The following is a 288358-nucleotide window of genomic DNA, read 5'->3' as shown; positions in this document are numbered from 1 at the left end:
ATTCTGAGTGGGCGGGCGGCTATGATAATGAGGCTCTGTGCTGATTGGCTGCCTGAATGACGCGTAGCAGGGGAGGGCACAAAGTATCGCTTGTGTTGGTTTTTACAACCAACAACAGAGCAATTCACATGTCTAGCTCGAACAGACGCCATCACGATACACTGCTATGAAAAAATGGCGGAAGCTCCGGCCGGCGGAGTTAGTTGTGGGCGTGGTTTCACACGTCGCTCCAGTCGTTACGTAACGACGGGAGCAGAATCTGAACGGCTCGTAGATCCACATCACACTGGACGGCTCATCCGGGCGGCTGTACAGACACTGCAGAATTTGGTTACTTTCCTCCTTCTCCGAGTTGGCAGGCTGAGGGGAGACCACTTTATATATGTTAAAGCAGGAAAAAACGTGTTTTTCATAATAGGTCGCCTTTAAGCTTATTTTTTGGCAGTCTGTAAAACGATAACTTCGATTTCTTGCTAAATCTAGAGTACAGTCGATCGCACAACAGCTCTTTCCCATTTTAGATGTTTTCCAGTTGCTCAAACTGAGAGTTTACGCTGCCACTCAGTCTTTCTGACACTCAGTGGGTGAAACCCGGTGTGAAGTCGGATCTGTGATGTCATGCGCATTCCCTGTATACCCAAAGGAAGACATTGCAAAAAAACATGTAAACATTAACTAGAAAATTCAACTAAGATAGAAAACTTACAACAAGAAATCTCTCACTTGGAGGAAACCGACAAGAACTGTGGCAATGACTGTGATGACGGCTGGGGTGGACGCACATGAACCAAGACAAACACACTGGCACAAGACCAGGGGAGACGCAGACTATTTGAACACATGAAGGTAATGAGGAGCAGGTGAACACAATCGGGAATCAGGGAAGACAATCAGACCGGTGACAGAACCAGAGGGCAAGTGACCTGAAACGAGAGGAGAGTTACTTCTTTCAAAATAAAACAGAAAATGACAAGACAAAAAAAGACCCAAGACAAGACAACCCCACCACGGTGTGACAGTTTCTTCAGTTTTTCAAGTCTCACCATGGCAACCCAAAGCAGTTCTTGAAGCAATATGATCAGATGTTAGCAGGTGGACAAAAGCACTTGCTATCAGTTGGGGAAAGGCTGCTTTTCCCAGTAAGCATCACAATTTACCACCTTAGATCTACACAAAAATCACTCTGTTTTTTCTGACTGTGACATTTGACGATGCACCCTCCCTCTGAAGCCAATTAAAAGGCTCGATTTATCTGATCGACTCACCCAGGATTCAAAGTGAAATGTGTGAAAATTGAACTAAAAAGAGTATAATAATTCATCACCTCAGGCTTTCTTTACAGAAACCCATCATTTAAACACTTAAGATTCAACATATCAAGGATTTGTGACAAATGGCATCAGTTCCAGCTGCTTTTTTTTTTCGTTTTTACGGAAAAAAACGAGAAGGTGGAAGACAAAGCTTGGAGCAGGTAAAGATAAGTGCGTTAGCAGATCATTATGAATGCCTTGTCGAGGGTTTGAAAGAATATAAACGATCTGTGCTGCTCAGCTGAAAGGAGATTGGAGATGGAAGGGTGCAGCACGAAAGCTGCGTCCATTCACTTCCCACTCCGCGGCTGACATCCATTGCTGAGCTCCAGCGTGGACGACGGCTGTGACAAATAACATAGGAGCTAATGGCACTCGGAAAACAGAACAAGCAACGGGAGCTCACAAGTCTAAAAAACACATTCTTGGCTGAAATTACGGCTGAGTTCCCAGCAGTGGGGTTGTGCTGGAGTCTTGTGACTGCTGCGGAGGAGGCAGACGTAGAGCCTGGAGCAACAGAAGTGCTGTCATTCCTTCTCAACAACCAGTGATTACATCCACAACTCATGTGGGACTATCATCTAAGGGGCTAGAGCTTGTTGTCTCAGGTTGAACAATGTCTTCCATCTTATTTAGACCTCTTTTGACATTAAAAGGAAAAAAAGTTAGCAGCCACATCCAGAGAACCAAATGTCAGAAGTGCATCAGACAAGAGAGGAGAAGGTTCCATCACAGGTCTGCATGAGATAAGCTAAGCTACAGTAGCTGGTGGTACCTGAGGTAAGGTGGGGGTGTCTGTGTATGAGATGAGCCTTTAATGCAGAATCATCAGGGTTTTTTTCTCCTTTAAGCACAATAAATTTAAGAATTACACTTTAGTACTTTTGCATGACCAACTTGTGAGCTAAGAGCATCTATTAAATAAAACGCAACACGCTGAGCTGGATAGTAAACCATTGAAACTAAAAGGAGACTATTGTTTTCATGTATTATTCCAAGGTTATGGTGAATGTCTGTGATGTGGTCCAAATCAGTGATGTGCGGATCAATACTGAAATATCGATACTTCCGATACCAGATCTGTATGCTCAAAAATCGATTTTCATTAACAAGAATACGGTGGAAAGTAGGGCTGTTCGATTTTGCCCAAAAATAAAATCTCGATTTTTTTCTCTCAAAATCCGATTTTCGATTACGATTACGATTATTTTTTGAATTGACAAAAGGCAAAGAAATTATTTCAAATATGCTGTTTTTTTATTGAACATTTGCCCCATGGGGCTTTAAGTGCAAACTTTGCTCTTATTAAACCAAAAATGAATGAATAAAGTGCAAAACTCTGTAAAATAAGTTGAAAAAAAGTTTTAAAAAATATAATAAAATATAAAGTTTTATCTCTGAAAAAAAAAAATCAGCAAATCAGCACTTGCAAACATACAGTAAGTTATATTTCCAATTTAATAAAACAAGACATTTTCGAATTAAACTAAACTGGGTCTTTGCATGCTAAATAATAATGCAATAATGCAAAAAAAAAAAAAAAGTGAAAAATCGATTTTACGATTTTCACGTTTTAACATCGTTCTAATTACATAATCGCGAATACGATTTAAATCGATTAATCGAACAGCCCTAGTGGAAAGTAACTAAACTATTCAGATTTTGTTTAAATGACACACTGCTGGTAGGAACTACTTTTTTCATTTTCATTTTTATAGTAGTTAGTAGTAGTTTCTCTTAGTTATTTTTTTGATGGTTTTATTATTTTACTTAGTCATGGAAACACCTTTTTCAAACACTCTTTTCCTGTTGTTGTAACAGCTCGGCTATATGGTGAATGAGGCCGCTACCTCAGCATACTTCTGACTTCAAAATAAATAGATAAATAAGTGGCCCTAATTTTTTTAGATTTACTGGGCACATTAGGTGTATTTGCAAAAATGTATCGGTATCGAATCGGTATCACCGATACCAGCCTGAATTTTACTCCATATCGGATTGTAATGGAGATCGGTGGTATTAAACATCACTAGTCCGAATAGCAGCTTTTTTTTCAGCCATATTTGTATAGCAGCCAATCTTAGGGGGTGGAGTCAACCATTTGAACTCCTCCTCCTCTTTTGTGAGGTGTTCTCTATTTGAAATCAGCTCTACAGCTTTGACCTGTCCAGTGGTGTAAAGTAACGAAGTACAAGTACTTCGTTACTGTACTTAAGTAAGATTTTTGATAATTTGTACTTTTATTGATACTTTCATTTTTCTGTACTTTTTTCTTTTTTCGTTACTTTTACTTAGTTACATTTTCAAGGAAAAAATCGTACTTTTAATCCGCTATATTTAAAATTGGACACGTCGTTACTCACTACAAATTAAAGTCTTACATTAAATGAAAATGTAGGCTATTGCTGTGAGAACAGCACAGCGGGGACTGATTTATGGTTCCACGTTACACCGGCGCAGAGCTACGGCGTAGGGTACGCGGCGACGCACACCCTACGCCGTAGCCTGCGGCGTAGGGTGTGCGTCGATTTAACGCATAAGGCGGACGGGAAGGAAGGGGGGCGAGTGAATTGCCTGTGATTGCCAGGCGGCGGCTCCGTGACGAGACACCTGGGACGGACGGGGAGACTCGGCACCGTACGGTGCGTGTCGCCGCGTACCCTACGCCGTAGGCTCTGCGTTGGTGTAACGCGGAACCATAAATCAGCCTTGAGCGGCAGCCGACGCTCAAGCCGACAAAATTAAAATGAGGTAATGGAAACAAACGCTAAAGGGGTCAGAATAATATCACCATTATTTAGAGTTGTAAGCAAATTCTTGGATTCTTCATTTCTTTGCAATCCTTTTGAAAATAATTTTGTACTTTGAATTTTGTACTTTGTACTTTGTACTTTTTACTTTTTGCTTTTGTACTTGGTACTTGGTACTTTATTATATTTAATTTGAGGTACTTTTATACTTTTACTTAAGTAATTTTCTTAATGGGTACTTTTTACTTTTACTTAAGTAATTTTCAAGCAGAAAATTTGTACTTTTACTTAAGTACAATATTTTTGTACTCTTTCCACCTCTGGACCTGTCTACGCCTGAGGTGCAGCGAATGCAACACGATGTGAAGCTGGATGGAGATAAAGATGAGGAGCTCGGATGATTTAACTCTGATCATAGTCGGAAATCTTTTTTAACTTGGAGTGACTCTAGACACCCAAACGTATGCACGAGCATTGATAAGGGGAAGGTTTTATGCCCCTTTGACCGCTGCTTTGAGTTGGGCTTTAATTCTGCTCTAATTCGTTTAAAGATTTACAGAAAAGCTTGGACTAATTTAGCCAATGCTGCTTGTAGTTTCCCTTTTTCTAATCTAAAATCGACATATATAATAGAACACTACCTCGAAAAAGCAACCATAAGTTCAGACACAGCAACTCCAGCCAATCAATCCTCCAGTAATGATGCATTATTAAGGAAAGACCAGCGGGGACCCTCAAGCCTTCAACAGATATCCATTACGCCACAGCTAGCTTTAATATTCAGAAAACACAGCACATTTTGCTGTGCACTCGAACTGTGTAAATATTTAATTATTTCCCGCACTGCCCGAGGAAAAACCGATGTGCCTCTGCTATACTCGGCTCGGATCCGCCTCTCCGAAGGGTGAAACAAAAGAATGTATTTAATCTCAATGTCCTCTGCTCCGAAACAGCAGATTAAAGTTGTGGTTGGGGATGTTGCTATAGCGATGACTCCTGAGTGTTCAGCCTCTTCCTCATTCCTGTCAGTGAAATGTTTGCGGGAACTTCCCGAGGGTGTCTCACCTCCTGTGGTGCTTGATTCATATCAAAGTGTATTCGCCGGGAAGGCAGTCTGTTCTTTTGTTTCTGTTCTATTATTTCTCAACCGTTTTGTTTGGTGTTTGAAGAGCTCAGTACTTATTTATGTTCCAGGCAGAAGCATTTCAAACCCCAAAGCAGAACGTTCAAAAGCATTTATGTCCTGGATAAGCCAGAAAACACCATATTAGCGTGATTGGGATTGTTGATGGTAGTCGTGAGCTTCCTGTACGTGAGTCAGTCAAAGAGAAGCAGGTTCCTCCACAACTTCAGTGAAGACATTTCTTCTTCCTTCTTCCTCGAGGTGAAAAGCAGAAGGAAACAAGTTTTGCAATTCTAGATCATTCTGCGAGGACAACAAAATGACGCATCCAACATCCGATTTCTCTCACTTGCAGCCTCCAGGAAGTCATTATGAATAATTGAGAAACAACTTCTACTTTACTTATGGCTGATTTCCTGTTGGCGAGGAGCCGTGCAACTTTCTCCGAACAAAACTGTTTCAACAAAGAAGGAGCAGGAAGTCCCTCAATAAAAGCAACACATGAAAAGCATTGATATTTAAGCTTAAATTTGGGCAAAATCATAACGGAGAGCTTGAAGAGCAAATAACCCAGAGCTGCTTACCTCTTTTTGCTCGTGGGATGTTTCTTTGGACGTAAGGACAAAGATGTAATATTGATGCAACATCTTTTTGACTTTATTTTTCACTGTTTGTGCTGAGAGATGATTAAAATTTGCCTCACGCATTGTGAGCTAAAAGGAAGCTCTTGTTTTTACTGCTTGTGAGCTGCCCAAAGCTCTGAGTGGGGTTTTTATTGAGGTAGGAACTGAGAGCATTCTGGTCTTAGTTTGGAAACGCTCATTCAGAAGACAAGGTCAGAAATTGATTTTTCTCTCTTTGTGGTGTGCTTTTACCTTTTTATTTCATCTCTTTTTTCCCTTTTGTTTAACCTGTGATCGTCAGTGTTTTCATAGCCTAATGGGCAGAGTCTTGCAGTTATGGGAGTGTGAAAAAACTCTGGGAAGTACTCTCTTTCTTTCTAGTATAAATACATGAATACATGCCTCAGTCAAGAGGTCAGCTTCCACCTGAAACCCTGATGGTTGATCCCCAGCCCTAACAATGTGGCTACAACACTGAATCAAACATGTTTACTGCCTGGTACGAAGAAAGGTTTCACGCTCAGCATTTTCAGTGGATTTCTTCATCTGAGCTGTGAATTAAGAGCTGAAAGATCACAATCGCTCTTAATTCAAAGATCACATGGCTTTTTAGGCTGTTAATAGTACAAACGGACCCGATCCGTGTTTTCAAAACTGCTGTGACATCACTGAGGTTTTGTGATGTTTCCCACACACATTCACTGGTGAACAACTGCTCAAAAGTCCATCCATCCATCCATTTACAGGAAAAAGCCTGCTCTCATGATACTTCTCTTTATAGCTCCGAGGTAACTACCTTTGGATGTATCATGGTTCCAAAGCTATTACAGATAAACCTTAGATTAAAATAACAATGGCCACGGTTACATGATGTTTTTTAATTCTGAATTAATTATTCAGAATTAAATAATTCAGAATTCAACTATTTTCCTTCGAGTTTACATGGAAATAGTAATTCCGAAATTGAGGTTTACATGTGTGAGAAAGTGAGCAACCCCTCCCCTTCTCACCGGACTTTTTTTTAATGTGTGTGGCAGAGTGGAGGATTGGGCGTGGTCTGCGGGGGAGCAGCACACAGGTGTGCCTGGTTCTGTTGATTGTGGCACACCTGTGTCCAATCAACCTCTCCATCCTGCCTGGGGTTATAAACAGCGGCTGGATACCAGAAAGGGGTCGGCTGATTTGAGATAGCTTGCAGAGAGGCTATGCCCCATTGTGCCATTTTTAAGACTACTGTTTTTGCCTTCACCTGTATGTCTTTGTGCTTTTTTACACAAAACAAAAAGCCTTATTTTTTTGGCATTCTACGCTCTCCGAGGTTTTTTTTTACACCTCATCACCCAGGTCCAGTTTTTGCCTTGTCCCCTTGTACGTGGGGAGGCCGCTCTGGTTCCTCACAACATGGAAAACACGTTTGATCGACTTTGTCCAATTCCGCTTAAGGTCTGGGGGTTGGGAAGGTTCTGATTGGATAGGGGGTTGACCTCTTTACGTCTACTGGAAGAAAACAAACTTACTCGACTTTGAAAAGCTCACAATTGTTATGTTTCCTGCCATCTGTTCTTTTAATTATTTCCAGGTCCTCCAAGCTATTTATTAAATAAATCATCTCTGCTCTTGACCACCGTTTACTGCGTGCTGCCATCTTGAAACTTTGTTTTCGAAAACAAGCCCAGCGTGGAATATAAGCGTCATGGAGACAGACGGGTGAGGGAACGAGCAGCGCAGAAAGACCGGAATTAATTTAAAGCGGAATGAGTGTATACATGATCGTGGAATTATTCTATTCGGATTTAAAATCAGAATAAACCAGCCACTTACTTTGGAATTAACTTTAATTCGGAATTGCCATTTTCATTCAAAATTAGGTGTTTACATGGTAATTTTTACTCATTTTAAATCGGATTTAATTTTAATTCTGAATTAAAGAGGAATTAAACTTCCCATGTAAATGCACTGATTGATTGGAAATCACCATCTGCTTTTTATGTTAAGCTGTAAGCCCCTGCATATAGAAGCAATGGCAACTCTAAAGTTAAAGGTTTATGATCTTCACATACATACGGCATCGTCAGCGTAAATACCTGCATAGTTCATTAGTTACAGGTCTAAACCCTGATTTCAATCAAGACCAAGACAAATACTTTATTAGAAAGTCAAGAATCCAAAAGCAGACAGAGGTTTGGGAGTCACTTCTTATTTAGGGCCTTAATTACAAACGTGCACATTTCTTCATGATGTCAAAGCCAGATTTGCCAGATATGTGTCTTTCACTTGTGTGCCTGCTGGTTAAATTAAGTGCTTGTGTAAATCTTAGCTGTCGCCCACATGCCATTGTCATTCATGTATTCATACACCTCTGCAGCGAAAAGGATAAAAGCTGGGGGTGGAGGTGGTGGGATGGTGGGCTAAAGGGACAAAGAGCGCAACAGGACGATGTGGAGTGGACCAAAACTGTTAACACGCCACATGTCAGCGGTGTTGAATATTCACTGCAACAATTTCATCCTCACATGTTGGCACAAATGACACTTAATGAATGAAACGAGGAGTAATTTCCACGGAAATCTGATTCGTTAAAGAACGAATGTGACATGTCAACATGGATCTCTGCCTTCAGTTCACGGAGGACAGAGATGTGTGTGCTTTTAATTCTTCAGTGAGATCAGTTGCTTTCATCTATGTAGCTGATGACTGATCAGACATTTTCAGATCTTCGAAGAATTGAATTTTGGGAAATCTGGTCAGAAATTGCTTCAGTTGGTCCATTCATTAAGTTTAATTCAGCCCCAGGTTTTTTGAAACTGCATACTTCCCGAGTGTTGCATACTGTCTCTGTCAGTATGAAAGCCGGCTGAAAGCGCTGTAGGAAACAGTCATGGATGAGGAATGGCTGATCCAGTTAGTTGAAATGAGAAGTTATCTCTATGATACCTCCTCATTTCACTACAAAAACCTCAATAAAGTGGCAGCTGGCTGGAGGGAAATGGACAGAGAGCGTCCGATGTCACGCAGTGCGACGCGATAGTTGGACGCTCGCATGCAGTTACACAGTGTTTAGTTGTGGGCGTGGTTTGCATTTTGGTTAGGTAACGAAAATGCGCCGAATCTGAACGGCTCGTAGAAGCCACATGACACTGGACGGCTCATCCGGGCAGAATTTGGTTGCTTTCCTCCTCTGAGTTGGCAGGCTGAGGGGAGACCACTTTATATATGTTAAAGCAAGAAAAAAACTGTTTTTCATAATAGGTCCCCTTTAACAAAAACTGTTGTCAGAGCAAGATAATCATTAAAAGAAAACTTGCATGGAGAGATAAGGTAAGCAACGCAGGAAAACAGCAGCGTAGCATGACAAGCTAGGGGAGGAAGGCATTCTGGGTAATGCCCATGCATGCTGTGGAGAGTACAGAGAATACTGCATCATATGGCGCTTTTCCACTAGAACCTACGCAGCCCGGCTCAACTCGCCTCCACTCGGTTTGGTTCTTTTCCACTAGGGGTCTAAACGTGCCGAGTAGATACTTTTCTGTTTCTACTCTGCCGAGGTTCTAAGTGGCTGAGTCGGCTGTATCTGACGTCATCACACTACAGGCCACCGATTGGTCGGGGGGTTGGAGTCAGACGTCTGAGTCAGGATGTGAAATGGATGTGGAATCATTTCAAAAGCGATTTGCGGCTTCTTCTTCATTTTTTTGAAGAACAATGGCAGCACAGAAATCTGTTCCGTGGTCAAATTCCGAGTTGGAGACCTTCTTAAACGTGGTGGCTGAGAAAAATATCCAGAGAGAGCTAGATGGGGCCTCGAGGAATGAAAACATATACCAGGAGCTTTCTCAGTCTGTCTGCTCAAGGCTACAAACGTCACAGCAGCTTCACTCCAACCCGCCTACTTCTGATCTGGGTATTGAAAAGAAACGAGGGCATGGTGTGGTGAGTCGAGTCGGGCTGAGTAGGTACTAGTGTAAAAGCGCCAATAGTCAAGCGGTTGTTGTAGAAGTGACTCAGCAGAAGCTGATCTCTTGGCTCTGCTGACAAGCAACAGCTTTAGTGGTCCACCACATCTAGAACCTCACATGTGAAGTAGACCACTTACTCTACACCCCTGGAAATGTTCCCAGAGAAGCTTTGCTTCCGCACAACTACTGCAGATTGAGCAGTTTCTGGCATTCTGCATACTGACAGAGACAGTATGCAACACTCGGGAAGTATGCAGTTTCAAAAAACCTGGGGCTGAATTAAACTTAATGAATGGACCAACTGAAGCAATTTCTGACCAGATTTCCCAAAATTCAATTCTTCGAAGATCTGAAAATGTCTGATCAGTCATCAGCTACATAGATGAAAGCAACTGATCTCACTGAAGAATTAAAAGCACACACATCTCTGTCCTCCGTGAACTGAAGGCAGAGATCCATGTTGACATGTCACATTCGTTCTTTAACGAATCAGATTTCCGTGGAAATTACTCCTCGTTTCATTCATTAAGTGTCATTTGTGCCAACATGTGAGGATGAAATTGTTGCAGTGAATATTCAACACCGCTGACATGTGGCGTGTTAACAGTTTTGGTCCACTCCACATCGTCCTGTTGCGCTCTTTGTCCCTTTAGCCCACCATCCCACCACCTCCACCCCCAGCTTTTATCCTTTTCGCTGCAGAGGTGTATGAATACATGAATGACAATGGCATGTGGGCGACAGCTAAGATTTACACAAGCACTTAATTTAACCAGCAGGCAGACAAGTGAAAGACGTCAGATACAGCCGACTCAGCCACTTAGAACCTCGGCAGAGTAGAAACAGAAAAGTATCTACTCGGCACGTTTAGACCCCTAGTGGAAAAGAACCAAACCGAGTGGAGGCGAGTTGAGCCGGGCTGCGTAGGTTCTAGTGGAAAAGCGCCATATGATGCAGTATTCTCTGTACTCTCCACAGCATGCATGGGCATTACCCAGAATGCCTTCCTCCCCTAGCTTGTCATGCTACGCTGCTGTTTTCCTGCGTTGCTTACCTTATCTCTCCATGCAAGTTTTCTTTTAATGATTATCTTGCTCTGACAACAGTTTTTGTTAAAGGGGACCTATTATGAAAAACAGTTTTTTTCTTGCTTTAACATATATAAAGTGGTCTCCCCTCAGCCTGCCAACTCAGAGGAGGAAAGCAACCAAATTCTGCCCGGATGAGCCGTCCAGTGTCATGTGGCTTCTACGAGCCGTTCAGATTCGGCGCATTTTCGTTACCTAACCAAAATGCAAACCACGCCCACAACTAAACACTGTGTAACTGCATGCGAGCGTCCAACTATCGCGTCGCACTGCGTGACATCGGACGCTCTCTGTCCATTTCCCTCCAGCCAGCTGCCACTTTATTGAGGTTTTTGTAGTGAAATGAGGAGGTATCATAGAGATAACTTCTCATTTCAACTAACTGGATCAGCCATTCCTCATCCATGACTGTTTCCTACAGCGCTTTCAGCCGGCTTTCAACGCGAGCGACAGGAAGAAAATAGAAGCAGGTCGTCCGACAAATGTTCAGCTCAAAGCGCTGCGTCGTGTTGCGCAGCGCAGCGCTGCGGACAGTTAGGACAGTCCAATAGAAAATAAAGCAATGGAATTGATTTTGTCGCTGAGGCTCGCTCGCATCGCATGCATGACACGGTGTAATGGCTGAATTATGGTTCCGCGTTACACCAACGCAGACCCTACGCTGTAGACTACGGCGTACCCTACGGCGTAGGGTCTGCGTCGATTTAACGCAGAACCATAATTCAGGCTTAACTCCGCCGGGCGGAGCTTCCTCCATTTTTTCATAGCGGTGTATCGCGTCATTCAGGCAGCCAATCAGCACAGTGCCTCATTATCTATAAGATAAAGACATGGCCCAGAGGCTGAATTTCTAATTTATATAGAAAAAACAATCAAAAGCTTATTTTTAAGACATTCAAGGCTTGTTTAAAATAGACATTAAATGCCATAATAGGTCCCCTTTAAATGAAGGACTCCTGTCTGCATTTTGGATCCTTCTTATATCAAACTTGACATGTTAGGAAAGGCAAGTCAAGGCAAGTTTATTTGTATAGCACAATTCAACACAAGGTAATTCAAAGTGCTTTACCTCAACATTAAAAGCGGCAAGACACAATTAAACAGTAAATAACAAATAAAATGAAATAAAATGATAAGAAAATAATAAAAAGCACAAGTTGTTAAAAAGTAAGGGCAGTAGAGTACAGCAGGTACATCTCATTCTTACAATGGCAAGAATTACGTTTCTATACGGTCAAAACGTACAAAGACCGGGTCAAATACAGTATAACAGAGGTAAACTGTAACAATTCGTACGGTGAATTAAACCAATTTGACAATTCTATGCCACAATGCCTTTTTACAGGTCTTATTTCACATGTTACAACTTTAACGTTCACTCAGGAGAAATCCGGGATGAAGTTTGAAATTCTTGGTTTTACATGCAGAGCTCTTAAGGGCCTAGCTCTTACCATAAAGTGTTTCCAGGAGTAGACGGGAGGCCGAGTGTCCAGTTGTCGGGCTCCTCTCTTGTGGAACCAGTTCCCAGTTTATGTTTAGGACACGGGTACCTTTATAAAATTAAGCGTAAAGCTTGACTTTTTGATCAAACTTATAATTGGTGCCTTAAACCATGCCTGTGGGCTGTGGGCTGACTTCCTTTATTTGTTATTGTTGCATTAAATAAATCTGTGATGCGGAGTTTGGTGCGCAGGATCGCTTGTAAAATTTTAAGATTAAATTTGAGCAAGAAAAATAAAGAACCAGACAAATTGCCTTCAGGGTAAAAGCTTCTCATTTAGAGACGTAACAAACAAAAACAGTTAAACAGTGAGATGCATCGTTTTACAGATTATGAATCAGCACCAACACTGGGATGTCCTGTACTTTGCACATGTATGTAATGATTTATTCATGGTTTGACGACGGTTGTAAAAGCTGGAAGTTATACCTCCTATCCACCACCACCAAACTGTTTTACATTTCTGCTGGTCCCCATTCATTTTTAATTTTTCACTGCCAAAAATAAAGACGATGTTTAGAGCTATGTCTGCATGGAACCCACTTCCCAAACACTTTAAGCAAACTATTAATGTGAAAGAATTCAAATTGTTAGTAAAGAAACATCTCTTGAATAGATACGTATAAAACATATTTAATTATTATTAAATAAATAATGTAGATAGTATATGGGTATGTGTGTATATATACTGTATATGTATGTATATGTATATATATATAGATATATAATATAAATAAATTAATATTTATTAAAAATGGTTATTGGTGCAAACTATGATAAATACATTGTTTGAATTTGTTGATGTTATAAAATGTATGAATATGTATTGTTTTTTTTTACTTTTTATTTTTTCTTGTCTGTTTTTCCTTTCTTTTTTTATATGCTACCTCTTTAGGTTTGCTTTTAATGTTTTGTTGTAATGTACTGTGTATTATGTGTCGGACGCCAGGAAGAATAGCTGCAGTTTTGCTGTAGCTAATGGGGATCCAAATAAAACTATAAACTATTCATTGTTTTACTCTACAGCTATTACCACCGTGCTCCGCTCAGTCTTTGTTCGACGGCTCCTGGAAATGAATTTCATTCTTTCTAAGGACTCACAAGCGCCGTGTTACGGGAGCCCATTTGTTGTCAGTTTCACAAAGTCAAAGGCCCGAGATAAGCGCTGTGGCGAGGCGTCCCGGAGAAACACCTCGTTAGTCTAAGCCTGGAAATGGGAACTCCGAGCTTAGGTAAAGCCGAGCGTAATTGGCAGCACTGCAGCGGAAGGAGGCGAGTTTATGAAAGACACCGCAGAGATAACTGAGCTGAAAAGGTGAATTTGACTGCAGCATTTTCCTCAGCCGCTCTGAAGAAGAAAGACAACGGCAACGTTCACGGACGGACTATCTGCACGTCTTTTCCTTAATCGAATCCTGGAATTGATGTCAGCATCAGTATTCAGGGGTTTCATCACAAATCAAATCTTGTTACCGTGTTGACATGTACTTATCTATTTAATACTGTATGTACAATGAAGCTGTTGCAGCCTTTTTGTTAAATTTTGACTTGATTTTTCTTGTTTTCTTTTAGTTTTTTTTACCCAATTCAAACCCATTTTGACTAAAATTTTTTTTTTTTTTAAGTAAAAACCAAAAAAATAAATGCATTATGTGTTTTTGACACATTGAACAAATACTATCTAAAGGTTTTTCTCTCTGGCATCAACAATATATATTTATATAAAACCATATGATTTAGGTGCCAAATAGCTACTGTAGAAAACACTGCAGTCTTATTAAATATCTTTGTATTAGTGAACCCTTCATAAGTTGTGTTCAAATTTAATGGTTTGTTTTCTCCCAAAAGGAGCGGAGTCATAGCAAAAAGGCACCCAGTGAATGTGTGTTGATTTTTAAGTGTTTTTGAAGGAAAGAAAGGAAAGCAGGGTTGTTAAAGATGAAAGGACTGTGATTTTGTCTTCTTTAAAGTTTTATTAACTCGTTCACATTTGGACAAAAACAGCTTGAGCACATGAAACACGACATTAAACAAGCAAGAGAAGTATCGACAAATACACATCGTATTGAATATCTTCAGAAATACTTTCCCTGTTGTGCATCACATTTGATGTAAACTATCCATGGTGTCTTCTTTAGTTAAACATGACAACACGGTCGTTATGTGGCTGTCCTGCTAACTAATAGCTGTGCCTTTCATAAACAGCCGTCTGAGCTGTATTTCCTGCTGGGAGAGACGTACTATTTACTGGTGTGGCAGAAGAAACTTGGTATTTGGAGTATAACTGGGGAGATTCTGAATCACAGATCTCGAGTTGCATCTTGGACGCTACACCTGACATATAAAACTGGAAAATCAAACCTCAATAGGTGTCCGCTTTCCCTCCTTCGTGGCTGGACCTCGATGGCTGTGAGGATGTTCACATCTTAAAGGAGCATGAGGCTCCTTTTAAGAAATGAGACTCTCTAGCGCCACCCTTCACCACGACGGCCGTCGGGGGTACTGCAGCCAACAGTGAAGCCGGCACGGGAGAACGGGGAGAACGCACATGCAGCGTCATGTGACGTCACATCCGCAGGACAGCGCGGGAAATTCGGACTCCGAATTGCAGCACATTTTGCACCACACAGCCTGTTCAAGGCAAAGGAGAGATACACCAGAGGGCTCATTCATTTTTCTTTGGAACGCTTCATCTGACATTATTACTAGAAAACATTTACGAATTTTTAACGTTTACGAATTTTTTTCATAAATCCTGCCTCAAGCTCCTTTAAAGTATTCTTCGGTCAGGAAGATTGAGAGTCAAATCTGTAAAAAAAAAAGAAGTTGCGTCAAGTTTGAGCTTCCTGGAATTGATCAGAAAGTCAAACAAGTATCTGCACACCTCGCTCACACGGAAGCATTGCAGCTTGTTGGTGAGTGTTTCTGATTAGTCGTCTTAATACCCGTAAATAACTCATCAAAAGTTTCCCTGGTCAGCCTCCCCCCATGTATGATCATATCCACCTCAAGCTGAGTCTGGCTGTCTTAAACGTGGGCATGTACCCACCAGAAATGGCCCAGTTCCCCATTTTCTCTGGACCTTTGGTCCACGCCTGGCCCTCGCAGCATTTGCAGCGTGTCAAAACAGGTTTGTGTACTTTGGGACGCTTACTAAAACCCGAGCTTGGCCCAGGTCACTAATGGCGCTTTTCCACTAGCACCTACTCAGCTCTACTCATCTCAACTCGGTCAAGTTTCTTTTCCATAACAATTCAGCACCTGGAGCAGAAGTAGGAGGTTGGAGCGAAGCTGCTGTGACGTATTTGATTGTGTGATCTAAATGAAGAAGACAACAACACTAAAGATGTAGAACCTGGAGGAGATGATAGATGTGCTGCTGGGTCTGTGGCTTGTGTTCGACATCAAGTTAAAAAATGAGAGTGAGAGAAGCTTCAAGCAGCGAGGCTTTTTAATTTTTCTCTGCGCTGCTGAAAAGTCAGCTGGAGCCGTGAGCAGCTATGAAGTGACAGAGCTCCTGGTAGATCTGATCGTTATCTTATCGCCCGTCTAGGTCCCTTTTTAATTCTCTCCTCAGACACCAGGTTTATGAACATCTGCACCTCAGAGTTGGATCATTAAACAGACTTTTGCGCTGCCGCGAGTCGCTCTTTCGCTGATTTCTGACTCAGACGTCTGACTCCAACCCCCCGACCAATCGGTGGCCTGTAGTGTGATGATGTCAGATACAGTCCGACTCAGCCGCTTAGAACCTCGGCAGAATAGTTACAGGAAAGTATCTACTCGGCACGTCAGACCCATAGTGGAAAAGCGCAAAACCGAGTCGAGTCGAGCTGAGTAGGTACTAGTGGAAAAGCGCCATAACTTCGGACCACGTGTGGCCCGCATGGCACTCGCCAGTCCAGCAACTGACCCATAAGTGCAGAAACAAGTCTATATTAGGCCTAAATGTGTCTTCTATCCGGGACTGTATTAAGTAGTGTGGCGTGGTACACAGCAGACGGCTGTTTGTTACAATCTGGGAACTTATAACACTCTCATCGTCTGCCATCCCATCAGAAACATTTCATCAATCTTCATTTGTGCAGAACTGAGGCTCTCGAGGATGGTTGGACATGTTTTCAGTTCTAGTATCTCACTGACTACACTATCAATCAAACCAAACAAGTCAATAAATATTTTGTAGATGAAAACATTAATCACAAGAGTCATGGTAAGAGCTGACAAACAGATGAATGAAAAGGAGCTAAATTAAAAGGACTAAGTTGCAACGTAATGAGTCCTCTTGTTCTGCAGGATGTCTGTGAGAAGGATTTAATCAGCACATCTACAACATAAAGACAGTATTTATGCACACCAACTTTGTATTTCCAGATGATTTTTTTCTTCACAATCCCGGTACATGAACAGTAATCATGACGAACAAAGCTGCACAAAGATCACAGGCACTTGATGTTCTCTCCAGGATGCAACAAAGCGCTCGCTGCCAGTAAAAATTGATGTAAAAGAAACTCCGATAGCAATTTCTCCTCCGCTCTTCTGCAATCATGCACGCAAAATTTGAACAAGACCTTTCGAAGGGGCCTCTAAATGAGGACATGGATATTACTCAGCGCATGACTCACAACATATTAGGATGAAGAGGGACGGATACAAGATTGAAAAAACAGATGGTGCACGCGGTGAAGGCTGGGGACAGAGAGCACCTGACGCTCCGGCGGGCTCAGCAGGTACCGGCGGAGCTGACGGTGGTGTAGCTGAACTTGGACATGGACGTCACCATGGACGTGGCCATGGAGGTGGCGTTGAGGCCGTCTTCCCCCTCCCTCCTCCGGAACCACCAGCAGCGGCGGCAGAGGCGGTTGCGGCAGCAGCAGGCGAACGTGGACAGCAGGGCTTTGCGGAAACGCGTGTTCATGAAGCAGTAAATGATGGGGTTGACGCAAGCCGAGGTGTAGGACAGCAGGTGGATGAAAGAGATGGGGACCCCGGAGAGGGCTTTGGAGGCCGACTTGGGATCAAAGGCCTTCCAGGTGTTGACTGAGTAAATGGGCATCCAGCAGATGAAGAAGAGCGCTACGATCACCATCAGCATGCGGATGACCCGCCTCTTGGCCTCCAGCTTAGCTTCGGAGGTGTTGCTACGGGCGCGCTCAGGTTTGGCCTGGAGGGCACTCGTCGAGGAAGAGATGGTGGGAAGCTCCACAGCAAAGGAGGTCTTTTTGGACACCTGGATGTAGCAACCATCGTCCTCATCGTTTGACCCTGCAGCCCTGCCCACTCCGTTCTTCAGACCTGCGGAGGACAGACGGGAAACTGTCACCCTGAAATATGATCATACAGACTTCACACATCATGACAAGAAGTTTGACTTGACTATTAGTGTGATAATAAAGGCAAGTTTTACTTTAATCGAGGACATAAATTGGAGAAGAGCTTGGCTTTTACCCCATTTATATTGCATATCTAATAATCAGAATCAGAATCAGCTTTATTGGCCAGGTTCGAACATTGTCCAACAAGGAATTTGACTCCGGTAATTTTGCTCTTTGGTAGTAAAAATAAACAATAAACAAATAAACAATAAACAAATGTGGTATTTCTATGTACAGAATAAACATTTTAAAGGTGCAGCAGTTTGAGGTAGTGAAAAGGACAGAATAAAAATAAGAATAACCTATTTACCTATTTTACAAGACAGATTATACAAAAAATACAAAAAATTATACAAAAGAAATACAAAAGTGAGAGGTGCAGCAGAGTGAGGCAGATATGATTATTAAAGAAGGTGCTAGATGATTTTTATTGCACGTGTTTGGTTACTCTGAGACTGTTAGTTGTGAGAGTTCATCAGAGCAACCGCTTGTGGGAAGAAACTGTCCCTGTGTCTGGAGGTATAAGGCTAAGCATTTTAAAATACTGCATAATATATACCCAGTTAGTAGTATTATTTCTAAATTTACTGATGTTGATGATTCCTGTACTTTTTGTAATAATACTGAAACAATTTCACATCTGTTTTTTTATTGTGATATCTCTAAAAAGTTTTGGAATGATGTTGAATCTTATTTTTTGATGTTGCTAAATCTACATACTCTCTTAGCTTTAAAGATGTTATTTGCTATTATGTTAAATCAGATTATGCTCTTGAATACCTGATAAACTTTATCCTATATGCAAAATTTTTTATTCACAAACAAAAATTTGCAAAATCCCTACTTAAGATTGCTCCTTTTCTCCTTGAACTTAACTCTTGGCTTAAATCTCTGATTTCATTAAATAACAAAAAAAAAGTAATACCTTATTGAGCCATTATGAAAAGTTTTTTTCTGAAACCCCTGTTTGATTTATTTATTTATACATTATATTATACATTATTTTACTCTCGATTTATGTATTATTTAGTTATTTATTTTTTCTTAAACCATCTCTTGTAATGACTTACTTTTATTTCATATATATAACTACCCCTGATGTAATTGATATACTTTTATTTACTGTCAGCAATGTGCTGTTTGTTACTGTATACCTGTTGATTTGTATATTTCAATAATACATGAAAAAATAAATACAATAAAATAAATTAGTGTGATTATAATAAAAGACTGTTTACTTATAATGTAATATGTATAATGTATAATGTTTAAGCGTCTTTGAGTGCCCTGAAAAGCGCTATATAAATAAAATGTATTATTATTATTATTATTAACCAGGTGTGAAAAGCAGAGGTCCCATAATTGAGCCTTGTGGAACACCCACAAAAAAGAAAATCTTAGTTTCAGTCGGCTCTGAGGGTACAATATCCAGTTTTCTTAAGAAACCACTATTCTAGATCAAACAAGCAGAGGCAAAGCTAAAAATAAAACCTAAGATGAAAATGAAAAAAAGATGAGGATGAAGCCTGTTAAACAGCTGGACATTTGTGAATAAAGCTCCCAAACACAGACAACATGTTATCCCTCCATTTGTGAGTCTTCTGTGTTATTGTGGGTAGTTGATCATTGGGACTTTTCAGAATGATGTTCAGCCAAATGTTAATTTATACTACATTTCCCAGCAAGCTTTTGGTTGATATATGTGCAATATGTGTTCTACAGCTTTGGTATTTGGAATTACATCTTTAAGATGCTCCTTACTAAAAAAGACTTTGTCTGGACATTCCAGCTATGTTGAGATAAAACCTACAAGTGAATGATGTCACAAGTACGGAAGAGTATTAGGGCCAGGCAGGAGAAAAAATATTTGAGAGGGGAAGATTTTTTTTTTTATTGTGCACTTCGAGAAAAAAGTCGAAATGTCGAGATGAATGTTGAAATACAATTTCGAGAAAAAAGTCGAAATGTTGAGGAGAAAAAAGTCGAAAAGATGAGAAAAAAGTCGAAATGTCGAGATTAATGTTGAAATACAATTTCGAGAAAAAAGTCGCAATGTTGAGGAGAAAAAAGTCCAAATGTCAAGAATAATGTTGAAGTACAATTTCGCGAAAAAAGTCGAAATGTTGAGAAAAAAGTCAAAATTTCGTGAATAAAGTTGAAATGTTGAGAAAAAAGGCGAAATTTTGACTTTATTCTTGAAATTGTATTTCAACATTAATCTCGACATTTCGACTTTTTTTCTCGACATTTCGACTTTTTTCTCGACATTTCGACTTTTTTCTCGAAGTGCACAATAAAAAAAAAATCTTGCCCTCTCAAATATTTTTTCTCCTGCCTGGCCCTAATACTCTTCCGTACACAAGAGATCTTCTTACGTCTCAACATCATCTTAGTGGTATCCTGACATTTGTCCAGAAGGAAATCGGCAAACAACAAACTGAGATCCAGTCAGTGCCAAAGAAGGCTTGAAAGTGTGTATTTGGTCAAAAAAAAAACACTTTCTGGTGAGTTTTCTTTTTTTGTTGTTCATCAAATTGCCTTGACAACGATCCCAGCGAGTTTTGGTGTTGACTTGTCCTTCTGCTTGAACTGAAGTATGTTCAACTGTCTATTTATAGTTGACCTTTGGTGGGACGTGCTAAACGTCTGCAGGAATGAGCAGAGATGTGACATGAAGGTTGCAGACTAAAAAAACATATCAGAAGCGAGTGAGCCAAGCTCCCAGCCCTTCCAGGCATCGTGTCCTCATACAGGTGTGTTCGCATTAGATTATAAGATGCAGCGCTGCGAGACCAGCATGCAACAGGTCAGGTTGGTGCTGGAGCACCTGTTGGAGTGGCGAGTGTTCAGCCCGCAGCCTTCAACAGTATAAAATAAGTAAAATGAGATACAGTTGCACATTTTTTTATATTTGACTTCTTATTGCAACTAAATGCTGTTTGCATTCAAAGCTCCGGAGCAGCAAAACAAGCAGAAGAACAGAAGGAAAACATCATCTGTGTTTATCGTCTTCCCTCATTCTCTTTTCCTCTCTCTTAGTTAATCAGTGTCATCGTCTGCCTCAGCTTCAGGGTCTTGGTGCTCTCTCCTCTGTGTGTGTGTGTGTGTGTGTGTGTGTGTGTGTGTGTGTGTGTGTGTGTGTGTGTGTGTGTGTGTGTGTGTGTGTGTGTGTGTGTGTGTGCCATCCCATCCCGAGGCCCATCTTGTCTTTTGTTAGACACTGTGACTTATCAACTGCAATGAAATGTAGTTGTTTACGAAAATGTGTTTTCTGGTCGTATTCTTATCTCCAAACACACAAGAAACGACTTTGAAAAACAATTTGAACACAACAGCAGTCCTCCTCTATGAAAAAATACACCGTTAGCAGTGATTTAGTATCTGTATCTTGTCACATTTCCTCCTTCTCAGTACTTGGCCGACCTGATTTGTAACATTTCAGGCAGGAAGAATGTTATTTTTACAGCATCACAAAGAGATAAGACAGCAAAGTCAAAGGAGAGATGTTTAAGAAACTACAAATCTTGAAAACTTTTGTCTTGTCTCAAGTTTTGCCTTGACTGGGATGAAGACATGCCCCTTTTGCCGTTTGGTGAAGCGAGGCAGGAGTCTCAAGAGTCCAGGTGGTTGAGCCTCCGCTTGCTTGATGATGTAACAGGACACGGAAAACTCTCCAACTAAGAGGAAGCAATAGTTTCAGCAACACAAAAGTGCAATCTCCAGTTTTCAGCGTGGAGAGTCAGCTCTGGCGTTTCTGCCAATGCCAGGATCTCCACGCCGAGTTTTCTGGCTCCTATGTGATTAAGAACCATCGAGGGACGCAGGCCATGCGATGTGTGCTCCCGACTGGAAACACCTGCGTGTCAACATGTCGTGGTCGTGCACAGCCAGGTCCAGACTGAGTGGCAGTGTAAACTTTCAGTTTGTGCAGCTCGAAAACATTAAAATGGGAAAGAGCTGTTGTGCGATCGACTGTACTCATAGATTTAGCAAGAAATCAGAGTTATCGTTTTACGGACTGACGAATAATAAGCTTAAGGGAGACAAATAGATCTCTGCAATTCGCAGAAACAACTGGATTCCAGGCACCGAAACGTGGATTTGTGGTTCCCATTTTGTATCGGGTAATGTTGGATTTTTGGGTAGCTAACGTTAAACGGTCAAATCATAAAGTTTGGTGTCCTCATCACTTTAATTTTGCCAACAAATCCTGCCTTGAAGTAGAACCAAGCGTCAAGACTTTTGTATGCCTTCAAGCTTTGCTTCGTGTATTTCCCTGGCGTAGAAATTAAGTACATAGAAATATCAGGAATCTCGATTGGTGGCCAAATATTAATGTCCATGGACCACTGGTTCTTCAGGTAACTGTGCGGGTCACTGTCAAGTCCAACTGCCTTTAATTTAAGCCGATAATCGGCTGTTATCCCATCTTTTCCACAGTTTCCTCTACTAGTTGCAGCCATTTTTGCTGATGTTTTGCCACTCAGTGGGAGTAAGGGGACTGGTCCACTAGGGAAGTGACGTCAATGCATACCCTCTATTGCAGAAGAACGTGGATATCTGCTAAATAACGTTATTAAAATGTCCAGGGCTAGCCTGTGACCTTCTGAGAGCTGATCTAGAGCCTTACATTAAGAAACCTGACTCTGTTCCTCTTTCTGGTGTTGAGGATGGCATTCACAGCAAGGGTAGTGGCAGGTTGGAGCAGCCCCCCCCTACCCTACAACTAGCGTTAGCTTGGCTTAATTCTGGCTGAATCTGTCCATTCATCCTCATCTCTGATAATGAACATGAACAGTCTTCTAAGCCAGAGCTGCAGGAGCTGGAACAAGGCCTGCCAGAGCTCCAGCCGACGTCTACCAGGACCCCAAGGTAGCTGATCCTGGTGGCGGTAGCTGCATCAAAGCAAAGGGTTCCACAGAGATGGACACACCTCTGTGGTCATTCACATTCTGCTCATTCAATGGACTGCCAAACGTCCCTGCTCCTACACCGGTGGCAGCTTCAACGTCCAGATGTGGCCTCTTGCTCAGCCCCCAGTCAGAGTATGTGGTTTATGTAATGAGGGAAGTGTTGTCTGGCAGGACTGACTGTGGAGCTTACTTGTTGTGTAACCGAAGGAACAAATCGTAGGAAACCCCGCTGGATGTTGTTCACACGGGTCTCAGCGACCGTAGACCTCAGCAGGTATGACTCTGCAAAGGCGAGAACCACATCTTGGCAAGGAGGTGTTGCATATCCTGGCAAAGCTGTAGATCAGGGACGGATTTGTCACTATTGCCAAGAAAACCTTGACGCCTGGCGAAGAGTCCTTGGCGTGCTCTGCTTATAAGCCTCAGCTGCCCCAGATGTCAGATGCAGCAGGAACTCTGTGGATCAGCAGGAAGCTGTTCCAAGCCCTTCCAAGGAACTGGTGATGTGGGGACGCGAGACGTGAGCTAGCTCTCAGAGGTACGAAGGCTGCGTTAAGCTCGCCAGTATGGAGCTAGAACAGTCTCATAATTCGCAAATGCACACACCGTTTCACAAATGCAAAAAAAGTTGCTGTTTATTTATCTTTACTCCACCAACTCAAAATAGTAATCACTTTTCTAAGCGAACGCCGCTAACGCAGCTCAAACAGCAGGTGTATCCGCCCCTTTAATCTGATTGGTTTACGAGTAAATCGTGTTTTATCCACTGCTCTGCGTCCCCCACGTGGGGTGCGCTCTTATGATTGGCTGAAACAAAGGGAGACATCGGATTGGTTGCAGATCCTTCTGTGTTAAAAAAAAAACCTATTTGTGGATCGAGTCACGTCAGGGGAATCTCAAAAGTCACACGCAAATCCAGCGCAGCTCACAGACAAAAAAACGTTTGTAAATCAGGTTATATTTGTGTGTGCATCAAAAATACATTTGTATATCTTGTCCTACGCACGTGTAAATTGTTCTGTGCATTTGTGAAACTTGTCCTGTGCATTTGTGAAACGGTGTGTGCATTTGTGAAACGGTGTGTGCATTTGTGAAACTTGTCCTGTGCATTTGTGAAACGGTGTGTGCATTTGCGAATTATGAGACTGTTCTAGCTCCATACGCCAGTGACTCCAGGTTGATGCTAATGGTACTGAGACTGAAGCTGATCCAAGAAGACGCTCCAGACACCGACGACCCCTGACCCTAACCCTCTTCTCGTTACCGTGGGAACACTGCATTTGTCTCAGTGAACGAGGGAATTACTGTTTCTTGTTTGCTGGAAATTAAGTAACAATAGAACATTTGATAAATTCTATCGACTGCAATCTGCTGCAGCTTCATGAAGCCTTAAAGAACATGACAAGTGTGTTTGCATCTCCACTAGAGTTCAGTAAATGTGAACTACAAGCTTTAGGCGGTTTGGATTGGAGTTAAGAGGGATCTCACCAGTGGTCTCTTTGTTCTGGCTCAGCTCAAACTGAATGCCTCGGTAAAGCTCTCTGGAGATCAGACCGTACGCTATAATCATCACCACTCCCGGGACGAAGAACAGGGTGAACAGCAGCAGCACGTACCTGACAGGGAGACAAAGCAGAAACAGTGAACGTTGGCACCTCGCGGAGAGCACAGAGTCATTTCTGAGCCTAACCTGGATCAACCCTCAAAGCTGAAAAGGTGATTGAACTTTTTTATTTTCATCCTGGTTTTTCCCGTACACCTTCATATGCATGCTGGAGGCCACAAAGATGCCCGGCCGCGCTTAACATCCCTCTTTACCCCCCCACACTATTTGACGAAAGGTAGCATGGGCCTTTTTCAGGTCCTCCAGCATCCTGCAGCACTCCTCTCTTTTTAAAATGCTTATTTACCGCTCAGGCTGTTCTTGCTGATGCAACGTTTCTATGCCAACATATTTCATCCTGCAGCCTTGGTGACAGACATTTACGAAGCATAACGCTGTTACATGGATGTGTCCTCGTTAGTTGAGGCCAGGCTGCTCTTTCTTAAAGCACACAGTGACGAGGACGACATTTACTCTGTTTCTGAAATGAGACACAGGGGAGTAAGTAGCCTGAGATTGCTGGACCTAGTGCTGAAATCACCCTACATGCCCAGGCTCTTACAAGCTGATATACCACATATATATACCTTATATCCAGGGTGCGATTTGCCAGTGGGGATGGTGGGGATTTCCCCCCCCCTCTGGTTTACACGTCCTACCCTCTGCTGAATTATTTTTATCCTCAGGGGACAAAATGTACCCCCCCCACCCATTTTTTTTTTACCATTACATCGTAATTATTAACAAGTAATAACAACCAAAATACACAGAGTCCGTGTTCATTCTGCTTGTGCTGTGATTTTGATACCGGGAGCGAGTCGCGCCCACAGAAAGCAGTTTTATTTTGAAAACCAACCGGATTTTCTTGTATTCCAAAAGTCCGACTTCCAGTCCGCCAAAATAAAAGATACAGTCAGTCAAATAAATGAAAAAATGAAAAGAATCCAGAGCAGCATATCCTGATATTTTACAGGATCACAACCAAAAATTCCAAGAAAAAATGCAACAGAAGATGAAACAAGATCTGACATTGCTGATTGCAGCTCCCATGTTTTCTGTTAAACTGATAGCGAGAAAGAATTAAAAAAATATTAATTTTGTTTATTTATTTTTATTTGGCACATTTAAAAACAATATTAGGAGAAAACATTTCTGCAAATGCAGTGGTTCAGTTCATGTTCAAAATAGGCCTACCGCCTACGTTATGTAGCTTAAGTGTAAGGTTTACACAAGAAACAGTTTTCATATAGCCTATACTGTTGGACCGCTGTTGTGTGGTTATTTTTCTGAATAAAAATATTTCTCAAATTATCCCCCCCTCTGGTTCTTTCACAAATCGCACCCTGCTTATATCGAAGATTGCATGTGTATGTATGTGAGTATGTAAGGTAATCATAGTGTTATTTCTGCCCTAAGAGGTATTTTTCATTTCCAACTATTGATTTAATTCTTTTAGTCCTGTCGTTTGTGTTCAGAGTTTAGAACTAATACTTAAAGGCTTTCTGCTCAGCTGCCCCTCATCTGTGGAATGCCCCCCTGCCCACCTGAGAGCACCACAGTCACTTGATGCCTTCAAAAGGGGATTCACCAAGGCATTTGCCTTATCTCAGTAGGAACTATGTATTTTTATTCTTTTAGCTGTGCCTAGGTGAACATGTTCTGACTTTCTGATTATGGTTTACAGTTTAGGATTAAGATTCCCAGAATATTCTAATTTTTTGAGATAGGATATTTGAGTTTTCTTAAGCTGTAATCCATGATCAGCCATATTAAAATAAAAAAAGGCTTGCAATATTTCAGTTGATTTGTAATGAATCCAGAATGTATGACATTTTTGCATTACAGAAAATAAAGGACTTTATCACAATATTCAAATTTTCTGAGACAGTCCTGTAAACTGCGTTGTAAATAAAATGTGTTATAAATAAAATGTATTATTATTATTATTATTATTATTATTATTATTTTTATTATTAATAAACCACAAACAGCCAGTTGGCCCACCCAGGTCATCTGATGAGGTGCATAATAATAATACATTTTATTTAAAGGCACCTTTCTTGGCACTCAAGGTCGCCGTACACAACACATTAAAAAATAAACCCAGCAGAACACATTTAAAAACATCAGAAAACATTTAAAAACAGCAGCAGTAAAAATAACGAAAAAGAAACAACAGAAAGAGGCAGAGAAATGAGCATTAAGTGAGATAGGCAGTTTTGAACAGATGCATTTTGAGTTTTGATTTGAAATGAGTGAACGAGTCAATGTTTCTGAGTTGGGGTGGTAATGAATTCCAGAGACAAGGAGCATAAAAAGTTACCTCCTGTACAGATCTCGTTTTTTATTAGTTTTTGATACAATCTGCTGGTTTCCTAAGTGAAGCAATGATTAGTATTGCCATTTTATTGGCTTTGTATTAATTGGACTAATTTAAACTGCATTGTTGAAGTGCTTTGAGATGACTTTTGTCGTGATTTGGCGCTATATGAATAAAGCTGAACCGCATAGTTTCAGAGATCAAACCCACTGTGCAGGTACTGTATGTGCTTTTGGGGCCAGCACCTAGTGGTCATTTGAGGAACTACACATGTTGCACTTCATTTGCAGTTTGGTGCGTTGGATGGATCCCCTCGGAGGTAATGTGAGCTTTTGTCTGACAGTTTAAAGATTAATTGAGGAGTTATTTTATTTAGCCACAATCTGTTGTTAATACTTCTGATTGGCTGATTACTTTATCAAACCCCACCTCAGAGCACTAGAAGTCATTCACGAAACAACTGAGAAGACACAATGGGGTCATGCAGAATCTCTAGATTTGTAAAAGAACATTTTGAAAGTGGAGGAAAGATAAGCAGTAATCTATATGCAAACTCACATATACAGCACTCATTCGAGCAAGACTGATCAAGATTATAGCTTTTTTTTCTTATATCACCGTCGAGTAATATAAGAAGGCACATCCTGTATTCTCTTTACTGGTGAAGCAGCATGCAGCCTTTGCTCGGCATCAGTCATCATGAGTGCACTCTCAAAGGAGCTGAAGCCTGGAGGAAGTGCAGTGGAGACGGGAAAATAAGACATCATGACTAAACACAGATGAAGCTGTCAGTTTTGCAGTGATTTCTGTAAAAGTATTGTCATTTTCTCAGATTTTACTATATATATATATTTTTTTTTTGTTTTTTAAATTTTATTTTTGTATTTTAGTTTTTACAGTAACACAAATATAACACAGATATTGCTGATGAACATATGAACAGACAGGATACCAGGGTCAATACAGTTTGTCTTTTCTGTATTCATTTCTTGTTTTCTGGGTTACTTTTCCCACATTTCCAGCGAGAGTAAAGGTGACAGGAGGCTTTATTAGGGTCCCGATTGGGATTTGAATTCAGTCCATATCCTCCGTCCTTAGTCCATATTACTCTTGATGAGCACATAGAGAATTGACCTTGATATCTGACAAATAGGTGACAAAGAAATAATAATAATGAGGTGCATGTTGTAGTAATTGTTAAAGGAAAGAAAGAAAATGTTCATAGTATGTTAACATCAAAGGTCTTCTTTTACAACATTCATGTGCATCACCCATTTGTGCCAATACTTGTCAGCCTTTCCATGACAAACATCTCCTTTACAATTGTTTGGTGGCTCTTTGTTTAGCCATTTCGTCGTTATTGTTTTTTTGGAAGCTTCTAGTAATATTTTAAGGAGGTATTTGTCCGAGGTATTTAGTTTAGTTGGTATATTTCCCTATATTGTACAGAAATAATGTTCAATCTTAGAGCCAATTATGGAATTTATTTCTGATGTTATTTCTCGCCAATAAGATTGGATTGCCGGGCAATTCCAAAATATGTGAAAATGGTCAGCCATAGAGTTTTTGCATAGTCTCCAACATTGCCCTGATTCTGGTCTGCCATTTTGTAAACATTTTATACTTAGGGTGATGAAGAACCTGATCATACTCTTCCATGCAAATTCTCTCCATTGGCTGGAACTGGAGCTGGTGGATTGTATCTTACATATATTCAGCCACTCTTCCTCTGTTATTATGATGTTTGTTTCCTTTTCCCATTTAGCTTTTATGTATAATGTGGAGTGATTCCTGTGAGATTGTATACAGGCATATATTTTTGACAGAGGTGGGTAGTAACGAGTTACATTTACTCCATTACATTTAGTTGAGTACGTTTTGGGAAATGTTGTACTTTTAGGAGTAGTTTTGAATCACTATACTTTTTACTTTTACTTGAGTAGATTTGTGAAGAAGAAACGGTTACTCTTACTCCGTTACATTAGGCTACGTTGAGCTGTTACTTTTCTTTTATCCGCGTACGCGTCAATCTCATGACATTACTGAGTGATTCTTTGGGAAAAAATTTTGTTTTTGCATGTTTTGTCACATTTACACAGACTCAAACACACACAGAGTTTCTATGAGTTCATGTTTGTTCTAGTTAAAAAAGAAAAGTACAAAGGCTTGACATTTTTGTGCTACTTGTGCTTAATTTCTTAAGTTATTATTTTATTATTTATTAAAGTATTTGAATTTACTTTAAGATTATTTTAATTTATGCTATTTTTTATTTTGTAATAATTTAAATTTATTTTATTATTTTATTGATTTAATTTGCCTGAAGATGATTATTTTGTACTTTTGTCTGTTTGAATGGTTGTGTTAAAAAAATAAATCAGACGTAACTCAACAGTTACTCAGTACTTGAGTAGTTTTTTCACCAAGTACTTTTTTACTTTTACTCAAGTAATTATTTGGATGACTACTTTTTACTTCTACTTGAGTCATATTATTCTGAAGTAACAGTACTTTTACTTGAGTACAATCTTTGGCTACTCTACCCAGCTCTGATTTTTGATATCACTTTGTAAGGCTTCCACCCTTATATGCATCAATGAATATATATATGTATATATATATATATATATATAGATATATATATATATATATATATATATATATTTTTTTTATGTTTCCATCCATTATTGTGTTTGTGTCTTGGAGCAGCAGCCTATGCAGACCTCCCTCTCCCTGACCAGCCCCTCAGCTTTCCTGGGAAGGTCATTGGATCAACGTTTTAGTTCACCTCTCTTAATTTTTCTCCCACTGATGAAAAAATACTTGATGCATGAACTCGCTCCAAACCCCAAGAGAGTGTTTCACCCTTTTCCGCCTGAAAACCACGGCCTCTGATGACTGAAGATGATCTTAATGCTCAAGAATGGGCACGGGACTGGAAAAGTGCATTTAAGGCTGAAGAAAGTGGGTTAGCGCTGCACAAACACGATGACGAAACTACTCAGACGTCACTTTGATCATTATAAATCGCATCTGCAGCTAGATCTCCTCTTTCATTAGCCGTGATAAGAGAATGTTCTTCTCCACGAAGGGCGGCGGCGGTACACTTCAGTCAGGACATAAAAGCAGCGACGGGGAGGAAGAGGCCACGTTTCATTCACTCTGATATTCTAATGTCTTCCTGGACAACTGTCTGAACTAAGCACCTCTCCTTGTTTGAAGACGCGACTTCAAAGTCTCTGATCAGTGGCTGTTTGATGGTGGCGGCAAATCTTTTAGAGAAAGGCTTTGTGGAACAAAAGAGTGCACAAGCAACATTAATACAGATCTTTAGCGGCTCGCTGGGCCGCTTTTGTCTTGAAACGAAAATCTGGACGATTGCATCTGAAGCAGACGAACACATTAAAACTATGAAATAAATTAAACTGTCAAACGATGCGGTGCATTCTGTTTTTTTTTTTTGTCATAATATTAATGAAAAAGATACGTACTAGCTGCACATCCACTTGTTGAACTTTTCATTTTACACACCTGTGGACACAGCTGAGCAAAGATTTGAACCTTTCTAAACTATTCTCAGAATGACTTGATGGTTTTTGATGGTTTTATTAGTGCAACCTGTGCAGCTTCGTCAGCACAAGAGTTACGAGTGGGATTATCTAAGCAGCTTCAACCATTCTTTGTGCTAAAACTGAATCACACAGTGATGTCAGAAAATATTGTCCAAACCTTCCTGCTCTTCGTTGGCTGATAAAGTAAAACTTTGGTTTTCACAAATACCTTAATATTATGTGTTGATTTGCCCTGATGAATAGTGTTATTCCTTCCATCAGCCCAGAGAGAATGTGTTGAACGGTTTTATGTAAACTTTATTGCCATTTGAACAGTTTGGGCTGAAACAAAGAAAAATGCAGAAAAATTTCAATTTATTGTTATTTCTAAACTATAGTTGTCATGGTTTTGAGTTCTACTTGTTTGTCTTGGATTTCCTCATTTTGTATTCTAGTTTCTGTTTCATTTTGAAAGTCGTTTTCTTGTTTCTGGTTTGACTTCCCTTGTTCCTGATTGTTTGCACCGGTGTCCCCCACCTGTGTCTTTATATTTGCCGTTTCTGAATATGTGTTCTTATGAAAGGACAACATTTGCAGCCAAAGTACTGGTTCAATTGCAAGAATGCATCTGAATCTGAAAGTAATACAAGAGGATAAATACAAAGTCATAACTTATTCTAACTTTATATTATGTGTCAGTGGTTGACATTTCCCCCAGTTTGTGTTTCTGTTTTGCCCCGCCTGTCTTCCATCTGCCCTGATTGTTCACACCTGTGTCTCGTTACCCCCTTGTGTATATCTGGTCTCGTCTTTCCCTTGCTCTTTGTGGTTCCGTCCTGTTTCCTGCCAAGTTTTTGCTCAAGTTTTTTACCTGTTTTGTGTTACTTTTGATCCTGCCAAGCAGCGCTTTTGGTTTTTGGTTTTTGTAAAATAAACCCTTTTTACTGAACTCCTGCCTCTTGCTCTCCTGCATCTGGGTCCTCATCCAACCACCCCGTGACATTATGATGATTATGTATGGAGCCAAATCAAGGCCAAAAGTTTTGCTAATTTGAAAATAAAATTTGAACCTGAAAATTCAAGTTTTGATCATGAACTTATTTTTTTACAGTTTAAATTTTTTTTTTCAGTATCAGATCTTTTTTTCAGTTTCAGATCTTTTTATTTCAGTTTCAGATCTTTTTTTCAGGTTCAGATCTTTTTTTTCAGTTTCACATCTTTTTTTTCAGTTTCAGATTTTTTTTTTCAGTTTCAGACTTTTGGCCCCGACCTGGCGTGGGGGGCGTGGCATCAACTGAGAGGGGCGTGGCATCATGAGTGACAGCAGAACAGAGAAGGCGGGGGATGTTCCTCAGTCATGTTGCCTTCAGGAAACGTAGGGTGCAGAAGTTATCAGTAGAAGTTTGATTCAACACTGTATATACACCATATTTATGATTACATAATTGTCGTTTGACATAATTGATGATGACATAATTATGAAGATAGTTTTGGGACTTTTTTTCTTTTCACCTCCACCTAGCGTTATAACACGGCTGGCATACAAAAGCGTAAAATCCATTATTAACACATCGTATAAAGTAATGGTTAGAAAAACATCCTCAGCTGTTTTAGTGTTTAGGATGTTTGTTTTATAACCAATTAAACTGTAGGCGTTATGTGCACAGTGCTATACAACTTAGCCTGTTAGCTCAGATAGACTGCCGGTCCAGTTGCAGAGAAAGAGATGGGTCTTCCAAAGTACGATCTCCCTACTCCCCAAGCACGGACTTCTCAAAAACACGGGTCCGGACTTGTGTTCTCAGGAACTGAGAAACGACCATTATCTCGGCTCCTCCATGCTAGTTCAGTGGTGAAATCAGAAATGACTGGTGCCTTTACCTGATACTGGGTCAAGATACTGACTGCAAAGCTTCGTAGCAAAGGTTGGGTTGGGGGATGAAAAATCTAAGTATTAGGGCCATGAAGGAGAAAAAACTTGTTTGAAGACGTGACTTCAAAGTCTCTGATCAGCTGCTGTTTGATGGCGGCGGCAAATCTTTTAGAGAAAGGCTTTGTGGAACAAAAGAGTGCAAAAAACATTTGAGAGGGGAAGATTTAGACTTTTTTCTGGAAGTGCATGATGAAAAAAAAAATCTTCCTCCTCTAAAATATTATTTTTATTTTTCTCCTGCCTGGCCCTATTACTCTTCCGTAGAGGCCTAAGGGTTAAAGTTTGGGTAGAATTTTTAGTTCTGAACATTTGTTGAGAAGGAAACAATGAAAATTTTCCTCCCCGAGCTCCTTTCCTCGTGGCCCAGCAGCACATCCTCTACCAAAATAAAGTAATTTCCTGCACTGACAATGTTATACTGACTTCAAAACTCTATACAGTTTCTAATTTTCGTTAAACTGTGCCTCTGATGTGCTTTGAAGGAAATGTTCATGATGTACAGAGACTTCATATCTGGAAGATACTCGTTGGCGAAGCGGGAACTCTTGACACATCAACTACAGCTTTCTTCCTTCCCCCCTTAACTTCCTCCTCACCACTTCCTAGCAGACTAATTAAGTCTGCTGCTGCCTCATCTTCTGTGGGGAAGCTCAGGAGTTTGACAGACAGCCAGAAAAAGAGTGTGTTCGAACACAAAAGGCTGTCAAAGAGAGAGCCGTTCGGGATTTCGCTATTTTCAGCTTCATTTTTCATCTGCGTGTGCCACAGTTACTTGTGGCTTCTGTGAAGCTTCTCCGGGGAGTATATCTGCCCCAGGAGGCTCTAACAATGTCCTGCTCTCTCTGCACATGTGCAGGTATAGATGGACAGTTTCCTCACAAAGAGCAACACAGATCATTATCATAATCATTTCTCTCCTGATCTTTTGAAAAAGCTTTGCTCTTTTCATTTCAGCAAAAAGTCAAGCGTGGAGAAAAAACTGGAAGTCAAACAGACTTATTATTCAGCATCTCCTTGATGATTTAATCTATTCTCTCATTTCCAGCCTCACTGTCTTCTGATGTGGTGCTGTGATCTGAAAACGTATCACTTTTCTCCAATTAATCCGCAATAGTAAAAGCCCACCTGCCCCCATTTTTCAATTCAAAACTGTCACGCATGACTAATTTTGTCCAGGCGCCACCACTGGAATGACCTTTGCACCTTCTGCCCAAACATTTGAGGATAAACTGACAGAAATTCAGGAGTAGTCTCTCCGTTATTGTACTTATCATCCCTCTCCTGCTCCGGGCCTCGAGAGTAAGCAAGATTCGGTACCACAACGGGGCAGGTTTGGACCTCTGACCTATTTTGAATAATTTTTGGTTCTTGTGGTTAATGTTTACCTTGTTTGCTTGACATTTGTATTTCTTTGGTCTTATTTTGAAATTGTTATTTCTTGTTTGTTCATTTTTGTTTTACTTCGTTTTGCCCTGATTGTCAACACCTGTGTCTTGTTAGCCTTTTTAGTCTGTCATGTATCCCTTACTACGGTGGCCGAGACCCGCCATTGCTGAAAATAAAAGTAACGCTGCAAACAGAAACAAACGCCGCTGCAAATAAAAGAAACGCTGCAAATAATATAAAAAATTGACGGAAATAAAAAAAGCCACAACGGAAGGGAATTACCGGGGACTATTTTTGCCGATGCACCGGTGTTGCAAAAATTACACGTAGCGACGTTGAACACCAACCTTTTCACTTATTTTCTTGTTCGTTGTTCGTCTTATTCCTCGCTCTTCTTATTTCTTCCTTTTCACTTACATCCTCTTCGTCTTCTTCTTCTCCTCTCACGTAAAAAACACCGGTGCATCAGCAAAAATAGTCCCCGGTAATTCACTTCCGTTGTGGCTTTTTTATTTGCGTAGTTTTTCTTTATATTTGCAGCGTTTCTTTTATTTGCAGCAGCGTTTTTTTTTTTTCAGCGTTTATTTTATTTGCAAAGCGTTTATTTTATTTGCAGCAGCATTTATTTTTATTTGCAGCGTTTCTTTAATTTTCCGCAATGGCGGGTCTCGGCCACCGTATCTTACAGTATCAGTGTCAGTGTAGTTTTCAAAACCACTGACTGTGTACAACACATACTCATCATGCCTGTCAAGTTTTGGATTTAAAAATACAGGAAATTTTCCGCGGCTGTCCCACCAGCCCAACCGAGGTCCAGTATCTTACATTTTAAGAAAGATTTACGAGAAATCTAAAATAACTACCTGTCAACCACTTACAGACTACAATTATGGCCGACCTTTGTTGACACTGAAATGCTGTGGACATTCCTATGTCTGTAATTCCTATAATAGAGCCTCAATGAAAACACAAAGGGGAATTAAAGCACACTTATTTATTTTAAATATTTTCAGTTTATATACACATTGTCTTCAAGTGAAACATTTACATTTTCTTTTAATTTGTCATTTTCATTCATGTGGCTCTTTGGCGCTGCGCTGGTGCTGCTGACGGACAGTTAAACATCTTTTAGAACTCGTAACTGTTCCCCATCCTGCTCCTCTTTAGGAATGTAAATCCGGTTTCCCATTTTTAGAGATATTTACACGAAGTCTTCGCTTTTCTGGCAGAAATGTCTTCTCTCTGGTTACATCCATCCATCTCTGATTTGTTGTTCCGAGTTTGCTCCCGTTGTCGCCACTAACCTCGTGAGAACTGCCACCCAGGCTACAGCAGACGGCAGTTTTCGCAAGCCCATTTGGTTTGCAGTTTAAAAATTATATATTATAAAACGGGAAATTTACGGGAAAATACTAATACGGGAGGACGGCGGGAAAGAGGGGTAAAATACGGTAGTTTCCCGGCCAAAAAGACTTGAGAGGTATGAAATACTATTATTATTATTTCAAATTTTCCCTGAAAGTAACAAAGCATCCGGGGACCGGGGATTGTGTAATTTTCAGTATACTGAAGACTATATATTATATTTTGTCAAACTTACTATGCACTAGAAGTAGAGTATGCAGTTAAAACACCCTTTGTCTATATTTTCTGAGACCCAGCAACAAAAAAAAAAGTTTGACAATAAATGTAGGTAATGTTGCCAGAGATAATTCCTTTGCTTCTCCTTGTTTTACTGTCTTGTTACCTGCCAACCCCCCCTGCCTCTGTATTTTTGGGTTTCGGGGTCTCTGTATTCGGTATGTGGCCATGGCAGTCCTTTATGTCATATAAGAGGACTTTGTTTAATCTTCCTGCTCTCCTGGGTCCAACCTCCCCTCAAACCTGACATCTTGTTAGACAACATCCATTTGGCCGGTGGCTTATGCAGCCAGGTTGCTCAAATGAATGTCACACCACATAGAAGGTCTGAAATTGCCTCCTCACAATTACATTATATTTGTCTTTCCAAATATTATGCTTCAAATTTAAACTGTATATTTCTGTTTTGGTATAAAACATTTAGAAAACCTTTTTTTCCCAAAAGCCTGACTTGAGTTTTAAAGGGGAAACTGTCATTACCACTTTGTTGTAGCAGAACTATCTTTATGAGCATCTCAAACAAATAACTCTGACTTTTGTAATTACTAATGAGAAAAATACCCTCATCACCTGAGAGCCATAGGGGCTCCTTCTAATAACATATTCATTCATTTTTGTTCAGTACTGTTCCTCTATTTTGTAATAAATCTACAGAAAGAAGCACATTGTAAGTGAACCCCATCCTTGGGACACTGAATCCCACGTTAGTCCCAGTCACCCATAGTGAGGTCCCAGGTGTAATAAACGTGAGCATGAATCACAGGTTCTAAGTGAATTATTTCTTAAATGGCAGCTAAATTTCAAGTTGAGTCATGAGCTCCATTACAGATGTCACAACACTTTGATTTAAGGCTCAGGTTTGTTTTGTCTATTATGTAATAAGACTTCAGGGATGAAGAGAGAGCGGTCCTCTTGTCTCAAAGTGTAAAAAACATCATAATTCATTCATCATTCCTGGACTATTTGAGTATTTCCTCACCTGAATAAAGTGTCACGGTTTGTTACTTCCTGTTTTATTTTGAAGCCCATGTCTTTGTGTTTGAGTTCTTGTTTGACTTTCCTGTTTCCCAGTGGCCCTGATCGTCTGCACCTGTGTCTCGTTAACCCTTGTGTATATCTGGTCTTGGTTTTCCTTGCTCCCTGCTGGTCTGTACTGTTTCCTCCCTCCGTGTTTTCCACGTCAGGTTTTTTCATAGTTTTTGATTCACATTCTGGTTTTTGGTATCCTGCTCAGCAGCGTTTTGGTTTTGTTTAGACTAATAAATCACTACTTTTTGGAAACACTACTTCTGGGGGGTATTCCAAGAAGGAGGTTTAGTGACTTATAGTTTGGGAGAAATACACTCACAATTTTCAATATTCCTCAACTCATAGTCTGTGAGAAATACACTCAAAATTCATTCTAAAATCAAATACTGATGCCAGCCCACTACACATATAATCAGCTAATAATGTTAGAAAAAATGAAAGCGACACCATGTTACAATTCAACCATTTTTAATGTTTAAACGCGCTTCAACGTGGCTCACAGCAGAACCCGGGTCAAAATGATAGTCACAGAGTGCGTGATCAAATCTGTCTCAATCATTTCAATTAAAAAAATACACTTGACAGAGTTTTCACTTTTTTTTTTGTTTTATTTTTTCAATTCGTTTTAGTTGTTTCCCTGCATCAACACACCTGATTCTAATTAACGGTCGTCACCACCAGTGGATAGTTATGTTGATGACCAAGCTCCTTGTATCACGGTTTGATAAAATAAGGGACACATCTAAAACAGACCGACTTTGGACACCCCTAATATAAAATTTGCATAATGGCCTAAACTTACGCATTGGCGTGATCATTAATTCTCTGCCAAGCCATATCACGTGCTTTGGCAGATGTATTAGTGTTACTTTTTTTGTAATCACTGCCCTCTCCTCTTCGTATGCCTCCAGGAGGACTTGCTGCTCCATTTTTCAACCCTCGATAGATGATGTCTTTATAGATTCACCGGGAATGCGCACAACTCTGGGTTACCCAACTCTGGGTTACTTGAGTTGATTCATAACCGGTGTGTTGGAACCAACTGAGCGGGTTTAGTCGTCATGGGTTCAAGTAACCTCAAGATGAGACTTTAACTCAGTGTTTGTTAAACCTCCTACTTGGAATACCCCCCTGGTCTCCTGCATCTGGGTCCTACTCCAACCGCACCCTGACATAAAGTTGCCTGCCCCACACCTCCAACCTTCTTGAATATCACTCCAAATGGTACACTGTTTCCGTGCCAGTTGTGATGCAGTGGCATACCATACCAAGAACTACACAGAGGGAAGAAGAAACTGCATTAAAATGAGAAAACTGAGAGATATTGTGACTGACAAGCACCAGCTACAATGGTTTGTCGGTTGTCCCTCCCAGTCAATCCTGCGTCACCCTGCCTCGAGCATCACCTATTTCCCAAAGATAAGGGGATGTAATTCACTTTGACACTTTCCGGTGTGACTCTTCTTTTACTGATTCATACTCTTAATGCTTATGACAAGGGGTTCAAGAGCAATTCGCTGGAGTTGAACAACTACAGTCTTGACAAAGCCAGGATTACCCCTTCATTCACTCAACATCCCTCCCTCTCCAGGAGATCCAATTTAAGCCTTCGATGGTGAGATAAACATGTGTATCTCTTTGGCTTCAGAGAATGATTTGCTTTCGTGCAACGTTTCCATTTTGTCCCAGGTTTTGACGCACTGCTTCCCTGTTATATCCATCGCGCAACGAGGATGTGTTAAAAAGGTAAAAAAGGAAGGGAGTAGAGAGTAAAGAAAAAAGCTATACAGGTGCAGGCAGAGAACATTGGGAGTAGAGGACGCCGAAGGAAATAGAGGAGAGAAAGAAGTGCAAGTGAGTGCTTGTTAGATCTGATGGTCGAAGAGATGGGTTTCCAAAAGGTTCTTGAAAAAAGAGAAGGACCCAGCTATTACTTTCTTCACTGCGATTTAGATGCCATGCAGGCAGCGATGAAAGTGAAAATCCCCTTAAGGCTGATGGAAAACCAGATGCGTGCCACATTCTGAATGATCTGGAGCTGGGATGTCTGTTAGACGGCCATCACAGGAGTCGATGCAGGAGGTAATAAGGGCCTGCACCAAAAGCTGGATACCCTGGTGAGTGAAGTACAGTCCGACTTTTCTTTTACTGAATAATGTGAAGAAGTATGACTGAAGGTTCCGAGGACATCTCGTCATTTACCATGACCTCTTAACTTCCTAGTTGTCTTAGTTGGGGGAAGAGCCAATGATGATATGGAAATGCACAGGTTGTTTGGCTATGAGTATAAGCAGTTTGGCTTTAGAGAGGTTTAGTTGGAGGTGCTAGTCAGAGATGAGTCAAGATACACCCTAACACGGTGGAGGGGGGGGCATCAATAATAGGTAGAGCTGGGTGTCAGGTTTATAACCGTGACAGGAAAAACCATGTGAGCTGAATCAGGCCAAGCGAGATGGGGTACATGTGATCATTGTTCTGTGGTACTGGACTGACGGGGGCTAACTGAGAGGTGTTTCCCCCCCGTGCTACAGTAGGTCAGGTGGTTGTGATTTAGAGGGAGGGATGTTCTCACTCAACTCACTTGTTTTATAAATCTCAGGTCCTGCTGTCGGCAGCCTGAACGGCACTTTAGTGTTTCGTCCAAGTATGATGATTTAGAGTGCGAGCTCACTACAAATAGTCGGCCTTGTAATCTGATCGCACTGGGAAAAGACTGCCCAGATAGCAAAATATGAGTGAATCAACGTTGAAATATGGTTAGGCAGAAACAATGAACCAATTGAAGCCTGGTCAGCAACAAACACAATACGTTGATTCAACATTGATTAGATGTTGGCATTAGAATTGGATGATTGTTTGGTTGATCCACCATCAATCGTCGAGCTTAACCAAAAATCTATGGAGCTAGAGCAGTCTCATAATTCGCAAATGCACACACCGTTTCACAAATGCACAGGACAAAATTCACAAATGCACACACCGATTCGCAAATGCACAGACCGTTCTGAGCTGAATCTGAGTGTGCATCAAAAATACATTTGTGTATCTTGTCCTATGCACGTGTGAATTGTTCTGTGCATTTGTGAAACTTGTCCTGTGCATTTGTGAATCGGTGTGTGCATTTGCGAATTATGAGATTGTTCTAGCTCCATAAAAATCAACCTTGTTGATCATAATTCAACATTGAATTTACATCTTTTGCTATTTGGGTGGTGACCCAAAAATTTATTTAGTCTTTTGTTGTGGACATGTGACAACGGCCTACGGCTGCTTTCTTTGTGTCCTCTTCATTGTAAACTACTTCTCTCCTCGTGTCATCTGTCTCACACCGTGGACACCTACTGTATGAGTCTGGCAATTGAAGATTAATGTTTTGTTTGTTGTATTTATGCACTTTGTTTTTGTGTTGCGTGGACCTTGGACCACTTTACCGCCAATCATTTTGTTGTGTTTGTATGTGTGATTGCAGTTCTAGGAGCTCTTCCCCTCTGACCTAATTAATGTGCACTTGTGTTGACTTTGATCATCAAAAGCATCTTATTGATTTATTTCAAACAGCATAAAACACCAAAGGGACCCCAGCACCGAGCTCTGTGGTACCCCACTAGTGAGACAATACAGTGGTTTATATTGAACACATTCTTTTCTTTCTGCCTGTTGTTACGTTCTGCATTCTTCCAATTTAAAAGCTTAATTCTGAAAGTTTTGTTCCAGGGACCATGACCCCAGACACTTTCAGATTATTTAGGTTTAAAATGAATTGCTTCTTACGCCGCAGCCAGATGCAGCTGATCAGAACACATTAACTTCTTCCTCCAGGTCCATACGATGTAAAACTAGTTAACGGGAAGGCACTGAAGGCGTCTAGAGAAAATTTGAGCTCCTTTACTAAAATGAATTAATCAGCGCGTCTTCTGCAAGTATGTGCCATCAGTACAAAGCTGTGTGATTGCACCATTCAAAAAAAATGAAGTGACTCGACGCATACTTCAACAGTTAGGCTGAATCACTCATTTTCTTCACACATTTAGATGAAAAGCAAACTGTCTTCTATTTTGAGTTTTTTTAAGACCCTTCTATCATTTTTTTTGTTTGTAATCACATGAAATCCAGATTTTTGTTTTTGAGAGAAGCTTGTGCATTAAATTGCAAATGTAACGTAGATAGCAGGCCACCTCTCCTAACAAGTAAGTCAGAGAAGAGAATTATCATATGAATGCCTGAGAATTTACTTTTTTTTTAGTTTTATGTGTTGTATTTAGTAACTTAGTTAGTTAGCATTGCCACGCAAACACTTTTGACTGAGAAAAGTAATGCCCATCGACACACGATGGAGATGCATCTAACGATGTATGCCATGCATGGGTGCACATTGCGGTTCGGGCTGCATTACCGGATGAAAAAAGCGTGCGGAATAAGAAGAAGAAGAAAAGGGAAACCTTTTCTGTATACTCATATATCGCCTTCATTTTTCAGGTTTTCTTGGGCGTGTTTTATTTTTGGGGATTTTTTACTTCCATATCAGAGCGGGGTCATGCTGTACACCCGCTGCTGTGCAAGGGGATTTCTGCGACTTTAGCTTATTAGCAAAATTGCTAGCAACATTGCCCTTTGGGCCATTTTGGACAATTGTAATATGGGCATGCCACTACTTGGCATGCCCATAATTACTTTGCCTTCTCTCCACCTACCAGGCCTGCTCGGCTTGCTGACTGGGCCAATCCAGGCGACACATGTGTCCCTTGGTACCGTCGTTCTTTGGGAAAGACTTGAGTGCACTGAAGACTGGATAGGGCACCATGATCAGCAGCGACACAACCCAGGTGGCAGCGATGACGCGGTAGGCGTGGGAACGGGTTTGCCATGCACGGGACTTCAGCGGGTTACAGATGGCACTGTACCTCTCGATGGCAATGGCCACCAGGCTGAAGGTGGAGATGCTGACGGAGACCCCTGCAGGACAGAAAAGAGTCATTGAAACCAGCTTCAGTACTGATGGTTATAATGATATTCAAACCTTTTCTATTATTTTTATAGACTTGGGATGGGGGAAAAAATCTGCAGAAGGTTATGACAATGATGATAAATGTGAATTATTAAAGTACAAATGTGTAGAATATATATCAAAGTAGATGCAAATAATAAAGTTTTAACATTTTCAAAAAATTAGGTCCCCATGACCGCAGTTAACGAAATAGTGAGGCGTCAGTCCTGGAACTCCCAATCAGACCTGAATGAGCTATGTTGGTGTTTATAAATTTGGTGTTTATAAGTTTAGAAATCATTATATGAGAGTATTTTCAGAAGTAATATTTTATGTGGGTCTTTCAGCAGAAATAGTCTGCAATATTGATAAGAGTTTCAGTATCGTGTCTTCCTTCCTCTGTATAATAAGGTGATTATATCTGCAGACAGAGAGCAGTCTGCGGTGTGGAAGCTGAGGGGGAATCATTTAGTTGCAATCTATAACTTCACCACTAGATGTCACTAAATGCTACACATTGCTAATTGAAACTAAACTTCGCTGTTTCATATAATTGCATATATAGCACATATGTTAGAGGTCAAAAAGTTTTAGCCCACAATAAGTTTGTGCCATTTGGAGGAAATATCAGCTGTAAAAACGGTATCCTCCAGAGCTCAGAAAATCAGGTTTCAAAACCACTCTTCAGGAACCACAGAAAGATCAGATGAAAGAAGTTAATTTCTCTTTCTACAGTATACAGGGCCAAGATCACAGCACAGATATACTGTAGCACGTAGACAGTATTTTACACATTCAGTAGACGATGCACTAAAGAGCCTGGAAGCAGAAACCAAAGTCTAATATTTACCTTTTTGTGATTTTTTTACTAATCCCTGAGGGAAAACAACTGAATCTTCACTGCTGAACAGTCTGCAGAGCTCACTAAGCAGCATGGAGTCTGGTCAATTAGATCATTTTTCTTTTTCCTGAAACCAGCAGTGAAAACTAGGCTGATCTGTGAGAGCAGCTGCAATGAACCAAATCAGGAAGAGACAACGGGCAAGAAAAGCGCCACTGCTATGCAAAAATATGGCCTCCAGCTCATCAAACTGCTTTATGTCACAGTAGTTAAAGTTATTTACAAAGAGAAGCTGCAATGTCCACCTGGTGACACAATTTTGTGAGTGTCACAAGCTGCTGTTAAGCCTCCCACTTCTAGCCGTCACATTGATCCTCTGTTGCCATGAGATGCTATATGACCCCAGTGTAGTTGTTCTGTCATATTAATCAGTATTCAATGTTGCTTCACAACTGAAGAGCACATTTAGTGTAAACTGTATCTTTACATTTATACGCTGGAGGGAATCATTATTGTATATGGAAGTGATACATTAGCAAGCTAAAATAGTGACAGCTAAGAGAGCAACAGCTAAAATAGTGACAGCTAAGTTAGCAACAGCTAAGATAGTGACAGCTAAGTTAGCAACAGCTAAGATAGTGACAGCTAAGTTAGCAACAGCTAAGATAGTGACAGCTAAGTTAGCAACAGCTACGGTAAGATAGTGACAGCTAAGATAGTGAAAGCTAAGTTAGCAACAGCTAAGATAGTGACAGCTAAGATAGCAACAGCTAAAATAGTGACAGCCAAGTTAGCAACAGCTAAGATAGTGACAGCTAAGATAGCAACAGCTAAGATAGTGACAGCTAAGTTAGCAACAGCTAAGATAGTGACAGCTAAGTTAGCAACAGCTAAAATAGTGACAGCTAAGATAGCAACAGCTAAAATAGTGACAGCCAAGTTAGCAACAGGTAAGATAGTGACAGCTAAGTTAGCAACAGGTAAGATAGTGACGGATAAGTTAGCAACAGCTACTGTAAGATAGTGACAGCTAAGATAGTGAAAGCTAAGTTAGCAACAGCTAAGATAGTGACAGCTAAGTTAGCAACAGCTAAGATAGTGACAGCTAAGATAGCAACAGTTAAGTGACAGCTACAATAGTTAAAGCTAAGCTAGCTGGTCACGGATAAACTCATGACAGCTAAGCTAGCACCAGCCAAGGTAGTAGCAGTAAGTTAGTGATAACTAACCAAGCTAGTGACAGCATAACAGTGACATCTAAGTTATGAAAGCTACAATAGTGAAAGCTAAGCTACCAAAAGCTAGGCTACCTGTAGTAACAACTGAGCTAGTGGCAGCTAATCTAGCTACAGGTACGTTGGTGACAGTCGAGCTAGAGGTAGTGTAACTGGCTCCAGAGATGTAGTGAATTTTCAGAAACAACAACAAATCCACTAATTCAAGAGAACAGAAAATTTAGTGAAGCATTTCACAGAAACAGAAGTAGGCAAAACAAAAGAAGTGACTTGTGGGGGTGTTCAAACAAAGAGAGAGCATCCACATCTCAAAGATGTCAACATGCCTTTTCTGTTCATCCAGCAGTTGTAGACTGCACTGCATTATTTAAATCATTTCAGCTCTTTGCTAGAAGGGGGTCATATATTCTTTTGATTTGCTGCTGCAGCAATATGAAGCGTGACAGAGTGCTACATCAACCTGAAACCACCAGGCCACTGTCACGCCGAGACGGAGAGGGACACTTACTTGCAGTACTGCAGCTTGTGTTGGATGTTTATCACTAAATAAGTAATTACATAAGTAAAATAAAGTTATATTGCATCTTAAAGAACCTGTTTTGAGCTGCTCAATAACAAAGATGAAAACCTCTAAAGCTGAAAAATCTGCCCAGCTGGCCTCCGGCAGGAGGGTCCCCATATGGAAAAGATACATAAAAAACTTATAAGAAGATTACATCACCTACAGTAGTAAATCTTTAGGCTTTACATGTATTGTGTGTCTTATAAGACTTATAAGTCCCATACTATGATAAACTCTTGAAAGTGGCCTCTTTTGCATTCTTTTCATACAAGATAATAAAAAGAATTAAGTATGAATCAAGTAAAAAATAATGTATGTGGTCTATAAGGAAATTGAACAGCAAATTATGTTTTCCATACATGTTTCATATAATCTTTGTAGTTTTTAATTATATGTCAGTTTTCAAGACATATGCTTTTCATATATGGAAACACCCCTCCCTTATGATCCAGGTCCTGGTCCAGGTTTCTTCCTCCTAAAGGGGAGTTTTTCTTGTCACTGTTTGGCTTAAGGTTTTTCTCCCATTAGGGGAGTTTTTACCTGCCATTGTTCATGTTATGTTTATGTAATAATTGCTCGGGGGTCATGTTCAGGTCTCTGGAAAGCGCCTAGAGACAACTTGTTATAAAACACGCTAGGGATGGGTGGTATGGACTAAAAAATGTATCACGATAATTTCTGGCATTTATCCCGATAACGATAAAAAAAATACCAATTCAACTCCATCTCTTTAACTATAAATCTATCTTCGCCATGTTTGTTACCTTTCTTTCTTTCTTTCTTTCTTTCTTTCTTTCTTTCTTTCTTTCTTTCTTTCTTTCTTTCTTTCTTTCTTTCTTTCTTTCTTTCTTTCTTTCTTTCTTTCTTTCTTTCTTTCTTTCAGGCTCATTTCCTTCCTTCCTTTCTTCCTTTGTTCCTTCTTTTTTCCCTTCCTTCCTTCCTTCCTTCCTTCCTTCCTTCCTTCCTTCCTTCCTCCTGCTCTCTCCTTCCTTCTTCCCTTCCTCTTTTCTCCCTTCCTTCCTCCTTTCCTTCCTTCCTTCCTTCCTTCCTTCCTTCCTTCCTTCCTTCCTTCCTTCACGTACGTTGTGCATGGATTTAACGCAGAACCATAAATCAGCTTTACACAAAAATGTCATCAACGGGAATTTATCGTTTTTACCGCGAGATGACAAATTCTTATCGTGAGGAATGTTTTTGACGGTATATCATGAACGGTAAAATATCGCCCATTCCTAATAGACGCTCTATAAATAAAATGTAATTGAATTGAATTGAATTGACACAAGTAGCTATATTTGATAATCAGGAACTATCAGTTGACTTGATGTGACATGAAATAACTCTGCTAGGCTTTAAGGTACTTTAAGGTACTATAAGATACTAAGCCAATTATGGGGGAAAAAAGTAAGGACTATGTGGCCCTTTCTTTTTAAAGTGGTGATTCAGCTCAGGTACATTTAATGGATGTCTGGTGTAAAAGGGTCTCTTGAGGTCACTCTGCAGCATCTATATGAAGTTAAGCTCTGAGCTCTGACTCACTCCAAAAGGTGGATTTTCTTTTCTGAAGTCAGTTTGTGGGGGATTTACTTTGATTAAGCTAATCTCGCAAGGCAAATGTACCTTCGGGTACAATAAAGTTGAACTGAACTGAACTCCTGATGCATCGTCCAATCTGTGACAAATCAATGCACCAAACCAGTAAATTCTACATGGGAACAAGTTGCTCCTTAAATAGACAAATGAGTAGAAGGTGTAAACGGTATGAACCATGTAGAGGGGTGTTAATGTGGATGTGAACGACCAAATGTGACCTCTCATCTCCCTTAACTCGCTCAGGGAGTGCTTCGTTTTGTTTTTTTGTTAACAAACTTCACAGTCTATATGGGTTCTGGGTAAAAACACGGTGCAGGTTATGCTTTTACTGTACCCTCGTGTCCGACTGGTAACGACTGCCAACAACTGCTCCACTTGCATGAGCGGGTCCAGCTCTGTCTCAGCAGAAGGATGTGGGAGGCAGAGCCAACACATGCAGATCTTAACAGTGCAGGAAAAAAAGAGACAGTCTCCTAGAACCAGTCTCACACCCACACGTCTCTTTCAAGTGTTAAGTGCAGACAGAAAGAGAGACACAATCCCACACGGGGGGGTTTCATCTGTTTATGCACGGGCTCAAAACCACTCTGGAAGCTTTAAAATATCTTTTCAAGTTGAGCAAAGTGGGAAATAAGAATAATAAAAAAGGATGCAAAGAAAAATACATTTTGTATATGAGGCACTTTTCAAAGTGCTTTACAGAGCTAACAAAATGCAAATATAAGTTGGTTCATGAACATTAGTTTGAATATTTAAATAAACATTTAACACAAACTAAAAATGCCTCTCAGAGTTCCTACAAACTTACTTTCTTGTCACCGAAAAAGGGGGATAAATGCAATCATTTAAAGATCAAATTTGATTTAAAAACTGAAAGACAACCAGCATGTGAACTGCCTGGTGGTTGGACTACTAATGGCGCTTTTATACTAGTACCTACTCAGCGCGACTCGACTCGCCTCCACTCGTCTCGTCCTCGTTTGTTTTTAGACACCCAGATGAGAAGTGGGCGGGTTGGAGCTGCTGTGACGTATTTGATTGTGTGATCTAAACGAAGAAGACAACAACACTAAAGATGTAGAACCTGGAGGAGATGATAGATGTGCTGCTGGGTCTGTGGCTTGTGTTCAATATCAGGTTAAAAAATGAGAGTGAGAGAAGCTTCAAGCGGCAAGGTTTTTTTTTTTTGTTTGTTTGTGTCTGCGCTGCTGAGAAATCAGCTGGAGCCGCGAGCGGCTGAGAAAAAACCGAGTGCCTGGTAGATCTAGTCGTTCCTTATCTCTTGCAAATAGAGATTTTTATATCATACACACAAGCCCAAGACTAGTTATCGTTTTTCTATCCTTTTATTCCACATACTGTTTTTATGTTTTTATGTAGATTATTCATGCACTATGCACTTTGTTTTTATGTCTATCTTTTAACTGCAAATGATGAGCCTGCACAAACAAGTTTTTTTACCCAAGTTACTCAGTAATATGATGTGACAATAAAGATAGATTGATTGATTGATTGATTGATTGATTGATTGATTGATTGATTGATTGATTGATTGATTGATTGATTGATTGATTGATTGATTGATTGATTGATTGATTGATCGCCTCTAGATCCCTTTTTTAATTCTCTCCTCATCCACCAGGTTTATGAACATCTGCACCTCAGAGTTGGATCATGAAACAGACTTTTTGCAGCAATTGCCTGTCGGATAAAATGAGGAAGCCGCGGGCCACTCGGTGGCGCAGTGGGTTGAGCAGCGGGCCATATACTGAGGCTACAGTCCTCCTCCTGCAGCGGTCGCGGGTTCGAATCCAGCCCGCGCACCTTTGCTGCGTGTCTTCCCCGTTCTCTCTCTCTACCCCTTTCCAGTCTGCATCTCAATAAAGGGCCACTAGAGCCCAAAAAAACCTTTTTAAAAAAAAAAAATGAGGAAGCCGCGAGCCGCGAGTTGCTCTTGCGCTGATTCCCGCTTCCTGATTCAAACGTCTGACGGCCCCCCGACCAATCAGTGGTCTGTAGTGTGATGACGTCAAATGCAGCCTGACTGAGCCACTTAGAACCTCGGCAGAATAGATACAGAAAAAAGTATCAACTCGGCACGCCTCCATCCGCCTCGACCCGTAGTGGAGAAGTGCAAAACCGGGGCGTGGCGAGTCGAGTCCCTCTGAGTAGGTACTAGTGTAAAACTTATAAACCCAACTTATGGGTTATATAAGTTGGTTCATTTTCTTTGGAAACTAAAGAGAGCCAGAAGATTCTGCAGTGACTTCAATATCTTACAGAACCACAGGACCATCTGTTTTATCGACCCACAAACAAACAACACTGATCTGAGATCAGCACCACAGATGGACTGATTTATTCGGCCTCTAAAGAAGAGCTGTGAAACAAACTACAACTAGTAATAGAGGAAACACATATATAACTGTATTTATACATTATATTTCCTGTACACTACTGTATGTACAGTAGTTAGTCGTAAATAGGGTTTTGTTATGTGATGGAACTCTAAAATCTGACTGACTGTAAATGAAGCTTAAAGACCGCTCAGTCACTCGAGGTCCAACAGCACTATCTCTGGCCTTTAGGTATTTTTCTTTAGCACATTTTCTGTTTCCTTCTAATTATTTCATTTATTTTTAAATTTGAAATGAAGAGAAATATACTTCTGAAACATAGTAAATTGAAAAAAATCCAACTGTTTAGAAGATGTGGAAAAAACTAATGCTAATTCAGACATGCTAATGTTGCTATCCTCTATCTTTTCAACTTCAACAGCCAACCCTTGTAGCCTAAACAAATTGACAACATAGTTAAACTGCTGAAGGAAGTGCTCAGTCTGCCAGTTATCCAAGCTTTACTAGCACTGCTAGCACAGCTTATTCAGACTCTGCGAAATCCAGGTTTACAAACTGAAATGTTTCATGCAAGGCGAATAACCCTCCAAAAACCATTGCACGGAGATTATGGAGAGTCCATTTAACAATGAAGACTAAAGCCTAATTTATGCTTCTCTGTCGACACAAATCCTCTCGCCAAACGTGCACCCAGGCGCCGACGAGCATCTGATCTTCAGATTGAGGCTCAAGCGGAACTAAGATCTGCTGCAGTTCCTCGACTGACCGCAGGCTGGCTCCAAAAGCGAGTCCATCTCCATCAGTGTTGGGACTAACGCGTTATTTAGTAACGCGTTACAGTAACGCCGTTAGTTTTGCAGTAACTAATACTCTAACGCATTACTTTTTTAATTCAGTAACGCAGTTACCATTACCAAGGGTGCGTTACTCCGTTATTTCTGGCTACAGTGAAGCTTTTTTTCCCCGCACGCGGAGACTAGAGGAAACGTAGTGTGGATGTGTGTGTGCTTTCAAAAACATGACGGTCATGGCGAGACCGCTGGGAAGTTAGTTTTACGTTGGATATTCGACAGAAATGCCCCCAGAGCGAACGTCTGTCGAATATCCAACATAAAACTAACTTCACCGCGGTCATGGAGAGCCGAGAGGCGGCGAGTTTCGCAACGTGGAGATATTGTCATTACAGTAATCCCTCGTTTTTCGCAGCGGTTACGTTCCAAAAAGAACCTGTAGTAAGTGAAATTCTTTTTACAATTAAAAAGGCTTCAAATTGCGGAGATCAGCACCGCCTTGCACGTATTCCACTGCTCTTCTGACTGCACCGCTCCTGACTCAGTAGCGTCTTTTTCTCCTAAAGCCATCGGTACAGCTGTGTTTTTTCGAGAGAAGAAAATAGTTATAGGTCGTTTTGTCGCTGTTTTTCTTCTGGGCAAAAAGATTCTTATAAACCGACATGCCACCATTGGTTATATTTGAGACTGTAATGACTGATTCATCAAAGAGTCCCGTTCTTCAGCTGCTGCTGAAGCTCATTGGCCGTTCTCAGCTTGTTGCTAAGCAACCAACATTATTGACACAGGAAGTGAAGAAGCGGGGAGACTGTTTAGCCAATCAGAATGCAGAACACAAGGCACAATGCAAATCCATACAGTACCTGCTGAAATGAAGGCTAGAGGGGCATTAATGGGAGCATTTAAAATAATGTTTTTATTTAAAGTAACTCAATAGTTACTTTTCATAGTAACGCATTACTTTTTGGTCTAAGTAACTGAGTTACTAACTGAGTTACTTTTTTAATGAAGTAACTAGTAATGGTAACTAGTTACTATTTTTCAGTAACTAGCACAACACTGATCTCCATGGACTCCCATGTTGAACCTTGCAAGAGAGCGGAGGCCCTCAGCTCATTAGAGGGCCCACCTCACTCTTAAAATGTCCAACTTCAGAGCAGAAACAGTCATGTTTACAGTCTGGTTCAAAAAAACATTTTGGCCTCTGTCGTTTGATTTCACACCCATGACAACTGACGGGGATGAAAGCAATAAATATATATTCCTAATCTGAATGACAGACAGCTAGTTTATCACTTTTTCAGCCATAATCGCCATGGTACCACGGCAGCAATCTTTTTCTTCTTTTTTTTAAAACTTTTTTGTGAGTTTGGGTATTCATTTTTTACCTGACGTACAGCAAATGATCCCTCGGGAGGGTAAAACTAGCCCAAACCATGATGCGACCTCTGCTATACCTCACCGTTAGGACAAACTGATTATTTAATGCCCATGCCATAGTATCCCATTGTCGTCTATGAAAAGCTTTACAGTCTTAGCACTTCTGAATTGCTTTGCAGCCCTGTCTAGCAAACTGCTGTGGACCTTACATCCTCAGAGATCTCCATACTTTTTCTGTCACCTCAAATCATTGGTGATGTGAATAATGATGCATGCAATGATTAAAAAAGCGTATGTGCCAGGGCTGAGCCCCAGAGAGCCCTGTCCCAGTTTAATTACTGTATTAACTATAGCAACTAAGAAGCATCATAACTATAGAAAGACATAAATGTCACTTTTTAATTCTTATCAATATCGCCTGAAGGGGTCTGCTGCTGATATTGCTACGTTTTGCATTCGCATATTACACTGTGGGAACAAGTTTCCATTATATCCTTGTCTCATGCGTTGTAGTTATTGCCTCTTTAAAGCCTCTCTGGCTGAGTTCTCAGACAGCAGCGCTGATCAAAGACTCTGTGATACTTGGGAAGTTAATGTTGAGGAGAGGAGATGCTGTAACTCAGCAAATCTCCACCTGGCAGAGCAGATTTAAGTTCTGGCAACGCACTCATACATAATACTCTGAATAAGCCCAAAGGCAGGAAAACGGGAATCACTAGAGGCATCAACACCTTTATGGCCTTTCCTGTAAAACCACCTAGAAGTCACAATAAAACCAAATTCTCATGTATTCTGCAAACTGCACCCCCGAGCAGGCTGAAAGACCAATCTGCTAAGTTGCTCGGTAATTGCATCATACAACCAGTGACAAAAACACAAACATGGATACATAAAAGTGATTGAAGAGCGTGCACATGGAGGGATGCAAACACGGAATATTACAACATCGATCTAATTACTGCCACCGAAACGGTACCGGGGCAATGATTCAAGTGATTATCGAGCCGTGGCAGATGAATGGATGCCTGAACGAACGGCGGCTGGAAGGAAGGACGGTGTATTATATGTCTAATGTGTGCGCTAACAGATAGCTTTGCAAAGGGTTGATGAACTCATTGATCAGATTTGACAGAGTATTGACCGGTATCGGATATAAAGATGCTAAATTTGCTCCACGATAGTGTTTACTGTCAGGCAGCACCAAACAAACCCTTCATTCATAAAACCCTTCTTTGAAGCGACGATGGCAAGAGACGACCCACGGGCCGTTAAAATAACGGAGGCTCTAACCTGTTATCTAGCGCTGGATGAGCAGCCACTGTCAGTTGGAGAAGACGAAGGATTTCTCTTCTCAATGCACTCGAGCCGCGATGTGATGTTTCATTGATATGTTATATGTTTGATATTTTCTTAAATGTGAAGACAGTGCCAGTGTGGAGACTTTTTATTTACACAGAAAGATAATTTTTTGTTTGAAATAGTTCTACTCATTCTACTCATTTTATTTATTTTTATTGAATTAATCTTTTGCAAATAAAACCTGTCTTCCAATTCATTGCATTTTTCATTGCATTTTTAGCCTACCGTATTTTCCGCACTATAAGGCGCACCGCATTATAAGGTGCACCTTCAATAAATGACGTATTTTAAAACTTTTTTCCATATATAAGGCGCACCGCATTATAAGGCGCGCTAAATATATGGTAAAATACCGTACTATAGTGCCTGGGGTTGAGTTACGTATCTACCTGATGGAGCTGCGCTACAGGAAATGTTACAAAATCCTACAGCAAATGCAAAAAAAAAACAAGAAGAAAAGTGCCGTACTGCATGTCAAACTTTATTAACAAAATAAAAACCAGCTTTGCTCTGTCTCGTCAAAGTCGCCATTATGCGAGTCAGCGTCGCTGCTGTTGTCTTGAACGTCTGTGACGATTCCTGAAGTTTTTAGCGCCATTACTTCGGCGACACCAACTACATTACCCACAATCCCCCTGACTACAGTAACAGAAATTACCGTAATGATCATATATAAGGCGCACTGCATTATAAGGCGCACTGCCGGTTTTTGAGAAAATTAAAGGCTTTTAGATGCACCTTATAGTGCGGAAAATATGGTAGTTATTTTTGTGATGGAAGTATCGTATCGGAACTCGGTATCGGCAAGCAAACCAATTTAAATACTCATACTCGTACTCGTGTGAAAAAAATGATATTGGGGTCTCCCTAATCATTTCAAATATTTATAGTCTTTTGCAAAGAGTATGAACTGTCATAATTATTTTTGGGGACCTGCAGTCGAGTAGGGACATTTAACCGAGAGTTGAAGACGTCCTGGTGATAATTTACAGCTTAATTACATTTTAGTGCAGCTGGTTCAGTCATTCATAATATCCATTCTCCAACAAGTACCCTGCAGTCCTTACTGAAACAACAAGAATAAAAAAATAATACAAAGGTATAAAAATATTGTTAGTGTCTGAAGCCCCTGGCAGCCCCGATGGCCCTTCATCTCATCACAGATCAGAGAGCCCTGTAATTGAAAAGGAGATGTGGCGAGCCTGTCCTCTCCGTCGGATCATTGCATCTCTGAGACAATAATAGGATTGTGAACCTCAGCGCTCAATACCTCCCCTGAACCATTCAGAGCTCAGGCTGAAGAGAAGAAACTAAGTTTTAGAGCGGATCTTGGGTCTGACTCAGGCCCCGCGTGGCACCTTGACTCTGAAGAGAGTCAGCTCACCGCTAAGTCTGCTCCTGTAGATGTGTTCAAGCCCTTTCTGAGCGATGCTCACCCTCTGACGGGAAAACTAGGCCCAGAGCAACCGTCTCTGCAAAAATGGCCTTTGTTAGATGCAGAGCAACGTGTGAAATTAACTGCCAGCGTGACAAAAGGACAGATTTCTGTGTCAAGTTAATCTAACACTTATTACCCCGCTTACCAAATGCAGATTTTGCCTCGTATTTGTCAGTTGTGTTCAGCATGACTACACTTCATTGTGTACAGTATAATTATAGAAATAATTGGCTCAGTCTATGCCATGGAAATCAGTTATTCTGAACTTTGAGCTTTTTGTTCCAGTAGCATTTTAGAAAACTGCAAATTTCTTCAGAAATTAGGTTTAAAACAAGCCAAGTCTGCTATGTTCTGATTAGTCCCCATTCGGGCATTTGCTCTTCCCCTCAGGTCCGAAGGTAAGAAGAAACAGGGCTTGATGTCTGGCCTCAAAGAATTTAAAAGATCACTACTTCATGGCAACTGAATTTTCTTGACCAATTAATTTGTTTAATGATTAAGATAAAGATTAAAACTGCAGGGATCCACAGCACATTCACAAGAGAGACCATGTCCTTAGTTCGTTGTTTCACCCAGACATGTTATGTGAGACACAACAGGTTAGCGCCATACTTAACACCATAATAACTCCCGAGGGCTGTTTCACAAAGCCAGGATAGTGGAATGAGGCGGGATTTTCTGGATATTCTGGCTGAATTAAGCCTGGATTCGGTTTCACAAAAGCAGTAGCACCTAGGTTACCATGGTGATTTATCCTATGGAGCTAGCCTGCTCCAGACCAGGCTAACAACCAGGCTGAGTTAAGCCTTGTTATCTGTTCTGTCCTGATTCTGTTCTCTTATCTGTCTTCATCTGTCTTTAAAAAAAAAATCAGATGCAATAATAAACCACTGATTCATCTTAACGTTCAGTCAAGAACTATTATTATTTTAATAAATAATATAATATTTAATATTTTAAGAAAACTGTGTTTCCGTGAAAGGTGTCAAATTGTGGAATTGCTGTGATAAGGATTTAAGAATGTGTACCTCAATTTATGATTTCAAAAAAATGTTTAAATATAAAACGATAAACAGTTATAAAGAAATCTGTTAATTATGTTTGTATAGCCTATTATAGATTAACATGAAAATAGCACCACTATATACCCATTTTTGCATTATTGGTATTACTATTTTTATATAATATAATGCAATGACAGTTTCTCTTTGTTTTCTTTTTATATATATATATTATATATTTCTTTTCTTATTTGTGTATTATTATCCACCGGATGCCATATTGTGTGAATGATATACACTGCACAGGATAGGCTATAATAAGCCCTTGGCTTCAGCCTACTCCTTTTTCGGACATTTCAATTTACCTTTTATTTTTATTTGTGAAATGAACATGTAAATGTTTTCAATGTATTCTGTCCGGAATAAACCATTCATTCATTCATTCATTCATTCATTCATTCATTCATTCATTCATTCATTCATTCATTCATTCATTCATTCAATATTAGGATGGTTATCCCCCATTTCATAATGATCCATGCGGGCATTGCTACTGTTCGATCATGTTGTCAGAAAGGTCTTTAACTCTATCGGATGTGTTGAGGGGATCAGAGAAACGACTGATAAAGAAGAAAAAGTGGTGTCATCAAGTCAAGTCATGTAAGTAGCTCCAAACACGTGTCGTCCTTCACAAGGGGCCATTTTTGAATGCTTTTGTCGATGATGAAGCATGTTGAAGCAGAGTGTTTCATGACAGGTCTGACAGGTCTTCTCCCGACAATTAACTTCATGAGCGTTAGCACTTTTCTGGGGATGCCGGATGCTACCTGTGCAGATTACTGGGTCCCCAACATCAGCACCGCACCGAGCGGAGCCACGCCCACACACAGGTGATCTGTGTAGGGTTCAGACATTTCCCAAGTGGTGTGTTTTTTGTACATGCAGTCGAGGAGCCGATAGTCTTACCAAAGCCACTCTTTGCAGCACCATCAGAATAGTGTATTTGACATTAAAAGAATATATGCATATATTCCTTTAACTTTCCCCAAACACATTTAATTCTTTTGAATTGATTAATTTATTTCAGTCATTCCATCATGAACCAAACTCATATTAACCTGGTGTGGACAGGTGCCAATATTCTTTGAATAATACTCACTGGATTAATGTTAGTCAGTCAGTCCAGTCCTACAAAAATGTGATAATGTTACATATTCAGTGGTGGAATGATGTACGAAAGGGGGGGTGGGACACAGTCAGTGGCTCCCCCCCCCCCCCCCCCGGATCCCCTCTAAAACAGGCCTCCCTTCATTTATATCAAGAACTATGGAGCCAAATCAAGGCCAAAAGTTTTGCTAATTTGAAAATAAAATATCAACCTGAAAATTCAAGTTTTGATCATGAACTTATTTTTTTACAGTTTCAATTTTTTTTTTCAGTATCAGATCTTTTTTTTGATCTGAAACTGAAATAAAAAGATCTGAAACTGAAAAAAAGATCTGATACTGAAAAAAAAAATTAAAACTGTAAAAAAATAAGTTCATGATCAAAACTTGAATTTTCAGGTTCAAATTTTATTTTCAAATTAGCAAAACTTTTGGCCTTGATTTGGCTCCATAAAGAATGAGCTCTTCTGCTGCTGGATTCTGGAGATGGTGGCAGTGTTTACTTTCTTTAGTATGATGTACTTATTGTCTTCATGAGCCTCCATCAAAAGATGTTGCTCCTTGGTGAGAAGTAGGACACACTGCGATTTATCTGTTGTAGAATCAGTGAATCTGGTCGATATCATGGTCTTTTGAAGAAATCTCTGGTCACGCATTTACCTGGATTACTTACACCTGGCTGGACAAAGCCACGCCTAGCCTGGTTTGGCCTTGGTGAAATGCTAGGATGAACTGATGGCGCTACTGTATGTCAGCCTGGATTTATCCAGGATTTCTGAATCCTACTTTTGTAAAACAGCCCCGTTTTGTGTCCTCATCCCTAATTGTTCACACTTGACCATCAATCTGTGTGTCTGTGTAAAGTCCCGCCTTTTCTCACTTCCCTGATCGCTTGAAGCAGTCGATATCTAAGTTGTTAGGCACACCAAAGTCTGCTCCTTTGATCTGCACCGGAGTTCGATTGCCGGACAAACCGGACTTTCCGAGCAAAGGAACTATCCCTTTAAAGCCGACCAAGCAGGGTTGGTGTGAATGCACCGTTTGGTGTTTGAAACGGCAAATTTAGGCATTAATTAATTGGCATTAATTTATTATTTTAACTGAACAAACAAATGGATTAATTAGGACGGTCAGTTTAGCGCGTTAATTAGATTAATTAATTACACTGCTAATAAACCCGAAAATTAATGCAATTAATTATGAGTGTCAAAATGCGTCCCAAAATTTGTCCCATTGAGGGACCTGTAGGCCACTTGGCAGTGGCAGGTCACGTCTCTCCTACTGCTAGTCAAACTAACAAAGCAGGTGACAGACCTGGATGCGACTCAGGGGAGCGAGGCGAGCAAATCTTTGCTAGAGCCTTTGAACGGCAAGTTTATGTATAAAAAGAAAGAAGACGGGACTATCAACAAGAACGCAGTGATTTGTACATTTTATAAAAAAGAATGTTCCTATGACCGGAGCTGCTCCAGCCTGAATTATCATTTAAACACTAAACACGTCCGGACAAGTTCCACTGTAAACGTTACAGGTACTAGTGCTAGCGTGAGCTCACTTCGCCAACCCACGTTTGCAGAATCTGGGAAACGAATGAGCAAAGCCACGACAGAAAAACTGACAAACTCAATCGCAAAGTGGGTTGCTGCTGATTGCAGGCCGATTCCAATCGTGGAAGACGATCAAGGAGGAATGGTGTCATAACCAAACCGCATTAAAACCACTCCCCCAGGCCAACGTGCACAGATGCACAACCATCTGAACAGGAAGATATTTTTTCTTTTGAATTTCATTTATGAAACACACTTCACCAATAAAAATGTGGATTTCAAATCTTCTCTTCTTAGTGTATTCAATTGATTAGTCGTGCACTGCAATTTTGTAATGTCCTAGAATTCGAATTCTTTATTTGGGGACCTTTAGCAGATATGAGATTAAAATGCGATTAATTAGATGAAGTAATCATAAATCCTGTAATTAACTAGATACATTTTTTTAATCGCCTGACAGCACTAGTATTAATGTTTTTAAATGTTGTATATGTGGCTTAAAGATACAACAGATGATATTCAACAGATATAGTTCCACTGAAGGTCCCCGTCACAGTCTCAAGCGGTACCACCCTGGGCTCATAATGGGTGTCATTTAGGCTCACCCATTAAGTAGGTGACGATTTTGCACATGGTGGCTCCGAAGATGAAGTCCTTCAGGATGTTGGGGATGAGATTGAAGGGCATGCAGAAGACGGCCATCATCAGGTCGCTGACGGCCAGCGACAGCAGGAAGGAGTTGGTGACGGTCCTCATGCGCTTGTTCAGCATCAGGACCACGATGATCAGCAGGTTGCCGAAGGCGCTGAGCAGGAAGATGAGCGAGTAGAGCAGGATACGAAAGGACTCCATCTCTGATGAGAGAAAAACAGACAGCGGGCGTTATCAGCCGTACGAGGGGGGGGTGTACACATTTTCCTGAAGTCATGAGACAGGAAAAATGAAAGAAGTGGTAGAAACGAATTAAATGGAGATAACATGAAGATTAAATCTAAGCAACAACTTTTAACAACTTGTGCTTTTTATTATTTTACCTCTTTTCTTATCATTTTATATCATTTTATTTGTTATTTAAGTGTACTCTTAAATTAAATACTTATGATTTTTTTTTTTTTATTAATCTTTTTAGAAAAAACAACATATAATGATAACATGGATACATGCAATCAAAGATACGCATTATACATTATACATTGTCCCCTTTTTTTTAACACACAAAACCTAACTAAGGAACAGAGTCTCTGTAGCGTTAAATAATAAATAAACAGATGAGCAAGAAATGATCAATGGAGGAAAGTAATGGATGAGCAAAAGTGCATACAAAAAACAAATGCAGTGGTAGATGCAAATGCCCATCACTGATATCCCATTAAATGGAAATAAATAAAACATAAAATGCAACATAAATAACAATAATAAAAACAAATAAAAGAAATGAAAAGAAAATTAAGGGAGGGGGAGTCAGTCGGTGGGTAGAGTCTTCAATGAGTTAAAATGATCTATGAAGGATTGCCATTTATGAACAAATTTAGCTGATTTGCCTTTTACTGAGTATCTCACCTGCTGTACTCTACTGCCCTTATTTTTTAAAAACTTGTGCTTTTTATTATTTTACCTCTTTTCTTATCATTTTATTTCATTTTACTTGTTATTTACTGTTTAATTGTGTCTTGCCGCTTTTAATGTTGATGTAAAGCACTTTGAATTACCTTGTGTTGAATTGTGCTATACAAATAAACTTGCCTAAGCCGGAAGAATTTCTTTTACCTTTTTACAACTTTAACTACAACATGTTAGGATCATTCAAACCACAGAACACACAAGATAATAATTGGATAGAAGCAGACATAAGATTAAACGCAAATTAAATAACATAAACATGCTAAGACTAAATTGGGTCGTTCACCTGGGAAATAAGACCTGATTTGCATAAACACTTAAGTACCGCAGCGTAATAACTCTGTATTATCAACGGTTCAGATTGCTCTGAGGTGAATATCCCCCTGCTCTCGTCTGAGGACGACATCATCAGTGCTGAGCAGGGTATATTATGTCTTTCACTCGGGTCAAACAAGATAAAAATATTAGGATAATCTACATTTATCATAAAAAACAGGGGCAGTGCCCAAAGCAGAGCCCAGAGGTATCCCAGGGATGCTTAAATAATACAACATTTCACAGATATGCAGTCTATCAGTTTACTAAGACATGTGAGACATAACACCAGTTCATAAACACACATCTTTGTTCGATATATGAGGCGTACGTAACGAAAAAACTCCACATCTTGGCCTTTAAAACTATAGAAAACTAAAAACATGGATGGCTTGTGGCTACGGATAGCGATTCAGTGCTCACTTCTTAAAGACTTTAAAAAAGACCTGTTTGAAAAACTCAAACAAATCATTACAACTTGTTCTTTTTGTCTCCCATCGATTGATCCGAACCTGGCTGGCCATTGCTTCCCTCTTCAGCACAAAGAAATAGTCTGATTTTTATTTTCAGAGGGTCGTATCAGCTAAAACAGGAGAAACTGTCCCTGGACTCGTGCTTCCACGCTAAATTAACAGTATATCCAAGACGTGCTGTGAATTAATGGACGACCCAGAGTCAAAATCAATCTGTGAACAGCTTGGCAACGGGGTTGGAAGAGGAAGTTAGTGTTTTCTTTTCTCGCCGGCACCACCAGAGATGGTCAGTCTTTTATTCTGTCATTCGGTTGCTGCAGGAAATTTACGACGAGAACACGACGTGTTGGGCCTTTTTCAACACACGTTCACTTATGCATTGGAAACGGAAACAACGCCATCTCGTTTAAGGAAGAAGCATTACTCGCGACAGTTTTATTTTTCTAAACTAATAACAAAGCTAATAGGAGGTTTGATGAGTTCATGTAAAAGTGTCTTAGATGAGACAAAAATAATTGAAAATGGTCACTGCAGCTGCCATGATTTAGTTACTTGGCTGTTATTATGTAAAATACGGTATATGACATATGAAATAATATATACAGTTTAATTTGACAGTTTACGGAAGAATATTAGGGGCCATGCAGGAGAAAAAATATTTGAGGGGAGAAGATTTATTTTTATTGTGCACTTCGAGAAAAAAAAGAAATGTCGAGATTAATGTTGAAATACAATTTTGAGAAAAAAGTCGAAAATGTCGAGAATATTGTTGAAATACAATTTCGAGAATAAAGTCGAAATTTTGTGAATAAAGTCAAAATTTCGAGAATAAAGTTGTAATACAATTTCGAGAAAAAAGTCGAAAATGTCAAGAATATTGTTGAAATACAATTTCGAGAAAAAACTCGAAATTTTGTGAATAAAGTCAAAATTTCGAGAATAAAGTTGAAATACAATTTCGAGAAAAAAGTCGAAATTTTGTGAATAAAGTCAAAATTTCGAGAATAAAGTTGTAATACAATTTCGAGAAAAAAGTCAAAAATTCGAGAATAAAGTTGAAATACAATTTCGTGAATAAAGCAAAATGTCTCCTCTGGTCCATCAAATCCAGTTAGGAGAGCGACTGACAGCTCTGCAGCAACTAACTAACTAACTAACTAACTAACTAACTAACTAACTAACTAACATCCTTGGAGTGGAACGTTAAGGGTAGTTTCTGAAGTTATGCAACTGCATAAATGTGATATGTGTTTCAAATCACATTTCAACATTATTCTCAACATTTCGACTTTTTTCTCGAAATTGTACTTCAACATTAATCTCGACATTTTGACTTTTTTCCGACATTTCGACTTTTTTCTCGAAATTGTACTTCAACATTATTCTCGACATTTCGACTTCGACTTTTTTCTCAACATTTCAACTTTTTTCTCGAAATTTTACTTCAACATTATTCTCGACATTTTGACTTTTTTCCGACATTTCGACTTTTTTCTCGAAATTTTACTTCAACATTATTCTCGATATTTTGACTTTTTTCCAACATTTTGACTTTTTTCTCGAAGTGCATAATGAAAAAAGAATCTTCCTCCTATAAAATATTATTTTTATTTTTCTCCTGCCTGGCCCTAATACTCTTCCGTAGATTCTGGTCATCCTCAGTGTTTTGCATAATTCTTCGTCAACATTGCTGAGCTTGGATGAGAGCAGGCCGGTCAGCCCGCAGGTTCTCTGGGATGCTCCCTTCACTCACACCGGCCTGTGACGGCGAGCACATCTGGCAGGGCGAGGTCTGGGCCAGCCATGAGACACGTCTCAGGTCTGCAGCAGGTCCTGCAGACAGACTGCTGCACATGAGCTCCAAAGGGAGCCGCTGCTCGCCGACGAGACACAGGAGGAAATAAGGAGGTGTGGGATTTAATGCCTCTCTGCAACACTGTGAACAGTAAACTACATAAATAGCTTTGGAATGACGCACCGTGAGACTGTTGTGTTTTCATCTTTTTACCTCCCACACAGATGCGTTATTTGAATTCAAAATGAGATAAGAAGTAAAGAAACCTAGTGTGATTCACCAGCTGGCTTTAAGCTCTGCATCACCTTACTAAAGGCTGAACTTTATAAAGGTGTATTGTCTTTTTCTCATAAATGAGTTGATTAAATAGATGTTCTTAAATCAAATCATTGTTTTCGTGTAGATAGTCTTTGTGGTTTTGTTGTTGTCAGTCACCATGACCTTCAGTTAGGTATTTATCCATAATTAGTATTTTATTAGGAAAAGTGAGGACATCATCTCGCTAAATCTAGAAAATGGAGCGTTCTTTCAGGGGATCCAGTCGATGGCGCTTTTACACTAGTACCTACTCAGCCCGACTCAACTCGTCACGCCTTGCCCTCGTTTCTTTTCAATACCCAGATCAAAAGTAGGAGGTTGGAGTGAAGCTGCTGTGACGTATTTGATTGTGTGATCTAAACGAAGAAGACAACAACACTAAAGATGTAGAACCTGGAGGAGATGATAGATGTGCATCTGGGTCTGTGGCTTGTGTTCGGTAATGGCCCTATCGGTTTTGATCGGAGATCAGAAAATAATAGTTCAGAGCAGCCGATCTGATGACGTTTACAACAACACACCCCGCCCGCGCCTGCATTCCCGCATCTCATACCGAGCTGTCCTACGTGGGCGTCGGCCTCGTCGGTGTGGGAGTTTTACAATGTCTGAAAAGGACAACAAATTTGCAGTTTGCAAAGTGTGTCCAAAGGAGATACCACGAGGAGGAATGTTGCAAAAGAATTTCAACACAACGAAGCTTATTAGACATTTGAAAGTTCTTCACACGGAGTACACAGGGAGTTTTCAAAGTTGGCTGCTGCTAAGGCAGAGAAAAAAAAGGAGCGCGCAGCAACGGCACTAACTCAGCTGAAACACCTGTAACAGACACTTATAAACGACAGGAAGAAAAATAAAGAACTACATCGTAAGGTAATGAATTCCTATGCTTGGCTCATCAGCCGCTTTCAGTTGTAGAAGACATCGGGTTTAAACACGTTAGCAGCTTGGATCTGCGGTGCACGCTGCCGCGTCGTAATTATTTCACTGATGAAATCCTGTCAGAGTTTTACTAGACTATTTACAGTCCAAACCCTCATGCAGGATGACAGTCGTGTCAGTCACTTCACGAGTGACATGTGGAGCTCTAGTGTGAAGAGTTTTGCTTCACTACAAGAGTTTCCTCACACGCGGCTGATGCTACCGCTAAAGCTTTCACAAAGCTTAATAATTCATAATCAATTTTTATTTTAAGATTTAATTCCTCTTTCCACAGGAAAACTAAGGTAGTTTACAACTTGTATCAACTTTGAGAGAGTGACATGTCTGCTGTTGTCTGTGTTGCTGCACATGTACATAATTATTACCACAGGAAAGCTGAAGCCACTAAACTACACTTACTCTTTGTAAGCCGAGTTTACACATAATCTCCTAATTTTTATACCTAATAATACAATGTCAGTGTCGTGTACATGAGACAACAATATTGACAGATTTATGGATTTCACGGTGTGATCGGTGATCGGCAAAATCGGGATCGGTCGATACTGGTGATCGGCCCTCAAAATCCTGATCGGTGCATCTCTAGTATTGAACCTCTGGCAGAAACCATAAGGCAGAATCCAAAAGTACAGGGCTTATTAGATGAAAGAGGGAACGAATACAAAATAAAATTGTTTGCAGATGACATTTTGTTACTCTTGCAAGATTCCTTGTCAGTAGTCTCAACATTTTATAAACATCCAGTATCTCCACTTTTTTGGAGGAATGGTTGATTGGTGATCATTCACGTCTTCTGGGACTGTCCAGTACTGGAAAGGTTTTGGTGAGATGTAAAGGAGGAGATTGAAAAGATATTGAAGACTGTAATCCCTATGGATCCTATTGTTTATTATTTATTGTTTTTTTTTTTTTTTTACCTTGTCTGCACACATATTAATGATTGATACCATGAAGGTAGAAACCAAAGGTATATATATGTGCATTATTACTATATTTCATATATATACATATATATACACATACATATGCATATACATACATAAATTATTTAAGTTTATTATTTATTGTTTATTATTTATTGGATCCCCATTAGTCCTCATAAATATGAAGACTATTCTTCCTGGGGTCCACATTAAATCAAACAATTAATCAACAATACAGCATTTATACAAAGAATTACATGGATCAATTAACCTGAAAATATTAACATGAATTTCTCAGTGCATATGAACATTAAATAATACTACTAATAATAATATAAACATTGAATAATACAATGCAAATTAATGTAAATTACAGAGTAGAATGTAATGTACCGAGTACAATGTAAATTAATAAGTAACCTGATTGATAGAAATATTAACATAAATGGATTCCCTTAACGTAGTTTTCTAATAGACTAATGTAACATAATATTATGTTGAAACACAGCTTCTCTCAGTTTAATTTTGAAACTAGCCACTCCTGTGGTTGAAATCAAGTGTGGGGGGAGACTGTTCCAGTGAGCTACAGCCCTATACATAACAGACCTTTTGAGTGCTATGCTATTTGTAATGGGAGTATTCCCTGACAATGTAACAAGCAGGGACAAGAGATATATGCTACGTATACTTTGATGATTGCAAGAAAGACTGTAACTATAAATTGGAAGAAGACACTCTCACCAACAAGAACTCAACAACAAAAAATCTATGTGATGGAGCACATGACATCTAAGCTGCAGATGAGAATGAACTTGAGAAGGGATTATATTTCTATTTATCTTGGGGAATGTTCTGCTACAACAGATGCTAAAAAAAAAAAAAAAAAAAAAAATGTATGTGGAACAAAACCTGCAGCTAAGTTTAGTACATGACCAAAGAAAAAAAAAAGTATTTGATCAGTGCTCAAGGTGCAGGAGGTAAAACTGATATGAAAATTACAATAAAGTCTTGGCATCTTGTCCGTTTTCCCTAAAATAAGCCAGTCTGTAAGACATTTGGTCTCTTAAAACAATAAAACACCCTTTTCTGTCTGGTGAAACAAATAAAAATATCTTAAATTAAGTGTATATGTTAATTTATTAATTCATCATTTCGTAAAAACAATTTTATTTCCAAATAAATATAAAATGTTAAAATCTATTTCATATTATATACATTGATATTTGTGCATGTGCATTTTAAATATATTCTAAATTCTAAATATAGAAACCTTCACTTTTGATCAAACATTTACGAAACTATAAAGTAAAAAAGTTAATATCTCAAAGTTAAAATAAACAGAAGGGCTGTGTTCTTCCTCTCAAAAAAAAAAAAAAAAAAAAAAAAAGAGAATGGACTTGTTCCTGCAAAGTCCAAGCAGACCCTAAAAAAAGTGTGTGACTGGTGACACTGAGCCAATATGGGGATGAAGTTTTGCTTTGTTATCTCAAACTCCAGAGGAACTTAACCAGACGGTTTTGGATTCACAGTAATAACCCGGTCACCTGGGAGACCCGGTTCCTCTCCGCCGCACACGCATTATTCTTCTGATGAGGAAGTGCTCTGATGGGGTTTTGAAAGCAGTTTCCTCAGATGGAGACTGACATCACCATCAGGGTAATGTGAGCATCCACTTCATTTCAGTCAGAGAGTGATGAAGCTGCAGCACATTTAACACGTTTAACAGGAGTTTGATTTATGCAACATAACGTATGAATATTCAACGGCGCTGTGGAGGGACTTCCTGCAGGGCGCTCCCACAAATACGCCTGTTGGATCTGTTTATTTAACCACCGCTCTATTTGCACTGGACATTTTGTTGGCTGCTGCGACGCAAGACACAATTATGTTTCCCCACTGGGTTCATTAAAGTTTAATTACAGCGCCTCACATTGTTTTATCTCTGGGAGGGGATTAGCCAGACTTCACTGGCACATCCAGCCGTTTCACAGCTCTGTCAGTTGTTGCGGGGCCTCGGGAAGCTGGCTGTTAAAACTCCTCTGGTGGGGCTGGATGCCGGAGAGATTCGTGAATCCGTCGTCTGCTGGATCATGAATAATCAGAGGTTCACCCCCCCCCACCACACAAAAGAAAAAGGAGCGGCAGCTCTGAAGTTTCCTTTTCATCACCATTTTGCCAGGAGGCTGTTTTTCTTATAGAAAGCTCCTGTGAGATGATGAAATGTTGTTAGAGATGACCGTCAGCACGGTCCAAATCTGATGTTCCCTCTAATTACAGGTTACCCTGGGAGGCGGTGGGCACCAAGTCCCCAGCTAATTATGATTAAGAAGAAGCTGTTGACATGCACGGTGGTACCCTAAAGTTTGGGCACCCCTGATACACATGAGAAAGTATAATAGGAGTAATATCCTCAGTTCAGGAAGAAGAAACAGCCATTTCAATCAGCTAAAATCAGCTGTTAATTTCCGGCCAAGGACATTAACGGTTTGCATTGAATATTCACTTGGATTTAGTCCCTCTGTCTGACAAATGCACCGCTCTGCCATCAGCCAAAACCAAAATCCCTGTAACGGCTTTATCTTGCAGCAACTCCATGAGGCAAGACCGAACCGTTGCTAAAGATGCATGTTTCCAAAGGGCCTGGTTCTGGTTCAGGGTCTGGTTGACCCACTCACAACTGGGCAAAACCTGCCATAAGACTGTCCCCAATGACCAGCCGGGACCAGATCCTCCCTCCATGCCGCCCACGCAGCAAAGCCAATCCATAATCAAACACACTGAGTGCGTTTACATAGGAAGTTTAATTCCTATTTAATTCAGAATTAAAATGAAATCCAATTTAAAATGAGTAAAAATTACCATGTAAACACCTAATGCCGAATGAAAATGGCCATTCCGAATTAAACTTAATTCCGAAGTAAGTGACTGGTTTATTCTGATTTTAAATCCGAATAGAATAATTCCGTGATCATGTAAACACTCATTCCGCTTTAAATTAATTCCAGTCTTTCTGCGCTGCTCGCTCCCTCGCCCGTCTGTCTCCATGACACCTATATTCCACGCTGGGCTTGTTTTAAAAACAAAGTTTCAAGATGGCAGCACGCAGTAAACGGTGGTCAAGAGCAGAGACCATTTATTTAATAAATAGCTTGGAGGACCTGGAAATAATTAAAAGAACAGATGGAAACAGGAAACAAAAAAATTGTGAGCATTTTCAAAGTTGTAGCGGCTAAGTTTGTTTTTCTTCCGGTAGTTTAACTTCCGGTCCGCCCCCCTATCCAATCAGAACCTTCCCAACCCCCAGACCTTAAGAGGAATTGGAGAAAGCCGATCAAACGTGTTTTCCATGTAAACCTCAATTAGGAATTACTATTTCCATGTAAACTCGAAGGAAAATTGTTTAATTCTGAATTATTTAATTCGGAATAATTAATTCTGAATTAAAAAAACATCATGTAACCGTGGCCACTGGCTACAAAACCATGCACTTTAAAAGGTTTAGGTTTTTCTTCCTGGTGCAAATAACTTACGATGGCCTCAGCTTCAGGGTCCGGCACAGATCTTTAGTGCTTCACCACGTGGAGGAGTGGGAGGAGGAGACATCTCTCCAGTGGGGGTCACAGCACATTTGCAGCGTCACTGCTTCAAATAATTAGATTTAGTCCGGACAACCTCTGACTGGGGTCTGAGTGACTGCATTTCAGTGCATCATTAATGCACCCTTAAGTTTAGGATCGGATCACTCAGGGCCGGATTCAACCTGCAGCCAAGGAGCAGCCCTGGTGACACGGGACGATGACACAGCCATTATTCAAACGACACACACACAACACACTACACAAACGGGGGAAAGCTCCGCTTTCAAATCTTGAGGGCCATTTCAGCTAGCAGCTAAGTGAGTGAAAACTCCTTCTGCTAACGGCTGAACAGGAAAACAACTTCACTTCCTACAGTCCAGCTCCGTACCGAGTCTCACCGTTCATGCTTTGCCGGTGGAAAACATCACTAGATCCCTGTAGTCCCGAGCCTCTCATTGTTTCTGTTAGCGGCAGTAGCGTACGAAGGACGGACTACGGAGCGCAATCATAACACAATTTCATAGAGGTGTCAATCAACTAAAGCAGGGGTGTCAAACAAATTTTGCTTGGCGGGCCGGATTTGACCAATTTTTTTCTCGCGGGCCGCACGCTCAAAATAACAAAAACGGTGCGAAACTTTTTTTTCGAATTCTTTTTTATTATCTAATCCAATATCAGTTTACTTAATTTTAAAGGAAATATGCACTTTGTTTACACTCTAATTATGTAATTTCTTCAGGATCTTTTCTTGAAATTTCTCGTTTCTTTTCCAATTATGTAAGATACTTTTAATATCATTTTACAAAGATAAACAGAAACATGTTTTTTTTATATTTCACTTTTTTATAGGAAATTTAATTAAAAGCAAAATCTTTCTTATTACATCCGAGAGTGTTTCTTTGTGATTTAGAGATTTTTCCAGTACAATTAAGTGTATTTATTTTTAAGAATTGGCGCGGATATTTACACCAGTGTGCCGAAAAAGTCAGCACTTCTTTTTGAACTGTTTTACTTTGTCACTATCCTCGTATTCAAAACTGAAATTCTCTGAATAAATATCTTCTATCATCTTTTTTAGCGTTGATATTTTTCCTGCGAAAATATATAATAGTAGTCAGTTAATAAAAATAAAGGACTATCTAAAAAGAAATAAAATCGGCAAATGCATTCTAGAAAACTAAAAAAATGTCGAAAACTGCTCTATTTGTGGAATAATGATGGATTTGTAGAAGAAATACATTATAGGATATGCTGCGATTCATGGCAATTATTTATGCCTTCCTTTTTGTAAATTAACATTTCGTTTTTTTGCATTGGAAACGGGCCGCATGCGCACGCGCACATTTGACACCCCTGAACTAAAGGCTTCATGCCGTTCCTGAGATATGGCCTTGCACAAACACCCAGCAAGAGATTTATCGAGGTATTGATGGACCCTTCGATAAATCTGCGATGGATGGATGGATGGATGGATGGATGGATGGATGGATGGAAAATTAAAGTGTTTATGGTTTGGTATCACAGATATGTCTAATTGTGACAAAACGAAAGTCGCTCCTCTTTAAAAAAAAAAATATATAGGCTATACATATATATATATACAGTATATATATATATATATATATATATATATATATATATATATATATATATATATATATATATATATATATATATACTTAACTTTGCACTTAGCTGGTTATCTCATTTGTGTTACTTTAATCTGATCCCAGATTTATTCATGTACATTTTATTTAACTGTCACCTATTATGATGGGTTTTAATCCCAGATGTGAAGAGTATTATCCTGAGAGTCCTCTGTAAACATTTTTTTTTAAAATCTTGGCAAGATAGGAAATGTAAAATCCCTCCCTGCAACTTTACCTCAGATTAATGACTTTGTTTGTGTCTCTGCTGTAATTCACCATGTTTGGTTTTAATCCATGGAAGTAAAAGCAAAACAACAACCTTCTGACATTGATTTACTTAATTCCCAGGAGGATTTCCAGGCTTTTCCGCCGGCACGTCAAAACCGTTCTTCTTTTACCCATTAATGGCTCAGATTTACAGGGTAAGAGCTCCAACTTCTGAGTAAATCACTAAACATTTTCCCCAGAGTGAAAAAGTTGCTTCCGAAACCTCTTCATTCATTCAAGCTCGCAATAAATTCCTTATCTCAAGTCACAGAGCCCTCCCTGTCAATCACCCCCACCCGTTAAAGGGTCAACGCAGCTAATAAGACGCTACATCATTTTAAATTGCAGCGGTGGACTCAGAGCTCTTAAACATGTATCGTGTCCCGACAGATTCAATCAAGGGATTGAATCTGGACAGAGTCCACTTTTTTCTTTTAACCTCCTTGTCTTTGGTTTAATACTCAGAGATGGGTTCAGTTTTGCTGCATAATATCTGTACAGGTTCAGGTGTAACCTCTGTGCGTGCTACACGACGATGCCGCATTACCGGATATTGAGAAAGTTACAGCGAGTTAATCCTTTGACAGTAATTGCAGAAGTCTGTGTTTTATCACTGCGGCGAGACAGATTCCCTTTATGAAACAGTCAGCACAATTAAACTGACGAAGTCTTCTCACTTCGCGACCCCATGAGAAATGAATATTGATTTGACATCACTTTGAAATCTTCCAGTAGAAAAAAAGCTTATTTGTAGCGACCGAACAAGCTCAGCACATATTTAATTACCCATGAGGCCCTGAAGCATACATTAACTTTCAGTGCCATTAGTTCCTCCGTCCTATTCTGCATGCTAAACTGAACGTTTTGATATGGAATCATGTAAACAAATGAACCGAAACCAGAAATATTAATCAGGATGAACCTATCTGGCCCGTGTGATGGGAGCTTGAGCCCGTTTGGGTTTGAAGCATGAGTGTTTAACGAAGGCAGCGTAACTGCTAAGCAGCCTCTCCCGAGGGCAACAGACTCAGTAAATCACTTCCATTCTGTTGTGTTTGCAAAAACTGACACCAGGGGCGGGAGTGGGGCTTACTCCACCCGTGTTTCCCGCGTTCGGCCTGGGGCAGGGGCTCGCCGTGTTGCCTGGAGGGGGGTTGCCCGGGAAGAGGGAGATGGGAGTGGTGAGAGAATGATTGTCCATGTGTTTGTCAGTGAGTGTATGTGTGTAAGGATCCTGCGATGGATAAGGAGGAAACGGATACAGAAAATGGATGGATGGATGGATGGATGGATGGATGGATGGATGGATGGATGGTTGTCCGTTGTCCGTTGTCTAAGCCTGGGTCTGGGGCCCTCTTCTGCCGGGCCCGCCTGGGTGGCTTCTTGTCGGGGGTTTCCCTCTCCAGGCCCGTCTCCGCCCCCCCCCCCCCACTGCCCTTGCAGTTGGGCGCGCCTTTGGCTCTGGGGTCCTTGCTTTCGTGGGGGCGGGTGCACCTGCCTGCGTTGGCAGTCGGGGTGGCCCCGTCTATCCGGGCAGGCTGGCCTCTCGCCGGGTGGGGGTCGTTGGCCTGGGGGATGTGGGCCTCCTGGCCGCATGATCGGGCCATGCCGGGTGGTCGGTGCTCGGCTGGGTCCCGGTCCATCATCGTGGGTTCCCTGGCTGCCTCCTCCCATGGTCGTGGGGCGGCGCTGTCAGACGTTTGAATCAGGAAGCGGGGAGTCAGCGCGAGAGCGACTCGCGGCGATTTTATTATACAGCGCAAACGTCTGTTTGGTGATCCAACTCTGAGGTGAATATGTTCATAAACCTGGTGGCTGACGAGAGAATTAAAAAAGAGATCTAGACGGGCGATAAGGAACGATCAGATCCACCATGAGCTCTGTTTTACTCTCAGCCGCTCGCGGCTCCAGCTGATTTCTGATCAGCGCCGACACGAACAAAGGGGTTGCGCAATCGAGTACGTCACAGCAGCTTCACCCCAACCTGACCACTTCTCACCTGGGTGTGGAAAAACAAACGGGGACAAAACGGGTAGAGGCGTGACGAGGCGTGACGAGCCGTCCCGAGCCGGGGCGCGCTGAGTAGGTACTAGTGGAAAAGCGCCATTAGAGAGTTGTTGCTTCCCATCAGTGTGGGTTGAAATAAACAAAGCAACCTTCAGTAAAGGCCTTAGCATAACTGGACTATATACATGTGAGCAGCAATAACTGACATGTCCCAGGGTCACCCTCCTAATGCCAGCTCTCACGCCTCCCCACCAACACAACAACCTCCACTGACTTAACCTTCAACAGACTCAGGCAGCGTTCATGGGAGCTCCAGGTAGGAATAGTGCTGATACCACCTTCCCAACACCTAGCAGAAGCACTCAAACTTACCAGCATGGTCCCAGACAAAGGAATTCAAATAGGCCACTCCCACTTTGTTAAATAAACTTCCTCTTCCTCGATTTCCTCCTCAAAAGCTTGATTGACCTCATCTGAACCCCCCCCCCCCCCGCCTTCACTCTCTAATCTTCATAACCAAAGAAGACAAATGACCAACTCCTATCTTTATTTTGGCCCCCAGCAGACGTTGTTTTCCTAATCCAGCTCCACTGATGACATCCAGCTGCTTCGTCTGACATTTCTTTCACTGTCTTCTTCAAACCCAGTAATGTGACCACTAATCTCGCTATGAAACCCCCACATCCCAGTTCTACTGAACGAACCCTAACGCTCCACCCTTAATCTGCCTAGCTAAGATTTTTCCTCTCGTATGCCTCCACTTAAACCTCCCAGGGAACTGTTAGCTCAATAAAGTAAACTATTCGCTGACTAACTAACCATAAGACTATATCAGGTCTTAGACTAGTACAAACTATTTCCTGAGAAACAACCAGCTTCCCACCGAAGTCTACCTGCATTTCCGATCATTAGCAGCTTCTGAACAACCAAACTTTCCTGACCTGTCACCTCGGTATTTCTCCTCCTTAAACACAAACGGTTGTTCTCCATCTCTTAACACCTCCTGGATCTTGTTTTCAACACCTGCAGCTAAGCTTTGTGTACCTGCCTTGTGACAAGCTAATCTTACAGCCTAACAAGATATGTTTCAATTTTCCGGTAACTGAACACAACAAGTATGATGCTTTTACCCAGAGTTGTAGGCTCTGGGGGGTTGCTAGCACATCATATGTAGCCCCTAACAGGAATCTAATATCACCCTGCTCCATGCTCCACAGGTCCCTCCAACCAAGCTTCTTCTTCTTTACATCTCCCCAGTTTAACCAGTGTCCCTGAGCCACTGCCTTTGCACCCCTTACTATTGCCTCCTGATTACGTACCTACTCCACAACCAGCTTTCCTTTTTCTTTGCCTGAGCCAAGCCCCAAAACTCCCAGGGCAACCCGAAACTTACCTACAATCTCTGACCGCTTAAAATCTGCTTCTCCCGCCTAAACTGCCTCTCTGGGGCTCTGTTTCCTCCCCTTGATTGGATTTGGACCCACCTCCCTAACTATGGCACCTTCACTCCCAGCTAACAACAGGTCTGTCCTAACCTGGGAACACTTAACTCCTCTGTTAAACCAGATACTGGTAGCTGCAATATTCCTTACCCGGACAATCTTACACTACCTAGACACCCCTACACTTCCTTGTAGCAGCTAACAACCATTCCCATTCTCTCCACTGTGGATATTGGAGTTTGGTACTTTGAAAATGGCCACATCAGCCAAGGGAATAACCCAAACTGCAAACACATACTGTAACTTTCCTGGGAGACCTCACTCTTTATCACCCAGGTCCACCCTGTACCACCGACCTAAACGCTTCACTGACTGTTCCCTAACTGTTGGGATTTCCTCATTTTCCAATGAAAAACTTCCTAGTATGAGGGGGGGGGTCCTACTTTAGTTGTGGTCCTGGAGGTTCTTTGTTCTGCTTCTAATCTAGTGGGCACCAGATATCTACCACATTTCCCCAGGTTTGATCATGTTATGACCACAAAGTCTGGCCATACAAGATGGGCCAGTCGGACACAGTAATATTCAGCTCCTTTTCCCCACTATTGGTCCACCCCCAGGTACAATTGCATTTGCTGTGTCGTAGCCACACTTTGATTAAGTGACATTAAGTGACAACAAATCTTAGACTTTTCTGGACTTTAGACACCAGCCACGCTTCCAAAGCAACACGACATACCCACAAATCAGTTTGGTGACACTTAAAGGTATTGTGATATAATTTTGAACATGCTTTTAACACTATTAAAAGTCTTGGCCGATATCCCTCAAATGTGTCTAAAAAGGTGTAACAAGAAAAACTTCACTCCAGTACTCCATGCTTGGCTTTTTTATCACGGTGTTTTTTGCGCAGTGAAAAACGCGTCCTTTTCCCCCCAAACTCCCCGCACACAGCAGACAGTGGATCAATGGTATGTGATTTTGTCTTGCACACCGTCCACGGGCTGAGCCTCGATCAGAAGGACTCAGGCACCCGACCGACACCGGGCAAGCGGTCTTCCGTACGCCTCATTTCCCACGCCCGCCGCTCGGATGGAGATTCGGCGCTGAGCTCTTCCCTCTTCGCTCGCCGCTACTGAGGGAATCCTTGTTAGTTTCTTTTCCTCCGCTTAGTAATATGCTTAAATTCAGCGGGTTGTCTCGTCTGATCTGAGGTCGTAGGCGAAAAAAAAAGGAGAGTGCGGGTGGAGAGGAGAGACTTAGACGTCTCTCTCCCTCCAGCCCGCGGCTCAGTGCTCGGGTGATTTGTCTTGTGGGCGGTGAGAGGATAGGTGATGGGCAGGGAGCTGGGTGGAGGGGGCGGTGATTTAGCGGACCTATACGTGTAGGTCCGCCACACAACCAGATGCGCCGTTTTTGCATAATTATGCGGAAACTCCCAGAAAGCACACAATACACTGAACGTTAAAAGTTCGGGTTTTTTGGGTGTAATTGATGTCAAGACACCCAACAAAACACAAAAAATCAAGAAAAATTTGTTTTTCATGTCACAATCCCTTTAACATCACCTCACCCAAAGTCAATGGACAACAACACCACTGAGGCTTGCAGCATATTCGCGTGAGGGGCTACATCTTGAGGATGTGCTTTAGGGAGACGAGAGCAAAGAATGTGGCTATAATGTGCAGCACCGCATCTGTCGAACACCAAATACAGCTTTCAGCTCTCTAACACAGTGGTGACTATTGAGGTTTGACAGTCCAACCCAGTTCCTGGGTATCAGAATGGTGCATAAAGTGTGTTAGTCATGCAACTGCTCGAACTGGGACCACCAACGTAAATCAGAACTAAAAATCACCATCATGAAGAGGGTGTGGCTACCGCATGAGCAATGTTAGCTATACGCTTGCTACCGGTGCCGCCGGAGTGGGGAGTTATCCCAGATAAAATGGGATTTAGTCATGAATGGCTTAAAATATGCTGAGTCATTCACAGCAGCATACCCTAATTTTCTTGAGTAACATAATCAGAGAAGCAACTACACTACTCCAACTCTGTGTTCCTGTTAAAGAAACCTTAAAAACTATAAATAAATCTACCTCAAACTTCTAGAAGACGTCTCCTTGGCTTCCTCATTCATCACTTCATACTATAATTGGATCCAGCATCCTGCCTTTACAAGAGTTCCCTCTTCTGGGATGTTTTTTATTAAAAAAAGCACATACAGCCTTTAGGTGTTTGCTTTTTGATCAAATAACTTACTATGGAAACCGGGCCAGCAGAGGAAACACGGTCCAATTACTTCCTGCAAGTTTCTTAAAATTCACACATCACAGTTCATATAGTTCGAAATCTTTACACACCTTTCATTGTGTACTTAAGTTGCGGAGACGTCAAGGGCTGATTTTTGTCTCCATCATTAAAAGATCTTTGGGATCCAAAGAAATCTCAAATATTAAAACAAAAATCAAAACTTCAGCAGCACTGAATAAAACAGTTCTCCAGGGGTTTGGACTCAGAACCACCTCTGCAAAGCCTCTTCGGTAACAAGGTTCAGCAACACTAAACATTTCCTCATTCAATTTTGTGTGCCTTCGCCATGGCAACATTTCAGATTCCGAACCAGTGTCATTAAATTTTCACCAAGCTCTCGCACTGACTGATGTTCAGAAGGCTGCGTCAGGTCTCCTCATCTCAGACGCTCGGTGGGGTTAGGTAGCCAGTTTAGGGGTGAAAATGATGTCTGATAGTGTAATAATGAAAATACATCCCCCCCTAGCCCCATATCATGATACTACCCCCTCAGTCTTGCACGTTAAACACAGGCGTGAATGGAGCATCACTTCATCCACCTCTCATCCCTCCCTGAGGAGATAAATCTGGACTTATCAGTCCAGATCAGAGGTGAATCTTGAGGTTTCAGACTAATTCTTAGTATCAGAGAGGTAAATAGTCAGTGCATCAGTCAGGGTTAAACCACATGTTCATCACAGAGAAACATTACCACTGTTGTAAGCCACGCCCATTTTTGCGCTGTTAAATTCAGGATCCTTTTTTGTTTCTTCTTCCCTGCAGGTCACCTTTTTCTAGTAATTGGTTTTCATATTAAAGGTTCCTGGGGCGCCCGGCCGCCATTGCCGCGCATGCAGCTGCTCTGCTGTTCACTTCCAAGTGTCCTTTCAAAAACAACAAGCTCATTTGGTGCTTATGAAATACCCTTCAAGGTAGCTTATCTCACATGCACTCAAAGGAGACCAACTGAGCTCAGCAAAGTGCCACTTTGAATCAGCGGGGAGGCGCTGAGTCCCAGCAGAGTCGAGGTCCGGACACAGGCGTTGCTGCGCGGGCAGGATCCTGTCTGAGACCAGCAGCTCTCCCGGATCAATACCGAGGTGCCGTACATGTCGGGATGAACATTTTACAGCTGCTCCTCTAAACACTGAAACAAAGCCTTTAAAACGAAGGTAGAAATACAGCTTCTTCTGCATCATAACATACTGCCCACAGAATGGATGAATTCATTAAATGATTGGGGGGGGGGTCAAAGCCAAACGCTCTTCCCTTCAGATTGAAGCCAATTTGTATTCATTCTGGAAAACTGCAGAGCAGAGCGCGTGGTCCTGCGATCAGCTGTTGGCGTGTTGAAGCGTGGCGGCGGATGTGCAGACGGCTGTAATTGGATCGTCTTGATGCCAAGAAAGAAAAAAAAACTGATTCTGCCCGCTCTTTGTGTGTTTTCTAAGTGGATTTGCAGATGCTCATATATAAGGAGGGCGTTTCCACGCAGACTTTGAACCCGTATCTTTGGTTCCCTGTAACAAGGTGTCCTGAAGTGGCTCTGGACCGACTCCATCTGATCCAGGATGCTGCAGCATTTGATGAGGATGAGCCGGAGAGATCATGTTTCTCCAATCTCGGCTTCTCTTCATTGACTCGCTTTTAAATCCTGGATAGAATTCAAAAGTCCTCCTCTTATCTGGGTGGCTTAGCTCCGCCTCACCTTAAGATTACTATTGATTACTTTTGTAAAAATGTATTTGACCCGGTCTTTGTACCTTTTGACCGTATAGAAACGTAATTCTTGCCATTGTAAGAATGAGATGTACCTGCTGTACTACTTTTTAACAACTTGTGCTTTTTATTATTTTACCTCTTTTCTTATCATTTTATTTCATTGTATTTGTTATTTACTGTTTAATTGTGTCTTGCCGCTTTTAATGTTGATTTAAAGCACTTTGAATTACCTTGTATTGAATTGTGCTATACAAATAAACTTGCCTTGCCTTAAAGACCTCCACTGTCCCAGTTTGGTTATTCAGTTCCTGTTTTATTTTGAAGCCCGTGTCTTTGTGTTTCAGTTCTGGTTTGACCTTCCTGTTTCCCATCTGCCCTGATTGTCTGCACCTGTGTCTCGTTAACCCTCCTGTATATCTGGTCTTGTCTCTTCTTTGCTCCCTGCTGGTCCGTACTGTTTGAACCCTGCTTTGCAGCGCTTTTTGATTTTATTTGTTTTATTAAAGGGATTGTGACATGAAAAACAAATTTTTCTTGATTTTTTTGTGTTTTGTTGGGTGTCTTGACATCAATTACACCCAAAAAACAACGAACTTTTAACATTCAGTGTATTGTGTGCTTTCTGGGATTTTCCGCATAACTGTGCAAAAACGGCGCATGTGGTTTGGTGGCGGGCCGTTACGTAACGGCCCGCTAAATCACCGCCCCCTCCACCCAGCTCCCTGCCTCCGCTCCTCTCCAGCGCACCATAAAGGCTGATTTATGGTTCCGCGTTACACCGACGCAGAGCCTACGGCGTAGGGTTACGCTGCGACGCGCACCATACGCTGAACCCTACGGCGTAGGCTCTGCGTCGATTTAACGCGGAACCATAAATGAGGCTTAACACGGAGCTGTTTAGAGCGTCTTTTGTTCTAATCACCGGAGGAAAACTGCTAAGAAGACCCGCGGCCACTGACTGGACTTAAGATAAGGGGACAGTGCTGCTTGCATGCCTTTATTTTTATGATTGTTTGCTGTCCTTCTCCCTGCTGCTCTTCCGTGCATGCTTCGCCTGTCGCTCCGACGCCGCTGTGAGCGTATGGTTGGGCTGGAGGAGGTTTGGAGGAGGAGCGGAGCAATGATTGACAGGAAAGGGGGGAAAGGAAGCATTTTTCACGGCGCAAAAAAACACTGTAATAAAAAGCCAGGAAAAGAGTACTAAGAGTGAAGTTTTTCTTGTTACACTCTTTTAGACACATTTGAGGGATGTTGGCCAAGACTTTTAATAGTGTTAAAAGCATGTTAAAAATGATGTCACAATACCTTTAAACACCATTCTTGGAACTCCTGCCTCCCGGCTCTCCTGCATTTGGGTCCTATCTACACGGGAGCGTTATATCCACATTACCTGAGGCTTTCCACCAGTGGACTGGAGACTGGCCTTTCAGTTATCAGGCTCCCGGTTACTGCCCTTTTTAACCAAACACTTCTCTTTTAATGTCCCAGTTCCCACCCTCCTCCGTGGTCCAGACTGTCGACCCGTGCAGAGCCGCTGAATATCTCTTGTAATCACTGCATTCATTAGAATAATTTATGAATAAACTGCTATTTAATTAATGGTGCTGGGCCAAAGATCTCCAGTGAGACCGGTGCCAGTGATCAGCTCACCTGCCACACCAACTGTTACAGTAAAACTTACTGATAGACAATAAATAAACGGATGATGTTGTTAGGATTTTATGAAATTGTTTAAAGGTTTGAAGGGTTTTTCTATAAGATTCTGCACTGGTGGTTTTTCTCTATTTGCAGGGTCAACTCCTGTTTTATGACTATAGGCTGTTAAATAGTCTTTCTTTAGGTGAAGACAATGAAGAGAAACATATGTTTTACACTGATGGGTCTCATCCGATATCTGGGTTAACATCTCAAGTAGGGCTGTGCGATTTTGGACAAAAATAAAATCCCGATTTTTTTTCTCTGAAAACCCGATTTTTCTATTTTCTATTTTTTTGGTAAAACTACAAAAGACAATGGAATAAATTGTTTCAAATATTTTATCTTTATTTTTAAAGAAAAATAGCAAACAAATTTCCCTATTGGGAATGAAGTGCAATTGAAAGATACTGTAAATCCTCCTTGAGTTTAGTAAAGTGACAACATTTACAGGTTTCTTGACCAAACAAAGATGACTAGACGAGCTCTGTCTGTAATGCAGCCAGCTGCAAAAAAGGAAAATCGATTTTCCGATTTTCCTTTTTTTAACATCGTCTGGATTAATAAATCTGATTTAGATTTAAAATCGATTAATCGCACAGCCCTAATCTCAAGTAGAAAGCAATAAACAGGGACATACGGCTGAAGGTCTGATATGTTTGGCAGATGGGGTTCACGTACAAAGAACACCTCCCTTTTTAGTATAAATACGTGCATTTCTCTCCTACCTTTGTGGTTTGAAAAAAGTGCACCTCCCACCGGAAAACATTGTGCATGATATAATAAAGTTTGTAATAACTTTGATTCTGTTCACTGGTTTTCTTATGGCGCACCAGACAAACGAACACGCAGGATCTTTCAATGTAATTAAGTAAAATACAATTTAAATATCCATTTCTATTCAAAGCGCCTTCAGATGAGTTCAGCTAAACTCTAAAAGTGGTCCTATTAACTAGGTTTTGTTTGAAATCAACTATCACCACCAATAATTTCATTTCAGCAATAATTTCATTTCAGCTGCTACATTATTACCACAGAGCCACATCTGTACTGTAATAAATCTGAGTGCGGTGCCTCCATAGCTGGTGTGGGTGGGACTTTAATTTCCTGTCGCGGCTCTTGACCCCTGAGAACAACAGAAACACCTCATCAAACTCCATCACTCCCTCCTGACCTGGAGACGGCACAGGCCGCATGACGGTAACGGGTGGAGGGAAATAGATGCATCATCTCGCACTCACAGAGAAGAAGAGAGACGGAGGCGCTAGGGATGGGCGGTATGGACTAAAAATGTATCACGATAATTTCTGGCATTTATCCCGATAACGATAAAAATGACGATAAAAAAATACCATTTCAACTCCACCTTTGTAACTATAAATCTATCACCACATCAAGTCTTTGGAGCCCCCAAAACACTGCTCTAAAAGAATACTAAATGCTACTAAACTACACCAATTAAATTGAATTAATAAAAGATCCCTGTTCCGCCATGTTTGTTACACAAAAACGTATCAAGGGGAATTTATCCGTCTTTCTTTCTTTCTTTCTTTCTTTCTTTCTTTCTTTCTTTCTTTCTTTCTTTCTTTCTTTCTTTCTTTCTTTCTTTCTTTCTTTTTTGGCTCATTTCTATTTCTTTCTTTCTGGCTCATTTCTTTCTTTCTTTTTTTCTTTCTTTCTGGCTCATTTCTTTCTTTTTTCTTTCTTTCTTTCTTTCTTTCTTTCTTTCTTTCTTTCTTTCTTTCAGGCTCATTTCTTTCTTTCTTTCTGGCTCATTTCTTTCTTTCTTTCAGGCTCATTTCTTTCTTTCTTTCTTTCTTTCTTTCTTTCTTTCTTTCTTTCAGGCTCATTTCTTTCTTTCTTTCTGGCTCATTTCTTTTTTTCTTTCTTTCTTTCTTTCTTTCTTTCTTTCTTTCTTTCTTTCTTTCTTTCAGGCTCATTTCTTTCTTTCAGGCTCATTTCTTTCTTTCTTTCTTTCTTTCTTTCTTTCTTTCTTTCTGGCTCATTTCTTTCTTTCTTTCTTTCTATCTTTCTTTCTTTCCTTCTTTCTTTCTGGCTCATTTCTTTCTTTCTTTCTTCCTTTCTTTCTATATTTCTTTCTTTCTTTCTTTCTTTCTTTCTTTCTTTCTTTCTTTCTTTCTTTCTTTCTTTCTTTCTTTCTTTCATTCTGGCTCATTTCCTCCTTCCTTCCGTCATCAACGTGAATTTATCGTTTTTACCTCGAGATGACAGATTCTTACCGTGGAGTATTTTTTTGACGGTATATCGTGAACGGTAAAATATTACCCATTACCTAGGAGGCGCGTCAGTGTTTCTGTCCCCCCAACAGTAAATCCACCCTGGTAGGGCCGGCTCCTCTCCGGGCGGCGGAGCTCCGGCGGATGCCGAGGTTCGTGCCCTGTTCCAGTAAAAGGTCGGAAAAAGTACTCCAGCACCAGGGGGAGGAGCGGCTGAATTATTTATCGGGAAACTATGTGCAATATTGTTTTGTTACAAAACAGCCGAAGCAGACACGAGGGGGGTACATCATAAAAATAACTGCTGTTCAGACCTCATTACCAAGTCCTTTATGTTCAACTGGTGTCCTCGTAGACGACTCTGGGCTTTATCTCCTCTGGCACGGGGTTTAATCTCCTCAAGCGCTTCAGAATTAGAGTAAAACATTCAGAGTTAAGACTGCCTGTCAAGCTGCATGCCGGCGGAGCCGCTCGCCTGAACGGGGGGGTATTGATGCGGGGGCAGCAGTGGAGTGGGCTGCTCGCTGACTGATTGTCTTCAGTGGGGCTGGGGAAGTTGATTTACACAAAACCCCCCATTGCAACGTAATTTTCTGGTAAAAGGGATCAGACAAGGTCGATAAAAATCACTTCAAAGTGATTAATTTGTACGTTTTATATCATCCAATCAAGTGTTTGTTCAATATATGTTTATGAGCCCACCAATAATAGCTGGACGCTTTTATAATTTTTATAATTAATAGTAATAGATACATACATACAATACAATAGATATATTTTTTAAGATAAGAAATAAAGATGGATGGAAATATCTCTCTCACACACACACGTTGATGTGTGTGTGAGATATATATATATATATATATATATATATATATATATATATATATATATATATATCTCACACACATTCCCATTTATATATATATAAATACATACATATACATATATACATATATATATATATATATATATATATATATATATATATATATATATATATATATACATATACACACACACATATATGTATATATGCACACACACACACACACACACACACACACATATATATATATATATATATATATATATATATATATATACACCCCTCTCTATCTCTCTCTCTCCTTATATATATATATATATATATATATATATATATATATATATATATATATAAATATATAAAATTAAGATTCCCAGAATATTCTAATTTTTTGAGATAGGATAATTGAGTTTTCTTAAGCTGTAAGCCATGATCAGCAATATTAAAATAATAAAAGGCTTGCAATATTTCAGTTGATTTTTAATGAATCCAGAATGTATGACATTTTCTATTTTGTAATTGCATTACAGAAAATCACCATAATCTCATTTTCTGAGACAGTCCTGTATGTTCTTTCCAGATGTTGATGCAGGAGGAGGGAATGGGGGAATGGGGGGGTTTTTACCTCGGGTGTTGGGTCAATGAGGGAATGAGGGGGGTCTTACCTCGGGTCCTGGCCGCCGGTCTGGGGAGGACGGAGCTGTTGGTGCAGCTGCTCATGTTGTAGTCGGTAACTTCCCCGCTGAGGTTGCCCTGCTCCCCGCAGCCCAGGGACAGCCGCTCCGCGCTGCCGTTCCCCGGCACAGCCATCCTCTGCTCCAGCCTTTATTATAGGGATTATTCTAACACCTGCGCGCACTGGCTGGCTTCACACCTGCAGCGCCGCTGGGAGCAAGTTGGGATCAGGTCCCATGTTTTTTTCCCTCCTTCTCCAGAACAGCCGGTGGGAAACTTGGAGAGAGAATGAAGTTGAGTTGCAGCGCAACACTTGGCAGATGAGGAGTGGCGACGCGCTCGCAGCGGCGGCTGTGGAGGAATGAGGCTGCGCTGCTACGCAACGGAGCAATCCTCTCTCTCTCTCTCTCTCACACACAGACACACACACACACACACACACACACACACACACACACACACACACACACACACACACACACACACACACACACACACACACACACACCGCCCTCCCTCTTTTCATTCAACTCACGGCCCTCACTTTACACTTAGAGCATAACAAGACGCTGCATGGGGCATGTCTGCCAGGAGGGGGGGTTGTGATCAGGGCTGAGCAACACCATGAAAATACCAATCGTAATTTAATTTGTGTGCCCCAGTCATAGACTGTAGCCTATAGGAAGAACTGGAAAACCCTGCGTGACTGGGTTTTCTGAAGAGCAGGTAAGCAGGGAGCCATGGAGCACCAGCTCTGCTGGAGTATTAGGGCCAGGCAGGAGAAAAATATAACTCATATTTTAGAGGAGGAAGATTTTTTTTTCATTATGCACTTAGAGAAAAAAGTCGAAATGTCGAGAAAAAAGTCGAAATGTCGAGATTAATGTTGAAATACAATTTCGAGAATAATGTCAAAATACAAAAATTGGCTTTACGATATTGATTTGAAACACATATCGCACATATGCAGTTGCATAACTTCAGAAACGTACCCTTAACGTTCCACTCCAAGGATGTAAGTTAGTTAGTTAGTTACGGCTGCTGCTGCATAGCTGTCAGTCGCTCTCCTAACTGGATTGGATGGGCCAGAGGAGACATTTCCACTTTATTCACGAAATTGTATTTCAACTTTATTCTGGAAATTTCGACTTTTTTCTTGAAATAGGGCTTGGTCGTCTTGACGTCATCACCTGGCAGAGCCACCCTGTTGGATGCTACATTAGCTGCTCTTCGGACCACTGCGCACTGTACAGACGTGCTACCTCTTCGATGTGTCTTACTTGTAATCGTTACTTTCCGTTATTCTGTAAACCATGGTAACCCATTGCTGTGTTATAGCTGCAGCAGCTCCACATAACAGACGTGGGGAAATGATCCCTAATGGTTTAACTTTTCACCGCTTTCCTACTCGGAGGCAGAACCACGGAGGCCGAGTATCTGAGATTAATAAAAGAGTCGTCGGCTCGCTTGGATCGCGGCTGTAAGACGACCAAACATAACCTTCCACAGTAAACCACAAACAAACACCAAAACAAACCGGGGTCGGATCAAAACACGGGTTTTATTCCCCACTTCTCCAGCTAAACGCAGTTGTTGGCCAGCTCTCTGCGGTGCGATTAACCCCAATCTTCAGATAAAACTAGTTTGTTGAGGAAAAAAAATGTACTCTATTTGTAGCTGCAGAGGAAAAAAATAATCCCACGAGGAAAACAAAAATATTGCTCACGCCTCCGAGCCTCTTCAGCATAATATAGCTGTCAAAAAAAGAAAAGAAAAACTAAGAGTAATTCAAAACATGCACTGTATGTTGTACTATTATAGGCTACTAATTTATTGAAACACATGGCGAGTCAAACATTTACCAAAGCAGCTGCCAAACACTCCTAAACAAGGTAGCTGAAGACGCGGGTTGTGCAGAACTGCAGCAGTAAATCCTTACTAGTAGGGATTTCATATGGATCCAAACCGTTAATAATCATTATTTTCTCCATAAACCGGTCCCTGGCTTCCTTGTTTAAGGTATCCCGGTAAATTCCAGTTCCTTTCCAGCAGTTTAACATCTTTTTTTTGCGTTCCGTCTGTTCACTTGGTGAACTGCTACACTGCTGTTTGTTTACACTCACGAGGCATCCAACACGGCCGCCGCGTCCCAGAATGCACCTTGGTGACCAAGCCCTATTGTATTTCAACATTAATCTCGACATATCGACTTTTTTCTCGAAGTGCACAATAAAAGAAAATCTTCCGCTCAAATATTTTTCTCCTGCATGGCCCTAATACTCTTCGTATCAGCTAAGCAGAAGAAGCTGTGGCTCAACTGTTTCCCTCAGCTCTGAGTCACTTTGGATGAAAGCCTCTGATAAATGTAATATATCCAACATGAACCTTTAAGATGTTTTTATAATGCATCCTCTTTGAAGGTTTGATGCATTATGGGAATAAAAAGGAGTCATCTTTTATTTACAAGGTTGTAAAATGAGGCAAACACAACCTCCGATGACCAAGACATGACATATTAGACCGTTCGGTATTCACTGAACATTCAGATTGTTGCGTAAATAACGTCACCCTGGGGCTCTACATGGGAACATGGTCACGAGGAAAATAAACTGAGCGAACAGACTTCAACCTTCTGAGTAGTAGCTCTCAAGCTGTGTGTCAGGGCTGCGTTTGATTTATTTCTTCATTGTGGAATATTGTTTACCGTCGTTCCCCCCCCGACGACATGAAACAACCTCCGAGCGAAGATCATCAGCGGGACGATGAGCCACATGTCTGGGAGGTTTAGAGATGAGTAACAGCCACGCTTCTCCAAACTGTCTGCTGCACGGTGGTGCCATGGTTACGAGGCAATAAATATATCCTGTGTTGTTTCATATTTGGTATAAATGCGTTATCTGTGCACACTCTGACCATTTCAGATGATCCATGTGTTTCCCGTAAAAGCCTCCCATGAAGCATGAAGTCTGTCTGCGGTTATCAGACATGGGAGAGCTTTGTTAAGGGCCAACGTGACGTTTATGGGGTACACTAGAGGCTGCCTCGGGGTCCAACGCACCTCATGAGTGAATGGCCTTACTGATCGAAGTTTCTTTGTAAATATGGATACATGTTCCTCAGGAATCTATAAGATAAAGTGTGGGGTTCCCCAAGGGTCAATTTTAGGTCCAACTCTTTTTAATCTGTACATGCTGTCTGTAAAAGACTCCAGTTCATAATAGTTTACAGTTAAAAATGTATGTTTCTACTATTATGATGCTTTTATTTTGTTATATTCTTTCAACACGGAAGTGCTTTTATTTTGAAGAGAGAAAACTAAACCAATGAAAAAGGAATGTAAACAGTAACGGGTTAATAACGGTTCACGGTAAAACGGTAAAACAGATAAGAATACAAAGACAATAAACGGAAAAGGAAGGACAAAAGGGGAGAGTTAGCTCCAGTCGAGAGGGCAACAAGGTAGTTTATTGTATTTATTTGTCTGTCAGTTTGAGTTTGTGAAAGTTTTGGTACTAGGGGTGTAACAATATATCGTGCCACAAAATTTCGTGATACAAAAAGAGAGAAACTATTCAGTTTGTGGCAAAATATTTGTACTTGTATGAAACTGAAGATGCATAATGCAAACCTGACCTTTACTTTTAGTTCAGTTTGTGGAAAATGGTTGGCCTGGCTTTCTCTTTAAAACTTAAACAGTTATAAAGCATTACAAACTGTACCAATAGGGCAAATGCACAGCATTGTTTTGTATTTTGTGTCTTTCAAATAAAAGACAATTTTTTCCAGTCATATGTTCCTCATGCAAGGTTGTTAAAAAAAATACTGCTATAATATCGTATCGTTATCGTGACCTCAATATCGTGTATCGTACCGTATCGTGAGATTAGTGTATCGTTACACCCCTTTTGGTACAAACGTAGTTTAAGTTAACTGTTAATGTATTGTTGTCTTTATTTTATGCAACTATTACGTTGGTCTTACGGTGGTTTATGGATCACAGAAACGCATAATAAACTACATGATGAGACCATCAGTCCAGACTTGCTTTGATTTCGACTGGGATGCTACACTGCCCCTTGGGGACGTCATCAGGAGACACGGCATCAGCTTCCATAGTTACGCTGATGATACGCAACTGTACATCGCCGTGTCTCCTGATGACACTGGGCCAATTGATGCCCTTTTTAACTTTATTTTAGATATCAAGTCATGGATGGCAGCAAACTTCCTACAGCTCAACCAGGGCAAAACAGAGGTCTTAGTCATTGGTCCTGAAGGCCAGAGAGAGAAACTTTTACCAAAGTTACAGGATTTTAAACCCTCAAAATCAGTTAAAAATCTGGGAGTGATTTTTGACTCTGAGCTCACTTTTATTCCACATATTAAAAACATAACAAAGATAGGTTTTTACCATCTTAAGAACATAGCCAGAGTCCGCCCGTTTCTCTCTCAGGCTAGTACGGAGGTGCTAATGCATGCTTTTATCTCCTGTTGTTTAGATTATTGTAACGCCCTGCTCTCTGGTCTTCCCAAAAAGAACATGTATAACCTACAATTATTACACCTGTTTTAAAATCGCTGCATTGGCTCCCCACGCACTTCAGGATGGGCAGGGCATTAATAAGTTTTATGTTTGTGTATTGTTTTTATGTAAAGCACTTTGTGCTGCATTTCTTATGCATGAAAAGTGCTATATAAATAAAGTTTGATTTGATTTGTCATCTGTACACAATCTGGCTGACGGTGCAGTCCAAACTCTGCAGACAGACTGGTTAAAAAACAAAAAAACAATCAAACATTTTCAGCCTGAAAAACAGCGATCACACCTCAACACAAAATGTCTTTTTTTCCATGTTATTCTTCCAGTGTTGTAGATCGGGCTGTGATTGGGATGTGAGGAGACACCTACAGCTCCTTCTTATCTACAGTCATGTGCAAAAATCACTACTCCCTCTTTTAGTCTTCTTTTGTTCAGTAAAACATAGTAAATATTATAATATCTTACGAGGTGTTAGTATTAGGGTTAGCCCAAAAAGAAAATACCTGACTGTGTCCGAAGTATTTAAGACGGTAGGCTGTTGCTTGACGGCCCTTGATGAACTGATCATCATCAGGTGTGAAGACGCTAAAAAAACAGAGGCTGTATCTGAAATCGCATACTAACGTACTACATGCTACATACTGCAAAGTACGTACTGTATACTGCCTACTAAACGAACGATTCAGTACGCCGCTCCAGCAGACCGTTCACACAGCAGTAGCAGCCAAGTATCCCAGAATGCATTTCACACCAAAACGACAGCGGAAGCCGAGAGCTAAAAGCTGTTTTAATTTCCGCTGTAGCGCTGTTAATATGCCACTTTATTAAGTTTTAATATTTTTTCAGGCGTAAAAGTAACCGTTAAGATCCCCAACCTGGGCTCAGTTTATCCAAATAATGCCTGTTTGCTGGGATGTTTTCGGGGATGAGAAGAGAAGAAAAAAGTCGAAATGTCGAGATTAATGTTGAAGTACAATTTCGAGAAAGAAGTCGAAATGTCGAGCAAAAAGTCGAAATGTCGAGATTAATGCTGAAGTACAATTTTGAGAAAAAAGTTGAAATGTTGAGAAAAAAGTCAAAATTTTTCAACTTTATTCTTGAAATTGTACTTCAACATTAATCTCGACATTTCGACTTTTTTCTTGAAGTGCATAATGAAAAAAAATATCTTCCTCCACTGAAATATTATTTTTATTTTTCTCCTGCATGGCCCTAATACTCTTCCGCAATTTTCAGATTGATATCCAGCAACATTTTTGTCTTTAAGAACATTGGTTATGTCTTTCCCTCTTCCTGTTGTTATTATATTCCTGAATGTTCACAAAGTGTCTGTTTCGACTTTTTTCTCGAAGTGCACAATAAAAAAAATCTTCCCCTCTCAAATATTTTTTCTCCTGCATGGCCCTAATATTCTTCCGTACCGCCCAACCTGCTAAAGGCAGAGTAGGTGACCCTTTAAGGTGCACTTTTTGAAGAAAATAGTAATAACGACATTTCCAAACAATTTGTAGAGCAGAGAAATATTTTTCTTAAAGTATTTCACCTCTTAAAGTGTTCCTTTCTTCACCTCAAGCGTCTTGAGGCAGCCGGCCGGTTCTGCTTCTGTGGGGGGGGCTGCAGGGTTTGTGTTTGTCAGGAAGTTGCTGTCAGTCCTTGTGATGGTTTTTCCTCTCTTTGGCCTCGTGTGTAGGAGGTGCATGTGCTGCTCCAGTCTGCAAACATCTGCTGGTGTTTTCTCTTCTCTTCCCACATTTGTGAGATAACAGCTTATTAAAGTGATGCCAGAGGTTTTGTTTCCTCCCTCCACCGCCATAGGAAGGTCTTCCCACGGGTCGCCATCGCTATCTTCTGATGTGGAGAACTCGTCCTTCAACGGTTTGCCGTCTCCGAACATTCGGCCCCATTTTGTCGAGAATTTACTTTTGCAGAAGTTAAATTCTTCCTCTTATAACGGCGGCTCGGGGAAAGCAGCGGAGCGATTGATGGGCTAGAGGGGTTTCCCCGCGTGGCCAATTTCAGACAGCTCCGTCAATACTGATTAACATAAACCAACCAATTCTAAAGCTAAGACTTAATGACGTGACCTTTCTGAGATCCTTTTAAGGCCCATTTAGTCTTCTTTACCTAGGAAAACGGTTCTTATGGCCATAAGAACTGCTACTCATCGACCGCTGATCGAGAGACAAGTGAATCAGTCTGAGTTGTACTTTTGGACCTTTCAATACGTCATTCGCAACACGTCTGAGTTATCTCAGATAGAACGACAACATGGTAACGGGTTTTCCGTGTCCTTGGCACGAGTGCAGGCAGGAAACCCAGTAACAGATGCTGTGAAGTGTCTCATCATCCATCTGCCTCCCAAGAGGATGCAGCAGGAGAAACGTCTCTCCTCCCAGGAGAGTGGGTTTCAAAGTGCCAACAGCTCCCTGCTCATTCAACATAATTCCTGCACAAAGCTCCAGTCGGATCGTTATCTCTTCAGCTCAAACCTGTGAGAGGTAGAAGACACGTCCTAGTTCGCTGGAACAGGTACTCAGGTACACAGGTACATGGCCTTAAGTGGGAGCTGAGAGGTTACGAGGGTCGGGGCCAATCTGTGGTGGACAGAGACATTCTCTTAAAAGCAGCATTTCATTTCATGTGTTTTTTGAGCTCTAATTGTTGTCAGAGTAAGAAAAACAGCATGAAAACGTTGTGTACGTGTGCAAAGCCCCGCTGCTTTAGACCCGCCGGCTCTTGGGTGGATCCACGTCGCCGTTACCAACTGTTCGGCATGGAGGTGTAGGAGGACCTGGATTGAAGGAGACTACAAGTCAAGAGGAGTGAATAAATCCCTTTTATTAGCAAAGCAGTGCTGCACACAGTAGGATATCCAAGGAATCCAAAATACAGAGCAAGGAGAGAAGCCGAGCCAAGACAACGGTTGTGTTTGAAACCTCGTGTTAAACCCATCTGGTGAAATGTAGTATGCAATAAGGGAGTAAGTACTAAGCGCTCTGCCTTGCATACTGTATCCCATAATGCAGTGTGGCACTACAGGAAAAGCAGGTCAGATCAGCCAAGAGTCAACCAAGCTGTCAGGGCAGAAGTAGGGGAAACCGCAGTTCACTCAACGACCACTAGGGACCGCCTTCTGCATTGACTCCCATGTTAAATTGTCCAAGTTTACAGCAGAAATAACCACATTTGCAGCCTCGTACAGTAGGCAGATGAGTGCCGTACACTGAAGGCTGATTTATGGTTCTGCGTTACACCAACGCAGAGCCTACAGCGTAGGTGCGACGTACCCTACGCCGTAGGCACTGCGTCGATTTAACGCAGAACCATAAATCAGCCTTAACACGCGCGCACTTGTCAGTTTTTTTTTCCGTCTTTTCAACTGAGCATGCAAACACATAAACTGAGGGTGGAATGCATGCTTATGCACCCTCGTAGAACCGTGCCTGCTTCTCTTTAAGCAGCTTTCTACTCGAGTTTTAGTTAGCAAGTTCACGCAGTTTAATGTTATGCTAACTCAACATAAGTCCGTGCAGGTCGGACTTTCAGTGGCAAAATGAGTGGCGTGTTCCTTTTCCCCACCTCCACAACACTGCACTGACGTCTTTTTACATTACTTACAGTGGCTGCTGCTGCAGCTGGCTGACAAAAACTCCTAATATCCCTTCTATTTGAAGGGGGCGGCATGATTTCTGTCGGGGCTGTGCGAGAGTGCGGGAGTGTGTGTGTGTGTGTGTGTGGGGGGGGGGGGGCATCAGCCAATCAAACGTGCGTTTGAGGGAAAAAAAATGTACCGGCACATTCAGCAAGTGAAAAGGGGTAAATGTAAGTCTGAACATAATGAAAATAATTCACTTAATAATGGTAGGGTCAATTCTATCCTTACAACATTTGGGAAGACAATCTAAATTACCTATATATCTGAAGTCATTATATAATGCAAATAAGGTTGCTTAAAAGTTGGTGGGGACAATTTGAGGCCCCTGAAAAGTTGTTAGTGTTATGTCCCTGCCGTCCCTATGCAAACCTACGCCCTTGACTCAGGGGGCCTTGAATCTCTGAAGTTTTAAGACAGGATCTATGAATGATGGGAGAACTGCAGGTTGGAGAAGTCCACCTTTTAACCAGAGGCGGTACAGTCGTTTCACAGGAAGAGAGGACCAAAATACCTCCTGATGGACGACGTCACCAGCTGGCCAAAACTGCTGCTATAAAATTTATGCTACAAATTGCTGAACTATGATCTTTTTTTTATGTCACTTTTATCTGTTGTGTAAAATATTCACTTGAGTCAATAAAGGATTTGTGTTAAACATAATTGATGATGGAAGTATCTTTCTAAAAGGGTTTAAAGGTTTTTTTCCTGCTTCTGTGTTAAAATCCTGATTTTAATGGATCAATATAATAGTGGGAGCGGCCTTCACATTCAATTCTTATATAGTTTGGTTTTTATCTTAATATAAGAAGTGTCCACAGCAGGTGCTCCACTCTGTCTTTCTTTTCTCTTGCTCAGTGAAAGGTAAACATAGCCTGGCTGTCGTTTGTCTTGTTCACTGTTCTCGTGAAGGAAACCATCACCTCCCCTGACAGCAACATGACTTTTCAGAGCGAGTCCAAGAAAATTGAGTTCAGCACCAGACATGTCCCCGCAGCTCTACGGGACCTGACTTCCTAAACAGCCCGTAAAAGAGATGTGAACCAAAGAGTCCAGGTCCAATAAACTCCCCGGATTCAGAAAACATCAGTGATTCAAACCTTCCTCAACGGTTTCCCAAAATACCATTAAGTATTTAAAAACCAAACTTAATGATGGCACCGTCTCAGCAGGGGAGTTGCATTAGCGTTGAGACGCTGATGTTAAGGTATTCTTGTAGGTGTCAGAAGGCCATCCCACCTGCTAAAGGCAGAGTAGGTGATCTTTTTAAGATGCACTTTTTGTTTGTTTCATTGGTTAAACTCACTTTTAGATTCCAGCAGTGTTGTGCAAGTTCCTACTTCTCATGAACTAGTTCAAAGTTCAGTTCACATAGTTTAAAAATGAATAATTCACGTTCATAGTTTTCACTTTGAACTAGTTCAAATTCAGTTCATTTGAAGTGCGATTGAAACGCCCCCCTATCCGGGATCATCATGTGACGGCTCGCTGACGCTGCGTCTGCAACGTCTCTCTCTTCACTGGTCATGTAAAAATGCACCAGGCTCGGACCACCGTTGCCATGGAGCTGGAGCCCGTTGTTATGCTAGTGTGTGCGCTGCATTGTGGGTAATGTAGTGTGAAGTCGTCGTCTCGTAGAGTATTTTAAATGTGCGCCGCCCGCTGGTGAAATGAGAAGGAGGATTATTCCGTAATAATTGGACCTAAACAGTGAAGCTGAAACTCACATAATCTGAACAGTTCAAATTCCAATTCGTGATCTGCAGATCTGAACAAGTTCACGTTCAAGTTCTCTATTTGCAAATATGTAACGTTCAGTTCAACGTTCTCACAGAAATGAACGTGTTCAATGAACGTGTTCATGCACAAAACTGGATTCCAGTAATGAATAATTAGGGGTGTAACGTTTATAGACAGAGTCCAGCTATTTCTGAGCTAGCTATCGAGCATTAGCATGATGATGGTAATATTGTCTACGTAGCTGAACATCTGGAGCAGCTGTGCTTCGTTTACGTGAAACTGTCTGTAGAAGCTTCCAGCTGAGCTTCAATGTTTGTGCTGTATGTTGATATCGTGTCATGTTTCGTGTGATTGAACATGGTCTGAATGATCACTGGGGGGGGCTCAGGTCCAACGATGTCAACGCTACAACCGTCGTAATAATAGGCACTTTTACTTCTCGACATGTACGCCTGTTCATGTGTTCTGGAAGACAAAGTATTTTAAACCAGGCTGTAAATGTGTTTAAGTTGGGATCAACAGAGAGATCACCGTTTTGAGTCTAGTTCCTGTTTTATTTTGAAACTCTAAGGGCCTGATTTACTAAGATCCTAAATAAAGAGTACTAAATTGCGTGTGCACTGAAAAAGTTTGTACGTGCTGTTGTTGTGTGTTTTGCGGGTGATCAACTAAGATTGCTTGCGCAATTGATAACAGGTGCAAACTGCAGTATTTAAATGAGGTGTTGCGTGTCTTAAGGTTTGCGCCATGGAGAGTCTGGATGGAAAGCAGGATACCGGTAGTCGCAAGCGCAAAATGAAATTTGACGAGTTGGAGTTAGAGATATTAGTGGAAGAGGCAAATAAACACATTCATGAACTACAGCAAAGACATTTAAACATTACCAAAAGAAACGCAATATAGGAGAAAATCTGCGATAGAATAAATGCAGTTGGTAACACAAAAAGAACGGCAGATGAGGTTAAAAGAAGGTGGCAAGATATAAGGCGAAGAACTAAAGAAAAAGTGGCCTTTAATAAAACTTGTGCAACCATTTTTGCACATAGCATGCAGCAGAATAAAGACTCTCTCTCTGCGTATTCTTTGATTTTGGATGTCGCCTCCTTGCCACAATAACAGCAGCCATTGGTGCGTAATGCTGGGCGGATTAGCACCTTCCTTTCGAACGTATTAAATACAGACGCAATCACAATCCCCGCAATAACTTTCAGGCTTGGTAAATCTCATTGCGCGTGGTAAATGAACCTATTTGCATTTTCCCCTCCCAGTATTTAGCGATTTCTGGCGGTTACGCCCCATATTGATTATTCATCAGGGCAAAAGTACTAAATGAACAGCGTGTGCTATTTTGCTCATTTGAGAGACGCAGTCCTCTTTGCACGCTGTTAGTAGATCAGCTGGCACTTTGGTTTGCGGGTGATGTCAAGTTTGCACACGTTTTTACGCACGCAAACCTTTAGTAAATCAGGCCCTAAGTCTTTAGTCTGCCTCCTGTCGTACTTCCTTTACCCAGCGTTGTCTGATCATTTGCACCTGTGAGTTTCCTCCACCTCCATCCTGCCCACTCGTCTGCTTTACACCGTCATGTGTTGTATTTCCTTGGTTTTCTGTTTGAGTCGTTTCATTTATGGAAATTCCTGACTGTGCTTTTTGTTGAAATAAAATACTTTTACTACTGAACCTTGAACAGGAAGAGGAGGGTTTAGATGATGGATGGATGGATGGATGGATGATGGATGGATGGACAGACGGAGGGATGCATGGACGGATGGACGGATGCATGGATGCATGGATGGATGGATGGATGGATGGATGGATGGATGGATGGATGGAGGGATCACGGGCAGACGTGCACAAGTACAAGCTGATGGGCTTTTAATTGTCGTATGCACCCGGTTTTATTCCTCATTAAGACTCTGGATGTCAGACTTACAGGATGAAAGGAAGCAGCAGCTCACCAAACAATGGCAAAGAGCACGTTCGCCCAACAGAGCGAGCGAGGGAAAATAAAAACATATTCCAAACCGAGTCACCAATGTTCTCTGTGAGATGCAAAATTACAGCTATTTGTATTCCAAAATAAACCAAAACCAGGACATAAAAGAGCACACGGAGCACGTTTCATTAGGGCACTCTTATTAAACTTTATTTCAGGTAGGATGATGAAATTATTTCCAGAAAACTCAGCGTGAGTCTATAATGTCAGTCAATCCGCGAGAGCTTGGCCGGTGCTCAGCAGCGTTGATCCAGACATGAATAAAATGTTGTTTATGCCTTCGCTGGATTAAAGACGCTCAATTCAAAGGCCTTTTAAATGCCAGAGTAGGTACGGTTGTGTCACAGATGCAGAAACGGTGCGGCGTGGGAGTGGAATTCAGGTCGTACGAAGCGGGAAGATTACTACCTGCTGCTCATTTCAGAATCCATGAATACGTAATGATGGCCGCTGATGGACCCGTGCGTGCTGCACCCGCCTGTCAGCCGCTGACAACTCCAGCAAATGTTCCTCCACCTCCTGAGACCAGTGGAATAGAGTGATAAATGAGGAGTTAAACTGCTTTATTCTCGTAATTACACTCCCATAAACCTCCCACTGGATCAGCTCCGGCCTCCCAGTGCAGAGCCGGCCCAAGGCATAAGCGAACTAAGCGGCTGCTTAGGGCCCCGTGACCACTAGGGGGCCCCCAAGAGTAATAAAAAAAAAAATGTATGTGTGAGTGATGATTAATACATTATCAAAGGTATGTTATTGTACAAAAACACAATAATTAATATTATTACGTAAACAATATTATGTTAACAGACTAGAGTAGATACTGCTGGCATATTGACTGCTTATTCTATTTAATAATGTCTGTTTTTGTGCATTTGAATTTATTCTTATATGGAAAACATATTAATGAGGTACTGTTTATCTAAGTTGAATGATTTTAATTATAGTTCTAGTTTTTGTAGCACTTTGTTGTTGCACTTAATTGTTGTTGTTCCACTTCAAATTGTAGTTGCACATTGCTGTTCCAGTTTATTTAAAACCAAAAATAAAGTAGATAACGTGTTTACAGTAAATGGTTTATAAATGATATATTTGATTATTTTGTTTCTTTTAGTAGGCCTACACTGTAGATGACACTCAGTATCACACTTAGTACTATATCACTTTAAATATTAAGTGTAAATCAACCCCAGGCCGCTCTTGTAGCTCCATATCTGACCTACTGTGTTGAAGTTTGGGGAAATGCCTGTAAAACATATATTCAATCAATTTTCATTCTGCAAAAAAGAGCCATAAGGATAATTAGTAGAAAACGATATAGAGATCCAACAAATCCATTATTCCTTCAGTTAAAATTGTTGAAATTTCATGAACTAGTAGACCATAGTATTCTGCAAATTATGTATAAAGCTCATAAAAAAACTTTACCAATCAACATTCAGAAAAGATTTGAAAAAAGAGAAAGCAAGTATAACTTAAAAGGAACAGAGATTTTTATAAAACCAAGATGCAGGACAAAATTGATGGAACGTTGTGTTTCTGTGAAAGGAATCAATTTATGGAACAATCTGAACAAAGAAAACAAAGAATCCAAATCTAACATTACATTCAAAAGAACAATTAAAACCTGTATGTTAAGGTAATATAACGAAAAATGTTGAGTTTGATTGACATACCCGTAGGCGGTGGTAATTTTATTTAATGTTATTTTAATTTTATTTTAGTTGTTTTTATTCACTTAGTTTTTTTGTTTTTTTTTAATTATTATTAATTTATGTTATTTGTGAAAGGGGCAGATCAGATAAGATTCTTCTTCTTTCTGCTCCCTTTTCATTCATAAGTTAGGAACATTTGTATTTGTGTTTGTATTAAATTGTTTTGTTTTTTGAATGAAATAAAGAATAAAATGAAAAATGAAAAATGTAGCTGAATTTTCTCCCATTTCAGATTAAAAACCATAGATGGGTAAAAACATGCCAGGCTGAATATAGGATGATGGAAACAACTCTGCTGCAACTGTGCAGCTCTTTGACCTTTTATCTGTTGCTGACTTTGCAAAATATGAATTGAAAGATTTTTCTGCAAGTTTGTTAATCTGTTGTTCTGCTTCCATGGTCTTAATCACTGTGGATTACAATCTAACTACAACAAAAAGTTCTTACATCTAGTTTTACAAGTGTATTTGTAATGACAGGGAAGAACATGAAATAAGTTTATAGTGGGTGTGTGAATGATCAATAATCAGTATTATTGGCAGTAACAGAGGGCCCCAAAATTTAATTCTGCTTAGGGCCCCATGGAGGCTTGTGCCGGCCCTGTCCCAGTGGATTGTGATGTCTTGTCCTGAGGTTTATTTCTGATTTACGGTGTCTACTCACCTTTTCAGTCCTGTGTAAACAACCAGTCGATATTGCCAGCGATGAAGCTGCGCGCTGCTATTTACACCTTCTACCAAATAAAAATAGAACCAGAAATTATTTCTAAAATTACATCCGAGCTTCAAAGCACAAGCTGCACCTGCACTGCATCTATTCAACAAAAACTTGGCAAAAAAATGAAGATATCTGTGGAGCATTCAGGTGTGTGATATCACAGTGCCAAGGGGAAGGGCTCTTGGAAAAGCAACTGCTGCTGCACAACAATCTGGAGTCCAATGTTCTACGGTGAGAAAGATTATTCACAAATTTAAGGCGGTTGCAAAAATACCAGTTGAAATTTAAAAAAAAAAACCTTTGTTAAAAAAAAATCAAGATGAAAATACACAATTTGACGCTGCAAATGTATTTCTAACTGCTGAAGCTGGAGGGATGTACAAGCTGTTGACTCATGGGGGTCGTTAGTATCAATTATTTATTTTATTTATATAGCGTCTATTACATATGGAAGAGTATTAGGGCCATGTAGGAGAAAACATATTTGAGAGGGCAAGATTTTTTTTTATTGTGCAGAAAAGTCGAAATGTCGAGAAAAACTTTGGAATGTCGAGATTAATGTTGAAATACAATTTAGAAAATAGAGTTGAAATTTTGTGAATAAAGTCGAAATTCCGCCTTTATTCTCAACATTTCAACTTTATTCACAAAATTTTGACTTTTTTCTCAACATTTCAACTTTATTCACAAAATTTTGAGTTTTTTCTCAACATTTTGACTTTTTTCTCAACATTCGACTTTTTTCTCGAAGTGCATAATGAAAAAAAAATCTTCCTACTCTAAAATATTATTTTTATTGGCCCTAATTCTTTTCTGCAATTACAACAGAAGTTGGCTTTAGAATCTTTCCAGAGACCCAGAACATGACCCCCGAGCAATTATTACATAAACATAACATAAACAAAGGCAGGTAAAAACTCCCCTAGTGGGAGAAAAACTTCAAGCCAAACAGTGGCAAAAAAACCCTCCCCTTTAGGAGGAAAGAAACCTGGACCATAAGGGGGGACCCTCCTGCTGGAGTAATGCCCACATATTTGTTTTTATGTGTGACTGTTCGGCTGATGTTTTGCATCCCACCTCTGCAACCAAATTATTTTTTTAATTTGTTTATACAAAATTACTTGAAATCCACACAGAAAAAGGTGGTTTTAAGTTTCCATGATAATAAGTTTTGACAAAATTTCAAAAAGTCCCCATGCCGATTCGGGCCCTAAAGAGAAAACTTTCTGTTAGTACAAAGACCACTAGGAGTTTACAAACCAATAAAGACATTCTATGAGCAGACAGGTAGCCAAACAGCCGTATCTAATCTAATCTCCCTATTCAAATAGGTTTAAAATAAAACATGGTTATCTGGAAGCCCAACCTTTACTTCTTCACAAAGGTACATCGAACACATGAGAGAGAGTGAAGGGGATGGGTGATGACTCTTGAGGCGTGGTGCTATCAAGGCTATCAACAGGCCAAACATTAACCAGCAGAGTTAACGTCATGCCGTGAGCCAAAGGTGCATCTTTATCAAGGCGTTTAAGGCGTTTTAGGCTCTCAGTACCAGCTGAGGAGGTCATTTGTTTGCTTTCACCGAGTTACGATGCTGATCTCCGGGGGACTGGGCTTTGTGCTGCTGCTGGCAGCAGCGGCGACCTCCGAGCGGTGAGTTTCCTTCACATAAACGCCCGCTTACAGGGGCTTTCTGATTTCTTTGCATATAAATTACAGTTGAGCAGATGTTGTAGACCAAAATACGGCAATAATAGAAGATATTCACTTCTAAAGTATCAGAAACTGAATATAGGTACAAAGTCAAGCACCTCTGAGGTTAATTAAAGCAGAGGAGAATCATTGCTGTTCATTTTCACATGTCATGTGTCTGTTTATGACACACTGGTTAAAACATCATGTGACTGAACTACTGCAGATACAAGGAACTAGTCTTGTTTTTCTGCATCCAACTCAAAGCAGAACCAGTGAATGTCTCTTGGTTCTTGATTGTTTGGATGGTGGCTCGTATGAATCCTTGTGTGTAGGCCATCAGCGGCCCGTTGTGGTCGGTACATGGTGGACCGGTGGACATGGTGCTACCAGGAGGGGTACCGGACAAATTTCTCAAGAGAGACTTTTGGCCAAGTGAATGGCCGTGATTGTGTAGAAAAAAGTCGAAACGTGGAGGAAAAAAATCGAAATGTCAAGATTAATGTTGAAGTACAATTTCGAGAAAAAATTCAAAATGTTGAGAAAAAAGTCGAAATGTCGAGAAAAAAGACAAAATTTCGTGAATAAAGTTGAAATATTGAGAAAAAAGGCAAAATTTCGACTTTATTCACGAAATTTCGACATTATTCTTGAAATTGTATTTCAACATTAATCTCGATATTTCTACTTTTTTTCTACACAATCACGGCCGTTCACTTGGCCAAAAGTCTCTCTTGAGAAATTTGTCCGGTACCAATCCCCTTCACTCTCTCTCATGTGCTTGAATTAACAGCTGGCTAAGCTGATTTTAACATTCGATGTACCTTTGTGAAGAAGTAAAGGTTGGGCTTCCAGATAACCGTGTTTTATTTTGAACCTATTTGAATAGGGAGAAGATTAGATACGGCTGTTTGGCTACCTGTCTGCTCATAGAATGTCTTTATTGGTTTGTAAACTCCTAGTGGTCTTTGTACAAGCAGAAAGTTTTCTTTTTAAAGGTGACCTATTATGAAAAACACGTTTTTTCTTGTTTTAACATATATAAAGTGGTCTCCCCTCACCCTGCCAGCACAGGGAAGATAAAATACCATGAATTTCTGCAAGGTCTCTGACCCCCGCCGGACAGAGTCCCCCAGTGTCACGTGGTTTTTTTTTAGCCGTTTAGAATCTGCTCCCGTCGTGACGTCACGACGGGAGCAGATTTCCAGAGGTTCGGCCTCCGCTGCTGAAACCACGCCCACAACCAGCTCTCTCCGCTGCTGGAGCGGTCCATCCTTCAGCCAGTCTGACGCGGCGCCGCGGATCCAGGTTAAATCATCCAGGTTCCCGGGTGGTTTGGGAGCTGGGTCCTTGGGGGTCTGTCCCAGGCAGGACCAGCTTCACCCTACGAGATTTTCAGCGAAATCTGTCGGTTTGATCCCCGATAACGGGCGATGCGTCCCGGAGCCACGCCGGGCGCCCAGCATGGCTCCGCGGCGCTCCGCGGAGCCATGCTGGGCGCCCGGCGTGGCTCCGGGGCCAGCGTTCAGCATCCGCCGGGCAGATCCGGCTAAAACAGTGCATAAATGTTATTTATATACAACTCATATTTTATTTTTTTAACAATAAAGTTTCCATTTGTGAAAATTCAGTGTTGTGATAATTTACAGGCTCGGGCTGCTCTGGCGGAGCGAGGTTTATGCTCCTCCCCTGCTACACGTCATTCAGGGAGCCAATCAGCACAGAGCCTCATTATCATAACCTTGCCTAAAAATGAGGCGCAGAAAAAGAGGTTAGAAGCGGTAAAACTAGTGACAGGGCCCACAGGCTGGATTTATGATTTATGTAGAAAAAACAAGCTTTAGATTGTTTTTAAGACATTCAAGGCCTGTTTAAAATATACATTAAATGCCATAATAGGTCACCTTTAAGGCCCGAATCGGCATGGGGACTTTTTGAAATTTTGTCAAAACTTATTATCATGGAGACTTAAAACCACCTTTTTCTGTGTGGATTTCAAGTAATTTTGTATAAACAAATTTAAAAAATAATTTGGTTGCAGAGGTGGGATGCAAAACATCAGCCGAACAGTCACACATAAAAACAAATATGTGGGCATTACTCCAGCAGGAGGGCCCCCCCTTATGATCCAGGTCCTGGTCCAGGTTTCTTTCCTCCTAAAGGGGAGGGTTTTTTTGCCACTGTTTGGCTTAAGGTTTTTCTCCCACTAGGGGAGTTTTTACCTGCTTTTGTTTATGTTATGTTTATGTAATAATTGCTCGGGGGTCATGTTCTGGGTCTCTGGAAAGATTCTAGAGGCAACTTCTGTTGTAATCACGGAAGAGTATTAGGGCCAATAAAAATAATATTTTAGAGGAGGAAGATTTTTTTTTCATTATGCACTTCGTGAAAAAAGTTGAATGTTGAGAAAAAAGTCAAAATTTTGTGAATAAAGTTGAAATGTTGAGAAAAAAGGCGAAATTTCGACTTTATTCACGAAATTTCGACTTTACTCACGAAATTGTATTTCAACATTAATCTCGACATTCCAACGTTTTTCTCGACATTTCGACTTTTGTGCACAATAAAAAAAAATCTTCCCCTCTCAAATATTTTTTCTCCTGCATGGCCCCTAATACTCTTCCGTATGATTGGGCCCGCTACTGCAACAGCTCTTCCTCACAGCTCTGTGTACGGCAGCCACTTTTATCAGGCGCAGCGAGCCCCTCCCTTCACCTCCACCTATCTACTCCCCATGTATTTGTATGTGGATGTTTATGTTTACGTGAGAGCTGCATTGCAGTTTATGGTTTCAAAGAGCCGGGTGTCGTCGCTCAAACTGCTTTTGGTGAACTTGAATTCTGATATGTGAATAAAAATGGAGCTTGATGGTTGTTATTTGGACGGCAGGAGGGTTTGCTGGGCTGTTAGTTGCACAAACACACCACGGTGGCTTGTTCTGAGAGGGCCCAGAAGGGTCTGGGCGGCGAGGCTTAGTTAATCTGCTCCGTGTAGGCTTAGCCGGGTTATGCCCAGGTGCCAACCATCTAACGCTAATCGTTTTTGTACGATGCAAGGAGAATTTATATCAATCATTACATTTGTTTCTAAAATGTCTTCAGGCGGCACAAAGTGACAGGGTTATTTATCTATGTTATGATAGATCTCATATCAGGCAGCTTCTATGAAAAGCTCTATGCCAGAGTCCTCATGTGTATTGTACTGTGTGTGCAACAGATTGGACTACTACTACAAATACCATCCCATGGAGGAGGTGAGAGGCCGATCACGTCTGAAACACAAGCACAACACCCAACTATGCTAACTATGCTAACATCCATCACAACGATGCTTCTCACAGATCAGCCGCTGGATGAGCCAGATGCAAACGGATCACCCCGACGTCGTCACCTTAGTGGACTATGGACAGACCTACGAGAAGAGGACTATTAGCTTAATGAAGGTGATCCACCTTTCTTTGAGGTAATACCTGGATACACACCTGAAGATCAGTGATATTGAAGTCTGCTCTCTGTCGTCCAGATTGGGCTGAAAACCGACGCAAAAAAGAAAGCTGTGTGGATGGACTGCGGCATACACGCCAGGGAATGGATCGCTCCGGCCTTCTGCCAGTACTTCGTCAAGGAGGTGAGAAACCTTTAAACGCACACTACGATAATGTCGTTAGGACAAGTTTTTATCAGTTACGCCTCCTAGCCAAATTGAAATCTTTTTTAAATCGTTGCGACCTGGAGAAAGCAGTTCACGCTCTGATCAGCTGGAGATTAGACTATTGTAATGCACTATATGTTGGCGTCTCCAAGTCTTCTATTGGCCGCTTCAACTAGTGCAGAATGCAGCTGCCCGTCTTTTAACTAACACTAAAAGACGTGAGCACATCACTCCGGTCCTCCATTGCTCCACCCTATTTATCTGAGCTTTTAACGGTGTGTGAGCATGGCAGGGCGCTGAGATCCTCAAACCAACTGTTGTTGGAAGTGCCCAGGTCAAAGTTCAAGCGCTGGGGTGACCGAGCCTTTTCAATTCCCCCCCGGGCTCTGGAACAAGCTCCCCTGCAACTTCCACACCATCTCTGACCTGGGCCTGTTTAAATCAAGGCCCAAAACCTATTTATTTAGAATGGCTTTTAATACCCAGTAGTGTGGTGACACTTTTTACTCTTTTTCTTTTATTCCATTTACCGTATTGTCCCGAATATAAGACGACCCCCTCTTTTTCAAGACTCAAGTTTGAAGAAAGACTTTTTGAACACATTAAATTTTTATACAGAAAATAATTACAGTACATCTGAAACAAATGATTATAACAATATATTCGAGAGAAAAAGCATGTTATTTTGACTATTTGAAATCATTATCTTGAAGTTTGCATCATAACTTCTCCTCAGCTGCCGGTTCACCTGCCGAACTTCCACCCTCTTTTCTCCAGATTGTCGCTACTTTTCTCCACTTTCTGTTATCTCTTCTCTTATTTTATTCTCTTTTCTTTCTTATACTATTTTTTATTTTTTCTTCTTCGTGACAGGGGTTGACTTGGGCCTGGGGAGTTAAATTCAGCATTGGCTTTAAAGATATCTGGCGCCATCTAGCGGTGTAAATGGGTATAACGTCGAATGTAAGACGACCCCACACTTTTTCAGTCTTATTTCAATGCAAAAAACCTCGTCTTATATTCAGGCCAATACGTTATTTCTGTATGTTTTAGTCTGTAAATCAATTTGGCTCACCTAGAGTTGGCTGTAAAGGGCTATATAAATAAAGTACATTTACATTTTCACTATGTAAGCACACCACTCCTGACCAAATATGGAAATGTTGCTAGCTCTGCATCATACTTCATTCCTTTATGTGCATCATGTGTATCAGTTATTCTTTTCAACTCTGGAACCGTCTTCCTTTATTTTTTTGTTTTTTAAAAGCAGCAGGTGCTGGTGATGGTGAGAGTCCATTTGCCCTGAGGTTTAGCTGTATAAACTGTTGCTTGTCTATCTTGTAATCTGAGTTTCGGCGTTGGCTGGTTCCAGGGACGTTCAGACTACACAACTCGTCTTGTAGTCGGGAGTCTTGGAGTCATAAAGTTGCACTTTAAGACTGATTGGCAAAGTTCAACTTCCTTCAAACTGCCAGGAGATCACCTGTATACAGCTGTTTTTAGTCTCTTCGTAGGTTTTTGGTGTATTGAGGTCCGGGCTTTTGTCTCGTTGGACTTTGATGCGTGTTTTGGGTCTTTGTTGCATTAGAATGTGAAATTCTAACCCATTTATTTTTCAGCATTTTGACAAAAGACAGAAGGTTTCGCATGACAATATTTTGTTAGAGGTACCGTATTGGCCTGAATATAAGACAGTGTTTTTTGCATTGAAATAATACTGAAAAAGTGGGGGTCGTCTTACATTCGGGGTCTAGACGTTATACCCATTCACAACGCTAGATGGCGCCAGATATCTTTAAAGCGAATGCTGAACTTAACTCCCCAGGCCAAAGCCAACCCCTGTCACGAAGAAGAAAAATAAAAAATAGTATAAGAAAGAAAAGAAAAGAAAATAAGAGAAGAGATAACAGAAAGTGGAGAAACGTAGCAACAACCTGGAGAAAAGTGGGTGGAAGTTCGGCAGGTGAACCGGCAGCTGAGGAGAAGTTATGATAAGCTTCAAGATAATGATTTCAAATAGTCAAAATAACATGCTTTTTCTCTCGAATATATTGTTATAATCATTTGTTTCAGATGTACTGTAATTATTTTCTGTATAAAATTTGAATTTGGTGTTCAAAAAGTCTTTCTTCAAAAAGAGGGGGTCGTCTTATAATTGGGGTCGTCTTATATTCGGGAAAATACGGTATTCATTTTCCTATGTATCCTCACATTGCTACTCTCTGAAGAGAAGCAGCCCCCAAGCATAATACTACTCCCGCCATGCTTCAGTGTGGTGTTCCTGGGTCGGAGCTCTGTATCAGCTGTTATTAAACATTTCTTTTGGAACAAATGCTAGAAAGTTCAACCTTTGTCTCTTCAGACTATACGAGGAGGTTTCCCACACTGTTTGGGGCGACTGAATAAATCTTTCTTAAGAGTACCGTAAATCCTACATATAGTGGCTTTAACCAGAATTCTTCTCTTATCGGAAAACCATCATATCTGAGGTGGAACTACTGTATGACTAAATATCTTCCGATAAAACTCTGATCTTGGTGATTTTGTTGGCTCTCACAAACCAGATTCTTCAAACATACAAAACAGACCCGAAGATGGAACTGATGATGAAGAACATGGACTTCTACGTCACGCCGGTGCTCAACATAGACGGCTACATCTACTCCTGGAAGGACGCCACAGTCAGTGCTTTTATTGGATTGATATTTCCCAGATGACTGCCTGAGGGTCCGCGTTTAAGCGCTGGGGCCACAGATGGAGAGGATGAGAGAGGATTATTGCTCAGTCAGGGAACGGCACTCATGTTCAAATGAGCTGGAGTTCAATCATCAGGGAAAATGATTTCCGATGCTCCGAAGGCCCAAACTATAAATCATCTAATCTGTGAGATGAATGTGGTAATAGTACACACTAGGGCTGGGGATCGATTCAAATGTCAAGAATCGATTCAGTTCAGATTCTTAAGATTCAGAATTGATTATCAAGATTTGATTTGATCCGATTCGATTCCGATATGGATTTGGGTTAGTGTTATTAAAACTGTTTTTTCAGCTGTTGCATAAATTATATGACTGTGTAGTTATGCAACATATTAATACTAGTATTATATTGTCTATATTTCTTTGCTTTATATACTGTCTTGGGGTTGCATTTGCAAAAACAAGCTTTTTTTGCAAATGTAACCCCAAAACAGTATATAAAGCAAAGAAATATAGACAATTTATGCAATTATAACTGAAAACTTTAATGTTTTCATACCTTTAAACATATTTAAAGACAAAAACATGGCACTAGTTATGCTTTTGTCCAACAAAACATTCCTTTTTTGGGCATAAACACAAAAATACCAAAAGTTGATCTTTAGACATACGAATCGATTTTTAGGAATTCATATGAAAATCGATTTAGAATCAGAGAATCGATTTTTTCATCACAGGCCTAGTACACAGCACCAGAATGAGGAAGCCTATATTATGAACTGAAATGTCTGCCATTTAATGCATCAGGGAGTTTAGTTAGGCCTGACTGAACCCTCTGACCCGTTCAGACCCGGCTGTGGAGGAAAAACAGGTCTCCAGGCCCGTCGGCAGGCTGCTACGGTGTCGATCTCAACCGCAACTTTGACGCCAACTGGGCCAGTGAGTTTTATCTCCTCAAAACAGCCCACTTCCAAAATATGAGCAGGGTTTCTCATTGAAATGCTTTTTTAATCTGTATTTCCAGCCGTCGGAGTGTCATCAAACTGCAGCAGCGAAATATACTGCGGGACCCGGCCCATATCTGAGCCCGAGGCCCAAGCTGTCACCTACTTCTTGGGAAGTCGGGCGGAAGACTTCCTGTGTTTCCTCACCATCCACTCCTACGGCCAGCTGCTCCTGGTTCCCTACGGAAACCCCAACTTCACCGCCCCCAACTACGACGAGCTGGTATTCACACAGAGCCACGCATCAAATCCACGTACAGCTCCCTGTCATCACGGAGCAGTTTGTTAGGCTGCAGTAGAAGAGTCTGATGCGGGAGGAGTTTAGACGATACACACCTACGGAACATATTCCTCCCCCTATGAAGCCAAATCAAGGCCAAAAGTTTTGCTAATTTGAAAACAAAATTTGAACCTGAAATCTTTTTTTAACAGTTTCAATTTTATTTTTTTTCAGTATCAGATCTTTTTTTCAGTTTCAGAACTTTTTATTTCAGTTTCAAATCTTTTTTTCAGTTTCAAATCTTTTTTTTTTCAGTTTCAATTTTTTTTTTCAAATTAGAAAAACTTTTGGCCTTGATTTGGCTCCATATCCCCTGTGATGTCAGATACTTACGGAAGAGTATTAGGGCCATGCAGGAGAAAAAATATTTGAGAGGGGAAGATTTTTTTTTCATTGTGCACTTCGAGAAAAAAGTTGAATTATTGAGAAAAAAGTCAAAATGTCGAGATTAATGTTGAAGTACAATTTCAAGAATAAAGTCAAAATTTTGTGAATAAAGTCGAATTTTCTCAACATTTCAACTTTATTCATGAAATTTTGACTTTTTTCTCAACATTTCGACTTTTTTCTCGAAATTGTACTTCAACATTAATCTCGACATTTCGACTTTTTTCTCGACATTTCGACTTTTTTCTCGAAGTGCATAATGAAAAAAAATCTTCCTCCTCTAAAATATTATTTTTATTTTTCTCCTGCGAGGCCCTAAAACTCTTCCGTACAATCACGGCCATTTCACTTGGCCAAAAGTCTCTCTTTTGTGAATAAAGTCGAATTTTCTCAACATTTCAACTTTATTCATGAAATTTTGACTTTTTTTCTCGACATTTCGACTTTTTTCTCAACATTTCGACTTCTTTCTCGAAGTGCATAATGAAAAAAAAATCTTCCTCCGTACAAAAAAAAACAAAAGTTGTAATGTAATTATGAAAAAAATTGATCTTTAGACATACAAATCGATTTTTAGGAATTAATATGAGAATCGATTCAGAATCGGAAAATTGATTTTTTCAACACAGGCCTATTGATGAAGCCGTTATCTAGGACTTCCTGTGGCGGTGCAGTGATGTAACTGCTCTGGTTTCAGATGGAGGTCGGGCGGGGAGCCGCCGCAGCCATCTTGAAGGTCCATGGCAGGAACTACACGGTCGGAACCTCCCCCGATGTCTTATGTATGTAAACATGCACACTCCTGCTGACAAGGGTTGCCAACTCCCTGAAAAATAAATAAGGGCCACCTCATCAGCAGGGCCGGCCAACCCTTCCTGGCGTGGTGAATTTTTTTAGCCCCTTTTTATGTGAGAAAAACGATTTTTTAACTATTTGACTCGAACCTGAATTGAATTAGATGCATATTTTTGAATGCCATGAACACATGGAAAACACATTATTATCCAGCAATTCACTTTAATACAAAATAACAAAATGAACTGAATAAAATAAAATAAGTATCTTTCTTAAAGAGAAACCTGTCCTGCTTAACTTAAAATTTTATAAATTAATATAAAACAATAGAAAGAAAAAAGAACATCCATCCTGTAATAGTGCACATTTTTAGTGCAATAACCAAAGTGCAAACAGAAAGTCTGTAGAAAACTTGTAAACATATTTGTGCCTCAAAGGCCATGACTGTAGCTACAGTTGTAGTAAAACAGGAAAAAAATAACTTATGAACTCAACAGCTCAATGCCATTTTCCATTGGCATTTTATGACTATTTATGACTATTTATGACTATTTTTATGACTATTTTTTGACTCTCACAGTAATACGGGACAAAGTGCGTCCCTTTTCAGCTCAATACGGGACGCCAACTTTAGTTTATAAATACAGGACGATTCCGTTTTTCAAGGGAGGGTTGGCAACCCTAGTGCTGACTCTAGACTCTGTTTATCTTCACCGTATCAAACCTGCAACCCTCTCCTCAGACGCCAACTCCGGCTCGTCCAGGGACTGGGCGCGCCAGCAGGGCATCCCCCTGACCTACACCTTCGAGCTGAGGGACAACGGCACGTTCGGCTTCAAGCTTCCCGAGGACCAGATCCAGCCGACCTGCGAGGAGGCGTACAGCGGAGCTCTGCACATCATCAGCTACGCCCACGACAAGGCCTTCAACGGCGCCGCCGCCGCCACGGCAACCGTCTGGAGCGTGCTGCTGGCGCTGGGCACCGCCAAGGCCACCCTCCTGTGATCTCATCTGCTCCACCTGGCACTGATATCTAACTCCTACACTTTAAGCTGAAGGCAGACAGTTTTAAGATTAGGTATTTAATAAAAGATAGAATGCAATTTTTTTGTTCACTGAAGAAATGTTTGATTCACAACTATAACAGCTAAAAAAGCTTTGAAAGCAAGACAGTAGTACTGTTCTTGTGTGCGGTGGCCTGTGTTAAAAAAAAAAACGATTTTCCGATTCTAAATCGATTCTTGTATCAATTCCTAAAAATCGATTCGTATGTCTAAAGATCGATTTTTTTTTTTTTTTCATCATTACAACTTTTGGTATTTTTTTGTTTATGCCCAAAAAAGGAATGTTTTGTTGGACAAAAGCATAACTAGTGACATGTTTTTTTATGTTATAATTGCATAAATTGTCTATATTTCATTACTTTATATACTGTCTTGGGGTTATATTTGCAAAAAATGCTAAAAACCAAATTCTCAAAAATGGGAAAAAATAAAAACGATCACCCCCAGCATCCAACACACCAGCATCCAACACACCAGCATCCAACACACCAGCATCCAACACACCAGCATCCAACACACCAGCATCCAACACACCAGCATCCAACACACCAGCATCCTTTCTTGATCATTTTGCACCGACTCAACATGTGATGAAGAAAACACACAACTAAGGACATTGTCTTGACTCAATAATGTCCAAAGGTCTGAACATCTGTGAGGTGACGGTGACAGATGTTGATGCTCCCACAATGCACTACAACCTTCATTTCTTGCATCTCATTTGTATAATTCTTTTTAACTTATGTCTGTCTTTGATTCTGCTTTTAAACTCTTTTACTTTTTAATGTATTTTAAATGTTTTACGTAAAGCACTTTGAATGGTCTTGTACATGAAATGTGCCAAATAAATAAACCTGCCTTGATAATAATCCTCGGATACAATATTTATTGAACGTCAGCGAAGAGAATGTCGACTTCATCAAAACTAAATTTAACCGTTGAATTGAAATTAACATCTAAAACCTGGAAAGCCTGGACTTCCTGAAGATAACACATCTACTGTATTTTTAATACTGGTTAATGAAAGTTAAAGTAAACCATGTTATGTTCTAGTACAGGGGTCGGCAACCCAAAATGTTGAAAGAGCCATATTGGACCAAAAACACAAAAAACAAATATGTCTGGAGTGCAAAAAATGAAAAGTCTTGTATAAGCCTTAGAATGAAGGCAACACATGCTGCATGTTTCTATATTAGTTATAACTGGGGGAAGATTTTTTTTTTATTTATGCACTTCGAGAAAAAAGTTGAAATGTTGAGAAAAAAGTCAAAATGTCAAGAAAAAAGTCAAATGTTGAGAAAAAAGTCAAACGTTGAGAAAAAAGTCAAAATGTCGAGAAAAAAGTCAAAATTTCGAGAAAAAAGTCGAAATGTCGAGAAAAAAGTCAAAATTTTGAGAAAAAAGTAGAAATGTTGAGGAAAAAAGTCGAAATGTCGAGGAAATAGTCAAAAATTCGTGAAAATAGTCAAAAATTCGTGAAAATAGTCAAAATGTTGAGAAAAAAGTCAAAATGTCAAGAAAAAAGTCAAAATGTCGAGAAAAAAGTCAAATGTTGAGAAAAAAGTCAAATGTTGAGAAAAAAGTCAAAATGTCGAGGAAAAAAGTCGAAATGTCGAGGAAATAGTCAAAAATTCGTGAAAATAGTCAAAATGTTGAGAAAAAAGTCGAAATGTCGAGAAAAAAGTCAAAATGTCGAGTAAAAAGTCGAAATGTTGAGAAAAAAGTCAAAATTTCAAGAAAAAAGTCGAAATGTTGAGAAAAGGAAAAAAAGAAGAAAGAAGAAAAAGGAAAAAAAAAAGGTCAAACATTTTTGAAAAAGCTCCAGGAGCCACTACGGCGGTGCTAAAGAGCCGCATGCGGCTCTGGAGCCGCGGGTTGCCGACCCCTGATCTAGTAAATGAAAGAGGGATGTCTGAGTTAAAAGCAGACTCAGGTTTCTTCCTTCCTGAACGGATGGAAACCTTGTTGTCTCAGACCGGCGAGCGGCATGAAGAGCTTCTCCTCCGGAGGGAACTGTTCCCAGCGTGTCCACGTCCAGCCTGGGGAAGAGGAGGACCAAGGTCAGCATCCGCTCAGCTGGACGGATCAACAGCTTCTCCAGCTCACTGACCTTCGTTCTTCTCTGGCTCCAGGTTCTCCGGCTCCCCCGACTGGCTCCGGTCCAGCTCTCCCTGCATGATTATGGTGACATAGTGGTACTGTTCTTCCCGTCTGATGGAGTTCAGGACTGAAGCGAAGCGGATGTTCGCCAAGTGGACTCCGGCTTCCTCCAACACTTCTCTGTGAGCACATTCCTCCCACGTTTCTCTGTCAGGGACATAAAAGCAAGGTCATATTCATTAGTGCATGCAACACCAAGCACGATACGTGAACTTCCCACTCTGACCTCTTTCACCAAACATTTTAAATCACGGCTATGGGAGGAACAACAAGGTTATCACAACCAGGCTTAAACTTGTGTAGTTTGTCTTAATGTTAATTATCTGTTTTAATTTGTACGTACTAGGGCAATGTGCAATGCAACACCCACTTTGTATGTCACACAACTTGGATAGTCTCAGCACCATAATATTACCATCGCTGGTATTTCATTATTGTAATATGCATTTTTTGCTCAAGTCACTTTAAACTCAAGTCACTTTAGATACAATCCATACTGCTTTTAAATGCTGCTAAATCTATTTTGATACTATGTATGTTTTATGTTTGTTCCTGATTGTATTGTTTGACTGAATTGTTTTGATGTTTTCTGTGGGGACCACATTTCTGCTCAAACCCGGTGTATTTACACTGCTTAAAATGTAGTGTTCATTAATATGCATTGTCCCGTCTAAATAAACTTTGATTTGATTTGATTTGATTTGATTAGTATTCAAATCTCTCTTCCCCTTACATGTCAAGTCAAGTTATCTTTTGATCTGTACGCTGACATATCATATATTACACTGAAAGGTTTACTATAGTACTGCCAACCAAACTCTGTTGAAAAAAACTGAGAATTAGTATTTTAGCATGTTTAGTAACTAGCCAGATTGCGTATTCAGTACATGTCTTAACGCTGATGACTTCGGCAGATGTTCGGCGTCAGTAAAAACATCGATGAGTGAACGGGACACAGTTTATTGATGAGTTAAACCTGAATTATGGTCGCGCGTAAAAATCGACGCAGAGCCTACGGCGTAGTGTACGCGGTACGCGCACCGTACGTGCGTCCCCTACGCCGTAGGCTACGCGGAACCATAAATCAGGCTTTAGATGTGTGAATGAAGTGCTGCTACCCGAACTCCAGGTGACCGCCGGGCAGCTGATAAGTCCCTCTCCCCACCGCGCTCCTCCGTTTCCCCAGGAGAACACAGCCTGGATGGGACGAGTCCGTCACCAGCACCCCAACACCCACCCCTGGACGTTTAATGGGTTTATCTGACATTTCAAAATTGCTTTAAAAATAACTCTAGGTTAGCTTTGTTACGCGCATGTGTTGAGGTTTAGTTCTAGCAGAACAAGATGATTCCCCTCTGCGTACTTCCGGGTTCGCTTCAAGTCGTTTGAGAAACGGCGTGCTTTTCTTTTGGCTTTACTTTAAGAGCTTTTTCTTAAAAACTGCAAATAGTGTAACATTTTAAGTAAGTAAATGCAATTTAGCTTTAAAAAAAAGTTAAATGTGAGGCGTTTGTGATACAGCGCTTTGAACATTTCATGCAGTTTATGCGGTTTGATTTGATTGAATGAAGGGTCGCGTCTTTAGACACCAAAAACTCAGAAAACTGGGTAAATATGTTGATATATTGTTTTTATTTTAATAGAATAAAATATAATAACTTTAATCCGTAATATAACTCTGAAAAAGTGCAGAAGTTGCTATCTACTGGTCAGTACGGGTTTTTAAAAGGACTTCATTGTCTTTCTAGGTTTTTATTTCCTAGTCCTTTCATTAAAAAAAAAGTTTTTTACTGTAACAGTTTTTATTTATAACATTTTATTGTTAATATTTCAGGTTTTCAAGCTTGTATCAATATCAAATTCCTTTTGGGAGCATTGCAGGCAACTATATGCCCTTTAAATCAGCACAATGAAGAGATCCTGCTGTTGATTTGTTGTAAAAAGTCCTTTGTTATGTGTGTCTCAAATAACCTTATTTGACTAGAAGTCACAGAAAGGTCATTTGTGAGATTTTAGAAGAGAAAACCCCGGATATTTTGTATAATTTGTATTTATTTGTTTTATTTTCATGTTGGTAAGCAGTTGGCGGTAAGCTTTCAGTGTTGTGATTTTCATGTTTTTTTTGCCTTCTAAAGATGTCAAAATGTAAAAAATCTGCTATACTTTATTTTCCGTGTTGGTGATCTTCTGTATCTGTATTAACTATCTTTAACTTGACTATCCGGCAAGCCACGACAGACCTGTAAAGTGTAATGACGACACATTGAGGACATTTTCCTGAACAGACTTCTGTACTTTGATTTAAGCGTCATTAAAATGCATTGTTTTTCTGGTTTGTCTACTTCACTACAAGCTTCCTGTTGATGGATGATAAGCGGACTGGTCCACTCACACCTTCGCTGTCCCGGCATTCAGCAGTTTTCCACCAGCACCTGTTCTCCCTGCTGGACCTGCCGGGCGGCTGTGGCCCCACCCACCTCCTCTCTGCCTTCTCTCACCTGAGACGCAGCGTTTTCCTCCCGCGAGGATCCAGGCTGCACACTACCTCCCTCCGGCTCTGCCAGGACTCTTTTCTGTGATCCTTCTTCACCGCCGGCGGAGGTCATGAGTGCCAAGCTGTGGACGGAGGAGCAGTTCAACTGCCCCGTGTGCCTGGACCTCCCCAACGACCCGGTCACCATCCCCTGCGGCCACAGCTACTGCATGGGCTGCATCAAGGACTACTGGAGCAAGGACGACCCTAACGGGGTCTTCAGCTGCCCCCAGTGCCGCCAGACCTTCTGCCCCAAGCCGTCTCTGTCCAGGAACACCATGCTGGCCGAAGCCGTGGAGCAGCTCCGCCGAGGGGCCCGGGAGACCGACGTCAGGGCCTCCATGCGGAGCCGGGGCGGCTCCTCCTCGGCCTCGGCCACGTCCACGGCCAGGTTGCCCTCCTCGGCCGTGCCGTGCGACCTGTGCAAAGGGGAGCGGCGTGCGGCCGTGAGGAGCTGCCTGGCCTGCATGAGCTCCTACTGCGAGGCCCACCTGAAGCCCCACCGCACCAAGAAGTCCCTGAAGCAGCACGAGCTCATCCCGCCCACCGGGGACCTGGCGGAGAAGATCTGCACGCAGCACAAGTACCTGCAGGAGTTCTTCTGCCGCCAGTGCCGGATGTTCGTGTGCTGGCTGTGCACCAGCAACTACCACAAGGAGCACGAGTGCGTGTCCACCAAGGCCGAGCGGCTGGAGAGACAGGTGAGACCACCGGGGACCATGCAACCTGGGGAAATGTAATGTCTGCTTGAGTGTTCAAAGTTCAGTTTGGGTGATGTGTAGAAGTAGAATAAAACCCCATGTCCTTTGGCGGGGCCGAAGACATTCCTGACAACATTCCTGTCCGTTCATGAAGCTCCTCCCCGTCACGCCACCATCAGCAGCACGTACTGTAACCACCTGTCTGGTTACAGTAGCTATAGTTAGTGTTTAGTAAACCTCCAGCTGGTGTTGGTAAATCTCTAGGTAGTGTAAACTCTAGTGTGTTAGAGTCGTTCCTGTAGTTTCTTGTGCTGGCCCCCCGTTCTCTTCTCTTTTTTCTCTTTTGTTCATGGTGCAGCATCCTCTGCCGGTGGTGAAGAGCATCTCTGAATGCAAAACACCGGATCCTGCAGCGTGGGAGTGAGAGAGGCAGGGTAACGGCCTGGTCAGGCGGGGGAGAGATTTGTCCGTCAAGACTCCTCTCCCTGGCCCTGCCCCTTCTCAACCTTTCCCCGACCCTGAACCTAACCTGGGACTTGATGATTGGGCCGGAGCTTCAGGAACTGCGTGCTGGCCTGCGGTCTCCACCCCTGGTCATCCCGCTGCTGCTTCCACCTGCCTGCTGTGATGTTGCCGTGCTGACCCCCAGTCTGGCCCTCGGCAGGAGGGTCCCCCCTTATGATCCTGGTCCTGCTCAAGGTTTCTTCCCTCCTAAAGGGGAGTTTTTCTTGCCACTGTTTGGCTTAAGGTGTTTCTCCCACTATGGGAGTTTTTACCTGCCATTGTTTATGTAATAATTGCTCGGGGTTTATGTTCATGTTCTGGGTCTCTGGAAAGCGTCTAGAGACAACTTTTGTTGTATTAGACGCTATATAAATAAAATTGAAATTGAAATTGAAACCTGTCTCCTGTCCTCCTGCAGAAGCTGCTGTCAGACGTCCAGGCGGACAACCAGCAGCGGCTGAAGGACAGAGAGCAGGAGCTGAAGGACGTGAGGAAGGTCATGGAGGGGATGAAGGTTGGTCCTCAGCTCTCCACTTCCAGTTTTTATTTATTAGAAGTATCTCATAGCCATCATTTTTGTCCATTGCACTTGTAGTTTGTTGTGCTGGTCTCCACTGCTGCTTCCCCCTGTCTGTGTAGATGTCTGCTATATGCTTGCTGACATCCTGACCTGCCTTTCTTTCTTTCTTTCTTTTAGGCTCATTTCTTTCTTTCTTTCTTTCTTTCTTTCTTTCTTTCTTTCTTTCTTTCTTTCTTTCTTTCTTTCTTTCTTTCTTTCTTTCTTTCTTTCTTTCTTTCTTTCTTTCTTTCTTTCTTTCTTTCTTTCTTTCTTTCTTTCTTTCTTTCTTTCTTTCTTTCTTTCTTTCTTTCTTTCTTTCTTTCTTTCTTTCTTTCTTTCAGGCTCATTTCTTTCTTTCTTTCTTTCTTTCTTTCTTTCTTTCTGGTTCATTTATTTCTTTCTTTCTTTCTTTCTTTCTTTCTGGCTCATTTCTTTCTTTCTTTCTTTCTTTCTTTCTTTCTTTCTTTCTTTCTTTCTGGCTCATTTCTTTCTTTCTTCAGCTTTACACAAAAACATCATCAACGGGAATTTATCATTTTTACCGTGAGATGACAAATTCTTACCGTGGGGAATTTTTTTGACGGTTTATCGTGAACGGTAAAAATATCGCCCATCCTTACTGTACTGCACCAGTTAGCCATTGTGTCTGTGTCTCTCCTTTATCTGTCTTCTCTTTCTTTTCACATGTTTTCATCTGGTTTCACCGGTTTTCACCGGTTTTCAAATGGTTATGGCCTGGTTATCGGCTTTCTCTGTTCTTCATTCTCTCTGTCTGTTCTCTCTTTTCCTGCTCTGCCCAGCTGGTCTTCAGCAGGAGGGTCCCCCCTTATGATCCAGGTCCTGGTCCAGGTTTCTTCCTCCTAAAGGGGAGTTTTCCTTGCCACTGTTTGGCTTAAGGTTTTTCTCCCACTAGGGGAGTTTTTACCTGCCATTGTTTATGTTATGTTTATCTAATAATTGCTCGGGGGTTTATGTTCTGGTCTCTGGAAAGATCCTGGAGACAACTTCTGTTGGAATAGACGCTATATAAATAAAATTGAATTGAGTTGAATGTAATGATGTGGTATGGGCTGGTGTGAACGGGGAGCACCAACGCTGCCTCTCTCCCTGCAGCGTTCCTCCCATAAGGTGCAGCAGGACGTGGGCCAGGCGCTGACGGAGCTGCAGCGCTCGGTGGAGCGGCTGCAGGAGCTGCTGGAGGAGACGCTGGACCAGGCCAGCCTGGAGAAGACGGGCCAGGCCCAGGAGCTGGCCGCCAGCCTGGAGGCCGAGGTCCAGGAGCGCCGCAGGAGGGACACGGAGATGAGGGACCTGGTCAGCTGTGAGGACCACATCCACTACCTGCAGGTGAGGCCTCGTCACGCCGTGGGGCAGGGGGGGGCATGCCCGACACTCGCTCACCCACATCCCCCCCAGACCTGCGACTCCATGCGCTGGAGTCCAGAGACCTCCTGGCCGTTTCACCTGGTTATCACCTGATTATCACCTGGTTTTCACCTGTTTTTACCTGGTTTCACCTGTATTTCACCTGTTTGCACCTGTTTATCACCTGTTTTCACTTTTTTTTTACGTGGTTTTCACCCGTTTTCATCTTTTTATCCCCTGGTATCACACATTTTCACCTGTATTTCACCTGTTTTCACTCGTTTTCACCTGGTTTCACCTGTTTTCATCTTTTTATCACTTGTTTATCACCTGTTTTCACCTGGTTATCACCTGGTTTCACCTGTTTTCATCTTTTTATCACTTGTTTTAACTTTTTTTTACGTGGTTTTCACCCGTTTTCATCTGTTTTCATCTTTTTATCCCATGGTATCCCGCATTTTCACCTATATTTCACCTGTTTTCACTCGTTTTCACCTGGTTTCACCTGTTTTCATCTTTTTATCATCTGTTTTCACCTGTTTTTACCTGATTATCACCTGTTTTTACCTGGTTTCACCTGTTTTCATCTTTTTATCACTTGTTTATCACCTGTTTTCACCTGGTTATCACCTGGTTTCACCTGTTTTCACCTGTTTTCACCCGTTTTCATCTGTTTTCATCTTTTTATCCCCTGGTATCACCCATTTTCACCTGTATTTCACCTGTTTGCACCTGTTTTCACCTGGTTTCACCTGGTTATCACCCATTTTCACCTAATTATCACCTGGTTTCACCTGTTTATCACTGGTTTTTACCTGGTTATCGCCTATTTCCACCTGTTTTTACCTGGTTATCACCTGGTTATCGCCTGTTATCACCTGGTTATCACCTGGTTCTCATCACACCGGGGGGGGGGGCACACCCTCTCACCCTCTCACCCTCTCAACCGCGTCCCCCCCAGACCTGTGACTCCATGTGCAGCCCGCTGGAGTCCGGCGACCTCCCGGCGGTTCACGTCAACCCCGACGCCTCCCTGGATCCCGTTGGAGACGTGGTCCTGGCTCTCAGGGAGCGAGTGGAGGATCTGTGCAACCAGGAGCTCGGCAAGATCACCAAGCAAGGTCCGTTACCATGGTTACGTGTAGCTTTTGGCGCTTTTCCACTAGTACCTACTCAGCTCGGCTCTCCTCCACTCAGTTTGGTTCTTTCCCACTAGGGGTCTAACGTCCCGAGTAGATACTTTGGAAAAGAAACCAGACTGAGTTGAGATGAGTAGAGCTGAGTAGGTACTGGTGGAAAAGTGCCATTTGTCCCCAGCCTTGTCATTTTCATCACATGTCTCGTTCTCTTGCAGTCAACGACACCACCCTCTTCACTCTGGGAGAAGGTGAGCTTGACAAGAATTCTTGCAGATGCTTCAAGTCTTTTTTTTTTTTAACTTAAAATAACTTGTGATGTCGTCTAGGCAACCGGAGCAGAGCACAAAAGGGGCTTCTGAAGCGTGAGTTTCCTCCTGACTTCTATGAACGTGTTGATGATGCTCTGACTGGTCCTGACAGGTGTGTTTCTCTTTCTCTCCAGTGTTTTCTGGTCTGGGAACCCGCAATAGCAGCAGTAGCAGTAGCAGCAGCAGCCGCAACCGCTCCCCAGGTCTCACCGCAGCTCCCTGCATCTTTTTCACCTGTTTGCATCTGTTTCACCTGGTTTCACCGAGTTATCACCTGTTTTCACCAGTTTTTCACCTGATTTTCAACTGGTCTCACCTGTTTTCACCTGGTTTAATCTTTTTATCACCTGGTTTCACCTGGTTTTCACCAGTTTGTCACCTGATTTTCACCTGATTTTCAACTGGTCTCACCTGTTTTCACCTGGTTTCACCTGGTTTCATCTTTTTATCACCTGGTTTTCACCTGGTTTTCACCAGTTTTTCACCTGATTTTCAACTGTTTTCACCTGGTTTCATCTTTTTATCTCCTGTTTTCACCTGTTGTCACCCGTTTTCGCCGGTTTTTACCTGGTTTCACCTGTTTTCACCCGTTTTCATCTGTTTTCATCTTTTTTTCACCTGGTTATCACCTGGTTTCACTTGGTTTCACCTGGTTATCACCTGGTTCAACCTGCTCTCACCTGTTTTCACCTGTTTTCATCTTTTTATCACCTGTTTTCACCTGGTATCACCTGTTTTCATCTTTTTATCACTTGTTTATCACCTGTTTTCACCTGTTTTCACCCGTTTTCATCTTTTTATCACCTGGTATCACCCATTTTCACCTGGTTTCACCTGGTTATCACCTGGTTTCACTTGTTTTCATCTGGTTGCCACCTGGTTTCACCTGGTATCACCTGTTTTCATCTTTTTATCACCTGTTTTCACCTGGTTTCACCTGGTTTTCACGCGCATGCTTTTGTTTCCCTCCAGCTCCGACACCCAGCATCTCAGTTGGAGCCCGAAGCGCAGACAGACGAGGTACCCCGTCCCCGCTCTGACTTCTGAGCAGCTTTCTCTTCTTTTTCTAAAGTAATTTAGTCACACGTGAGGTTTCCTTGTTCAGGTGTCGGAGCTCAGGACGTCAGGAGCAGAGATTCACCACGAGGTGAGACTTTATCCTGGAGTCAGAAGGAAACGGAGCTGTCAGCTCGGATGAGCTCGTGTTTTAATCTTGTGTCTCTTCCCGCGTCGCAGACGGAGGGAACACGAGCTCCCCCAGACCGGGAAACAGACGGCGGAGAGAGGAGAGGGAGACGGGTGAGTACAGGCTCTTCCCGGTTATAGTCTAGCTCAGGGGTGTCAAATGTTTGGCCCGCGGGTCGCATTTCTTCTACAAATCCATCGTTATTCCACAAATAGAGCAGTTTTCGACATTTTTTTAGTTTTCTAGAATGCATTTGCCGATTTTATTTCTTTGTAGACGGTCGTTTATTTTTATTAACCGACTACTATTATATATTTTCGCAGGAAAAATATCACTGCTAAAAAGATGATAGAAGATATTTATTCGGAGAATTTCAGTTTTGAATACGAGGATAGTGACAAAGTAAAACAGTTAAAAAAGAAGTGCTGACTTTTTTGGCACTCTGGCGTAAATATCCGCGCCAATTTTTAAAAATAAATACACTTAATTGTACTGGAAAAATCTCTAAATCACAAATAAACAGTCTCGGATGTAATAAGAAAGATTTTGCTTTTAATTAAATTTCCTATAAAAAAGTAAAATATAAAAAAAAACATACTTGTTTCTGTTTATCTTTGTAAAATGATATTAAAAGTATCTTACATAATTTGAAAAAAAAACGAGAAATTTCAAGAAAAGATCCTGAAGAAATATATTTTACATAATTAGAGTGTAAACAAAGTGCATATTTCCTTTAAAATTAACTAAACTGATATTGGATTAGATAACAATAGTAAAAAAAAAAAGAATTAGAGAAAACATTTTCCGCACCGTTTTTGTTATTTTGAGCGTGCGGCCCGCGAGAAAAAAAGTTTGACACCCCTGGTGTAGCTGCTACTTCCTGCAGCAACCTGCGGGTTTTTCTCGTCATCCATCATCAAACTTGAGCCTCTAGAGGTCAGTCAAGGAACTGCATGTTGTTCAATCATTAGTACTACGGATGTTGCCCCTTTTTCTGACGAGCTCCAGGTGTTTGGGTCTGCTGCTAGCCGTCGTAGCACTGTAATTGGTCTTCGGTACTCACCAAATACACATTCGGTAGGGAAACAAATAACTTAGGCCTAATGTACGGTAAACAGAATAATTATTTTTCTAATATTCATATTATTAATATATTATTATTTGACGTATTTAACTGTCGTGGTGATGCGAGCAGCAGTCATGTTAGACTCTGAAGTCAGGTTAGAAGTCTCCAAGATTTTCCCAGTTGGAAACGTCACCGTTCCAGTTAAAACCTCCAAGTTGGACCCAGTTCTGAATACAGTACTACGGAAGAGTATTAGGGCCATGCAGGGGAAAAAATATTTGAGAGGGGAAGATTTTTTTTTATTGTGCACTTCGGAAAAAAAGTCGAAATGTCGAGATTAATGTTGAAATACAATTTCAAGAATAATATCGAAATGTTGTGAATAAAGTCAAAATTTTGCCTTTTTTCTCAACATTTTGACTTTTTTCTCAAAGTGCATAATGAAAAAAAAAATCTTCCTCCTCTAAAATATTATTTTTATTTTTCTCCTGCCTGGCCCTGATACTCTTCCGTACAGTACAGCTGGGCGGTATCTGTATTGGTTGTGTTCATATTAATGGGTCTTTAGTTTTTCTCATAATTCCAACAAGCTTACAGATGCAGAATTAAAATAATAACAATTACAGTTCCCTCTAAAGAGGACATACTGAACAAATGTGTTTCACATCCTGCGTTTGCTGCACTGAGGGGTCACACAGATGTGGAGTCAGCAGCAGCAGCAGTTTAAGGGACTATTACTTCCTTGTTATGTAAACCGATGGACACGTTGACCTCGTCTCACTAATCCTTAAACAGTGAGGGAGGCGAACCCCAACCCCAGCCCTGCTCCCAGCCGCAGGGAGTCTCCGTCTCTCTGGAGCAGGTCCAGCCAGGGCCCGGCGGCCCTCGCTGCATCCCCGGCCCCGGCCCCGGCCCCGGCCCTGACCCCAGCCCCAGCGAGCCCAGATCCCGCTTCTGCACCCACCGGAGGTACAGTACGGTCACAGTCCTGCAGCGTGGCGCCCCCCAGTGGCAGAACCTGCACGGTGCGTTTATCAGTGATGTGTTTTGTGTTCAGCCTTCAGTCGGATGGCGTCCATCAGCAGCCTGTTCCGCTCCAACCGCCGTGGCGCCAGCCAGGCCGTCCCCGCCGCTCCGAGTGCTGCCCCGGCTGCAGCAGGAAACCCATGTAAGCCCGGCTGCTAATCTGACCGTCGTGTTTGAATGATCTAGTTGAGCTGGGACGTGCAGACCTTTGGAGGGGCAGGTGCTGAAATGTAAAAAGGGACACATGGAACACGACTTTAACACTTTCCGACAGTAACTTTGTTACATTTTTACTTTGTTACATTATAATACAAAAAACCGAGCCTTCTGGCTCAAGCAAACACTTTTTACAAGCAAGCTATTTTGTATTTTGGGATTTCTAATATGATTAAAAATATGACAATTAAAAGGATAAAGCATTATTTTATTAACATAAAAATATAAATACAAATATAAAAAGTTTAAACTTAATTTTACCAAAAATAAAAAGTTTTAAAAAAAAACTGCCAATGGAACAAGTGAAATTTTTCACTGAAATGAGTGAAAATGGTGTAGAATAAGTTACTTTTTAGGTGACTTGTCTTATTTTAAATGTAATGATTTTTTTTGGACTAGAAATAAAACATTTTGACTGGATATAAGACAAGTAGTATTGGTAAGATTTTGAGTTTTTGTAGGGTTTCAAACATTTACTGACAAATCTCGCAACCAGACAGAGAAAATTTCAGCCTCCTATTTTTCCATCTGTAGAACCTCATGCTCCTTGCAGTCCAAGACCTCCTGGTCTGGTCCATCCATGGCCTCCTTACAACAGACATTTTGTAACTTTTTAAACCGTACCCACGACAAATACCCCATATTATAATAACAAACTAAAACTAATACTGAAACTAATGGAAAAATACAAAACTATAATAAGTCTGGATACCCACTAATCAAAACTAAAGTAATGACGGAAAAACATTACAGATCTGAATCATAACATAAATCATACATGCAACATAAATAACTGGTACATGTGGGAGGTGGATGTTCATCATATCTTATTTAGCTGAATTGTTATTAATTGTTAGATGATATTGGTGAAGGAATGGCACGATAGTTCCACAATCTTTTTTTTAAAGGCCTTAAAAAAAAAAAAAAAAGGTCTTTGAGAGAAAGCCCCCCCCCCCCCACCTGTGCACGTGCATGTAGTTGAGTCTAAGTTTGTCTGTGCTTCTAACAGGGGGGGTGGCGGCTCTGACTGAAGCACCAGCAGAAGGTAAGAACACTGTCGTTGTCCCCGTCATGTTACCAGAGGTGAGGTGTCTAACGGTGACCTCTCATTGGTCAGTGAACCCGGGCCTCTTCCTGGACTCCCCCTCCCCCGACGCCGTCGGTCACCCTGCTTTCCCAGCACGTGAGTCAACATCGCCTCGTCAATAAACGCCTGTGGAACTGAAGAGATGCGAGCCCTGACCTCATGTCTGCTTCTCTAGTGAGAGAGATCAACCTGGACAGCCTGCAGGCGCCGGAGCCGAGGACCAGGGACGAGTTCCTGCAGTGTGAGTCCCAGAGCCAGGAACCAGATAAACTCAGGTTTCATGGAGGATCACGTGTAACTGGTGTACTTTCCCCCCTCAGATTGTGTGACGCTGGTCCTGGACCCGAACACGGCCCACCGCCGCCTGGCTCTGTCTGAGGGCGACACCAAGGCCACCCTGCAGGGGGCGGCGGCGCCGCAGCCCGACGCCCCCCAGCGCTTCGACGGCTGGACCCAGGTGCTGAGCCGCAGCCCGCTGCAGGCCCAGCGCTGCTACTGGGAGGTGGAGTGGAGGGGCCGCGGCTCCTCCATGGGCGTGGCCTACGGCTCCCTGAGCAGGAAGGGCTCGGACGCCCGGGCGGGGCTGGGCTACAACGCCCAGTCCTGGACGCTGGAGCTGTCGGACACCTGCTGCGCCGCCATGCACGACAACCAGAAGAGGGACATCCCGGTGGGGTACTCCCCCCGCCTGGGCGTGTACCTGGACCTGGCCGCCGGGGCGCTGCACTTCTACAGCGTGGCCGGCAGCATGACGCACCTCCACACCTTCAGGGCCAACTTCACCCAGCCCCTGTACGCCGCCTTCGGGGTGGGCAGCGGGGTCGGGGTGGGGCTGGACTTCGCCCTGGGCCAGTTCACGGCCAGCTCCGACAGCATCAAGATCTGCCCCTTGTGAGGGGAGCCCGGTGACCCTGAACACCTGGACGTACCTGAGAGGTGGCACCTGGACAACTGGAGGCTCCTGCACCGCTGGACTTGAAGACTTTATACAGTATTGTAGTTTTTTTTCTTTCTTGCCTTTGTCTTTTCTATTTTTTGGGTATGTAATTTTTTCTTTTCTTTGTGTGAGCGTGCTGTGCGCGGGAGTACGACGGAGTATTAGGGCCAAACAAAGACAAAAAAATTTGAAATTACGAGAATAAAGTCATAATAACATGAGAATAAAGTCGTAAAATTACGAGAATAAAGTCATAATATTAAATTAATATAAATATATAAATAAAACTTCACAAGATGCTCAATATTCCTCATTTTAACACAGGGAGAAGACTGCTCTTCCTGTTAGTTCTCATAAATGACCACTTTATTCTCGTAATGTTACGACTTTATTCTCGTAATGTTACGACTTTATTCTCGTAATGTTACGACTTTATTCTCATAATATTACGACTTTATTCTATTACGACTTTATTCTCGCAACATTATGACTTTATTCTCGTAATTTCCTTTTTTTTTGTCTTAGTTTGGCCCTAATACTCCGTCGTACGGGAGTGTATGTATTGCAAGCAGTTTTTACATTGACCATGGTTACGTGATGAAATTAATTATTCAGAATTAAACTATTTTATGGAAATAGTAATTCCGAATTGAGGTTTACATGGAAAACACGTTTGATCGGCTTTATCAAATTCTGCTTAAGGTCTGGGGGTTGGGAAGGTTCTGATTGGATAAGGGGGCGGACCGGAAGTTACGTCTACCGGAGGAAAAACAAACTTAGCCGCTCAACTTTGAAAAGCTCATCATTTTTATGTTTCCTGCCATCTGTTCTTTTAATTATTTCCAGGTCCTCCAAGCTATTTATTAAATAAATGGTCTCTGCTCTTGACCACCATTTACTGCGTGCTGCCATCTTGAAACTTTGTTTCCAAAACAAGCCCAGCGCGAAATATAAGCGTCACGGCGACAGACGGACGAGGGAAAGAGCAGCGCAGAAAGACCGGAATTAATTTAAAGTGGAATGAGTGTTTACATGATCGCAGAATTATTCTATTCGGATTTAAAATCGGAATAAACCAGCCACTTACTTCGGAATTAAGTTTAATTTGGAATGGCCATTTTCATTCGGAATTAGGTGTTTACATGGTCATTTTTACTCATTTTAATTCTGAATTAAACTTCCCATGTAAACGCAGCCATTTAATGGCTAAGTTTGACTATCCGGAATTAACATTGCAGATATCTACAACTGCATTTTGACTTGTCGTAATTATATTGTGACTAGTCAGAATTGTCATTCAAGATATCTACAGTATAACGTCATTTTGACTAGTCAAAACCCTAATTCAAGATATCTGTAATTACATTTTGACTAGGCAGAATGGAAGTTAAAGATATCTCCAATTTGAAATATTTCTAATTAAAATTAATTTCAAGATATCTATAACTTTTATAGATATCTACATTAAATTATGACTATCCGTAATTCCAGTTTGAGAGATCTACAACGTAATTTTGAATAGTCAAAATTCCAGTTCAAGATATCTACAACTTTGTTCTGACTAGTCAAAACCTAATTTAACATATCTAAAAAGGACGATGTAGATATCTTGAATTGAAGGGAATTAAAGATATCTTGAACTGGAATTATGACTAGTCAGAATTAAATTGTAGATATCTGTAATTAGATACCCCACACATGAATGGCAGAATGACGTTGTAGATATCTGAAATGACAATTGTGGATAGGAAGAATGTAATTGTAAATATCTGAAATGCTCTTTTTGACTAGGGAGAATTGAATTGCGGATATCTGCAACACATATCCAGTCTAGCTGTTAAATATTTAAACGGATTGCCATTGTTTGTGTGTGTGTGTGTGTGCGTATGATATGCATATATGTCCATGATAATGTTCATTTTTATGCTCATTTAAGGAAGTCCTCTTGTCAAGCCTCTAAGGGTTTTTCGGACCTTGCATATATGCTGTCTATTGTTTTTTTTTTGTTAAATTGTATGACTGACCGTCTCTAACCGTCTTTAGAGAAACCGTCTCTAAAATCCCTCCTGCAATATCTGGTCCCAGACTTTCTGCACAACTTCCTACAGAATAAAACAGTGACACCTCAGTTTAATGTCTATATCTTTATTTAAATAATAATAAAAAAAGCTGAATAAGAGCAACAAGAGGGTCCTGATCATAAAGGGGAGACAAGACAAAGTCGCTGTACATTTTAGATTTAAGCCACAAAGAGACACAGGCTGAAACTTTGGACTTGGACAGAAAAGACAGATTTAAAAGTAGAAGAACACCAAATGCAGCTTTTTCCCTCTTTAATTCTACAAAACAAGGAAAACTGAACCGCGTCCTCCTCTGTAAAATGCTTCTGCGTCACTTAAACGTGTGCAGGTTTCGTCTTAATTCGATATAAATTCCCTTTCCCGGAAAGCAAAGAAGCAAAACGTGTATTAAAACCTCATGACAAAACGGCAGCGGACATCACAACAGGCACACGTCATGGAAACATATTCATGTTAGATCAACGGATGTCAGTAAAATATAGGTTAAATGATGAAGTCAGAGTGCAGTCACGGAGCAGGGGGTCCGGGTTGTGGATGTGAGGAGCAGAAGCCCAACAGGTTCACTTTAAATAAAAGATAAAAGGTTGATTCTCGTTTTTAAAGAAGCACCAGCAGGATGCAGATGTTAAACGTCACCCCCACCTGCTGGACGATGTGTGAACTGCACGGCTCCGGTACAGAAGCCTCACCAACACGTTATGCAGAAAAGCCAATCCTCACCACAAATGTTAATGATATTTACAGTTAAAATAATGGTTTGGTGTTATTTTCCCCTTTTAACAGACTGAACTTGAACACCTCACAGGCCTGAGACAAGCGTGACGGCTGGAAACTCTCTCCAAATGGGTTTCCAGCCAAGCAATAATCCCTAAAATACGGAAGAGTATCAGAGCCAGGCAAGAGAAAAATAAAAATTATATTTTAGGAGGAGGAGGAGATTTTTTTTTTTTCATTATGCACTTCGAGAAAAAAGTCGAAATGTTTGGATTAATGTTGAAATACAATTTCGAGAAGAAAGTCGAAATGTTGAGAAAAGTCAAAATTTCGTGAATAAAATTTAAATGTTTCGACTTTATTCTTGAAAATGTATTTCAACATTATTCTCGACATTGACTTTTTTTCTCAAAGTGCACAATAAAAAAAGATTTATTTTTTTTATTGTGCACTTCGAGAAAAAAGTCGAAATGTCGAGAAAAAGTCGAAATGTCAAGATTAATGTTGAAGTACAATTTCGAGAAAAAAGTTGAAATGTTGAGAAAAAAGTCAAAATGTCGAGAATAATGTTGAAGTAGCAGAGAAGAGAAAAAAGTCGAAATGTATTTCAACTTTATTCTCGAAATTTCAACTTTATTCACAAATCTTCGACTTTATTCTTGAAATTGTATTTCAACATTATTCTCGACATTGACTTTTTTTCTCAAAGTGCACAATAAAAAAAAATCTTCCCCTCCTCAAATATTTTTTCTCCTGCATGGCCCTAATAATCTTCCGTACTAAAATCACTCAGAGTGCAATAAAAGCGAACAAAAATGGCTTCAACAGGAACTCAAATCAGAACAGTGCTTGGCTCTGCTTAAGGCCTCGTCCCGTTACAAAAGCTGCTCAGAAAACACAAGGACCTGGAAGGAAAAAACACGGACTCTTCTCTCTTTTTGGTGTACGATTTGGTTCGGCCCTCCCCCACTGGTCTGCCGACAGATGCATGCTGGGACCTGCAGCTCAGGTTTCATGCAGATGCATCTGGCACATGGACGGCTACCACACACCCGTGCAACACGGGACAACTATAAAGTTATTAAATATTCCTATTAGCGTTAATACTGGCATGTTGGGAGGCGTGGTCTGCTGGACAAGCCTGGCAGTGCGCTGCTGCTCCTCCACGGATAACGGAAACCGAAGGCTTGTGATCGCAGAGGCAGACACCCAGGAACCGGTTCCCGGGTCAGGAACCGGTGCTGATCTACTGCAGACTAGCACTCCACACAACTAGCCCTTGAAACTTGAAACCCTGGACTCTCAGTCTCCCTCCTGTGGAAGAGTATTCCTCCTCTAAAATAATATTTTAGAGGGGGAAGATTTTTTTTTATTGTGCACTTCGAGAAAAAAGTTGAAATGTTGAGAATAAAGTCAAAATTTTGCCTTTTTTCTCAACATTTTGACTTTTTTCTCTACATTTTGACTTTTTTCTTGAAGTGAAAAAAGTTGAAATGTTGAGAATAATGTTGAAGTACAATTTCGAGAAAAAAGTTGAAATTTTGTGAATAAAGTCAAAATTTTGCCTTTTTTCTCAACATTTTGACTTTTTTCTCGACATTTCGACTTTTTTCTTGAAGTGAAAAAAGTTGATATGTCGAGAATAATGTTGAAGTAGAAGAGAAAAAAGTCAAAATGTATTTCAACTTTATTCTCGAAATTTCGACTTTATTCACAAAATTGTATTTCAACATTATTCTTGACATTTCGACTTTTTTCTCAAAGTGCACAATAAAAAAAAATCTTCCCCTCTCAAATATTTTTTCTCCTGCATGGCCCTAATACTCTTCCGTACCCTCCATCCTTCACCTTTGCAGAAACTGTACTTTCCCTTCCTTTCACACCTTCTCCTCACTCTTTCATCTACTTCCTCAAACCATCATTCACTTATGTTTTTCCTTTCTTCTTCTCTGGTTATTCCTGAAAGTCCAGGGCTCCACTGCTGCAGAATAACCCCCCTGGTGGAGCTAAGGCCAAGCATCTGTGTGCACACCGCAACACCGCAGTAGTAAAAACAGTCACTTAAGTCCCATTGTGCTTTTAGATGAAGAAGTCATGAAGGAGGGATTGTTCCCTGACTTTTCTCCCCGTAGCAGAGTGGAGGAGAGGTGAGGTCCATGGCTCAGTGGTTGGTTGAGCCTCTCCGGGAGCTGGAGGATGCGGGGTGTTCTTCCTCCAGGTTCCCCCAGTGGGGGCGGGGGAGGGCCAGGGAGGTGGGGTGCAGAGGGGGGGTTGGTCTGGGGGCCGGCCTGCCGCCCGCCCGGGCCCCGATCATAGCGGGGAGGCTCTGGTTGCGTCTCAGGCCGTCCAGCAGGCTCCCCCCGCCCGCCGACACGAAGGTGGCCGAGTCCTGGCGCGGCGCCGAGGCCGAGGCCTCCGACTCCGAGCCCCGCAGCACCTTAGCGAAGCCCAGCTGCCGCAGCCGCTCCACCAGCCCCACGCTGGCCGGGCTGGGCCTGGGGCGGCCCGGCCGGGGGGCCGGGGCGGGGGCCGAGGCCAGGGCCAGGGCCGCGCCGTCCTGGGAGGGGCTGGGGAGGTCGGGGTGCGGCGAACGGCCCAGGTTCAACCCGTAAACGTCCTGGAGGAAGAGCTCGGCGGGCCGCGAGGCCAGGAAGGTGTCGAGCGGGTGAGGGGGGGGCTCCATCGGCACCGGGGAGTTGGGCGGCGTGGTCGGCGGGGGCCGCAGGACGGGCTGCCGCGGCGCGGGCCTCGGCGAGGAGGGGGGGGGTGTCGGTGGAGACCTGAGCAGAGATGCCTCTCTCCAGGATGAGCTTGGCCAGACCTCCGGGGGGGGCGGCCGCCCGCCGGGGGGGGAAGGAGTCGCCCAGACTCAGCCGGCAGGGGGTGACGGGGGTGCTGGGGCCCGTCCTCAGGGAGCTGGGGGTGTTGGCCGGGAGGGAAGACTGGGAGCTGCAAGACAGGAAGACAAACTATTTGCTAGGAGACACAACACAGAGAGAGTTAAGTTAGAGATAGAGAGAGAGAAATGCTATATGTAGGTTTGTATAGAGATATATTATACTATTATTATTATTATTATTATTTATGTTTATTTGATATGGACATAGCAATTACATTGGACAAACCAGATGCATTGTTTAAGTGTTTTAGCACAAGTGCTAATTCGCAACACTTGTCCATAGGCAGCTTTTTAAAATAGAGAGCAATAAAATATTAAGATAACAAGAATGGGGGGGAAAATAAAAATAATAATAATAAAATAAATAAATGAAAAAAAAAACAAACAAAACAATTGGAAAGGAAATCAAAGAAATACAAGCAATTTTAAATTAGAAACATAGAAAGACAACAAAGCAAGCAGTCAACAAGTTAAGAACTATTCATGTGTAAACTGCTGATTAGATTTTAAACACTGTTAATAGGTACAGTATTTATATATCTATATCTCTATTAATATATATTGATTTATAGTTGGATGTAGATATGTCAATATATAGATTTATAGTAGTATATATAACATATCTACTCTTATATAGTTAATTAAGTATATTGTTATATAATTTCTGTCTTTTGTTCTCCATTATATTGTAGTATTATAATAAAGTAATGATAATGTAATACTATGCATTTTAATTACTTCTATTATTACATACATACATAGATAGTAGCACAACTAAATGCTGGGCGTTTCTTTTGTTTGCTTTGATTGGTTTTGTTTTTGACTATATTTATATATACAGTACACATATATACCAAGGATTTATAAAGGAAAATCTTGAAAATGATCAGGGGTGCCCAAACTTTTTCATACAACTGTATGTATGCATATATTATATATATATATTTATTTGTATTTTATTTATTAACTTTTTTGTATTCTTTTTTAACATGAATGTTCGAAATAAAAATCTTCAGGAACAAACAACAGAAATCTAAATCAAACCAGAGTTAAGAGCTCTCCCTTTGACCCAGACTAGCAGCTCTGACTCAACCCCCCCCCCCCCCCCCCCCCCCCCCCCCCCCCCCCCCCCCAAAGGACCGGGCTGGCTCACCTGGGGGTCACCTGCGTGACGTCACTGGGGTGCAGGATGCGGCAGGTGGTGAAGGTGTAGGTGGAGGAGGTGGAGCTCTGACACTTTCCGGGGTTTTGGACTGAATACGAGACAAATCACGTCATGAGAAACTCTGGAAACAATCAGTCTCAACTAAAGTTGCTGTTGAAAATTATGACTAAATATCGTCGTCAACAAACCTTTATCACCTGAGGAAAACGAGACGCAACGAAAATGCTGGTCATGTGACGATAACGATGATTAAATATATAATGCAATATCGTAGAGGAATAAAAACGAGACTAAAATGTAGATTACAAAATAAAAACTCTGCTTAAATGTGTCTTCATCTTTATTGACCAAAACGAGACGAAATGTTCTAACAAAGATCCTTAATATGCATTGTTTAAGTTGTTTCCTCTGGTTTAGTCTTTAGATACACTTCCTACATAGACGTGGAAAAGAAAACCGAATGTGTCATGGAAAAAGAAAAAGATGGGGAGAAATATGGAAAAATAAATATGATGTAAACTCAAATGAGAGTCTTCTGTATCTGGAATGAATGTATTCTTGAGTCTATAAGGTAACAATAATATAATAATAAGATAACCTTGTTTGAATTGTAACATGGGTTTGGCTAAATACAATCTTTGACTGAAACGAGACTAAAATGGACAATTCTGACTCAAATAATACTAAAATGCCTAAAATGACTTTTAGTCGACTGAAACTTGAGTGAACGTGACTAAAACTAATAAAAATTAAAATAATAGCTGGACCCAAAGACTAAAATAAAACTAAAATTGAAACAGGCTGACAGAAACAACACTAGTGTCAACATGCACATCCTGACTGTTAAAGAAAGAGACGGTACCCAGAGAAGATGCTGCTGACGCCGAGGCCGAGCTGAGACTTTGTGTCTGAGCCGATGATGCAGCAGCTGCTGCAGCAGGTGGAGGCGGGAGGCCGGATGCTCCTGCAGGTGGAGGCGGGAGGCCGGATGCTCCTGCAGGTGGAGGCGGGAGGCCGGATGCTCCTGCAGGTGGAGGCGGGAGGCCGGGGGTACCAGACGGGGCCCCAGCCGGCTTGGCTGGCGCCGGGGAGAGAGGTGGAGTGGGCAGAAGCGCCGCAGGGGGCTTCCTGTCCCTCCTCTCCTCTGGCGTGGAGGAGCAGTGCACGTTGAAGGTGATCCCACCCTCCTCTTCCTCCTCGTCCTCTCCTCTCTGCTCCGCCGCTCCCTTCTCCAGGACGGCAGCCCCCCCCTGGTCCCGGCTCTCGTCGTCCTCCTCCATGTCTGAGAGGCGGTACAGGGCGTCCTGGTACAGGGCGTCCTGGGCCAGGGGCCGGAAACCCTTGGTCACCACCCCGGGGTGGGGGTCCAGGATGGTGCCCAGGTGAGGCTGGGCCAGCTGCTGCCAGTGGTGGAGCGTCAGCGAGCCTGAAAACCGAGAAAAGAGAGAGAAGCAGAGTGTACATCCCTGAACTTAAACAGTTAAACAATTCAATTCACTTTTATTTCTATAGCTTCTATTACAGGGGTGGCCAACTGGTCAGAGGCTAAGAGCCACAATTGTTAACTGTGTTACTGCAAAGAGCCACATCGTACACATGCACACATCAACTGCCCCATCCCTCACTCCCTGCTCTCTCTGAGACATAAAAATACCATTATAAAACGGAAAGGTGAAATCCTGCAATATGATTGGTTGTTAACCTGTGGTATAATGAGCATAATATTTTTCATTCCAATGTATACAGTATACTGTTTACAGGACTGTCTCAGAAAATTAGAATATTGTGATTTTCTGTAATGCAATTACAAAAATCAACTGAAATATTGCAAGCCTTTTATTATTTTAATATTGCTGATCATGGCTTACAGCTTAAGAAAACTCAAATGTCCTATCTCAAAAAATTAGAATATTCTGGGAATCTTAATCTTAAACTGTAAACCATAATCAGCAATATTAAAATAATAAAAGGCTTGCAATATTTCAGTTGATTTGTAATGAATCCAGAATGTATGACATTTTTTTTTTTTTTTTTTTTTTTAAATTGCATAACAGAAAATAAAGGACTTTATCACAATATTCTAATTTTCTGAGACAGTCCTGTATATTTCGTAATTATATATTTTTTTACTTTTTTACCCCTCCCCTGCATGTGTGTGTTGAGTGTACTGCTGCTGCGCAAAGTGAATTCCCCCATTGAGGGAGAAATAAAGGACAATCTTATCTTATCTTATCTACCACGGCTTCTATTCTAGGGAAGCAACAATGTATCCATGACAACAACCAACTGTTACATATTTTTTGACGGTTACAGCAGGTAGCAAAAAGTAGCTGGCGTTAAAGTTTATCTTTAATTTTCGTTAACAATTAATTTGGCATGTTCACGTTAAACTTTGATCTCCGCTGAGGGCTAACAATGGATGAATGGATTGAGGAGTTCATGTCTCTGAAAAAAAAGACGAGCAAAAAAACGACATGCGGAGCTGAAATCTGGAGAGATGGGACTATTTTTTTCCACAGTGGGGCTATTTTTACTGAATATGAATTTCTGATTAATTAAAAACTACATAAAACATATTGTGTATTCCTCTTTCATATTTACATTATTGGTAACCGTTTTATAAAAGTAATACATCACTTCCCACCGGGCCGGAGAACGCCCCTCAGCTGTGTGATCATATAACACAGCCTGTCGTGGTTTATTGCTTAAATATTAATATTTAATTTATATTATATATATTAAACTCTCCCCCTCTGTTAAAAACGTCGTGTTTATCTTCATATTTTCTGGCAGTCTGGCCTCCTGCCGGAGGCCAGACTGGGCAGAGCAATTCCGTATAAAGAAGACTGAATCCCACCAGCTGAACGAGTGACGGGTTTTTACCTTCCATGGGTTTGACGATCTGGAGCTTCTCGGGCAGGAAGGTCTTGAACACGCTGGAGCCGAAGGACAGCTCTGACAGGCTGGAGTAGGAGGAGAGGGTGCTGCCCAGGGGCGAGGGGCAGCCGCTGCCGTCGGCGCCGGCCAGGGCCTGCAGCTTCCTCTCACGCTCCGTCTGGAAGAAGTGGCGCTCGGACAGCAGGTTCTGTCGCCGCAGCGACAGGCGGTGCAGCGCTTTGTGGAGGTCGTTCCCCCCCGGGGAGCCCGGCTGGCCCATCCGCACCTCCTCCCTGCAAACACACGGGTGACAACCTGAACTCCCCACTTCAGAGGGAGGAGACACGCGAGGATGTTTGTCACCCACCCCTGCGTGGACGGGAAGGGCTGCGCCGTCATCACCAGAGAGCTCTCCCCAGAGCCGGGGATGGGGGGCGTGGCCAGGCCGGGGGCCAGGGCGCTGCGCGACGCGTTGATGCTGCGGACGGTCTGGAAGACCTTCCTCTGGGAACTTCTGCAGGGAGTTGAAGGTTAAAAGTTAAAGAAGAGCATGGATCAGGGGGACATTGAGAGTCTGGTCAACAGTGAGAAAGAAACTTAAACTGTCACATTCTATAGAGGGAATGTATGACGTCACAGATGCGACTTCACAGCGGGTTACGCCCACTGAGTGGCAGAAAGACTGAGTGGCAGAAAGACTGAGTGGCAGAAAGACTGAGTGTCAGAAAGACTGAGTGGCAGCGTAAACTTTCAGTTTGAGCAACTGGAAAACATCTAAAATGGGAAAGAGCTGTTGTGGGATCCACTGTACTCATAGATTTAGCAAGAAATCAGAGTTATCGTTTTACAGACTGCCGAAAAATAAGCTTAAGAGAGAAAAATGGGTCGCTGCAATTCGCAGAAACAACTGGATTCCAGGCACCGAAACGTGGATTTGCGGTTCCCATTTTGTATCAGGTAATGTTGGATTTTTGGGTAGCTAACGTTAAACGCTCAAATCATAAAGTTCGGTGTCCTCATCACTTTAATTTCTACAACAAATCCTGCCTTGAAGTAGGACCAAGCGTCAAGACTTTTTTAAGCCTTCAAGCTTTGCTTCATGTATTTCCCCGGCGTAGAAATTAAGTACGGTAAATATAAATATCAGGAAACTGGATTTGTGGCCAAATATTAATGTCCATGGACCACTGGTTCTTGGGGTAACTGTACGGGTCACTGTCAAGTCCAACTGATGCTAATTTAAGCCGATAATCAACTGTTATCCCGTCTTCTCCACTAGTTGCAGCTGTTTTTGCCACTCAGTGTGAGTAAGGGGGCTGGTCCAGTGGGGAAGTGACGTCAATGCAGACCCTCTATTGTAGGCGGCGGGCCAACGGGAGTTTTCGTGTATTTAGACGATCCCCATCGAGGGAGGACGTAATTTTTTGTCAACGTCTACAGTTTTCAACAAATGAAATAAAAATTGTTGCCACTCGTACTTCTTGCACATTTTTGTATATCAGTGACTTTGCCCAAGTTAGTTTTTCCGGCAAAGATAGCGGGCGGCTATGCTTGGGGTCCGACATGCATGACGTGTTTGTCATTATCATCCAAAAGCGTGCTTGGAAAACTGCCGGTTCCGGTACCAGATCCCGCCCAATGACGCTACACAATTAGTACAAACTGCTAACACACGTATTTTTAAATCGTCTTAAAGACGGGCCTTCTCAAGTAATAAATGATTTTAAAAACAGTCGTACTACTTCGTCATTCAGCTTGATAAAACACAAACATATCAGTATTTTAGAAGTAGTCCTGACTGTTATCCTTACTTTTCTGTGAAAACTTACTAACGTCCTCAAATGTTTTTGTGAGCTTTACACATAATAAATATATCTGATGTCACAATTTGAAGTCTATTGTATAGCTTGGGAACTTCACCTGTCAATCGTTTGTCAAAATGATGAGCAAACGTCATAAAAACGAGCCACCCACTAGACTACTTGTATATGCATCCATGTTTATTTGTTTAATTGGTAGGGCCACTAAGATTGCTATAACCCAGACTTTTTACCTTCTAGTATGGACTCAGGGTATAACAAATGGGCCAGTAAGGGACTGATATATATTGGACAAATGTTTAAAGGTCAAACCATGAAGTCATTTGAGCAACTAACCCAGGAGTTTGATCTTCCAACTCAGGACTTTTACAAGTTCTTGCAGGTGAGGCACTATCTTCAGAAACATGAGGAATGGACGATTATTAGGGGAGATTTATCTAAACTAGAGGAGCTATTGATATCCTTTACAAAGGAAGAGACTAAACAAGGATTGTATCAAGGATTTATAAAGCCCCTACAACAGGAATAGGATAGTGATAATATGGGGGTCAAAGAAAAATGGGAGTTGGAAGCGAACATGATAATAACCGATGTCATCACATCAAAATACAGCAATATGTCTGAGCTGTGTTGGAGAGGCTGTGGTCTGATTGGGGACTTTACACGTTAATTTCTCCTCAAAACAATGAAATAAACTTTTCCTTTTCAAAGTGTAAGAAAACTTTTTAATGATGACCGGATAAATTCTCTCTAAAATTGAGATTCAAAAATTAAGACCCTTGGATTGAGATTTAAGACAAATTAAAACATTTAAGAGGCCTTATTCTAGGAAAATGGGATTTAAGACTTTTTAAGGACTTGCGGCCGCCCTGGCAACTAGAGGTTTTCAAAAACCTTGACATCCTTGAACGTGATGACAACCTGCTCAGGGACAAAAGTACAACTACCCGCTACTCCAACAAGAAAAGGACAACGGACAGAACCGTCCAGAACCGTCACAGGGGCTTTTAAACGTCTGACCTTTGGTCCTGAAAGGCCGTCTCCTCGTCCACGCTCAACTCTCTCCTCATGGTTCCCTCAATCTCTGCTGCCAGGGAGTCCTGCGCAAACAAACATTTAGGGCTGCAAACTGCAAACAAATACTATTTATATTAAAGTACTGGTCTGTAATGGCGCTTTTCCACTAGTACCTACTCAGCCCGACTCCACTCATCTCGGTTTGGTTCTTTTCCACTAGGGGTCTAACGTGCAGAGTAGATACTTTTCTGTAACTATTCTGAGGTTCTAAGCGGCTGAGTCGGCTGTATCTGACATCATCACACTACAGGCCACCGATTGGTCGGGGGGTTGGAGTCAGACGTCTGAGTCAGGATGTGACATCAGCGAAAGAACGACTCTGATGGCGGCTTCTTGTTCATTTTATTCTACTAACAATTGCAGCAAAAGTCTGTTTCATGATCCAACTCTGAGGTGCAGATGTTCATAAACCTGGTGCTGAGGAGAGAATTAAAAAGGGATGTCAACGATAAGGAACGACCAGATCTACCAGGAGCTCTGTCACTTCATAGCTGCTCGCGGCTCGAGGGCAAGGCGAGTTGAGTCGATTCGGGCTGAGTAGGTATTAGTGTAAAAGCGCCATAAGTGTCCCTGAGTTTGGTGTCCTTCTCTTAACAGGACAGCAGTAAGAGAAGCCTCACCATGGGATAGAGGCCGTAGGACAAGTGCCGCCGCATCCCGGCAGGAGGAGTACTCCTGTTCCGAAGTTCTCTGATCTCGTCCTGCGACTCGTGCAGCATTTCCACACACTCTGCATTTGTCTCCGTCAGCTCGTTGAGCTGCAACCAACACAAACATGCTGCTTTCAATATCATTCTCATAACGAGCTTCTCATGCTGAATCCACGTGAAGCACCTCTGCTGTGAGCTGCCTCTGAGCATCTTTGGAGGCCTGCAGATGGATCCTCAGCTCCTCCTTCTCCAGGGCCAGCTGCACACAATCGACAGCACAATGTGAGGTTGTGAACAAAGACGTGCTTGTTGCTTGAAAACCGCGCTGTGACGGCGGTGGCGGCGGGCCTGCGCACCTCCTTCACTCGGTGTTGCAGCTCCACGATCTGGGAGAGCAGCTGAGCGATCTCCTCCTGATGTCGGAGCAGCTCCTCGTTCTTATGGGACAGTTCGTCGGCCAGAGAAACCATCTGGCTGTTGGACTCCCCTGAGACCACAGGTCACATTAACACACCCAGGTTAGACATTAGGTAGGACAATCCTACTCTCTCACCCACCTACCTTAAATGCAAGATAGAAATTGGTACCCTAACTCATTGTTTTTGGTCATGTTGTAAACTGCAAATGTATTGGTCTAATGTGCTATCTGAAATAGAAAAGATATTGGATTTAAAACTGGAGATGGACCCCGTATCTCTCATATTGGGCCTCCTAACACTTATCAAAACATAATTGGAGCCTGTATTGTATTCTTTACAGAAGAGTATTAGGGCCAGGCAGGAGAAAAATAAAAAAATATTTTTTTTTCCATTATGCACTTCGAGAAAAAGGTCGAAATGTCGAGAAAAAAGTTGAAATGTCGAGATTAATGTTGAAGTACAATCTCAAGAAAAAAGTCGAAATGTTGAGAAAAAAGTCGAAATTTCAACTTTATTCACAAAATTTCGACTTTATTCTTGAAATTGTATTTCAACATTATTCTCGACATTTCAACTTTTTTCTTAAAATTGTATTCCAACATTAATCTCGACATTTCCACTTTTTTCCCCATGTGCACAATAAAAAAAAAAAATCTTCCCCTCTCAAATATTTTTTCTCCTGCATGGCCCAAATACTCTTCCATAATTCTTACTTATGCAGCGAGGAAGGATATTTTATTGCAGTGGTTCAATGAAAAGTACCAACTGTTAAAGGCTGGCAAAGCGTGGTGTTTGATCTGGTGCCATTAGAGCACATTACATGTATATGACATTCAAAAACAGACCAATTCTATAAAGTTTGGGAGCCCAACTTGAACCAGGTAGAGCCTGATGTCTCTAATATCATGTTGCAGGGATTTTCTTGACTGGTCATAACGTACATTTTTACTGTAACCCAGGGTTTTATTTATCTGGATCTGAGCTGGTGTTTTTTTTTTTTTGTTCTGTTTTGCTTGTTATTTCTGTGGATCATATTATGTATCCATTCTTTACTGGTAAAAGTGAAAAATTACAGAAGCGTATTGCATTCACTTAAAAAAAAAAATCTGCTCTGTTTTTCTGAATTAACGAGATAATTATCTCGGAGTTCTGAGATAATTATCTCGTTAATTCAGAAAAACAGAGCAGAATTATTATTTTTCTCAAGTAAATGCAATACGCTTCCGTAAAAAATTAAAAATTGTTAATTGTTTAAAAACAAACAAACAACAAAATAGCAAGAAATACTAGCGAGAATAAATCTTTCCAACAGAAACAAAAAAAAAAAAAAAAGATATCAGGTAGGCACTCTTATGCAGTGTGTGTGTGTTTGTTGTCTGACTCACGGAGCTCCTTGACACAATCGCTCACAAGCTGCTGCTCCTTATCCTCATACGTGCAAGTGGCTCTCTTCAGCTGAGACGCCTGTCGAGCAAAAGGACCATTAAAGTTCAGGAATCTAGTGCAGCCACTTAGGCCTGTGTTGAAAAAAAATAAATAAATTGATTTTCTGATTCTAAATCGTTTCTCATATTAATTCCTAAAATCGATTCGTATGTCTAAAGATAGATTTTTTTTCATTATTACTTTTTCGCCGGTGAACTTTAATCCCAGTAGTCACGTCATTTAATTCACACATGCGCTGTTGAGCTGTTGCAATTTCTTTCTTTCTTTCTTTCTCTTTCTTTCTCTCTTTCTCTCTCTCTCTCTCTTCTTTCTTTCTTTCTTTCTTTCTTTTCTTTCTTTCTTTCTTTCTTTCTTTCTTTCTTTCTTTCTTTCTTTCTTTCTTTCTTTCTTTCTTTCTTTCTTTCTTTCTTTCTTCTTTCGCACTTTAAATGGATATTGAAAGGCATATTTGAATTGTTTATTTCTTAGTTATTTATTTCATACAAATAACTTTTTTAATTTTTTTTATGCCCTAAAAAGGAATGTTTTGTTGGACTCGAGAATAACTGGTGCCATGTTTTTGTCTTTAAATATGTTTAAAGGTATGAAAACATTAAAGTTATCAGTTATAAATTTCATAAATTGTCTATATTTCATTACTTTATATACTGTCTGTGGGTTACATTTGCATAAAATGCTAAAACCAAATTCTCAAAAATTTTAAACCGAAATGGACCGAAAATGGAGAAAAATTTGGAATGTGGTAAAAAATAAAACAGATTTCATACGTCTCTGTTTGCTGCCCTGGATCTGTTTGATAATTCTGACCCACATGATGTTTCTGAAAGCAGTTCTATCAGCATTCTGGGAGGTGATTGGTCCTTACAGCATCATTAGCTGCCAATACTTGCTGTTGAATCTCAATATAATACTAGTATTAATATAGCATAACTACAGTCATAATTCAGGCAACAGCTCAAAAAACAGTTTTAATAACACTAACCCAAAACAATATCGAATCAAATCCTGATAATCAATTCTGAATCTTAAGAATCGGAATCGATTCTTGACATTTGAATGGATCCCCAGCCCTACAGCCACTGCTACTTGGTTCCTCCTGCCCTGAGCGCGTCGCACCTCGGTCCTCAGCGTCACGTTCTCCTCCTCCAGGTCCTGCAGCTTGTTCTGCAGGGACTCCAGCTGAGTGAGTGCGGCGGCGGCGGTTCCCCCGTAGAGATGGTGCGGCCTCAGCGGGGTGGACACGTTGGAGTCCGTCTCACTCTCCTCCGAGGCGCTGGCCACCATCCGCAGGAGCTCGTCCTTCTTACTGAGCTCATGCTGCAGCTGGTGGACCTGGTCAGGGGACAGGTCAGGGGGGGGGGGTTACTGACCCGGGAACACCTCTTTTTTTTATTATTTTTTCATTATTGCAACATACAAAACGAACATCAAATACATCAGACAACATGGAGGTCAAAAATGGCAATAATAGTAAAAAACTAACTAAATAAATAAATACATAAATAAAATAAAAATTAATAAAAAATAAATAAAATAAAAAAATAAATATGAAAAAAAATTAACTAAAATTAAGACAGGCAGGTAAGTACGGAAGAGTATTAGGGCCATGCAGGAGAAAAAATATTTGTGAGGGGAAGATTTTTTTTATTGTGCACTATTTTTTATTGTGCATTATTCTCATAAATAAATGTCGAGAATAATGTTAAAATACAATTTCGAGAAAAAAGTCGAAATGTCGAGATTAATGTTGAAACATTTCGACTTTTCAACATTATTCTCGACATTTCAACTTTTTTCTTGAAGTACATGAAAAAGAAATCTTCCTCCTCCAAAATATTATTTTTATTTTTCTCCTGCCTGGCCTTAATACTTCCGTGCTTACCTGCCTGTCTTAATTTTAGTTAATTTATTTTCATATTTTTCATATTTATTTTTTTATTTTATTTATGTATTTATTTATTTATTTAGTTCTTTTTTTACTATTATTGCTATTTTTGACCTCCATGTTTTGTATGTTGCAATAATGAAAAAATAATTAAGTAAATGGGCAAAGGCAGGCAAATTAACAAATCTGTCTACCAAAAGTATTCAATTTTTATTTTATCATATCATTTTCACAATTTAATCTCCCCAGCATCTTCCCACACGCCACTGTCTCCATCATCTGTGTTTTCCACATATTAGTGTGGGAGCTTGGGGTTCCCATGTACTGTACATGTTATTATTTGTTCAACAGAGGTACCACAGTTCTGTCTCCAAGGAGACATAGTCTTGGTGATCTGGGAAGTTCACAATTTAATGATTTGCTCACATAATCTATAACTTTTTCCCATAAGGGGAGGATTTTAGGAGAACGCCACATCTTGTTTTTCTTTAATAAGATGTGCAGTCTTTAAATCCAATATTCTGGACTAATCATCATCATAATGTCAAATCTGTTCATCTATGACATTCACATAAACCTGATACACTGATACTGATTTAAAAATCCAAAGCTCACATCAATCAGTTTGATCTAAATCCTTTTAAATCTTATTAAAAATAAACAAAAGATGAAATAAGAACAATTTTTGTTGGTAAATTGGTTGATTTGATATATTTAGACTTCAAACAGATGTCAATCTGTATCTTGCTTCAAGTGTGAAACTGGTAGGAATAGCATTAATTATATTAGTAATCCATCTATTACTATCCCGACAATCATCTCTCAATGTAGCCCATATCAGAACATCTTAAAACGATAAAAAGGGATTAAAAAGGACATTTCTGGCGTAGCTACCAGTGATCCTCTGCAGTGTTCTAAAATAATTTCCTTTCTTTTGATACTTGAGTTCTTTATTCTGTGTGAATTGTACATTCGAGTTTGTATTTCTGAACTAGGCACAATGGTGAAATAATTTGGTCTAACCCTTGAAAAATAGAGAAACTTTACTTTTTTGTTTAGTTTGGGTCTTTCTTTCTTTCTTTCTTTCTTTCTTTCTTTCTTTCTTTCTTTCTTTCTTTCTTTCTTTCTTTCTTTCTTTCTTTCTTTTCTTCTTTCTTTCTTTCTCTTTCTTTCTTTCTTTCTTTCTTTCTTTCTTTCTTTCTTTCTTTCTTTCTTTCTTCTTTCTTTCTTTCTTTCTTTCTTTCTTTCTTTCTTTCTTTCTTTCTTTCTTTCTTTCTTCTTTCTTTCTTTCTTTCTTTCTTTCTTTCTTTCTTTCTTTCTTTCTTTCTTTCTTCTTCTTTCTTTCTTTCTTTCTTTCTTTCTTTCTTTCTTTCTTTCTTCTCTTTCCTTTTCTCATATAAAACTAAACTGAGTGTTGCTTTATGATATCTCATAAATACCTGACTTGTAAGGAAATATGATTCGAATGCTGGACAATAATTCCACTGCCCTTGATGTTTCCTTCTTATTTTTGTGTATCATTGGAAGGATTTTGAAAACCAAATAAAGATAATGTTGGAAAAAAAAAGGGCTTTTCTTGAGGCTGTTATTGCTCCAGGAAGAGAGGAGGCTACCTGGTCCACGGCCTGGGCCAGCTGCTCCTCCAAGGCCTCGTTCCGCTCCTGCAGCAGCTGGTTCCTCTGCAGAAGAGACTGTCCGATCCGAGCCGCCAGCTCCAGGTCCCTGTCTCGCTGTCCAATGAGAGTGCAGCAAAGCCACGGTCAATCTCGTCTTTGATCAGCACATACACACACACACACCTCTGCAGCTGGGAGCACGTTACCTCGGCCAGAAGGTGTGTGACCACGTCGATGTCATTGTAGGTCCTGGTCATCTGCTCCACGCGGTCCGAGCTGAGGACTGACCACAGAGAACAGGTCAGTCTTTAGTAGCACGCGTTCACTCTCCTGTACATAACATAAACAAGGTGCATGCACGCCACACACACAGGAAACTCCAAACAAAAAGAAAAACCACCCCATCATTCAAAATGAGTGGACACTTTACCACAGCATGCTGGGTTGACGTCCAACCAAATGAAATGTCCTGACCACAAGCAACACAAGCAGCTTTTTACCCCGAGTGTGGTGCATTAGCTTCTCAACTCTCGATCTCCGAAACAACTGTATGACAGATTATACTATCCTTTTGCTCACCATGGTTACAATACAAGAATTACATCAGAAAGGAGGTTCATACTACCAAGGGTGAGAACTATGGAAGAGAATTAGGGCCAGGCAGGAGAAAAATAAAAATAATATTTTAGAGGAAGATGTTTTTTTTCATTATGCACTTCAAGAAAAAAGTTGAAATGTCGAGAAAAAAGGTCAAAATTAATGTTGAAGTACAATTTGAGAAAAAAGTTGAAATGTTGAGAAAAAAATTAAAAATTTCGAGCCAGAGGAGACATTTCCACTTTATTCACAAAATTGTATTTCAACTTTATTCTTGAAATTTCGACTTTATTCTCGAAATTTCAACTTTATTCATGAAATTTAGACTTTATTCACGAAATTTAGACTTTATTCTCGAAATTGTATTTCAACATTAATCCAGACATTTCGACTTTTTTCTCAAAGTGCACAATAAAAAAAATCTTCCCCTCTCAAATATTTTTTCTCCTGCATGGCCCTAATACTCTTCCGTAGAGAACAGGTTTGATACAGAGAACTTTTTTTTTACAGAGCCATGGTTGGCTGGAACTCTATACCAGTTCATATTTCTCATGTAGGTAGCAAAGATTGGTTTAAGATTCAGTTGAAACAATATCTTTTACAATTTAATGAATTAGGATTTGACATTTGGAAGGAACAGAATGAAGTTTGAGTAGAATTACAGGTAGTGTAAACTCTATCACAATAAAAGTGAAAGTGGTCAAGAATTCTAAGATAAGGTCATTTCAGCAGGTATTGTTTATGAAGGTGTTTTATTTGATTTCATTTCTATGTATTTATGTCTGAGAATGATGGTGATTTAGTTCTCCTCTGTGTTGTTTGTGACTGAGGGAGTTGTATGTATAATGTGTGCTTGTTATATATTAAGTGTTAATTTGTGTGTATGTTGGACCCCAGGAAGAATAGCTGATGCTGTTGCTAATGCTAATGGGGGGATCCTAAATAAAACAAATAAAACAAACAAACAAACACTCCTTGTGCTGAAGCTCAGCAGCCAATAGGGGACTCTTGTGGTGAAACTGTTTGCATCAGTGCAAGTCATTGGTGAGTTCTACAGCATGGCGGTGCAGTTGCTAGTGGTCCGAGTCTAGGAGCGACAGAAAAACCTCACACACACACACTTTAAGCAGTCTACAAGCTGGTGCGCTGTACTACATTCATTTCTTGTCCTCATCTACATGCAAGAAGCAGAGAGAGGCTCCCGGACTCCAGATCCGAAGCCCGTCTCTCACAGCGGCGCTAACAGAGGAAGTGGCAGAGCAGAGCAGGCAGGTGAGGAGAGACAGGTACCTTTGGAGAGGCTCTGAGAGCCGGGGTGGGGGTAAGAGGAGGGCTCCAAAGCAAGATATGCTAGTGAGAGAAAAGAAGGGAAAGGTCAAAAAGTGTCGAAGCGACGAGCCTCTCTGAAGAACAGCTGGAGGAGAAGAGAAGAGGAAAACAACAGCAGGAAAGGAAACAGGAGACACAATAGACGGAACAGCCTAGACTGGTGCAGAGACAGAGCTGAAGCCTGAATGCATCAGCTTCATGTAAAAACATTAGTTTTCTCCACGGTGAGTATCTACGCATTAGTCTGGTCTGCTTCAGCACCTGAAGGATGTCACCAGCGATGAAGAGCTTCCCTTCCACCTGTTTAAAGAGAAGTGGCATCTCCCATCACTGAGCGGCAGTCTGCAGTGGGAGACCCCTTAAACAAACAACCCCACGCAGACCTGCTGCTCTTCTGCTGAACTCAATGCATCTTATGGCGCTTTTCCACTAGTATCTACTCAGCCTGGCTCGGCTCTCCTCCACAGGTTTGGTTCTTTCCCACTAGGGGTCTAACGAGTAGATACTTTTCTGTTTCTACTCTCCCGAGGGTCTAAGCGGCTGAGTCGGCTGTATCTGACGTCATCACACTACAGGCCACCGATTGGTCGGGGCGTTGGAGTCAGACGTCTGAGTCAGGATGTGACATCAGCGAAAGAGCGACTCTGACGGCGGCTTCTTCTTCATTTTATTCGACCAGCAATGGCAGAAAAAGTCTGTTTATTATCCAACTCTGAGGTGCAGATGTTCATAAACTGACTGGCTGAGGAGAGAATTAAAAAGGGATCTAGACGGCGATAAGGAACTACCAGGAGCTATGGAGCTAGAACAGTCTCAAAAGTGACAAATGCACACGCCGATCCACAAATGCACAGGACAAGATGCGTATTTATCTTTATTCCACCAGCTGGTTTATTAAACTACTACAAAATATTGAACCACTTTTCTAACCGAACGGGAGCGAACGCAGGCTCAAACAGCAGGTGTATCCGCCCCTTTAATCTGGTTTATGAGTAAATCGTTCCCCTCGTGGGGTGCGCTCTTATGATTGGCTGAAACAAAGGAGGATATCTGATTGGTTGCAGATCCTTCCATGTTTAAAAAACACATTTGTGGATTGAGGGATGTCAGGGTAGTCTCAAAGGTCACACACAAATGCAGCACAGCCCACAGACAAAAAAACGCTTGTAAATCAGGTTATACTTGTGTGTGCATCAGAAATACATTTGTGTATCTTGCCCTACGCACGTGTGAATTGTTCTGTGCATTTGCAAATCATCCTGTGCATTTGTGAATCTTGTCCTGTGCATTTGTGGATCGGCGTGTGCATTTGTCACTTTTGAGACTGTTGTAGCTCCATAGGAGTTCTGTCACTTCATAGCTGCTTGTAGCTCCCAACGGACTTTTCAGAGATAAACTAAAAACATTAAAAAGCGTTGCTGCTTGAAGCTTCTCTCACTCTCATTTTTTAACTTGATATCGAACACAAGCCACAGACCCAGCAGCACATCTATCATCTCCTCCAGGTTCTACATCTTTAGTGTTGTTGTCTTCTTCGTTTAGATCACACAATCAAATACGTCACAGCAGCTTCACTCCAACCTCCTACTTCTGCTCCAGGTGCTGAATTGTTATGGAAAAGAAACCAGGCCCAGTTGAGATGAGTGGAGCCGAGTAGGTACTAGTGGAAAAGTGCCTTTAGATTGGGTACATTCCAGCCTGGGCTTTGTTTTCCACATTTAAAAAAATAATGTACTTATATTACATATAGGATATCAGAAAATACTTGTCAAACATTTCAGTGACAACTTCCATTAAAGCAGATATGATGCCATCACATAACCTGCCCCCAAAGCTCTTCAATCATGCGGAAAAAATGGCAAATTATCACAAATCATGCAACGTTTCACCTTTTCCCAGTTAAATACATTTCAACAGAATATTAATTCAAGATTAGAAACAAAAAGCAGAGCGGGCAGCTGCTGGAACAGATGAGAGAGTAATCTGAGGCCCACGGTGACCTCGGGATTCGAGCGCCGCCGTCTCCTTCAACCCCCCGTGGGTAAAAATAACCTGGCGAGGCTATCTTTATCACACACAGGAAGACGGGTACAGTGCAGACACAACGCACATGGATTCTCATGTTCCTGCTTGCACGCCCCCACGCAGATGGCGTCATTGATGGCCGAGCACATCCAGTGTCTAGTCCAGTCACTCCACACGTCTGATCTCAGCTGTACGGGTTACATCTACACCTAATGTTAGATCAGGCAAGTGGATTGACCTCTGGCAATAATAAACCTGACACATCTTACAATAGCAGTGTTATCGTTCTGTCATGACTTTGGACTTTCACACTTGCGGCTCGACGGACTTTTAACACCAATCAGAGTTGTGAAACGGAGCTTCTCCTGCAGTGGATTTATCACACAAGTAACAGCAACGAACTCAATCTGATTCAGCTTTTCTTTTTGTTATCCAACAAGACTTTTTCCCTCGTTTCTTTTCTATTTTTTTTAAAGGGCACAAATGCATGAAGCAAAGCTGCACTGCAGTTGCAGCAAATGTGACACAAACAGGAAGCTGCATGCCTCAAATAGCTTGAATGTAAACAAGGATCAAGATTCGCCTGCTTCCTGTCTCTCGAGCAACACACACACACACACACACACACACACTTCACCCCCCCAACTAGAACCGCTTCTTCTTCACGTGAGTCACGTTTTCAGCCGCCTGACGCTAACGGATCCCCGCGCTGATCCCTGAGCTCACCTTCCACCGCGAAGTCATCGTACACCTCCTCATTGTGGATGTTTAGAACCGGCATGGTCCGTCTCTTCATTCTGCTGTCCTGCCTTCATCCTCTCTGTCCTCCCCCCCTGTCCCCCCGCCCATTCTGGTTAGCCTGTCCCGTGACTCTGGTCCCCTCTCTGAACTCAGCTCCACTTAAACTGGCAGTATCACTGGATCACACACACACACATCCAGCTGGAGACACACACACACACACACAGAAAAGACAGTGTTGAACTCCCGGATAACTCTGTGGTTTTGGTTGAGCAGGATGCGAGTTCTCATGAATCCCAACGGCACACATACAGACACCACCTGCTGACTGATTAACCCGGGGGTTGGCCACGAATCGAGTTTCCTGGTATTTATATGTACTTAATTTCTACGCAGGGGTAATACACGAAGCAAAGCTTGAAGGCATACAAAAGTCTTGACGCTTGGTCCGACTTCAAGGCAGGATTTGTTGGCGAAATTAAAGTGATGAGGACACCGAACTTAATGATTTGACCGTTTAACGATAGCTACCCAAAGATCCAACATTACCTGATACAAAATGCGAACCACAAATCCACGTTTCGGTGCCTGGAATCCAGTTGTTTATGCGAATTGCAGCGATCCATTTGTTTTTCTTAAGCTTATTTTTCAGCAGTCTGTAAAACAATAACTCAGATTTCTTGCTAAATCTATGAGTACAGTCAATCGTACAACAGCTCTTTACCATTTTAGATGTTTTTGAGTTGCTAAAACTGAGAGTTTACGCTGCCACTCCGTCTTTCTGCCACTCCGTCTTTCTGCCACTCCGTCTTTCTGACACTCAGTCTTTCTGCCACTCAGTCTTTCTGCCACTCAGTGGGCGTAACCCGCTGCGAAGTCGCATCTGTGACGTCATGTGCATTCCCTCTATATGGCTCTTTCAACATTTTGGGTTGCTGACCCCTGGATTAACCGGTCAAAGGACAGTAGACAAAGACAAACACAGCCAGGCGGTAAAGACGCCGGCCGTCTTTCCTAGATCTACACGAGAGCAGTAACTGTGTAATATCAAATGCACACTTACTCATGTAGCGGAGCGTCTCTTCGGCCAGCAGGGGGGAGAGGGCGGGGTGCTGCTCCGGGACTTCGTCTGGGGAGCAGCTCGGCGACACCACCCAGTCCTGGCTGTCCGACAGGTACAAGGAGCCGGAACCGGCCGAACCGGAGCCCAGCGAGCTGGAGCCATAATGCTTCCCGCTGCTGCCCAACCCCTCGTCTGGAGGGTCCACACACAAAATAACGTAAGGCAAGGCAAGTTTAGCACAATTCAACAGAAGGTAACTCAAAGTGCTTTACATCAGCATTAAAAGCGGCAAGACACAATTAAACAGTAAATAACAAATAAAATAAAATGATAAGAAAAGAGGTAAAATAATAAAAGCTTGTTAAAAAGTAAGGGCAGTAGAGTACAGCAGGTACATCTCATTCTTACAATGGCAAGAATTACGTTTCTATACGGTCAAAACGTACAAAGACCGGGTCAAATACAGTATTACAAAAGTAATCTGTAACAATTCGTACAGTGAATTAAATCACAAAATAAGGTCTAAACATCGCCTTTATAATAATAATAAGTCTGATATTTGGATGTTTTTCTACTGTGTGAACACAACACCTAACATAGAATAGAATAGAAGACACACACACACTCAACAGTTTATACAAAAAAATATTTAAATAGAAATAACCAATAAATAGCTAAATAATTAAAAAAAAGAGCAATATAAAATATAGAAAAATTTGTATTGTACAAGAGAAAAAAATAGTAAACACAAAAAAACTGATAATATTTACATGTGCAAAAATACGTGAGGTATTTAGTGGGCAAAGGTTATTGCACTTATAAAGAGACAGGTTAGTTATCCTAACTATGGAGTAAATAATTGCTATAGCGACAACAAACAAGACATTTGGGACATCGAGCACATAAAGAGCAGCATCCTGCTCAATGAGATGAGGCTAAAGGCTAAGAGGCTACGACTAAAGCTAACAGGGCAGACACCGTGCAGCATCTACTATCTTCACTGGGGTTATTGTATGTGGTGGAATAAAGTTTGAATAAGAAAGTCATAATAGACATGTCAGCCCTTCAGGAAAACTGGAATCTTCCAAAAACTGCAATTAGTGTAAATAAAAAGCAATTTATGACCAAAGAGGAGGAGGAGGTAGTTTTAGGTGTTCCGTTGGTTGCAATTTGCAGATAAAGCTAGATGTCGCTAAACAAACTGGACTTTTTCATTATAAATAAAACTTTAAATCTTAATGCAGTTTGAATCCATGTAATCGTTTGGTTTTTTTTGGTAAAGAAAAAACTGCTTTTGTTTTGCTGTTTTTTTCCCCCAAGGGCACCTTGTTCTTGTGTGGGTGGTGGTAAATTTAACTCAACTAGACTAATGTCTTTTCGGTAGCACAAGACCATTTTTTCTTAATCAATTTGTCTCATTAGTTTGTAAAAGGTGAGTTATATAAAAACCAACAATAATTATAAAAATAGCTCACACGCAGGGGTAGCTAGCTACAAACGCATACACACGTTACAGCAAGTCAATAAGGAATGCTTTTATTTTGACAAGGCGGTGCAGCCTGAGAGAGAGGAGGGTGAAGGCGGGGACGGATGCATTTTAATGAGTGCGTTTTCTCTTGGCACCGTACAACCCCATGTCCTTCCGCCTGAGCAAATATGTGGTTTACTGGGACAGATGGGGCTAACAATAGCTTCAGGCCTACAGATACAGTCTGCTGTGGCACTGGCAGAGAGAGCAGCAACTGGAAATGTACACAAAACCAACCAGCAGCATTTTACTGACAAAACAGAAGCATTCACAAAGTGGTCACCTGTCTCTGTGCTGGACTCCTTCTTTTCCACCGCCCGGGGTTTCACTTCAAACATGTCCCGTCCTTGGAGCAGGGGAACCACGTCGCTGGACAGAACAGGGGGAGCTGCTATCTCCGTGTTATCACATCTTGCTCCTGCTGCGATGGGCGATGCCCACACACGCCTGTGCCTACAACAGAGGGAGGAGAAGCTGGGTGTCAGAGCCACGCAGAATGAGGGGATGAAAATGTCGCATAAGCTGGAGCTGCGGTTGATGCTGCTAATGCTTATCTGCAGGATTAGGGGCAGCACAGGTGTGTGGTTAATACATGTCGTCGGCAGACTGGAGCAGCTTTGATTCCAGGCTTTAAAAAGGGATTCAAAATGTCTCTTTTTATTTTCCCAACTCAGTTACATCTAGTAAGTGCAGCTTCTGAGCTGGATGAAAAGGTCAGTCGTTAACAGTGTGTGAAGCTGTAGAGCCGGAGTTTCAGAAGTCTGTCCGGCTGATGCAATCAGTGCTTTTCCATGTTCATCTCTTGTCCCAAACACTGTTTTGGGCAGGTCCAAGGGTGAGAGAGAGCCCTCCCACATCCTGTTTCCCTTTCCCTGTTGGGACTCCTACAGGCCTTAAAGGGATGACTGGAGGAATAAGACAGGATGGGATGCCTTAAAGCAGGGGTGTCGGACTCCAGTCCTTGAGGGCCGGTGTCCCTGCAGGTTTTAGATGTTTCCCTGCTTCGTTGCACCATGATACAAGTGACTGTGTCATCAACAGAACTATCCAGCCTTTGATGACAAGCTGGTGATGATGATTAATTAGAATCGGGGGGGTTTAAAGCAGTGAAACATCTAAAACATGCAGGACACCGGCCCTTCTGGGATTCAGTTTGACACCTGTGCCTTAAAGGGATGAGCTCCCCGAAGGAAACTGGGAAGGTGAGAGGAATCTAATGAATCACGTACATTTGTTTATTTGTAAGGATCCCCATTAGCTATGCCCTTAAACACAGCTAGTCTTACTGGAGTCCACATTAAAACACAATACATTTAAAAACATACAGTTAAAAACAAGACATAAAGAAAGAAAAGGAAATAACACGACAAACCTACATTAAACTTTACCGTACATGTAAATCATTATCTTAAAGCAAAGAAAACATACATGAAACATTCCAATATACAGTAAAACATCTAGGCCATGAAAATCAGATCAAAAATACACCTTACCCTGTCCAGTATGTATCTGTATAAGTGTGTGTGCGTGTATGGGATCCTATACATATGATATTCCAAGGTGTTTCTTAATTTGCTTTTTGAATATTGATTTTTGTGTTAAATTAGTCATATACTGTAGTGGTAAAGAATTCCATGATTTCATTGATCTATATTCTAGTGTATGCTTCAGAAAATTGGTGTTTGGCTTAGGAAGTGAAAACCGGCCCTTTGTTGCCTGTCTAGTGGCGTATGTATATGACTCTAGATTGTGTCTTAACTGATTGTACTGATAAAATGGAGTTTTGGATTGTAAAACCTTCCATATTGAAAACAAAAGTGCAGCATTCATTCTGTCCTCAACTTTTAACCTTTGTAGACAGAAGTGCAGCTGTTGATACTGGTGTTATATGGAAGGTTTGCTGCTTGCTGCTTGCAAGAGACATTATGTAAAATAGAAGACGCCAGACTACATCCAAACCACACGGCCCATCAGTCTGCCGTGGCTTATCTGGAATATCTCCGAGTTTACGACTACCAACCAACATGCCGCTGCAAAAGCAGAGTCCTTAGGCGACATTCATCCTCGGCTTGCATAACAGCGAAGCTGGAAACTGTATGCTTCACGAAGCAGATTAACGGAGATCTCATGCACGCAACCCTGCAGTCTACACATGCTGCTTTGCATTTACACTGATGCTTTGATACTTTGATGACACTGCAACTGCTTACTGACAGTGCTCAGATTCATGTTGTGCCTAAAACAGACATATTATACTTTAATTATTAGTAAGAGCAGAGTAAAAACATTCAGCATCCAGTATGTTTCCATTTTTTCAAATGCTTCCTCTGATTTAAAATGTCAGCTGCTGAATCTGTCCAAATGCCTGTAAGTCATTATATGACTAACGTAGTCAGACAGAAAAACTCACATCACCCTCTTGACAATGCTAAATTAAAAACAGAACTTAAATGGATTATGTATGGTTAATGTTTTATTGGCGCCACAAACAAAAACTCTGCTTCAGATTGTTGACAACATAAAGATGTGAAATCCATAGAGGCGAGAGAGCAGCCATCAAAGTGACTCTGTCACAGAGAGCACAGCAGTGAGTCTGTGTCACATCTGTCCCACAGGGACGCCTGCTTCCATCAGCTTTTTAGACTTCACTTCACATCATGTCTGATCTACATTCAGCTGATGACCTGCAACCAGCACAGCAGCATCTCAGCAGAATACGCTTCAAACACAAATTGAAGTCAAAAACAAAAGAAAATAACCCTGACACTCTAATATAACAACAAACTTTTGTCTTTTTGTCAGCTCATTCAGCACCAGAACCAGAACTACTAATGTGAGATTCTGGAGGAGAAACCGAGCATGTGACAGTGACTGGATAAGAGGCTTTAACTGTACGACCAGGAGTCTCTGAGTGGAATCAGCAGACTTGTCTCACGCCATACCAAAGACGTTACACCGGCTATATACAACATGTCATGTGACCACACTCTGCTATTGTTGGATTAAAAGCTCATTTGAAAATTAACAAAATAAAAAATGGCTTCATTTTCAAGATGATTTGCTGTACGGGCCAGTACCACGTGACCTCAAATATTTTGGGCAGTCAACACAAGACTGACACAAGGAAGGCAGTTAAGAGATGGTTACCTACACGCCAACGCATGTGCCATCACTGCCTTGCAACAAAATGCCTTCAGCTACTGCTACAAATATTGAACTATTCACCACGTTATCAACAAACAGAGGAAAAAGGGTTTTCCTTCCTTTCTCAGTCAGAGAAAGGGTTCTACTGCAGTGAATTGCACCTCAGGAGGCCCATGAGTGTCCAGCAAGCATGAGGATTGTTTCCTTGAGAGGATTCAGCTACGGACAAGCATCTAGTCCAAAGCATGTTACGTGTTTGAGTGCAAATGCATCTGCACGGACAGTGAGAAGATTTTTGGACAACAGCCCAGCATTTCTTTACGAGGAAAAATACCCAGGAGAGACCAACATTCTGCAGGAAATACAAAAACTGGACAGCTGAAGACTTCTTTCTCAGATAAAACCCACCCCAAACTGCTTGAGAAATGTGTAAAATCAATTTTCCACGGAGGAAAAGCCAACTGCTACCATGACTCCTGTCTCACTCCAGCAGTGACCCAGCCAGAGACCATCCATGTTGCCTCTCATCGAATGAGTGGGTTAACTTACTGTACACAAAATACAGCAATAAATAAAGAATATTATCCTCCAAGAGCGAGTACTCCCAACAATCCTTGAGCAATATGAGTGACATGCCACGAAGCAAAATTGGGAACGGAGTGCCTACGATATCGTGGCATTGACATTTTTAACTCTGGGGACTAAAATGCGAATAATAGACGTCCATCATGAGGATCGGGCCCATCTACTACGCCAGAGAAATCTGCAAAAACTTTGAAGAAGACAAGTCGGGACTATGAATATTAAATGTTAATGTTATGAAAATGATCTTTCCCTGTGCCTGACGTCATATTGTTGGGTATCTGAGGTGGATGTAAGCTCAAAAGATCTTTCAGGACAGCACCGTGTCACTTTGTTTTGGGCCAGCCCGTAGACTGTATAAAAATAACTGAACAAACAAATAGATTTTCTAAAGACCGCCTTTGTTGGCTGTTTTTGTCTGAGCTCCGGGTGATGCCATCTTGGCAGGAGCTGTCTTTACTCAAGCTTAATCCCCTTTTTAGTCCGCCAGCTGCCAGAGCGGGAGAGCAATGAGCTATCCTCCAGTCAGTCCTGGCTAGCGGCCCTTGGCCAGGGGGAAAGGCAGCCTGCGCCTGCTGCTTCGCCAAGCTCCCTCCCCGGACCGTTGCAGGATCACCTACAGCTGGTCACTGCGGTCTATTAGTATAATTAACACCACATCAAGCCACATTAGTATATACGATGCCAAGTAACTGCTTGACAGAAGAAAAAAAAACAACAACACATACACACCACTAACTTTGCATATGCACTGTTGCTTTATATAATTCTACCAGCTGATGTAAAGATGGAAATCTTAACATGCGGCTCAGTGAAAGTCGTCACACGCAATGTATTAAGACCTCTGGTTTTAATTTCTGGAGAAAATTTCAGAATATGTCTAGTTTAACTCTGCCAAATAAAAAAAAACTACCTTTTAAACTTATGAAATGCTGAAAATGTTCTACAATATTTGTATTTATGTCTTAGATGTTATCATTTATGTAATATTTTATGTACTTTATGGACCACAGGAAGATTAGTGGTCACCAAGGCGGAAGCTAATGGAGATCCTTCCAATAAACAACAACAATAAATAGGGGTGGGCAAAAATATTGATACGGCAATATATCGCGATACATAGTCTCCCGATACGATATCGATATTCAATGTATGTATCGCGATATATTGCCGTATCAATATTTTTGCCCACCCCTAGCTGCACTTTATTTTGTGATTTCAGTGGGTGAGACACTGCATTTTATTTTTGTAATTTTAAGTCAGGGGCAAGTAGCTGTACTGTATTTTTGTGATTTCAATTTCAGTGTGGGTGAGACACTGCATTTTATTTTGAGTATTTTGTATCTAAGAATAATGCACACACTGCACTTTTCATTGTGTTTCAGTGTGTTTTTTCATGCAAATATGTTGCATAATTAAAATGGAAAGTTTGAATTACATTGTTTTGACTCAGTCTGTCCAATGCATTATCACTATCATCTGATGTACATATATACAACTTGGATTTTAAGATGTGTAAGGCATTTTTAAATTTTTCGGTGAACTATATAGAATATTGCGATATATCGGGATATATATTGCAAAATCGGGATATCGCAATTTGTATCGTGTCGTGGCTCAAGTATCGTGATGCGTATCGTATTGTGAGGTCCTTCCCAATACCCACCCCTAACAATAAAAAATAATATACCTTAGACATACATGGAAAACGTGATGTAAGGCTACTTTAGCAGGAAAAACATAACTCCACAAACTCCACTTGTACAATTAAGTTACATGGGGAATAATTTAGATGTTATGAGTCGTTTATAAACCAAGATTACAAGACATAGAGACATCATGACGGTTATTGAAATGTAAACAACAGCTTTACCAGTTATCACTAATGATACGCTTATTTAAGCATGTTTATAAAGGAGCCTACAGTAGGCCTTTATAAATATGACTTTCCACATTTTTATCAGTCCAAAACTGGCTACATTTTACATGATTCAAGATGATTTAATATCTATAACTCACAATCTGAAACAAAAACGGACGACGTCTTAATCCGATGTTAGCTCCAGTTCGTCCACAGATACCAATACAGAGCAAGACACAGTTAATGCTGCAGCTGACCAGGGAAATTTAATTTAAGTTTATCCGTAATGTTTAATGTCATTAAGCTATTTTGAAGAGCTGAGCCGAAGTGTAGCGTGTTTCTGTCCCCAGTGATGTCTCATGACAGTTGTTGCTGCGTGGGCTGATTCAGGGTTCCGCGTTAAATCGACGCAGAGCCTACGCCGTATCCTACGGCGTAGGCTCTGCGTCGATTTAACGCGGAACCATGAATCAGGCTTGAGCTGGTTCACACCAACGGCATCCCTGGTACAGTTAGCGTCACTATCTCACAATAAAAAGATAATAAAAAGAAAAGATTTGTGTAACTTACCCTATTTGGACATTATCCCTTGCTAAGGAAAACCCCAGCGGGACCTGCAGCTCAGCCTTTCAGCCTTTCATCCACAAAACAGCCAAACAATGGAGGAGGGAGCTGGCGCTGACGTCATCACGCGGCGACGGCGGAGTCAGTGACGTCTTTATCAGGCGACAGTTGTCTGTGTCAAATTAAAAGTCCTCTAAAAGAGCGAGTTTTAGGTCTACCGTCTTAACATGGTTCCTTAATAACATTAACTTTCAGCACAAACGGTCTGATTTTAACAGTGACTAAGAGTACATGACCTGAATAAGCGGCACGGGTCTAGGATAGCAGTCCTCTCTTTGTGTTAGTGACTTGTTTACATCGAGAAAAGGTAAGCAGCCTCTTTTTGTTACATGTAGGGGACTTTGAATTAACGTAACAGACCAAATACACATCTTAGTTGGTGCTAAAGTAAGCCGAATTGTAAAACTGAGTCACATATATTCACATATGTCACCGTAACTGCCAAACAACTTCTCATACCTTGTAATTTAGTAAGTTATTTGAATAACGGTGTATTGTTATGGCAGATTCGGAGTGGTCTCGGTCCCGACAGAAGTTAGTTTAAATAACACAAATTGGAGATAGATTTGGGAACTGTATTTCTGCATTATGGATAGACGGGATTAAACACCTGATGAATGGAAAGGTTTTTGTTCCTTTTGTGCAGCCTGGCCTGAGCGGGGAGCACCACCTCCTGCACTGATACAGCCAGGTAAGCTGCAGACGAGCAGGGCTGGATGGATGGATGCTGGATGGATGGATGCTTACTTGTCTAGTGGAGGATTTTCAGTCAGTGTGTCTCATGTTTCACTGCTGTGCTTCATCCTGCCGGGTCCCTCCACCGGGATCGGTCTCCTGCAGCCTGCGAGCGGATGAATGTCTGTGATTTTGCCGCCGACAAAAGGACTCCATGTCTTTCTTGGTAAGATTATGACGCCTCACGAGTTTTTCCCCCTTCCCACATGTGGCTTTAATTGTGACATAGTACAAGTATAGTCACGACTCCAGCTCACGCTGATGATGGGACATGATACAATCAGATTTGTAGCTTAATTACATAGATGCTTTCATTTGATTTCAAATAATCTGGCAGGTATTCATTTAGCTTTGTGAGTTCCATTAGTGGGAAACTGTCATTTGTGGTGCATGAAAATATTTGTTAATCCCTGACATCTAATGGGCTCATCTGATTACATAGTCATTATTTTGCTCTGATGGGACACATTATGTCATGTTACTTCTCTGTCCATCACTTTCTAATCAAATCCCCCGAGTGCCTTCGCATGCCTATTTGCAGATGCTTGCTCCTCCGGCTGATCTCAGCCCCTTCCTACTTCCTCGACGCAGCACTTCATCCTCCACCTCCCTTCTTCCTTCCATTCTTCCCCTCCATGCCTCCTCGTCCTGTACGGGCATGACTCACCTGTGCTTCCCCCCTTCCTTCCCTCCCTCCCCCTGCCTTCACCAGGACTGTTCCTGCATATCCCACTCTCAGGTCCAGCCCATGGACATAGAGGAGCGCTATGAGGACACCAGCCACCAGTTCCTGGTCAGTAGCCGAGAACGCTGTCAGCATGGAGGCAGACATCACACTGACACTCCTCCATCATGTCATCACTGTCCATGTATCACCTGTCTGGTTAAGACGTGCCTCAAAGTTGTGAAAGTGGTCATAGTGAGGGAAATTATTTTGAACCAGACACGTCATCAGACTCCACAAGAGTTCCCCTCCCAAACATTTCTCATTAAACTGATGAATTCCTCATTTTTCTCAATGCAGTACCCAGTGTTTAATACTTATTATTAATTTCTTAATAATAATTATGAATGTACTGCGAAGATCAGCCCCCCCCGGTGACAGACGAGACGCTGGGACAGCGAGGCAAGAATCAAACAATGTGTAACCAAAAGGTTATTTTGGAAGTGCAAATGATGTCCCAAAATCCGTCTGCATCACCTAAACTGCAAGCATCCTCCCCTGCCGCCTTCTCTCTCCCGTTCTCTGTGTCACAGCGCCACCTGCTGGCCGCTATCTGAACCTAAGGGACGTTCCTAAATGTGAGAAATGACCTGGAAGAATGGATTTGACAGCCATGGCGAGAGCTGGTTCACTTCTCTAAATGTTAAAAGAGGCTCTTACCTCGATGTCTCAGCTGCCACTTCATTCCAGTTCCAGTTATTTTCATCCAGCCACACAAACTTGAATATATAAATATCAAGACAGGAGGATGAGTGTGAGCAACCTGCCACATCTTTCACCTTGTGGCCTTTTCTTCATATTTATATAATTATATTATATTACATAATATATATTCATATCAAGGAAGAGTGCTCCGGAGAAGATGGGAGAAGGTGTTTTTCCTCTCTTTTCTTTGTGTTCAGTATTTTTCAGGGTGGATTTAGTCTATTTCTACTAAATATTCCCTCAGCTCATAAAGGTTATCTGCATCTTTAGAATATAACTTTATTTTATATGTAAGTGGAGGTGAAATCAATTTGATGGAAACAATATTGCAGTTGACATAAAGGTTGGTATTTACAAGTCTGGATAAAAAATAAAAAGTTGGTAAAAGTATCTGTCCTTTTGCACATGGATCCTTTTATATTCCAAAATAGGAAAGAAAAGATTTTTTGTTTTGTGTTTAGCATGTCAAGGAAAGCTAAAATGGTGCCAAAATTGTCCACAAGTGAATAAATAGCCACACACCTCATCTGAAATTTAAAACGGCATCATCCCACCTAACATCTTAGATTTGACAAAATGAACAAAAGCAAAACTGCTAAGATTCAAAGCAGCGACAGCAAACAGCTGGTATAACCAATGAAACATGGTAAAAGGAGGGAAATCATGGCATTCTTGGCAAAGGATACCCAGATGTTGCATGTAGCTGAGTATTGGACATGTGATACTTCATCTTGATGTTAAGAATCAGAAAAATATTGATTACAAATGCCATGGGTTCGGTTAAAATGAACTGTACTCCTGCTTCAGTGACATGATGTGCCTTTTAACTTACAGATGCAACCAGAATGGTTGGAATGTGTAGAAAAATGACACAAACCCTATTTTCTTCATGTCTGAAAGAAAAATGAAGGAAACTCTCCTTTATCAAATCAAACTTTATTTACTGTTTGTTGGTTTTATTTAGGATCCCCATTAGCATTAGCAACAGCATTAGCTATTGTTCCTGGGGTCCAACATAAACACAAATTAACACTTAATACATAACAAACATACATTATACATGACAAACAAAACAATAATAGACACAACTCCCTTAGTCACAAACAACACAGAGGATAAAACTAAATCACCATCATTCTCAGACATAAATACATTGAAATGAAATCAAATAAAACACCTTCATAAACAATACCTGCCTGAAATGACCATATCTTAGAATTCTTGACCACTTTTCACCTTTATTGTGATAGGATTTACACTACCTGTAATTCTATTCAAACTTAATTCTATTTCTTTCCAAATGTCAAATCATAATTCATTACATTTTAAAAGATATTGTTTTAATTGAATCTTAAACCAATCTTTGCTACCTGCATGAGAAATATGAACTGGTATAGAGTTCCAGCCAACCATGGCTCTGTAAAGAACAGTTCTCTGTATCAAACCTGTTCTCACCCTTGGTAGTATGAACCTCCTTTCTGATGTTATTCTTGTACTGTAACCATGGTGAGCAAAATTATAGTATAATCTGTCATACAGTTGTTTCGGACTATATATAGCACTTTTTTCCACAATAAAATGCAGCACAAAGTGCTTAACAGTAAAAACAGAGTCGACTGGAAAGAAGACGTGTAAATAAACAACCTAGTTAACAATAGATGATCTTGATCACCAGCAGAGACTGATAACGTCATAAAAGACTTAAACGTGCATTCCCCCTGTGATGAATGTGTTTGTGTGTGCGTCCCTGCAGAGCTGCGACGGTTCTGAGTTCACGCTTCAAGGGCCAGCGGGTGGCGATGACATCACAGGGCTGTCAGCGGAGCCGGCGCACTACCAGCTGCTGTCGGAGCTGGGTGAGACCATCACACCTGCACACACCTGCACACACCTGCACACACCATCACACCTGTCCTGCAGAGACCATCACACCTGCACAGACCACCACACCCAGTACTCGAGTTGTCAAATCAGAGGGGATGGTAGATTTTATCATATGGGGACAGATAATTTGTGCTGATTACAAATAATATAATATATTACAAATAATAGCACTGACCAAAACACCTGCAGAAATACTGCAGGAATGACATAGCAGCAGTTAAATGCAGCCTTCTGTAAGCTTTAAATATCCACTGAGCTTACATCTAATACATCAAAACACAACAATAAAAAACAGTTTTCTGAACTTATCAATATGACTCTGTCCTTCACAGGATAAGTAAAATGGATCACTGCAAAAACTCAAAATCTTAACAAGAATATTTGTCTTATTTCTAGTTAAAATGTCTCATTTTAATAAAAAAAATCTCATTACACTTAAAACAAGACTCATCAATGGAAAAAACAACAATTTTCACCTGTTTCAACTTTCAAGTAGATTTTCACTTGAAATAAGTAGAAAAATCTGCCAGTGGAACAAGATTTCTTTGCTTGTAATAAGAAGATAAATCTTGTCCCACTGGCAGATTTTCCTACTTACTGTATTTCAAGTGAAAATTTACTTGAAACAGGTGAAAATGATCAAATAAGTTATTTTTCTGGTGTTATTTTTCTGGTCTAAATGTTGAAATAGCAGTAAAACCACATTAATTGATGAAATGACATAAAGGATGGAAAGGAGGGATGGCAGTTTTACAGGGGGGATGATTTGGACATTTTTATTTCAGGGGGGGATGCCTCCCCCCTCATCCCCCCTCAACTCCAGTACTGATCACACCTGCACAGACTGTAGGGCTTTTGCATCTTTCTTTTTTTGAACTTTATTAAAATGACAATTACAATAGTTCTCAAGACATTTTTGAACAATCCTTGACAGAGGGCTTTTCAGTCACATTTGTTCAAGTTAGCACTTAAATGGTTACATGTTTAAATATTCCTTCACTGGTGTCCATCTTTGCAGGAACAAGTCCATTCTCATCTGCAGCTTAGCCGTCATGTGCTCCATAACATAGATTTGTTTCAGTCTCATCTTCCACTGAGTTCTTGTTGGTGAGAGTGTCTTCTTGCAATTTACAGTTAGTCTTTCTTGCAATCATCAAAAGTATACGTAGTATATATCTCTTGTTACATTGTCCGGGAATATTCCCAGTACAAATAGCATAGGATCCATAGGGATTACAGTGTTCAATATCTTTTCAATCTCCTCCTTTACATCTCGCCAAAACCTTTCCAGTACTGTACAGTCCCAGAAGACGTGAATGATCACCAATCAACCCACAGTTCCCCCAACAAAGTGGAGATACTGGATGTTTATAAAATGTTGAGACGATTAGTGGGGTCCTAAAAAATCTGACTTTTGTTTTCCAGTCCAAATCTTTCCATATGTTGATACCTGAATGCTAATTCAAACACATGTCCTCCCAGATTCCGTCCTCTATTCTCACATTCATTTCAAGCTCCCATTTCTCCTTTACACCGGGCTTTTGCATCTTGTCGCAAGATTTCGCTTCACGCCCAACCTCTGTGTCACAGGGAGGGGCTTCAATAACCTGAGCCAGGTGAGCATGGCGCGCCACACCCCCACCGGCCAGCTGGTGGCGCTCAAACACACCAACCTGGACGAGTGCACGGAGGAGGAGCTGCTGCAGCTCCTGGTGAGTTGCACCGCAGCCAGGGCTGGCGATCCATTCAGATGTCAAGAATCGATTCAATTCCGATTCTTAAGATTCAGAATCGATAATCAAGATTTTATTTGATTCGATTCCAATATTGATTTGGGTTAGTGTTATTAAAACAGTTTTTTGAGCTGTTGCGTCAATCAGAATCAGGATCAGAAATAAGTTTATTGCCAAGTCAAAATGCAATACAAAAAAGAGAAAATGTACAACATGTCAATTATATGACTGTGTAGTTATGCAACATATTAATACTAGTATTATATTGAGATTCAACAGCAAGTATTGGCAGCTAATGATGCTGTAAGGACCAATCACCTCCCAGAATGCTGATAGAACTGCTTTCAGAAACATCGTGGGGCAGAATTATCAAACGGATCCAGGGCAGCAAACAGAGGACGAATTAAATCGGTTTTATTTTTTCCCACATTCCATTCTCGGTCTATCTTTTAGCATTTTATTCAAATGTAACCCCAAGCCAGTATATAAAGTAATGAAATATAGACAATTTATGCAATTATAACGGAAAACGTTAATGTTTTCATACCTTTAAACATATTTAAAGGCAAAAACTGGCACCAGTTATTCTCGTGTCCAACAAAACATTCCTTTTGTAGGCATAAACAAAAAAATATCAAAAGTTGTAATGATGAAAAAAAATCGATCTTTAAACATACAAATCTATTTTTAGGAATTAATATGAGAATTGATTTAGAATCAGAAAATCTATTTTTTTTTTCAACACAGGCCTAACTGCAGCCTCCTATTTAAAGAACACCAGCTTGTAAAGATACTTTTGTTTTTCACGTCTTACTATGTCTTGCACCGCAGAACGAGGTTCTCCTGTCCCGGTTCTTCCGTCACCCAAACCTGCTGACCTCCCGCCTCGTCTTCAACTCCTGCTGCCAGCTGTGGGTGCTGACGCCGCTCATGGCCTACGGTGAGCCCCGCCCACACTCCTCCGTCGCCCGTCGCAGCATGCTGTGGACATTTCCAAGACTTTTCCATGACTGCATCAGGTTTTGCCCTGCCTTTTTCTGCCTATATGTTGTCGTCTCCAAGTCCTCTATTAGCCGTTTCAACTAGTGCAGAATTCAGCTGCCCGTCTTTTAACTAACACTAAAAGACGTGAGCACATTACTCCGGTCCTCCATTCACTCCATTGGCTTCCTGTCCATTCTAGAATTGATTTTAAACTTTTAATGTTTGTTTTTAAAGCCCTCAACGGCCTCGCCCTGCCCTATTTATCTGAGCTTTTAACGGTGCGTGAGCATGGCAGGTGCTGGGATCCTCAACTGTTGTTGGAAGTGCCCAGGTCAAAGTTCAAGCGCTGGGGGGACCGAGCCTTTTCAATCCCCCCCGGCTCTGGAACAAGCTCCCCTTCAACTTACGCACCATCTCTGACTTTAAAACCTATTTATTTAGAATGGCTTTTAATACCCAGTAGGGTGGTGACACTTTTTACTCTTTTTCTTTTATTCTATTTATTTTTTTGCTCTGTTTTATGATTGTATGTTGTATTTCTGTATGTTTTATTCTGTAAAGCACTTTGGCTCACCTAGTGGTGGCTGAAAAGGGCTATATGAATAAAATACATTTACATTTACATTACATTTTACTTTGACCCCCTGCCTATCCCTTCCTGCCCAGGCTCTGCAGACACCTTACTGAAAACCTACTTCCCAGATGGAATGAGTGAATCCCTGATAGCCTACCTGCTGTACGGAGTGCTGAAAGCCTTGGAGTATCTGCATCGGATGGGCTACGTTCACCGGTCTGTAGAAAAGCGGAGTATACTCCGTAATAAAGCTTCAACCCACTTGTATCTTAAAGCCTTGTTCCTCTCGGCCAGGGGGGTGAAGGCCAGTCACATCCTGCTGTCAGGAGAGGGGCAGGTCTACCTCTCAGGACTCCACAGCATCTACAACATGATGCGTGACGGGAAGAGGATGAGGGCTGTGTTTGACATGCCGCACCACAGCCCGGCGCTGCTGCCGTGGCTCAGCCCCGAGCTGCTGCGCCAGGTCAGGACTCGCCGCATCGAGGCGTGTAACTCTGTGCAGGCGGCGAGGGAGGAGTGTGTATAGGGTTGCCAACCGTCCCCTTGAAAAACGGAATCGTCCCGTATTTATAAAATAAAGTACGCGTCCCGTATTGAGCTGAAAAGGGATGGACTTTGTCCCGTATTACTGCAGAGTCAAAAAATAGCCATAAAATGTTATTTTTTTCCTGTTTTACTACAACTGTAGCCTACAGTACAGAAGAGTATTAGGGCCAGGCAGGAGAAATATAAAAATAATATTTTAGAGGAAGATTCTTTTTTCATTATGCACTTCGAGAAAAATGTCAAAATGTCAAAATGTCGAGAAAAAAGTCGAAATGTCGAGATTAATGTTGAAATACAATTTCAAGAAAAAATTCAAAATTTCGTGAATAAAGTTGAAATGTTGAGAAAAAAGGCAGAATTTCGACTTTATTCACGAAATTTCAACTTTATTCTTGAAATTGTGTTTCAACATTAATCTCGACATTTCAACTTTTTTCTCAAAGTGCACAATAAAAAAAAATCTTGCTCTCTCAAATATTTTTTTTCCTGCATGGCCCTAATACTCTTCCGTACTACAGTCATGGCCTTTGAGGCAAAAATATGTTTTTCTAAGGACTTTCTGTTTGCACTTTTGTTATTGCACTAAAAATGTGCACTATTACAGAATGGATGTTCTGCTTTCTTTCTATTGTTTTATATGAATTTATACAATTTTAAGTTAAGCAGAACAGGTTTCTGTTTAAGAAAGGTACTTATTTTATTCAGTTCATTTTGTTATTTTGTATTAAATTGAATTGTGGATAATAATTAGTTTTCCATGTGTTCATGTCATTCAAAAATATGCATCTTATTCAATTCAGGTTCGAGTCAAATAATTAAAAAATCGTTTCACCCACAAAAAAAGGGGCAAAAAAAATTCACCACGCCAGGAAGTGTTGGCCGGCCCTGCCGATGAGGTGGGCCTTATTTATTTTTCAGGGAGTTGGCAACCCTAAGTGTCTATAAAGAGCTGTCTTTTAAGTCTGTTTCCTTTTCGGTATCAAACCCGTCTTCCTTCCCTGGTGCTGTTGTTCTCAGTAGGACCTGCACGGATATGGAGTGAAGTCGGACATCTACAGTTTGGGCATCGTAGCGTGCGAGCTGGTGAGCGGCAGGGTGCCTTTCCAGGACATGCCCCCCACTCAGGTAATCAGCGCGTCGGCTGCTGCAGGGGGATGTGTACTTGCACTCATGTAATTACACCCTAAACTCCATGTTGGGACATGCTACTACTAGCATTTTTTGTATTTATTTATTTGACAGGGAAAATTCAGTCAAACATAGACACAAGCTTGCAGCTGATGTGATGCATGTAGAGTTTATAGCTGGTGCTACAGTAATTCTCAACTCCAGTCCCCAGTTGGGGTCTTCCACAACATTGCAGTACAATATAAAATTAACATACATCAGTTAAAAAGACCATACAATTCAATAATATAAGAATGCAATATTGCATTTACATTATATAAAACCTTCCCTCACTCACTCTCCCACACAAATATACACACTATTTACAGATGAGTACAGTTTTCTTTCTTCTTTAACCAGGTTTTAGTTTTTTTGAAATGTTGAGAAAAAAGGCAAAATTTCAACTTTATTCTTGAAATTGTATTTCAACATTAATCTCGACATTTCGACATTTTTCTCGACATTTCGACTTTTTTCTTGAAATTGTATTTCGACTTTTTTCTCGACATTTCGACTTTTTTCTCGAAATTGTACTTCAACATTAATCTCGACATTTTGACTTTTTCTCGACATTTCGAATTTTTTCTCGACATTTCGACTTTTTTCTCGACATTTCGACTCTCCAACATTTTGACTTTTTTTCTCGACATTTCGACTTTTTTCTGGACATTTCGACTTTTTTCTGGACATTTCGACTTTTTTCTTGAAATTGTACTTCAACATTAATCTCGACATTTCGACATTTTTCTCGACATTTCGACTTTTTTCTTGAAATTGTATTTCGACTTTTTTCTCGACATTTCGACTTTTTTCTCGACATTTCGACTTTTCTCAACATTTCGACTTTTTTCTCAACATTTCGACTTTTTTCTCGACATTTCGACTTTTTTCTTGAAATTGTATTTCAACGTTATTCTCGACATTTTGACTTTTCTCGACATTTCGACTTTTTTCTCGACATTTCGACTTTTCTCGAAGTGCATAATGAAAAAAAAATCTTCCTCCTCTAAAATATCATTTTTATTTTTCTCCCACTTGGCCCTAATACTCTTCCGTATGAACATGTTAAATTCTGAGATGGATTTCATTTCTGATGGCAGTGAGTTCCAGAGTTATTCAGACTTATGCTAGAATAAAGCCACGGAGGAAAGACATCAGCAATGATCTCCGAGGATAATCTCTTACAGAAAATGTGTTTTTTCCTCTTTAAACGAGCATGATAGTGTGTCTCCTCCTGCCCAGATGCTGCTTCAGAAGCTGCGCGGCTCCCACTGCTGCCTGATGGACGTGGCCCCCTTCCCGCTGGGGGAGCTGGGGGGCCTGAAGGTGTCGCGCTCCGGGGTTGACTCCGGCATCGGGGAGAGCGTGGCCACGGGGAGCCTGACGCACAGCGCCACCGCCCCTCCCACCGACCGACCTCAGAGCCCCGGACCCAAGAACCACTCGGCCACGCTGCACAGCCTGGTCCAGCTGTGTCTGCAGCAGCAGCCCGAGCGCAGGTGGCGGCCAGGGCTTCTCAGATAAGATCACATTCACTTATGGCGCTTTTCCACTAAAACCTACTCAGTCCGACTCGACTCGGCTCCACTCGGTTTGGTTCTTTCCCACTAGGGGTCTAATGTGCCAAGTAGATACTTTTCTGTTTCTACTCTGCCGAGGTTCTAAGCAGCTGAGTCGGCTGTATCTGACGTCATCACACTACAGGCCACCGATTGGTCGGGGGGTTGGAGTCAGACGTCTGAGTCAGGATGTGGAAATCAGAGAAAGAGCGACTCTGACGGCTTCTTGTTCAGTTTATTCGACCAGCAATGGCAGCTAAAGTCTATTTCGTCATCCAACTCTGAGGTGCAGATGTTCATAAACCTGGTGGCTGAGGAGAGAATTAAAAAGGGATCTAGACGGCGATAAGGAACGACCAGATCTACCAGGATCTCTGTCACTTCATAGCTGCTCACGGCTCCAGCTGACTTTTCAGCAGCACCGACACAAACAAAGAAAAGCGTTGCCGCTTGAAACTTCTCTCACTCTCATTTTTTAACTTGATATTGAACACAAGCCACAGACCCAGCAGCACATCTATCATCTCCTCCAGGTTCTACATCTTTAGTGATGTTGTCTTCTTAGTTTAGATCACACAATCAAATATGTCACAGCAGCTTCACTCCAACCTCCTACTTCTGCTCCAGGTGCTGAATTGTAGTGGAAAGAAACCAGTCCGAGTTGAGTCGAGCCGAGTAGGTGCTGGTGGAAAAGCGCCATTATAGCACAAGTTGACCTCGACGCTGATGCGGGTTTTGATTTTATGTTTGGCAGGCCTTCAGCATGTGAACTTTTGAGCCACGCCTTCTTCAAACAGGTGGGTGTCATAGCCAGCAGGCCCCTTCGTTCGATACGGCGGGGAAACTACAGCTAGGATTTCTGTAGTTTAGAGAGATATTAACATCTTCATTGCTTAAAACACCATTTTCACACAATTGCAAAGCTAAAACTAAAGAAAAATCTCAACTGAACTGAACCAAAGTCCTGGGTTCAACCTAACGGGAACCCGGGAGGATGCATCATTTCAGCAGAGATGGTGGTTTTGATCTGCGTTTCCTGTTGCAGGTGAAGAGGCAGACCAGAGACTCCTTCCTCAGCCTCACGTACCCGGCAGCGCCCCTCACCAGCCCCGAAGACCCGCCAGTATCCAGCCCGCCCACCCCGTCCTGCCACGCCCCAAGCTCCCCCGACCCTGCAGACGCTGTGTGGGACTTCTCATGATCCAGCCCCCCCCCCCAACCCGCTGCCCCGGTGTCCAACTCAAGACAATCAAAGAGAAGCAATGAGGCCAAACTCTACTGTGCTTTCCTTTTATATTATTATCAGCCCAACTCTCTGAGCCTTTTGCCAGTAGTTTTGTAGTATTTTGGGGTTGTTTTTTTGTTTGTTTTATTGTTTTCGGGTCAGGGGTCGATGACTGTGAAAGTGCCGGATCAAAGAAGCTGCTCTGATCCCTTGGTAACTACGGTAACCACGGTGGGCGGTCGGTCGGCAAGCCTTAGAACAAGTCCGATGACGAGTAATCACGCACTTCCTCCAACCTAGAAGCAACTACGAGTTAAAGGAAAAGTCCACCTCTAGAAATGTGTGAGATACTTCATCGCCTGCTGCTCTTCTTCTTCTTAAATGCCACTAACTTTACCTTAAAAACGCACCAAGTACAGGTAACGCTAGCACGGTTACCCATCACATTAGAAAGTTACGAATGGCTGGATTTTTAAGTTGTTTTTCCTTTAAGTACGATTATTGTTCAGACTGTGAATACAGAGGTACATAAGATTTCCTAAACGTGCATTTATATTGATTGCTGATGGAGGTTTCGGAAGAAAGCATGAAAACTCTGTGGAGTCCCTGCTCAGTCAAATACGGAAGAGTATCAGGGCCAGGCAGGAGAAAAATAAAGATAATAATTTAGAGGAGGAAGATTTTTTTCATTATGCACTTCGAGTAAAAAGTCGAAATGTCGAGGAAAAAAGTTGAAATGTCGAGAAAAAAGTCGAAATGTCGGGATTAATGTTGAAGTACAATTTCGAGAAAAAAGTCAAAATGTTGAGAAAGAAGTCGAAATGTCGAGAATAATGTTGAAGTACAATTTTGAGAAAAAAGTCGAAATGTCAAGATTAATGTTGAAGTACTATTTCGAGAAAAAAGTCTAATTGTTCTTTATTCACGAAATTGTATCTCGACATTATTCTCGACATTACGGCTTTTTTCTCGACATTTCGACTTTTTTCTCAAAGTGCACAATAAAAAAATGTCGAGAAAAAAGTCGAAATGTTTAGAAAAAAGTAAATATTTCGTGAATAAAGTTGAAATGTTTCAACTTTATTCTTGAAATTGTATTTCAACATTATTCTCGACATTTCGACTTTTTTCTCGAGATTGACTTTTTTCTCAAAGTGCACAATAAAAAAAAACCTTCCCCTCTCAAATATTTTTTCTCCTGCATGGCCCTAATACTCTTCCGTAGTCAAACCCCAAGACAAACGCACCGTATGTTCAGCGTCATCCATTGTATATATTTATCTCTGCTGTATGTTTGAACCTTTACGCCCACGGTGTTCCGGTGTGGTAATCTAAACACTCGTCATCACGCACCTCAGCGACGGTGCTGACGTGAAGCAGTCGGAGGGGTCTGTCTTCCCGGTTCCCGCAGTTATCCAGCACTTATCCAACAATGCCTTTATGCTTCAGTGAAACCTGCATTCAGAACATGGTGATCTTCCTGTAACTGTGATTTAAGTGTATGACAACTGTGACCTACAGGACATGTCAGACATGGTAGCTGTAGAAGCCTTATACAAACATTTATTATACGTGTTATAATATCTATATACATACTGTATGTTTTGATTTTAGCCTCAATCGTTTCCTTTTTTCCACCAGCACAAATCTCGAGTGTGTGAAAGCCTCAACCACAGACATTTCTGTTATTAATCCCCCTGACTAATGCACTCGGGTAGGACTGAATGTGTCCAAACTCTTCGGGACGGTCGTAACACGTGTTTCTCACCCTGTTTTTCTCTGTCTTTGTGACACTTTGGTGAACTCAACCGTGTAGTTTTTTGTGTGTGTGTGTGTGTGTTGTAGCAAATAAAGTTGCCTTGTAATGGTTTCAACTGGGAAAAAATGAAATTACTTCAAAAAATGTCACCCCAAGGTAGATTTCCTGTTAATATATCCAAGTATCATTTATTATTAAGTGTAAGTTTTATTTCTCAAAGGTATACGCTCAAATTAAACTGACTAACTTGTGTTAAAGAACACCCTTTGCTCATCTAAAAACACAGCTTTGCCCTCATTGGTCAGTGCCAGTGGCCTCATCAAAAAAACCACCATCAGCGGTTGCAACATTTTCAACTGTATAACAAGAACGTGATGTCATCAAAAACATTTGAAGCAACTTTTTCTGTTTGATCAAATCTGCTGATTCATTCTCATCTCTGTTTGATTTTATTCACTTTTCACAAGTCAAAGCAATGTCAATTGCTAAGTAGCCAAAGTGGTGGCAACTAGCAATTAACCATATAGGCAGATGTTAATCAAGAGACCATGCCCCCATTAAGGCATACATTTATACTTCATATAATCTTACCTGATGCGGTACATAAAAATTCATCCCTCGTTGTGATAATACATTTCATTGATTGCTAAAAAAACCCACAAAGTGCAGGATTCCAACTTATATTACAGTTGTGGAGCTAGAACTGCAATATAACAACTGCATGATGTATTTGGCTCAGTCATACTGCAAACTATTTACATTATTATTATTATTATTATATATATATATATATATATATATATATATATATATATATATATATATATATATATAGTGGCCCTCTAATGAGTGTCAATTTCAGCGTTTCCCTCTATCTTATTACCATATACAGGAATTTCTCAGAAAATTTGAATATTGTGATAAAGTTCTTTATTTTCTGTAATGCAATGAAAAAAAAGGGTCATACATTCTGGATTCATTACAAATCAACTGAAATATTGCAAGCCTTTTATTATTTTAATATTGCTGATTATGGCTTACAGTTTAAGATTAAGATTCCCAGCATATTCTAATTTTTTGAGATAGGATATTTGAGTTTTCTTAAACTGTAAGCCATGATCAGCAATATTAAAATAATAAAAGGCTTGCAATATTTCAGTTGATTTGTAATGAATCCAGAATGTATGACATTTTTGTTTTTGTAATTGCATTACAGAAAATCACAATATTCTAATTTTCTGAGACAGTCCTGTATATTAAAAAAAATAATAATCCTCCTCCACATCTCAACATCTGGCCAGTCCTCGTGACATGCAGTTCTCTCCTTTATCGCAAGGGGGCGCAATCTCACCGAGTTCACCCATAGCAACCACGTAGGTCCACATCGACAACGTAAAGAAAGGACAAGTGTCGCAAATCTACACTTACACCTGATAAACGTCAAAAGCCGATTTTGACACTATTAAACAAACTACTTACTTATAAATACAAGTAAAATAAGAAATAAAAATAAGAAAATGTACTATAGAAGCTGGGTTTGTCTATGAATACATTTATACCAGAAATACTCCTGGTGTAGCGTAGTTTGGATCCGGTTCACCAAATTAAAAGTTTGCAAATATGGGAAATTGCAAATAGAATAGACTGCATACATCAATCCTTTTAAGATTCGTTTTGAATGACCACTCAATCATTCACACACAAATTCATACAACGTGTATCATATATGATACAACTGTAACTACCTGCATTCATGGCTGGTCATGGATCATCAAAGAAGTGACTGGGAAATACATTTTTTTAGTTTAGGATATTGTAGGAGGCTAGTTTAATTACGCCTTGATCTTGTTTATTAATTTTTTGTGTTGTGTTTATTTATTTTTTTATTATTATTTTTTCTTTTCTCATTTTATTTTATTTTATTTTAATTTTTATATTTTCTATGGCATATGATATTGTGAGGAAGGGACAGGACTAAATAAGTGTTCAGCTTCCTCCTGTTCCCTCTCGAACACATTATTTTGCTGCTGTTCTTTATTTCTGGATGAGACTGTTAAATTGTTTCGCTTCTTTTGATATTTTGACACTTTTCTCTTAAGTCGATGCAGTGTGTTAAATGTGTAAAATGCACACACTTTTTTTGACCAATGAATATTTGACCAATGAATATAACTGGGGAAATGCGATGATGTTCAGTGGTCCTCTGTCAACAACAGTTCGGCTGCTCTTATAAATAAGTTTATATATTATACAGTTACTTCCCCAAAATTGTTTCTCTGATGAACTCTCATAACTCATAGAGTCTCAGAGAGTCAATCACCGTGCAAAATGCTGTAACAACGCACCTCCCAATAATCTAATCATATCTACCTCATTTTGCTGCACCTCTCACTTTTTTAATTGTATATGCAGGACTGTCTCAGAAAATTAGAATATTGTGATGAAGTTCTTTATTTTCTGTAATGCAATTAAAAAAACAAAAATGTCATACATTCTGGATTCATTACAATTCAACTGAAATGTTGCAAGCCTTTTATTATTTTAATATTGCTGATTATGGTTTAAGATTAAGATTCCTAGAATATTCTAATTTTTTGAGATAGGATATTTGAGTTTTCTTAAACTGTAAACCATGATCACCAATATTAAAATAATAAAAGGCTTGCAATATTTCAGTTGATTTGTAATGAATCCAGAATGTATGACATTTTTGTTTTTGTAATTGCATTCCAATTTTCTGAGACAGTCCTCAATAAGTCAATATGTTCCACATTTGTTTATTTACTGTACATTTGTTATTTACTGTTGCTACTTTTTAAATCTGAGTACAGTGAGCGAAATAACCGGAGTCAAATGTCGGGCAATGTTCAAACTTGGCCAATAAAGCTGATTCTGATTCTGATTCTGATTCTGATTATGATATGATATGATATGATATGATGATATTGCTGAGCTCTCGGTAAGGGCTCTTATTTTGAAACCCTCCGGGCGGGTATTGACCGGAAGTGGTCTCGCCGCGCCGCCAGCTTTCCCCAGATCAACAACCCGCAGCAGACAGCGGTGACAGTTGGGCGTCTTTCCCCGCAGGTAAGTGCTGCTCAACTTCTCAATACTTTAATACTATCCACGGTGGGTTTTCTAACGCCCCCGTTGTCAGTTCTACCCCCCTGTAGCCGGGCAGGCTGGGGCGGGCGAGGCGTCTCTGTCACATGAAGACGAGGACGAGGAGGACGAGGAGGAGGAAGGGGCTTAAAAAATACAAATATGCGGGGTTTTTTACTCCTTTTTTGACAGCTAAACGTTTGGGTAGGCCGGCCAGGTAAAGTGGACACTGCTGGGGAAGTTTTTCCACGAAGCGAAAGCGTCGTGCAGCTGTCATGTGATGAGCCGCTGGTGCGGTGGAGAGATGTGTTTTAGAGGCTGATTTATGGTCCCGCGTTACACCGACGCAGAGTCTACGCCGTAGGCTCTGCGTCGATGTAACGCGGAACCATAAATCAGGCTCTACTGGGAGTATGTCCAGGGGTGCAGATCTATGTCAGGATTGGGGGGGGATTTTAATTTAAAATTTTTTGCCAATATGCAACTCATACCATGCCATAAGTTGATAAAGGCTCGCCAAAAAATACTGCACAGGAAATCATTTATTGTGCTTACCTTTCCTGTTTATTTGTCCTGAACAGCCAACAGTGTGTGTCACTGCTTACTTAACTGTTATATTCGTAAATCATAATGTTAAGGGTTTTGGGCATGTAGTGTCTACTAGGGATGGGCGGTATGGACTAAAAAATGTATCACGATAATTTCTGGCATTTATCCCGATAACGATAAAAATGACGATAAAAAAATACCAATTCAGCTCCACCTTTTTAACTATAAATCTATCACCACATTTAGTCTTTGGAGCCCCCAAAACACTGCTCTAAAAGATACTAAATACTACTAAACTACTCCAATTAAATTGAATTAATAAAAACCAATAAAATGAGTTACACCTGTACTTTCTTTCAGGCTCATTTCTTCCTTCCTTCCTTCCTTCCTTCCTTCCTTCCTTCCTTCCTTCCTTCCTTCCTTCCTGGCTCATATCTTTCTTTCTTTCTTTCTTTCTTCTTGGCTCATATCTTTCTTTCTTTCTTTCTTTCTTTCTTTCTTCTTCTTTCTTTCTTTCTTTCTTTCTTTCTGTAGTGACTCCAAAACAAAAAAAAAGGAAATCACTGAGAGGCTAAGTGAGGGAGCATGGTACTGCTGACGCGCTGCATAAACGACAAGCCATTTCCGTGTTGTTAAACCGTGTCCGCATTTATTCTCCTCCAACGCTGAACAAACAGCAAAAAGCAAAGCAAGGCAAGGCAAGATGTTCACTCTTTCTGTCCGTATATTCAAACGGTAATCAAGCGGTATTCATGCGGTCAACAAAAAATACACTCTCCCTACTCACCCCCTCTCATGCAGCCGCCGCGGTGAACAGGTGAATATATGCCCATTCATTCAGATTACTACGCCTTGACCACACCCCCCTGTGACATGAGTGACAGGTGTCAAACTAACAGCTGATGCCAACATAAACATAAATATTTAACATATGGCACCTACAACCCAGCCCCTAATTATTATCACTGGAATAATTACATTATAACTAGTAAACAAGAAACCTGAAATCACAAAAATCCACAATTGTCTTTGTTGATAGTCCATCACTATGCTCTTCTCCCTGGAACACAAGTCAAATCCAGTCGAGTCCAGAAGTTCAAATACAGTTTCATGGAGTAAGCATGACCATGTCACACTGTCAGTCAGTAAAGTCAGTCTAGCTGTCCAAAAAATAGTCCTCTCCGAACTGAGGGGTCAGGCTTCCTGCAGTAGACAGACTTTGGTTATGGGCCTTTCCAAGGAGCTGGTCTTAGTCTTGATCAGCAGCCGTCGCACGAATCCTCTTCTGTCTGGGAAGGCTTGGATGACTCTTCCCATGACCCACGAGTTCCGCGGTGCTGTCTCATCCACAATAAGCACGATGTCTCCTACCACAAAGTTGCGCTTGATACCAGTCCACTTCTGACGTTCCTGCAACTGTGGTAAATATTCCTTGGTCCATCGCTTCCAGAATAGATTGGACATATACTGGACTTGCTTCCACCGTCGACGAGCGTAGATGTCATTTCTTTGAAATTCCCCTGGTGGTAGGGAAGGGGAGGTTTTCAACAGCAAGAGATGATTAGGTGTTAAAGCTTCCAGATCATTAGGGTCCGTTGAGGCCTTGGTGATTGGACGACCATTAATGATGGCTTCCACCTCACAGAGGACAGTGTGCAGTCCCTCCTCATCAAGATTTTGTACTTTAAAGATGGCATTCAAGACCTTCCGCACAGATCTGATCAACCTTTCCCAGGCGCCACCATGGTGCGATCCTGCTGGAGGGTTGAAAACCCACTTTATCTCCTTCTGAAGAAGAACATCATTTATCTGAGCTTGATTCCAACCTCTGATGGCCTCTCTCAGCTCACGTTCTCCTCCAATAAAGTTCGTTCCATTATCAGACCGAATTTCCCGGACTTGGCCACGCCTTGCCATGAATCGTCGTAGGGCATTAATGAAAGAATCTGTATCCAAAGAAGGAGCCACTTCGATGTGGATAGCTCGTATTGCCAAACAGGTGAATATGACTCCATATCTTTTTACAACGCTCCTCCGGCTCTTGACCTCAAAAGGTCCAAAGTAGTCCACACCGACTCGGGTGAATGGAGCTTCATCCGGACAGACCCTGTCAACCGGAAGATCTGCCATCAGCTGGCATCCTGGAACAGCTTGTAGCCTACGGCAGACAACACACTTTGACAGAATCCTCCTTATGGCTGTACCAACCCCTGGAATCCAGTACCTTTGACGCAATTTAGACAACATGTAGTTGCGTCCTCCATGACCAACTTGTTGATGTATGTGCCTTAGGAGAATATCTGAGATGTGGAGCTCTTTGGTCAGGATAGCAGGATGTTTTGCATCTTCAGGCAGAGCCGCCCTACTTAATCGTCCACCAACCCTCAGGATACCATCCTCCAGCAGAGGAGAGAGCTTGAAGAGGTGACTATTCCTTTTCACATTTTTGCCACTTTGTAGACTGGAGAATTCATCAGGAAACCTCTTCCTCTGGCAAAATCTGATGATTTCCTTTTCAGCATCCAGCAATTCATCTACTGTGAGCAAACCTCTCAATGCCAGGTCTTTGACCACTCCATTTTTCTGATCTGAAGAAGATCTTTGTTGTTCCTGTGAGTTAGACTGGGTGGAAGCTGTGTCAGACAATTTCCTCCTCTGGCTAAGACACCGCAGCAAGTTCTTTAGCCTGATAATCCAAGCCACAGCCCTTTTCAAACATGTCCAAGAGGAAAAATGATGGATTAGCCGAGTAGTTGCGTCCACATCCTCTGAAGTCTGCACCACATTCACTGCAACACTGACCTTGATTTCTGGGTCGTTTGGCAGGAGTTCGCCCAAACGATCTGGACTCACAGGCCAGTCCTGTTCGGGATGCAGAAGATATCCAGGTCCTGACCACCAGATCTCACTCCTCAGAAACACGTCAGCCTTCAGCCCTCTAGAGGCCACATCTGCAGGATTGCTTAGGGTGTTTATATACCTCCACTGAGATGGTTGCGATACTTTAAGTATTTCTGAGACCCTGTTGGCAACAAAGGTACGGAACCTTGAAGTCTCGTTCTTTATGTATTTTAGTACAGAGGTGCTGTCAGTCCAAAACATTGACCTCATTAATGACATGTGCAACTCCCTTTTCCAAAAGGTGTCCAAACGACTTGCCATGGTAGCAGCTGTAAGCTCCATGCGAGGTATTGAGACTGACTTCAAAGGAGACACCCTGGACTTTCCCATGACAAAGCTGCTGTGCACCTGTGAATGTGCGTTCTGCAGAAGTAGGTAAGTCACTGCACCATAACCATTTTCACTTGCATCTGTAAAGTGGTGCAATTGCGCCGCAGTGACTTCTCCGAAATCTGGGGGCTTTAGGCACCGAGTAACCTGGAAGTGCTCTAACTGATGGAGATCCTTTAACCACTCTGTCCATTCTTGTGCAGCTGATGGTGGTATAGGGTCATCCCAGCCCAGCTGCTGCCTGCACAGCTCCTGCAAGATGATCTTAGCAGAGAGGACAACGGGACTCAGGATTCCTAGGGGATCATATATCGAACTGATGACGGAGAGGATCCCCCTTCTTGTCAAAGGCCTGTCCTGCACCAGGATCTTAAACTTGAAGGCATCAGACTGAATGCACCATTGCACCCCAAGCACTCTCTCCACAGGTAATAGGTCGTGGTCCAGATCCAAGTCCTTTATGCCCTTTGCTCTTTGGTCTTCTGGAATTGCTGCCATCACTGCACGCCTGTTACTCATCCATTTTGTCAGCTTAAAGCCTCCTTTTGCACATATAGAGACCAGGTCATGGTACAGCACCACCGCTTCTTCCTCACTGGCTGTCGACACCAGGCAGTCGTCCACATAGAAGCAGTGCAGAAGCTTCTCAATGGTCTTTCGAGAGAACTGCTCTTCATTGTCCTCAGCACATTTCCTCAGTGCAAAGTTAGCACAACTTGGTGAGGAAGTTGCACCGAAAAGATGTACCAACATTCTGAAGTCCACCAAGTCTTGGGTGAAATCACCATTGGGCCACCAGAGAAACCTCAGCAGGTCAGCATCTTTCCTTGGTACCCTTACTTGGTGAAACATAGACTCTATGTCTGCCATTATCACCACCGGTTCCTTCCTGAATCTGGCCAGGACGCCAATCAGTGAGCTAGTGAGATCTGGCCCTTGTAGCAGTTGAGCATTGAGAGATATTGACTGGAAAGTGGCTGCACAGTCAAAAACCACACGGATTTTTTCTTTCTGAGGGTGGTAAACACCATGGTGTGGAATATACCATAGCCTCCCATCACTACGTGCCAGCTCAGCTGAAGGTACTTGCTCTGCATATCCCTTGGCGACCATGTCATTCATAAAATCTGTGTACTGCTGTTGAAATGATGAGTCTCTTTTGAACCTCCTTTTTAGGTTTAGGGCCCGTTGCTCTGCAACCTTCTTGTTGTTCGGCATGTTCACACAACTTTTCCTCAGAGGCAATGCAACTTCGTAATGGCCATCTATAAGTCTGGCAGAATCCTGGACCAACTCCATGAACCTTTGATCTTCTCTTGACTGGCCAGGTTGTTCATCATAGCCGCATTCTGGGAAGTCCGTTCTGAACTGCTGCTTCCAAAGCTCCTCTAAGTTCAGAACTGAGATTCTGTTAACGGTCACAACATCAGTTCCATCACCACTGTCTCCTCCCAGTGGTCCATTAACAGTCCAACCAAGAATAGTCTTAATGGCATAGGGTCCATCATCCACACTACGAATGACTTGCAGTGGTTCCAGTGCCTTTGGTACATTTGTTCCGATCAACAGCTCGACTTCGGACTCAATCTCAGGTAAGTGAACATCTCCCAAGTGAGGCCACCTCTGAAGATCTCTTTGACATGGAATGTTTCCCTTATGCACTGGCATACACTCCTGGGTATAGGTGTTGGGCAAATCACAGTATGTCTCCCCGTCTAAGCCAGACACCTCCAGTCCTGTGATCACGTAGCTGTTAACAACCTTCTCTTGACCCATTGTCCTTAAAAGAATTCGTGTCCTTTTCCCTGAGAGGTTGAGCTTGTTCATGAGGTTCACTGTACAGAAAACAGCCGTGCTACCCTGATCCAAGAAGGCATAAGTCATCACTGTATGGTTACCTTTTTTGGATTTAATCTGCACTGGCACTATAGGAAGCTTACAATCATGACCACCAGCCCCAGTAAGCCCACTGGATACCAGAGCACAGCCCAATGCAGCGCCTGGTTCTTCCTCTGTCACTGAATCCCTTTCTTTTGAGTGGATGTGAAGCATTGTGGGGTGTTTCAAACTGCACACGTTGCATGAGAGACGCTTTCGACAGTCCTTGCTGATGTGTCCTATACACAAACAGCCAAAGCACACTCCCTTTTCCCTTAAAAAGGTGATCTTTTCAGTGTGAGGCCTTTTCTCCAACAGAGGACAAAACTCCAAAGTGTGTCCACCCTCACAAAACAGACAGACTTTCTTGACTGATGAGATCATGTCTGGTCTCCTTCCTTCTGTTCCAGTGTTATTGTCCTCTAAAGTATTCATGGTTGTGGCAAAACTACTTCCTTTTGGCCTCGGTCTAGGGTTTAAGCTGGTTCGATTCATGCCTCTATTTAATGCTGGTGATGCATCTTGAATGTCCCCAAATACTGGATCTGTTAGAATCCTTGCTTGCCTTTCAATGAAATGAACAATATCATTGAATGTAGCCCTTTGGTTACGCCTCTCTTGTATTTCACAAGCAGTCGTCCTCCATCGATCCCTTAGCTTGTAAGGCAGCTTCTTTATTACGGTCAACATATTAGCAGGCATATCCATTTCAAACATGTACTGCACTTCGTTCATTGCATTTGAACATCCTCTGAGAAATAAGCTGTAGTCTTGGAGCGCCTTAACGTCCTCTGATTTAATTGGGACCCATGACAATGCCTTATCCATATAAGCAGCTGCAACCCTTTGTTCATCTCCAAAATGTTCCTGAAGTAGCATTTTAGCCTGAGCATAGCCCATATGTGGGTCCATATGTTGGCAGCTTCTTACAAGATCTCTCGGGCGACCTCTGGTGAATTGCTCAAGGAAGTACAGGTGATCACTATAACTGTCGGACTTGCTTTCAACACAATTTTCGAAGGCTCTCATAAATGTATGAAACTGCAATGGATCACCATCAAAGACCTGAATATCTCTTTTGGGCAATGATGAACATTGCTGCTGTTTTATCAGTAATGTTGTTATTTCATTCTGCCTTCTCATTATATCAAGAACATTGTTTTGCTCTTCATTGCTCACTGAACCTTCAGGGTTGAGAATGGTTCCACGTTGCATCTGATTGTTCTGAGCACTGGATGGCTTGGGTTTAGGCAGGTGGTGCTTTAAAGCAGGAGGCTGAAAGTGAGCAGCATGGGTCAGCCTATCTGATTTAGGCCTTGTCACCTGTTCGCTGACCATGAATTTTGGGTGCTGTGTTTTCAGGCTCTGAGGAATGAAAGGAGCGGCGTCCATATTGAGCTTTGTTTTTTCTTGTTCTTTTTTTAGGTAAGAATTCATTGCATTGGACCGGTCTGTTACAGTGGTTTTAGAACCAGATGAGCTTGCAGCCCTTAAAACAGTCACTTTAGCCAAGTGTGCAGCAATTTCTTCTTCCAACTTGAGCTTTTCTTTGCGTTTCTGTATTTGCTGCTCTTCCTCCTCCAGTGCATGCTTATCCTGTAGAAGTTTTTGCCGTGCCATTAATGCAGCTAGATCCGCTTCTGCCTTTATGCGAGCTGAGGAGGTGCCTGATATAGAGGACCTTTTGCCACTTCCAGAACTTTTTCCACTTGCAGCACTTTGTGCAGATCGTCTGCTTTGCACATTTGAAATGCTATCATTTGGTTTCACATCATCCATCCAGCCTGTATCCAGTGTTGCTGCCTGTGAGGCATCATCCATTTGAAAGTGACACACATCCTCTGTTGCTGCAACCAAGTCATCTTCAACAGGATCGGGAACATGTTCCTTTTCATCCAACCACTGAATCACATCATTCTTGAATTTACTGCTGTAATTTTCAATACTTGAGAACCAATCATTCTGTTTATCCTTTTCATCCTCAGGTAACAGTGGAATTATTGTTTGATGTAGGTTCACAGCAGTGTCAAGGAGCTGAGTGAGAGTTTGCAACTGGAATCTCAACTCTTGTGCATTTTTATTTTGTTTCATAAGCTCTTTCATTGCAGGTATTAAGTCTTTTATTTTATTTACGTGTGTTTTACGTTCCTTTTGCAGACTTTCAATTTTATTTGCCAAGGCCTTTGCAGTAAGTTTGACATTTCGTTTAGCATTCATTGCTTCAGAGTCATTATTTCCGATTCTTTCATTTATTCCACTCATAGTGTCTTTTTGAAGCTCAGCAACTCCGTGATTTGCGCAGTGAATCAACAATACACCCAGTAAAGTTTTCGGGTTTTTTCCGTTTTTTTTTTTTTTCTCCACAGATCGTTTGGGTATATATTTTTTGTTGACAAGTTGTAGTGACTCCAAAACAAAAAAAAAGGAAATCACTGAGAGGCTAAGTGAGGGAGCATGGTACTGCTGACGCGCTGCATAAACGACAAGCCATTTCCGTGTTGTTAAACCGTGTCCGCATTTATTCTCCTCCAACGCTGAACAAACAGCAAAAAGCAAAGCAAGGCAAGGCAAGATGTTCACTCTTTCTGTCCGTATATTCAAACGGTAATCAAGCGGTATTCATGCGGTCAACAAAAAATACACTCTCCCTACTCACCCCCTCTCATGCAGCCGCCGCGGTGAACAGGTGAATATATGCCCATTCATTCAGATTACTACGCCTTGACCACACCCCCCTGTGACATGAGTGACAGGTGTCAAACTAACAGCTGATGCCAACATAAACATAAATATTTAACATATGGCACCTACACTTTCTTTCTTTCTTTCTTTCTCCCTCTCTCTTTCTTTCTCCCTCTTTTTTTCTTTCTTTCTTTCTTTCTTTCTTTCTTTCTTTCTTTCTTTCTTTCTTTCTTTCTTTCTTTCTTTCTTTCTCCCTCTCTCTTTCTTTCTCCCTCTTTTTTTTTTTCTTTCTTTCTTTCTTTCTTTCTTTCTTTCTTTCTTTCTTTCTTTCTGCGTGGATTTAACACAGAACCATAAATCAGCTTTACACAAAAACGTCATGAACGTGAATTTATCGTTTTTACCGCGAGATGACAAATTCTAACCATGGGGAATTTTTTTGACGGTTTATCGTGAACGGTAAAATATCACCCATTCCTAGTGTCTACTCTTCTCAAATTCTTGTCACCGTCTTCCTTTTATCCTATGGGACTACTTTATGCACGATCAATTGATATATGGATGAAATATGGAGCCCTAAACAAGTTGTTTAAACTAACTGATCATGTTTTAACACAGTTATGGTGGTAAACAGTTCTAAAAAAAAAAAAAGCACCCATTGCTTTACATAAATGTCCATGTTTGTTTTCATCTGTCATTTTCCAGGACTCCCTGGAAGAAGAGATCCTGTATCTTGATAGGCTAACTCTTCTTGTCTGTATAAATCTTCTTATCTGTATCTAGACAACTCTTGGATAATACAACTTGACAATAAATTCATATTCATTCATTGAAGAGACAACAAAATCATGAAAATTATCAACAAAATGTACCCATGTTGCCCTGTTTATCATCAATCTGACCAGTATTTCTTTTTAGAAATGTATTTTTAATAAATATTCTACATATTCAACCTTTAAGTCTAAAAATACATTTGTTCAATGTTCCACAGCTGGTACCAGTCTGGAGGTGAAACCAGCAGCTCGTCTGGAGGTGAAAGGCCCAGCCAGGGAACCTCTGTCATGGAGTAACATCTTCTGTCCCTGGACACAACTCCTCCAAATCCTCCCCCCCCAAAAAGGACTGTTTCCCCTCAGCGGAGCTGGATGATGAGGCTGAGCTTCCACGGCTGCACACGGAGGTTTGGCTCTGGCTGGAAACCATGAAGCACCCTGGGGAGTGACCTCGGTGGGGACGGCAGCCTCCAGGTCACCTCTGCACCATGGCGTCCAACGAGAGACTGTACGAGGTCTGGATGCTCTACTGCACCAAGGTAAGCTCTGTCTGTCCAGCTGCTGTCCTGCTTCCTTGCCAGCTATAGAGTCCTTACAAACACCAGGAAACTGGACCACATTACACCGCTCATGAAATCACTACACTGGCTTCCAGTGAGTCAAAGGATAGAGTTTAAAATGTTACTGCTGGTCTATAAAGACCTGAATGGTCTTGGACCAAAATCCATGCTTGATCTGTAATGGCGCTTTTACACTAGTACCTACTCAGCTCGGCTCGACTTGGCCCGGTTTCTTTTCCATAACAATTCAGCACCTGGAGCAGGAGGGTTGGAGTGAAGCTGCTGTGACGTATTTGATTGTGTGATCTAAACGAAGAAGACAACAACACTAAAGATGTAGAACATGAAGTAGACGGTAGATGTGCTGCTGGATCTGTGGCTTGTGTTTGAAGTTAAAAAATGAGAGTGAGTCGTCTGACTCCAACCCCCCGACCAATCGGTGGTCTGTAGTGTGATGATGTCAGATGCAGCCGACTCAGCCGCTTAGAACCTCGGCAGAGTAGATACAGAAAAACGATCTCCTCGGCACGTTAGACCCCTAGTGGAAAAGCGCAAAACCAAGGCGAGTCGGGCTGAGTAGGTACTAGTGGAAAAGCGCCATTAGTTCCCTATGAAACTCCCAGACCCCTGAGGTTCATCTGGATCTGGTTTGTTGTGGTTCCCAAGAACCAGAACCAAGCAAGGAGAGGGAGCGTTCAATTATTCTGCTCCTCACCGGTGGAACAAACTTCCTGTAGACCTGAGGTCTGCTCCAACTGTCAGCTCCTTTAAATAAGAGCTAAATACATTACTGTTTACTGAAGCGTACTCTTCTTTTTTTTTATTTATTTTTTTTATTTTTTTAATTCGTACAAGATACAATTTGACATGCATTTCAATACATTTCAACACAACCCCACCCCATTGCACCTCCACATGTCCGCATTACATCACAGGTTCAGCAGTAAATGTGATATTTGGTTGTTCTTGGTTTTTTTTAACAAACAAACAAAACACAATGAAATGAACAAAAACGTACAAAAATAAGAAGGAAAAAAAAGGGAACGGAAAAAGAGTGAGGAGTTATATCTATTACATTGGAAATGTCTGAGGTATCTATCTTTTCAACCTGATCTAAAACTGTTTGCCATATAGAATAGAAGTTGAGGGCACAGCCTTTTGTAACATATCGGATCTTTTCTAAAGTCAGATGGTGCAGAAGATCTCTGATCATTAACTGAAAGTTGGAGGAGATCTGTCTTTCCATTTAAGCAGTATGAGCCTTCTAGCCAGTAACATGGCAAAGGCTATCATGTTTTTACTGAAGCATACTCTTAAATCAAATACTTTCCTGCTGGACTCTACTGCCCTTACTTTTTAACAACTTGTGCTTTTTATTATTTTACCTCTTTTTATTATAATTTTATTTGTTATTTACTGTTTAATTGTGTCTTGCCTCTTTAATGTTGATACAAAGCACTTCGAATTAGCTTGTGTTGAATTGTGCTATACAGATAAACTTGCCTTGCCTTCCTTCAGGTAAATGTCAGCAGGTGAACTACTGACCTGTCATGACATCACTCCTGTTGTCAGAGAGGTGATTACCTCATGGCGTTTGTGTTTTAGACATCTGTTGCTGTATTTTTCCCCCTCTTTGTTCTGATATTAGGCAAATCTGCGGTGGCAGGCTTTGACTTGTTGGCAGAAAGGTTGATTCATACTGAAAACTCATAGTAACAGATATGATTTAAAGCAAAGTCAATTAGTGTCAAAGCTTAAATTACTTTTGTGACCTTTGAATGATGGAAAAAACACCCGAGCAGCTCATAAAACAGCAAATGTTCCCAAAGCACCCGTTTAAACACAGAATAATGATATTGCTTATTGAGCTTCATGGAGTTATTACTAGGGAACATTAGATTCATAGATGAATTAGTCAAGCTAGTATTTATGTCAAACTGTATGATATTTAACATAAAATCAATACAATGGTGTTAAATGTATGGATAGATGGGTTTCTAATATGATGATAGTGCATTGTTTTTACTGTGGAGATGAATGAGCGACACTGGAGAAGCAACAGCACTCCTTGAGTCAGCTGTTGGGCTAGATTTAATTCGCCCTGCGATAAAGCATGCGCACATCCTGCCGTTCAATCAAAACAGCCCGGCTGAGCTGCTCCTCACGTGAGCCGGGCTGCAGTCACTCGCCTTCTTCATCAGTAATCCTACACACACACACACACACACACACACACACACACACACACACACACACACACACACACACACACACACACACACACACAGGCCTTTCCCCTGGAGAGCAAAGCCGTTATTCTTACATTTAGGATGTGACATTGAATAATCCCCCCTTAGAAGTAAAGCACATGAGTGCTGACACAGAGAGCATCTTCCCCCGGTGGTGTGGGGGGGTGTTTGGGGGGGGGGTTAGCGACAGGAGCTTTGCAACACTCCTGCCACAGTCACTTGTGAAAAAGCTAGCGTTTCCTAGCAAGCATTTGTTCCAGGAAGACTCCATATTTGCACTGGCTAAGCATTACGCTGCAAGGCTGGTTTCCCGCTGGCGCTGAGCCAAGGTCCACAGGGCCGCTCTTTATCTCTGCAGGGCGCAAAAAAGAGATCTCATGAAAGAAGCGTTCCAGCAAATGCACACGTCTGTCACCTTGAGCTTCTGAAATGTCGGGTATGGCTGCTGGCATGTCTCTGCAGTACATACATGCATGTGCGTGCGCGACGGTTGCCAGGATATGTTGCCTGCAAGGAGAACCTGCAGTCACATGACCTAAATCAGATGAGGAATGTGTGCATGAGCACAAAGACCCGGACCCCCTGCATCTGTCTGAAGGGTTAAGTGTTCCTCAGCAGCTTCACGTTGTCTCAGTCTGGATCAGCTGTTTTCTGATTTAACTATTGGTGGTGGCCTGCTTGCTTGCATTTTGGAATATATCTTAGTCAGTGATTATTGTCTCAAATATAATACTAGGTATGTTTTGTATGTTTAATGAAAAGTAGTTGTATGATAGAACTGTGACTTTGAGTACTATCAAAGCGACCTGGAGGTTAAGTTACTTCTGCAGCATCATCCAAAATGTACCTTTATTCCTCCTTTTGTTTTGGTTTTGTACTGTATTTTCCACACTATAAGGTACACCTAAAAGCCTTTAATTTTCTCAAAAACCGGCAGTGCGCCTTATTAGGGCTGGGGATCGATTCAGATGTCAAGAATCCATTCCGATTCGAGAAGATTCAGAATCGATTATCAAGATTCGATTCTGATATCGATTTGGGTTAGTGTTATTAAAAATGTTTTTTCAGCTGTTGCATGAATTATATGACTTTAGTTATGCAACATATTAATACTAGTATTATATTGAGATTCAACAGCAAGTATTGGCAGCTAATGATGCTGTAAGGACCAATCACCTCCCAGAATGCTGATATAACTGCTTTCAGAAACATTGTGTGGCAGAATTATCAAACAGATCCAGGGAGGAAACAGAGACGTATGAAATCGCTTTTATTTTTTCCCATTTTTGGGAATTTGGTTTTTAGCATTTTTTGCAAATGTAACCCCAAGGCAGTATGTAAAGCAAAGAAATATAGACATTTTATGCACTTATAACTGAAAACTTTAATGTTTTCATACCTTTAAACATATTTAAGGGCAAAAATATTATATAGTTATTCTCGTGTCCAACAAAACATTCCTTTTTTGGGCATAAACGAAAGTTGTACTGTAATGATGGGGGAAAAAAATCGATTTAGACATACGAATCAATTTTTAGGAATTAATATGAGAATCGATTTAGAATCGGAAAATCGATTTTTTTTTTTCAACACAGACCTACACCTTATATATGAAGAGAGTTTTAAAATGGGCCGTTTATTGAAGGTGTGCCTTATAGTACGATTCACCTTATGGTGTGGAAAATACGGTACTTTCTTTTGTCTTTCTGCTGCCTCTGCCACGATCTCCATGGCAGTGATGGGTCCCCAGCTACTTTGGGCTGATTTCGATATAGACATGATAGCTAGTCAACACTTCTGAAATGTCCAAGATTTCTAGCGTGTGCTGGAGCGTCACCAGGTTCCCATCTGCGGTAAACAGGAACGTTTGCTATTTATAGGCAGCGATTCTTCAACTCAAGTCATTATCAATGAAGTGATATGGCTCAATCATCCTCGTTGAGCACAAATCATCTCCCTTCATTAAAACCCAAACCACGTCCATAAAACAGAAGTCCTGCTCTTCTTTGGGACTGATGTTTCATATTTTCTTTTCGGTTGAACAGCAGCTGTTTCTCTGAAGATTAAAAGGAAGTGGAAACGCTTTCCCCTCTTCGATTGGCTGGCATGACTTGTAGCATTTTGCTAATCGCCATCAGTAATGATTCAGCTCTAGTTTGATGACTCTGTATGATCTCTATTGGATGACTAAGCTGTTTTTATTGTATCTTCATCCTCTTACAGTTCCTAGTATGTGTTAAGTAACTGACGCCAGTGAAAGCAGACGTTTCCTTTCCAGTGGCAGAGGTTAACTCTTATCTAAGGAGGAGTTGAGGGGGTGAGTGGTTCTCAGTGGAGGCTTTGATAGCGGCTGCATTAGGAGAAACCCGTTGAGCCAGTTGAGTCAGGCAGACATCAGCGGCCTCTCTCTCTCTCTCTCGATGTGGTTTCACCTGATCGGCCCCCAGTTCCTGGTGCTGAAACAGGTTTTATATTGTATAGTAACAGACGTGTGACTGTTGAATCGGGTGTCTAGATCTCTGACCTGTGGTAGATGTGAAACACGGTTTGGAGCCAGCGGTGGCAGCTGTTGTAGTGGCAGCGTTTTGATGATGAGGTCAGAAATTGTTGGCTGAGCAGCTGTGTCGAAGAATGTCGGGGTCGTGTCCCTGGCTTGTTCTGAAAGTCTAAGCTATTCTTTTTTTTTTTTTTTCTCCACTTTTGAAGACTTGTATTGCTCTGATGAACTCTCATCACTCATAGAGTCTCAGAGTAATCAACCACTGTGCAATAATAATAATAATATCCACAATCATATGCTGTAACAATGCACCTTTTAATAACCATGTCTACCTCATACTGCTGCACCTTTCACTTTTTTTACATATTGTATATATGTTAATAAGAGCTGTCATTTGCCTATTTGCCTATTTACTGTACAGTGAGCGAAAATAACAGAGTCAAATTCCATGTCTTGTTTGACCTGACCTGGCCAAATAAACATGATTCTGATTGAGATTGATTCTCCTCAAATTTCCCATGTTTCATCTTCACTATAAACATTACACTTTTCATTGGAGGATTACGAATCAGTGAGATTTTGTCCCCCTAGTTTCATTTAAAAGTGACAATACTGAGTATTTTGTTCAGACTTTTGAGCTGCAAATACATGCAGATTGTTGTTTTTGTAATTATAACTGGCAACATAACAGCTTATATTATTTAATTGTTGAAAAGACGTTGCTGCTAGGCCTGTGTTGAAAAAAATCGATATTCCGATTCTAAATCGATTCTCATATTAATTCCTAAAAATCGATTCGTATGTCTAAAGATCATTTTACATCATTACATTTTCGCCCGGTGAACTTTAATCCCAGTAGTCACGTCATTTAATTCACACATGCGCTGTTGAGCTGTTGCAATTTCTTTCTTTTTTTGCACTTTAAATGGATATTGAAAGGCATATTTGAGTTATTTATTTCTTAGTTATTTATTTCATACAAATAACTTTTGGAATTTTTTTTTTATGCGCAAAAAAGGAATTTTTTGTTGGACACGAGAATAACTGGTGCCATGTTTTTGCCTTTAAATCTGTTTAAAAGTATGAAAACATTAAAGTTTTCAGTTATCATTGCTTTATACTTTCTTGGGGTTAAATTAACATAAAATGCTAAAAACCAAATTCTCAAAAATTAAAAACCGAAAAACACAGAAAATGGAAAAAATAAAAAACGGAATGTAGTAAAAAATAAAACCGATTTCACACGGCCTCTGTTTGCTGCCCTGGATCTGTGTGATAATTCTGACCCACGATGTTGCTGCAAAGCATTCTGGGAGGTGATTGGTCCTTACAGCATCATTAGCTGCCAATACTTGCTGTTGAATCTCAATATAATACTAGTATTAATATGTTGCATAACTACAGTCATGTAATTCAGGCAACAGCTCAAAAAACAGTTTTAATAACACCAACCCAAATCAATATCGGATCGAATCAAATCCTGATAATCGATTCGGAATCGAATCGATTTCTTGACATTTGAATCGATACCCAGCCCTTGTTGCTGCACCGGTCAGAATAGTTTGACATGTTGACATGGTCAGTTTTAACAGTTGTAATGGAAGCGTGCAGCGCGCTGCTCGGTTCTCGGTCGCAGAGGGCTGAAAGGTCACTACACAACTAAGAGTGTTGCATAAGCAGCGATCCTCTTAGCTGCCCGCCATCGGTTCATGTCATTGTTGTCCCCAACAGAGCTGCAACAACACACGGCTGCAGGGCCCTTTCTCTCCCACCGATTTCATTTTATCCACAAGAGCTCGTCAGACAAGTTGGAGGGTTAAGCAAATGTTTGAATAATGCCATTTATGCTCTTAAAGACTTTGTCTGCTTCTGAAAAGCCTTTTTAATCCTAACCACAGGGAACATGCCTCAACAGCCAGGGCCTCCTTTCACCTGTTGGTGATTTATAAAGTTCAGCATTTTGGAGAGAATCGTTTTACAAACCAGGAATCTCTTTGCTAAGACATCGCCCCACCCTACCCTGCCTGAAGAGTCGGTTCTCAGTGTTGCCTGAGTGCTGAATAAAGGTAGTCGTTTGCATAAACCCGTGCTCTCATGGGGTCAGAATACAGTGGGAGGATTAAGAGAAGAAATGAAGCTGAACAGTCGAGCTGGGAACGACGGAGGAGGAGAAAAGTCTTGAGGTTCCAAATATTTGCTCAAGTGGATTAGTCGGGGGCTTTTCTGCCTGCCTGTTTCCTTGCTCCGGTCTAATCTTTGTTTTTGCATACTAATAGACACACACACTCTTGCTTTGCTTCTTCTTCTGATACTTAAAAGTTGGTTCCCTCAGGCTATTCATTGCATCTTATTTTCCTCTCTGCTATGAATATCTCTGAAAAACACTGATGTCACTGAAACGGTGCATCAGCCTCGCCTCGCCCGGCTTTAACTCCTCCCACCAGCTGCTATAAATACACCTCTGGCTGTGACATCATGGCCGGACGAGCCGTCACGACCGACTGATAGGCAGCGGCGTCGGCCTGAGCCGGAGCAGGAACAGAGGCAGACCTCAGTCGGCTGCTGAACTCGCAGGGAGGAGACCGCTAAACACTGTGGTTGTGGTGATGTCACTTCCACCCAGAACCAGGTCCCCCATCGCCACACACACTCGCCCAACCACGCCTGTCTGGGAGATGAAAGCCAGATGAGGTGGAGGGTGTTGAACTGTAGTCTGGAAGAGCACGCAGCAGCTGATCACAGATCCCTTATCGATTTATTACACTCAGATTCACAGAAGAGAAATAAATAGAGTGGATACTGAGTAAAATAAAATGTTTAGCCTTAGGTTTTAATGAGATTTTACAATTATTAATTATGTTTTTATCAGGGCTGGGGATCGATTCAAATGTCAAGAATCAATTCCGATTCTTAAGATTCAGAATCGATTATCAAGATTTGGTTCGATTCGATTCAGATATATTAATACTGGTATTATATTAAGATTCAACAGCAAATATTGGCAGTTTATGGCTGTAAGGACCAATCACCTCCCAGAATGCTGATAGAACTGCTTTCAGAAACATCATGTGGGTCAGAATTATCAAACAGATCAGCTACTAGCATCATCTTCTCTTTAGTTAACTTTTCAAAAAGACATTTTCACAAGTAAAATGAGGAAACTTAAGGTGCAGATAGAAAAATTAATGAATGAATGGTTTATTTCGGTTACATTACATTATATGCAACTTAATTATTCCATGTTTTTCCACTCAGTATGAGTAAGGGGGCTGGTCCAGTGGGGAAGTGATGTCAATACATACACTCCATAGGACATATATGTAAACTCAGCACAGTAAGGCCCCGGCTGCAGCCTGAAGTAGCTAAAAATAGGGTTTATTGAAACCTAATAATAGTCAGCGTTTTGATAAACAAAGGAAGTATATCATATTATCTCAAAAGTTATTTGTCTTGCTATTGATTATTATTGTCAGCGCACAACATTGCTTTATTTGAAATCAATGAGATGGATTCTGATCCTCGATCAGCGTGGTGGCGGCTCAACAATCCCACGGACCTGGGTGTCGATGGGGATCTCGTGTTTCCAGAAGCGAGTGCATCGATCCCTGCTCTGCAGAGGTCGGCGTACACGGATCTCTGGGAATGTGATGTAGTAGCTTGGCCGGCCGCCTAATGTGATTGTTGGTAATAACACTCTGGAGAGGCATGGGATCATCTCGGAAGAGTTGTTTGCACAAATACGGACAGGAGAGGATTGTTTAGAGGGAGAAACGAGGTTATTGAGCTGGGATTGCTGCTTGTAAGTTTCGATCGTAGTGCGCAGCCCCGTGATTACAGCCAAGGATAGATGGAGTCGTGGAGAGCAGGGTGTGTCCCCGCCCGCCACTGTCCAAACCCTCAATGGGCATCTGTGCTCCCTGACTGCTGGCTAAAAGAGGACATTCTTCCACACACACATCACACACTCGTTCAGTCGCCGATTCTAGCGAGTGCAGTCACTCGAGAGTCAACCGCTGGCTTAAACCATTGCCTTGAAATTATCTGGCCCTCGCAGTCACAAGAACAAGAAGACAATGGTGTATTTATTCCTTATGTTAAAGGATGGTTTGGGCCGTAGCTGATTATAGATGGTTTTCTTCCCCCATTCTCAATGATTTATGCTGTAAAAGTAACCCAAACAAAAGAGGTACTTGTGTTTTCCAAGCAGAGCATATCCACATCTCGATGTTGCCCTATGTTATTTACATGTCATTCATTTATTTTTTCCATTTCTCCCCTCCCTGGTGTCTCCTCTCTCTCACACACACACACACACACACACACAACGTTGCAGGGTTTTTCTGATTACTTCACTTGGACGGGTGCAGATTCTCGCAGGCTTCCTGCCTTGTTTTGGCTGATTTTCTCTCTGACACGCAGACAGAACCCATCTGCTCTTCTGCCTTGTTCCCTTTTTGTCAGACTCCAGTGCTACCGAGTTGTCTTTCTTCCTTGTTTTCAGTTTTAAAACCTAATCTTCATATTCATTTGGAATTCCTTCGTGACCCATGTTCTCTGGTCAGTCAGTTTTAGCTTTCTGGGACCATTAATCGGATGTTTTAAGGGGAGTGGATGTAAAAAAGACAAGACATTCACACAAGTTGGAGGTTTTTTTAATATAAAGATGAATCAAAATAACACAAGAAACTTTTTTTTTATTCCTCTTTGCAAAAAAAAGTTAAGGTTCCTTCACATTCCTGGGGGTCTCCTATGTTTGGCTCTTTATAGCTCGTTCGATGGGTTGAACTTGGCCAATCCTTTAGATTTGTCTTGTTGGATTTTTGATTTGTGCTTTTGTGACATTCATTTTGATTTTCAGCTTTTTGAAAGGACGGAGCTATTTATTTTCGTCTCTCTTTGGTCTTTGTACGTTTTGACCGTATAGAAACGTAATTCTCGTCAGTTGTGTGAAATAAGACCTGGAAACGGGCATTGTGGCGTAGAATTTTTCAATTGGTTTAATTCACTGTACGAATTGTTACAGATTACTTTTGTAATACTGTATTTGACCCGGTCTTTGTACGTTTTGACCGTATAGAAACATAATTCTTGCCATTGTAAGAATGAGATGTAACTACCCTTATTTTTTAACAACTTGTGCTTTTTATTATTTTACCTCTTTTCTTATCATTTTATTTGTTATTTACTGTTTAATTGTGGTTTTGCCGCTTTTAATGTTGATGTAAAGCACTTTGAATTACCTTGTGTTGAATTGTGCTATACAAATAAACTTTCCTTGCCTCTTGAAGCTGAGGATGAGCAACTCCGAAGCATAATGCTCCCTCCACCGTGCTTCTCTGTTGATATGTTGTTCCTGGGATGAAGCTCTGTATTAGTTTTACACCAAACCCAACTTTCAGAGTTAAGATCAGAGATGGTTCAAGCTTTGTCTCATTGTCAGAACACATTTTTGTACATGTTTCGGTGTAACTGAAGGAATATTTTAGCATAATTGGATATCTTTTTTGTAAGAAAGTACTTCCCTGCCCCACAGCCCTGTCTTCTTGATTTATGCAACGCCTCTGTTGTGCCACACTTTCTCTACTTGTTGAGGGTTTGATGGTACATTCAACGCCTTCCATGTTCTTTAAGATTCCTCCCCTGATTGGTGTGTTTCAACAATTATGTCTCGCAGTTTCGTTGGTAATTCTTTGCAGACGAAGGCTCTTGTGTGATCTCAAGCATTCAAGCCAATACTGCAGCAACACTTTATTTAGTTTATACTTTAAACGCCTGCAATTGTATGAGCTTACAGACTTTTTATATCTGCTTTTTGAAGGAGATGGATGTGATAGTTCAATGAGCCATATGGCTGAAGGACCAGTCCGCCGATCTCTGAGTTATCATCTTCATTAGCTCTCTGTTGACCCAGCTGATTTACTTACCTTATTGAATGCATAAGTAGCTCACTAATTCAATAAGCTAATGAGTTCCTAGTGTTTTTGGTGCTTGCTTGACTAGAAATAAACAAAGAATAAGTTGAATAATATGTCAGTTTAATTGATGAAAGTAGTGGTCTGTATCTTTGCTTTGGTCATGTGCAATAGAGTTCAGTGCGTTTACATGGGAAGTTTAATTCCTCTTTAATTCAGAATTAAAATTAAATCAGATTTAAAATGAGTAAAAATTACCATGTAAACACCTAATTCCGAATGAAAATGGCCATTCCAAATTAAACTTAATTCTGAAGTAAGTGGCTGGTTTATTCCGATTTTAAATCCGAATAGAATAACTCCACGATCATGTACGCACTAATTCCGGTCTTTCTGCGCTGCTCGTTCCCTCGCCCGTCTGTCGCCATGACGCTTATATTCTGCGCTGGGCTTTTTTCAAAACAAAGTTTCAAGATGGCAGCACGCAGTAAATGGTGGTCAAGAGCAGACGATTTATTTAATAAATAACTTGGAGGACCTGGAAATGATTAAAAGAATAGATGGCAGTAAATTATACATAATTGTGAGCTTTTCAAAGTTGTAGCGGCTAAGTTTGTTTTTCTTCCGGTAGACGTAACTTCCGTCCCCCTATCCAATCAGAACCTTCCCAACCCCCAGACCTTAAGCGGAATTGGATAAAGTCGATCAAACGTGTTTTCCATGTAAACCTCAATTCGGAATTACTATTTCCATGTAAACTCGAAGGAAAATAGTTTAATTCGGAATTATTTAATTCGGAACAATTAATTCAGAATTAAAAAACATGTAACCGTGGCCAATATGGCGGCGGCCGATGCGGCGCCACTGCGACTGGGAGAAAAGTTAATCAGAAGATGTATGTGCACATCATTTAAACAACTTCATGCAAAACTTAAAAGCCGACTAATCGCCTCAATACCCGATGACTAATCAATTATTAGTATAGTCATTAGTTGCAGCCCTCGTGTCCAGTGTAATCGCTCTACCAGCAAGTAGATGGAGTATCAATAACAGTATGCATCACCTTCATGTTATTATTTTATCTTTTCCCCAGTTCACATCCTTTACTTGATGGCTTAACAAGGTTGAAATGGCTCAAGGGAGTTTTTTTTTTAATATCAAAGTCTTGTTTAAAAGTAAGAAGAAAAAAAAAGGTTTAAAATTCATTTGAAGGATTATCAGATTACTTGCAGGAATGTGACTCTAACGGTCTCCTTTCCTTACTGTTGGCAAGAACCCCTGTAAAGCAGGGGTGGCCAGTCCTGGCCCCCGAGAGCCCCCATCCAGCACGTTCTAGATGTTTCCCTGCTTCAGCACACCGGGATACGAATAGCTGCGTCACCAACACACTTGTCTAGACCTTGATAACAAGCTGATCGTTAATCTGAATCAGGTGTCAGGGCTCTGGAGGACCAGGACCAGGACCAGGACTAATACATTTATTAAGTTTTGAAGTGCCGTCTGTTAGTTTTGGAGATCTGGTTGTATTCCTGCAACTAAGAGAGACCAGTCCTCCTCTGTGGCCGACGCTGCCATCCCATCATTCCTGGGCCATTGTTGCAGGAATGTCGGAACCGTAGACGAGCCATCGGTTACTAGAAATGTAACTCCAGAATGTGCCTGAGCCTGTTTTCCCCCCGAACAGGTGCATGCTTTCACTTCCACGCCCTGGGAACACGAAGATGCAAACACAACCCCCCCAAGACATTCCTCTACTCATGTGTTGCACTTACTGTTGACTATACATCTTCCTCGTGACTTATGAAGTGCTGCATCACGTCTCGTGTGATCTGATACGGTTCCCACGGATATGAAGCTTAAAGGAGACCTATTATGGCATCTAATACCTATTTTAAACAGGCCTTGAATGTCTTAAAAACAAGCTTTTGATTTTTTTTACTAAATAAATTAGAAATTCAGCCTCTGAGCCATGTCTTTATCTTCCCAGTCTCTAACCTCATTATCTATGCGGGATTCTGAGTGGGCGGGAGGTTATGATAATGAGGCTCTGTGCTGATTGGCTGCCTGAATGACGCGTAGCAGGGGAGGGCACAAAGTGTTGGTTTTTACAACCCACAACAGAGCAATTCGCATGTCTAGCTCGAACAGACTCCATAACGATACACCACTAAGAAAAAATGGCAGAAACTCCGGCCGGCGGAGTTGTTGTTGTTGTTCCAGCCAGAGTTAGTTGTGGGCGTGGTTTCACGCATCGGAGGCCAACCGATGTAAATCGCGCCCGTCGTTACGTAACGACGGGCGCAGAATCTGAACGGCTCGTAGAAGTCACATCACGCTGGACGGCTCATCCGGGCGGCTGTACAGACACTGTAGAATTTGGTTGCTTTCCTCCTTCTCTGAGTTGGCAGGCTGAAGGGAGACCACTTTATATATGTTAAAGCAAGAGAAAATTAGTTTTTCATAATAGGTCCCCTTTAAATGTCTGATTCAGTTATAGCGCTGGGGATCGATTCAAATGTCAAGTATCAATTTGATTCAGATTCTTAAGATTCAGAATCGATTATCAAGATTTGATTCGATCTGGGAGCTGCTGCATGCATTATATGACTGTGTAGTTATGCAAAATATTAATACTAGTATTATATTGAGATTAAACAGCAAGTATTGGCAGCTAATGACGGCTGTAAGGACCAATCACCTGCCAGAATGCTGATATACTGTAACTGCTTTCAGAAACATCGTGTGGCAGAATTATCAAACAGATTCAGGGCAGCAAACAGAGGCCGTAGGAAATCAATTTTATTTTTTCCCACATTCCGTTTTAATTTTTTCCATTTTCGGTCTCTTTCGGTTTTTAATTTTTGAGAATTTGGTTTTTAGAATTTTATGCAAATGTAACCTCAAGACAGTATATTATAAAGTAATGAAATATAGACAATGTATGCAATTATAACTGAAAACTTTAATGTTTTCATACCTTTAAACATATTTAAAGGCAAAAACATGGCACAAGTTATTTTTGGGTCCAACAAAACATTCCTTTTTTGGGCATAAACAAAAAAATACCAAAAGTTGTAATGAATATAAGAATTTAGAATCGGAAAATCTATTTTTTCTTTCAACACAGGCCTATTCAGTTATTAACCTGGTGAAACAATAAAAACAGTGACTTAACCATGACCAGCTTTCTCTCCTGGAGACACGAAGTGTTTGGCTTGTTGCTGTCTGGAGGTGAACGTCACAAAGGTCTCTTTCTTACTCCCAAACCTCTCAGCTGCAACGCTGCACACAGTCACAAAAGGCTTCAAATTGCAGGCCAGCTTTTATCAACGAAGGTAACCGTGCTGCCCCGTCTCGTGACCCCCTCTCTTCTTTCATCGCTCTGACTCACACTCTTTCATCACTTTTGCCTTTTTTCTCCATCTTTCTCTCCGTCTCTTCACCTCTCAGAGGGATCCGGACTACCTGAAGATATGGCTGGAGAACTTCATCGGCTGCTACGAGCAGTGCCTCGACGTGGACTTCGAGAAGCCACCTTCCAGGTAACCGCCGGCAGATTGTCATCTTAATAAATGTTTTTATAACGTAGGCTGTGATTGATTTGTACAAGAAAATAACTTTAAAATGCATCACTGAGTGTGTGAATATCACAATAGGCACTTCTTAGTCAAAGAGGAACATTTCTGATCAATTCTTTTCTCCAAACATTCATAACTATATTTCTACGGAAGAGTATTAAGAGAAAAATAAAAATACTATTTTAGAGGAGGGAGATATTTTTTTTTCATTATGCACTTTGAGAAAAAAGTCAATGTCGAGAAAAAAGTCGAAATGTTGAGAAAAAAGGTGAAATTTCGACTTTATTCTTGAAATTGTATTTCAACATTAATCTCGACATTTAGACTTTTTTCTTGACATTTCGACTTTTTTCTCCAGGTGCACAATAAAAAAAAAAATCTTCCCCTCCTCAAATATTTTTTCTCTTGCCTGGGCCTAATACTCTTCCGTAATATTTCAGATGTGTATTAGTTTCAGCTTAATATTAAACTCTGTGTTTGTTGACACTGGTGAAACATTTGAGCTGATATAGGCTGATGGTGGATTTGTTCCTGTTATTCTAAACTACTTTTTTCCCCTCATAAAGTTGCAGTTTGTTCCTTACGAAACTGGTTGATTTGAAGCCCTAATATGCCTTTCTTCCCAGTAGATGATAAGCCTTTAGACAATGCACCGATTAAAGTTTACGAGGAAGTTAACGTGAAGCGGTGCTTGTCAGAGCATGAACACACAAATATGACCTTAAATAACAGCTGAAAAATGATTTTTGTTGCAGCTGGTTCTCTTATCCAGCCTGGCCGATCCCACTTGTTTACCTTCCTGTTTCTACCTGTATCGAAGCATTTGCAGCAGCGCTTCATGCAATGACTCATGCAGGAGTTTCCGCTGCTCATAATAACTGTGACATGCTTCGTTTGTCCGGTTAAAGTCCAGAGGCAATTTGGCCTGCATTATTGGCACTGCCGCGTGGAAGAACCAGGTTAGCTGGTCAGGCTATCTCTTTATTTGTGTTGACACGTGAATGTAGGATCCTGCTGTGTAGTCCTCGTGTTCATTGCAGCAGCACCTCCATCATTTACACCTGCAACATTCACGTAGCAGGTTCAATTCAATTCAATTTTATTTACAGTATATAGCATCTATTACAACAGAAGTTGTCTCTAGGATCTTTCAAGAGACCAGAACATGAATTATTACATAAACAATGGCAAGGAAAAACTCCCCTTTAGGAGGGAAGAAACCTGGACCAGGACCTGGGTCATAAGGGGGGATCCTCCTGCCGGAGGCCAGACTGGGCAGAGCAGGAAAAGAGAGAACAGACAGAGAGAATGAAGAACAGAGAAATGATAGGGTGGTGGGGGGTGCAGGCATATAGCAGACATCTACACAGACAGGTGGAAGCAGCAGTGGGATGATCAGAGGGGGGGACTGCAGCTCCTGAAGCTCCGGCCTGCAAACATACACAGAAGAGAAAAAGAAAAAAAGGGGGGGGGGGGGGGGGGGTCAGACCAGCACAACAAACTACAAGAACGATGGACAAAATTGAAGGCTATGAGATACTTATAAAAAATGAAAAATGGAGAGTTCAGAGATGCTTATTCTGGCTCTGATGACGTTTCTGAGTTTTCCAGTTTTTCCAGCTTCCTGATTCCCTCCTCTCTCTCCTTCCAGGCCAGAGGAGGTCCCACCGGTGTTGACGCTGCTCCCTGACAACATCCTGCAGGTCCTGCGGCACCAGCTGCTGCAGTGTGTGCAAAAAGCCTCCGATGGCCTGGAGGCGGAGCAGCAGAACCTGGCGCTGCTGCTGCTCAAGTTCCTCATCATCACCTGCAGGTCAGAACTACAGATGCCGGAATTAGAGATATTTTCTGCAAAAGAAAAATATAAACAATTTTCCAGAAACATAGTTGTCATGTACTCTTCTTTTATCTTTTTACCTGGAAACAGGTATTGTGGCATAGAATTGTCAAATTGGTTTAATTCACCGTATGAATTGTTACAGATTACTTTTTTAATACTGTATTTGACCCGGTCTTTGTACGTTTTGACCGTATAGAAACGTAATTCTTGCCATTGTAAGAATGAGATGAGTACCTGCTGTACTCTACTGGCCTTACTTTTTAACAACTTGTGCTTTTTATTATTCTACCTCTTTTTCTTATCAGTTTATTTCATTTTATTTGTTATTTACGGTTTAATTGTGTCTCGCCGCTTTTAATGTTGATGTAAAGCACTTTGAATTACCTTGTGTTGAATTGTGCTATACAAATAAACTTGCCTTCCTTCGAAAAGGAACCTGTCCAACGTCGAGGAGATTGGCACCTGCTCTTACATCAATCACATCATCACCATGACAACACTGTATATTCAGCAGGTTTGACTCTGCCCTCTCTCCTTGATTACTCTTTGAGTTATGGTTACATGTTACATCCTGTAACAGCGGCTTGTTGGTGTGTGTCGTTGCAGCTGAAGAGCAAGACCAAAGAGAAGGAGATGGTGGACCAGAGTCAGGCGGAGGAGTTCGTCCGCCACGCGCTGGCCTTCAGCGAGAGCCTGTACGACCCGTACCGCAACTGGAGGCATCGGGCCTGCGGGTAACAGAAATTGCATTTCACCATGACAACAAGACGGCGACACTGCTGACACTCGACAGCAGAAAATGTCAACATAAAGCTTGGTCACACAGTAAATGTCATGAATCAATTTTAGGCCTGTGTTGAAAAAAATTGATTTTCCAATTCTAAATTGATTCTCATATTAATTCCTAAAAATTGATTCGTATGTCGAAAGATCGATTTTTTTTTTTTGATTTTTTTTTTATGTTTTTTTTTCCATCATTACATTTTCGCCAGGTGAAGTTTATTCCCAGTAGCCGCCTCATTTAATTCACACATGCACTGTAGCAATTTCTTTCTTTTTTTGCACTTTAAATGAATATTGAATGGCATATTTGAGTTATTTATTTCTTAGTTATTTCATACAAATAACTTTTGGTATTTTTTTGTTCATGTCCAAAAAAAGGAATGTTTTGTTGGACACGAAAATAACTACTGCCATGTTTTTGCCTTTAAATATGTTTAAAAGTATGAAAACATTAAAGTTTTCAGTTATCATTGCTTTATATAGTTTCTTGGGGTTAAAAAAACTAATTCTCAAAAATTAAAAACTGAAAAACACAGAAAATGGAAAAAATAAAAACGGAATGTGGTAAAAAAATAAAACTGATTTCATATGGCCTTTGTTTGCTGCCCTGGATCTGGTTGGTAATTCTGACCCACACAATGTTTCTGCAAAGCATTCTGGGAGGTGATTGGTCCTTACAGCATCATTAGCTGCCAATACTTGCTGTTGAATCTCAATATAATACTAGTATTAATATGTTGCATAACTAGTCATATAATTCATGCAACAGCTCAAAAAACTGTTTTAATAACACTAACCCAGATCATTATCGGATCAAATCGAATCAAATCCTGATAATCGATTCTGAATCTTATTACAGAAAAGAGCTTTAAGGATAATTAATAGATCTGACTATTAAGAACCAACAAATCTCTTTATTAAATATAATACTAAAATTCCATGACATAGTAGAGAAGAAAACTGTTTTTATTTGCCTTTAAAGCACAGCAGAAACTGCTTCCAAACTGCATTCAGGAATTGCTCCAAATAAAAGAAACCCGCTATGACCTGAGGGGGAAACTCATGTTTTAGATGACGACAGCAAGAACTAATATTAAAAAGAGATGTACATCAATTAAGGCAAGAGAAATATGGAATAGTTGTGACAATGACCTAAAAATGTGCAGTTCTATCTACAAGTTCAAGAAAATGTTTAAAGAAAATAAAGACCATTCATTCATTCAATCTTAAGACTCGGAATCGAATCGATTCTTGACATTTGAATCGATCCCCAGCCCTAATCACTTTATTGAATGAAGCGACGCAAGCATCTGCAGAGGTGTGCATTTAGAGAAGATTTAAGGTCAGCTACTTGGTATCACAGAGTCCAGTATCTCTCACAAAAGCTGTACTGTTGACTACACAACGTGAGCCAGTTGCAAATCACATTAAAGGTGCGTTTCAGGCTCCGAACTCCCACAATACTTCACTTGGTTGCTCTAAACTGTTGGATAACTCAGTTTTCTACCTGGAAGCTTCCCACATTCTTACAGAGCCTCAGATTTTGCTTGTTTGGTTTAGTCCAAGAAGATTGAATGATTTCCTCAACCTGTTTTTGTATTTTTCCCCAGGGAGCAGCTGGAGAGGAGCAGGCAGAAGTACAAGGCAGCTCCGCTCACGGTCGAGTTCGTTCCTTTCTTCTACCGTAAGTCCGTTCCCTCCACCTTCACTCTCATTCGCTCATCCGCGGGTGGATAGTAAAGCTGTTACACTGATACGGCAGCAGCTGAGGCCTGGTGCCATGAATCAGTCCTAAGTAAATAACTCAGGGATCTTCAGGAATATCATATCCCAAAACTTTCTCCATTGCTCTCAGGATTCCATCCCAAAATGCCCGTATTTTCTTACACGACCAGAAAATGTGAGAGTGGTTGGCACTCAATTGCCCACATTGTCTCCAGCAATATTGTTGCTCACCCAGTTGTTTATTTAAAATTTTTGGAGTAATAAAAAAAACGAATTACATTTTTCCAACCAAATTCCCTCCATCTTTTGGAGCTGGTTGAGGTGTGTTGGTCTTATTCATGGAGTCCCAATCCCCCTCTGACAACTCTGTTTAATAATTTTGCCCATTTCGCTTTTATGTACATTGGCCACGGTTACATGATGTTTTTTAATTCAGAATTAATTATTCCGAATTAAATAATTCCAAATTAAACTATTTTCCTTTGAGTTTACATGGAAATAGTAATTCTGAATTGAGGTTTATATGGAAAACACGTTTGATCGGCTTTATCCAATTCCTCTTAAGGTCTGGGGGTTGGGAAGGTTCTGATTGGATAGGGGGACGGACCGGAAGTTACGTCTACTGGAAGAAAAACAAACTTAGCTGCTACAACTTTGAAAAGCTCACAATTTTTATGTTTCCTGCCATCTGTTCTTTTAATTATTTCCAGGTCCTCCAAGCTATTTATTAAATAAATGGTCTCTGCTCTTGACCACCGTTTACTGCGTGCTGCCATCTTGAAACTTTGTTTCTTAAACAAGCCCAGTGTGGAATATAAGCGTCATGGCGACAGACGGGCGAGGGAACGAGCAGCGCAGAAAGACCGGAATTAATTTAAAGTGGAATGAGTGTTTACATGATCGCAGAATTATTCTATTCGGATTTAAAATCAGAATAAACCAGCCACTTACTTCGGAATTAAGTTTAATTTGGAATGGGCATTTTCATTCGGAATTAGGTGTTTACATGGTAATTTTTACTCATTTTAAAATCGGATTTAATTTTAATTCTGAATTAAAGAGGAATTAAATTTCCCATGTAAACGCAGCCACTAAATCAGTAAATTTCTATACAGTTTGGAGACCCTCAGACATGATTTAACGCTGTGACTGATGGGTCTCCTGCTCCTCGGCCTCACAGATGTGGATGAAGGATGAACAGATCCTTCCCAAGCGCTCTCATGCCGTCGCTCTTTCCTCCACAAGCCTCCTCCTCTTCCCTCTGTGGGTCCAGCTGAATCCTCTCTTTGTGCCCTCGGTCTGTTTGCCAGGCGTTGAGATGAGACGATAGGGAATGGTGCCCGTCAAGCCTGCTGGGCGCCGCTGCCGGCCATTTTGAACAAACGCTCTCTTCTGTCCTGCGTCGTCCACGCGGCTGTTGTGGTTTCCCACGAAAGATAACACTCAGGGCTCCGCTAGATAGACGGCATGTGGACATCTGTTTCAAGTACTTGTGGGAGAACTGAAGAGATGCCTTTGGTTCAGCTCATTTACAAGTGCGGGACACTTTACTACGATGTAGTAGGATAAGACGTCACAGGGCCCAGTGGTCGGGTTTCCTGTCCCCAGTTGCTGACAGATGAGTTAATAGATGACAGGGCATGACCCGGAGGTTACTCCAGGGCTGTTTGTATCTGCACTGATACCCGGCTTATCTTCACATCAGCTGCCCTTGTTGGAGTTTCTGTTTGGATGCATTTGTATTTATAGAGGGAATGCGCATGGTGTCACAGATGCGGGTTACGCCCACTAAGTGGCAGAAAGACTGAGTAAACTTTCAGTTTGAGCAACTGGAAAACAACTAAAATGGGAAAGAGCTGTTGTGCGATCGACTGTACTCATAGATTTAGCAAGAAATCTGAGTTATTGTTTTACAGACTGCCGAAAAATAAGCTTAAGAGAGACAAAGATCGCTGCAATTCACAGAAACAACTGGATCCAGACCCCGAAACGTGGATTTGCGAGGGAGATGAAGGTTAAAAGTTAAAGAAGAGATGGATCAGGGGGACATTGAGAGTCTGGTCAACAGTGAGAAAGAAACTTAAACTGTCACATTCTATAGAGGGAATGCGCATGACGTCACAGATGCGACTTCACAGCGGGTTACGCCCACTGAGTGGCAGAAAGACTGAGTGGCAGCGTAAACTTTCAGTTTGAGCAACTTGAAAACATCTAAAATGAGAAAGTGCTGTTGTGCGATCGACTGTACTCATAGATTTAGCAATTTTTAAGAAATCGGAGTTATCGTTTTACAGACTGCCGAAAAATAAGCTTAAGAGAGACAAATGGATCGCTGCAATTCACAGAAAAAACTGGATTCCAGGCACCGAAACGTGGATTTGTGATTCCCATTTTGTATCAGGTAATGTTGGATTTTTGGGTAGCTAACATAAATGGGTCAAATCATAAAGTTCGGTGTCCTCATCACTTTAATTTCACCAACAAATCCTGCCTTGAAGTCGGACCAAGCGTCAAGACTTTTGTATGCCTTCAAGCTTTGCTTCGTGTCTTTCCCCGGCGTAGAAATTAAGTACATAGAAATATCAGGAAACTCCATTCGTGGCGAAATATTAATGTCCATGGACCACTGGTTCTTGGGGTAACTGTACAGGTCACTGTCAAGTACAACTGCCTTTAATTTAAGCCCATAATCGGCTGTTATCACGTCTTCTCCACTAGTTGCAGCCATTTTTGCCACTCAGTGTGAGTAAGGGGGCTGGTCCAGTGGGGAAGTGACGTCAATGCATACACTCTATTTATTTATTTTTTTACTTATTTTTTTTTAAATGAAAAGTCCGTCAGCATTACAGTGTCAGGTTTTACATACTTGACAAAGCAATTATTCTCGTATCAATGTCCTTATTGTCCAGTGGTGATGGTGGTGTCCTCTTGCTATGCTCTATAATCTGTCCATTTTCCCCATTTTTCCTGAAATTGTCTCTTGTAATCGTAGTTTTATATGTCATTTTTTCCATTACAAATATTTCTTACCCAGTGCTCAGCCACTGCCCCACGGTCGGTGGTTCTGCTTTATTCCATAACCTTGTTATTGCTTTTTTATTTGCCAATAGCAGAACTTTAACAAGATATTCATCCTCTTTTTGTATTATCTCTTGTGTCAAATTTCCCAAATAAAGTATCTTACAAGATTTGGGAATCTCGTATCCTATAATTTTTCTTAAACCCCGCCATATTTTATCCCAATATCTTATTATCTTCTGGCAAGACCAGAAAATATGCATATGGGCCACATCCACGTGTCCACAAAGTCTCCAGCCTGACTGCTGGTTACATACAGTTTATGCATTTGTATTTTTAGCTCCATTGCGAGCTGCAGTTCTGTATTTTGTCATTTTGCAGTTTATCAGTTCTTCATGAAACTCACATGTTTGAATGCGTCCTCGTTTCAGAGTGCTTCCAGGAGAGCGAACACCTCAAGGAAAGTCTGAAATGCTGCCTGCTGCACCTGTTTGGGGCCATCGTCGCTGGAGATCAGGTGAGGCTTGAAGCTGAGAGAGCAGCGCGGGGCCGAGCTGAGGTCTTATTCTTTTCTATTTTTTTCTTTTTAAACTTTATTTTTCAATTTTCAGACATAATAGAAAAACAACACCAAAAACAGGTATACAACAATACAAGAAAACAAGGGGGAGAGACACTACTGTCTTATATAATAATGCCATTTTGTCCATCTTGCTAAGTACGTCTCTGTTTTAAGTCGTAGGCTGTAGGTAATTTGTTCCATTGGTCGTATTTCTTCTACAATGTCCAATTGGCTCAGTCCAGGTGAATCCATCTTCAGCCAATTTTCTTGTAATGGCTTTCTTAGCCGCAAGAGATAGAATTTTGAAAATGTATATGTCCTCTTCATTTATTACATCCTCTGGTATCAGTCCTAAGTAAATAACCCGGGGATCTCATATCTTAAAACTTTCTCCATGGCTCTTAGGATCCCATCCCAAAATGCCTGCATTTTCTTACATGACCAGAAAATATGAGAGTGGTTGGCACTCCATTGCACACACTTTCTCCAGCAATATTGTTGCTCACCCAGTTGTTTATCTTTAATTTTTGGAGTAATAAAAAACAAATTCAATTTTTCCAACCAAATTCCCTCCATCTTTTGGAAATAGTTGAGGTGTATTGGTCTTATTCATGGAGTCCCAATCCCCCTCTGACAACTCTGTTTAATTCTTTTGCCCATTTCGCTTTTATGTACATTGTATTTTTTCCCTGTTGCTTCAGTAAACCTTTATACAGTTTGGAGACAATTCTTAAAGGAGTTTGTTTATAAGCACCTGTCAACACCTCAATCACATCATTCCCTTCCAGTGAGATTTCCTTCTTAATTTCTGTGTCATAAAAGTGTGAGGTCTTACTCTTACTCCGCCTCTACTTCTCCACCAGAGGAACGCTCTGCTCGCCATCTCGCCCGCCACCATGGAGGTGCTGATGCGGGTGCTGGCCGACTGCTCCACGGGCGGCTGCTCCTCGGACGAGGCGGAGGACTGGGACAGCGAGGCGCCCGACCGGAAGGCCCTGCTGACCCTGGGCTGCCTGAGGGAGGTGGTGCAACGCCTGCTGGCCTCCAGCTCCGACCAGCGGCAGGTGGAGATCGCCTCTGTGCTGGAAAACTACTTCAAGCTGCTCAACTCGGACCCGGCGGCCGTGGTCGCCGCCCGGCAGCAGCAGCAGCAGCAGCAGCAGCAGCAGCAGCAGCAGCAGCAGCAGCAGCAGCAGCAGCAGCAGCAGCAGCAGCAGCAGCAGCAAGCCAAGGGACGGGTTCCGACGCTGGGCCGGCACTGGGAGAGCCGCTTTGTGGCGCTGCAAGTGCACATGTTAGGTAGAGACAATCACTGACAGTAGAGCCTTCTAACAACTTGTGCTGTCAGGCGATTAAAAAAATTATTCTAATTAATTACAGGATTTATAATTAATTAATCTAATTAATCACATTTTAATCTCATATCAACTAAAGGTCTCCAAATAAAGAATTAGAATTCTAGGACATTACAAAATTGCAGTGCATGACTAATCAATTGAATACACTAAGAAGACAAGATTTGAAATCCACATTTTTATTTGGAAAAGCCTTGATTTTACAGATGCAGATTTACATAGTGTCAAAATCACTTCAAGTAAGTTAACATAACATTGGCATGACATTTTGTAGAACTTCTGATGTCCAAATTGCCTCCTGGCTCTTCCCACAATTTTCTTTGTAAAATATTTACATGGAACATGGGAAGCTTCTCATTTTAAATATTACATACAGAAAATTACACACAAAGCAGAATGAGTAAAGATCATGCTGCAGATAATATCAATATATCATATTACAAAACACATTTTGATCTCACTCCTTATTTTTGTCAAGTTAGCAAAACTCAGACTCAGGTTTCAGTCCACTTAGACCACATCTGGTAAAATTTCTCTGAAATCCACATTTTTATTGGTGAAGTGTGTTTCATAAATGAAATTCAAAAGAAAAAGCTCAAGCACATCAGCAAACCAATTAGGTTCGGTGCATTATTCAAAAATGCAATACAAATACAGTTAAATAAATAAAATTCAGAAAAAAAATAAGGCTCAAATAGGCACTTAAGCAGATTCAAAATTAAAACTAAAGCTGACTCAATACAGCAATTCAAGCACTGTAACGTTTACAGTGGAACTTGTCCTGACATGTTTAGCGTAATTCAGGTTGGAGTTACGGAGGAGTATTAGGGCCAGGAAGGAGAAAAATAAAAATAATAATTTAGACGAGGAAGATTTTTTTTTCATTATGCACTTTGAGAAAAAAGTCAAAATGTAGAGAAAATTGTCGAAATGTCGAGATTAATGTTGAAGTACAATTTCGAGAAAAAAGGCGAAATTTCGACATTATTCTTGCAATTGTATTTCAACATTAATCTTGACATTTAGACTTTTTTCTCAAAATTGTATTTCAACATTAATGTCGACATCTCAAATATTTTTTTCCTGCATGGCCCTAATACTCTTCCGTACTGGAGCAGCTCCGGTGATAGGAAAATTCTTTTTTACAAAATGTACAAATCACTGCGTTCTTGTTGATAGTCCCGTCTTCTTTCTTTTTATACATAAACTTGCCGTTCAAAGGTCCTAGCAAAGATTTGCTCGCCTCGCTCACCTTACTTTGTTTGTTTGACTAGCAACGCAGGAGGGAAGTGACCTGCCAAGTGGCCTAAGGGTCTCTCAATGGGCCAAATTTAAAATGCTTGCGCATTTTGCCACTCATAATGAATTGCATTAATTTTCATAACGTGTTAATTAGCAGTGTAATTAATGAATCTAATTGACACGCTAAACTGACTGCCCTACTAACAACACGTTTGTGGTAGGAGGAGCGTAACTGTCCCTCTGCTCTCTTTCCTGTGTCAGACACCATCAGGGACATGTTCCTCTGCTCAGACAGGCCCGTCCTGCAGGCCATCTTCCTCAACAGCAACTGCTTTGAGCATCTGACTCGGCTGCTGCAGAATAGCAAGGTAAGAGCCGGAGCAGCGTCTGATGAGGTTTGCTGTTCGGTAGATATCAGCAGGCGCTCAGTGGATGTCGTTCATCTTATGGCGCTTTTCCACTAGCACTTACTCAGCCAGACTCGACTCGCCTCCACTCGGTTTGGCGCCTTTCCACTAGGGGTCTAATGTGCCGAGTAGGGCTTTCAAGCTTTCAAGCTGCGCTGCAGAACTGGAGGGAACAAAGTGCATATAGTCTACATATATCTATATGTACTGTAGCTGCGCATCTTCAGTTTCCTCTTTCACCATGGATCACACTTTGGGAAGCCTTTATATTTTAGCGGTATTTCCGCGTAGATAAGAGTGAGTTTGATGCTCCTTAACAAGTTTGGTCTGTGGATCAACACCAACCATTGGGGAGTCGTTGGTCCCGGTGAAGCTGCAGTCTGTCTGCGGTGAGCAGCACTGAGCAGCACTGACATAACGGGTCGTAGCGGATTTGGTCATAATGTTTAAACTGTGTTTTGTGATTAATAAGCTAAGATTAATAAGCACGGTTTTTAATTATTTTGCGTTGGATCAATGTAGCACATAAAATCGTTGGGACCATCCAGCTCCTCAACCATCATTTACGTGTTTCACATGAGCAGTTCAGGTAAAAACGGCAGTCAAATCAGCAAAAATGTCAGTTTGCTGGATAAGATAACTTATTTTATCAGGAATTAATGTATCTAGTGCACAGCTATGCTCATGTGTGCATGTGAATAAGTATAAGTTTGTGTGTACATGAAAGTACAACGTGCATTGAGGCTTCTTGCTTCGGGAATCCCGGTCTGTGATTGGACGCTGCCTCGGCGTCGGCGCTGCTCATTTGCATAAAGTTGAGATTTCTCAAGTTCAAATTGACGCTCTGAACGGCTCCAAAGCCTCTGTGGACACCGACGTCTCTCGCAGTGAGCTTTCATAGAAAATTAATGGCAAACGGACGCCTATGATGCCTGTGGCGCTTTCAGTGTGAATCCGGCATCTGACGTCATCACACTTACATGCCACCGATTGGTCAGGCGGTTGGCCAATCAGATGTCTGAGTCAGGATGTGACATCATTTCAAGAGCGACTCGTGGCTTTTTGTTGATTTTTTTCAAAGAACAATGGCAGCACAGAAATCTGTTCTGTGGTCAAATTCCGAGGTGGAGACCTTCTTAAACCTGGTGGCTGAGGAAAATATCCAGAGAGAGCTAGATGGGGCCACGAGGAATGAAAACATATACCAGGAGCTTTCTCAGTCCATGTTTGCTCAAGGCTACAAACGTCACAGCAGCTTCACTCCAACCCGCCTACTTCTGATCTGGGTATTGAAAAGAAACGAAGGCAAGGCGAGTCGAGTCGGGCTGAGTAGGTACTAGTGTAAAAGCGCCATTAGTCTAAAAGGTCCAAAAGGCTGCTCTAGTCACTAATACCCGAGACTCGCTGTGTGAAGTGCAGCTTGCTGCTTGTTTGCGGTTGTGTTCTGATCCGTACATTTATCTACAGATTGTCGTATTTTAGATCTCGTGGTGCCGTCTCACCACGTAGAAGAGTGCCAGTTCTGCATAGGATAATGTCTCGGCTTTACTTTTCAATGCTTAAATGAAAGTTGGACATTTCTACTCCAATGCAACGTGTCATGTTGAGCGCTTGTTGAGGTTTCAGAGCGACAGGGAGCATTTTGCAAACAGCGCATGTTTCCCTCCTCACAGCAAGGCTGGAGCACCCACACACCTCCTCACAGGGGCCCCCAGCAGAGGGCTCATCGCTTTTAACATCCCACCTTCTCCTCCACTCGCATCATTCTTCCTCCCCTCCCATGTATCCTCTTCTGTTTCTCTCTCTCTCCCTCTCTCTCTTTCTCTCTCTCTTTCTCCACCTCCCCACACACTATGATGACCTGTTATGTGTCTGTGTGTCTGTCAGCTGGTTAATGCCAGGTGCACCGTGGCAGACAAGGACCAGAAAGATATAACCAACAACAGGTTACAGACAGGAGAGAGTGACACTCAGGTACCGCCAAGAAAGCCCCCTCCCTCCTCCCCCCCATCTCACGCCCCCCCTACCCCATCTGATCCACACGGCCACTCCACAGCATGACCCCCCAAACTGCCTCAGCTCTATATATTTCTAACTGGATCTTGTGCTAACAAGAAAAATAGGATGATGAAAAGTTAGTTGTCCATCTTAACGTCACGTCTGGGGCCCGTGCAGTTTACATCAGTTCACAAAAAAAAAAAAAAAGAAGTAGAGCATGATTTAATGAATTTGTCACCAGTCTGGGCCTCCGTCATCAACCACAGCTCTTTTAATTGAATCATCCAGCACTGAAGAGTAAGGAAGAGTATTAGGGCCAGGCAGGAGAAAAATAAAAACAAGATTTTAGAGGAGGAAGATTTTTTTTTCATTATGCACTTCGAGAAAAAAGTCGAAATGTCGAGAAAAAAGTCGAAATTTCGAGATTAATGTTGAAGTACAATTTCGAGAAAAAATTCGAAATGTTGAGAAAAAGTCGAAATGTCAACTTTATTCACGAAATTTCGACAATTTCTTGAAATTGTATTTCAACATTATTTTCGACATTTCGACTTTTTTCTCAAAATTGTATTTCAACATTAATCTGGACATTTCGACTTTTTTCTCGAAGTGCAAAATAAAAAAAAATCTTCCCCTCTCCAATGTTTTTTCTCCTGCATGGCCCTAATACTCTTCCGTATAAGAGCCCCTGGTTCCCCCTCAGGGTACGGCAGTTTTCATCCTCCTTCAGACTGTTTCTGCTCCCACAGCCACCTGTATCAGCTATAATCCCTCCATTGATCTGAGTTATGTGGATATAGTTGGTGAAGGCTCCATTAGGACACACTCACACACACACACACCAGTGTGCTTGTGTTGTTGTTGGGAAGCTGTAATAAGAGCTGGAGACAGTTGCTGTAACTTGCTTGTCAGGTTTAAGCCACTAAGCTTTAATCATTTTCAATGCCACCATTAAGAAGCCTCTGTTCACCTGGTGGGTGAAAGCATGTTGTTTACTTAGAAGACAGATGAGAGAAGAGTTCATCAACAGAACCACAGCACTGAATACAGTTTTCCTGCTGTGGGGTGGCTCCTTATCCGTCGTTTCCTCACGCTTCCTGGGCCCTGGTCACCCCACCTCCCTAAAACCACCCTCACTACCCCCCTCCATCATTTATATATATTTTGTTCCCCCCCTGCGGTACACTATGGGGTTTAACTGGAATGCTACCATGACAACCTTGTCTGCGCTTATTCAAAGTCCATTGATTTGAGGTTGGCTGCACTGTGCGACAATGACCCAAGTGGTGAAACTTTGCCACAGTCCCTCTCCAGCCGGTCCAAGACTCACTGTCAGAAACTCACAAGCTGTTTGTTGATTGGATAAAGTGGCACTTGGCACACTGGGCCCGAGCCGGACAGAGCTGGACGGAGATGCATTTGTCTTGGTTTGGCTTGTGTCTTATGAGTTGCATATGTGTGTGTGTGTGTATTATCAGTGTTGGGGGCAGAGGAGGTTCTTGTGGTTGGTTTCACCGTGTGTGTGCATGCATGTGAGCTTCCTGCTTCAGTCACATCCTCACTCTGTTACGGTGACTGTTGTCTTCAGCTGGAGCAGAAAGACCACACTACGTCACTATGAACATCTGTATGAGCTTTGACGCAGTGACCGACTGCTTCCACTCACTAACTGATTCAAATCAAACTCGGAGGCGGTTACTGAAGACTCACCTTTGTTCTGTTTGGTGTAATAGCTTCTTTGTTTTTAAGGGCCTTAAACAATTTGATCATTTTTGCATCACAAATCTTGTGGCTTTTAATTGTTTGCATGCTGGTTGTCCACGTATAACATCAATGTGAATAAGAATGTACAGTTGTGTGAAACGTAAGTACACCCTATTTCAACTCTGAGGTTTTGAGGAACAAAAATCACTTATCAGATTTTACACAACCTCAGATGAACAACACCCGTCGATACGTGACATCTTATTAGTTCAGCACAAGCAGAAGCAGCGTGTAGAAACCCAACCTTATGCTTCCTTATAAACTAGTAGCTCAAGTAGCAGCCAGGTGCTTTTTACCAAATCCAATTATGTGGTGTGACCGCTGCTACAAGAGCAGAGAAATTGTTGCTGTGCATCAAACTGGGAAGAACTACAAGGCCATTTGTCCTGCAGCTGGAAGGCAGAACCCAGCCAGCACCATTATGTGCTCATTGCAGCATGATTGTAAAAAAATATGTGCACAGTGTGAATATATGATGCTGAGGTGCGAATGTGCATGTGTGAATAGTGAAAAGAAAATCGATGTAAAGGGCCAGGATAAGCTTGAAAAAAACCTTCCTCCCCCGTGATGTCAGATACTTATGGAAGAGTATTAGGGCCATGCAGGAGAAAAAATATTTGAGAGGGGAAGATTTTTTTTTTATTGTGCACTTAGAGAAAAAAATAGAAATGTCGAGATTAATGTCAAAATACAATTTTGAGAAAAAAGTCAAAATGTTGAGATTAATGTTGAAATACAATTTCTAGAATAAAGTCGAAATTTCGTGAATAAAGTCAAAATTTTGCCTTCTCAACATTTAAACTTTATTCACGAAATTTTGCCTTTTTTTTCAACATTTTGACTTTTTTCTCGAAATTGTAGTTCAACATTAATCTCGACATTTCGACTTTTTTCTCAACATTTCGACTTTTTTCTCAAAGTGCATAATGAAAAAAAATCTTCCCCCTCTAAAATATCATTTTTATTTTTCTCCTGCCTGGCCCTAATACTCTTCCGTAGAAACTGATGTCATACAGAAAATTATTCCTACTGAGGGCGGTTCAAGCTATGGGATGTAATTAGCTTTGCCAGCCAGTCCCTTTTGAATTTGGACTCTGTTTTTATTAAATACATGATGACACGGTGTAATATACATGTCTAGTTGTTCAACTGAGGTTATACTTATCCAAATTAAGACTGTTTTTCATGTCTCAAAACTGTAGATGTGGAATAATCAAGTTAATTACAGACATTTTTATGCCTGAAATTGACTTGAATAACTGCTCTGCCTCTTTTATTTAAAAGAAGATGATGACGAAGAAGCAGAAATGGGGATGTGGTGGATGAGTGACTTATGTGTTTTTCTTTCAGGTTATTCAAGGGCGACTGGACTCCCTTGCTGTAGCAACCATCAAAGCTCTCACGACAGTGATGCATAAATCACCAGCTGCAAAGGTTACTCTCCTGTTTTCTGTTTACGTCCATTTACTTACTTACAGAAAAACAAATCGGGCCCAGCATTCAGCCTTGTGGCACGCCCACATTCAGGAAAAGATGAAAGGAATCTTCAGTGCTCTGATGTTGAGATGTAGTTTCTTTTTCTTCTGTAGGAGGTATTTAAGGAGCGAATTGGTTACAATCACCTCTTCGAGGTGCTCATCTCTCTTGGCCAGCCGTCCAGACACCTTCTCAAAGAGCTGATGAACATGGTAAAAGATGCATCATCTTCACCTGTTGCCTGCTTCTTTTCTTTCTTTTAAACAAGTGTCTCCCAGTATGATACGGAAGAGTATTAGGGCCATGCAGGAGAAAAAATATTTGAGAGGGGAAGATTTTTTTTTTTTTATTGTACGCTTCAAGAAAAAAAGTCAATGTTGAGAAAACAGTCGAAATGTCGAGATTAATGTTGAAATACAATTTCGAGAAAACCGTCGAAATGTCGAGATTAATGTTGAAATACAATTGAAGAATAAAGTCGAAATTTCGTGAATAAAGTTGAAATACATTTAAACTTTTTTCTTGAAATTGTAATTCAACATTATTCTCAACATTTTGACTTTTTTCTCAAAATTTCGACTTTTTTCTCGAAATGTCGAGATTAATGTTGAAGTACAATTTCGAGAAAAAAGTCCAAATGTTGTGAAGTAGAAATTTTGAGAATAAAGTTGAAATACATTTTGACTTTTTTCTCGAAATTGTACTTCAACATTATTCTCGACATTTCTACTTTTTTCTCGACATTTTGACTTTTTTCTCGACATTTCGACTTTTTTCTCGACATTTCGACTTTTTTCTCGAAGTGCATAATGAAAAAAAAAATCTTCCTCCTCTAAAATTATATTTAAATTTTTCTCCTGCCTGGCCCTAATACTCTTCCGTAGTATGATGCTAATCATGGTTGTGTTTCTATGTGTCCAGGCGGTGGAGGGGGAGCATACCTCCGTAGGCCTCCTGGGCATCAGTAACGTGGAGCCCCTGCTGCTTCTGGTCCAGTGGTTGCCAGATCTGGAGTCGCCGGAGCTGCAGCTTTTCACGGCCGACTGGGTCCGCCGGCTCAGCTGCCTCAACCGCCAGACGCGCTCCACCTGCGTCAACGCCGCCATGGTCATGCGAGCCTTAGCTGCTCTGGAGCACCACGAGCGTCTGCACAGGGCCTGCGCCGAGAGCCTGTTCGGGTTGGTGGGCTCGCTGGGCTCGCAGTCTCTGAGTGCCAGGGAGCTGTCGGGACTCCTGCGTCTCCTCAGGCCCACCGAGCCCAACCAGCCACATCCGCATGTGGGCCCGGCCCTGAGGGCCCTGCTGGCCATGGTCCGCAAGCAGGGGCTGGAGAGCGCCATGCAGTACTTTGATCTGTCCCCCAGTATGGCCGGCATCGTGGTTCCCACGGTGCAGCGGTGGCCGGGCTCCGCCTTCAGCTTCCTCGCCTGGTTGTCGTTGGACCAGGACCAGCTGGGACCGCTCAGCAAAGACAAGAGGAAGCAGCTGTACAGGTGAGAGGTCCATGTCTACAGACCGCTTTTCTTTTCACTGTTTGTCAGTCTGTGTCGCTACTAGGCCTGTGTTGAAAAAATCGATTTTCTGATTCTAAATCGATTCTCATATTAATTCCTAAAATTTGATTCGTATGTCTAAAGATTGATTTATTTCATCATTACATTACAACTTTTGGTATTTTTTTGTTTATGCCTAAAAAAGGAATGTTTTGTTGGACACAAGAATAACTGTTGCTATGTTTTTGCCTTTTAAATATGTTTAAAGGTATGAAAACATTAAAGTTTTCAGTTATAATTGCATAAATTGTCTATATTTCATTACTTTATATACTGTCTTGGGGTTACATTTGCATAGAATGCTAAAAACCAAATTCTCAAAACTTAAAAACCGAAATAGACCGAAAATGGAAAAAATAAAAACGCAATGTGGGAAAAAATAAAACTGATTTCATACGTCTCTGTTTGCTGCCCTGGATCTGTTTGATAATTCTGACCCACAATGTTTCTGAAAGCAGTTATATCAGGATTCTGGGAGGTGATTGGTCCTTACAGCATCATTAGCTGCCAATACTTGCTGTTGAATCTCAATATAATACTAGTATTAATATGTTGCATAATTACAGTCACATAATTCATGCAACAGCTGAATAAACATTTTTAATAACATTAACCCAAATCGATATCGGAATCAAATCAAATCTTGATAATCGATTCTGAATCTTAAGAATCGGATTTGAATTGATCCCCAGCCCTAGCCGCTACCGACTGTCTGGGTGAAGCAGCCAGAGATTTTTAGGAGTAGAGAGACGGGCAGTACATCCGAACCCGTTCCTGTTATTGTGTCTGCAGCTTTTTAAAATCTCTCTTTTTTTTTTTTTATTAGTATCTCCATCCATTTTGATCAAAATTGCAGTTTTAAAGGACTTTTCTGGAGGTTGAATACTTAATTCCACGATGGGCTGACAGGAGTAGAGCCGGTGCAGTTGGAGCTCATCATTAGTTTTGTGTCCAAAACGCATCAACAACTTTATAGAAAGTCTGAATGTTCCATTCAATTTTATTTATATAGCGTTTATTACAACAGAAGTTGTCTCCAGGATCTTTCCAGAGACCCAGAACATGACCCCCGAGCAATTATTACATGAACAGTGGCAGGTAAAAACTTGAATGTGAACTGGAATACTCCACTGTTTGGAAACGGGCTTAAACACGCAACGGTTGGTTCTGTACAGCTTTTTCACCCCTGGAGGGACGGGATTTGAAGCGTTTATCAGCTCAGCCGGAGTGCTGGTGGTGGCCGTGTGCACGAAGAAGGAGTACGTCACCGTCATGCTGCCGGACTACTGCTTCTGCGACTCTCTCTGGGTGAGTCTGCTGCGGTTGCATCACATTTACACTCGTATTTACTCACAGGGTGGGGCCAGTATCTCTTACTTTGACTATATAGACAGAACAACATGAGAATAATTGGTAATCTAGTGTTGTCCAGCTCTTTATTTATTAACCCAGTTGCTGATGACAGAGTTCACTGTGGTGGTTTACAGCACAGCATCGGCGTGGTGCATGTTCCTGGGAAGAGGCCGTTCGGCCAGAGTCTCGTCTACATTTATGTGGATGGACAGCAGAAACTGTCAGCCCCCCTCAAGTACCCCACCATGACAGACGTAAGACATCATCTTTCTTCACAATTTAACCTGCTTTCATTAACCCCTGCCCGCCAGCAGCTGCACGCACCAGTTCATGTGTGGAAAAAGTTACTCAAGTGCTGTCAAGGTGTTTTATTTCAACTGTTTCTCAAACAAGAAGCCCTATAGCCAATATGTCAAAACTCCAACAAAGTATTTGATTTATAACAACTTAAAAATACATATGCAACAATGATGGCGCCCCCAACAACAGCAACATAACGCAAGATCAATTTTCTCCACTCCAGCGTAGTGGGTTTCATATGAAACTAGAAAAGCTTTCAAATGATACCGAACATAATCTTTTCTGGGCCGAACACTTCATGCCAATCTCAAAACAAACCAAAAGCCAAAATTCACATTTCACAGCCCGCACATCAGATTGTTCATCACACACTACACCAGCAAATCCCAAAGCTATTCCAACCTTGTGGCTTTTGGGAATTTACGTAAACTTTTTTTGACATTTTACATGTTGCGAGGTTTCAAACGAGATCTTACACTTGAACGAGATTTCATCCATCAGGCCTCTGGAGCGCGGCAGCCATGTTGGATCAGTGACGCACAGTTACACAGCGCATAGAGCAACACCGACAGAGAGACGCGCACAGAGCACTGGGATTTTTGATGATGCATGATTTCGTAAATGTAAAATCTCAATCCAAATTATTTTATAACCATATTCCCTTGAAAAGGGGTAAAAAACACATTTGGCACTTTTTCGCACAGTATAGGTATACAAGTGTCCAAGTAGAGAGTCTGCCTGGTACTATCCACACTAAAACCTTCATAAAATCTATGTGATTTAAGCTTTTCTCATGTAACTTGGTCCAGTTGTAATCAAGTAGTTGCTGAATCCAGGCAGTGGTGTCTTATAATTATATCCATTGCTACCATGGTGTTTTTCACTGTGCAAACTAAAAAGAAAATTAGACGAGAATAAAAATGTCATTTTTTTTTCTTTGGTTTATCACAATTTGCTTGTGAACATGTGAACTAGGGCTGAGCGATATGGACCAAAAGTCATATCTCGATATTTTCTAGCTGAATGGCGATACTCGATATATATCGATATTTTTTCTGTGCCATAATTGGGGTTTCCCCCAAAGCATTATAGCATAGCATCTCTGTTAGCTTCATTTTTTTCTGAGGCAAACCCTTAAAAAAACAGTCAGTTTTAATACAAAGCCTCGTGCCAAATGTCACACAGGTTCCTTTATTAACAGAGGTCTGCACAATATCAAAATGTATAAAACAAATGAAATAAAAATAAACTGCCTGCATATATAGAATGAAAATGCTTCTTGAATAAAATAAAACAAATATCCCTTTCCTGCATAACAATTAAATTAAAATACACTGTGCAATTAATACAATGTAGACAGTAACAGGCAGACTTTTCCACTGAGGTTGACAGTTGTACAAATAACAAAACATTTGTGCAAATCTCAAATAAGACATTCAAGTCAATTTGTCACAAAATAAGCTATATCAAAATCATAAAGATTATCCATATTGTCCTTATAATTGTGGAGATATTGTTGATTTAATTTGGATAGGCCTGTTCAGGTGAAATTCACCTCCAAAATCCCTAGGAGTGAACAGGTTAAAAACCACAGTTTCCTGCCTCTGTGTCGTCCACCTGCAGCCCTTCACCTCCTGCTGCATCGGCTCGGCGGGCCACCGCACCACCACCCCCCCGCCCTCCCAGATCCCAGACCCCCCCTTCTCCTCGGCCACCACCCCCACCACTCGCTCCTCGCTGGGCGCCATCCTCTCCCCGCAGACCTGGGGCGGCCTGCTCGGGGGGAAGCCCGAGTCCGTGACCAAGCTGATCTCGGCCGGGACCCAGGACAGCGAGTGGGGGAGCCCCACGTCCCTGCAGGGCCAGCTGGGCGGCGTCATGGTGTTCAGCGAAGCCCTGCAGCCAAACCAGATCAAAGCCATCTGCAGTGCTGGTGAGCAGAGCGAGGAGGTTGCAAAGCCAGTGAATACGTTTACACGCAGTCAAAATTCGGGTTAAGGTCAATATTCCGGTGACTGAAACATTTGTAATAATCTGTTTACATGCGTGAGCAAACAGGTTATCCCTGTATACATGGTAATTGTAATCATTTGGGATATCTGGATCAAACCAGCGATTCAAGGAGAACGTCATGACGCAATTCCTGTAATTTCTTCTTCCTGTATCCAAATCCAAAACAACAATAACAGCAGCACGGCGGATAATGAACAGCCCAGTAGAAATGGTTTTGTTTCTCGGCCCTGTAGTTCACCTTTTTCAGCATCTTCCAGCGGTGCTTGATCTGGTCTGGCGTTCGTACAAATCCTGCTTCGCAACTTTTCGCTCACCTTTTTGTAAATATCGCTATCCCGGTACTTTCTACCGTCTACAAATGCCAAAATGTTCATATCTTTCATTACATTTATGAAGTGATTAGTCTCCTCCTGGTCTTGCGTTTCTCCATGTTTATAAGAACTTCCTGGACTCAAAAGAACAAGATTCCTTGTGAAAAGAGCACGCGCAGAAAACAAATTCCTGTTCCTTTTGACGGGGATATCCCGTTAGGCGTTTACATGACCAAATATTCGGGTTAGAAAAGGAGTAACCCAGGGGTCATTTTCGGGTTTTTAAAAACCGGAATATGAGCAAATTCCGGTTATTCAAAGGGATTATTGGTGTTTACATGGCCGTGCAAAACCGGGTTATTGCTAATATTCCGGTTAGAACAGGGTTATTGACTGCATGTAAACGTAGTCAGTTAAACTTCTGATGGGATGTTGGAAGAATTGTGTTCAACAGCAGCATTTTGAGGCTTCTTTTATCTCTCTGTCCTCTTTTTTTTTTTCTACTCAGGTCCAAACTGCATTTCTCCATTTAAAGTTCAAGAGTCAGAAGTCGGTGACCTGTCAACCAAATTGCTGCTACATTATTCACCCAAGGTGACAGAACCTAACTACTCCGCCCCCCCAACAGTTTACTTAGTTTTTTTTAACTCTTTATTTACTTATTTTTGTATATGTATGTATACATGTAACAGTACATAACATAATAAAAATAAAGTAAAGTAGTACAAGAGGGGGCATACTAATTAAGTTGAGTGAGCATTTTCTTTGTCTTTGAATAATGTCCCTTTTCTTCAGTTTTGTGTAAAGTGTTTCATAAACAGTAAAGTTGTCGTCTTCCTGGTGTCTGTAGTGTTTTTCTCCTAACCTGGTCTGTGTCTGAGTCTTTTGCTCTGGGTGCCAACACTTTACATTTGAACGTACTAACGTGCTTCTCGTCGGTCTACAGGCTTGCAGGAACCCCATCTGCCTGGATCTGTCCCCCAACATGCTGCACGGGCGCCTGACGGGGAACAAAGTCGTCAACTGGGAAATGAAGGTCAGAGGAACACGTTATATTTCTGCTGCGTGAGTCTCGTACACAGAAGAGGGCAGAACCCTGGGACAGTTTCTCACCCCAGCCGGCACCATTATGTGCTCATTGCAGCATGATAAAAATATGTGGACAGTGTGAATATATGATGCTGTAGTGCGACTGTGAATAGTGAAATGAAAACCGGTGTAAAGTATCAGGATAAGCTTGAAAAAAACATATTCCTCGCCTGTGATGTTAGATACTGATGTCATACAGAAAATGATTTCTACTGAGGGCGGTTCTTCAAGCTGTAATTAGCTTTGCTAGCCAGTCCCTTTGCATTTGGACGTATTTTATTAAAGACATGATGACACGGTGTAATACCACGGAAAAATATTAAGGCCATGCAGGAGAAAAAATATTTGAGAGTGGAAGTTTTTTTTTTATTGTGCACTTCGAGAATAAAGTCGAAATTTCGAGAATAAAGTAGAAATTTCGAGAATAAAGTCGAAATTTCGTGAATAAAGTCAAAATTTCGAGAATAAAGTTGAAATACATTTAAACCTTTTTCTCGAAATTGTACTTCAACATTAATATAGACATTTTAACTTTTTTCTCGACATTTCAACTTTCTTCTCGAAGTGCATAATGAAAAAAAAATCTTCCTCCTCTAGATAGATAAATAGTTCTTTATAGTCATTATAACTTATGTACAACGAAATTAAAAGTGCTCTCCAGTCATCGCATCATATATAAAAAAATTAAATTTAAATTTAAAATATAAACAAATAAAATAAATATATATATCTCTAGACACATTCACTCTAAAATATTATTTTTATTTTTCTCCTGCCTGGCCCTAATACTCTTCCATATAATACACACGTGTAGTGCTCAGAAGAGTGTTTTGTAGCTGAGCTTGAGCGTGTGTTGGTCTGGGACAGGACATGATCAACTGCGTGGGGGGCCTGCCGGTCCTCTTCCCCGTACTGGAGCAACTGGTACCGCTCCCCCCCGACCAGCAGAGCAGCGACCCTGCCAGCTGCTCGGACTTCATCACGCCAGACGTGACCACACCAGCGGACGGGGACTGGGTCATCCTGCCATCCAACAGGGCATCAGGTCCGTCCCTCCACAGCCTGAAAATATGTGTAAACATTTAAAACAGGCAGCATATGAAAAGGATTATTTCTTCTGGTCTCAGAAGCGCGTCTGGAGAAGAATCTGGTGGCCACATTCCTGTTGGTGCTGAAGCATTTCCTGCAGAGACACTTGATCAATCAGGAGACTCTGCTGCACTCGCACGGCGCAGGAACGCTGGGAGCGCTGCTGCAGAAGGTCTGTGTATTTCTAACTTCATGGGTGGGGTTTGGGCTGAAATCATTAGTAGGTACGGAGACGGAGGCTGGTGAAGGTAAACTCAAAACTCACACCTACGGATCCATCAGTTAATGTTCACACAAATCCAGGATCGACATGTATTTGATATTTAAAAGCTCAAGACACGTTTACAAAAGCAAAACTGAAAAATGGATTCTGCTCTTAAAGTCAGGACTATTTTATATATATAGATAGATAGATGGATGTGTGTGTGTGTGTGTGTATGTATAATATTTGGTCATGATACCAAACAAGATAAGATAAGATAAGAAATCCTTTAATAGTCCCACAGAGGGGAAATTTGCAAAATAATGCTTTTTTGTTTTCCACGTCGTTAAGACATTTTGATACAGCGAGGGCTTGCAGGGCAGGAAGTGGGAGGTTCTGCTTCATGTTATTTTAGCTACAGAGCGTCATTCATGTCCTTGTCCTCCAGCAGATTTAACTCATGTATACCTCCCTATTTCTGTTCCAATGCATTTATCTTTCCTTCCATCGTCATCTCTCATTGATCTTTTCCCTCCTCGGTCTTTAGCTTGGTGCAAGAGCCTCTGTATTTATTTGTTTAGTGTGAGAATGGAAATGCTCCAAAGCAAGCATTTACACCCCGCCATGGGGAAAAGATCCGATAAACCTCCAGATAAGTGAAATGTCTTAGATGTGGTGAAAGGTGCTCCAGGCAAAGTAACCGCACCCTGCAACTGCTAAATATCTAAATATACAAATAAAGCCCTAATGTGTTTTCCTCTTCCCCATGTTCCTTATCTGTTTATGGAGCCTGAGTTATGGGTGTCACGGCGCTTTAAACCGCAGCCGCTTGATGACGAGCCTGAGGTTCATGTGTATCTCTTTGTGTCCTTAAAGGCACATTTCCTTATCAGCGGCTCGGCCGGCTGTTACTCTGTTACTCTGCCCCCCTCTGTTATGAATTTGTGTATTCTTGCACTAATAGCACATCATATTATTTGTCTGTGCTCAGCTTCCGCCGGGTCACGTGGATGTCAGCGTGCTGGTTGCTACGCAACTGCTTATAGAGCAGGTGACCTTCGAGAAGAACCAGGCCCTGCTGCAGCAGCTGCACACACACGTGCTGTTCAACTTCAACATCTGGAACAAAGGAGACTTCCCACTACGCATAGGTTAGGCCCAAATGTATGAGTACTGTGTAAAAATGTCTTAAAACCAGGTAAATACTAGCACTGGGGATAGATTCAAATGTCAAGAATCAATTCTATTCCGATTCTTAAGATTCAGAATCGATTATCAAGATTTGATTCGATTCCGGTATTGATTTGGGTTAGTGTTATTAAAACAGTTTTTTGAGCTGTTGCATGAATTATCTAACTGTGTAGTTATGCAAAATATTAATACTAGTATTATATTGAGATTCAACAGCAAGTATTGGCAGCTAATGATGCTGTAAGGACCAATCAACTCCCAGAATGCTGATAGAACTGCTTTCAGAAACATCGTGTGGGGCAGAATTACCAAACAGATCCAGGGCAGCAAACAGAGACGTATGAAATCGGTTTTATTTTTTCCCATTTTCCGTTTTAATTTTTTCTATTTTCGGTCTATTTCGGTTTTTAATTTTTGAGAATTAGTTTTTTAGCATTTTATGCAAATGTAAGCCCAAGACAGTGTATAAATTCATGAAATATAGACAATTTATGCAATTATAACTGAAAACTTTAATGTTTTCATACCTTTAAACATATTTAAAGGCAAAAACATGGCACCAGTTATTCTTGTGTCCAACAAAACAGTCCTTTTTTAGGGATAAACAAAAAAATTCCAAAAGTTGTAATGTAATGATGAAAAAAATCGATCTTTAGACATACGAATCGATTTTTAGGAATTAATATAAGAATCGGTTTAGAATTGGAAACATTTTTTTCAACACAGACCTAGTAAATACAACCCATTAATGCGTCCAGGGACTTTGTTCCCAGCTTGACTGGATACTTGAAGCACCTCCGTTTTATCTGTCTTTAGTCGTCTTTTGTAAATTGGTCGGTGTTCTTTCAGATTATTGCTGTGGATCAATTCACTCTGGAGCTTTAGATGTTAGATGATCTCACTCTTGACTATAAAACCTCGGTATACGGAAGAGTTAATGATCAACTCATGACCAAAACGTTCCCAGGTCCCATGACTGTAAGACGAGTCCAGATCCTCATCCCTCCACCCTTGCACTTGTTTGTTTGTTTTATTTAGGATCCCATTAGCATTAGCAACAGCATCAGCTATTCTTCCTGGGGTCCGACATACACACAACACACAAATTAACACTTAATACATAATAGACACGCATTATACATGACAAACAAAACAATAATAGACACAACTCCCTCAGTCACAAACAACACAGAGGATAAAACTAAATCACCATCATTCTCAGACATAAATACATAGAAATGAAATAAAACACCTTCATAAACAATACCTGCCTGAAATAACCTTATCTTGGAATTCCTGACCACTTTTCACCTTTATTGTGATAGGGTTTACACTACCTGTAATTCTATTCAAACTTCATTCTATTTCTTTCCAAATGTCAAACCATAATTCATTGAATTTTAAAAGATATTGTTTCAACTGAATCTTAAACCAATCTTTGCTACCTACATGAGAAATATGAACTGGTATAGAGTTCCAGCCAACCATGGCTCTGTAAAAAACAGTTCTCTGTATCAAACCTGTTCTCACCCTTGGTAGTATGAACCTCCTTTCTGATGTCATTCTTGTACTGTAACCATGGTGAGCAGAATAATAGTATAATCTGTCATACAGTTATTTCGGAGATCCTGTCACCAGTATATTCCTCAGAAAATTTAACAAAGTATAAGTAGACCTTTGTCTTATAGATAACCAGCCTAGATTCGTATGCATGCTGGACACATTAGTGTGTTGGTTTACATCAGAGATGGCATCCTGCATTACTGTTCAACATCTCAGCCTCATTTTCTCCACAAGTCTAGTAGTTGGAGTGAGATTTTGTGAGGATGTCCTCTCCTGGGAAGATTGGCCCAGGACCAGCTCTATAGAGGGTATGCATTGACGTCACTTCCCCACTGGACTTACTCTCACTGAGTGGCAAAACATCAGCAAAAATGGCTGCAACTAGTGGAGAAGACGGGATAACAGCTGATTCTGGGCTTAAATTAAAGGCAGTTGGACTTGACAGTGACCCGTACAGTTACCAGAAGAACCAGTGGTCCATGGACATTAATATTTGGCCACGAATCGAGTTTCCTGATATTTATATGTACTTAATTTCTACGCCGGGGAAATACACGAAGCAAAGCTTGAAGGCATACAAAAGTCTTGACGCTTGGTCCGAATTCAAGGCAGGATTTGTTGTAAAAATTAAAGTGATGAGGACACCAAACTTTATGATTTGACCGTTTAACGTTAGCTACCCAAAAATCAAACATTACCTGATACAAAATGGGAACCACAAATCCATGTTTCGGTGCCTGGAATCCAGTTGTTTCTGTGAATTGCAGTGATCCATTTGTCTCTCTTAAGCGTATTTTTCGGCAGTCTGTAAAACAATAACTCAGATTTCTTGCTAAATCTATGAGTACAGTCGATCGCACAACAGCTCTTTCCCATTTTAGATGTTTTCCAGTTGCTCAAACTGAAAGTTTACGCTGCCACTCAGTCTTTCTGCCACTCAGTCTTTCTGCCACTCAGTGGGCGTAACCTGCTGTGAAGTCGCATCTGTGACGTCATGCGTATTCCCTCTATACCCGGGTTAGGGTCCAAAAAAGTGCGTGCCTGGGCACCTGGAGGCAGCATTCGTCCCTTAAGCTGTTCTGTGTGGGGCTCTCAGCAGGTACGGGGTACCGGGTCTGTTACCACTCAGCCCCGGGGTTTGTCCTGCACAGAGAAATGTGAGGTGGCCACGTTGATCAAATTTCATGCTGCCTTGGCCTTCTGAGACAAAGTGGTGTTTGTTTGTTTTTCGTGCCTGTGAAATGGTGTGTCCAAACAAGTAGGAGCTTTGTGTGTTTGATGTTTGGAGAAAGGATGAGATCACGGATACGAGCAGCTGAAATGAGAGACGGGGTGGACGGTTCTGTCGTCTGAGTGGAGTCACTGCTCCTCCACATGGACAGGAGTTGGTAGACGCCTCCTGGACGCCTGTCTGGGCCGGTGTGTCTGGTTTGGCCCGGGAACGCCTCGGTATTCCCCAAGAACACTGTTCCGGGGCTGGGGATCGATTCAAATGTCAAGAATCGATTCGATTCCGATTCTTAAGATTCAGAATTGATTTTCAGGATTTGATTCAATTCGATCCAATATTAATTTTAGGTTAGTGTTATTAAAAATGTTTTTTGAGCTGTTATATGATTGTAGTTATGCAACATATTAATACTAGTACTATATTGAGATTCAACAGCAAGTATTGGCAGCTAATGATGCTGTAACGACCAATCACCTCCCAGAATACAGAATTATCAATCAGATCCAGGGCAGCAAACGTATGACATTGGTTTTAGTTTTTAACACATTCCGTTTTAATTTTGTCCTTTTTTTGTGTTTTTTGGTTTTTAAGTTTTAAGAATTTGGTTTTTAGTATTTTGTGCAAATTGAACCCCAATAAAGTATATAAAGCAATGATAACTGAAAATTTTAATGTTTTCATACTTTTAAACATATTTAAAGGCAAAAACATGGCAGTAGTTATTCTCGTGTCCAACAAAACATTCCTTTTTTGGGCATAAACCAAAAAAAATACCAAAAGTTATTTGTATGAAATAAATAACTAAGAAATAAATAACTCAAATATGCCTTTCAATATTAATTTAAAGTGCAGGAAAAGAAAGAAATTGCAACAGCTCAACAGCGCATGTGTGAATTAAATGAGGCGACTACTGGGATTAAAGTTCACCGGGCGAAAATGTAATAATGAAAAAAATCGATCTTTAGACATAAGAATCAATTTTTAGGAATTAATATGAGAATTGATTTAGAATTGGAAAATCGATTTATTTTTTTTCAACACAGGCCTACAGAACAGCCAGAGAAGGGCTGGGGGAGATGGAGGTCTGAGGCCTGAACTCGGATTAGCAGAAGCAGAAGGGACTTAGCTTCTCTAAGATCATTGCTGATGTCTTTCCTCCTCTGCATTTTGTTAACCGGAACTGAGTGCTCCAAACCCCACCATGCCAAAAGTTCTGCTGTTATAGTAACTGACAGTAAATGACACGTGTTTTTGTTCATCCGAGGTTGTAATTAGTTATTTTTAAGAACTGGTGAGAACCAGACATTAAAAACGGTAAAACGGCTGTTGTTTATTAACATGACTGTATTTATCCTCCCTGTTTGTTTACTTGTAAACAAGGTCATATCCAGTACATGTCCACCGTCATCAAAGACAACAGGAAGCAGTTCAGGAAAAAGTACGGCGTCCAGTTCCTGTTGGACACCATCCGCCTTTATTACGGGTAAGACTTCATCTCACAGAGGTCAACACCGCTCCTACGGAAGAGTATCAGGGCCAGGCAGGAGAAAAATACAAATAATATTTTAGAGGAAGAAGATTATTTTTTCATTATGCACTTCGAGAAAAAAGTCGAAATGTTGAAAAAAAAGTTGAAATGTCGAGAATAATGTTGAAGTACCATTTCAAGAATAAAGTTGAGGAAAAAGTAGATTATTCTCGAAATTTCAACTTTATTCATGAAATTGTATTTCAACATTAATCTCGACATTTGGACTTTTTTCTCGAAGTGCAATATAAAAAAAAATCTTCCCCTCTCAAATATTTTTTCTCCTGCATGGCCCTAATACTCTTCCGTAGCTCTACTATTCGCTTGCCAAAAGGATTGTTTTTCACAAACCCCCCGAATCGTGTGTTCTGGTCTCCAGGAGGAACCCTAACAGAGAGAACGAGCTGAGCGAGGACGACGTCCGCACCGTCCGCGCGTCTCTGTACGGCCTCATCAAGTACTACATCAGCAAGGGGATGTCGCAGGAGGAGATGCACAGCATTCTGGGATACGTTGCTGCTACCGGGGACGAGGACCAGGTGACTTTAACCACAAATGCAGCAAAGACGTCAAATAAATGTGCTGATTGCACCCGCTAGCGGCTCAAAAAACAAATCTGTCAGATCAGCATCTAAGAAATCTGGAGTAGGTCAAGTTGTTGTTAGTCGGTGGTTGTGAAAGCGGTTAATCCCAGAAATTCTCGCCATTAGAGGGTTTTTGCTGGGAAACGAGGTGACCTCTCACCACAGGATTATGAGTTTCCTAATGAGCTGTGTACAGGAAGCTGCATGCTCATCTCCGGCCGGCAGCGTCCTCCGCTTTCATGGAGTAATGTGTGGTTTTTAAGTTCCACTCAGTCCGTCACATCCTCACGCTGAAGCCTACGACACCCTCCATGAGCACACGGTCAACATAATCACTCCATCCTCTGTCACGCTAGACACATGTTGGATACATTCATCTATTCCTGAAGAAAAAAGCTGATTTTTCAGTAAATCTACCGTATTTGGTGCAAATCTAACCCTGATCACAAGTTAAAAGGCGCTTTTCCACTAGAACCTACTCGGCTCTACTCATCTCAGCTCGACTCAACTCTTTCTTTTCCACTACAATTCAGCACCTGGAGCAGAAGTAGGAGGTTGGAGTGAAGCTGCTGTGACGTATTTAATTGTGTGATCTAAACGAAGAAGACAACAACACATATCTGACTTTCCTTACTTTGTCTTTGTTTTGTAAAGACCTTGTTTCAGGTTCTTTTCCGTTCTGTGGCTTGTGTTCAATATCAAGTTAAAAAAATGAGAGCGAGAGAAACTTCAAGCGGCAACGCTTTTTAATTTTTTTAGTTCGTCTCAGCGTTGCTGAAAGGTCAGCTGGAGCCGTGAGCAGCTATGAAGTGACAGAGCTCCTGGTGGATCTGGTCGTTCCTTATCGCCCGTCTAGATCCCTTTTTAATTCTCTCCTCATCCACCAGGTTTATGAACATCTGCAACTCATTTTGCGCTGTCATTGCTGATCGAATAAAATGAACAATAAGCCGTCGCTTCTTGTCGCTCTTTCGCTGATGTCACATCCTGACTCAGACGTCTGACTCCAACCCCCCGACCAATCGGTGCCCTGTAGTGTGATGATGTCAGATACAGGCGACTCAGCCGCTTAGAACCTCAGAGTAGGTACAGAAAAGTATCTACTCGGCACGTTAGACCCCTAGTGGAAAAGCGCAAAACCGAGTGGAGCCAAGTCGGGCTGAGTAGGTACTAGTGGAAAAGTTCCATAACAGTGTTTTTATTGGAGCTGTACGTGATGTTGTAACAAGGTTTGCCAGTGTGTGACGTCTCCCGCGTGCTTGTGTGCGTTGCAGCTGTGCGCCCTGTTGGAGCTGTTAATCAGCCTCCTGCAGAGCAGCCCGGCCAAGGACCAGCTCTTCCTGCTCCTCTTCGAGCCCGCCGCCGCCGACTCCTGCTACACCCTCCTCCTCAACAACAAGTACACGGACCGACTCCGAGAGCTCGTCTTTAAGGTGAGACGCAGCCTGGCGAGCGGTGACGCGGTGACCTTCCGGGCCACGCCCACCTTTACGGACGCTAATCTGATCAATTTAGCCAGAGATGCTAACGTCCTACCTGGGCCATAAGTTGACTGAATCATGCATGCCCCCCCCCCCCCCCCCGACTCAGCGGGTCTACGGAAGAGTATTAGGTCCATGCAGGAGAAAAAAGTCGAAATGCCGAGATTAATGTTGAAATACAATTTCAAGAATAAAGATGACATTTTGCCTTTTTTTCTCAACATTTCAACTTTATTCATGAAATTTTTATTTTTTTCTCAACATTTCGACTTTTTTTCGAAATTGTACTTCGACATTAATCTCAACATTTTGCCCTTTTTTTTCAACATTTCAACTTTATTCATGAAATTTTGACTTTTTTTCTCAACATTTCGACTTTTTTCTCGAAGTGCATAATGAAAAAAAAATCTTCCTCCTCTAAAATATATACATATATGTATATGTATATGTGTGTATATATATATATATATATATATATATATATATATATATATATATATATATATATATAATTTTTATCTATCCTGCCTGGCCCTAATACTCTTCCGTAGCGGGTCAGACATCTGTGAGTTGACTTGATTCTGAACCCTGAACCCTCGCCTCTCCTCAGCTGTTTGAGCGCATGCTGCGCTGCGACCGGGTCTACGAGAAGAACAAGCAGCGGCTGCGTCTTCGGGAGGCCGGCTACGCCAGCCTGTCCCTGCTCTTCTCCGAGCTCCACATCACTCCCACCCTCATCCGCTGCCTCCTCAATCAGATCCTTCACACAGGTGGGTCGGCTTCCTAAATCACTTTTACGACACTTTAACCGCATCCAATAAACGTCATTCTAAGTTTACACTTCCTTCAATGATGCTTAAGATGTTTAGGTTGTCTCCCCTTTGAGGCTGGAAGGTTAGCTTCAAAGGTTAAACAGTGATGATTGATAATGCTTCAATAACTAATGTTAAATCCACTCGACTCGACTCGAACCTCATATTTCACTAATTTCATCTAAAATTGCAAAAAACATTGGAATAATAAGTCACTCTTTACCTATGTCTCGTAAATTTGGCATCCTTAATATCTATCAGATTAATAACCTCCAAATTGCTCAATTTTTATATGGTTCTTAATAAAATTCTCCCTAAGTTTTTTCACAATTTCTTTTCCCTGAATGATGAATTTCATAATTATTCAACCCGTAAAGCATCCCAGCTTTGGCCCCCACAATCGCGAACTATTTCATCTCAATTTAAGATCTTTGGATCTTACAGAGGTTCCAAGATATGGAACTCACTTCCTCCCCACCTTGTCAAACTTTCTCATGAATTATTAAAAAAAATCTGTGAAACATATTTTTCTATATCGATAGCTTAATAATATGATGTAAACTACTCATTCACATTTGTCTTTTTTCTTCATTTTTATACAGTATTGTAGTTTTTTCTTTCTTTGCTTTGTCTTTTCTATTTTTTGGGTATGTACTTTTTTCTTTTCTTTGTGTGTATGTGCTTGTGGCGTGTGTGTGTGCTGCGTATGATATGCATTTATGTCAATTTTTATGCTCATTTAAGGAAGTCCTCTTGTCAAGCCCCTAGAGAGTTTTTTGGACCTCCTTGCATATATGCTGTCTATTGTTTTTGTTATGGTAATTGTATTACTGACTTTTTAATATGTGCTAAATAAATAACCTAAACTATTTTTCCTTGCATATCCCAGGAATCAATTAGGAGTCTTGCAAATCTGAGGAATGTTTTGCTGACACACTCATGGTTTTCTTTTAAACATACTTCCTTGGGCATGACTGTCTTTGCAAGAAGACGTCTCTGATATATTGGTTCATTTTAGGTTTTATGGATCAACATCATCACCGCATGGAATTACTGATCAATGTATCCGTTCACAGATGCATCGACGTTAAAGCCTCTCTGTGTGTCTGAATCCTGCAGATCACGTGGTGAACTATAAGGACCTGATGGCTCTGGTCCAGCTGACTCACCGGGCCGGACCCAGCGTGAGACTCATCGTCTGCAAGAGGGTGAGCAGAAACGTGCAGGTCCACCGGCGGCAGCCGCCACTTCACTGATTACATATTGATCAGCAGCAGATTCAGGAAATGACCGCAGCCCTGCAGTCGATGATCCAACTTCTGCTTAATTTCCTCCTTCTCATCCTCGGTTTATGATATTTGTTCTTTAATGAATTACTTTCCTTCATTGCCGGGGCAACAAATGCTCACACCAGCAATTTTATAGATTGCTAAGTTTTTCACAATAAAAGCCTCATGTTTTGCCAGCTGGAATTATTTTGACAGGAAATGGCAGATTTTTTTTTTAAACTTTATTTTTAAATTTTCAGAGAAAAAACAACAAAAAAAACAGGTACAGAGGGTTGCAAAAGTATTCACCCCCCTTGAACTTTGTGACCTTTTGCCACATTTCAGGCTTCAAACATAAAGATATAAAACTGTAATTTTTTGTGAAGAATCAACATCAAATGGGACACAATCATGAAGTGGAACGAAATGTATTGGATATTTCAAACTTTTTTAACAAATAAAAAACTGAAAAATTGGGCGTGCAAAATTATTCATCCCCCTTAAGTTAATACTTTGTAGCACCACCTTTTGCTGCGATTACAGCTGTAAGTCTCTTGGGGTTTGTCTCTATCAGTTTTCACATCGAGAGACTGAAATTTTTGCCCATTCCTCCTTGCAAAACAGCTTGAGCTCAGTGAGGTTGGATGGAGAGCATTTGTGAACAGCAGTTTTCAGTTGTTTCCACAAATTCTCCATTGGATTCAGGTCTGGACTTTGACTTGGCCATTCTAACACCTGGATATGTTTTTTGTGAACCATTCCATTGTAGATTTTGCTTTATATTTTGGATCATTGTCTTATTGGAAGACAAATCTCCGTCCCAGTCTCAGGTCTTTTGCAGACTCCATCAGGTTTTCTTCCAGAATGGTCCTGTATTTGGCTCCATCCATCTTCCCATCAATTTTAACCATCTTCCCTGTCCCTGCTGAAGAAAAGCAGGCCCAAACCATGATGCTGCCACCACCATGTTTGACAGTGGGGATGGTGTGTTGAGGGTGATGAGCTGTGTTGCTTTTACGCCAAACATAACGTCTTGCATTGTTGCCAAAAAGTTCGATTTTGGTCTGATCTGACCAGAGCACCTTCTTCCACATGTTTGTGTCTCCCCGGTGGCATATGGCAAACTTTAAACAACACTTTATATGGATATCTTTAAGAAATGGCTTTCTTCTTGCCACTCTTCCATAAAGGCCAGAATTGTGCAGTACACGACTGATTGTTGTCGTATGGACAGAGTCTCCCACCTCAGCTGTAGAGCTCTGCAGTTCATCCAGAGTGATCATGGGCCTCTTGGCTGCATCTCTGATCAGTCTTCTCCTTGTATGAGCTGAAAGTGTAGAGGGACGGCCAGGTCTTGGTAGATTTGCAGTGGTCTGATACTCCTTCCATTTCAATATTATCACTTGCACAGTGCTCCTTGGGATGTTTAAAGCTTGGGAAATCTTTTTGTATCCAAATCCAGCTTTAAACTTCTCCACAACAGTATCTGGGACCTGCCTGGTGTGTTCCTTGTTCTTCATGATGCTCTCTGCGCTTTAAACGGACCTCTGAGACGATCACGGTGCAGGTGCTTTTATACGGAGACGTGATTACACACTGGTGGATTCCATTTATCATCATTAGTCATTTAGGTCAACACTGGATCATTCAGAGATCCTCACTGAACTTCTGGACAGAGTTTACTGCACTGAAAGTAAAGGGGGTGAATAATTTTGCACACCCAATTTTTCAGTTTTTTATTTGTTAAAAAAGTTTGAAATTTCCAATACATTTCGTTCCACTTCATGATTGTGTCCCATTTGATGTTGATTCTTCACAAAAAATTAGTTTTATATCTTTATGTTTGAAGCCTGAAATGTGGCAAAAGGTCACAAAGTTCAAGGGGGGTGAATACTTTTGCAACCCTCTGTATACAACAACACAAGAAAATAAGGGGGGAGACACTATTGTCTTATATAATAATGACATTTTGTCCATCTTGCTAAGTACATCTCTGTTTTAGGTTGTAGGTCATTTGTTCCATTGATCGTATTTCTTCTACAATGTCCAACCATTGGCTCAGTCCAGGTGAATCCATCTTCAGCCAATTTTGTGTAATGGCTTTCTTAGCCGCAAGAGAGAGAATTTTAAAAATGTATATGTCCTTTATTTATTACATCCTCTAGTATCAGTCCTAAGTAAATAACTCGGGGATCTTTGGGAATCTCATATCCCAAAACTTTCTCCATGGCTCTTAGGATCCTACCCAAAATGCTCGTATTTTCTTACATGAGCAGAAAATATAAGAGTGGTTGGCACTCAATTGCCCATATTGTCTCCAGCAATATTGTTGCTCACCCAGTTGTTTATTTTTAACTTTTGGAGTAATAAAAAAACAAATTAAATTTTTCCAACCAAATTCCCTCCATCTTTTGGAGCTGGTTGAGGTGTGTTGGTCTTATTCATGGAGCCCCATTATCCCTCTGACAACTCTATGTTTAATTCTTTTGACCATTTCGCTTTTATGTACATTGTATTTTTTCCCTGTTGCTTCAGTAAATCAGTAAACCTCTATACAGTTTGGAGACAATTCTTAAAGGAGTTTGTATATTTATAAGAACTTGTCGACACCTCAGTCACATCATTCCTTTCCAAAGAGATTTCCTTCTTAATTTCTGTGTCATAAAAGTGTCTCACTTGTAAATCTGTAAATCTGTATAAATCGCCATCTTCCAATCCAAACTCTTTTTTAAGTTGTCCAAATGATGATCCAAATGAAGTGTTTGTCTATGAGTGTAGATATAGCTGTTATTCCCTTATCTCTCCACTTTTCAAATGTCCTATCTAAAGAAATGGCAGATTTTTACTAGAAATGAAATCAAAAGATCCAAACTTTATACTTTGTTGCACATTTTAACTCCCACGCAGGTATAATTAAAGTTTGATCTTGTGTTTCCGGTATTCAGGTGTTCCAGCTGCTCCAGTCCCAGCATGAAGCTGCAAACCAGATCTCAAAGCAGCAGTGTTGGCAGGACACGCTCATGCGGCTGTTTCTGCGGGGGGAAGGCTCGCTCCCTCTGCGCAGCGCCGACACCGTCAGCACGTGCAGCCTGGACCTGAACCGAGTCAGCGGCGGCGCCACCAACCGCCTGGACCTCCCGCTGGAGAGGAAGCCGCGGGCGGGCAGCGCCAGCCGCTTGGACCGTCTGGACGACGACAGGCTCAGCATCGGCGACACGCGTTCTGTGGACAGTCTGGATAACGGGGACGTCATCTCGCTGCTGGACACGCCGTCGTCCTCCGCCGAGCCGCAGCTCCACAGCAAGCCCTGGGTGGTGGGGAAGTCCGGGGGCCTGACGCTGGACCTGTCCCACCTCCAGGGGTATGAAGGGGGGGAGAGCGGCACCCAGACGCCTGGGAGCATGCCCAGTACGCCGTCGCCGCTGGAGACCTCCAAGCCGTTCCCCGGGACCTCCGGCGACAGAGATGCAACTTCCTCTCTGGCTGAAGACGGCTTCCTCTTCAGTGACAACATTTCACTGGGAGAGTCTTACAACAATGCAGAGGTGAGAATGAGCTTTTATTCAGTTAGTTTGTATTTTGAGGTTGCCTTGACACCGTTAAACTAGGCCTGTGTTGAAAAAATTGATTTTCCGATTCTAAATCGATTCTCATATTAATTACTAAAAATCGATTTGTATGTCTAAAGATCGATTTTAAAAAAAAAAAAAAAAAAAAAAAAAAAAAAAAATAATAATTCATCATTACATTACAACTTTTGGTATTTTTGTGTTTATACCCATAAAAGGATGTTTTGTTGGACACAATGTTTTTGCATTTAAATATATTTAAAGGTATGAAAACATTAAAGTTTTCAGTTATAATTGCATAAATTGTCTATATTTCATTACTTTATATACTGTCGTGGGGTTACATTTGCATAAAATGCTAAAAACCAAATTCTCAAAAATTAAAAACCCGAAAAAGCCTGAAAATGGAAAAAAATAAAACCGATTTCATACGCCTCTGATTGCTGCCCTGGATCTGTTTGATAATTCTGCCCCACACAATGTTTCTGAAAGCAGTTCTATCAGCATTCTGGGAGGTGATTGGTCCTTACAGCATCATTAGCTGCAATACTTGCTGTTGAATCTCAATATAATGCCAGTATTAATATGTTGCATAACTACACAGTCATATAATTCATGCAACAGCTCAAAAAACAGTTTTAATAACACTAACCCAAATCGATATCGAATCGGATCGAACCAAGTCTTGATAATCGATTCTGAATCTTAAAAATCGGAATCGAATCGATTCTTGACATTGGAATCGATCCCCAGCTCTGGAAGTCCTGACCGCCTCTCATCCGCGCAGTTCTCATCATCCCAGTAGCTCCCTGAAGGTCAGTGGAGGAGGAGAGAGGAGCGGTGTCCCCGCTCAGCACGCCGCGTAACTGGAAACCTTCTGATGTGTCACGTTTAGCTTGCGTCAGAAGGTCGTTCACACTGAAACTGCAGGAAGAAGCATTGAATTTCAAAATAAAGGACTGTAACCACACATACTGTAAATGTACATGAAGAATTGCATCAATATATTTTGCAACGTACGCATGTATTTTTATTATTTACCATTCAAAATAATGAAATCCACTCGGTAGATATGTACAGCGCTTCAGTTGACTTGTTGGGTTTTTGTTGTATTAACTTTATCTCAAAATGTTTTCTTGCAAAAACAAAAAGTCTACTGTTCAACTTTGAGTTTCGGTGCAGGACGGTTATTCCCTCTTTTTCTGCCTCAAGATACTAATAATAATACATCTTATTTATAATGCACTTTACATTACTGAAAATCTCAAAGTGCTGATAATTAAAAGGAAACAGAAATAATAAAATCAAGATAAGAGATAAAAGGGATAAAAAGTCAAGACATGGCAGAAAAGAGAATAAAACAATTAAAAACGGCAACTAGGGGAAAAAAAACAACAGCATTGTTTAGTGATAAAAGGCTTTGCTAAAAAAGGTTTTTAGTCCTTTTAAAATCAAGAAGCACAAATATTGAACTGTGAGAGGATGAATGAGTGAGTGTTTGTGGTGTGGTGTCGCCCCCTAGAGGGCAGAGGAGGAGCTGAGCAGCATGCTGCTGGAGATCGTCCTGTGTGTGATGTGGCGCGGCGTGGAGGGCTCCGATGATTCAGCGTGGCTGGAGCGCGGCCAGGTCTTCTCAGCTCTCACCAAACTGGGAACGGCCAACGAGCTGCTGCTTCCTGTGGACCAGATCAAGCTCAGGTGAGCACGCCACCCCGGTAACCGCTCAGTAATGGCACCTACTCGGCTCTACTCAACTCAGCTTGAATCAACTTGGCCTGGTTTCTTTTCCATAACAATTCAGCACCTGGAGCAGAAGTAGGAGGTTGGAGCGAAGCTGCTGTGACGTATTTGATTGTGTGATCTAAACGAAGAAGACAACACTAAAGATGTAGAACCTGGAGGAGATGATAGATGTGCTGCTGGGTCTGTGACTTGTGTTCGATATCAAGTTAAAAAATAAGAGATAGAGAAGCTTCAAGTGGCAACGCTTTTAGATTTTTTTAGTTTGTCTCGGCGCTGCTGAAAAGTCCGTTGGGAGCCGTGAGCAGCTATGAAGAGACAGAGCTCCTGGTGGATCTGGTCGTTCCTTATCGCCCGTCTAGATCCCTTTTTAATTCTCTCCTCAGCCACCAGGTTTATGAATCAGAATCAGAATCATGTTTATTTGGCCAGGTCAGGTCAGACAAGACATGGAATTTGACTCGGTTATTTTCGCTCACTCTACAGTAAACAGGTAATAGACAAATGACAGCTCTTATTTACATTTATACAATTTTTAAAAAGTGAAAAGTGCAGCAGTATGAGGTAAACATGATTATTGGAAGGTGCATTGTCACAGCATATGATTGTGTTATTATTATAATTATTATTATTATTATTGCACGGTGGTTGATTACTCTGAGACTCTATGAGTGTTGAGAGTCTGCACCTCAGAGTTGGATCACCAAACAGACTTTTGTTGCCATTGAGTGTCGAATAAAATGAAAAAGAAACCGCGAGTTCACTGATTTCCGCCTCCTGACTCAGACGTTTGACTCCAACCCCCCGACCAATCGGTGGCCTGTAGTGTGATGATGTCAGATACAGCCGACTCAGCCGCTTAGAACCTCGGCAGAGTAGAAACAGAAAAGTATTTACTCAACCCCTTAGACCCCTAGTGCGAAAGCAAAGGTGAGGCAAGCCGGGCTGAGTAGGTACTAGTGGAAAAGCGTCATAACAGTCCTTCCAGGGATGCGTTTGCTAACTGGCTCTGTCCTCTAGTCTGATGGAGCGGATGTTGGAGCTGGCGGTGGGCGACAACCGCGAGGCCTCGGCCGCCACGTTGCCCCAGCACACGGAGAACGCGGTCCGGCTGCTCCACATAGTGCAGGACTTCCTGCAGGCGGAGGGCCTGGTCTACCCGGCCCTGTGGACGGAGAAGGTGCTGGAGGAGACGGTGACGCTGATGGACTGTCTCATGGTGTGGTACTCCTCCGGCTCTCAGTGGTTCCAGCTCTCCCAGGTGGGACTGAGGCTGCTCCTCGGCTTCATGGCTCAGGAAGACGTCCAGGTACACGCTTCTCCACCCGCACCTTTATCCACAAGTAGTGATGCACCCAAATGAACATTTGTGGCCGAAACCGAAAATAACACTTGGCCGAATACCGAATAACATACCGAACATGGTCCTTCGCAGTTTTTCATTTATTTTGCCAATTTTTTTTCACCATTGCATAAATCAAATAAATGTGCATGCTTTTCAAAGAAAAAAATCTTTAAAAAAAATTACAAGGTAGAAATATTTATTGAACATGAACGCCTGAACATTTTTTTATTTCCCAGCATTTTTTAAATATTCCAGCAGACATTATACCAACAAAGCACAATGACTTAAAATAAATAAATTAGCAAAATATATTTTTTGGCCATCTTTGAGCTTACGTTGGGCCTATAACTGACTGCTGAAAAATTGTAACATAGTCCTTAAAACAAAAAAAATGCATTGAATGCATTAAAGTGCATTGTAAAAAAAGCGCAAAAGAAGTGGATAAACCCACAACAAATGAGTAATTGTCCTGAGCATTAATTGCAAACAGCCATTCTTGTATCATTCTCAGCCACTTTGAAATACTTCCACACTGCTGACATGTTTGCTGCATTTAACACTCCTCACTCCACGCTGTTTGCTGTTCTGCATCTAAACATGCCGTTATTGTTTGTTTTTTCTTTCCCCACTTATTCCACCGAACACTAGGGGTGTAACGATACACTAATCTCACGATACGATACACGATATTGAGGTCACGATAATGATACGATATTATAGCAGTATTCTTTTAACAACCTTGAATGAGGAACATATGACTGTACAGTACAAATATTTTGGCACAAACTGAATAGTTTCTCTCATGTATGACATCATAAAAAAGATTTATTCATGCTCACCTTATCAGTAAAAGCTTGGAGCCCCAAAACCCCCCAAGAGGATGCGCGTTACTAGTAAACACAATAAATTGATATTAATAACCCAATATCGCGATACAGTTTGTCACCTCCACGACACGTATCGTGACGTTTTTGTATCGCAAAAACCCCTGGAAACATAGTAATATAAATTGAAAAAAAATAAAACAATACGTGAAGAAGTAGTAATTAAAAAATAAAGGTAAGATGTTAGTATTTTGGGAAGTAAGTTGTTTAAAAAAATAACAAGCTAAAATGTGACCAAAGATAATCAAGATAAATAAAACCTAATTTGTTGATCATCTGATTGTAAAATCTCCATTTTGCTAAGGATGCATTAAAGTCCCTGTTCTAATACCAATAACTTGTATATGCGCGGCGACTGAGTGTTTTTTTGCTATTTTCCGCCGAACAATTTCGGTTACCGAACATTTGGTGCATCACTACCCACAAGCAGTATGCAGTAATGACTTTGCGTCTCTCAGGTTTGTGCCATGGCCACCGCCAAGCTCAACGGCATCCTGCAGACCAAGGAGGTGTCGAGCCAGGACGAGGCCTGCTACCTGCTGGGGAAGGTGGAGGGCATCCTGCGGCGCTCCACCCAGGAGCAGACGGAGGAGACGTACTCCTTCCTGGTGCCGCTGCTGCGGACGCTGCTCTCCAAGGTGCACCGCCTCCTCTACATGGAGCTGCACCTGCCGCAGCTCCCCGACACCAACGGCAGCCCGGCCTTCTTCGACGACTTCAAGCTGTACTGCAACTCCCCGGAGTGGCGCGTCTACCTCGACAAATATGTACGAGTAACACCTTCCCACGCTTTGACTTCAGGTCACCTCACTGTGTTGAAAATCCTAAAAATCTATCAAAAAAAGATCTGTTTTTTTTTCATCATTAAATTGAAATTGAAAATGAAATTTGTAAAAAAGAAAAGATTTGAAACTTTTATTTCGAACATGAAACAGTAGTGAATACAAAACAAAACAATGATAATCAATAATAAATCAATGTAAATAAGCAAACAAAAAAAACCTAAAATATAAATAAAACATGCATCCATCATAATTAACATGCTCGAAAAGGACTAGGAAGAAGTAAAAACGTATTTAATCCTACCCCCTAAACTATACACATATGTATACACATATGTGTGTGTATATGCCATTACATTACAACTTTAGGTATTTTTTTGTTTATGGCTAAAAAAGGATGTTTTGTTGGACACAAATATAACTGGTGCCATGTTTTTGCCTTTAAATATGTTTAAAGGTATGAAAACATTAAAGTTTTCAGCTATAATTGCATAAATTGGGAATGTGGGAAAAAATAAAACTGATTTCATAAGTCTCTGTTTGCTGCCCTGGATCTGTTTGATAATTCTAACTCTGAAAACAGTTCTTAGCATTCTGGGAGGTGATTGGTCCTTTCAGCATCATTAGCTGCCAATACTTGCTGTTGAATCTCAATATAATACTAGTATTGATATGTTGCATAACTACAGTCATATCATTCATGCAACGGCTGAAAAAACTGTTTTAATAACACTAAGCCAAATCAATATCGGAATCGGATCGGATCGAATCTTGATAATCGATTCTGAATCTTAAGAATCGGAATTGATTCTTGACATTTGAATTGATCCCCAGCCCTAGAAACCGATGTTCACTCACTTTTCTGTCCTTCAGATTATCCCGTACATGAAGCAGTATGAGATCGAAACGTTCAGCCAGGGCCACGAGACCACGGCTCTGTACTGGAAGGAATGCTACGAGGCCTTCATGGTCAGCCTGCACCGGAGAGAGCGGGAGCGGGGCGAGAGCAAGATCCGTTTCCAGGTCAGTGAACCCAGCTGCCCCCCAGCCGCCCACAGACCGCTCCTCTGCCCTGCGTGTCCTCAGCAGCACATCCTGTGGTCGTGTTTCAGGAGCAGTTCGTGGAGCCGTTCTCGCGCCGGGGCCGCCAGGAGAACCTGCGCTACAACAGCATGCTGAAGCAGCAGCACAGCCAGAGCAGCGCCACCCTCAGGCAGTGGAAGGCGGCGCGGCGGGGGCTGGTGTGTGAGAGGGGGCCCTGGGCCGACAGGTACCCATGCTCTGGAGGGAGGATTACTAACCCTAGATTCACACCGAAAGCGTCAAAAATCACCTGTGGAGGCTCAGGACGCCTGCATCACGCTGCTTGGCAAAGTCTGTCGACGCCTGCAGTGAGCGGGGCTTTCAAGCTGCGCTGCAGAACTGGAGGGAACAAAGCGCATATAGAGGGAATGCGCATGACGTCACAGATGTGACTTCACAGCGGGTTACGCCCACTGAGAAAGACTGAGTGGCAGAAAGACTGAGTGGCAGAAAGACTGAGTGGCAGAAAGACTGAGTGGCAGAAAGACTGAGTGGCAGCGTAAACTTTCAGTTTGAGCAACTGGAAAACATCTAAAATGGGAAAGAGCTGTTGTGCGATCGACTGTACCCATAGATTTAGCAAGAAATCAGAGTTATCGTTTTACAGACTGCAGAAAAATAAGCTTAAGAGAGACAAATGGATCGCTGCAATTCGCAGAAACAACTGGATTCCAGGCACTGAAACGTGGATTTGTGGTTCCCATTTTGTATCAGGTAATGTTGGATTTTTGGGTAGCTAACGTTAAACGGCCAAGTCATAAAGTTCAGTGTCCTCATCACTTTAATTTCTACAACAAATCCTGCCTTGAAGTCGGACCAAGCGTCAAGACTTTTGTATGCCTTCAAGCTTTGCTTCATGTATTTCCCCGGCGTAGAAATTAAGTACATATAAATATCAGGAAACTGGATTCGTGGCCAAATATTAATGTCCATGGACCACTGGTTCTTGGGGTAACTGTACGGGTCACTGTCAAGTCCAACTGCCTTTAATTTAAGACCATAATCAGCTGTTATCCCGTCTTCTCCACTAGTTGCAGAAATTTTTGCTGATGTTTTGCCACTCAGTGCGAGTAAGGGGGCTGGTCCAGTGGGGAAGTGACGTCAATGAATACCTTCTATAGCCTAGATATATCTATATATCATCACACATCTTCAGTTTCCTATTTCACCATGGATCACACTTTGGGAAGCCTTCTTTATATTTTAGTGTTATTTCCGCGTAGATAAGATTGAGTTTGATGTTCCTTAACAAGTTTGTCCTGGATCAACAGCAACCATCGGGGAGTCGTTGGTCCCGGTGAAGCTGCAGTCTGTCTGCGGTGAACACTGACACACCGGGTCGTAGCGGATTTGGTCATAATGTTTTGTGTTTTGTGATTAATAAGCACGGTTTTTAATGATTTTGCGTTGGATCGATGTAGCAAATAAAATCGTTTGGACCATACAGCCCCCAGCACCAGCAACCATCAGTTATGTGTTTCACATGAGCAGTTCAGGTAAAAACATTTAGTTCAGGTAGAAACATTTAGTTCAGGTAGAAACATTTAGTTCAGGTAAAAACATTTGGTTCAGGTAAAAACATTTAGTTCAGGTAAAAACGGCAGGCAAATCAGCAAAAATGTCAGTTTGCTGGATGAAATATATTAATTCCTGATAAAATAAGTGTGTTAGTGCACAGCTCTGCTCATGCATGTGAATGAGTGTACGTTTGTGAACATGAAAGTACAATCTGCATTGAGGCTTCTTGCTGCGGGAATCCCGGTCTGTGACTGGACGCTGCCTATTTGCATAAAGTTGAGATTTCTCAACTTCAAATTGACGCTCTGGACGCCTCCAACGCCTCCGACGCCTCTCGCAGCGCTTTCATAGAAAATGAATGGCAGCCGGACGCCTACAACGTCTATGACGCTTTTGGTGTGAATCCAGGGTCAGACATCTGCTACACTCCCTGTAGCAGGTGTAGGTGCAGCACACATGTTGATTGATTTGTCTTTAACCAGGCAGCAGGATGAGATGCACTGGAGGGTCTCCAGCGCCGAGAACTACTCCCGGATGAGACTGAAACTGGTCCGCAACTACAACTTTGACCCTCACCGAGAGGCCAGCGGTCTGAGAGACAACCTGGGTGAGAAACACGCTTCAGCCGAGAACTTCATCTGCATATTACAGCTCTGATTAACTTCTCTGATCAATGTTTGAGAGCACTTTGCTGACCTTTGTTTTCAGTGGAGTGTACCAAAGACGCCGTCACGGTGAAGGTAAAGGCCAGGGGTTAAAGTAAGCCGGATCGGTGTGGAACGGGGATCCGGAAAGAAATCTAGACCCAGATCGCACAGGGAGGCGTTTTGAGCAGAGTGGGAGGAGAGAGAATAGTGGAAAGGACAGATGATCCACCTGTGTTATTGCCAGCTTACTGATGCTCACAATGAGCAGAAACTAATCAAATGTTAACTAGAAGACAAACGTATCCCTTTATCTAACGCTGCCAGTTTGTCCCTCAGACGAGCAAACTACACTACAGCGGCGTAACGTTACATATATCCACCGCTGTAATGTAACGAGCAGCCCACACGGCTCCTGGTGGCAGAACACACAGGAATATACAGTCAACACATACAGAATCGTCATCAAAATGCAAAGAAAGATTAACGACATATTTAAAAGAAAAAGGGAGTCCGACTCCGAAGTTAGAGATGAAGAAAAGAGACAGGAAGCAGCAGCAGAACCAAAACGATTGGGCAGGCTATTGACAGAATTAAGGGCCAACTAACTAACTAATGTTAAGCCTAAAAATGTTAAACTTTACTGTCTCGGAACACACACAACATTACACTGGAAATTATTTAAAAAACTTTTTTTTTATTTATTTAGATAAATAACACAATGCATATTGATGGCCAACACATAAAGCAGTGTAAATACACCAGGTTTAGCATGAACCTTTTAGGCTTTTAGCTAGCTCTGTGTAGCTCTAATCTAGAACATTACATGTCTATTTGAGAATACTCTGAATTAGGTAAACAAGACTAGTTTTAGTATGCTTTAGCATATAAATTATAAGCATACGAAAACTAGCTGGTTAGTTCCTACAAGAACTTTATCCTACTTTCACCCCTGGTAAAGGTTAATGTAACGCTGTCGGACAGAGGTGCTTAAATTATATTAATATAGTCTATTAACACCAGTTGTGTCTAGGATCTTTCCAGAGACCAGAACATAAACCCCTCAGCAATTATTACATAAACATAACCTAAACAATGGCTGGTAAAAACTCCCCTGGTGGGAGAAAAACCTTAAGCCAAACAGTGGCGAGAAGAACTGTGACTGCAGAGCCGCATGCAGCTCCTGAGGCTCCGGCATCGTTGTGTGATCATTGTGAATGAATTTTTAACTTTCCCAACTTGAAACGAAGCAGCAGAGATCTTAACTCGTTGGTTAACAGATGATAACAGAAGATGAGGCATTAAACCAGGTCCAGGTCAAAAACCACAATATTTACACTCCTCAAACTTGGAGTAAGTTAACTTTTAGATAGTTAAGAATATATAAAACACCGTTTGTGATTCCTGATCCTTTTATTATGTTTGTAAAAATGAAAAATAAGAGCAGTTTCACTGATCTTTTACTGGTCGACTGCTGTAATTTAGTAAAACCAGAATTTTCAGTCTAAGTATTTTAAACTTTTGTATAACCCTCATTGTTTTCAGTCATTTCAACTTCACGTCTATATTATTTGCAGGTATGAGGAAGGTGATGAGTTTAGACTCACGCCTGAAACTATCCGTTTAAAGACGTGTTGAGATGTCCCAGCAGCCTTCAGCTGGATTTACTTTCTAAGCTTACTTTATCGCTAGAACAACTGCTCTTATGTCACATGTGACTGCTGGAACGTGGGAAAGTCTTTACCTTGAAGCAAACTTCATCAAGACTCAACATTAAGTTTGTTATTTTGAGACATTTTCATGTAAATACTGTTGCTGTGAACTAGAGGAGAACTTCTTTTAAAGTGTTTAAGGAGGATTAATTCACCACATAGCACCAGAAACTGAATTTCTGGTGCTAAAGATATTAAAGTAGCACAAAACACTTTCTTTCATGCTAGAACATCCGTTTGCTTTTATTCAATTCAATTTTATTTATAGAGCATCCATTATAACAGAAGTTGTCTCTAGGTGCTTTCCAGAGACCAGAACATGTAGATTGTGTTGTCAAGGTCCTTATTGACACCTCCGGTCGCCTCTTCAACAACATGTATCGCTTTTCAGCCCAATGTCAGTTTTATCAATAATGTGCTCACAGGGCGTCATGGCAACGAAGACTCAACACAGTAATGGCAAGCTAGAAAACAAAAGAGGGGAAAAGCAAGAGACCGAACTGATATTAGCGTCATGAAAGCATCTGAACCTCCTCGCCTGTGGGAGGACCCGCTGAGCTAGAAGTGACAAAAGGTCTTTGGTGGCATCGGTTTGGGATTTTTGGTTTGTTTTGGGGTTTTTTGTTTTTCTTACTCTTATTATTTTCTTATAGGATCTATTGAGCCATTTTTGTTAAAGATTTGTTTTCAAAAAGACTCATAAACTTAATTTTTCCTCAGGAGCACTCTAAGCTTGCTCTGAAAACTTAACTCAACTGCTCTGTATTTAATTTAAATTTAGTTTCTGGTTGTTTTTTGTCCATCAATATACAACGGGAAGAGAAACAAAACAGTCTGACCCTCTTAAAGTTGTTCAGACGTTTTATAGAGTCTGAATAATGAGTCTTGTGGTTGTAAAATGAAACGGGCGCACCATCTCCGTCCCCTCATCCTCCCTCGTCTGTCGTCCGTCAGGTGTCCATCAGCAGCGCGTCAACTCCGAGTCTCTGCTGCTGGAGGCCGTGAAAGTCAAGGTCAGCGACCTGGAAGACGACGTCCTGGAGCTGCCGGAGGACGACCCCGCCGCCGCCAGCAACCAGTCAGTCAAACTCTCAGATCAGATGAATGTTGTCTCGGTGACACCGCCCTGTTGTCGTGGTGTTGCCGTGGTGACGCCGCCTTGTTGTCTCCCTGCAGAGCTGAGGCGGAGGAGGCTGGTCAGAAGGAGAAGCTGGTGTTGTGGGAGGACTGCGAGCTGGTGACGGTGGTGGACGTGGTCCCCGGCCGCCTGGAGATCACCACGCAGCACATCTACTTCTACGACAGCAGCCAGGAAAAAGAGGAAGGTGAGGAGAAAACCAGCGAGACGATGGAGGGAGAGAGAGCAAACCTTTTTTTTTTATGTATGTGTATATCAAAACCTATGCCAAATGTACAAACATTTTCCACATATGTATACATATATATATCCCCTCAAACAATCACACATACTATGGAAGAGTATTGGGGCCAGGCAGGAGAAAAATAAAAATAATATTTTAGAGGAGGAAGATTTTTTTTTCATTATGCACTTCGAGAAAAAAGTGGAAATATTGAGAAAAGTCGAAATTTCGACTTTATTCACGAAATTTCGACTTTATTCTTGAAATTGTATTTCAACATTAATCTCAACATTTCGACTTTTTTCTCGAAGTGCACAATAAAAAAAAATCTTCCCTTCTCAAATATGTTTTCTCCTGCCTGGCCCTGATACTCTTCCGTACACATAGACAGTAAAAAAAACATTTTAATAAATAAATTAGGAATGACTGCAGACATCAAACTAATAAAGTGCCGTACCGTAAAATTAAAAGGCAGGATCAGCACATTCACATCGCCAGTGTAAGTTTTCTCATTCAGTTAGTGTTATCCATTTCATTGGTCAAGAAAGACATAAATGAGTCTACAAACTGTCTGTTTACCTTTGACAGTATAAGTGTAGTGCAATCATTATTCCTGCATGGAAAAGTCCAAAATCAGTCATTTTCGATTGCTTTCTTGTTTTGATAGTGTCTTTATATTCCAAGTATGCAGATTGTTGGCATCAAAGGAATGTTACACTTGGTCATCAATGATAAACATTTGACTACCTTTTCCAAAATAACAGAATTTTAGGGCATTCCCATAAGCAGTGAATCAAAGTTCCCTTTTCAGTCAGGCATTTAATACAAACATCTGGAATGTTAGGGGGAAAATGGTGAAGTTTAACAGGGGTTATGTAAACCCTCATTAACCATTTATACTGCAGCAATTTAAATCTTGTATTAATTGAATTATTTTGGGCCTTTAAACACGCCAATCCCCAATCTCTCGTATCTCATCTTGTGTGTCTGTTCTCCAAGCATTTAATCTATCTGATGCTGATTCTATTGAATATTTTGCAAAAAGGTTATAGAATCTGGATATATGTTTCTTACCATCCAAATTATTAAGCACAGTTTTCTCAAGAGAGAGAGCAAATATAACTGCCACTTCTTCTGTTTCTCATCTGGAAGGAGTGGGTCACGACTTCAAGTGGCCGCTGTCGCAGATACGGGAGGTCCACCTCCGGAGATACAACCTTCGCCGCTCGGCTCTGGAGATCTTCCTCATCGACCAGACCAACTACTTCCTCAACTTCAAAAAAGAGGTGAAGAACCACCAGAGCTGATGAATAATCACAACAGAGGTCACAGGTCTGATCCCTGCTGTGTTTCTCTTTCTTATGTGCAGGTGAGGAACAGGGTCTACAGCCGCATGCTAGTCCTGCGCTCCCTCAGCCTCTACGGGACGCGGTCGCCGCAGGAGCTGCTCAGAGCCTCGGGGCTCACGCAGGTGGGAGCAAACACCTCCGCAAATACAGCCGTCAACTCACAAACGGTGTGTCTTTCATGTCTGCTAATCCTGTTAGAGAGGCGGAACCAACAACCTGGTTCTGGTTCCCCTCCGACCCACTGCTCAGTTTAAATCTTAGGAAAGCAGATCAGTGACGTGTTCTGCATCGCGTTTGTCAGTTTATTATCAGTAACTGCAGCAGGAGAAGGTGTTTGCAGGGTTGAGTTGAATCATTAGTTAGAGGAAAATTAAAAATTGACAACATCACGTCGCCTAAGACCTCAAAGAGAGATAGCGGACGCGCACTTTTCAAGGCTGCAGGGGGAGGTTTCCTTCACCCAGTGGTAACTGAAAGTATAAGCTTAAATTATCGGGGGGGGAGAAAATGAGAGGAATGAGAAAAAGTAAAACCCAAGACACTAGAATAACTTCTCACTACCAGAAAACCAAGCTCTTCTGATGTTTCCCACACAGAGACGCACCAATGTGAAACTGACTTCACATGTTCTGGTCATTCAACTGGGAAATGAGGAAGGGCTTTGTTTTCTGTTGTAGAAGAACATGTCATCAAGATCCAGCAACGTGGATGCAGACAAACTATGCAAATAAACACAGTTGTGACGGGATCAGCGGTCCGGCTCACAACGTAAAACCTAACTAGTTAAATGTGTTGACTATGTTTCTCTGCCCAGACACAAAACAGTCTCTTGCGTGGATTGTAGTTGAAGAAAAAGGTGGTTGGGTCTGGGCTGTCAGCGTTCCTTGGTGAAGAGCTGGATGGTTACGCTCCGCAGGTCATTCTGATAAAGAGCGTCGCCTCCTTCAGCTCCAGGTCGGTCCGGAGGCGTTCACATCGAGGTCTGCAAGGGTCCCTTATTTGGGTCATCTGGGGCTCGGAAGGTTCGCAGGTCACTCGTTGCAGCGCTGCAAGATGTGGTTGCCAAGGCAACCAGACGCTTCTTCAGGCACGATAATGGAGAACGCCGGCCCATAGCTAGTATCTCTTCATGCTCAAATAGGAGCTGTGGCCTTCTTCATAGCTCACAGACAACTCCATGCGAGGGGGGTGGCTGCTCTTTATAGCCGAGCCTGGGCTGCCATAAATCGGCTGTGGCCCCTCCTGCATTTTGGGGTCTATGTCCAATAAGGGGGCTATTCCTCCTCACCGAGAGGGTGTAAATGCAAAGCCTGCTGGGGCTTTGAGTCATTATGGAGGTTCCTTTGTTTCAAACCATGTGGTCAACGTTAAGAAATCGAGACTGAACTCAGAATTGGAATTAGGTCTTCCCATGTTCAATACAGGGCTGTGGCTCACCACCTGGAACTGCTAGTGTGCTAGTGTGCTAGTTTCTGTGTTTAGTCCACTCTGTTCACTCGTGTCTTCTTACCGAGACGTTTGGAGGATTTTAAAGGTGAGATCTGCCCCTGTCGTCACAGAAATGGGTGAACCGGGAAATCTCCAACTTCGACTACCTGATGCAGCTCAACACGATCGCAGGCAGAACCTACAACAACCTGGCCCAGTACCCGGTGGTATGTTCCTCCCTTAGCGCTGAAGCTCAGCCCGCGTCTGTTTCTCTGACGGTTTGTTGATGATCTGCTTTGTTTCTGTCCAGTTTCCCTGGATTCTGGCGGACTACACGTCCGAGGAGTTGGACCTCTCTGATCCCCGGGTTTTCAGAGACCTCTCCAAGCCCGTCGCCGTGCAAAACGAACGCAATGCCAAGGCGGTCAGAGAGAAGTACGTGTCACTGATGACCCGAGTCCTTCAGAAGGCCCAGAACGAACAAGTCAAATGAAACTCTGATTGATCCTGCAGGTATGAGAGTTTCGAAGACCCGACAGGCACCATTGACAGGTTTCATTACGGCACCCACTACTCCAACGCCGCCGGGGTGATGCACTACATGATCAGGGCGGAGCCCTTCACCTCCCTCCACATCGCGCTGCAGAGCGGACGGTGAGCAGGAGCCTTCACGGCCCCCCTCCCCGGTAAAGCTCAGAGCGTTTACTGTCCTCCCTCCGCCCAGGTTCGACTGCGCCGACCGCCAGTTCCACTCCATCCCAGCGACCTGGCAGACCCTCATGGACAACCCCAACGACGTCAAGGAGCTCATACCCGAGTTCTTCTACTTCCCAGAGTTCCTAGAGAACCAGAACGGTAAGATTTAGATGAATGAAACCCTCTGTGGGTCATTCCTGATGTTATAAACACGACTCTTTACGTCGTCCCTCGTTTCTGTCCCACCAGGCTACGATCTGGGCCGCCTGCAGATCTCCAAGGAACGGGTCACTGATGTCATCCTTCCCAAGTGGGCAAAGTCTCCCGAGGACTTCATCTACAAGCACCGCAAAGCTCTGGTGGGTTGAATCTGAGGGTCTCAAGAGCTCCACCCACACTGACGTCCATGTACAGTAATCCCTCGCCAATGAGCTTCAGTGAGCAGCTCAAGAATTGGAACCTTTGATGAATCGTTCATTACAGTTCTCAGATATAATCCATGGTGGCATGTCGGTTTAGGAGATTAAAAAAGAGCGACAACAACAACCAGGGTTTCCGTTGTCCGGTAATTGCCGGACTTTGTCCGGTAAAATATGCTGAAGTCCGGTATTTTATAATCTCTCCGGTCAAAATGTCAGGTGAAAATACTCACTGGTGCTGCGGGACTAGAGTCCCCGGGAGTACCGCGGAGGGACGCGCTGAGCCCCGGCAGAGGGACACGCCGAGCCTCGGTGCCGGGAGCCGGGAGGAAGCGGAGCTGCGGCGCCGACATCCACGTGTGCGTTGATTTATGGTTCCGCGTCGCACCGACGCAGAGCCTACGGCGTAGAGTACGCGTCGCTGCGTACCTTACGCCGTAGGTTACGCGCAAGCTTCTGCAATATTTATTTATTTTTTGAAGTTACGCTCGCGAGTCAATTGACGGGACTTATTTTATTTTAAATACCCTGTTTTTCAATAAAAATACTATTAAATGACTTGCATTGATATCGTACTACTGCATATGATTTATTTTTAACCTCAATAAATTCATATAGCCTATGTGACCGGAATTTCAAACATTTGTCCGGTAAATTGAAACCCTGCTGGTCACATTGTCCGGTGCCAATTTTTTCTAGGGGAAACACTGACAACAACCCATAACTATGTTCTTTTCTCAGAAAAACACACCTGCACCACGAGCTTTAGAAGAAAAAGACGCTACAGAGTCAGGATGCAGCAGCATCAGAAGAGCAGCGAGTCACAATTTGTCCTACTGTACTTATTGTATTTTTATTCATAATAATTTTTCATTTTCTCCCGTTCAAACCAATTACTCGGGTCACGGTGGGGCGGGGCTGATCTCCGCAATTTGAAGCCTTGTATCATAATTTTAATCATCATTTTAAACGAGATGCATTTGTGCTTCCTGACGCAGGAGTCCGAGCACGTCTCGTCTCACCTGCACGAGTGGATTGACCTGATCTTCGGCTACAAGCAGAGAGGCCCTGCGGCGGTGGAGGCGCTCAACGTCTTCTACTACTGCACCTACGAGGGTAATGGGTCCCCCGGGGGGGCGGGCATGTCAGCGCATTTGAAAAACCAAAATCCTCCAGTCTGTTTAACCGGCGGTGCAGGGTTGACGTGACTGGCCTGACTTGTTGCAGGGGCGGTGGACCTGGACGCCATCACGGACGAGAAGGAGCGCAAGGCTCTGGAGGGGATGATCAGCAACTTCGGCCAGACTCCCTGCCAGCTGCTCAAGGTGCGTGCACGCTCCTGCACGCTCCTGCACGGTGCATAACAACCATAAACAGATAAGAGATCAGTCTCACTCACTTCCTGTGTGTGACCCTAGGAGCCCCACCCGGTGCGTCTGTCCCAGGAAGACGTGGAGAAGAGGAAGTCTCAGCTGGACTCGTGTCCTCTCAACATGTTCGAGCACCTCAGCGACCTCAAGTCCTTCTTTGTTGAGGTTGGATGTCTTTAACTTTAACTATAATATAAAAGCCAGTTTGACGAAGAAATAATAATAATAATAACTTTTATTTATAGAGCACTTTTCAAAAACCAGTCACAAAGTGCTTTACATGCAATTAAAAACAGGAAACAAACAATCAGTACAATATTAAGACACTATTGAGAGATAATAAAAACATTACAATACAATCAGTTAAACGCAAGTCTAAAATAGTGAGTTTTTAAAAGTGACTTAAAAGAAGACAATGTGTTAGCTACTCTGATCTCCTCCGGCAGGTCATTCCATAAGAAGAAATATCATGATAATTGTTAAGTTAGGTGGGTTTTCTTTTTTTTCTCTCTTTTTAGCACCATTGTCATATTTTTTTTCTTTTAATCAAAAGAAAATACGACTATTTGTTTTTGACGACAGCTATTTTGTGTTATTTTATAACTTTGTTGTATTTTTTTTATTACGTTTTATTAGACAGTGTTTTTTTTATTGCGTAATTTTTTATTGCGTAATTTGTAATTTGTTTTGTTTTTTTCTTATTACATTAATTTAAATTTGATTTCTTAGGAAAAAGGGACAGATAAAATAAGCTTAGTCTTCTTTCTGTTCCCTTTCATTCAGGGGAAGAGATTTGTTGTAATTATATTGAACTGTTTAGTTTTTCTTTTAATGAATGAAATAAAGGATAAAGGAACTAGGTAGTTGGAAGGATCAGCCGTAGACTAACCCGCCCCCGTCCTTCCTGTTGCAGGGCATCAGCGACGGCGTGCCGCTGGTCAAGGCCGTGGTTCCCAAGAACCAGTCCCACTCCTTCATCACCCAGGGGAGCCCCGACACGCTGGTGAGCCTCTCAGCTGTTTGGGTTTGTGAGCGGCCGGGTAGCGCCGGCGGTAAACGCTGATGCCTTCTGTCGTCTCCAAGGTGACGGTGAGTCAGAGCTGCCTGGTCGGGACCCACGGGTGGCTGCCCTACAACAAGAACATCTCCAACTACTTCACCTTCATCAAGGACCCCACCGTGTCCAACATCAAGTGAGAGCGTGCACATTTCAGCCCTGCTGTTTTCTGTTTCTTTTCCGTTTTTTTCATCCCACTCCTGCAAAACTCTGAGAATTCATGCCGCACAATAATAGAGATCCATTGATTTTGTGTCTTCTCCCGTCCCGCAAGAGAAATATTCTGGACAAATCTATCTGATTTAATGTTAACATCATCATTGTGGAGCTTAATGGATGATTGACAGTTCATAGGTCACCTGACAGAAAGCTAGATGCATCATTGTCATCATCGCACAAGCTATTTCCCCTTTCGTGCATCAATTATGTGATTGAGGTTAAGGCCTCTTTTCTAAGAGAGACTGATTAAGAAACATGATAATGAGAACACATATAAACAACAGAATACATTTAGATATGACTTAGTTGTATCAAAAGCTTTGCACCATCACACGACACATACAAATAGACTGCTTTGCAAAATATCCAATATTATATCCAATATTATTATAACAACATGAAAAACAACTGTTTTCAAATTATTAGCCAGATGTTGCAGGTATTCTGTTTGGAAAAAATAAGAATGAAATAACACCAGCAAGGCATCATCACGCCTCTTTAGGACCTAGCCTCATTAACAAATAGCAACGAGAGTAGCTGTGAGTGGCTCAAATAACACTAATAAATAACAGAAAATAAACAAAGTTAACAAATGAAAAGAATTAATTTAACAATTGAATCACGTGGCCATTACAATGCTGTGGAGGAAGAGAATGCTGCTGACCAACTGAGGTCCCAATCCCTGCGTCTCTTCCAAGATGCTCCACAGACACTAAACGCAGTTTCTCCAAATATCTGACTTGCCTTACTTTGTTTTTGTTTTGTAAAGACCTTGTTTGAGGTTCTTTTCCACGTCATTGATTTCCGTCTTGCAGCTAGGCTACGTCCTGATCCTGCAGTGTTTTGTTTTTTTAGCTGCCCGTAGCAAAGTTCAAACCACCCGCTCCGCGAGCAGCTATGAAGTGACAGAGCTCCTGGTGGATCTGGTCGTTCCTTATCGCCCGTCTAGATCCCTTTTTAATTCTCTCCTCAGCACCAGGTTTATGAACATCTGCACCTCAGAGTTGGATCATGAAACAGACTTTTGCGCTGCCATTGCCTGTTGAATAAAATGAGCAAGAAGTAGCTCTTTCTCTGATTTCCACCTACTGACTCAGACGTCTGACTCCAACCCCCCGACCAATCGGTGGCCTGTAGTGTGATGACGTCAGATACAGCCGATTCAGCCGCTTAGAACCTCGGCAGAGTAGAAACAGAAAAGTATCTACTCGGCACGTTAGACCCCTAGTGGGAAAGAACCAAAGCGAGTCGAGTCGGGCTGAGTAGGTACTAGTGGAAAAGCGTCATAATCTTTCTTCCTCCACCCAGAACTCAGCGTCTTCTGCCCGGACCCTTCGCCCCCGGCGTGGAGGTGGCAGCGGGGCTGTTCGTCGTCTCCCACGACGGGAAGCTGCTCTTCAGCGGCGGACACTGGGACAACAGCCTTCAGGTGACCTCGCTGGTCAAGGGCAAGACCGTGGGCCACCACATCCGCCACATGGGTAAAGACCCGCCTGGACCCGACCCGGCTCCACCGGCTCAGAGCCGTCCACCCGGGCTACCTGTAACCTGTCCTCCGTCTCCTCCTCAGACATCGTGACCTGCTTGTCCACGGACCACTGTGGGATCCACCTGATCTCCGGCTCCAGAGACACCACCTGCATGGTGTGGCAGGTTCTGCAGCAGGTCGGGACCGTCGGGGGGTCGGCTGCTTTGTGAGGGTCGCGAGAGGAACCGCTTCCTTACTCTCTCTACGTTTGCAGGGCGGCGCTCCGGTGGGTCTCTGTCCCAAACCCATCCAGGTGCTGTACGGACACACGGACGAGGTGGTCAGCGTGGGCATCAGCACAGAGCTGGACATGGCCGTGTCCGGGTCCCGGGTAAGAACCCGCCGCACGGCTGCACCCGGCGTATACAGTAATCCCTGGCTAGAACGCGGTTCACCTTTCACGTCTCGCTGCAGCACATATTTGTATTGTGCATCGTGTTCTGCATTCTGATTGGTTAAACCAGGGGTCACCAATCCTGGTCCTCGAGGGCCGTTGTCCTGCAGGTTTTACATGTTTCCCTGCTTCATTGCACCATGATACAAGTGACTGTGTCATTAACAGAATCATGCAGCCCTGGATGACAAGCTGATGACGATGATTAATTAGAATCAGGTGTGTTAAAGGAGGGAAACATCCAAAACATGCAGGACACCGACCCTCGAGGACCAGAATTGGTGACCCCTGCTCAAAACAGATCTATAATCAGGGGTGCACACAAGCCGGTACTCGAGGGCCAGTCTACTGCACGTTTTAGATGTTTCCCTGCCTCAACACAACCCTGATAGACAAGGCTGTGTCACCAACAGAGTTGTGTAAACCTTGATGACATGTTGATGACGACCAGTGATTAGAATCAGGTGTGTTGAAGACGGGGAAACATCTAAAACGGGGGTCACCAATCCTGGTCCTGGAGGGCCAGTGTCCTGCATATTTTAGAGTTTTCTCTGCTTTAACACACCTGAATCTAATTAATCATCATCAGCTTGTCATTGAGGTCTGCACAATTCTCTTAACGACACAGTCACTTTTATCACGGTGCAATGAAGCAGCGAAACATGTAAAACATGCAGGACACCGGCCCTCGAGGACCAGGGTTGGTGACCCCTGGGCCAGTCTCCCCGCTTCTTCACTTCCTGTGTCAATAACGTTAGTTGCTTAGCAACAATGCTGAGAACGGCCAATGAGCTTCAGCAGCAGCTCAAGAACGGGAGCCTTTGATGAATCGTGCATTACAGTTCTCAGATATAATCCATTGTGGCATGTCGGAAGAAGAAAAGAAGAAAAAAAGAGCGACAACAATGACCCATAACTATGTTCTTCTCTTGAAAAAACACACTTGCATCGCGGCTTTAGAAGAAAAAGCCGCTACAGAGCGAGTCAGGATGCAGCATCAGTCAGAAGAGCAGTGAAATACGCGCCAGTCACAATACTACTGTACTTATTGTATTTTTTTTTTCATAATCATTTTCCATTTTCTCCTGTTCAAATCCAATTACCGTATTTTCTGGACTATAAGCCGCTACTTTTTTCATAGGTTTTCAACCATGCGGCTATTCTGTGGATTTTTCTTCCACCGCTCGGGGCGCTCTAACCGGAATTAGAATCAAAACTAAGACCAAATAAATGCAAAGAAGAATACACTACCTCTTCTTAGCAGATAGAAGTAGAAGCAGATTTCAAACAGTTAAATAGATAGATAAATAGAAATAAATACCGGTTATTTTCTCAAACATGTACATCATTTACAGTTCAAAATCGTTCTGTACATGTAGTAAATATCTAATCTAAGAACATAAATATCTGCGGCTTGTATATCTTTTTTTAATTATTTTTAAAAAAATAGAGCAGGTGCGGCTTATAGTCCAGAAAATACGGTACTCAGGTCGCGGTGGGGCGGGGCTGATCTACGCAATTTGAAGCCTTGTTTGCCTTAATTGTAAAAAATAAATAAAAAAAAGGTTGCTACTTTGCAGATTTCACCTATCACGGGTTCTTTTTGGAACGTAACCCCGGCGAAAAACCAGGGATTACTGTAGATGTGTTGCTCATCACATGCTGAGGTGACAGGGCTGGATATGAGCTGGCCAGGCCGGGTCCAGCTCGGTGTTTAGTCGGGTGTGCATGTCGTTGGGGCTGATGTTTTATTAAACCCCATGAATCTCCTCCAGGACGGGACGGTGATCATCCACACGGTGCGGCGAGGGCAGTACATGCGCTGCCTGCGGCCGCCGTGCGACAGCTCCCTGCCGCTGTCCATCCTGCACCTGGCCGTGTCCTGGGAGGGACACCTGCTGGTGCACACCTGCCTGGAGGGCAAGGCCACGCTCAAGGTGGGGGGACCTACCCATATGTTCTACTCTTGCCCACTACTTTCTCACTTTTGGTTGAATTATTTTGACAGCATGTCAAAAATACTTTCAGTGATTATAAAAGTCTCCCCCCATGTTGCCTACGGGCTCTACGGAAAAGTATCAGGGCCAGGCAGGAGAAAAAATATTTGAGAGGGGAAGATTTTTTTTTATTATGCACTTCGAGAAAAAGGTCGAAATGTTGAGATTAATGTTGAAGTACAATTTCAAGAATAAAGTCGAAATTTCGCCTTTTTTCTCAACATTTCAACTTTATTCATGAAATTTTGACTTTATTCTTGAAATTGTATTTCAATATTATTCTCGACATTTCACCTTTTTCTTGACATTTCGACTTTTTTCTCGAAGTGCATAATGAAAAAAAAATCTTCCTCCTCTAAAATATTATTTTTATTTTTTCTCCTGTCTGGCCCTAAAATTCTTCCGTAGCATTACCCTACGGTGGCCGAGACCCGGCATTACTGAAAATAAAAGAAACGCTGCAAACGGAAACAAACGCCGCTGCAAATAAAATAAACGCTTAGCAAATAAAATAAACGCTGCAAACAAAAAGAAACGCTGCTGCAAATAAAAGAAACCCTGCAAATAAAAAGAAACGCCGCTGCAAATAAAAGAAACGCTGGAAATAAAAACAAAGGCTGCTTCAAATAAAAGAAACGCTGCAAATATAAAGAAACGGAAACGCCGCTGCAAATAAAAAAAAAATGATGCAAATAAAAAAGCCACAACGGAAGTGAATTACCGGGGACTATTTTTGCTGATGCACCGGTGTTTTTTACGTGAGAGGAGAAGAAGAAGACTAAGAGGACGTAAGAGAAAATGAATAAATAAGAAGAGTGAGGAATAAGAAGAACAACGAACGAGAAAATAAGTGAAAAGGTTAGTGTTCAACGTCGCTACGTGTAATTTTTAATGTGCAACACCGGTGCATCGGCAAAAATAGTCCCCGGTAATTCACTTCCGTTGTGGCTTTTTTATTTCCGTCATTTTTTTATTATTTGCAGCGGGGTTTCTTCAATTTGCAGCGTTTCTTTTATTTGCAGCAGCGTTTCTTTTTGTTTACAGCGTTTATTTTATTTGCTAAGCGTTTATTTTATTTGCAGCAGCGTTTGTTTCTGTTTGCAGCGTTACTTTTATTTTCAGCAATGGCGGGTCTCGGCCACCGTATTACCCCCTAATAAAAATATTAGAAATGAATAAATAAATAATGTTTTGTCCCGCTTGCCTCCCAGGATAAGAACACGCTGCACCTGTACTCGGTGAACGGGAAGCGTCTGTGCAGCGAGCCTCTGCAGGAGCAGGTGACGGACATGTGCGTGTCCGGGGAGTACGTGATCATCGGCAGCGAGCAGGGCTACCTGTCCGTCCGGGACCTCTACAGGTAAACATACATACATATATAGATACATGTACATACTGGACAGGGTAAGGTGATTTTCATGGCCTAGATCAGGGGTCGGCAACCCAAAATGTTGAAAGAGCCTTATTGGACCAAAAAAACAAAATCAAATATGTCTGGAGCCGCAAAAATGTCTTATATAAGAAAAAATTCTAAATGTCCAGAAAAAAGTCGAAATGTTGAGGAAATAGTCGAAATGCCGAGAGAAAAAAAGGCGAAATTTAGGGAAAAAAAGTCCAAATTTCGAGAGAAAAAAAGGCGAAATTTAGGGGAAAAAAGGTGAAATTAAGGGAATAAAAGTCAAAATTTCGAGAAAAAAAGTCGATATTTTGGAGAAAAAAAAAATTATTTTGTGGAAAAAGTCGAAATGTCGAGAAAAAAAGTCAAAATTTTGTGAAAAAAGTTGAAATGTCGAGATTAAAAAGGAAAGGAAAAAGGAAGAAAAAAAGAGGAAAAAAAGAAGAAAAGGAAAAAAAGGTCAAACATTTTTGAAAAAGCTCCAGGAGCCACTAGGGCGGCGCTAAAGAGCTCTAGAGCCGCAGGTTGCCGACCCCTGGCCTAGATGTTTTACTGTATATTGGAATGTTTCATGTACTTTTTTTTTTGCTTTAAGATAATGATTTACATGTACGGTAAAGTTTAATGTAGGTTTGTCGTGTTATTTCGTTTTCTTTCTTTGAAAATCTGCTCTGTTTTTCTGAATTAACGAGATAATTATCTCAGAATTCCGAGAAAAGTTTTAATGGAAAAAAAAAAATCGCTTTCCGTCTGAACAACCGCAAAGTCGACAAACTAATAACAATACCATCTATATAACTTAAAGACAAGAGTATCTCTCAATGTTTCAAACCAAAAGCAAAATTAAACTGGATTAAACTGGACAGGAACATTTTTGCTTCCATGAAATCCAGCTCTCAAGTGAATGACAGCTTCTTGCAAGTTGTGAGGGGGGATATATATTGTTTTTCAGCACTACCTCGTTCTTTATAACTGATATAACATGAATTACTCCTATGTGGGATCAATAAAGTTCTTATTTTTGCCGTCTTAGAAAATGAAATATATTATATTTGGTGCCTAACTGTTTCCCAAGTATATTAGTGCGTGTGTGAATAAATAAATGAGACGTAAAACGTAAATTTCTTTGTAGAAAGGTGCTTTATGAAAATAAGTCCATTTACTTGTATTAGTTTACAGCCCAGTCTTGCCACATCCAATATGGCGGCGACGTCAGTATGCGATGCAATGATCTGATTGGCTATCCAGAAACGCTTTGAAACCCGTGCCAAAGATCGCTGATTGGCTCTCAGTTTTGGCACGTCAAAACACTGCCATAACTCGTAGTTGTAAAAAAAGTTTGTAGCTTTTGTAAAAAAGTTTGTAGCTTTGTATCTACAAGTGCAAATATTTTTTGCAAGTGCAAATATTTTTTTCACACGCACAAAATATTTCTACAAGTACAAATATTTTTTGCAAGTACAAATACTTTTTGCACACGCAAAAGTACAAAGTTTATTTACAGATACAAAATACTTATGGCATTAATTTGAGCCCATAGTATCTAGTTAATTCAGAAAAACAGAGCAGATTTTTTTTTTTCTCAAGTGAATGCAATACACTTCTGTATGTTTTTAACTGTATTGTTTTTAATGTGGACCCAAGTAAGACTAGCTGTGTTTAAGGGCATAGCTAATGGGGAATCTTACAAATAGACAAATAAACGTGTGTCCAGCCCTCTGTCCCGTCCTGAGATGTGATTCTCTCCCCCAGCCTGGCGCTGTGCGCCGAGCCCATGGCCATGCGGGTGCCGGTGCGCTGCGTCTCCGCCACCAAGGAGCAGAGCCACGTGCTGGTGGGGCTGGACGACGGCAAGCTGATCATCGTGGGCGTGGGCCGTCCGGCCGAGGTAAAGAGCTCTCTGCGGAACTACATCGCTCAGAGCCTGGAGGGCTCGCCGCTCATGGCGTCGCCGCTGCTGGCGCCGCTGCGCGCTCGCTCGCCCACGCGGCTGCTGCACCAGCGGGACCAGCTGCTGTTCAGCTCCCACAAGCCCTAGCGGCCGCAGCTCCGCCCCGCCGCCTCTCCGTCTCAGGGATGGGCCGGGCCGGCCCCCCCACACACGTCTGAGCCTGTGACACCAGAACTACTCTGCGTTTACCTCATCCGTCTCTACTGACCGTCACCTAACTGACTAACGCTTTGCTAAGCCATATTAACGGACTAATACCAGTAACTAATACCAGTAACGGTCCAGTGCCAAGTCCACACACTTCTGTATCAACGACGACTCTTTTTACTTTTCTATTGTTTTTCTGTGACGCCTCAAATCAGAACATCCTGTTGATCACCATGAATCACATCCCTCCTCCTTTTTGTTCCTTTCTCCCCTCCTCTTTTCTTTTGACTTCACCCCTCCATCCACCCTCCCTCCACCCTTCCTCCATCCATCCACCCTCCCTCCATCCACCCACCCTCCATCCTCCCTTCCTCCACTCTTCTTCCTCCCTTCCTCCACCCTCCCTCCATCCACCCTCCCTCCATCCTCTCTTCCTCCACTCTTCTTCCTCCCTTCCTCCACCCTCCCTCCATCCACCCTCCCTCCATCCTCTCTTCCTCCACTCTTCTTCCACTCTTCCTCCACTCTTCCTCCATCCTCCCTTCCTCCACTCTTCCTCCATCCTCCCTTCTTCCATCCTCCCTCCACCCTCCCTTCTTCCATCCTTCCTCCACCCTCCCTCCCTTCTTCCATCCTCCCTCCTCCCTCCCTTCCTCCACCCTCCCTCCATCCACTCTTCCTCCACTCTTCCTCCACTCTTCCTCCACTCTCCCTCCATCCACCTTCCTCCATCCTCCCTCCACCCTCCCTTCTTCCTTCCTCCCTCCATCCTCCCTTAATCCATCCTCCCTCCACCCTCCCTTCTTCCTTCCTCCCTCCATCCTCCCTTAATCCATCCTCCCTCCACCCTCCCTTCTTCCTTCCTCCCTCCATCCTCCCTTAATCCATCCTCCCTCCACCCTCCCTCCACCCACTCTTCCTCCACTCTTCCTCCACTCTCCCTCCACCTTTCCCAGATGCGTTCCAGCCAGATCAGCAGGAAGTTGTGGGGTTCCAGCAGGCGTCTGACTCAGATTTCCTCGGGGGAGACGGTGTACAACACCCACAATGAGAACAACTGACCCCCCCACCCCGACCTCCACCCTCCGTGTCCTCGTCCCTTCACATTGTCCCCCCATCAGCTCCTCCACCCCCTCCCTCCATCCATCCTCAGCGGTTTTAGCAGCAGGAGGTGGACGGCCGGTGGGGAGGTCGCCGCTGCTCCTGCTCTGGACCGACCGCTACGGCGCTGGCGCTGCGGTCACAGCACAGCAGGGGCGGTCGCCGCGGCAACCGCCGCTCCATCCTCCACACGGCCGGCCTCTTTATTTGAAATGATCCGTCAGCTGGTGTGTTCCTGGGTGGAGGTCGTGTGGAGGTCGTGTGGAGCTGGCCGGGACCTCCTCACCACGCAGTCAGCCTCCACCTCCACCAGCCTTTTGTTTTTATATGTACATGTGTATGAGGGGTTTTTATTATTATTATTATTATTGTGTGCTCGTTGGTTGTGCTTCCTGATGATTGAGTGCACAGCGTAGGATCTGTCTGATTTAGCTACCATGACCTTTGGCAGTCATGGATGCAGTTCTGTGTGTTTCTGTTTGCATATTTAGTTAAAGAAGCCACTAAATTATTAGAACACTACATTCTCCTCACTAGCAGCTTCCTGGTGACTCATCAGTTACTTGAATCTGTGTCGGTTTCTGAGTTAAAGCAGCTGCTGCTTCTTGTTTGTTTGAACGTGTTGAGGCTCCAGATCTCAGAGCTGTTCTCCCCCCTCTACGAGGAGGAGGAGGAGGAACAGAGATCCTCTACGAGGAGGAGGAGGAACAGAGATCCTCAAGGGCTTTGAGACGTCGCCGTCGGCAACACTACGGCTCCCGGTTCTGGGTCTCCAGTCTTCTCTGGGACAGCCGCGTTGCTCCAACCTCCTCCTTTCCTCTCCCGACACCTTCCTCTCTCGTGTTTTTTTTAAAACCTTAATGATTCAGACGCCTGGTTCTTGCGGCGCTGCGGGAGTTCTCCACCCTGAGGTGCCGTAGTCTCCTCTCTGACGGCCTTGTGGTTCCTCGCTCTTTCTCTTTTCGTCTGACAGCTATTTTGTGTTCAGTTTTTTTCTCTTTTTATTTAAATATCAAAGCAAACTGAAGTGCAAAGACCAATATGTGTCCTTGGAAAATATTGTAGTGAAAGGTGCATGATTGTCGTATTTTTTTAATCCCTATTAGTCAGATATTTGAGTTGTTCCACGACTGCAACAATCGGAGTGCCTTTATCCCAGAGGGGTGTCGACGTTAGAGCTGGATTTCCTTCCTAAAACCAACTAGAAAACAAAAACAGCATTCCACACGTTGACCAGGAACCAGGAACGTAGGACTAAAGAAGAATATCTGTTCTGTGTCTTAGCTGCATTCTCTGTGACTGTCACCAAAATGGATGTGTGTATAACTGTGATTATTTATGAATACGGTATATAATGTACAGCATGATTTTTATTTCAGCGTCTTTGAAATGTACTTTTGCACTTTCCAGGTACTAAATTGTAACAATTGTTTTAACTTGGCTCCCTAATCTGTACAAACTGCTTTGTATACACAAGTGGAAAATTATCATTAAAGTCTTGTCTAAATTTAGTGTGTGTACACAAGGTTTTCTCTGCTTCATTGAGGAATGTGGAAAAACACGGGTTTGTGATATGCAAAGTTTTATTCAAGGAGTTTCAGGGGGGGGGCCTCATGCGGCGATGGGAAACGAGCAGATGGACGCTCTCCTCAGCTCACAGTCGGCAGCGGCCCAGCGGCTCTCGTCTGGAAAAAGAAGCAGGTTTGGTACAAAAATCAGGACCCGGTCAAAATAAAATAAAAATCAGGACCCGGTCAAAATAAAATAAAAATCTTTAGTGTCTTCATCAGTTTTCTGTGATTCAGTGACTCTGGCTGCAGCTTCCTCAGTGACCCAGAATTAAGGTTGCCACCTTTCAGAAATAGACATAAGGGACGCCCCAATTTCAGCAGCACAGGCGCCAAAAAAAAGGACATCCCTAAAACTTCTAAACTGAATAGAAATGTATTTATTTTATATGAAAAAAACTAAATGCTTTTGATTAAAAGTGCTTTAATAGCATTGAACTTGCATGACTGTACAGGCAGCCAACCATGCTAGCAACTGAAATGGCCTCCTATACTATGTATGTCCACATCAGCCCAGATGTAGAATATACAGGACTGTCTCAGAAAATTAGAATATTGTGATTTTTCTGTAATGCAATTACAAAAACAAAAATGTCATACATTCTGGATTTATTACAAATCAACTGAAATATTGCAAGCCTTTTATTATTTTAATATTGCTGATCATGGTTTACAGCTTAAGAAAACTCAAATATCCTATCTCAAAAAACTCTTAAACTCTTAAACTGTAAGCCATAATCAGCAATATTAAAATAATAAAAGGCTTGCAATATTTCAGTTGATTTGTAATGAATCCAGAATGTATGACTTTTTTTTTTTTTTTTTTTTTTTTGCATTACAGAAAATAAAGAACTTTATCACAATATTCTAATTTTCTGAGACAGTCCTGTAGCTACAGGTGAAGATCGGAAAATTAGAATATGGTGTAAAAGTTAATTTATTTCAATAATTCAACTTAAAAGGTGAAACTAATACATTACATAGTGTCATTACATGCAAAGCAAGATATGTTAAACCTTTATTTGTTATAATTTTGATGATTTGTTTATTGATTTCATAAAATATTCAAATTTTTTGAGATTTTTTATTTGGGGTTTTCAGAAGCTGTGAGTCATAATCATCAACATAACACATAAAGGCTTGAAATATCTCACTTTGAATGTAGTGGGAAATAATATATTTGTTTCACCTTTAGTTGAATATTATTATGAACTTTTGTAATATATTAAAAATTCCGACCTTCACCTTATCCGTCTGTTATCTTATTTGTAACCAGTATTTATTATTATTATTGTATATATCAGTACTGTTTATAGTGTGTCATACTCTGTTATTATTATTATATTATTATTATTTCTATTTGTATTGATGCCTCTTGTTTTGCACTATCCCCTTTGCTGCTGTACACTGCGAATTTCCCCGCTGTGAGACTAATAAAGGAATATCTTATCTTATTGTATATTATGACATCAATAAATAAGAGCATAATATATGTCCGTATTGGTTCAATATGAAACGCAACTTTTAATTCCCAATTACATAACAATTCCATATTTCAAGGGACGGATGCCAACCCTACCCAGCAGGGCTTAAGGTCACCAGACTGGTACAGCTACGCTGATAGACGTGTTGTGAGACTGCCAGATCAAGTAATCTTTATTAATATAGCATCTATTACACCACACGTCTCCAGGTTCTTCCCAGAGACCAGAACATGACCCTTGATCATTATTATTATTACATAACAAGGGCAGGTAGAAACTCCCCTGGGGGGAGAAAAACACTCAGCTGTGACTGAGATCAGGTTGGAGCCTCCTGGGCCTTCTAAAGGTCCGATCAGTGGAGTAGAGGGGGAAGAGGATTCAGAAACACTAAAATAAACGGTTCTATTGAATGTCTGGCCACTTTACACCAAAACACTTCATGCACGCGTCTGAAGAAAACGCTGATCGAGGCCGTTACCTAGGTCTGCCAACCGTCCCTTGAAAAACAGAATCGTCCCGTATTTATAAACTAAAGTACGTCCCGTATTGAGCTGAAAAGAGACGCACTTTGTCCCGTATTACTGTGAGAGTCAAAAAATAGTCATAAAATGCCAATGGAAAATGGCATTGAGCTGTTGAGTTCATAAGTTATTTTTTCTGTTTTACTACAACTGTAGTCTACAGTCATGGCCTTTGAGGCACAAATATGTTTATAAGTTTTCTACAGACTTTGTTTGCACTTTTGTTATTGCACTAAAAATGTGCACTATTACAGAATGGATGTTCTGCTTTCTTTCTATTGGTTTATATTAATTTATACAATTTTAAGTTAAGCAGGACAGGTTTCTGTTTAAGAAAGATACTTATTTTATTCAGTTAATTTTGTTATTTTGTATTAAAGTGAATTGCTAGATAAAAATTAGTTTTCCATGTGTTCGTGGCATTCAAAAATACGCATCGAATTCAATTCAGGTTCGAGTTAAAAAAGTTAAAAAATCGTTTCATTCACAAAAAAAGGGGCTAAAAAAATTCACCACACCAGGAAGGGTGAAGGCAATCGGGTTGGCCGGCCCTGATGATGAGGTGTCCCTTATTTATTTTTCAGGGAGTTGGAAACCCTAGCGTTACATCCTCCTGTGGAGAGTGGACTTCCTACCTTTCTGGGACATCTGGACACAGACACGTTTGTCGGTGTGCAGGCCGGGTTGACCCGGCATCCAGGCGCTGTAGCTCCACTCAGACCCGTCCACCCACGAGCCCTGCCGGTCCTGAGGAGAACAGCAAACATAAACCTGTCAAACTCCTAAATCTAGTAAACATCCACATCTAGTGTTACAGAAACTATCACTTTAGAACTGGCCAAAAAGAGAGAAACATTTAATGAATATCCTGCTAGTGGCCTATAAAAAGACTATTACAAGTAAATGGTTATCACAGGAGAGCCCAACTTTAAAGGTATGGATGGAAATTACAATGGACATTTGTAAAATGGAGAAGATAACGGCATTTATTAACCATAAATTGGAGAAGTGCACCTCATACTGGGAAAACTGGGTCAACTACGTCACGCCCCATAGGCCTGATTTTATTTTCTCAAGTCAATGACTGTGTTATGTTGAAAAGATCACTCCCCCCACAAGTTGTACATAGTAGTTTTTGGTAGTTTGTCTTTATTTTCATTGTTTGGACATACAGGACTGTCTCAGAAAATTAGAATATGGTGATAAAGTTCTTTATTTTCTGTAATGCAATTAAAAAAAAAAACGTCATACATTCTGGATTCATTACAAATCAACTGAAATATTGCAAGCCTTTTATTATTTTAATATTGCTGATCATGGCTTACAGTTTAAGATTAAGATTCCCAGAATATTCTAATTTTTTGAGATAGGATATTTGAGTTTTCTTAAGCTGTAAGCCATGATCAGCAATATTAAAATAATAAAAGGCTTGCAATATTTCAGTCGATTTGTAATGAATCCAGAATGTATGACATTTTTGTTTTTGTAATTGCATTACAGAAAATCACAATATTCTAATTTTCTGAGACAGTCCTGTAAAACAAAAACCTTATTCTGACATTTAGGACAGACAACAGATGTAAGATGTATGACATAAGATGTACTGGATGTGAATGTCTAATGCTGAATGTCAATAAAAAGAAATTAAAAAAAAAAGAAACTATCATTTAACCACTTATTTCATGTCTTCATCCGTTTATTCTTGCATAACAGCCTCTCCCAGCTACATAAGCAACATTTTCAGATAGGAGTTCAAAGTTCAATGTTCCATCAAGGTAAGAAACATCCATCAGTGTATCAGGACAGAACTCTCTGTCCTGCTGATAGCGTATCTGATGGCTCTCTCCTTGGCCGCAGGGCCGCTCTTCTTGCATCACACTTATGACTTGACTGATGTTGCTCTGGTCTGAACCTCACCTGGACTGTGGCTCCCAGCCAGGTCAGAACCGGGTCCTTGGGGCCGCTCTTCTTCACCAGGGCCGCCAGGTGTGAGTGCAGACCCTCGCTGGTCACGGACGCCAGCTCAGCGTTTGGGGCCAGACGTTTGCAAAAGGCCTGCAGAACAACAACAATCACAAAGTTATTATTGTGTTTCATTTTTTGATGGGGAGCCAAATACATAACAGTTTTAGTGGCAAAAGGTTGTCTGGACCCTATTGGGGGGAAATTCACAAACACATTAATAATATATTTGGAGTCAAAATTCCTTACCCGTTTGATATTCTATATATGAATTACATTGAATTTGAGGGGTGGAATAACAAAGATAAGAAACTGCTACAGATACTCCTTGCAGTGAGCAAAAAAGCTGTTACAAGGAGGTGGTTAAAACCTGAATCCCCCACTATAGATGAATGGATAGGAATAATATATGAAATGTATGGAAAAGTTGTCATTCTCTCTAAAAATCAGAAGGAGAAATGTTACCAGATGTGTCTAAGTGGACTGAGAACATAAAACCTATTAGCTCTGACTTTTGCTAACTTGACAAAAATAAGGAGTGGGATCAAAATGTGTTTTGTAATATGATATATTGATATACCGTATTTTCTGGACTATAAGCCGCTACTTTTTTCATAGGTTTTGAACCGTGCTGTGGATTTTTCTTCCACCGCTCGGGGCGCTCTAACCGAAATTAGAATCAAAACTAAGACAAAATAAATGCTAAGAAGAATACGCCACTTTAGTAGATAGAAGTAGGTAGAAGCAGATTTCAAACAGATAAATAGATAAATAAATAGCGGTTATTTTCTCTTGGTTCTGTCCTGTTTTAATCAGCAAAGTTGCTCCCGTGTTAAAAGACACTGTTAGGAAAGGATCTATTTAGGTACAAACATGTACATCATTTACAGTTCAAAATCCTTCTGTACATGTAGTAAATATCTAATCTAACAACATAAATATCTGCGGCTTGCATATCTTTTTTTTTAAATAGAGCGAATGCGACTTATATGCAGGTGCGGCTTATAGTCCAGAAAATACGGTAATCTACTACAGCACGATCTTTACTCATTCTGCTTTGTGTGTAATTTTCTGTATGTAATATTTAAGATGTTCCATGTAAATATTTTACAAAGAAAATTCTGGGAAGAGCCAGGAGGCAAATTGGACATCAGAAGTTCTACAAAATGTCATGCCAATTTTATGTTAACTTTTCCAAATAAAAGATAAAAATTTAAAAAAAAAAAAAAAAATTTATTTAATTTAAAAATAAATTACAAAAAAAAGAAAAAAGTTGTTACTGAAAATAGTGAGTAAAACGGACGGTGGTCTCACTCTCGCATCCTTGAACGCCAGCGGCCTGGAGTTGAGCTGGTAGCAGCGTCCCTGTACGATCACCCCTTGACAGGGAACCCCAACACTGGGCCCGGTTCCCTGTCCGACGCCATCCTGGATTCTGAGAAAGCGTTTGGTTCCCTGTCTGAAACCGTCTGGGATGTTACGACTCGGCTCGGTTCCCTGTCTGAAACCATCTGGGATGTTACGACTGGGCTCGGTTCCCTGTCTGAAACCGTCTGGGATGTTACGACTGGGCTCGGTTCCCTGTCTGAAACCGTCGGGGATGTTACGGCTCGGCTCGGTTCCCTGTCTGAAACCGTCAGGGATGTTACGACTGGGCTCGGTTCCCTGTCTGAAACCGTCAGGGATGTTACGACTGGGCTCGGTTCCCTGTCTGAAACCGTCTGGGATGTTACGACTGGGCTCGGTTCCCTGTCTGAAACCAATTAGGATGTTATGACTGGGCTCGGTTCCCTGTCTGAAACCATGTGGGATGTTACGACTGGGCTCGGTTCCCTGTCTGAAACCATCTGGGATGTTACGACTGGGCTCGGTTCCCTGTCTGAAACCAATTAGGATGTTATGACTGGGCTCGGTTCCCTGTCTGAAACCATGTGGGATGTTACGACTGGGCTCGGTTCCCTGTCTGAAACCAATTAGGATGTTATGACTGGGCTCGGTTCCCTGTCTGAAACCATGTGGGATGTTACGACTGGGCTCGGTTCCCTGTCTGAAACCATCTGGGATGTTACGACTGGGCTCGGTTCCCTGTCTGAAACCAATTAGGATGTTATGACTGGGCTCGGTTCCCTGTCTGAAACCATGTGGGATGTTACGACTGGGCTCGGTTCCCTGTCTGAAACCGTCTGGGATGTTACGACTGGGCTCGGTTCCCTGTCTGAAACCATGTGGGATGTTAAGACTGGGCTCGGTTCCCTGTCTGAAACCTTCTGGGATGTTAAGACTGGGCTCGGTTCCCTGTCTGAAACCGTCTGGGATGTTACGACTGGGCTCGGTTCCCTGTCTGAAACCGTCTGGGATGTTACGACTGGGCTCGGTTCCCTGTCTGAAACCATGTGGGATGTTACGACTGGGCTCGGTTCCCTGTCTAAAACCGTCTGGGATGTTACGACTGGGCTCGGTTCCCTGTCTGAAACCGTCTGGGATGTTACGACTGGGCTCGGTTCCCTGTCTGAAACCGTCTGGGATGTTACGACTGGGCTCGGTTCCCTGTCTGAAACCGTCCGGGAGATGAGCAGCGGACGGTTCCTCCACACGAACCCAACCCCCAACGTTCCTCTGGGCTGGAACATCGTCAGGTACTGGAAGACAGAAGACAGATTATTAAAAAAGTTCCTCCAGGTAACATGAACGACTCGATAAAACTGAACCCAGAAGCCAAAGACTTGAGGATTCTGAAGAATCCCTTTATGTTGAACCATAAAACCCACGTAAAACCTGCTCCCTGTGGTCCGGCCAGAGGTGTCAAAAGTATTCACATTCATTACTCAGGTAGAAGTTGTTTAGAGAGTTTAAAAATACTCCTGTAGAAGTTGAAGTATCAACTCAAGTTTTTTACTCAAGTAAAAGTATAAAAGTACTGGTCTCAAAACTACTTAAAGTATAAAAGTAAAAGTAATGTAAGGGGGGGGGGGAGCCATTAAGGAAAAAAGCCATTAAAAATGAATGCATCTTAGTATAATGCAAATATATTAAAGAAGCATATATGTGTACTATTGAGCATTAACATGTGTTTCAGAGAGCAGAAGATATGATGACTAGTTGCCTATAATAGTTGCCAAATATTGTAATGGTGCAAAAAGTCAAACTTCAGAGGCATGTTATCATTTATCCTAATGTTTATTGGAATGTACATCCAAGTTTAGTTGCAGGAATCTGAGGGCAACGGATGTAAGAACAAAACTGGACAAGAACAAATGTACATCCAATCGTATGGGGATGGAATACTGCCCCAGACGCTGACCGAAGCCACTATCACCCTCCTTCCCAAAAAAGGGAAAGATTTGGAAGAAGTAGGTTCTTATAGGCCAATCTCGTTATTAAACTCGATCAAAAAATTCTAGCCAAGACATTGGCCAGAAGACTTAACGTATTCTTGTGCAAGCTGATTCACCCTGACCAAACTTGGTTTATCCCACAAAGAAATTCTTTCCATAACTTCAGACGTCTTTTAAATATCATGCATTCTCCCAGGCTTCCCCAAAAGGACCTTATTATTCTCAGTTTGGACGCCGAAAAAGCTTTCGACCGGGTCGAATGCATATACTTATTTTCGGTCTTGCAGAAGTTCAACTGTGGTGATAAATGTGTGTCCTGGACTAAGCTCTTATACAATAGCCCCCGAGCCAGAATTCTTACTAACAAAACTCTTTCTGATCCTTTCCGGCTAGGTAGGGGCACAAGGCAGGGCTGCCCACTTAGCCCTCTACTGTTCGCGCTAGCCATAGAACCGGTGGCCGAGACTGTCCGTTTGCATCCAGATATACATGGTTACAATACAAAATACACTAAGAATAAAATATCGCTGTACGCGGACGACATTTTGTTATTTGTCATGCAGCCTAGGATTACAATTCCCTCGATTTTGAAAACATTTCAACTGTTTGGTAGTTTCTCAGGGTACAAAATGAACTGGGGCAAAAGCGAGCTACTACCAGTACATGTAACAGATCAAGATTGGCTCAAACAGTTTCCTCTCAGAATAGCATCAGACAGTCTAACTTATTTGGGGATAGTAGTTACCAAGAAGTATAATGATCTTTACAAGGCCAATTTTCCCACCCTGTTAAATAAATTAGAAAACAATATACAATTTTGGAAAACACTCCCCATTTCTCTGCTGGGCAGAGTGAATGCTATTAAGATGATTTTTCTCCCTCAGCTACTTTATCTTTTTCAAAACCTACCTATTGCCAAATCTTTTTTCATTAAATTGGACTCAATCATTCTCCCCTTTGTATGGAATTTCCTAGTCTCATAGAATAAAGAAGGATCATCTTTGTAAACACAAAACTAATGGGGGTCTAGCACTGCCTAATTTTATTTTATATTACTGGGCCACTGGAATACGCTCTATGGTATATTGGTTAGACGACAACCCGATACCCTATGACGGGCTAGAGATGGAACGAGAAGACTGTCTACCTCATTCTATTAGAGCTGTTGTACTATTTCCTGTCCCAGTCAATAGATCTTGTTTTAAACATAACCCTGTAATTTACGCTTTAACTAAGATTTGGAAACAACTAAGGAATCATTTTAATCTTAAGGCAGTTTCATTTCTGTTGCCTATAACTGCAAACCCCTCTTTCACACCATCAGCTTTGGACGAGGCCTCTTCCACCTGGAAACGATTGGGGATTTGTATTGTTGGTAACCTATACATAGAGGGGACCTTTGTCTCTTTCCAGCAACTCCAAGAAAGGTTTAATTTACAGAAGAATCAGTTTTTCAGATATCTTCAGATTAGGAACTATATCAGAAAACACCTCCCTAATTTTGAGAAGGCAATTCCAGATAAAATAGAGAGTTTATTTAACCTGTTCCCCAATCCACGCTACATAATCTCGCAACTATATGAGATTCTACAAAGCATGTGCCTTCCCAGGATGGATAAGATAAAAGAAGAGTGGGAAAGAGAGTTCGGATCCCTGATACCTCCCAATGTGTGGGAGGAGAGTTTGGAGCACATCCATGAATGTTCTATAAATGCCTGACACTGTTTGATTCAATTTAAAATATTGCACAGACTACATTACTCCAAAACGATGGCTGCATAAACTACTTCCTGAAGTCTCTCCTCTGTGTGAGAAATGTGAGTCCATGGAGGGTACCCTATCTCATAGTTTTGCTCTCTGCCCCAAACTTCAAAACTATTGGCATGAAATATTTGATTTCTTTTCGTTGATTTTGGGCATTCAACTAGACCCGGACCCTATTTTAATAATTCTGGGATCATCTGAGGGGCTAAGGAAGCTAAATAGGGTACAGCAGCACCTTCTGGCATATGGCCTTATAACAGCAAAAAAGCTGATCCTACTTAACTGGAAGAAGAGAGAGGCCCCCTCTATCTGGGAATAGGAGTGAGGGGGGGGGGGGGGGGGGGATTACTTTTCTCACCTTCTGTTAAAAAAAAAAAAAAAAACGAAACATGACTGTTGATTGTTAATTGCTCTGTTAAATTTGTGGTTTCCCAATAAATATATTTGAAACAAAACTGAACAAAACATCTGTGCCACAACCACAACCAAATTCAGTCTATCCGGATGGAGCAATTTAACTGGACAGTTTTTTTTTAAAGTCCGAAATGTAATAGAGTAACGAGGCTGTTTTTAAAATGTAAGGAGTAAAAAGTACAGATAATTGCGTGAAAATGTAAGGAGTAAAAGTAAAAAGTCGTCTGAAAAATAATTACTCCAGTGAAGTATAGATAACCAAAATGTCTACTTAAGTAAGGTAACGAAGTATTTGTACTTCGTTACTTGACACCTCTGTGTCCGACAGGTACCGGCCCAGAGTCCTGAGTGGTTCTGCTTCCTCTTACCCACTCTCCTCTCCATCTCGCTGACGTGCTCCTTCACCAGGCCGGTGTTGAGGTCCACCAGGACTCTCCTGGACGGCTCGGTTCCCTGCCTGAAGCCATCGGGGATGGTTCTGAGGACGTGGGATGAAGTTGGCCTCTGTTTCAGGGCTTTGATGGGAAGCGCCTGCAGGCCTGTGAGGGGTTGCAGTCAGACACAGATTAAAAAAAACAGTCATTCAGGGGCCCGTAGCTGCAAAACTACATCTTTATGAAACACAGCATTTCAGAAAACTACAGAAGAGTATTAGGGCCATGCAGGAGAAAAGATTTTTTTTTATTGTGCACTTCGAGGAAAAAGTCGAAATGTCGAGATTAATGTAGAAGTACAATTTCGTGAAAAAAGTCGAAATGTTGAGAAAAAAGCCAAAATATTGTGAATAAAGTCAACCTTCTGAGACTATAACAAGCAGCGCATGTGACTGTTTTTACAAAATGCCTCTTAGGCCTATAGACGAACTGGTGAAACTGTACTTCAGAATCGGCTTCAGTAACAAAGAAATTCTTTTTCTTTTAGCTCATTAAGACAGTGTAGTTATCAGTATTAGGACTTTGAAGAGGCTGTGCCGAAAACTACGTCTGTTCTGAAGACTTTCAACTTTATTCACGAAATTGTATTTCAACTTTATTCACGAAATTTCAACTTTATTCACGAAATTTCGACTTTATTCTTGAAATTGTATTTCAACATTAATCTCGACATTTGGACTTTTTTCTCGAAATTGTATTTCAACATTAATCTCGACATTTCGACTTTTTTCTCGACATTTCGACTTTTTTCTAGAAGTGCAAAATAAAAAAAAATCTTCCCCTCTCAAATATTTTTACTCCTGCCTGGCCCTAATACTCTTCCGTAGAAAACAACAACAAAACCATTTCATATGTCTTTTTAATGCTGTGTGCTCTTTGAAATCTCTTTTTTTTCTGTTTTATCATGGTGTTTCCTGGAGCCTCTGTTTGGTTGGCCCTCATTAGCAGCGTAGGTAAGCTCAGCCGCTGGAAGGCGTCTGCCCGCGACCCTGAGAGGTCAACTCTTAGCGGGTGACGACAGTCTGCTAATAGAATTAACAGCACAAGAAGACGTGTGTTTAAAATAAGAGAGACCGTTTTAATGAACAACTCAGGTGTCACTGAACATGCTGAGCCCTACGCGGCTGATGAGGACAGACGCTGCTCTGATTACATCACACAGCCGTCTGATGGCGTAATAAAGCAGGAAAAGTCCGTTACTTGGACGTACATTAGAGAGGTTACTACTACTACTGTCATTTAGCAGACGCTTTTATCCAAAGCGACTTACATATGAGAGAACAACACAAGCACAAAAATCCCATAGGAGGGTCCAGTTGGAAACAGGTGCTATCAGGCCAGTGCTAGAATATCTTTTATTTTTATAAATAAGAAAGCTACGTCTAAGAAGACACCATCTTGACATAAGTGCATGAGTCTTTAGCTTGCTCTTAGCAGGTACAGACTCTGCAGATCAGACAGAGTTAGGTCATTCCACCGTCGGGGAACAATGGAGGAGAAGAGTTGCTCTTAACTAAAATAGCATCTTAGTTCATGTTCAAATTGAATTGAGTTGGTGTTTAAATGAAGTTCTAGTACCAAAGACTTGTTACGTTTAGATGTTTTAATCTATTTGATCTCTACATGGATTGTAAAGGCTGTAAACGGCTGTACTGTTTTTGGTGTCAGGAAAGTGCACAATGACAAACACAGGACTGTCTCAGAAAATTAGAATATTGTGATTTTCTGCAATTACAAAAACAAAAATGTCATACATTCTGGATTCATTACAAATCAACTGAAATATTGCAAGCCTTTTATTATTTTAATATTGCTGATCATGGTTTACAGCTTAAGAAAACTCAAATATCCTATCTCAAAAAATGTGAATATTCTGGGAATCTTAATCTTAAACTGTAAGCCATAAGCAATATTAAAATAATAAAAGGCTTGCAATATTTCAGTTGATTTGTAATGAATCCAGAATGTATGACATTTTTGTTTTTTTAATTGCAGAATTACAGAAAATAAAGAACTTTATCACAATATTCAAATTTTCTGAGACAGTCCTGTAAAGCTCTTGAATCTTGACACATGTGACACATAAACACACTTGCTCTGTCTGTGATCTGCAGACCAATCATCCAGAACACTTCACATCTTAAAGCAAACACTCAGCTTACCTGACACGGCCAGGAACAGCAGCACCAACTTCAACATCCTGTAAGGTAAACAGCAACTTTTAACACATGCATTAAGCCTTTTTCTCCCTCATTTTCTTCTTAAATACACCCCTACTTGTCAGTCATTAACCAGTTTATGACTTCTCACACATGTTGGTCTCTAAAGTCTCCTCAGCTGCACATAACCCCGTGCAGTTTCTGTGCTGCTCAGCAATTGGGTATGGCAAGGTATGGCAGCCACCACACCTTGGTTTCAGGGGAAAATGTAAATGTTTGTTTTTACATTTATGGAATTACTCTGTCTATTTGTATTGATTATTCAATTACTTTATACATATAGAATAACTACAAATGCAAATCAGAACATGATCGATTTCACTAGTTATTATACACTGCAAAAAGTCAAGATCTTAACAAGAATATTTGTCTTATTTCTAGTTAAAATGTCTAATTTTGAGTAAAAAAAAATCTCATTACATTTAAGACAAGACTCAAAAACAACCATTTTTCAAGTAGTAGTTTCAAGTAGATTTTCACTTAAAATAAGTGGAAAAATCTGCCAGTGGAACAAGATTGTTTTGTTTGTAATGAGAAGATAAATCTTGTTCCACTGGCAGATTTTTCTACTTATTTCAAGTGAAAATTTACTTGAAACAGGTGAAAATTGTCAAATAACAAGTTATTTTTCTGGTGATTTTTTGACTAAAAATAAGACATTTTAACTAGAAATAAGACAAATATTCCTGGTAAGATTTTGAGTTTTTGCAGTGAGACTGCATTTGAAAAAGTTCAAATTTTCTGTGTTGATTGATACTCAAGTTAAGTTCTGTGACTCGTAACCTTGCCATATCTTAGCTTCGACTGAATTGACGCCACTTGCTGCTTACCTGAGGCTGCAGTGATGAACAAAGAGCAGCGAGGTAAGGAAGGTTCACCCTTATATATGCCCAAGATGCTCATAAACCCATATTAATTTCATTTTGATTACACTGAATAAGATTACTGATTAATATGTTCCTCCAATATGTTCCTTGGAGATTACTGATATAGGTGAACTTTGCCTGCACGTCTTACAGTACCTGATCAAAGTTTGCGTACAATACCTGCGATAAATAAAGGTCAGGCTGTGAACCATGAAAGCATCAGACTGAAACCTGGGCTCTTCTTTGCATTCTTTATTATGTAAACATCCTATTTTTCAAGGTCTTGGAAATATGCGAAAGGTGAATGGCACTCGGTGTAATTGAAGGGAGCTGGATCAATATTTGTGAACGTGGCCAGAGAGAGGGGGTTACAACAGAAGTGAACGTGACTGTGAAGGTCACTAAAGGTTGTCCTGACAATAACAGATCTGTGTACATGTCACTTGGACGTAAGTTTCGTAAGCCTCAAATATGTTGTTTTTAAATAAAATCATGTGGGTTACTTCTGATGGTTATATATTTTTTTTTTAATAAACTTCATCATCTTTGGCTCCACCTGCTGTGTGAACACATCTGGTGGAATTACAAAACATACATTATTTGAATAAGATGTTTTATGTGTATCGGTCCGTCAGAAAAGTTTCCACACATCCAATTCGCTTCTAACATAAAGTCGTGCTGGTGAAGAGCCGTGTCCCGGTTTGAAACCAGATTAAAAGATCAAGGTTGGTTGCAGGGAACAGCTGACGTCAAGAGGGTCCGTGACGTCACAGGGAAGCAAAACAAGTTTTCACACCGAGCAACAACATCTCTCAGTGTGAATAAACAGACCTCTAGAGCCATTGATAACCTACTTTATGATTTTGTGTGGAGAAACAGAATACACTACATTAGAAAATCAGTCTTAATGAATTCCTATGAACATGGTGGCCTGAACTTTTCACCCTTAACAATACTTTCAAAATAAATTGGATTAAACAGTTTCTTAGAAACCCAACTTCCATTTGGAATTTTATTCCCAACTACTTATTCTCAAAACTTGGAGACCTTAAATTTGTTTTCCTTTGCAATTATAAAATTGAAAAAATACCCTTAAAATTATCTAATTTCCATAAACAAATGCTCCTTTCCTGGTCTTTAATCTATAAACACAACTTATCCCCCCACAGATACTACATCTGGAACAATAGAGACATATTATATAAACACAAATCATTGTTCTTCGAAAACTGGTTCGTCCATGGAATTTATCTGGTTAAGCAGCTCCTCAATCCAAACGGCACTTTAATGTCATACCCAGAACTCCTAGACAAGTATAGTATTCCTATACCACCAAAGGAATACGCTTTAGTTTTTGATGCTATACCTTCTGGTGTCATAATGCTTCTTAGGAATTCATTTGAACTGACTTTACTGCTATTGAATCCTGCTGTTACTAGTGTTGGTCAGATATGTTTCTCCTCTAAAAAGAGCAATAACAACTGTGATATATACGTGCCTTATTTCAAAGAGAAGTAGTCTCTGTTCCAAATGTAGTCTCTTACTGGAATAACTGAAAAAACTGGAAGAAAATATGGTGTTTGCCCTCTAAAAATCTGATTATAAATAAGGTTAAAGAAGTGACTCTGAAAATGATTAATCGTTTTTATCCTTGCAAGGTATTTCTACAAAGATATAAAAAGGACATTGATGTGGACTGCTCATTTTGTAAACTGTCTGCAGAAGACTTATGTCATTTATTTTGGTCTTGTCCCATCTCGTGTATTTTGTGGCAAGATATCTGTTCACTAATTTCACAACATATTGACTCTGATTTCTCCCTTTCATATGAAAATGTATTGTTTGGATTCTTTTCTTACACCTCTAGCAAAGCAAATCAATTTTACATCATCAATTTAATTTTGTTACTTGCAAAGTTTCATATTGACAAATCTAAATTATCTAATCACATTCCATCTTTCCCGGCCTTTACAAATGAATTCAAACAATACATTGCGACAATCCTATATTCTAAAAAATAGAAAAGCCATCCAAACCACTAAGTTATGTACAATGTATAACATTTTTTACATGTTTTATAATGTATTGTTGACAATTTGAAATAAAGAATTGTGAAAAAAAAAAAAAAAAAAACACCGAGCAACAACTTCCACCTTTCACTGTTTCTGACTCCAGTAGGTGCGCACAAAACATCAAAAATGAAAAAAAAAAATTATTTATCATACATATGTCGGAATCACACTTGCACGTGTACAGGACCAGTTAATAATGTAAAGTTACAAAACCGGGCTCGAAGCGCAACAGGCGATTCTGTTTTCAAAATAAAAATACAACAAAGTTATTTTTTTTACACTCAATCAAAGTCGGTGGCTCTAATTGTTATATTTTAACACATATTTTAAAGAGAATATAAAACCGCATGACTGAGGTTGTGTATTTCCCCAACAAGTGTAAAATATTGATTGTTGAGGCTTTTATTTTGAAACCAAAGTGAGAAGATTTCCCACATAACTGCTTTATTTACTTTTCTGAGAAATAGTCTCTAATAGTCTTATAGAATCGCTATTAGGCTTATCCCGACCAGCGCGATTGTGGGTGATAGCGTCTGCCTGCTGGGTGTGTGTCTGGCCAGTAATGATCCAGTAATGAGCCGGTGTTCTGTCGATTTCTGCTGCTTTGTCGAAAAACGCTACCTAATGGTTTTGTAATTGTCATTGTAGAATGTGTTCTTAATGACCTGCCTGGCTAAATAAATCAATCAATCAAATTTTATTTATATAGCACCTTTCATCCAGGTACATGAAATACAAAGTGCTTAACATTTTGACTGAAAAATAAGCATAAAAAAACTAAAATAAAATAAAAACTGGGAGGCCAATGCACACTGACATACAATGTAGTTAATTAAAATGAAATAATGATAAAAGTTCAAGAATGAAGGCTAAAAAATAATCAGTCCACAACAATAAAATATTATAATAATAAAAACATTACAAGAAATAGTAAAATAAATAAAACAAATACCTCTAAAAAATGTTAAACAGAACAGCCCTGCCCCTTCTCAACCTTTCCCTGACCCTGCACCCCAACCTGGGACTTGTTGATTGGGCCGGAGCTTCGGGAGCTGCGTGCTGGCCTGCGGTCCCCACCCCTGGTCATCCCGTTGCTGCTTCCACCTGCCTGCTGTGCTGTTGCCGTCCCTGACCCACCAGTCTGGCCTTCGGCAGGATGGTCCCCCCTTATGAGCCAGGTCCTGCTCAAGGTTTCTTCCCTCCCAAAGGGGAGTTTTTCCTGCCACTGTTTGGCTTAAGGTTTTTCTCCCACTAGGGGAGTTTTTACCTGCCATTGTTTATGTAATAATTGCTCGGGGGTCATGTTCTGGGTCTCTGGAAAGCGTCTAGAGACAACTTTTTTTGTATTAGAGGCTATATAAATAAAATTGAATTGAATTGAATTGAATAAAACTATCAAATTTGATGCTACGGTACATAAAAGCCAGACCAAAGAGATGAGTTTTTAGTCCACGTTTAAAAATGTCCACATTTCCAGCTCCTCTCAGATCCACCGGTGTTCTGCCAATCCTTGCTACCTGCCAAGAAATGCTACTTTGTTGTTCTGCCCATGCGCACAATCGATTTTCAAAGTTTGATTGCCATGCCCATCATTTCTTGCACGATGTAAAATTGATATGGGATGTTGAGTATTTGATCCTTCAAATTACACTACCCATGACATTAATTCCATTACACTTTGTGAACGTTATAGGATAAAGAGGAAAAAAAACTCAATTCTATCGCTTTATTTGATATTCAAGCCTTTATTTAACCAAGCAGGTCATTAAGAACACATTCTTATTTACAATGACGGCCTGGCAACGACAAGGATTACTTGGGGGAAAAGGAAGTGGGCTAGGGAGTAAAACACAGTAAAATTGTAGTTCTGCAAAGGTAGAAATGTTCTACCTTTGCAGAACTACAATTTTACTGTGTTTTTACTAGGTTTCGAAAACCATTAGGTAGCATTTTTTGGCAAAGCAGCAGAAATTGGCAGAAGTCTTTAAAGGCGAATGAATGAATGAATGAATGAATGAATGAATGAATGAATGAATGAATATCAAATAAAGCGATAGAATTGTTTTTTTTTCTCTTTATCGTATAATGTTCACAAAGTGTTAAACTAGCAAATTCAATAAAAGCATACAAGATATTATTCAAAGCAAAGGTAATGGACACATATATAGGAGCACAATAAGCAAACAAAGAAGAATGCACACATGCATGAGATAAAATTACAACTTAAATTGGTTTTGTCGGTTTCCTTAGCATCTTTTCACTTTCTGTTTTCACAGCTATCATTATTATTGCTATTATTATAATTATTATTGCTATTACTATTATTATTATTACTATTATTATTATTATCATCATCATCATTATTGTTATTATTATTACTATTATTATTATTTTGTGTAGACTTATGATACTTCATTTGTTCTTTTTGTATATTCTATTCAGTTAAAAGGTGGGCAAGATAAGCTTTATGCTTCAAGCCCAGACTTTTTCGGTCAAATATTCACAATGTTGACCAGGGAAAAACCTGTGTTATCTTGTTTGTTGATTTCTGTTTGTGATTGACCGAAATAAATATTAACTAACTAACTAAAAAAGTGTAATGCAATTCATGCCATGGGTAGTGTATTTTGAAGGATCAAATGATGGGCGTGAAAAACGACTGTGCGCATGCGCAGAACCACCGAGTAGCATTTCTCGGCAGGGAGCAAGAACCGACAGAACACCGGTGTTCCGTCGGTTGCGTGATCCCAGTTTGAGGCTGCGCGGCTGCGTGTTCCTACGTTACGCAATGCAGGCGACAGCTAGCGCTAACTAGCTCTAGTGTATAAGTCCAGCAGCTCCGCGGTGTCAGTGTGTCCGGGACCCGGTGACGGACGCAGCTGGGGGGCAGCAGCTTCTTCACACTTCATTAATCTCTTTAAGTTCCTGGTTTAACGTGACATGGCTCTGGTGGCGCCGCTGAGGCGACTGGTCCACGCCGGTGTGCGGGAATGCTGGCGGAGGACGGCGGGGAGGACGGGCGGCTGGCCGGCCGCTGGCCGCGGCTTCACCGCGGGGACCGCAGCGCTCAGGTGGGTGACCGTCCCTTAGTTAGGGTTAGTTAACAGGTCAGGCTTTACCGTGACCTTCACAGGTCTGACACCCGGCACAGGCTCAGATTGATACTATAGGAGGAAGTTACCAACTTCACTTACAGTTCTCTTTTTAAACAGAACTGTACTCTTATACATTTTTTTTCTCATTTCAAAGTGAATTCTTTGTTTGTAGATGAAATTTAATACATACAACTTCAGTTCTATGTATTAGTTGACTTAAGTTGAGTTAAGAGTGTTGCATTCTGGGAGAGAAATATTGACAAATAGGTGACACTTTAAAACAGTTTAGTTTATTACAGTTTATTTCTCTTTTTAAAATGTATTTTCCAAACAGAATTCCTCATGTAATTTGATTTTTTTTTATTCCAAAGTGAATTCTTTGTTTGTAGATGAAATGTAATACATAAAACTTCAGTTCCAAGGTTTTGAGTTAAGAGTGTTGCATTCTGGGAGAGAAATATTGACTAATAGGTGACACTTTAAAAACAAAGTTTAGTTTAGTTTAGTTTATTATGGTTTATTTCATAAAAATATATTCCTCCAAACAGAACGTAGAACTCCTCGTGTAAATTTTCTTTCTTATTCCTGAACTGATCACTCTGGGGGAATTTCAATCAATTTTAAAGGATCGAGAAACTAGTTCTCTCGGGCAATGTGCTTTGTTTTTAATTCAAATGGTGCCAAAAAGTTTTCAAATTATATGGAGCCGTTTATGTTGTATGTAATTTGTGTTCCTGACTACAGTGTGTGATTGCTGTTTGTTGTTTTTGTTGTGTTTTCTGTTGTAACTTATGCTGCCCTCTTGGCCAGGTCGCTCTTGGAAAAGAGATTTTTAATCTCAATGAGTCTTACCTGGTTAAATAAAGGATAATAAAAAAAATAATAATAAGTGAATTCTTTGTTTGTAGATGAAATTTAATACATAAAACTACAGCTTTGAGGTTTTGAGTTAAGAGTGTTGCATTCTGGGAGAGATATATTGACAAATAGGTGACACTTTAAAAACAAAGTTTAGTTTAGCGGTTTATTTCTTAAAAATGTATTCCTCCAAACAGAACCTAGAACTCCTCGTGTACATTTTTTTTCTTATTCCTAAGTGATTTCTTTGTTTGTAGATGACATTTAATATTTAATTTCTTTTACCTTTTCTTTTTTCCTTTCTATTCTTTTTCTATTGATTGATTTGTTTTGGTGATTTTGTATTGAGGGGGAGGATTTTTTTATAAGCCCTTCCGGCTTCTTTTCCTCTCCTGCACAATTTATTTGTCTTTGTATGTTAAAATTACTGTGTTATCATTGTGCAAATAAATAAATATAAAAAAAATATTAATTATAAATACATAAAACTCCAGCTCTGGGGTTTTGAGTTAAGAGTGTTGCATTCTGGGAGAGAGATATTGACAAATAGGTGACAGTTTAAAAACAAAGTTTAGTTTAATGGTTTATTTCTTAAAAATTTATTCCTCCAAACAGAACATAGAACTCCTCGTGTAATTTTTTTTCTTAATACATAAAACTACAGCTCTGAGGTTTTGAGTTAAGAGTGTTGCATTCTGGGAGAGAGATATTGACAAATACTGACACTTTAAAACAAAGTTTAGTTTAGTTTATTACGGTTTATTTCTTATTGTATTCCTCCAAACAGAACGTAGAACTCTGTGTAATTTTTTTTTCCTATTCCTAAGTGAATTCTTTGTTTGTAGATTAAGTTTAATACATAAAACTTCAGTTCTAAGGTTTTGAGTTAAGAGTGTTGCATTCTGGGAGAGAAATATTGACTAATAGGTGACACTTTAAAAACAAAGTTTAGTTTAATGGTTTATTTCTTAAAAATGTATTCCTCCGAACAGAACATAGAACTCCTCGTGTATTTTTTTTTTCTTAATACATAAAACTACAGCTCTGAGGTTTTGAGTTAAGAGTGTTGCATTCTGGGAGAGAAATATTGACAAATAGGTGACACTTTAAAAACAAAGTTTAGTTTATTACAGTTTATTTCTTACAAATGTATTCCTCCAAACAGAACTCCTCGTGTACATGTTTTTCTTATTCCCAAGTGAATTCTTTGTTTGTAGATGAAATTTAATACATAAAACTCCAGTTCTAAGGTTTTGAGTTAAGAGTGTTGCATTCTGGGACAGAAATATTGACAAATAGGTGACACTTTAAAAACGTTTTAAAAAAAAGTTTAGTTTATTACGGTTTATTTCTCTTTTTAAAATGTATTCTCCAAACAGAACTCCCCATGTACATTTTTTTTCTTATTCCTAAGTGAATTCTTTGTTTGTAGTTTAAATTTAATACATAAAACTTCAGTTCTAAGGTTTTGAGTTGAGTGTTGCATTCTGGGAGAGAAATATTGACAAATAGGTGACACTTTAAAAACAAATTTTAGTTTAACGGTTTATTTCTTTAAGAATTTTTTTTTTTTCTGTAAGAAATTTTCTTACAAATGTATTCCTCCAAACAGAACGTAGAACTCGTGTAATTTATTTTTCTTATTCCTAAGTGAATTCTTTGTTTGTAGATGACATTTAATACAACTTCTGTTCTAAGGTTTTGAGTTAAGAGTGTTGCATTCTGGGAGAGAAATATTGACAAATATGTGACAGTTTAAGTGCGGTTGATAAACAAAGTTTATTTTTATAGCACAGTTCAACACAAGGTAATTCAAAGTACTTATATCAACATTAAAAGCGGCAAGACACAATTAAACATTAAATAACAAATAAAATGATAAGAAAAGAGGTCAAATAATAAAAAGGGCAGTAGAGTACAACAGGTAAGTATTTAGTCTAAGGCAAGGCAAGTTTATTTGTATAGCACAATTCAACACAAGGTAATTCAAAGTGCTTATATCAACATTAAAAGCGGCAAGACACAATTAAACAGTAAATAACAAATAAAATGATAAGAAAAGAGGTCATATAATAAAAAGCAGACGTTGTTCAAAAGTAAGGGCAGTAGAGTACAGCAGGTATTTAATGAAACAGTGATGTTTTTAGGCCTGATTTAAAGGAGCTGACAGGTTGAGCAGACTTCAGGTCTACAGGAAGTTTGTTCCACCGGTGAGGAGCAGAATAACTGAACGCTGCCTCACCAAAGTTGGTTCCCCAATCTTTAATTTCTATGTTGTAGCCTTGAGTGCTACCATGGAAAAAAACCCTAAAACTCTCCCAGCTCTTCAAGGCTGAAGTGATCCATCTCCCTGTCCAGTTACAAGGCTTTTATCACAGCTCAACATCCCATGGCCAAACAAATAGTTTAATAGCATCATGGTTGCCGGTCAAGGTGAGGCTTTTGGTTTCTCAATCTGGCCTTAAACTGGTTGACACAACCTTCGTATTACTAGTGTTGGATTACTGACGGATTTTCCTTTCTTTGAAGGGATTATTCAAGGTTCACAAATGTCCTGAGACTTGAATAAAGTCATGGAGTTCACTGCTGTCTGAGGGTATCAGGACATTTAGCAAAAGGGAGTCATTTAACAGGGACATGGTGTTATTGAAAGCATTTAACGTTGATGCTTGGGATGAGGGAAATAGATTTAATCTTGAAATGGTTTTTTAGTTTCTTGATTTGTGTACTTTCACAGGCCGAGTTATATGAGGACATTATGTGCTTTAAAAAATGGTTTCATGATGAAAGATTAAATATAAGTTGGACCATAGTGCTTTCTTTTTCTTTTTAGTGTATTGTTGGTTCATGTTAATCCTCCACCTTCATCACTTTGGGCAAACAGTCACGCCCTGGAAGTATTCAGGGTTTGGCACCCTTTTTACTCACTGAGGAAATCTGTGAACAAAAATACTTACCAGCATCTGACTGTACAAAAAACCTGTTTTTTTCTTACAAAAAAAACAAACAACCTTTATTTGTACAAGGCTGCGAGGTCTGGAGTCTCCCAGGGGTGCTCTTTGTTTTTTTTTAAGAACCTGAAAATATCAAAAGAGCAATTCAGTCATGTGGAGGGCAACTAAAAGCAATACCTCCTTTTAGTTCTAAGGTTTTATGTATGAGAACAAAATAATCCCCTGCTCCTTAAAGGATTTACAGTTGAGTAAATACAACCTCAAATGAGCAGCATGTGATGTATTACATAAACATAATAGACATAAACTAAGCTGGAGAGGCCCCATACAGCCCAGAAGCTCATTAGACTAATAGGTGATTGTAAGTTCACCTCAGGAGTGTGTGGGTGAGACCTGTGACCTGCACAGGGTATATCACACTTTTCATCTGGTTATTGCAAGGAGACCCTAATGGGATTGAAGCAGGGATACGTGATGGACTGATGGGGGGGGAGTTGAGCCCACTTCATGTTCAGGAGTCTGTAGAACCGACCGGAGCAGCCAGAGCCTGAATGATCGTTGTGGAGGACTGTTGGTCTTTACGTTGGTGCTGGAGCTCATGCGGTTCATGAGAATGTGCTTGTGCACGGCTCTCTTAAGGTTAAGTCTCTGGACTTGGGCTGGACTGTTGCGACTAGGCCTGTGTTGAAAAAAAATCGATTTCCAATTCTCATATTAATTCCTAAAAATCGATTCGTATTTGGTATTTTTTGGTTTATGCCCCAAAAAGGAATGTTTTGTTGGACACGAGAATAACTACTGCCATGTTTTTGCCTTTAAATCTGTTTAAAGGTATGAAAACATTAAAGTTTTCAGTTATCATTGCATAAATTGTCTATATTTCATTACTTTATAGACTGTCTTGGGGTTACATTTGCATAAAATGCTAAAAACCAAATTCTCAAAAAGTTCAGAAAATGGAACAAATAAAAAAAAGGAATGTGGGGAAAAAATAAAACCGATTTCATACGTCTCTGTTTGCTGCCCTGGATCTGTTTGCTTTCAAAAACATCATGTGGGTCAGAATTATCAGTTATATCATTGAATCTCAATATAATACTAGTATTAATATGTTGTATAAATACACAGTCATATAATTTATGCAACAGCTCAAATAACAGTTTTAATAACAGTTGGTATTTTTTTGTTTATGCCCCAAAAAGGAATGTTTTGTTGGACACGAGAATAACTGGTGCCATGTTTTTGCCTTTAAATATGTTTAAAGGTATGAAAACATTAACGTTTTCAGTTATAATTGCATAAATTGTCTATATTTATTTGCTGCATATACTGTCTTGGGGTTACATTTGCATAAAATGCTAAAAACCAAATTCTCAAAAATTAAAGACCGAAACTATAACTGATTTCATACGGCCTCTGTTTGCTGCCTTTGCTACCCACACAATGTTTCTGAAAGCAGTTCTATCAGCATTCTGGGAGGTGATTGGTCCTTACAGCATCATTAGCTGCCAATACTTGCTGTTGAATCTCAATATAATACCAGTATTAATATGTTGCATAACTACAGTCAAATAATTCATGCAACAGCTCAAAAACAGTTTAAATAAAACTAACCCAAATCAATATCGGAATCAAATTGAATAGGATCGAATCAAAGCGTGATAATCGAATCGATTCTTGACATTTGAATGGATCCCCAGCCCTGGTTGCGACAGCAAGGTTCTTCTGAGACGATCTGCTGGTGTCTGCCGTCCCGGGCCCGGTGTGTGATCCAGTTGGAGCCGAGGTCCGGCTGCTTTACGTGCCGTAAGCTTCGCTTCGGGAGCAGCGGGGGTCGGGATCGGAGATAACTGAGACTTAGGCGGCGACTATTAATTAGATTAGGCCCGCCTGGCGGTTCTGCTTCTGGTGCCGGTATCAACAAGGGCACGGGTCAACAACATTTACTGACATCCTGAACCTTCATGAGAAGCAGCTTTCATGAATGAGGTGGTGAGAAGAATATGAAAAGGGTTGAAAACATAAAACCATTAGTTGTACAAAGTAAGTTTTGCTCCGTTTATTGTAAACGATGTACCACCAACGGCGTAAGCTCTTGAACTTCCAGAATGAGACAAACATTTTAATGATTGACGTGTAACACGACGCAACTGGCGAACAGTTTAACTGCAACTGATGAGCATTTTTGCAGGATTCAGCAGCTTTATATATTTGTGATATACTTTAGTCTCCTGTCACTGCTATTGGGTGTTTAGTCTGAGATGTTTGGTGTGCACACCCCCAGTAAGGGCTGGGCGATATGGACCAAAAGTCATATCTCGATATTTTCTAGCTGAATGGCGATACTCGATATATATCGATATTTTTTCTGTGCCATAATTGGGGTTTCCAACAAAGCATTAAAGCATAGCATCTCTGTTAGCTTCATTTTTTTCTGAGGCAAACCCTTAAAAAACAGTCAGTTTTAATACAAAGCCTCGTGCCAAATGTCACACAGGTATCTTTATTAACAGAGGTCTGCACAATATCAAAATGTATAAAACAAATGAAATAAAAATAAACTGCCTGCATATATAGAATAAAAATGCTTCTTGAATAAAATAAAACAAATATCCCTTTCCTGCATAACAATTAAATTAAAATACACTGTGCATTTAATACAATGTAGACAGTAACAGGCAGACTTTTCCACTGAGGTTGACAGTTGTGCAAATAACAAAACATTTGTGCAAATCTCAAATAAAACATTCAAGTCAATTTGTCAAAAAAAAGCTATATCAAAATCATTAAAAAAAAAATATTTTTTTTTTAAATCGATATAAACGATATTGTCTCGTACCATATCGTGTTTGAAAAAATATCGATATATTAAAATCTCGATATATCGCCCAGCCCTACCCCCAGTGCACAGTCTTTATAACGAAGCCCACTGCTGCAGAGAATAAATGAAAGATCAACTGTCATTTAAAATGATGAACTTTGCAGGGTGTTGTCCTGTCTCCTCCTGGTCTTGCTGGGTGCTGAAGGAGGACAACACCAGGGCTGAGAAGCACCGGTCAAGACCACGATGCAAGGCCGGGTCTGTCCGGGTCTGGGGCTGGTAGACTCTGCTATGAACGACCAGGAAACACAGACTCTAATCAGGGAGAACAAATGAAGTCATTTGTTTCCACTCGGCTGATCAGATAACTGACATTTCCTGCTGGGTTGTTCCTGGCAGCTGATGATGTGAAGGTCGCCCCCCCCCTTCCCCCACACACCGACGGGCAGCTTCTCTGAGGTTTCTAACATGCACCTCAACGCCCCAGACGAGATGTTTGCACACGTGCCGGTGATCGGTTAATGACGTTTATTGGATTGGCTGCACCTTAAAACCTGTGGAAGGTCAGTCCTGGTTGCAGTTCAAGGTGCTCCATAGGGCCCAGCGCTCTCGCCTCCACCCACACGTTAACAAACCCTTTCCTTGGTGTCTGGGAAACCGTCCCACCTGCCCCCCTTCCAGCTTTATGTGGGATTTTCTCAGGGAACCACGTTTCCTCGGATGTTGTCTCTCGTTCCCTTGTTGGCCAGGCGTGCCTTTGGCTCGGGTGGGAGGATGCCGCCTCAGGGACTCTGGTCAGAGCCAAGGAGAGGAACTTGGAAAGGTCTGGGAAACCTTTAAGACAACCCAAATCCCCCACTGATCCTAATGTGGATCAGTGGGGGATTTGGGTTGTAATTGTACAAATATTCTGCAGAGAATTTACACTCACTACACCGCACTGTTCTGTTTGGCAGTTTAATGTACAAAGGAGTTCTTTATGTTGTTAACTTCTTTAAAAATGAAGTAAAAAGGTTGTTGCTTTAACATAAACTACCTGTGGAAGCAGTGAGGGTGTACCTGGTTTATCCAAACAGACATCTTTCACCTCAATTGAGGACCAGATTAATTTTCTTTTGATTCATTAAAATCATAAAATTCAGTGTACTTTTTTTCCTGTATGGATGTTTATTGACCAAATTGCAGCTAGATGGTCTCGTGCTTGTCTATTTTGTATGTTTGTGTTTAGATTGTTCGGTGTAATGCTTAAAAGTGGCCACTAGAGGGCAGCCCAGTCTATTTAAAATAAATCACAAAATAGCACTACATATTTAAAGGTGCACATTATCAATAATGATGCAGAACATTTGTAATCAAGTTGGTTTGACTTTAGTTATTTAATTTCCAGCTGAAACATTGAGGGGTTGCTGTTGATCAAGGTGCCAACTCCAGGTTTTGTTTGTGATTTAGGTCGGACAATAAGGTGACGGTCCACTTCGTCAACCGAGATGGAGAGAAGATCACGGTGAAGGGGTCGCCCGGAGACTCTCTGCTAGACCTCGTCATCAACGAGGACCTGGACTTTGACGGCTTCGGTACGTAAACGGCGCAGATTTGGACCGACTCCAACCCAGCCTGGCTGAGTTAAATCTCCCCGAGCAGATGAAGGTATAAGAGCGTGTGTGTGTGTGCGTGTGTGTGTGCGTGTGTGTGTGCGTGTGTGCGCCGCAGGAGCGTGTGAGGGAACTCTGGCCTGCTCCACATGCCATCTGATCTTCGACGAAGACGTTTACAAGAAGCTGGGGCCGGTGACGGACGAGGAGATGGACATGCTGGACCTGGCCTACGGCCTGACCGACACGTAAGGAACCGTAGACCTTCATGCAACCACGGTTCTTCAGTTACAAGCAGGGCTGATCGATTCAAGTGTAAAGATTCGATTCTTAAGATTCAGAATCGATTATCAAAATTTGATTCGATATTGATTTGGGTTAGTGTTATTAAAACTGTTATTTGAGCTGTTGCATGAATTATATGACTGTAGTTATGCAACATATTAATACTAGTATTATATTGAGATTCAACAGCAAGTATTGGCAGCTAATGATGCTGTAAGAACCAATCAGCTCCCAGAATGCTGATAGAACTGATGATTCTGACCCACATGATGTTTTTGAAAGCAAACAGATCCAGGGCAGCAAACACAGACGTATGTTTTATTTTTTCCCACATTCCTTTTTTTATTTTTTCCATTTTTGGAACTTTTTGAGAATTTGGTTTTTAGCATTTTATGCAAATGTAACCCCAATACAGTATATAAAGTAATGAAATATAGACAATTTATGCAATTATAACTGAAAACTTTAATGTTTTCAATTAAATTTTATTTATATAGCGTCTAATACAACAAAAGTTGTCTCTAGACGCTTTCCAGAGACCCAGAACATGACCCCCGAGCAGTAATTACATAAACATAACATAAGCAATGGCAGGTAAAAACTCCCCTAGTGGGAGAAAAACCTTAAGACAAACAGTGGCAAGGAAAAACTTCCCTTTAGGAGGGAAGAAACCTTGAGCAGGACCAGTCCATAAGGGATCAAGAATGATAACCTCCGTTTTATCTGAATTTAGAAGCAAGAAATTTCTGGACATCCAGTCGTTGATGTCCCTAAGACATGCCTGAAGTTTAACTAACGGTTCATACCTTTTAAACATATTTAAAGGCAAAAACATGGCATTGTTTATTATTGTGTCCAACAAAACATTTTTTGGGCATAAACCAAAAAATGACCAAAAGTTGTAATAATGGAAAAAAAAAAAAAGAATCGATCTTTAGACATACGAATCGATTTCTAGGAATTAATGAAAATCGATTTTAGAATTGGAAAATCGATTTTTCTCAACACAGGCCTGGTTCCAAGGCCATGAATTTGAGTCTCTCTCTCCTCCCAGATCTCGTCTGGGTTGCCAGATCTGCCTGACCAAGTCCCTGGAGGGGTTGGTGGCCCGAGTCCCAGAGACCGTATCCGACATCCGGCAGAGCAAAGGCGGCTCGTCCTAGCTGGGACCCCGGACCTCAGAAACACTGGTGTGGACGCTCACCTGCCAGGGTACGATCTGTGTGCACGGTGGAGGGTCGGAGGCTGTCGGTGACGGAGCTGCCACGGAGCCGTCCTGTGCTTTTAACAAAGATTTTTAACAAGCTGAACTCTTACCAGCAGTTTATCTGTAGAAAAGTTTTTGACTTGTGTACTTCCTGCTATCTAAAAGACCAATATCACACAATCTGTCCTTTTGAATCATAATCACAGCTAGGAGGGAGACACGCCACTAGTAATGAGTGAAGGCCGGGTGCAGCCATCGTCCCTTTTCTCCTCTGAACATCACCCAACTTAATTTCCGTTGTTTTTTTTCTTGGTTGGAGAGTTCAAGGCCTTAACCGCGACCCCCGCTACAGTCGTCCACCATATTTTTATTTAACGCACGTATACGCCCCGTTATTTTAATTGAACTCTAAATGTAACCATTTTTATCATGTGATTGTACATAGCTAGAACACATCTGTGGAAAAATGAATAAAACTCAACTTTCTAATGCTGTGTTGTCGGTTTGCACTGTCCGGTGTAGTGTTTAAAACAAGAACCAGAGTGGACGATTTTGGCTCATTTTATTTTGAAGTGCTGACTTTTAAAGCTCAACTTGGCATAGGCAGGGATACAAATAAAGCAACAGGCGTGGGTCCTATTTCAGAGAATGAAGCAGTAGAAAAGATATTCAGACCAGTACAGGCTCATGTGAAAACTGCATCTTGGGTCACAAATACAATAAAATATTACTGCAAGGATAGTTAACCTGGCCAGTCAAACTCAAGTCTTTTCATCTTTGACGCCAATATTTATTCTGGATCAGTTTGATTCCCAGAGGGTGGCGCACACTTGGGTAAACTGCGTGATGCCAGATTAAAGTACGTTCTGTACCGGTGGA

The 288358-nt window shown here is 41.3% G+C and overlaps 9 protein-coding genes across 10 annotated transcripts; 5 read left to right on the top strand and 4 right to left on the bottom strand.

The window, feature by feature from the left end:
- Positions 1–16602: 16602 nt before the first annotated feature.
- On the bottom strand, positions 16603–81405 carry LOC133425006 (cholecystokinin receptor-like). The gene is made up of 5 exons (XM_061715643.1): positions 81120–81405; positions 56962–57210; positions 40794–41055; positions 24128–24255; positions 16603–17646 (listed from the first exon to the last, which is right to left on the bottom strand). The coding sequence occupies exons 1-5, from the start codon at positions 81262–81264 to the stop codon at positions 17075–17077; spliced, it is 1356 nt and encodes a 451-aa protein (XP_061571627.1). The 5' UTR covers positions 81265–81405; the 3' UTR covers positions 16603–17074.
- A 15589-nt stretch (positions 81406–96994) lies between these two features.
- On the top strand, positions 96995–107055 carry cpo (carboxypeptidase O). Its single transcript, XM_061715628.1, has 9 exons — positions 96995–97139; positions 100395–100431; positions 100519–100620; positions 100701–100805; positions 103394–103510; positions 104377–104467; positions 104553–104755; positions 105897–105981; positions 106737–107055. The coding sequence occupies exons 1-9, from the start codon at positions 97078–97080 to the stop codon at positions 106997–106999; spliced, it is 1065 nt and encodes a 354-aa protein (XP_061571612.1). The 5' UTR covers positions 96995–97077; the 3' UTR covers positions 107000–107055.
- A 1641-nt stretch (positions 107056–108696) lies between these two features.
- nudt15 (nudix (nucleoside diphosphate linked moiety X)-type motif 15) lies at positions 108697–110521 on the bottom strand. The gene is made up of 3 exons (XM_061715831.1): positions 110337–110521; positions 109169–109365; positions 108697–109097 (listed from the first exon to the last, which is right to left on the bottom strand). The coding sequence occupies exons 1-3, from the start codon at positions 110483–110485 to the stop codon at positions 108988–108990; spliced, it is 456 nt and encodes a 151-aa protein (XP_061571815.1). The 5' UTR covers positions 110486–110521; the 3' UTR covers positions 108697–108987.
- A 1237-nt stretch (positions 110522–111758) lies between these two features.
- trim25l (tripartite motif containing 25, like) lies at positions 111759–122019 on the top strand. The gene is made up of 15 exons (XM_061715359.1): positions 111759–112452; positions 113375–113470; positions 114629–114862; positions 115842–116001; positions 116235–116267; positions 116346–116439; positions 117300–117347; positions 117433–117474; positions 117564–117626; positions 119375–119553; positions 119637–119747; positions 120831–120866; positions 120939–121004; positions 121084–121149; positions 121229–122019. The coding sequence occupies exons 1-15, from the start codon at positions 111823–111825 to the stop codon at positions 121801–121803; spliced, it is 2433 nt and encodes an 810-aa protein (XP_061571343.1). The 5' UTR covers positions 111759–111822; the 3' UTR covers positions 121804–122019.
- A 3330-nt stretch (positions 122020–125349) lies between these two features.
- On the bottom strand, positions 125350–154032 carry trak2 (trafficking protein, kinesin binding 2). The gene is given in 18 exon segments (XM_061716174.1): positions 125350–127404; positions 127406–127589; positions 128693–128792; positions 129567–130130; positions 131588–131874; positions 131949–132095; positions 134422–134501; positions 135099–135236; positions 135313–135387; positions 135485–135615; positions 136933–137011; positions 138110–138325; positions 140492–140608; positions 140701–140777; positions 142382–142441; positions 146250–146441; positions 148061–148230; positions 153935–154032. Coding segments are annotated over 17 exon segments (3105 nt in total). The 5' UTR covers positions 148116–148230; positions 153935–154032; the 3' UTR covers positions 125350–126801.
- Positions 154033–154093: 61 nt separating this feature from the next.
- Positions 154094–166729, top strand: stradb (STE20 related adaptor beta). Of its 2 annotated transcripts, XM_061716176.1 has the most exons (13): positions 154094–154295; positions 154635–154679; positions 154829–154889; positions 155436–155516; positions 157906–158008; positions 159627–159748; positions 160601–160709; positions 161420–161543; positions 161622–161793; positions 162897–163001; positions 164286–164542; positions 165357–165399; positions 165648–166729. In XM_061716176.1, exons 3-13 carry the CDS (start codon positions 154878–154880, stop codon positions 165801–165803), a joined length of 1284 nt encoding a protein of 427 aa, XP_061572160.1. In that variant the 5' UTR covers positions 154094–154295; positions 154635–154679; positions 154829–154877; the 3' UTR covers positions 165804–166729. The 2 variants fall into 2 exon arrangements, with proteins under 2 accessions (XP_061572160.1, XP_061572159.1); XM_061716175.1 differs by having other exon boundaries at positions 161420–161793.
- Positions 166730–170591: 3862 nt separating this feature from the next.
- On the top strand, positions 170592–258084 carry nbeal1 (neurobeachin-like 1). Its single transcript, XM_061715912.1, has 55 exons — positions 170592–170673; positions 180020–180340; positions 194473–194564; positions 196252–196413; positions 196873–196954; positions 197047–197174; positions 198834–198907; positions 202398–202483; positions 203392–203827; positions 205387–205493; positions 207420–207506; positions 210645–210728; positions 210884–210982; positions 211692–212263; positions 213499–213631; positions 213811–213930; positions 215600–215909; positions 216809–216894; positions 217247–217336; positions 218257–218434; positions 218517–218650; positions 219672–219831; positions 224046–224148; positions 224573–224732; positions 226052–226210; positions 226869–227028; positions 228190–228278; positions 231284–231883; positions 233430–233605; positions 234668–234956; positions 236335–236643; positions 237532–237681; positions 237771–237928; positions 239742–239866; positions 242570–242693; positions 242792–242940; positions 244129–244262; positions 244346–244447; positions 245885–245980; positions 246064–246188; positions 246267–246407; positions 246478–246608; positions 246699–246808; positions 247867–247984; positions 248096–248193; positions 248287–248403; positions 249152–249241; positions 249322–249431; positions 250823–250995; positions 251085–251179; positions 251257–251373; positions 253212–253373; positions 254645–254793; positions 256582–256717; positions 257884–258084. Exons 2-55 carry the CDS (start codon positions 180290–180292, stop codon positions 257986–257988), a joined length of 8331 nt encoding a protein of 2776 aa, XP_061571896.1. The 5' UTR covers positions 170592–170673; positions 180020–180289; the 3' UTR covers positions 257989–258084.
- Positions 258085–259632: 1548 nt separating this feature from the next.
- On the bottom strand, positions 259633–272613 carry LOC133425199 (uncharacterized). Its single transcript, XM_061715911.1, has 7 exons — positions 272560–272613; positions 271673–271710; positions 269445–269615; positions 264878–266202; positions 263519–263656; positions 262237–262348; positions 259633–259713 (listed from the first exon to the last, which is right to left on the bottom strand). Exons 2-7 carry the CDS (start codon positions 271707–271709, stop codon positions 259640–259642), a joined length of 1857 nt encoding a protein of 618 aa, XP_061571895.1. The 5' UTR covers position 271710; positions 272560–272613; the 3' UTR covers positions 259633–259639.
- Positions 272614–277384: 4771 nt separating this feature from the next.
- On the top strand, positions 277385–287970 carry LOC133425201 (adrenodoxin-like). Its single transcript, XM_061715913.1, has 4 exons — positions 277385–277738; positions 285845–285969; positions 286106–286235; positions 287327–287970. Exons 1-4 carry the CDS (start codon positions 277608–277610, stop codon positions 287433–287435), a joined length of 495 nt encoding a protein of 164 aa, XP_061571897.1. The 5' UTR covers positions 277385–277607; the 3' UTR covers positions 287436–287970.
- Positions 287971–288358: the final 388 nt, after the last annotated feature.

The sequence above is a fragment of the Cololabis saira genome, chromosome 24, assembly GCF_033807715.1.
Source record: "Cololabis saira isolate AMF1-May2022 chromosome 24, fColSai1.1, whole genome shotgun sequence".
In the NCBI taxonomy this organism is placed as follows: domain Eukaryota; kingdom Metazoa; phylum Chordata; class Actinopteri; order Beloniformes; family Belonidae; genus Cololabis; species Cololabis saira.
This window is presented reverse-complemented; position numbering and strand designations above follow the sequence as displayed.

What these genes read in the sequence shown, in the direction of transcription:
- cpo (XM_061715628.1), top strand. Translation starts at nt 97,078, where the DNA reads ATGCTGATCTCCGGGGGACTGGGCTTTGTGCTGCTGCTGGCAGCAGCG. An exon ending in ACTCCTGGAAGGACGCCACA is followed by an intron (nt 103,511 to 104,376) that starts GTCAGTGCTTTT and finishes TGACCCGTTCAG; the next exon opens with ACCCGGCTGTGGAGGAAAAA. An exon ending in AACCTCCCCCGATGTCTTAT is followed by an intron (nt 105,982 to 106,736) that starts GTATGTAAACAT and finishes CCCTCTCCTCAG; the next exon opens with ACGCCAACTCCGGCTCGTCC.
- nbeal1 (XM_061715912.1), top strand. Translation starts at nt 180,290, where the DNA reads ATGGCGTCCAACGAGAGACTGTACGAGGTCTGGATGCTCTACTGCACC. An exon ending in TCCGAGAGCTCGTCTTTAAG is followed by an intron (nt 226,211 to 226,868) that starts GTGAGACGCAGC and finishes GCCTCTCCTCAG; the next exon opens with CTGTTTGAGCGCATGCTGCG. An exon ending in GCCAAGGCGGTCAGAGAGAA is followed by an intron (nt 246,189 to 246,266) that starts GTACGTGTCACT and finishes TTGATCCTGCAG; the next exon opens with GTATGAGAGTTTCGAAGACC.
- LOC133425201 (XM_061715913.1), top strand. Translation starts at nt 277,608, where the DNA reads ATGGCTCTGGTGGCGCCGCTGAGGCGACTGGTCCACGCCGGTGTGCGG. An exon ending in CCTGGACTTTGACGGCTTCG is followed by an intron (nt 285,970 to 286,105) that starts GTACGTAAACGG and finishes TGTGCGCCGCAG; the next exon opens with GAGCGTGTGAGGGAACTCTG. An exon ending in GCCTACGGCCTGACCGACAC is followed by an intron (nt 286,236 to 287,326) that starts GTAAGGAACCGT and finishes CTCTCCTCCCAG; the next exon opens with ATCTCGTCTGGGTTGCCAGA.
- stradb (XM_061716175.1), top strand. An exon ending in CCAGCTGCTGTCGGAGCTGG is followed by an intron (nt 158,009 to 159,626) that starts GTGAGACCATCA and finishes TCTGTGTCACAG; the next exon opens with GGAGGGGCTTCAATAACCTG. An exon ending in GCCACGCCTTCTTCAAACAG is followed by an intron (nt 165,400 to 165,647) that starts GTGGGTGTCATA and finishes TTCCTGTTGCAG; the next exon opens with GTGAAGAGGCAGACCAGAGA.
- LOC133425199 (XM_061715911.1), bottom strand. Translation starts at nt 271,709, where the DNA reads ATGTTGAAGTTGGTGCTGCTGTTCCTGGCCGTGTCAG. An exon ending in GCTGTTCCTGGCCGTGTCAG is followed by an intron (nt 269,616 to 271,672) that starts GTAAGCTGAGTG and finishes AACCCCTCACAG; the next exon opens with GCCTGCAGGCGCTTCCCATC. An exon ending in TGTCCAGATGTCCCAGAAAG is followed by an intron (nt 259,714 to 262,236) that starts GTAGGAAGTCCA and finishes TTCTTTTTCCAG; the next exon opens with ACGAGAGCCGCTGGGCCGCT.
- trim25l (XM_061715359.1), top strand. Translation starts at nt 111,823, where the DNA reads ATGAGTGCCAAGCTGTGGACGGAGGAGCAGTTCAACTGCCCCGTGTGC. An exon ending in GCTCTGACTGGTCCTGACAG is followed by an intron (nt 116,440 to 117,299) that starts GTGTGTTTCTCT and finishes GTTTCCCTCCAG; the next exon opens with CTCCGACACCCAGCATCTCA. An exon ending in GAGAGAGGAGAGGGAGACGG is followed by an intron (nt 117,627 to 119,374) that starts GTGAGTACAGGC and finishes ATCCTTAAACAG; the next exon opens with TGAGGGAGGCGAACCCCAAC.
- LOC133425006 (XM_061715643.1), bottom strand. Translation starts at nt 81,264, where the DNA reads ATGGCTGTGCCGGGGAACGGCAGCGCGGAGCGGCTGTCCCTGGGCTGC. An exon ending in CAGCAAGCCGAGCAGGCCTG is followed by an intron (nt 24,256 to 40,793) that starts GTAGGTGGAGAG and finishes TCTCCCTGTCAG; the next exon opens with GTACGTGCTGCTGCTGTTCA. An exon ending in CCAGAACAAAGAGACCACTG is followed by an intron (nt 17,647 to 24,127) that starts GTGAGATCCCTC and finishes TGTCCTCCGCAG; the next exon opens with GTCTGAAGAACGGAGTGGGC.
- nudt15 (XM_061715831.1), bottom strand. Translation starts at nt 110,485, where the DNA reads ATGTCAGATAAACCCATTAAACGTCCAGGGGTGGGTGTTGGGGTGCTG. An exon ending in GGCGGTCACCTGGAGTTCGG is followed by an intron (nt 109,366 to 110,336) that starts GTAGCAGCACTT and finishes TGTCCCTGACAG; the next exon opens with AGAAACGTGGGAGGAATGTG. An exon ending in GGAGCCAGAGAAGAACGAAG is followed by an intron (nt 109,098 to 109,168) that starts GTCAGTGAGCTG and finishes CCTCTTCCCCAG; the next exon opens with GCTGGACGTGGACACGCTGG.